The sequence below is a fragment of the Vanacampus margaritifer genome, chromosome 11, assembly GCF_051991255.1.
Source record: "Vanacampus margaritifer isolate UIUO_Vmar chromosome 11, RoL_Vmar_1.0, whole genome shotgun sequence".
NCBI lineage: Eukaryota > Metazoa > Chordata > Actinopteri > Syngnathiformes > Syngnathidae > Vanacampus > Vanacampus margaritifer.
The window spans coordinates 20,196,975-20,438,580 of record NC_135442.1 but is presented as its reverse complement, the minus strand read 5'-3'; the positions used below and the strand labels follow the sequence as shown (position 1 = coordinate 20,438,580).

The 241,606-nt window shown below is 39.6% G+C and overlaps 3 protein-coding genes across 7 annotated transcripts in view; 2 read left to right on the top strand and 1 right to left on the bottom strand.

The window, feature by feature from the left end:
- Nucleotides 1–7,817: 7,817 nt before the first annotated feature.
- On the top strand, nucleotides 7,818–57,678 carry LOC144060353 (aryl hydrocarbon receptor-like). Its single transcript, XM_077579812.1, has 11 exons — nucleotides 7,818–8,455; nucleotides 10,223–10,410; nucleotides 32,155–32,264; nucleotides 42,357–42,446; nucleotides 43,850–43,982; nucleotides 45,268–45,401; nucleotides 47,426–47,628; nucleotides 47,720–47,829; nucleotides 48,846–48,987; nucleotides 50,689–52,285; nucleotides 54,252–57,678. The coding sequence occupies exons 1-11, from the start codon at nucleotides 8,415–8,417 to the stop codon at nucleotides 54,390–54,392; spliced, it is 2,889 nt and encodes a 962-aa protein (XP_077435938.1). The 5' UTR covers nucleotides 7,818–8,414; the 3' UTR covers nucleotides 54,393–57,678.
- Nucleotides 57,679–65,366: 7,688 nt separating this feature from the next.
- kalrna (kalirin RhoGEF kinase a) lies at nucleotides 65,367–204,337 on the top strand. Of its 5 annotated transcripts, XM_077579217.1 has the most exons (68): nucleotides 65,367–65,682; nucleotides 99,416–99,490; nucleotides 105,424–105,538; nucleotides 107,576–107,768; nucleotides 107,841–108,014; nucleotides 109,512–109,595; nucleotides 109,781–109,912; nucleotides 110,521–110,643; nucleotides 113,260–113,382; nucleotides 113,476–113,667; nucleotides 113,806–113,937; nucleotides 117,487–117,585; nucleotides 118,217–118,348; nucleotides 123,834–123,956; nucleotides 126,520–126,711; nucleotides 127,754–127,923; nucleotides 128,942–129,116; nucleotides 130,328–130,592; nucleotides 131,727–131,893; nucleotides 134,355–134,474; nucleotides 134,780–134,848; nucleotides 134,987–135,136; nucleotides 135,209–135,358; nucleotides 136,465–136,579; nucleotides 137,745–137,860; nucleotides 138,064–138,186; nucleotides 138,727–138,909; nucleotides 138,989–139,110; nucleotides 141,914–141,980; nucleotides 142,328–142,437; nucleotides 144,734–144,803; nucleotides 145,563–145,652; nucleotides 146,493–146,585; nucleotides 146,662–146,773; nucleotides 146,955–147,145; nucleotides 147,856–147,957; nucleotides 148,032–148,171; nucleotides 149,585–149,687; nucleotides 164,215–164,293; nucleotides 164,389–164,556; nucleotides 180,651–180,857; nucleotides 182,338–182,411; nucleotides 182,521–182,667; nucleotides 183,849–183,944; nucleotides 186,020–186,138; nucleotides 186,222–186,288; nucleotides 186,653–186,756; nucleotides 186,827–186,896; nucleotides 186,995–187,081; nucleotides 187,620–187,712; nucleotides 187,790–187,840; nucleotides 187,936–188,013; nucleotides 188,317–188,502; nucleotides 188,751–188,922; nucleotides 189,015–189,223; nucleotides 189,615–189,901; nucleotides 193,668–193,833; nucleotides 196,037–196,099; nucleotides 196,575–196,602; nucleotides 197,434–197,596; nucleotides 197,658–197,779; nucleotides 200,090–200,221; nucleotides 200,297–200,458; nucleotides 200,609–200,687; nucleotides 200,782–200,833; nucleotides 203,055–203,203; nucleotides 203,385–203,523; nucleotides 203,602–204,337. In XM_077579217.1, the coding sequence occupies exons 1-68, from the start codon at nucleotides 65,616–65,618 to the stop codon at nucleotides 204,157–204,159; spliced, it is 9,066 nt and encodes a 3,021-aa protein (XP_077435343.1). In that variant the 5' UTR covers nucleotides 65,367–65,615; the 3' UTR covers nucleotides 204,160–204,337. The 5 variants fall into 5 exon arrangements, with proteins under 5 accessions (XP_077435343.1, XP_077435344.1, XP_077435345.1 ...); XM_077579218.1 differs by lacking the exon at nucleotides 183,849–183,944; XM_077579219.1 differs by lacking the exons at nucleotides 193,668–193,833; nucleotides 196,037–196,099; nucleotides 196,575–196,602; ... (7 more) ...; nucleotides 203,385–203,523; nucleotides 203,602–204,337 and having other exon boundaries at nucleotides 189,471–189,619.
- Nucleotides 204,338–233,372: 29,035 nt separating this feature from the next.
- LOC144061035 (uncharacterized) overlaps nucleotides 233,373–241,606 on the bottom strand; it is a 13,879-nt gene continuing 5,645 nt past the window's right edge. Inside the window, exons 3-8 of the mRNA XM_077581056.1 lie at nucleotides 240,522–240,752; nucleotides 240,264–240,434; nucleotides 239,671–239,802; nucleotides 239,418–239,584; nucleotides 239,030–239,302; nucleotides 233,373–237,300 (exon numbers count right to left, since the gene is read on the bottom strand). Coding sequence (XP_077437182.1) covers nucleotides 237,124–237,300; nucleotides 239,030–239,302; nucleotides 239,418–239,584; nucleotides 239,671–239,802; nucleotides 240,264–240,434; nucleotides 240,522–240,752 — 1,151 coding nt within the window. The 3' untranslated portion in view covers nucleotides 233,373–237,123. The remainder of the gene's footprint in view (nucleotides 237,301–239,029; nucleotides 239,303–239,417; nucleotides 239,585–239,670; nucleotides 239,803–240,263; nucleotides 240,435–240,521; nucleotides 240,753–241,606) is intronic.

Genomic DNA, 241,606 nt, shown 5'->3' with positions numbered 1-241,606 from the left:
TTTTACTAGCTTTTTTTTTTACTGGCTTCTCCCGCTAGCTGCTCTTGTGAGCCACTCCAGCCTATGGCTCCGACTAATTCCCGCTAGCCGCTCTTGTTAGCTTCTCCGGCTAAATCCGGATCACTCAGTCTTTGAGCGTCGCTTGCCAGGCTTCACACTCGCCCGCCGAGATGTTTGTCCGCTCACGCAAAATAAGAATTGCTGGTAGGCTTGCGAACTGTGGTCTCTATAAGCCACCGTAGTGTGCGTGCTTCGAAGCGCATGCGCTTTGGTCGCATTCTATATATTCTATATAGCGACATCTAGTGGTCAACTATTACACACCGCTCCACATTGTGGCCAAAGTGTCAGTTATTGGGCCTACAAAATAAATCCTCCACTTTGGCAGGCTCAGCGGCATCCTAAAGCTAAGCTAACGGAATGAAAGAGAATATAACGACAGAGTATAACACACTGCCGAGATGGGTTTTATTGAGCTGCTTAACAATGCAAAGATTACCGATATACCATGCAACACTAAATTTAGTATTGTTGACTATTGACAAGACAAAGAAGTATGTACGTCTTTCCATCCATACATTGCTATCTATATAAGTTCCATTTCCTGTTATATGGCTTTCATCCTCATATTTTGTCCTTGCTCTCACTCATACACTTCTCGACCACTTTTGGAGAGAACAACATCGGAGGTTACCCGATAACACAAATTCCTCGTTTGCACATGTTTGTCTACCAATATGATGTCCTCTCAACCTTTATCATCATCATTATTATCATCATCATCATCTGTGTGTGTGTCTGTGTGTGTGGGAGAGAAAGAGAACTGATCTGCTGACAGTGAACCTTTCACAGTAACAACACAACCCTTTGGCTGACTGGCCTACTTTTGTGTGTATGTGTCTTGGTACTTGTGTGTGTATGCACCCTAAGGGAGGGTGTGAACCGGTCATGTGACCCCAATGTTTGCATTTGAGCACAGAGATGCATCTTGTGTGTCTTTGTGCGCTGTCAAAACACACACGTGTCACTTGGATGCATGGACATGCTCACTCGCTGTGACAGCGTAGCCACCATTTTACTGGGGCCTCCGGACCTCATGTTTCATACATTATTTATCACATTTGTTTTGAGTATGTTATTACTATATGTTTAAATACATAGTTATAGAATGCTATTTTCCGTATTAGAAAAAAACATTACAAAAACAGTGTATTGCTTATTTGGGTAGGCTGTTACGGATTTTGGGAATTAAATGTCCATTCAACGTTCAGTGTAACGTTGAGTTGTATTTTGAATAATTTGTTTAAGTGGTGCGTGACTTAAGTTTGATTCCTTCTTTGACTGCGCTTGTAACTCAAAGCACTCGTATCTCATATTGTGAGGGCTGAGTGTGTGGGTTAGACACTGACCCAAAAGCAACAAGGAAAACAGGTAGTGGGAGTTGAAGTAGGGTTTAATGACACAAAAAAACTAGTTGTACGAGGGTTGAGTGTGGGAGTGGTCCAAGACAGGCAGCGAGCAGGTGAGTTCTTGGCGGGGCAGGGGCTCGGGAACAAACCTTCTGGAGGCACTGGTGCAAGGTAAAAGAACACAAAAATCAAACAAGGACAAGACACTCAAAAAAGCACTTTGCTATGCGCAGCCACTGGTTGCAGCAGGAATCATCTGCCACCTGCATGAAGGTCAGGCTGGCTTTTAACTGGTGATGATTGCTGACGAGGTACAGGTGAGTGGCCTCCAAAAAGTGCCCGGGCCAGCCTGAAACAAAAAGTTAGCAGCAGCACAGGACTTGGCAAAGAAACTGGGCCCACCAAAATAAAGACCGCTGTACAAGATCACCACAGTACCTGCCCCTAAACGGACGCCTACGAGCTCCTCGGGACCATAACCCTTCCAATCCACCAGATACTGGAAAACCCTCTCCCGGGGCCTGACATCCAGTATTTGGGAAACTGTGAAAGCAGGGTGTTCGTCAATTAGGCGGTGCAGAGGGGATGGAGCGACAGGAGGACTGAGGTCACTGAGGGAAACATGGATGTTGGGGTGGATGTTCAAAGAAGCAGGCAGGTCCAAACGAATGGAGAACGGATTGATATAATCTTTGAGATCGTGAAAGGCCCCACAAACCGGGGTGCAAGCTTATGTGACTCATACTGCAGGGGAAGGTCAGAGGATGACAATCACAACTTCTGATCAACCTGGTACTCCGGCGTTGGAGATCGGTGATGGTCGGCCAGCCGCTTGCCCATTTCAGCAGTGAGAGTGAGGGCCACCTTGACAGTATTCCACACCTCGCAAATTCTGCGGAGATGATCTTTAATGGCGGGGACTGCCACCTCCTCCTCCTGCTCAGGGAACAAAGGCGGTTGGAAACCATAGCAAGCCATGAAGGGTGACATGCCCTTTTGTGGGCATTTTCTACCCATGGGAGGAAGGAGCTCCAAGACACTGCGTAGTGAGCGGCAATACAGCACAAAGCGGTTCCCAAATCTTGGTTGGCTCATTCCGATTGGGATCAATGAGAGGTAAAGGGTACTTGTTCTTAACTGTTTTTGTTAACTCCCCGAAAGTCTCTGGATGGGTGGAGTGTAGTGTCTTTATTTTCTCTGAAAAAGAAACCCGCGCCGACTGGCGTATGAGACCAGAAGCCAGAGAACCAGAAATGTATTTCTCCATGGCCTCCCTCTCAGACCGAGACAAATTGTATAGTTTGTTGTTGGGAAGTGGGGCTCTAGGGAGGAAGTGGATAGCACAATTGAGGAGGCAAGACATGAGCCAACTCTTTGCTGATGACTGTGACCAAATTGTGGTAACTCTAGGGGCACTATCGAGAGGTCAGGGGGTTCAGGGAAAGAGTGTGGGTCTTTGGTTGAATCGCCATGCGGAAGTGCTGATCCCAGACACACCAAGTGACAGTGGGTGCTGCGTCCCAAGATCCTTCCCAGAGACCAGTCAATTCGGAGATTATGGCGTTTTAGCCAGGGGAGACCTAGGATGGCAGAAGAAGGAGAAGAGGGGATGACTTACAGCTGAATCAATTAGTTATGGTTTCCCGAAATAGTGAGTGAAAGGGGAATGGTGCGGTGAGTTACACAGTAGATCAGGGATGGGCAAACTGGGCCCTCGAGGGCTGGAGTCCTGCAGGTTTTGGATGTTTTCTTTCTCCAACACAGCTGATATATGATCAGCTCACCAACAAGTTCTGTATAAGCCTGATAACGATCCTGTTGATTGGAATCAGCTTGTGTTGGAAGAGGAAACCCTCCAAAACCTGCAAGACTTCGGCCCCCGAGGACAGAGTTTGCCCACCTCTGCAGTAGATTAATCTTTTATCTACAGTTTCTACATCTTTAGGAGTCGCAAGAGGCTCACAGGGAATGTTTCCTTGTTCGAAAAAGGTCTGGTCTGCAAAACTATCATCTGCGCCAGAGTCTATAAGTACCTGAAGGGGGATTGTACCTGAGTTATAGGAGAGATAAAGAAGCGTGAGGGAGCGCGAGATGGAGAAGAGATTTACCCCTGGGCATGGTCTGCTAAATAGGGCGGTCTGTTGGCCCCGTCTGCGGGCCCTGTCGACGGGCTCGGTTTGCTCTCTCTTGTCTCTGCTCTCTGAGACGGTTATCAAATTTGATGGCTAAAGAAATTAACTACTCAAGGGAGGAGGGTTCATCCCGAGTAGCCAGCTCATCGACTACATGAACCAAGTTCCCCGGAATAAAAGTTGGGCTTCCCGAACTGGAAGAGAGGGGGCAGACATTGTAGACATTGGCGTTACGCTATTTTGTTGGATTTGTGCGGCAGACAGATCTGCGATCCACAGATGTGTTTTAACTCTTTGACTGCCAGACGTTTTCAGAAAAGGGATGCCGCCAGTGCCAGACGATTTAAGCATTTTGACTGATCTTTCAAGGTCCACAGAAATTTTTGTGTTTGGACTATGGAAACACACATACTACCAAATGAAAGATTGAACTCTCATCTTTCATCAGAAAAAAAAGTTTGTTTCTACCTGATTCCGTTTTTCAGTAATCAACAATAGAAAATGGTTAGTTTCACCGAAATGCTCTGTTTTAAAACAAAAAACGGAGAAAACAAGCTTTTTGTGATAGATGTTATTTCATGCACTCTAGTGAATTGTACACTTCTTTTTGTCCATGAATGATGCCACAAACACCTATATAGTGCTTTACTTCTGTAAAACACTACCACCAACAGGATTTGCACAACAGATTCGTTTCACTGCGATTGCCCCTTTCGCGTGCAGACGTTACACTTTCTTGACGGCCTTTTTTCCGAGGAATAGCAAGTAGCAGAGTGTACCCACTCCTCCGATGAATATGCATTGGACTCGGGGTACTCTTCATCGTCCGATTGAACGTCCGCCTGTGCAGAAGTGCTCGGTTGTGCTCCGCGTTTTCCGGTGTTAGCAACGCTAGCCGGTGAGGCTTTATGACGTGGTCATAGCCGCCGCATCAACGCTTTCAACTTCGGCCTCAACGCTTCCAACTTCGGCGTCAACCTCGGCGCCACCATCATCATCATCATCGTCGTCATCTCTGTGCTCTTTAGCATTGGTCGATGAGCTGCTTGCAACCGGTCGCCATTGTTTGCTTCCTCAGCCATCTAGCTCCGCCTCACGTCTTCTACTGCCGCGTCAACGCTTCCAACCTCGGAGTCACCATCATCATCATCGATGATGATCATCATCATCATCAATGTGCTCTTTAGCACTGGTCGATGCTTTTCGTCTTTGAAAAAAATGCTCAAGCGTGAGCTGCTTACAACCGGTCGCCATTTTCGCTTCCCATCCCCAGCCATTGTCCCCTCTAGCTCCGCCTCTCGTCTTCTACTGACGCCTACCCAATCTTGTCAAAAGAGAGTCATCGCTGCCATCTAGGGGGCCAAAAATAGTCATTGGGCTAACTAGATCTGCTTGAAACTTTCACCACAGCTGGCCAAGGCTTTCCTCCACCCGTTTCCCCCCCCCCCCCCCCCCCCAAAAAAAATAATTGGAGAACGTCTTTTAACGTCCTTGGCGGCCCTCCGTAGGTTTTTACTAAACGCCATTTAACGTCCTTGGCAGTAAAAGATTTAATAGCACTCCCCATGACTGTGCGTCATAAACGGGGGGAGGAGAGGTGTCACAAAGATGCACGACTTGGGGCATAAGACACGGCAGTTTTATTTCTGAAGCACATTTCATACAGAAGGTAGCTCATTACACAAGCAAAGACGCAACACCTACAAGCATCGACAAACATAACAGTTAACAACATTCGGACTTACTACTACTTAAAGCCCCAATGCGTAATAAGTGACCACTCAATGGCGCTATAGCATAGAATGCATCCTAAACGCATACGGTGGCTCAGAGAGACCACACTCCACAAGCCTACCACCAATTCTTATTTTGCATGAGCAAACAAGCATCTTGGCGAGCAACGGTGACTTGTCAGCCGGTGTAAACCCCTGCAAGCGACGCTGAAAGACCGAGAGAGACGGATTTAGCCGGAGCATCTAACAAGAGCGGCAAGAGTTAGTCGGAGACATAGTGTGTATTCAGCCCAGAAAAATCCTTTAGTCTGCTTGTTTGGTCCGGACCAACAGCGGACTTCATTTTTTTTTAATTTGGTGCGGTTCATATTCACACTGTGCTTTTTGCAAGAAGACTATATTGCGTAATCACGTAGACCCGCGTGATCATCTGTGCTCCCATTGGACAAAAATGACGAGGTTGAATGCATAACTAAACCCGGAAATAGAGGAAAACATGAAATTTTGACATGCTGCATTACTGCTCTGCATATTTGTGGCGTTATTAGATGCAAGATATTTGCAAGCGTCAAGGGCAGCTCATTCAACGGAGGTTCCACCACTCTGTTTCTAATTTTGGAACGCGTCGTCGATTGCATGCAGTAACCAAAGGAGAAGTTGCACTCCGCTTGACCCGCTCCCACCACAACATGCTGACAGCAGCGTGGCTAAACAGAATATGGATGATTATGAATGAATTTAGCACAATATTCACTACTGGGCCCAAGAGTGGGTCTCGGTCCGCTTGTTTGGTCCGCACCAGGATTCGGTTGTGAATATTCAGACCTGCACAAAAGGTCTGGATTAGCATGGGAAACGAACTCTGGTTTGTTTAAAGTGGACCAAACAGTGCAGGTCTGAATACACCCATAGGCTGGAGTGGCTAACAAGAGCAGCTAGCGGGAGAAGCTAGGAAAAAAAGCTAGTAAAAGTTTGTGAACAAAGCAGATGGTGACAAGCGACAGGGGCCCGAATCACAGGACTCAGTGATGCCCCAGCTGTGGGAGGTAAGCGTCAGTCGACTCATTGGGTCTGACACGCAATGCAAGCACCACCAAGGCTAACTACTTCGTGAAGTTGTCCTTTGGGCATCCGTAGCAGGAAGATGACGGAGAAACATGTCAGCGTCTTGTAAGGTGAGACTCCAGCCATGTAATATAATTAGTGATTTCTAGACTTATGGTTAAATAAAAAAATGTACGTTGATGTGAGGGAACATATTTTTTTTGCATAATATTGAAATCAATAGTAGTTTTTTTAAAATGACAAATTATTAGTTCACCACTAGATGGTGCTAATAATTAGCGCTGTCAAGTGATTCGATGTTTTGATCAGATTAATCACGTCTTAGAATTTTGTTTAATCACGATTAATCACGTAATTAAAAAGCTTTTTAGCAAAAAAAATTTGCCCGCCAAATTTTAAGAGCACCGGTTGTGTGTTAATTCTTTTGACATTAAATTTTATGAGCACGTGTTCAACATGTTTAATCCACTGCACAGGCTAATACTCCTGTATTTCTAATTAATTAATTACTTGCATAATTAATAATGGGGAAAAAAATTACCCCAATATTTTGACATGAACAAATATTCTGAATGTCATACACAAACATGTATTAAATGCTTTACTTTAATGCATGTACTTATGTTTATTGCTCAAACACAACCTGTGCTACCTATAACGTAGCCATCCGTTGTTAAACTAAGGGATCATCTGCGGTCAAAGTTAATATTGCAATTAATCTGCGTTAATACATGATTAATGTGATAAATGTTTGTGATTAATTAATTAATTAACGCTTTAACTTTGACAGCACACTCTCATTCTCCTCTTTTTCTATTAAGTCAATTATTTGCGCAATTTAAAATAAAATTAAAATGACCCAACTCAAGTAGTTTGACATGAACAAACATTCTGAATGTCATATGCAAACATTTATTAAATATTTTACTTTAGTGCATGTAGTTATGTTTATTGCTCAAACACAACCTGTGCTACCTTTAACGTAACCATCTGCTATCAAGCTAAAGGATCATCTGCGCTCAAATTTAATATTGCAATTAATCTGCATTAACACATGATTAATGTGATAATTGTTTGTGATTAATCAATGAGTTAACACTTGAACTTTGACAGCACTACTAAAAATACACACTGCGGCTTTATTTTAATTTAATTGTGTAGTGGTTAACTCGTGTTTTCCCAAGCATAAATCATTTAAGGAATATTAATTTGTGATGGCGACAATTACACACGAACGAATATTTTTAAAAAGATAACTTGAATTATTAACAGAAAGTTACAATCAAGTGAGGACATGTCATGTCGTTAGAGTCTCACCCCTGACCCATATTCACATATAAAACCTTCATCGCTCGTGCTTCGCGCTCATTGGTCCTGCAGGGTCGCTCGGGTGCGCGCTCACGTGCACGCACACGGCCCATGTTTCCAGGAGATTCTCCCTCATGCGCGCGTGCGGGCATTTATAGTTTCCCAGTTAGCAAGCGAGATCGCGCGCACGTCGTCAATCTGTGCTGGGCGTACCCGCTGGTGGAATGCGCGCCCCCGCGGACCTCCCGACCGCCCCCTCCCCCTTGCCTCCACTGCAGCTTGCATCCGGGCCGCTAATTTTGCAGCAGCACAGCACTCATCTTTGCTTATAACGATGTTTTCATATTTGGTTCTAGTTTTTTGAGATGTTAAGTTTTTGTTTGTTTTCGCCATCTTTAACTAGGATGCGGCGCGCGTGCGTGTACCTAGCGCATCTTTTGTGACAGATACGGCCGAGCGTGGACGTGACAAATTGAGCGTGCGTGCTGGAACAAGTGCATCTATCCAAATGGAACAACTATTGTGGATTATCCTGACCTTTCTGGACCATTTTTCTGCATTTTAAAAGAGGGGAAATCCGTCCAGTTGGGAGCTCTCCAACAGCCACGCCTGCGGTTTTCTTCGATCCTTTTTTGTTTTTATCTTAATATGAAATGTTTTTATAGCGTTGATTCGTTGGAATAAATATTTTCGCTGGTCGTCCATGTAGCGCAAGAAAGAGGCGCAGAGTGTTTGCGGCTCATCAGGCTTACATAAGCATCAGCGCCATGTATGCAGGACGCAAGAGGAGAAAACCGGTACAGAGAGCGTAAGTAATTAGTTCAATTTTATTAGTTTTTTTTCCTAATTATATGTACTGCTACATTAATTAAAATACTAGTGGAAAATATTTTTGGTAACAGAAAAATATCGAATAGTGACCGATATGCAATTTCACACATTTCAAATATGCAATTTTCTAACTTAAAAAAAAAAAAAAAAAACACTAACAACATACTGTATAATATATCTTTCAATTTATATCGAAAGTGTTGTTTGTTTACACGAGCTTTACAGTCAATGTTGTACACCGGGCTGCTTGCATGCAAGAGGATTATATTGCAGGCCTGCCATTTCCAAGGCCGGATTTTGACCTTCAAAACAAACATGCAAGGAAAAAATAAATCCACGCACAATTTTAACACATGGCTTCCAGTACATGGAAACGAACAATGTACATTTTACTTTTTAGATTGCTTTATTCAGTATCCTTAAATTCGTTCGGTCGGAAGTGTTTCCATACGCCCTTTTGAGATTATAATTATTTAAATTATTGAAAAAACACGCACGATATTTTATACAGCCTAACACTAAAACAATACATGCGTTTTAAAGTAAAGTTAAATATATAAATGGCTTGCAGATTTTGTTTTTCCCTGCAGCATTTTCTATTAATACAAATAAATAAATAAATATAAATAAAAATAGTAATAATGGATGATGCACACACAATTCATGACCATATAGTAGCCAGCGAGTTTAACCATAATCCATGGGTATTTTAAAAGTGGAAATTCCTAACAAAAATGAAACAAACCTGATTTTAAAAAAGAAAGAAAAAAACGCCCAAAAGGGGAAGTCGTCCATATTCACGTCTACAATTTAATTGGTGAATGCAGCGTTGCGTGTGTTTTTCTTTTTTTGGAAACGTTCTCGGCTGTTGAATACATCTACTTTAGTGAGCATATGCGACATGACATGTCAGTTGAAAACAAATAAAACAAGCATGAAGATAAAGGCCAGCAGCGCAGAGCAGGCCAAGTATGCTGACATCCATCACACATGCAGTCTAAACACATCTCATGGTCACTGATAAAAATGAAAAAAGAACATTTTTATTTGAAAGGAAGAAAAAAAATCTTCACGTTTTTAAGGGACAATATCTGTTCTTTTATTTAATCAATTATGCAGCACGATGTTTCATTGAATGTGCCATCTAAATATTTTTGTTGAACAGTATTTGATTTTTTATTATTTTAAAGGAATATATGATAAAAAAAGGCCCAATTGAAAACATTCATCCAATACTAAATTACAAATACAGTATAGCAATTATGCTCACCTTTGAATGGTATGGATTGGTGGATGCAGGGCATAAATTGCAGTCGTCTACTACCATACATTTGTAATTTCATCAATGTGTTACATTTGTGTTCAATTGCTTGTTGTGGAAAGTCATATTGACATATTGTTTTGGTGAACTTTATATTTTGTCTCCAAAAGCAAACAATAACCAAAATATCAAAACCAACTCTCAGTATGATGCAAATTACAACCACAATTACCCATTGATGGCCATTTTGTTATTTGCAGTGTGTAACGTTCCCAGTATGGTATGAGAAATTATTATATGTTAATTAGCGGGCAATATTTATTCAAATTATAAGCGCTAAAAATACCTTTCTATTAAGGGATGTCTACTCAAAGTCAAAGCAACAATTTTTGCATTGAGTACTGAAATGTAATACACATTATAACATCAACGAAAAAGCAAGTGTGCTACTATAATTAAAAATAGTTTCGTCCCATCTGGTAGGGTGAAACAGCCACCCAACGAGGGGGCAAAGTCCAATCCGTCCAAGCGGCACCGGGATCGCCTCAATGGGGAACTGGAGAGGTTGGCAAGCCTTCTGCCATTTCCTGAGGAGGTCACAGCCAGCCTGGACAAACTTTCCATCCTGCGGTTAAGTGTCAGCTACCTGCGAGCCAAGAACTTCTTCTCTGGTACGTTCCGTCACAACAATGCGACAATGTCTGTATCTGAATCAACCGTGTTTTCTGCCTTGAAGTATTTCCATACATTTTGAAAACGAAAGTGCACGAAAACAGGATAGCAGATGGCAAAAGTACTTAGGCCCAACTAGTTTACTGTAAAAGGGTTGCAATAGAAACCGAAAGAAAGTAATCAAGAAGATTTTGTAATGCTTTTTAGTGTACTCCTTAAAGGGTTGCGAAAACAATTAAAATTATGTATACACGAAGATAGCAAGACAATTGGAGACCATTTGCTACTTGGCAACAACCAGCTAAGCACAAAAGTTGGCCTCTTGCCTGAGTGGGTTGAAAGAGAAGTCAAAACAGAATGCAGACAAGAAGATGGCAAAACTGGTGCTACTTTGCAGCAACCATCTAATAGGAAATGTCAGTTACGCTCTGCTAGCTTGCTAGCTAAATGGGTTGCAATAGAAATCAAAACAGAATGCTAACGAGGCCATTTGCATAGGAATTGTGAGATAATTGTGATTGTTCGCGTTAACTATGGAATTGTTACCTCTGATTCTGCTCAAGCTCGGCTAGGCAAGATACCAAATAAATGAGATAAACAATCGTATTTCTGCAGAAATTGCACTTTGTCTAGTTATATCAGGAACATTTTATTCTCCACATTTTTTTGCCGTGTAACAACTCATACATAATACTTCTCATTTACACCATTCGAATTTCAACTTGCTTCAAAAATTCATGCCTCCCGGGGTATATATCGTCTGATTCCACATTACTTACACAACGTGCACAATTTAACGTTAAATATCAACTTTTCCCCATTCATTTCCAATGGGACAGACATTGAAATTTTTCTAAGCCCCACTTTCCATGCCCACTTCCATACATACAACTGATAATTATTGCAGTTCAGCATTTTCAGCATTCCCGCGCAATTTCTCTAGAAATTGCACTTTGTCTAGTTTGCTTTGTTTTTTTGCTTTGATGTTGGATGTGTTTGTTGGCCAACATCTTCCAGTTGATCGGAGTTGTTGTGATGACTAGGGCGAGCAGCCACCGCCTTATTCCGCTGATTTCATCGTGGGGGGCGGGGGGGCAAAGTAGCCATCAATATTTGATTGAGACAGCATGTCTACGCGCGGCGGTGACGTCAAGCGATTTGAGGGTGAGGATGAAGAGTGGCCATTAAAAGTCGGCGAGCGCGTGCGAATCGCACGCTAACCGACAAGTACGTACGCTCTCTGGTCTACCAATCGCAAAGGCGGAGAAGGCGCCGTTATTTCAGGCGATGATCTTCCGGGGAGAAAAGCTGCAATGCGGCCGTCAGCTGCTCTGGACGGATGAATAATTCACAGGAACTTTTGACGTTTAAAGAATTTATGAAATGGAGGCAGAGCAATGTTTGTTTAAGGAGACGGCTGTTTGGGGCAGGATGGAGGATCCTTCGATACGGACTCGAGTGCATGTCTACGTTGGGCGTTGGGTTTGAAAATCCTCTGAACAGAAACCAGGGTCTTCATTTTTAATTTTTCATGAGCTTCTTTAGGTTTCCCCTCCATCAACATATGGACATTTTCAGCCTCGTCTGACTGAATTATTGATTATGGGTTTTTCCGTAGCGATAGGTCACAATATCTTATTAGACACGTAGACGAGTCCTCTTGTCTAAATACATTAGCCTACTTCCTGTACACGCTTGCTAAGTAATTAACGAGCTCAAGGGCGCTTTCGTTAAGCAAACAGCTCCACTTGAGGGCTTCGTCGCTTTGGGCTGCCTTTGCGGTCAGCCATAATTTGTTGTATGTAAACACACTAAATCTCGCTTGTCAGAGGCATCCCAGTGCAGACACTCCGAGGAGGAGGAGGGGGCGGTGGCTTCGCCTCATCTGCTGGGTCTTTTGCAATCGCTGTTGTTGTAAAAACATCGAAACGCTTGAAAATATGCATGTTGTTTTGAAAACAGTAAAGATGGCAATTCTTCTGTATGTATCCTACGCGGTTTTGAACAAAGCCTCAGCAGTTAAGCTGGCATTATCCAGCCTGTCGGCCATTTTGTTTGTTGTCAGGAGCTATAATGGACTGGCGCTTCTCGACCAGGCTCAAGAAGGAAAAGCTGGGGTGTTTGGTGGGGGATGGAGGCAGGGGGGTTAACGCATTAAAGCGTACAACGCAACCTAGGATGAACCCAGCTCAAGCATCATCATCATCATCATCATCATCATCATCATCATCAGTAGCAGCAGCAGCAGCAGCAAGCTGCCGTTTAAATCGGAAACTGTTACACTATTTCAAAAGCAAGACTTTACAACAGAGGTCCATTTCACAAAGCATGCTCAATAAACACCAAGACTAACCCTGAACAGCGAGTTGACATGCCCTGAGATAGAAAACTCTGCGTTTTCGGTTCCAGGACAGCTGATTTGAGGTAGTTATATCAACGCAGAGTTGTTTCACCAGGTGTTGCCTCTACACTAAAAAGTCCACATCAATGGAGCCTCGATTCGTCAAGTCACCATGGCAACGGGGAAGCGCCTCTGCTTTCGTGTTTGTTTGTTTTTTACCGCTCTCAACTGAAAATGTCAATGCGATCAGATGGCGAATTTGAACATGTCTTTTGAAAAAAAGTGCAACGCCGCAGCGGCTCCCCATAGAGGAAGGCGGCGTGGGAGAACGTTGCTGCTCGCGTGTCGGGTCAATGCGTACATTTAAATGTAGTCCTTTGCAATCACAATAATATTACAAGGGAAACCTGTTGAATGGTAACTCATTAATTCATTTCATGTAGGTGCAATCCTGCGGGGGAGAAGCGCACTTGACTTAAGATGAAATATAAAAACATTATTCAAACGGTTATTAAGAAAAAACGGCGCGCAACACACAATGTATGCTGTGATGTGAGTGCATGACTACGGCGTTGGTAATGTTGCAGATGGACAGATTAAGTTATGTAGGTGATGGACTGTGATGTGAAACAGTACCGCTCAAAAAGGAAATGCCAGCATATCTATGCGCAGCCTGATAACAATCTCACGACGAATATTTAATTCCCTGCGCAATAATGCGGCACCTTCATCAATAGAGTCATTGTCAAAAGGACATGCCATGTTTGTGACAAATGTGGACTTTACATTATAGACTATAGGCGTATTTACGCCTCTTTTTCTCCGGGTTCAGTTACCTCCTTTTCTGAAATGGAAAATGCAGAGTTTCCCACATTTCAGGGTTTCTTGACCCAAAGTTCTCACTAAACCTGCTTTTTGAAATAGACCCCAGATCTCTTATTAATACACACCACACAAAACTATATAGGCTACAGTGGTCCCTCACTACTTCACAGTTCACTTGTGGATTCACTGTATCGTGGATTTTTATTTGGGGCCATAACATAATAAGTCAATCGCTTGTACATACGCTGTAGCGCCATTGCAAACGAAAGTGCATCAAGTTATTTATATAACAACATTTTGACAAAAATAAGCATTAATATTCACACTCATATGCATACAGTGTAATAAAACAAAACTAATGGCATCCCTGCCTGATAATTCAACATGGATGGCAGTGGATAGCATTTCCATAACTGCTAGGTGAAGGCAGACATGTTTCGCTCGCAAAGCGGAAGTACGTCGGTGGAAACCGGAATTATGTCATCGGAAACCAGGAGTCGTTTACGATAATAGTTCTCCTTTAAACATAAATAAATCCAAAAATGAGTAAACCTTTTTTTAATGAAAAATAAATATGTTTAACCTTATTATTCAAAGCCATGAACTTATTAATATTGAGGAAGCCTTAAAGGCACCGCAAATAGTGTATTGTATAGGACAGCTATTTTTTTTTAACAAGTTAACAAGCGTTTAGAAGAGTGAGAACTGCGTGGTGGGTTCGTTATGGCTCAGTACATGCGTAACTCACCCTCAAAAAACAAACAAAAAACAAATTTATTTATTTATTTTTGTAACGGCCACTACTTTTCACAGGTGAGCGTGGAACCGATCACCCACCAAAAGTGAGGGAACACTGTACAGTATACTGTATACATACATATCACTTCAGTGATATGTATGTATACAGTTCAGTGCAGTTCAATTGTGTATTGTTAGTTCATTGGTATTTTGTCATTTATGAATGAGACACAGCTGTGTACTGTAGCGCTAATGTTATCCAAGATTGCGGTGCACATGGTTGCGCTGGTTGACAGATACCTTTTTCGGTGCTCCTTTCATACTATTTTAATGCTTGTTTATGCACTCCTGCTTCTGGGATGCCTGTCACAACTTAAAAATACTGGTAAACTGGCAAATACCAGACACCTGTCTTGAGTGCCAGAATTGACCGCAAGACTAGCGTACCAATTTTGTCTCTCTTGAAGGCATCTGAACGTTAAGCCCACCGGCAGAGGTCGGTTTGCAGGGAGCTATGACTTAATCTGTTGGATGAATGACAGCAGATGGATACAAACAAGTTAATTGTACCTTTTGTCAAGGGCATTTCATTTAATTTATTTTGCCTGTCACTCAACATTGCTGACATAGATAGAAAAATATATTCCCGTGCTCATTCATTCAGGGAAGTGAGCCCCACTCATGTGTGAGCTTGTTTTTGCACTGGACAGAAGCATATTACTGTGACGTACGTATGATGTGTCGAAGGTCAATGTGTTTTGCAATTCACAATAGTTTTTGCGGTTACTAGCTGCCTTCCTTATTCATCCATACACGAGCTGCTCATCACACTTTGGGTATGTCATCCGACTGCCGATATCACTGGCTCAGCACAGGGCCGTCGCTATCATTTGGGACCCAAGGTAAACACAACCAACACACGATCCCCCCAGTATTTTAGTTCAGTTTTGACCAGAACGAGCCCCATGATTTTCTTTGAGCTGAACCACTGGTGTATGACCAATCACACAGCAACACTGTTTTTGGGGACGAAATAATGCGGCAGTGATTAAAACAAGAAACGCATAGGCCAGGGTAAACAAAGAAACCAAACATGGTGACACCGGTGGACAAATGCATCAACGCTGCAATTAATTTTGTTCTCGCAGTATTATCCAGATTTTCCTTTTTTAAAGAAGAACAACAAGAGGCACTTGCTGCATTTTTATCTGGTAAAGATGTTAGTGTTTTTTTTTTTGTTTCTTTAAATTTACGACGACACCGGCGATGACGTTTTCATCCGTTGCCGTGATTGGTCACCCAATCGGCTGTCCCGCCTTTCCTCAGAAAATCACCGTGGAGCAGTGCCAGATTGATATTGTGGAGCACTCCTTTGAGTGATTCACATTATCAATCTGACTTTTGCCAGGTTACTACCTCATACCATCCCAGGTATTGTTGAACCAGATACATTTTTTCTGTAGTTGTCACTCTCCTGGTGAGGGTTAACGTCATTCCACTTTGCTGCTATAAAAATATAATGCTCCCCTGGTGGGATGAATATTATCTGATTATATTCCCTTATCTAGTCACTTTTTAGGCCTTAGATGTGAGTGAGAAGATATTCTAAACAGTTTGGCTTTGATGGATCAATTATTTGTACAAAGTCCGCTCTTTATGTTGTTTATGGTCTTCCCGGCGAGTGTGATATGGCTGACAGATTAGGATTAAAGCGAAACAAAGACTGAAGAATTATAAAATCCATTTTGCTGACTAATGTGTGGCATTATCCAATGTGACAGATGGCTTGCTTGTCAAGGTTTGCCGTTAGCATAGAAATTGTTCCTGACTACTACCTGATATTTTTGGTCTGGTTGAAGTTAATCTGGTTTGGGCTGCTTTTCATTTGGGATATTTACAACATGCAGAGTCAGCGGTGGTAGATTTGTGACCTGTATGTGTTTGCCAAATCTTTTTACACAACACAATTAGACAATGTGTATCGGTACTTCTGTTTCTGGTTGTGTTGCTCCACCGCCAAGGTCCTGATGAGATCCAGGATGACACAAGTAAGCCAATAAGGGCTTTCCTAGCTTTCTCAGAAGTAACCCTGTCACCCCCTCCTTCTCTTAAACCCGTGGTCACATGACCACCACGGCATAACTGCCATTCTTCCTGATGCATGTTATATTATATTACGTGCCTACTTGAGACGATGTCCTACGTGCCGCTGCGATATTAATACCATTATTGAGAATGAAGACTTTACCACTGGCAGAAAACAATAACAGTTGCTGAATTTCAAGATATTCTGATTGACTAAATCACATTATTACCAGATGAGGATTTTCCCACAAATGCTAATACATGCATTGCAGATGAACTAAAATCATTTTTTAATTGAAATGAAATTCTTGCGTATGTCTTTTCTGTATCCAACTAAAATAAAACCTAAAAACCACAGCAAGGGTGCACAGGTGGTGTCGACATCAATTTGTGGCAGGCCTAATGAATTTATAGGAAACAACTGGTGATAATTATGTAAGGTTTTACTAACATAGATTCACACAGTGCAAGCTGGCATCGGTTACACATACATGTAAATTGTGCTAACTTTATGTTAGAAAACTCTGTTCCCAGGTTGTATTTGCCTGGAATTGTCCTTAAACTAATTACTTGACTATCTAGCAAGATGACTAGCTGGCAAATTAGCCATTAAATTAACAATCCAAACCAGCTAGCTTCCTCGCTGACAAGCTCAAAACTAACATGACAACAGACACGTTTCATTAATTCTGTCAGTGAATGGCCAAGAAAAACAAGCTAACAAACAGAATATCTGTATCAGTGTGTGTTTCAATGATAATGGCTAAATGGCTAGCTACATTAGTCCAATTTACCAACGAGCCTTGATGATAAAAGATACTACTTCAATAAGTAACAAAACACAGATGATGTGAATTATTTCCATGTTGTTCACAAAATCATTACAGGTAATTTACCTTGCCAAGAGGATTCTTGGCAATTCTCCCAGTTGTAATGTGTGCCATATCACGGAGCCTGGACTGGCTAGCTGAGGAGATTTAAGTTGACTGAGTGAATGGAAGTCTGTCGATGTAATTCAAAGCATTACAACCCATCTTCTAAGTCAATGCCAGATACAAATAACCCATACTGGGCAAAACATTTTATTACCCAGTGGTTGATTACATCAAATAATCTATATTGGATTGAGGGATTTTGACCTGGCTAAAAAATAAGGCTAAATGGATTAAACATTTCGTAACCCCGCAGTTGGGTAGATAAAGGTATGAATATTTAATATGTATCCATAAGGTAGCGCATTATATTACTTATGAATGCATTCCATTAATAGAGCGACGACAAACATAGTGCTGTGCACACATTATGTAAGTCCCAATGGAGGTAGCCATAGATATGGACAATTAATTATGCACATCTCCAACAAACAGTGCATGCTCATGAACTTAATATTGAGGCCAAATGAAAAAAAATGACATGAGGAGATTTTCAAACAACGATTAGTCAGCGGCATATTTAACGAGTTAAAGAAAACCAGGCCTGGGTTAATGTCATTTAAATCCATATTAGCCTAGCAGCATTTCCCAAGTCATCTGTGAACATTCAGAAAACAAGAAAAAACAAGTTCACACACACACAAAAATTGAGTTCGCTGGATTGTACCTTTGCAGATCATCATGGCCTGGATGTGTGCAAATTTGCATAGGCATAAAGAAAAACATAATTTTTAGAAAGCCACTGGTATATATTTTTTAATCAATTTAATTGGCATTTTTAGGCTAATGATAGGTGGATGTAGCAGCATAGCACCATACCTCGCCATACAGCTGCAACCATACTGTGGCAGCCATGTTTTTTTGAGTATGTGGAATAGCTCGCCACCGCCGTTGTGATCATTCCCCTCAGCAGGGTTGCTTACGTAAGCTGTAAAGTCCTAACATGTCATGACATTTGTTTGTTTTGATGTCATGTATAAAGCGACCATCCCCCATGTCTTCCTGTCGGCAGGGCTATATGGGCTACATAATCATCAGTGGGTCATCTCTTCATAACCAACCCCCATCCTGCCCTTCTGCGCGTCCTTCCCCCACCTTCCCAGCTTCATAATATGCCATTGCGAGGAATGCAGGCTAACAAAAGGGAGAACCTGTTAATCACCGGTGACAAAATCCCCCCCAACACCCATAAGGAAATATGCAAGCATGTGATGGAGAAAACCTCAGGAGACACAAAAGCAGCACAGGGTGTGCGTGCCCACTCCACTATCCTGCATTAGTGACTGCGTGTTCTTGTTCATGTGTGTTCCGTGCATCCATGTGTATGTGTGTGAGGGCAGTGGGGGTAGTACGTGTATATCGCGTGTTCACTCTGCAATGTTTGAGGGGTGAAAGAGTTGAAACGTTCTATATTTACTCGCTGCCATTCACACTGTTAGAATAATTAGCACACAAACACACAAGCACAGTGTGTATGCATGCATGGACGCACTTCATGCTGAGACACACTTTCAATGTCCTAACAAACTTTACATTGAGAATGTGTTTTTACTAGAGCTGTCAAACGATTACATTTTTAATCAGATTAATCACATTTTAGAATTTTGATTAATCACGATTAATCACTTAATTAAAAAGGCTTTTTGTCAAAAAAATTTGTCCGCCAAATTTGAAAAGTACCTGTTATGTGTTGACATTTAATGTTAAGAGGGCGTCTTCAACATTTTTTGATCCACTGCGCACTCATGCTCCTCTTTTTCTAATCAGTTAATTACATGCATAATTTAAAATAAAATAAAAAATGACCCCAGTAGTTTGACATGAACAAATATTCTGAATGCCATACACAAATATTTATTAAATGCTTTACTTTAATGCATGTAGTTATGTTTATTGTGCAAACAGAACCTGTGCTTCCTTTAACGTAGACATCGCCTGTCAAGATACGGGATAATATGTGGTCGGAATTAATAGTGTGATTAATCTGCATTAATGCATGATTAATGAGATATTTTTTTTGTGATTTATTAACTAGTTAATGCTTTAACTTTGACAGCACTAGTTTTTACATTTCATTAGTAAAGCAGAATTTGTTTGATAATAGGGGAAACATCTCAAGTCCTGTCAGAGCAGAGATGGCTTTTACATTAAAGACTACTAGGGTAAGAAAAAAAAATGGCGGAACAGTTTTGAGAATCAATGACTTCATGTGAGGAGCAACTTTCAAATTTTGTGAAGCAATTTTATTTCATGTATTTATTTTTTTGCACATTTATACCAGGGACCTGAAGCAAGGATTTACAATAAGAATATGACAATATAACGAATAAACAATTGGTTTCTATTTCTTAAATTCGTAATGTGTAAAACAACAAATTGCATATTTTTGTCTACAAACCCAATTCCCAAAAAGTTGGGACGCTAAACAAATTGTGAATAAAAACTGAATGCAATCATGTGAAAGTGCCAAATTTCAATATTTTGTTCAGAATAGAACATAGAAGACAGGTAAAAAGTATAAACTGAGAAAATGTATCATTTTAAGGGAAAAATATGTTGACTGTAAATTTCATGGTGCCCACAAATCATACAAAAAAAGTTAGGACAGGTAGCAATAAGAGGCTGGAAAATTGCACTTACACAATTACACACACAAAAAACAGCTGGAAGACCAGTTACCACTAAAGAGGGAGAGAAATATCAGAAAGGTGTTTACCAGCAAAAAATTGCAGAAAGGTTGAAGTAATCATCATCTACAGTGCATAACATCAGCCAAAGATTCTGAGAATCTGGAACAATCTCTGTGTGTAAGGGTCAAGGCCGAAAAATCATACTGGATGCCCATGATCTTCGGGCCCTTAAACGGCACTGCACCGCAAACAGAAATGCTTACTGTAAGGGAAATCACAGAAAGGGCTCAGCAATACTTCCAGAAAACATTGTGCGTGGACACAATCCACCGTTGCCAGATGAATTTCGACAGTACAAAGAAGAAGCCATTTCTAAAGCAGACCAAGAAGTGCAGGCGTTTCTCTGGGCCAGGGGTTATTTAAAATGGAGTGTGGCAAAGTGGAAAGCTGTTTTGTGGTCGGACGAATCACGATTCGAAGTTCTTTGTGGAAAACTGGAAAACTCATACTGACTAAAGAGGACAAGGACAACCATGAGTGTTATCAGCACTCACTTATAAGCCTGCATCTGTGATCGTAAAGGGTTGCATGAGTGCGTGTGGCATGGGCAGCTTCTACATCTGGAAAGGCATCGTCAATGCAGAAAGGTATATTCGGATTCAAGAACAACATATGCTCTTGCATTTTTCAACACGATAATGCTAGACCACATGCAGCACCAATTACAACATCATGGCTGCGTAGGAAAAGGATCCGTCCGGGTATTGAAATGGCCAGCTTGCAGTCCACTTCTTTCACTTGTAGAGCACATTTGGCACACCATAAAGGGGAAGGTGCAACAAAGAAAGCCCAAGACAGTTGAATAGTTAAGAGAGACAAGAATGGGACAGCATTCTTATTTCTAAACTTGAGAAACTTGTCTCCTCGATCCCCAGACGTTTGCAGATTGTTGTAAGAAGAAGAGGGGATGCCTCACAGTGGTGAAAATGGCTTTGTCCTAACTTTTTTGAGATTTGTTGACACCATAGAATTTAAAATCAACATAGTTTTCCTTTAAAATTATACATTTTCTCAGTTTAAACTTTTGACTTGTTCTCTATGTTCTATTCTGAATAAAATACAGTATTAAAATTTGGCACTTCCATATAATTGCATTCAGTTTTTATTCACAATTTGTATAGTGTCCTAACTTTTTTGGAATTGGGTTTGTACAAGCAAAGCCGGTTATGTTTAGTAGACGTTTTATTTTATTGTTGTTCAAAGTTGAATGTTTTCAGCTTTCACGCGGTTCCAGCCAGATGTCTGTGAAAATTGGAATCGATCACCCCAAACACTTAAAGCTATTGAACAAACACAAGAAAATTGAATTTCAAATCGCTGCTGCCACCTGTGGCCGGAAAATGAAACTGCATACACCCTTCTTCGCGCACACAATGCGCACGTGACCTCACAGCCACAGACAGAGGGCGGGAAATTCGAAACCAAATCCAGTTTGAAAACTATTGGCCAGAGGCTTGCAGGAATTTCCATTATGAACAGCTAGGGTGTTAATCAACTAATTAAATGCACTAGCGACTAGACTTATGTTAGCTTAACAATTAGCATGGCTTCTCTGTTTTTCCTCTCGATCCGTTTGTGAGAACAATACATATCAGATGTGTAGCTTATTAGCTGCCATGGTGGTGATGATGTTTACTGACTCAAGAGCGAGCCCGCAACGTGTTTAGCGACATAAGTAGCCAGTGAAATTTGTTGCTAGCTAGCTGGATGTGGCGCAAGTAGCACCGAGTTTGCCTCGACGATTGAGGTCCTGTGCGTGGGTGACATAAGCGCACTGCAGCAACCATAACGTATGTGTCCAGCTCAGTGAAGCTTTTTGGGTCTCCACAGTTCGGAAAAAAGTCAAAAAAAAAAAAGAAAGAAAAAAAAGTCAAACTCTATAATTTTCAGTTTTGCTATTCAGTGTGCTTAAATGAGGGTGAGGCGCAGAATCAAAATTTTGACCCGCAAACTGCAAAGCGAAAGTGCCTATTGCAAGCCTTGAGAAACTGAGACTACATTAAGTAGTCAAAATTACACTTTTCAGTACATAAAACGAGTTTTATGATCTTAACTGTATTTTAAATGTGGAAGGAAAAATTGGCATGTGTGTTCTTAAGGTTATAACAATGTGTGTTCTAATCGAGATGATCAACACATCACACCACATACGACGATATCTTTACTGACAATTGTGAGTCTCCGTCCCCAATCTGGATGTCTGTCGTATTCCTAAAACTGACCACTGAGGAATAACATGGTGCCACAGGGCATAACAGACTTTTGGAAAGAATAAAGAAGAAGAAAGAATAGTAATAGTAGTAGTAGAAGAAGAAACAGAAGAAGCTAGATATCTGGAATATATAGTGGTTATACTTATACTGCTCCTCTATTTGTGTCTAGCAACAGTACAAGCGTGATGTCACATCCTGATTGGCTATTTATCATTTCACATCACAATCCATCCTTTTGAGTATTGGCCGAGCTCGGTGTCTACCACATTCACACACATAAGGATTTGTGATTGTAAATATTGACCAGGTTCTTGAAAATTTACACACACCTCACACCGCTTACAGACACATCCAATAACATAATGCTAGTGACAAGTAACTCTACAGTACTGACCATGTCAGTGTGACAGCTGAAATGCTGCCTAGCCCTCCCAATGCTACGCTACTTGCAATTAGCCCTGCGTCTAAGCAGCATGGAAGCTGAAGGCAGCTTAAGCGTGTTTAGTTTCGACTCTGGGAACAGCCAGTAATCCCAAATCAGCCGACCTCCAAGAGGTCTGCAATGTTTCGTAATGGTCAGGAGATCCGATAAGCATTTGGGACCTGAATCATTCACTGGTTTTAAGTTTTGAGGTTGATTCTGTGGGAAACTGGCAGTTAGTTAGTAGCTCCAGTTGCAGATGCAAACATTTCATTTTTTTACTGCTAAAATTCCTGGCTACTGGAATTTCTGTATTGTACATACACTGCAAAACTGTTTATAATAGTTATCACCAGCAAACATAATTATTCAACATACGGGTAGGCAAGTCTGGATATTTCAAACAAATCAGCATTGGGGTTTCTTGCATAAAACAGCAGCAAACTTCTGCACAATGATGCCTACTTTGTCCTGTGGCCTACATTTTCAACTCTGGCTTGCAGCCACGGCCGATTGCAGTCAACTTTGCTGAACTCACAGATTTATTTTTAATTTTGGCACACATTCTTACATGTTGCGTCTCGGGACATTGGATTTGGATCATTTTCCATAATTCGCTGAATGACTCTCGGTTGTTTTGACCTGAGAAATGCTCCTTGGATTCTGAACATATTCCGCAGTGTCGAAAGTATTGTGATAACACCACTTTATTTCCGTCCAATACGCAATTGTTTTGGTCTGTGTGGGCGGGGCTCATTTTGAAATGGGCCCTGTCACTGTTCATGGCCGCCCCGCCTTTATCAAGCTTAATACGGCGGGTTAATGCTGTCCAAATATAGCAGCGTTTCATGATTCAGAGCGCTGCTATTGTTATCTCATGTGACCTGACAGTGGAAACATGCAAAATGCGATATAAACAAACAAGTTAACTCTCCACAAACAGTACAGGGTTTGCATTATGTATCGTCTTTCAGCGTTTAAACGCACCCTCCAATGCTACGTAACAAAATTGTGTCCATCTTGCTAATGTCAAATGAATCCATCCATCCATTATCTGAACCTAAAAACACTTCCTTAATGACCAATAAGTGAAAATGTTGCTGTCTTCATTCCAAAACAGCAGCTTGTTGTTGTTGCGCATCCAAAGCTAAAGAAGATTTTGCTAAGTCTCCTTTGGCTGTGTTGTATGTTTTTGTTATCAAGTGGCATGCTGGAGTGACGCCAAGATGACATGTAGGGATTGGGGAGGGAATTGAAGCAGCACAAGGCCAGAACATCCCCGCTAATCTGGTTGGAAATAGCATGATGGGACAAATTGAAAATGGTCAAATATTTGGTAAATATTTGCCGTTGCTTAATGTTTTTATTTTAATAATGATTAAGCAAGGTTGGCGCTGGCTCTGCGTGACGCCATGTTACTAAGCTCGTCGCTGGAGGCTGTTTGACCAAAGCCAAGATGGCCTTTCTGCCAAAACAATAATGCTCATTTGCTAGCAGCAATTCCTTAAAATACTTTGTTTTGCTTAATATTTAGCAAAGGCAGTGTTTGACCATGACAATATAGTCACTGTAAAAACATTTCTGCAAACCACATACATGTGAAATCCATCAGTACGTAGGCAATGTACCAATTTTAGGTTCAAGCAGACACATGGATTTCCATGTGAATAAAATGTTTTACATTTGCCATGTTATTATTTATGGAAGTGTGGAACTTCCTATGTGGAGTCAACACTTTTGACTGGGCTACATCGTTTGAACGCACTACAAAGTCATTTAAGTGTAAGTGTAAAACGTAGGGTAAATGCTAAAAACATAAAATGTTTTCCCATAATATTACAGGGTATTGATTTGCCCATGCACAATTATGTCATTTTGCTATTATGGGAAAATACTAGCATTTGGCCTACATTTTACGGAGGCGGGCACTTCCGTTTCTCTGTCATTGATGAATGCCCACCAAGTGCCTGTTGTTTTCTTTTTTGGCAAGTGCTTTATGACGTGAAGCCTCGAAAGAAAATACAAGGACTAAGCACCGACTGAAGCAGGTTTTTGTCCGTCGAATCGGGTCACTACAGATGGTCCTTCCATTCTATGTATTTGTACGAGGGCTTGCGTCATAAAGCACTCGCCGAAAAAGCAGGCACTTCACCGAAAAGGTGGGCATCCGTCAACAACGGGCCGACGCAGAGACGTAAAAGTGCCCACCATTGCATTTTACTTTCGAACAACTTTATCAGTATGTTGGAATGACATAGCCCAATCACAACTGTTTACATCACATTGCCAGTTCCACTCTTCTATGTATTGATATTGTATCATTATTACATTATTGTTTTGGGGGGTCAGAAGACCAGTCAATACCTGGTGTGACTCGGGCAGTACAACACATCAATTCAAAAAATTGATCAGGTTGTTGATTACGGCCTGTGGAATGTTGGTCCATGTTTTCAGGTTCGAGTAATTGTTTAAAGGGCCTTACAATGTTGCACATTATCATCATTAGCAATGGTCCTCAGAATCTTATTGTGTATTCAAAATGCCATCAATAAAACTACTGATTGTCCATAATACACGCTTGCTCATTCCATACCCACCAACATGCACCACTCGATCTACAATGTTGTTAAGGAAGCTGAAAATAAGCTTGCCTGAGAAGGTTTAAAGATGATTGATTAAGAGAGCCTATTGATGGAGATGGTTTTCAGCCCATATCCAGGTGGCTGGTCTCAGACTATCTTGGAGGTGAAGATGTGTTCCGTGGTTGTGAGACTGGTTGAATGTACTGTCAAATTGAGGATGTCAAGGCAGAAAAATAAAGTTTAAATTCAGTCAACTGCTCTGATGGAAATTTTTGCAGTCAGCATGCCAATTGCACGCTCCCTCAAAACCTGTGACGTCTGTGGCATTGTACTATGTGATACAGTAATAGGGTGAGCATATTCCCATTTGACACTTGCCCCGGCCTTGAAATTGTGGTACCAGTCGCAGTTACACAGTGTACTTCACCTCCTCTTACTCACGCAATACCAACCGGATATTTTCATGATTTTTTTTTTTTTAAACGGACGCCCGAACAAGACGTAAGAAAATAGGACTTTTGGTCACCCTACAATAGCCTAGTGTAGGTTTCGAGACCTATCTTGGTTTCAAGAACACTTTTTAAGAGTCTCGGTCTCATCTCGGAATCAAACGCATTTTTACTTGGTCTTGTCTCAGTCTCTGACAGGGTGGACTCTGGATTTTTTTTTTTTAAAATTGAGACCAGTCAAGACCAGGCTTGTACTACTATAATCAGTGAGAAATATAGAATGCAGAATGTAATATGTAACTTTTATCGGCACATTGAGAGGAAGCATAAAGACAGGCAAAGTAACCATTAAATTAACTATACTGAAAAAGTTAAAATCAGAACACCACATTCTAAGACAATGAATGAAAATAAGCTCTTTCTCTCACTCCATCACTTTTTGCTAACGTTCAGAGTTAACAGTGATCAATTTGTTCTGCGTTTTGTGTTTTTTCTTTGATATAGGCAGTCTTGGTCTTGTCTCGGTCTTGACCGCCAAAAGTCGCGATAAAGTCTTGATCTCAGTTGGTGTGGTCTTGACTACAATAGCCTAAGGTGCACCTGTGCAGTATACATGCTGTCTAATCAGCATCTTGATATGCCACACCTTTAAGGTGGGTGGAATATCACGGCAAAGAAGAAGTGCTCTCACTAACACCGATTTAGACCCATTTGTGAACAATATTTAAGAAAAATTGTCTGGTTTGTTTTTAACATTTTTGTTTACATGTTACATTAGGTTTAAATGTGTTTAATTGATTTTCGGCTATAACTTCAAAGTTGCAAAGTAAAATACATATTTAAGTATTTATAGATCTGCATCAAAATTATTCTTTGTTGTACTTCAACCTCACTTATGTGTATTGCACGTTGGTCAACTTTGTTGTATTAAGCATGTTTTAATTTGACTGGGTTGGATTGAAATTTATTACAGGGTGGCTGTAGTTACTGCTTCTATTATCTGATGCCTTAAATGTTTAAAATACAACATGAGTTTGCCTTAAACAGAGTGTCTGAATTATGTCTGAGAAAAATAAGACTTCTATTTTAAGCAAAGTCAACATCATCAAGGACAAGCAATGAATTTACAAAAAGCTCCTGAAGGCAGATGAAGTATGGCGAAATGTCTAATTTTCAGGGTCACTGCTCATCTGTCAACTTTCATGTATCAATCATCAGAGCATACGTCAAAGCTCATGACGTCTTCCTTGACGTTCAAGCACATTAATGATGATATCAATATCTTGACGCATTTCATTTTCTTCAATCAGGATCATTGTCTGACAGCAATAAGGTGCTCAGATACATTTGTATGCTAATGGTTAGCATGCACAAATGCAGTAGCCTTAAAAAGTCACGTATCCACTAGTAACATGTTAATGAAGAAATAGTGTACAGAATTACACATCTTGACTAAAGTCTGCTTGCAGAGGCTCCTAAATTACTTAAAAGTCTGTTTGCGTTACATGAAAATGACTTGTGTTGACATACAATTAAACTTTGGTAAAATTTAAAGGACCATAACACACTGTAAAACATAGGTGTCAAACTCCGGTCCTGGAGGGCCACAGTCCTGCAGGTTTTGGATGTTTCCGTTCTCCAACACAGCTGATATACTGTATGATCAGCTCATCAGCAAGCTCTGCATAAGCCTGCCTGATAATGATCCTGCTGATTGGAATCACCTTGTGTTGGAAGAGGGAAATCTCCAAAACCTACAGGACTGCGGCCCCCAAGGACCGCCGTTTGACACCTATGCTATAAAGTGTGACCCTTCAAAATCAAACCCTTTCAAATTAAATGATCGCCTTCACGTTTTAATTGCTTAGCTAGCTTCTTTTGTAGTACGTTTTTGAGGTGCAGCGAAGCAAAGACAAACGTCGTGAGGACACGATGTAGTGTCGTGTCATACCAGGTCACTCGGGTCTTTTTCATGAATGTTCTTTGTTTTCATGGCACCCTATTATGCTAAAATAAGCCCATTTGGGAACGGCAAGATGTTCCATGCAGTTGACTGGAAACGCCCGTGGGTGACTGCCGCAGAGCTAGCTATTATGCCACATGTATGTTATGGCAGTGGGGAATGTAAATTTTTCATAGCGTACACTTCTGCCCACTGAAGCTTGCTAACGAGATCTGCTCTTTGTCTTCCTCTGGCCATTCAAGAGGCTTTATGCTGGCCCACTTTTAAGAGAAGTATTGAGCTACTAACCACATCGCCACATACTTGAAATTTACTACATGCTGGAATAAACAAAAGACAAAAAAAAACACATTTGAATATTAATAGGTATACTATTAGACCATTGAATGACAATGATAGAATATTTAGAGATTGAAATTAGCTTTTTAATTAGGATTTTTTTTTTGTTCCCATGTCTGTAAGTGGATTTTCACTCATGAAGGCAACACATCATTACCTAGTCGTTGAATTACACTTGTAGCAGCACATGCAGCACACAATACACCCAAAGTTCCATAATGTGTGAAATTAATAGCATAGTTTATTTTACTTGTTGTAGGGAGTCAATCCCTATTGCTGACTTTAGGCAGGGTACACCCCCTGGGCTTATTGGAGGCCATTTGCAAGGCACGTCCAGTATTAGGGTCCTATATTAGTGGACAGGCGCTTGGCGTAAAAATGGGTGCATCTTTATATTTGTGCCGTGGCAAGATTGGTTTAGCATTTTGGGGAATTTGGGAGACCGTGCTATGCCTCGACAGGCTTTCCGGCGTTTTCTATTGTACGCCCCCAGCACATCTGGCAATTTGGTGACCATAAGTAGACTAGATTTCAGACTACGGTACCTAAAAGCATGTCTAAATTTTGGCGCAGGTGGTGTAATGTGATTTTGGTGGATTTGATCAAGGTGCAGGCTAGTGTTAATTTTATTAGACATGTTTAAATTTAGGCTGTTTTAGTTGACTCAATCACACTTGTTAGATTTGATCAGTTAGTCAACCTCATCCCGTTTTTATTTAGTCAACTTTTAGTCTAAATCTAAATCTAGCATTTTCTGTTTTTGGCATGTGTTTGTGCATGTTGCACTCACTAGCTGCAGATTTGAAGGGGGTGTCACTATGTGTCACATGACAGTGTCACAGTGACAGATTAGCAGAGACAATATTTTACAATGTCATATAATTTTCGTCTCGTCTTTGTTGATGAACTAAAATGTCCATAAATTTTAGTCCAGTCTTTATTAATTGAAGTACATTTTTGTCTCGTCTTTATTAGTTGACAAAAATGCATACTGATTGCTGCCAGACAGATTCTGATCTCGTGTGATGCATGCCATTGTATTCCATTGATAAATATGACAACAGTGAATTTCTGCGCTGAATTTAAAGGGAATAAACTGGAAGCCACTTTGATTGGCTGGGAGTCGGCTGCGTCCCCTCCCCTCCCACAACGGTGGATAACGACGCAAAACAGCAGAATTCCGTAAGAAAGAAACCTATACACACAGTTATACTGCACATTGCTTTAGACTTGCGCTGGGCACAAAAATAGGGCCTTTTGACTGAACTCAACTTTTTTATTTTTTTTTATAACATTTTCACAAAAGATGCAGCTCTACCAAAGTGATTATTGGAAACCATGAACTAATAGCAATAATCCAATCATAAATAACCAAACAAAATCTTCTCCATTTAAAATGCACCAGAACTCCTTCCACAATGGAACGTCGCATACAAGCGGTGCAGTTTCATTCCCATTAGCTGCACATCTTATTTGATGCTGTTATACCGCAGAAGAAGGATAAGAGATTGGAATTTGACCAGAAAAGGTCGCCGGGATCAGAGATGTTACGATCATTGTGTGCATGATGTCACTCACGTTTGCAATAAACAGCCGAGTTTTGAAGTAGGACCTCTCAACTCTGAGGCTGGGATGCTACCCACTACCTGACCGTTATGCATCCCATCTTTTATTCTGATTATTGGTAAACTCAAGATTCATCTGAAAGAATATTTAATATACAGTAAATATCTGCATTAAACGTTCACAAAATGGATATAAACATAACTGGGTCTCCACAATGTGAGACATTAGGTCTCGTTGATCATGAGGTGACGTCATGAGAAAGAGAGCAACGGGCTAGCACATTAATCTCTGACCCCAGCAGGAGCACCGTGCCACGACCCATGATGACCGCTGACCTGGGGGTTCAGGGGGGCATGACGTATGACATGATGGGGCAACGAGGTTTTTGGGTTAGCTCTTTTGTTGTCTGCCAAGGAGGGTTAACAAGGAGTCCATGTGTGAATGGTGGGGTGAGCTTCTCAGCTATCATATGGACTTGCTGCTCGGACCTTCACACGGGACACGGCTTTGGTCTGACACCCCTGACCTTATTTTCAAACAAACTGCATGTGACATAATCCAACATACTCATACTTACTCATACTAACTTGTTGCCGTGATTGCCTTGTTATGACTTTTGGAAGCTAGTGGCAAGAAACCCATAACCCCAAACTGTAGGAGCAGGTTAGCCAGTCATGGTCTCGAATAAAGTCATTTCCAGAGAAGGCACATTAACAATGGTAGTGTATGGAAAAGGACAGTTTTTCATGTGGACTGAAAATAAACATTATGAATGCAAATACTACCTTTTGATTTGTAAATGACAAAACTAATTGACCACAATGCATCCCACCGGAGTTAAGTGGGATACAGTAAGACATTCTGTACATAAATATAACATAAAATATGTCAGATATGAAGGAATTGTATGATTACTATTTTAAGTGTAATCTTTGCGTGTTCAAAATGATTGTATCCGAGATCTGATGAACAAGGTTCCTTGCAAGGATTTATTTAAAAGCTTCCAAAGACACCGTTAGGACGCCACATCTGAATGCAACGTGATGACCCCAAGTGTGTGACAATTTACAAAACATCGACTCATTTATACAAAAAAGATAAAAGGTTCCTCCTCCCGGCTCTTGATTGAACAAAGGGCAGACATGTCATCTCCTAGTGAACAAATGTGTAATGTTGTTAGTAAACAGACGTTTACATACAGACATGTTGATTCCAGGTTGGCCAAAGGTGTAATCTTATTAGTAAACAGACATTTACATACAGTTCCCCTTCTTGACTGGGGGAACAAATGCAATTAGGATCTAACCCCAGACTTTTAGACTCCAATGCCAAAAGGCTCTAAATAACATCATGCACATTCCTATCTTCAATAGCTTTGAGGGTGAGAGGATAAAATAAAGTTCACAAAATCATTATTCCACTGTATTCTATTAAACACTCATGATTATATCACATTGATATGCCTATAAGTAAATTAATAAACAGTAAAACATCAAATTGAAAATATTAAATGTCTTCAGATAAAACAACAATCAGGTTCAACTTAGGTAGGCTAAAATGGAACTGTTTTTTGCTAGGCTCAGCTCCAGTTTACCCACAACCCTATTTAGGTTTAAGGAATCCAAGTCCAGAAAGTAAAAACCCTGAAAGTGTTTGGCTTTAGCCACAGGTGCTTCTACTCAACAGGTGGAGACAAGCTTGTTTACCTGCCAGTTGAGTAGAAGCACCTGTGGCTAAAGCCAATCTGTGGCAGGGTTTTTACTTTCTGGACCTGGATTACCCAAACCTGACCCTAATGAGGACTAGTAAAGAAAATAGATAGATCAATGCATTTTATTGAATTGTTCCCCTATGATGACATCTCAAGTGCTACTACAAAATGAAACAAACAAACAAGCAAACTGTCAAAGTGGTGGGAAAAAAATAGTACACAATTTATGTACTGTTGTGTGTGTAAAGTCTTAAGAATTAAGGAGCATTCCTCCTCCCCGCCCCAAAAATCGGAAAATTTTAGCTAAACAGATTTTGATTTCATCAAAACTTGGTGTACTTGTTGACAGCGATGGCACAACACCCATCCTAAAATATAGACCAATCGGAGCAGGGTTTGGGAGCTACGACCCATTGAATTTGGATATTTTTTGGCAAAAAGGGGCATGGCCAGTAAACAGGAGGCGATGGTTTGAATCCCACCTGAGACTGATTGCGGTTTAAGTTTATTCATTCATCTACACGTGATAGTAATTTTCGGGTCATTTATCTTTCACTTTACTTGGTAAGCATTTCACAAACATTCCACATGCATTCATTTTTTACTAGCATTCAGCTTTCAGCATTCACTTGCAATTTCTCCATTATTGAATATTCAAGCCACTGGATGATTTGGCATGATGGAACCCAATTAATATTTTGTTTTTAATCTTAATAATTTATCATTGCAACCCTATCAAGTTAGCCAACACATTTTTGGATTTGGGAATTAAAGATGCGATGAGCCAGAGTAGATTAGCTTTTGCATCCTTAGGATCACAATACCAAAGCGTGTCTGCACCACATCACCCTTGTCCAAACCAGCTTCATATGTCTCCTCTCTCCACAGTGGCCCTGACCAACCGGGACAAAGTCACTCCAGTCAGCGTGAACAATGTTGATGGAAAAACAGCAGGAGCTGTGGACGCCAAGATACCTGAAGGAGAACTTTTACTGCAGGTCAGTAACGATGGAAAGTGATCAAAAGATTATTTTATAACGTCACTGAATCCCAACAACTGTTCATGGTCCAACAACATGTCCCAATCTAACCCCATGTATTTTTCAATCTCTGAAAAGTCCCCAAAATTCTATTTAGGCCATCTATTTGGATGCCAAAATCCTCAGGGTGGCTTTACAATCGACACATCTGGCACTGTCTGCCGCGCGCTCATTCAACAATACAGCACTGTTTTGTGCACTTGCACAGTCTGCTGCTTGCTGACTAAAATACTTCTAATCTGAAACTGCTTTAAAGCACTTACTGTTTGAGATTGCTTACAATGGCCTGCATCTGTTTGTTTGTCAGCGGGATAATAATACAAAATTACGACTAGGCTGGTTTTCCAGACATTTTTGCGACAATATCAAGGAGGAAGCCTTTACAATGTACGGGGTGACAGGGGTGTCAAACTATGTTTTGTCTCTGGCCACATGGTAATAATGTTTTACTTCAGAGGGCCGTTATGACTGTGAAACCAAATTCATGTATCATCGTCTCATATTACTACTGTATACACAACAAATTGCTGGATGGTTGGTTCTGAAATTCATAATCCGGTACACCCAGTACTGACTCCAGCCAACGTGACGTCACTGCCCATGCACAAGCCATGTAAACTGGACTCGAACAACAAACAAACAAATTAACACAAAAATAGTAAATAATTAAATGGATACTTGACTTATTTAGCCATTTTCAGCAGTAAGAAGTTGATAGTTTGTCTATAATTAGATTATTTTTCATGTACCACATTTTGCCACTTGTTGTCGACTGAAAATGACACCAGGGCTCAGGTAACGACCAATCAGGGCTCAGTTTACGAACGTCACATGACCACACTCAGAAAACAGGTAGTTGCTCGTTACCTGAGCTCTGAGCACCTGTGATGTCATTTTCAGTCGACAGCAAGTGGCAAAATGTGTTTTTAAAGGTATTAATTGTACATTAAATATAATGAAGTTATCAAGTTTATTATAGACAAAATACTAACATTGTAAAGTTCAGATGGGAACTTTCACCGGTTCTTTTATCTTGAATGTTTGCTATACTAATAATAACAGCCAGGAGACTGCATATTCTCAGTTGAACTATTTACTGGATGCCAGAAAAATCGAGTACAGCTCTGGAGCCTTATCTGCTGAATGTGGAAGAAGGCCTGCTCTATTCAAAATTATCTCTACTCTTTTACTGTCTTCGCCACCCTAACCCTAACCCACCCAAATGGGGGACGGCTCAGCGTAGTCCATGTAAAAATGTGTGACCGGATGGTCTTAACTGTTTTCAACTGGATAAGTGCGCCAACAGCCTAGCTCAAGTCACATATCAATTAAGAAAAAACAACATATTGCAATTAGGGCGTGCGCCATCAGTGACTTTTTAGAGACGGACAAAAATATAAACAATGTTGCATACTGTAATGGTAGGAGCTTTTTCCAAGCGCATATTTTGACAGTGCTAGTCAAGGTAGCGTCACATGCGTTCTACTAATTGGTTGATCTAATTGAATGGGACACAACCTCAACCTTTGATCAATTACTTTTCAACTTCCTGTATTAGTGCCTTTCACACAAGTGACTGGTTGACAGTGGGATAAAAGCGACCTGACAATTTTCCAGTTTTGGCGGCATCAAAGGGAGGAAGTCGAACTGCACGAAACAGGAACGGGTGGGTGGGGGATTGGGGGGAGAACACCTGGCACTTATTTCTCTTCTTATTGGAAGCAGTTGTCGCTTGTTTGACTGCAATTTTATGCAACACACTACAGACTGACTTTGTTACAAGACCAATTATTTGAATGCAAAAATCCATGCTAACTGTGGCACACAATCTAGGGAATACGCAGGGATACTGTTCTCATGCTTTAAATGTGGTGGATCTCTGTTGTAAAAGATCGGCTTTATTGAGTCACTATAGTAGTCACTGTAGGTTCTATGAGCTCTTTTCCATGTGGACAAACGGTTTTGTGATACAAACCATCTGGCACATCAGGTTAATTAAATCTGTCTGATGTGAACATCTGCCGGAAGTCTAGCTTCAACGTTGCCCCAAATTAAACATTATTTATTACTCTACTTAATACGGTCTGATCTTATCTTCTCACAATGATACTATAAAACAAATAATACATTCAATTTGTCCATATTATATTGATCCTTAAAAAAAGCCTAAACAGTGCATCCAGTCTTGGTTCATGGCAGTTTTATACTGTATATGTGATTGGATGGAGCGAAAACCCACTGGCTGCCAGATCGCTTTTGATCTGCTGGAGTCATTGATTTTCCAGTCCAATTCCTCCCAATGTGCACCAAACTGGCATTCCAGGAGGGGAAGGAGCCGCCTAGCCACCCACAGCAACCCGATCCTGCCGGGGAGGTTTCGTTATGTCGTTCTAGTCTGCAATTCTTTTGGCTCGCCTGTAATGAAACATGAAAGCTCATATGGAGAAACGGGCTCGGTCAGAGGTGACCATTCCAAAAAGGGGGCCTCTTCCTGCTTGCTTCTGCTTTATTTGTGAAAACAATGTTTTTCTTTGATGCATATAATTTTGTATATGTCTATTTTTATATGCCAAGTGGTCCAAGTGACAATTCTCTGTCGGCCAACCAAGAGCATGCTGTATTTATGATGGAGATTATTAAAAATGGGTACTTTGTAAAAATGGGTCCAAAATTCAACAAATTAAGTTCAATCCAAAGTACAGACTCCAGTCCACTTAGTGGTAGTACATCAGGTTTACCAATACAGGTGAGAAGTAAAGACGGCCAATTAGACCTGGAATGTAAGGGTGTTGAAACGTAGGAAAGTAATGAGCAAATATTTTGAGATTTTTGGGAAACAAAGAAAAATGCTTACCGTGCGTAAGGTACTGCTCGTTGGAAACACGGCTGGAGTGACTACATAACATCAGTTTCCCCCAGCAAAAATATTCTTTCTAGGAAAAAAAAAATCTCCCCCAGAAAATAATCAATCTTAACTAAATAGCATTGGTAAATTTATCGCAAAAGTAACTTGTTTCATGCAAAACTATACCTTTCGTACCATTAAACTGTTTTTTGTCAGTTTGGTGGCTGCTAATGTGAAATCCTCAGCTTTGACATTTAGGTGTTAATGTTTATCATGGAAGAAGTGTGGCAGATAATTGCAGTGACTTTGTGTGTGTGTGTGCGTGTGTGCGTGTGTGTCCAAAAGAATAACATGAAGTCTCCAGCATTAGTCACTTGTCCAACCCCCACAACTGCCCCTGGCCTGGTTTGGGAATGAGATGGCTGTGCTTCTATGCATGTTAGTGTTGACATTTTTGTGTGTTTGTTGTGACCTGTTTGTTTACGGAATGTTGGTAAATGCAGAAAGGGCATGTGCACACTAGGTGAGCTGGAAATATCAGTGCTCCGATTCACCTAAGAGGCTTCTTCCCTCTTTTTTTCCCCATCCTTTTCAACCTTTATAGGTGCTGTCATGCATAGCCATAGGCCATAAAGACGATTCCAAAGTAAACTCTGAACACCAATTAATAACAATAAAAGTTTCATTAAATATGGTAGAACAGAATGAGAGTGAACAAATAGCAACAGGGTAACAAAAAAAACAACAACAAAGACAAAAGGTCGTGAAAAAGACGCAAAGTATACTATATAACTAAAGGTGGTGGACGAAGGCAGGATGGGGGAAAAACAGTAGACACACTGGAGAACAGGACAAATGCATAGAATGCTAAAGACAAACAATTACTAGACCAATGGAGGTTAAAATTTTCAATATTCCAATGTCGCCTTTCTTCCACAGTTGCACCTATAAACCAGCTGATTGGCAAATGGAAAGCAGGTGTGCAATAAATAAGAAGTCCCTGCCCACTAATGCTCACCAAGGCAAATGAAACGCAAACTGTTAGGGGTGTCAAAATTAGTGCGTTAATTTTGAATTAATTTAAAGTTCCTTTAACGGCACAATTGTTTTTAAGGCGCGATTAATGACAGCCCCTAATTGGAAAGCCTGTACTTGGGTAATTCCAGATATGTCCACGTCAAAATTGAGCAGTAATAAATTTAATAGTAATGCATATATTTTTGGAGACTGGGGTCAAGTTGTATTTTACCATTTGAAAAATGTGCAGAATTTCACAAGTTACTTCATGTTAAAGATTAGGTAGCTCTTAATATGAAAAGAAAAATGCACTGAGCTGTCACCAGCGTTTTACAAATGCAATTATGCCATCTAGTGGCAGAAAAAAATGACCTCAACATAAATCAATATGACACTTTTTTTTTTTACAGTACAGTACATCTTTTTAATATTAACTCAATTTTATGAACTATTATGATCTAATTACTAAAAAATGCAGAAATATTTCTATTAGTTTAACATTTTTTCCACTTTTATTTTAACAAGAGTATGAAACTTAGAAAAATAATTATGCATTTTATTGTACATTAAGAACAGGTATAAAATAGACCATTAATCGTGAGTTAACGATTGAAGTCATGCGATTATTTACGATTAAAAAAAATTATTGCCTGACACCCCTACAAACTATAAAACTCTAACCGTTGCCTGTATGTTGGGAAGTTTCTCTCTGTCTTTGAGTCGGGAGATGTATCCTGACGTATTTGTTCCTACGCACCAAAGTAACAGTTCAGAGTACCTACCTTTTTTGGGGTCCTTAAAGGAGGTGCTGCTCTCCCACTCGAGACTCCGTTGTTGTGCTGACTTGAATGCTCATGTCCCCTGTGGGACTCAGGACATATGATTTGTACCTGTAGGCCAAGTAGAATGAGTCTTCATTCATTCTTCTTTTGGCGAGTATTTCAATGAGGCCATGGAGAACGACTTTCAGGCAGTTTTGAGGAATTTCTGGCCCAACATTAAACGCCTAAAAAGGGGTAAACAGTGCACCATCAATACTGGATTGGGCATTGCAGATGTTGTGGTGCATGTTGTAGGAGAGGAGGGTTTTTGTGGTGGAGCGGGTTCCCGAGCTGGGTTCTTGGTGTTAAGTTGTGTTTTTTTAATACAGCCCATGTACGTGAGGTTTTGGAGGTACCGCAAGATTTTTCGCTGTTTTGTTTTGGCGGCTCCATGTAACAAACAGGGATTGTTGGACTGTGATTCGACCTGAATGGAAGTAAAGAACGTGTTCTTTAAACGCCTGTGGTTATTGGATTAAGATCGGTAGCAGAGGATGGCTGCTGCTGCTTATTACAAGATTCCACCGCCATTTGACAAGAAGACGTCCTACGAAACTTGGAAAAATGAGATTGACATATGATGAAGAGTTACCGACCTCGAGGAAAAGAAACAAGCGCTAGCAGTTACCTTGTCGCTCACTGGCAGAGCGAGGGAAAGTGCCGCCGATGGCTTGAAATCTGACACTGGTATGGCTGCACTCTTGACAAAGTTGGTCTTTATGTTTGACTACATTGATTGTTGAGTTTTAACGAAGGTACAACAAAATATATTCATTTAAAATGGAGTTCCCAGATGCTGTACTTGCCTTTAAACTTCTGGATACTGCTGGTCTGAACGTCAAAGACAAACAGTTAGTGCTGACAGCTTGCCCAAGTGTTTCCTTTGCTGACATGGAATCAGCTTTGAAGAGAAGATGCGGCAGCGTGCACCAAATGAGTGCAAACAGTGAGTGTGCCTATTATACAAGATCCCCTTTTAAAAGTGAAACCAAATTCACCAGCCTACAACCTCAAACTGCGATGCTACGTAATAATCCAATTGATAAACGTGGCAGGAGAATGAGGTGTGCAGTTTGTCAAAGTACATTTTACTGGGCAAAGGACTGTCCACATAAAAGCGAAAGTGTCAAACTGACAAAAGATGAGGGACAAAAAAAAATGACTATGAAGAATGCAATATCACTTTGTCGTATGCTCTTCATGTATGATGTATCTTCATGGCCTGCACAAGAACAGTGTGTGGCGAGAAGTGGACTGCGAAGTACAGAGAAGTACACAAATAGTGGGTGAAATAAGTGCAAGGCCATTTAGATTTGGTGAGGGCAAAGTAGCTCACTCCACAAGAAAAGTGACCCTAGCAGCAAAGGCAAATACCAGGTGCCAAATAGAAACAGAGGTTGTCCCAGCAGATATACCAATGCTTTTAAGCAGGGCCTCACTGAAGAGAGCAAGTGCAGTGTTGGACAGTGCACATGACGGCGACAATGTTTAACTTAAGTTAAACTGGAATTAATACCTTCAACTTGAGACACTGGTCAAGATAAAGAAAAAACAAGTGAGACTCAAAAGGCGAATATGAGATTCTCATTGTTAGCGATAATATGAGAAAATGAGAAGATACTTCTGAAACTACATAGACAGAAGAGAGGCTACAGAGACTACTGGCCTGCTCAGGCACTCAAGATAAAGAAAGCAAGGCAAGTCTCAAGAAAATTGTGAAGGATTGTGAAACGTGCAGCAGGTACAGTAAACCAAAGCACAAACCAGTTGTCGGTCTTGCAATGGCTTCAACCTACAATGAAACTGATGCTGTTGACCTGCATGAACTTAAAACCAAATGTGTGGTATCTACATGCTATTGACCACTTCACTCGCTTCAGTGCAGGGAGCAGAGTCACCACAAAGAAACCAAAAGAGATTGTGACACAATTTATTCACTGTTGGACCAGTGACAATGGAGGTGAATTCAATAATTAAGAAATAAAAGATATGGCTGAAAAGTTTAATATTGAGATCAAAATGACTGCAGCACACAGCCCATGGAGTAATGTTGTATTTGTGAGGCACGGTGGAGCATATGTGCGGGTGCATCACACCAGACAGAGAAAAGTGAATGACCCCCCAATCAAAGAGACAGACATTGACGCAGAACAAGAGACGGACACTGTTGAAAATTCTCCAGCTACAGCAGCAGCAGATCTCAGCGATTGAGGAAGAGATAGAAATGAACAATGGACCTCAAAATGCTGATAATATTGTTGAAGCCCCACATGAACCAGAGGCAGTTTTGATCAGTCTTGGATGCCACAACAAGCCCAGTCAAGTTCTGAAGGCTTTAAACTGAAATCTGGCCAAGTGGTTACATATAAAGATAAACAGAGTGTTATACTGGAACTGTCCTCAGCAGAGCAGGAAAAGCTACTGGAAAACACAAAAACTGGTACAACCTGCAGTTTAGCCAGCCGGAAGAAGAAGCCGGAACAACAGAGTCAGTCAATCTTGGAGCAATGGAAATAGTGCTAACAACACCCAAGATGACGTAGTGCATGAGGACCTGTTTCTTCCAGCTAAACATGAGATTTCAAATTGGAAGAAAAACAATGTATTTTATGTAGTCACAGATGAAGGTAAAAAATACATCTCAACAAGGTGGGTGTGTACACTAAAGGAAACGGCTGCTGGTGTTGCGCCAAAGGCCCAACTAGTAGCAAGAGGTTTTGAGGAGATGAACACAAAGGACCTTCCCAAAGACTCACTTACATGTGCTACAGAGTCTTTGAAGATGATCATGGCTGTCATATGTCATAACAAGTGGCAGCGAAATTCCATGGACATTAAAGCAGCCTTTTTTTACAAAGCAAGACACTAAGAGGGATATTTACATCTGCCCTCTTCAGGAGGCACAGAGCACAGATGTGTTTACCACAAATGTCATCCCTCAGTTGAAAACTGCTTTCCAAGTTGTCAGGGAAGAGTACAGTAACTTTAGTTACCTAGGAATGGAAATACTTGCTGCAATATTTTCAAGATGAAACACAGGCACATCAAAGTACACGCATAAAAAATCTGCAAAGTATCACAATAGAGCCTACCAGAGCAACACAACGTGACGGACCACTGACTGACAATGAAATAGACATGCTCAAATCGAAGATAGGACAAATATTGTGGGTAGTAAGGCAGAGCCGACCAGATTTGATGTGTGACGTTTCTATCTTGGCATCTAGCACTAAACATGCCACAATTCAAACTCGACATTGTGCAAACAAGCTTATTAGAAAATTTAAATCAGAGAAGGTCAGGTTGAGGTTTCAGTACCTGCAGGAAAACAGCTCCCTCAAACTTTTAGTGTTCAGTGATTCCTCTCTTGGAAGCTTCTCTGATGGTGGTACATAGGGTGAGCATTTCATCATGCTCATGGGTGAAAATGGAAAATTCTCACCCATATCCTGGCAGTCAAAACGGGTCCAGAGTGTTGTGCGGAGTACATTAGCAGGTGAGACTCTAGCTCTTGCAGATGGAATTGACAGTTCAGTTTTTCTTGCAACACTGTACTCACAAATCACAACTGGCAACTGTTGCTGCAGAAATGTACCCAATGTGTGTGTAACAGACAATATTTCTCTTCTGGATGCAGTCAAATCCACAAAGTCTGTTACGGAGAAAAGACTGTGTCTTGAGATCAGTAATGTGAAGGAGCTGAGGCTCTATGGGACTGTTCAGGAAAATGGAGTCAGATACCAACGAACAACTTGCCAACTGCTTAACCAAAACAGGGGCATCTGCACTTGGCCTCTTGAGAGTCCTTAGCGAAAGTGATTGCAAACTTAAAATATAAATGTTACTTCTAATGCTGTGTTCCAACTCTACTGTTTTTCTTGTTTCACTGTATGTTCTGTAAGACATTCATATTTATGTTAATGTAGTACTTGAAAAAAAGGGGAGATTGTTAAATTGTGTTTTTTTTAATACAGCGCATGTGCGTGATGATTTGGAGGTACGGCGAGATTTTTCGCTGTTTTTTTTGGGCGGCTCCATGTAACAAACATGGATTGTTGGACTGTGATTCGACCTGAATGGAAGTAAAGAACGTGCTCTCTAAACGTCTGTGGTTATTGGATTAACACTTGGTGCTTGGGTTCTGATAATTTGTTGTCTTTTGTGTCCTGGGTGCTTGAGGAGCCTGGGGGCGGAATGGGCTGCATGTAGTACAAGTTAGCCTGCATCTTAAATTCCTGCCTTTATGTTTTTAACTGTCTTTGTATCCTTTCTAGACGACATTAATTTTAGCTTAAAATAAGCAATTAAACATACTTCTGTTGTATCATTAACTCATTTGCTCCCAAAAATTTATAAATACGTTTTTTTTTATGTTTATAGAAAGCTTTGGTGCAGCCTCTGAAACCAGGTGGCAGCAGAGTATAAGAGATCAACCAGGGCCATGTTGCAACAAGCTGTTTTCCCCACTGTTTTAAGCAGATTTGTGATTAATGATGAAACTTAGCTATATACGTATGCTAATTACTGCAAAAATGAAAACAGATAGAAATAGACTTTTTTTCTCCTGATGAAAGAAGAGACTCTAATCTTTCTTTTGGTATGTTCCATGTTTTTATAGCAATAGAACACAATATTCTGTTGGCTTTGCAAAATCGGTCAAAATCCAGTAAAACAGTTGGGAGTTGGTTGCTTCAGTGAAAACGGCTGGGAGTGAATGAGTTAATTGTTACACTCACAGAAATAAAACTTGTATGACAGAAAAAGAGAATTGTGAAAAATTGATAGATGGATGATGAATAGTTTGCTGCCTAAACAGGTTTCCATAGCGATTAAAAATAAAATTAGCCAGCACCAATCTCATACGACTCATCACTAATCCTGACACAAGACAGTGATGACAGAAATACTTGTGCCATGATTCAACATTTAACAATAATTTAATAATTTTAAATAATAATCAGAATTCTGTGGCAGTTTATATCTTCATGTAGGCTTCCACTCATAGCACCAACATACTGCCATCACCAAACAAAATAGATAAACAAATAAACAAATAAAATCAAGGACATTGCATGCCTTAAACATATCTGAAGATAAACACTTTGTCTTAATAGACAATAAATTGGCAGCGACATGATCCAAGTAGGTGCTTATAACCCTTAAATATAATACTCTTAATAGATTTGCTTGCAATGCATGTTATTGCACCTTGAGGTGACCTAAATGTGCACGCTGATGTTTGTTGTGCTAATTTGATTCTGGGTAAACATTACGTAACAATCATACGTGACTAAAATTAGCAGCATGACTTTGACACTCTGTTCACTGCTACTAGACTTAACACAAACTATGTGTTGCTTCCTCTAGGCTCTCAATGGCTTTGTCCTGGTCATCACTGCCAGTGGTACCATCTTCTTCTCCTCTCACACCATCCAGGATTACTTGGGCTTCCATCAGGTCATTGCTCACATTTGTCATTCAGTCATGCCATACAATTTGACTTTATGACTTTATTACCTCACGTTTGGATGGGTAGGTTGCATGCAGCATCTGCTGGAAACTGCTCAGCATCCTGGGGTTCACTCACCTGCATGATGCAGAGAATTACAGCAGAATTCTCCATTGCAACTTGTCCCACCTCAGCTATTATCCCGGTTGGTCGGTCCAGGATCCATATATCAGCAGTCATCGTCACGTAGCCCCTCTCCAAAAAGGAGATGAGGTGACAGGCGAGAGAAGTGTTTGAAAAACAGACCTACATGTGTTTGTTTAGAACTAAAAGCAAGAGTATAAAAATAAGTCTTGAGGCGGGATTTAAAAATTTCTACTGAATTAGCGGCTTTAATTACCGCAGGTAAGGCAGTCCAGAGTTCTGAAGTCCAATATAAAAATACTCCTAAAACTACTGACTTTTTTTTGGGGGGGGGGGGGGGGGGGCTTGGAATCATTAAAAGCCTAGCGTATTGCAAACAAAGGTTTCTGGACAGAAGAAGGTGCTTAGCTGTGTAATATTTTACGAGTAAGTATCAAAAACCTTAGAATTGCATCTCAAGTGGACCGGGAGCCAATACAAATTGGCTAGTATCAGAGTAATATGATCAAACTTTCTTTTTCTCGTCAGGAGTCTTACCGCAGCAGTTTGTACTAACTGCTGTCTTTTAATAAAATTGCAGGGATGTAATAACGCAGTTCTGGCGACACAATATTCAGGACATCCCTTGTTTAATCTCAGCGAGGCATGCCGATAGATTACAGCAATCGCATGGGTTAGTTAGCTTTTAGGATTTATAGTGTGTAATTAGGTTTCATTGGCACAACAGTTAAGGCTGTTGTAATATTTACGTAAAATACCACCAAACAGAAGCATGTAAATGCTGAACAATAGAGGACTGAGTACTGAGCCCTGTGGCACTCCGCAGATGAAGTTACAACATTCAGAGTCTTTTCTGAGAGATAAAATCTGAACTTTATATTATTTTGTTCTGTAAAATTTACATCCAGATTCTTATTTAGTGTACATTGAATCCCGGTAAAATGTAGAAGCAGTTACTGTTTATTATACATTCAATACCAGTAAAATGTTCAAGTTGTTCTGTAAAGTTACATTTGCACTGTATTTTTTATTTTTTTTTACAGAATTTCTCTGGTAACCACAGCTGCCGTTTCCCCCCTGTAAAAACTGATTTATTTATTTTTTACAGTTTGGATTAAATTCATGTAGCCATATATCCAATTAGTATTCATCAACAAACTGGCGGGGAATAGGAATTATCTATCTGTTAAATTTAGGATGTTGTTATGCCACAGTCGGCCGTGGCTCAGAATTTGACTCACCATTTCATCCTTCTTTTTTTCTCTAGACCGATGTCATGCACCAGAGTGTTTATGAACTGGTCCATACGGAGGACCAGCAGGAGCTGCGCAGAAACTTACACTGGGCGTTGAATCCACCTACTGCAGCACCGGCCGCCATCAGCCAGGATTCGCCTCAAGGTTGTTGTCTCTTCTGGATTTTATCACTTCATCAAGACCATATCAAAATGAAAATCCAGCTGAAAACGGGCATAAAACCTGATGCCTGCCAAGGTGTAAGAGTAGGGCTAGTTAAACTCTCTAACAACTTTCTTATATTAATAGTGAGCGAGAGAATGATTCTGAGATTCTATTGAGAGATGGCTCCATCATTGCCATGTTATGTGCATGTTTTTTTTGTCCTGACAGTAGAATACATTCTCTTCCTTCCTCTTCCTCGTTGGGGCAAACTGTGGTTCTCTAATAAGACAGCGTGTCATTTGTATTTGAAGGGGACTCCCTTTTTCGATGATGACTTAACTACAACAAAAAGCCCATGTTGGCATACACACTTTGGGAATTCAAAATCAGACGGTTTAGTACACACAGTTTAGGCAGTAAGCCATAAGACTGTCCCTCAGGTCGGGTCACATGACCTCGTAATCTTCAGCGGGCTTACGAGGTGAAGTGGTCCCCATCTGTATTTTGGTTGTAAGATGCTTATGTCTGTGTCTTTGGATTTTAGCAATGTGTTCAAGATAAGACCTATAGCTCTGACACAAACTCTTGATCCCAAGCCACAAGTGTTATCGCTGTAGTGCAACTTGGACAGTGCAACAAGGTTTTTTAGTGGTAAATGTGTCATTAAACCGAAGGTTGAACATGATTCAGACATTATGGCAACAAAACCATTACTCTTTTCTAGCTCTTGAATCTATATTACACAATTGACTGTGTGAAAGAAATCCTCTCCAGGTTGTTCAGCTTGGCTACAAAGCTGAACAATTTGGAGAGGATTGCACGTCGGAACGCAGCGATGAACAGGAATCGAGATGAGGAAGAAACCGATTGAATGGTGAGGCTGGATGCGGGTTGCCATTTATCGTCAACTATCCAAAGCTACTGGACCGAACTGATTAACCAGAGAACAAATCAATGTTTTGATCAACAAAAACTTTTGGGAAGATGAACTTTTTTGTATCAATCAACAACTTGATCTTTACACAACTAGATTTTGATTAGAATTTGGATTATCTGCGTCCTATTGTATTCTGGGGATGGGAATTAATAAACTTCAGTTTCATCCCGTCAGCCCTTTTTCTTTTTGGATGTAATTGTATGTGAAAATTGAATGTTGTAAATTGTCTTTTGTCTAAATGAACAAATACGATACGATACGATACGATACTTTTATGACTTTTATACTTTTAAAAACAAAACAAAACCACCAATAACATTCAACAATTTGATTTTCTTGCATTCACAGAGATTGAGCCGGACAACAGCTCATCCATGGTCACCTATAACCCTGAGCAGCTTCCTCCAGAGAACTCGTCATTCCTGGAGAGGAGCTTTGTGTGTCGATTTCGCTGCCTACTGGACAATTCCTCTGGCTTCCTGGTAGGTTTCGCGGAAAACCATGCTGTATGAGTATGTACAATATCTACAAGGTGATGGAATGAATACTGAATTGACCACAGTAGGACTGGGCAATCAATTTTATTGATCAAGTAGAATTTTTGGCTAAATTTTTTCTCTCATGCCCAGTTAATGTGCAATTGATGCTGATACTACAAAAAACATGGCTGCAACAGAGAAGAGTTAGTTTCTTGACCCCCTCTGGCAAAAAAGGTCCGCATGTCAGCAATATTAGTTTTGAACTATTGACAAACATACATTGTTTGGACAAAAATGTCGATTTTGAGATTTCTCCCAAAATAACCATATTATAAAAGTTGTGAAATGCCTTGTATGTAAAAATATATTGTAAATAACGTAATGATTTGATCACTTCTTGATGTCGTCACTTTCATGAGACGCCTATGAAAGATGACACGCCACATCATCAACACATCACAAATGAACCGTCTGCCTGGGTCGCAAAGTATCACCACAAATTTCCGCTTCATGCTCTTCTAAGTGGGATGAAGTTAAAATCAAATAGACAAACAGTCTCCCCGCCCCCCATAAGGCACCAAGCACATATTTGGAATGATTTATAAATACTGCACACAATGTATAGTGTTCCTTATGCATCTAACTGGGAAAAAATGCATTTGAACCATCAAAATATGTGTAATATAAGTATTTGATCAAATGCATTTGAGAAAATATCACCCATAGGCCATTCTCGTCATAGGCCAGCCAAATAATCTTTGAATTACCACAATATTCTTTAAAACAAATTTCCCACTGTGGTAATTTGACCTAATTTTACTCATTCACTCCCAGCCATTTTCACTGAAGCAACCCCTTTCGCTCCCCCGGCTATTATATTGGATTTTGACTGATTTTTCAAGGCCCACAGAATATTGTTTTCTATTGCTATAAAAACATGGAACCTACCAAAAGAAAGATTACAGTTTCTTCTTTCATCAGGAGAAAAAAAGTATGTTTATCTGTTTCCGTTTTGCAGCAATTAGCATTAGAATATAGCTAAGTCTCTATTCACATTCCTGTTAAAAACACTGGCAAAAAGAGCTTGTTGCACATGGCCCTGGCTGATCTCTTATACTCTGCTGCCACCTGCTGGCCGTTTTTTTCTATTAACTACCATTGCTTTAAACCACCGCTTCATGTCAAAAGCTGAATTAAAGCCTTATGTTTGCTCTTGAATCAGGTTTGCAACAGGCCACTGCAAAGTATGTTTAAAGGCTATAGCAACCAAAGTGGGGAGCATAGCCTGACCAACTTCTTTCTAGGGATGTTGATGCTGCAACCAACAATCTCTTTATTGAGAAAGTAAACACTTTGCAGTGTAATCACGCCAAAATGACATTCAACTAATGTTTTTTTCCCAACCGTCAGCCTTTGTCTCTCACGACACACACTCCTGTTCCACAATCACAAGTCATTGTCACCTTCATGGCCCTTCAGACACACTAACCACCAGACTCTACGTTCTATTTAATCATTTTCTTCATCCCATATCAACTGTATGTACTGCTGTCCTTTTACATAGTGCCCCTTAGTGTTCGGACTGAGACACCACTCAAGTCCACCCAACTCAGCTTTATTTATAGAATACTTTAAAGAACAACCACAGCTATAACAAAGTGCTGTATCTCAATGTTGAAAATAAAACAACGTGCTACAATTTAGTTGAATGTAGAGCAAGACTGTTAGAAAGACATGCAGTTGTTTTTCTAAAACGTGTAATATTTGAGTGAAATTCATGCCATGTTCAAGAAAAGTTTGTAGTGTTTGTTTACATTTAAAAACATCAACTATCAGCATGCAAATTAAATGAACAATCAAGTGTCTGAAAAACAAACAAATGAACAAACAAGCAAACATATTATCGGTCCATCCCATGGTTTTTAGCATCTAGCAGTTCTACGACAACACAATCAAACTCTTGCTACATCAAACCAGCTAGCTAGGTGTGACAATAAATTCACAAATCAACTTTCTCTTCTTTGCAGGCTCTGAACTTCCAGGGCAGGCTCAAATTTCTACACGGACAGAACCAGCGGCAAGAAAATGGAGGAAAGGCGCCAGCACAGCTTGCACTTTTTGCCATCGCAACTCCTCTGCAACCTCCATCCATCCTGGAGATCAGGACCAAGAACATGATCTTCAGAACCAAGCATAAGCTGGACTTTACACCGCTGGCTTGTGATGCAAAGTAGGCTTCAAAAATGTGGTTCCAGTGCAGGAAATGTAACATATTAAGATTGTGCTAAGATCACTGATCTAGATTGTATGCCTCTCTTCAGGGGGAAGATAGTCCTGGGGTACACAGAGGCTGAACTGCGGGTACGAGGATCTGGTTATCAGTTCATCCATGCCGCAGATATGTTGTACTGTGCAGAAAATCATGTCAGAAGTAAGTTTCATTTTCTTTCAGTGCACAAAGTATGTCATGAGTGATCTTATCAGTGTTTCACAACCTGTTATGTGTTGCGGATCAGTTTCACATAAAGCAATATTTTTCATGAACTAGCACCTCATCTATCAGTCCAACATGCCTTTAAGGGTATTAGGTGCTGAATCATCACTGTGTCGTTTCTGTGTCATGCCATCTCACTTTGACAAAGTCTGTAAACAATGAACTGTCTGGCATTGTGTAGCGTGTAAGATCCCTAATTTTAGGTTGAATTATTTTCCTTGCCTCGGCCATGTTTGAATCCAGTCACTGTTTTTCTTTACCAGCCATTCTCTCAATAGATGTCTGCTACTCTGCTAACTGTGCTCATCCTATGGCATGGTTGCTGACTGACGTCATAAGTGCATGACACAATAAATCGCTAACGAAATTTGTTGCCATTACTTCAAAAACGTATCGATTTTTTGTGATTTTATTGATTTGTTGCTGCCGCTCTTTTTCAGTCTTTGTGTGCGGCCGGTGGGCTACCAATTGGCCCGCTGATCAAAACCAACTGACACTTAAATGCTAGACAGTGTCAGTCCATGAGATGTCCGTCTACCGTAATACCTTCGGAACAGTATATTTTGAATGTAGACTTGTCAAAAAAGTTGAGGATGCCCGGTCCAACCCTGTCAGAGAGTTAAAACAGTTTTTGCTATTAATCCCAGGGGATTACGGAGCAGATTGAGTAAAGATGTAGAGCTGCCAGAGAAGAAGATGGGAAAGGGAGGGGGGGTCTACAAATCCACTGCATAAGCAAAGCATCACAGATGACCCAGCACTAACACATTGTGAGGACAAATAACTCAGAGGCCAGATACGCTCACCAGTACGGTTCAAGGGTCAATGTACTACTTTAGTCAATGTGCAAACCAAACAAACAAACAAACAAACACAAGATTAAACATGAAACCACACTGCCATGCAAGGGCCATCCGATGCAGCAACAATGACTGTATGTGTTTGTGCTGCAGTGATGAAGACTGGGGAGAGTGGACTGACGGTGTTCAGGCTGCTCACCAAGGAGAACCGCTGGAAATGGGTGCAGGCCAACGCTCGTCTAGTTTACAAAAATGGCAAACCCGACTACATCATCGCCACCCAGAGACCCCTTTTGTAAGTTTTGGTTTTTTACTGTTGAACTCAAAACTGAAAATTTAATTGTTATTCGCATATGGAGCCACAATTTGAGATACGCAACGTGTGTACCATATTTTCACAACCAGTCTTAGTCTCAGTTACGGGTGCTATTTCTGTATTTAACACACACATAAGAAGCACCGCACTATTGGGCGCAGTTACGGTTAAACATACGCTAGCTCAAAACATATGGTAGCATGCTTTCATGCTAAAACATATTTTTACATGTTTTTAAAAAGGCAGCGGAGCAAAACTGAGTTCGGTTCTACTTTATTGAAGTATTTAACAATGTAAACAGTGAGTTTGGTTGTACTTGAAGCATTTAACAATGTACTCACATTACTTTTGACCAATCCCCATCCACAAATCCCTCAAAGTCCTCAAACTGTATCTGAAACAAAAAGCTGGGCTAGTTCTAGGTTCCCTCTAGTATTGTCAGAGTCAGTCTTGTTCCCGTGCGGCTCCTCAGAAATGATGGATGGATGGCTTTTGCGAAAGCTCGATTAGTGCAAGCAGACACGTTTAGCCCAAGCACATCCATTCCCAAATTGTGGTGTAACTCGCTCTAGCAGTTCCATAAAGGGAAAGCAGTGAGCACCAAGACATCCAACTGTATCAAAAGCCTTGTTTCCACCGACGGTATCTACCCTACTCTACTCTACTCTACTCTGCTCTGCTCTACTTGGCTCTACACCAAAACGCATTGCGTCTCCACTGCCACGGCCACCACCCGTAGTCGGGTGGTGGCCCCTCCTCATTTTGCCAGTGATGTCATGCTAAAGCGACCGAAGCACTGCACACACAGGCAAAAACAATGGAGAGCGCAAACAATGGTTTGTATCTGTTTATTTCAGCCTGAAAACATCAAATGAATATTGCAGCAACCAGAAGACTGCATTCAATAATGTTAAAAAAGTTTGCACCTCCTCAAAAGTCAAAGCATTAATCTGTTTGGAAGCCATTGTTGTCCTCTCTTCATCGTTGATGGCAGCTGTTTTCCCGGGTTGGTGGTTTGCGCAGCTGCACATTGATGACGACATGTCTCGAACCAATCATTGGCCTCCAAAATAATTACGTCACGTTCTGGAACTGGGCTACTTTTTTTAGAACCGCAAAGGAGCAAGGTACCAGAAAAAAGTGAGTTGAGTAGAGTAGAGTAGAGCCGGGTAGATTTGTTGGTGGAGACGGGGCTTTTGCAGAGTAGAGTAGAGTAGAGTAGAGTAGAGTAGAGTAGAGTCGAGTCGAGTCGAGTCGAGTAGAGTAGAGTAGAGTAGAGTAGAGTAGAGTAGAGTAGAGTAGAGTAGAGTAGAGTAGATACCGAGGCTTTAGATACAGAAAACCTGGCCCTGGTTGCAGACTGGCAGGCATGAGAAACTGAAGACTCACGTCATCTTTCAGTTGAGTCGGGTTCTCATGCCTGCCAGTCCTCAACCAGGGCCGGATTTCCTGAATATAAGCAATTTGTCGGCAGAAATGCTCCCACACAGACAGTCATGTGGAACGCTTACAGATTTTAGAACTCTGTGCACAAAAAAGGTTCACCTCACTATTAGGCACACCATTGATTTTTGAGAAAATGTAAGACTTTTAAGTGTGCCTTATAGTCGTGAAAATTCGGTATTATTTAAACGACGACCACAGAAGTTCCACTTAATAATCCTGTTTTCTGTTTTTCAGGGATGAAGAGGGAGGAGAACACTTGCGTAAACGCTCCATGCATTTACCCTTTACATATGCTACAGGCGAGGCCTTGCTTTACCAGTCTAACCATCCCATTGCGGGCTTCAGAGATAGTGTTTCTGAAAAGAACAGTATTAAGTCAAAGAAGAGCCGGACTGACAGGTTGTTGAGGGATGGTCTTGACCCAGGCTCACTTCTTGGGGCCCTCATGAGCCAGGATGAGTCAGTGTACGTTTGCCAGCCTGCCCTAGAGCCCAAAATCTCCTTTCACAGCAGCTTCTTTGGAGACCAAATGGGCTTCTCTGATTCTAAATCTGGTTTGCACAGAAGCTGGGACACACCAAGCAATGGTGAAGTGGATCGAAGTATCACAGAACCGGGCACCAGCTTTGACCCACTGCTTGCTACTCTGGACTCTCTTTCACTGGAAGGGCAAGGGGTCGTGGATTCGGAAGATGGCGGTTGTTCAAACGGGGAGTTGTTTGGCGCTCTAGAGGGTTTGGGGCTGAGCGCTGAGGATCTTGAACTTCTCCTGTTGGATGAGAGGATGATTCGAGTTGAGATAGACCCGGAGCGTGTGCCCACCTTGGATGACTTACTAACAAATGATGAAATCCTTTCCTACATCTATGACTCCATTGAAGGAAAGAATGATTCGGCAGACCAGGGAGGACAGATACCCTGCAATCCCTCAGTGAGTACAACAACTGTGTCAGTGTCTGAAAGCACTCTCAACTCTGACCCAAATGTGAAAATGCAGTTTCCTCACCATAAGCCTCCTGTGGCTAGGAAGGCTCCCATTGTCCAGTTATCCCAGCAGATGCAAAAGCACCTCAGCATGTGCTCAGGCAAAGGAGCACACAACTGGGACCACCAGAGTGAGCATTTGGCCAATACCTTAGTCAACGGAGACCTGATGGGGCATGTTGAAGCTGCCCCCAACCGACAATGGTCAGCCCAAGACATTCTCATGACTGCGGGGATACAATTGGAACACATGAACTCACAGCAAACGGTTTTCAATGGCAAGACGTCAGAACTAGATGGGGAACTTCTTCAACAGCATGAAAGCTACCTTCAGCAGCAGCAGCAGCCCCTGATACAGAGCCCGCCCTCACAACAGTGCCATGCCAAACAGAAGGACACCAACCTAAACGGACTATGTGGCCTCTCCAGCACAGAACAGCCGGTAGTAAAATCGCAGTGGCAAGACTATGGCTTCGGAGAGAGTCTGGGTCCGTGCCTCAATAACAGCCAAAAAACTCTTGCGGACACCTCGTTAGATTCCTGCATGGATTACAGCATCCCCAACATTGGCAATTCGGATTACTCTGTTAACGGTGGTGGTTTGTTCAGGAGCAGTGCACTTCAGCACAGGGCCGAGTCTACGCTTTCAACATTCCAGGGGATTACTCAAAAGCGGCAGCAGGAGCCGATCCCGGTTCCTTTAGCCCAGGTAATCTCCAGCCTGTCCCAGTGTCCGCCTCCGAATACCTCACTGGAACAAATCTTGGCAGTTGGCAAACCTTGTCGGCAGTTGGACCATTACGGCATAGTGGCCTCGGACATGCCTCACGAACCCAATCACGGCAAGGTAAGAAACAATAAACTTGGATCTTACAGTACTCAGGGAACTGGATTTAAGGAGATGGTCAGTCATTCTAACGACATTGACTTTGATTCTTCTTTGTTTCATTTATTCATATTTCAGGAAGCCAGGGACAGACTGGCAAATAAACTAGCCTAGAAACCAGACTGATAACTGTACCAGCGAGTGAGTCTGGACACAGTTGCCATCAAGCGTATTTCTGAGATCAAACAGATAGTGATTTGAAAGAACCAATCAGCGAAGAGCGGAAGTTACATCTTTTGGTAACTTCCTATGTAGTTTGACCTAGTGTAGTTGCCGTAGTGGAACAATTATAGCCTCAGATCGTGTAATCACATTCTTACCTATCGGTGGTATTTTCGCTGTCACCATGGAAAATAACGCCGCGGAGAAATCAATGTATTCAAGTTAGGTGGCCTTAGCAAGTGGCCACCCAAGATGACCACCGGTGGCTTCACTTCTCACGACAGCAAGTAAGCGTCTTTGTTAGTCCATTCATATATAAGTCAGTGATCTTGACACATGTCTTCTTTTTAAATAATGACTTTGTGGTTCTGGTCATTTAGAATTGAGTTTAATGCTGAAGGAAACAAACTATTGTTCCCCCCGACATTTTGAATAGACTTCTGACACCAAGAGTGACATTGTTCATAAAGAATAGGTCACAACAAATAAATGAATTTGATTGCACGTTTTGTTTTTGAACCAGGCCGATCAGCTGTCAAAGGCAGACTTTCCAGACCCACTTTCAGTCTTTCAAGAAAAGTGGGTCTTGCTTGCCAGGCTAAAAATAAACACATCCGGGGGGCGACAAGATCACAGACATGCGCCAAATCGTATTTGTCGGCAAGATGACGTGCACACAAAATGTATTCCAAAAGTACTGGCAGAAGGAATACTTGGGATCAAATGCATCCACATGACTCCTGGCTACATATGTAGAAACTTAATTCAGAAGTGCACCATAGTGTTGTAGTTAAGACCCCACCAACTGAACTGACACCAAGACATTATCGAGACAACAAGTGACACCCAGAAGGTAGCGCAGCTCCTGCATTCTGCGTTTCTTACTGATCACAATAGTACTTGCCTGGTCTCAACTGGTCTTGATCAAAAATCCCGAATCCGCCCTGTTTTAGACCAAGTAAAAATGCCTTAGATTCCGAGATGAGGCTAAAAAAACCCAAAAGTGGTCCTGAGACAACTATAACTAACTGAACTATAATGCCAACCATTATATGAATACTGGCATCAAGAAATGTAACTTTATGTCATACTTTACCTTCTACATATAGTGGCTAGTATTTTGTATTTAGCAAGTTGAGAGGACCAACGTAGCTCTCAGCATGAAGCAGTACAGTTTTATGCTACGATATACAACAGCAGCACTGTAAAAATAAATAAATAATAATAATAATAATAATAATTAAAAAGTGTATTTTTTGTCCTAAAACAATTTAAGTTGAATAAACTTCAAAATATAAATTACTCCTATTTATGCCATGCTATGAGTTGGGGGTTGAATTCAATGCTTTGTAAACTAATTTATTCGTTGTGAAATGTGAGAAAGCTATTTTTTTTTTAATCAAAGTTTAACTTTAAATTTTGAGTTCATCCCACTTAATGAACCAACACTAAGCATATTGTTAAATGAATACTTACCTTGACAGCATCAATCAAGCACTATATAATCTCTGGTCTTTTATTGGATCTGTTTTTATATTCTGCAGTGTCACTTCATCAGAGTGTAACATGCTACTAACTACCACTGATAATTTGCATTCTAGTGTATATGAAGAGGAACTGGTGTTGTATAATCCAATATATTAAGAGTCTTAAATCAATAAATCTCCTCGTGTCAAAATGCTTCAATCCAAAACTGCATGGTTTCACATACCCACCACATTGCATCACCTCCCACCCTTTTGTTCTTCCTTCCGGATCTGTGCAGATGGAGAATGGCAGCATCCTGACCACAGCATACCCAGCCATGTCCAATGGGAATGGCACAGCGCCCCCTGCTGTCCAGATACCCTGCCCGGAGACTCTGCCTGGCCTCCCCGATCCGCCAGCTACCGGCTTCTACCTCTGACCAGCTGGCCCGTGCACTGCAAATGGCCAGAGACATGAACACACACGCGCGCACACACTGACTGGACCAGCCTTATAACAGATAAGACAACAAACAGAACTAATAATTGCTGTCATGTTTTATTTTGGGTTTGTTTGTTTTGGCCAAGGACGTTGAGCGACCATTGTATTATTTTATTATTTTTCAAGTCATATTATCATAAGAGTCCTTTGTTTACAACAATGCAGTTATAGAGTTATGTGAATGAATACAGAGGATGACAGATGATTCAGGGTTTTCTTTTAGTGAAGGAGTAGCAGATGAACAAACGGGTTTGGCGTCGGAGTTGTTTGTCTGCGCTTCATGAATGTACAGACACTCAAGTGGAAAAAGGGAGGGAGGCTTTAGCACTAAATGCAACTTTTACTTTATCCATACTTCCATCAAATATCAGCGGATCTTCCTGTTGATAACATACGTTCGTTCGCCAGCCACTTCCTTAGATACACCTGGACAATTAAATACAATGTAAAAATCTGTCCTTTTGAAGATCATGATGTTCATTTATGGTTGACATGATATAGTTAGGTATTTGCTGGATACCGCCACCACACTGGATGTTGCTAAACAATTGTACATTTCTACTAGGGGCACCACTGGATTTAATGTGAAGTAACATTGCAATTGTTGAAGTAGTTTACTAACAAGCATAAAATAAAACATCATCACATTAGTGGAGATAATAATTTATCATGTTTCTGTTTGAGAAGGCAGATTTTCACAGTTGTGCAGGTGTACCTAATGAAGTGTCCAGCATGAACTTAATTTGGTTATTTGCTTCATTTTACATCTCAACGCTCCAAAAAAAAAAAAAAAGCACAAACGTGAGCAAACAAAACAGTTGTCCATGCAACAAGAATGTAGTGCTTCATTTCTTTGTTGAATAGTCGTCTCGTCAACCATGAGATTAAATGTTTGAAAGGAAGTATCAAATATGAAGAAAATGCTTGGATGATATCCTGCACTTTATTTCAAGCAGCCATTCAACGCAGCTCTGCAGTCAAGTCATAACAAACCCTGATTTGTTTTGATTTTATTTTTTACTGATTTATGACATGACTAATGGCATACACTTTCAGCTGACGCCCACACAAGCACAAACATTTCTATACAATTGTTCATGTTCTCTTTATATTTCTCAAGATGGATTATTGATGATTTTTATTAATTATTATTACTATTGTTGACCATGTTGATCAACATTAACCTTGGGGTGATTGAACTGACCTGATTAGAGGATGTTTTTGAATTTCTGTATTTATTCACAGGCTGTGGCAATAATGGGTTCTTGATTGTTCTGAAGATAATAAAGAAAAACATACTCATACATCAGAAGAGGAAAAATAATTGCTTTGTCATGCAATGGTGTCGCGCAGCTTACCAGCGCCTCCCTGACCTGCGGAACTCCCAAGTTCCAGCAAACCAGCAATGGGATTTTTCTTTGAACTTTAGGGGCCACTATATTGCTTGCTCATGTTCAGAAAGTGTACAAAGTACATTTGTTTGAAGTATTGCGCTTCACTTTATCCATACTGTAGGTATGTAATGAAAATGTCTGGCTAACACGGAAAATAAAACACAGAACAAATCACCTAATTAATGGTTAGTGCAATGACAGGCAGGGACTCTTAACTCATTTGCTCCCAAAAACGTATGAATACATTCTCTTTTAAATAATACCAGTGTCCCAAAAACGTATTTATACATTATTTTATGTTTTTTTAATATAATTTTTTATGCTAAAGCATACAGAAGGCTTTAATGCAGCCTCTAAACAGAAGAGAACGGTTCAAACAATGCTAGTTATTACAAAAACGGCCAGCAGGTGGCAGCAGAGTAAAAAAAATCTGGGCGATTGTTTGGAATTGATGTTTGACAAGTGGGCGCAAAGTGGCATGCATCACTTAGATGCAACCAGAAAAATTATTGTTGAGCCAGTCTTAACTAGTTTGCGGTCTGACGAGCGTGACCTCAGCTCATGCCATTTGTCACATTTAGCATTTGTTGATTTTTTTTAATGAAACAATTTGTTTAAAAATAAATAAAAACATATCTATGGGGAGAAACATACATTAAACATTTAAATTAATATAAATACAATTTTACAAATAAACACTTTAATGATCGTTAGAGCAAATGTAATCAAATGTTCATAGTACACACAAATGACCCGCCACAAGTCATAAGAACTGAATATATATATACCGTACAAGAAACTGAACAGACAGAAATAAAAAGATTGTATCAATCTTGTCACCTGACTTGTCATCTGAGTGACAAAGAACCTACTCAAAATGGCACACTTTTTAAAGTGATACTTTTGTGGCAAAAAGCATCCATCACTATAATGAGTTTTGAGAGCAGTTAATGAGCAGTTATGAGCAAAACCAAATGTGAGGATTCAGTGGAGATCCCTACAGGAAGGACACAGTTGTGAATGTTTCTTATTCTTAGCTAAAAGAATATTTTTTACAGAATGGCTGACGAGTGGCGTTGGGCGGCGGAGGAGAGATGCTGAAGAGATTTTAATTGTTGAGATAATGTCATTACTAGTGGTATTAATATTATTGTTCTCTATGTTTTATGTTAAAATGTGATTCACACGTGGTTATGTCATTCGGATTGACTCATTTCCTTCCCGCTATTTTTTTCTTATTTTTTCTACAGAACAGGTTTTTTTTGCTATATTTAATATGATTGATGTGACTTATTAAAGTTGTGAAGACAAATATGTGTTATGTAAATATAAAAAAGCAAAACAAATACAGGCGTGTACATAATTTGGCGTCACTAGTTTCATACACTGTTTTCGCGACACTTGCTCCTTTGTCTGATTTTTTTTCTTTTTGCTTTGCTATATTTTATTTTTTTTTAAAGATGTGTAAATAGTGCAGCTCACACTACTGAGAACAAAACACTATGACAGCCTGGAAATGGTGCCATAATGCTGAGTCTTCTAACATAGGCGATATGACGTGAAGTCGAACATGCTAACAACAGGACAAAGTTGTTCGCGACTTGTCTTCTGTTCTTCCCTCTTACAAAAAAAAAAAAAAAAAGATCTCAGTGATCACTTTGTTGGACAAATAAACACCATCATGTTTGAGAGCGTGTTTAACTGACATCCTCCTTCCACAAGGGGGCCCCCTATAATCTCTGTCAGTGTCGATTTCCTGTGTGGAGCCCGAACATGTGAAAGTGCTTTGTGTAGCATTTTAACATCAATAAATCATCAATGCCACATTAAGCATTGGGATTGGGTGTTACTCTTCTTCATTTACTTGTGTGTGTGTGTGTGTGTGTGTGTGTGTGTGTGCGTGTGTGCGTGTGCGTGTGTGTGTGTGTGTGTGTGTGTGAAGAAAATTGCACCTCCAACTTCACATAAAAAAATGTTTACCTCAGCTAATGTTTAACTAACATCGAAAGATCGCTTAGCGGCTAGCAAGAAAATAATGGATGGTAAAGTATTAAACGCTATAGACACATGCCTTGAATAACTGTGAATTTGTTTAGCTAGGAAAAGTATTCTAAAATGAGCAATTTTGCATCATTCTACAATTTGAAATATATAAATTATGATCAATCCTTCAAACACTGTTTTCCTTTAAGCTATGTGCCGACTGGCAACCTATGTTGCCACTCACAGAAATAAGCCCACGAACAACCACCAGCCACCATATCTACTATTTCACATGAATCATGGATGAAATAGTGTGATCATGATTTCACAAGCAACATGCAATGCTCGTCGCCATGAGCGCCCATTCATACTGTATGGAGAGCAGATTCCGCTGTAGCTTATTGTGCAGATGCAGATGGAGCTGCACTAATGCATGAAAGTTACAACAAATCAATTGTTATGCTGTTAAACCTTTAAGAATCAAACATAATGTTTATTGTCATAGTTCTGTATTAGTTCTTGGCTGTATTATCTTCAAAATAGTCTTTGACCTTAAAATGTCATTGGAACAGAAATTTGACTTTAGAAACGGATTCTTGACACCAAAAGCCAGAAAAATGTGGCCTTGTACAAGAATCTAGTGCTAACAGAGGCTGAGTTCCACCATTCCGGTCTTCAGTGGCAGCCATATTTAATTTTGTGCATATTTGCCACCAGGTAGTGACACCAACGTGTATGCGGTGGGTTTTGAAAACCTTATACCCGTACCTATCACCATACAAAATTGCAAACACTTGTCACAAAGTGCACAAGTTTTCACAAATAGCCCCTCGGCTGTTAGAAAACTTGCTGGTTTTGTATACAGCCAACAAGCTGTAGTTGATGATGATAAAAAGGGACCGGCGTCCTCCTGATTAAAATGCACGATGCAATGAGGCCCTGCAGGGTTTTTGATTGGTGCTTGACAATCAAGTTAACGTGTCATTGTGCAAGACAATACATACATAGCAGTTTGAATGGCATGTGTATTTCTACCCTCTAGATGGCAGCAGCATCTCATAACGGAATTAGACTGTCAAGTCTTGCGTCGTATGTCGAAACGTAAAGATGAAAGGAGGACCGGTGTTCTGCTTTTTAGAATGAGAGTATCTTCATAAATGCCTTACTTGAATGAATCAACGTTAAATAGTGCGCCCTATTTAGAATTTTAGTCTGTCTCCCTTGTGAGGAAAATTAACGTCCTCTCTGAAAGCAATGCTGAAACGCCTTTTTCATAACATAAAATGTTGGAAAGTTTGAGAGACAGGATATTAGTTGTTTCGTTGGTCCAAGTGTAGTCAAATTTATTTATTAGGTCGTAATTATTGGGGGAGGGGGATGGGGGACTTTTGAATAGAATTTTACACAGGGGTGAATTTAAGTCAGAACACCACATTTTTAGGCTTCAGTTTTCCAACACTCAGAATGTCATACACTATAACAAAATAAATAAATAAATTGATTAATTAATTTAAAAAAAAGAAAATAAAATCCACCATGATGTACTAAGAAGAAACTAAGTTATAAAATGTCCATAACTTAAAAATGTAAATTGTTCCATCATAACAACATAAGTTCTGGCCACACAGGTGACTGTTCAACTGGCACATACTGGCAGATAGCAGATTGATCTTGCGTATTCTTCTGCCAAATCACCACTTTTGTTCAGATTAAGGTTCAAAAGCCTCTCTTTAAAAAAAATTTTTTTTTTAGCTTGTACGATGATTTAGGGTTTCATAAAAGTATTGATTAACTCCACTATAATATTCTAACAAATGTAAGTTTCAGGCACAATATGTGCAGCACTTTAATATGGTTTTGTGGCTTCAAGATCCAGTCTTTTAAACTTACTACATTAAAGCTGCCCTACGTAGCAATTTGCCCTAAAACATATTTTTATTTTTATTTAAAATAATAATAATTATTATAATGAATAAAATGAAAAAATAATGGCTTTTTATTTGACCATTTATCACTCCAACATCTTCTAATTAGCAGATTAACACCTTAGCTGTTCACAATGGATACTCCTGCAAGCCTCTGGCCAATAGTTTTCAGACTGGATTTGGGTTAGAATATCCCACCCTTTGTCTGCAGATGTGACGTCATGTGTGTGCATTGTGAATGTGATGATGGGAGTGTGCAATTTCATTTTTTGCCCACAGATGGCAATAGCGATTTGAAAATAAATTTTCTGCATTAAGCAGCATTAAGTAAAGTACACATATTCAAATTGTACAATTTTTCTGAATAACTCACCTGAAAGAGTTATTCACCTTTAAACTTATCAACATACGTTAACAAGTGAAAACATGTATTTATGTGTGAAAACACATTATGCACTATTTACATACGTTGCTCTGCAATATTTGTTATTTGTTAATATTCAATGTCATTTGTGGACAACTTTTACCTGCTCGACAGCTACATTTTGTTGAGCTGAGCGTGCTTAGCTCTACATCAGGAAGGACATGACATGCTGAGGATTACGCCGATCAAAATGGGCACAGTATTTGGCGACATAATATGGCATTTTTCTTGCACATCACATCAGCAAACTCGCATTCAAATGAACGAACACAGCTGTTGTTTACGCACCGGATGTGCCATCGGGATCACGTGACTGGATAATGGTGCTGCCCAGGCTATGTTATTATTTTGATACATAATCGGCTTTAAAAAAAATTCAGGTGCCATACATATTTGCATTTTTATTCTTTATACACATTGCCTGACCGAATACTGGAAAAGTATGAAAAGTGGTGTATTGCTTAAGTTAGGATAACATAATGGCTGAAAGATTTTTATTTTTACTTTTTTTAAAAATAATTTTTACAGTGTATTGGCTTTTTGCATTTTGTTTTTATTTAGAAGTGGAGTGATCTTGTGTTGTTACATATTTTGACTAGTTTGACTGAGAAAGTAGTTATGAGTGTTCAGGTTTACGCTTGACAGTATCTAATTTGACACTCTTTTGCTATTTTAAACAAATTTTTCTTTGGTGCTAAGAAAAGTGATAGGGAACCACACAATGATGTTGTTCCTTAGTCAAAGGAGTCACGGGAGCTAAATAAAAACAAAGGTTGGAGATTTGCGGCATCGTGTCAACATAACTGCACCACATTTTTGACAGCATGTCACAGTCAATGCGCGTCAAACTTGTAGATAAACTGTCGGCCGGTGGGCAGACTGGAAACGTAGTAGATTTTATTTTATTTTTTTAAGTCTTTACTCGTGTCAAAATATGCAGAGCAGATGAATCATGATGCGGCTAACAGCTGACCTCTCTGGAGTCTTTGGTGGTTTGCTTTTCATGAAGGTGCAGTTAAGAGGAACATATTTCAAGTTGTGCTGCACGTAATAGTGCGCATACATTTCACATGTTACCATATATCACGACCTGCTGTTTTTGTAAGTTGATTAATTGCTACAGCGTCTTAGGGGATGTTTACATGTGTTTTTGAGAAGTTTCACAAAATGTCCTGTTTGTGTCCACACGACCCTATTATTTCTCATTAGACAGCTGTGGGACATGCTGATGATAAATTCTAATCATTGCATGGCATCGTTCATGTTTCTTCTTCAGTCGGGTATGTTTTCAAAGGTTCCATACTGTGCGTCCTGTAATAAATTTAGGGTGCCAAAAATGGGTACAGATTACTTATTCCAGTACTGCTGAAAACGTTTGACATAGGGAATGCAAACAAAGGAGTGAAACCAAATTAAAAAGGACTCCTGAGCAAATGCGGTAAAACGGCAGGAAACTAACCAGACTGGATGGAAATGTTGTCGTTCCTTGGACACGCAACTATTATGGAACAATCACATCAGAGTCTACTGTTCATTGATAAATGCTCTGTCATGACATAATCAAGATCACCTTTAATACTGCAGAGTTCATTTACAATAGGTGAAAAGATTCCATTGCTTTTTTGTCTGACAGATCTGGTGGGCGGCATCTTGTTGAAAACATTGCATTCACTGCAGTCAAATTAAATCTATGGGTACGTTTATGACAGTGACCTTTGTTTTGTTTCTCTCCATGATTCACATAAAATCAACATCATTGTCAAAAATAAACCCCGTTCCCACAGACCTGCAAAAAAGACTGAAAATGCAGCCAGGAATGAGTAAATTATTCATGTTCTAATGATTATTTTTGGGATATAAAACGTCTACACCACCTTGTTCAAATGTCAGGGGTTTGTCATCTAAAAAAAATGGGGCCAAGATAAATCATTTCAAAACTTCTTACATCATTAGTGACCTATAACTTACGTACAACTCAACTGCAAAAAAAGAAGAAATCTTTTAGCAGGGTGCAGTAAAAAATAAAACAATGGAGATCATTTGCTTGTACAAGTATACACGCCCTCTAATAATTTGGAATGTGGTTGTGTTCAAACTGCCTTACCATCAAAGTGCCTCTGATGAATCCTAAATAAAGTTCAGCTGATGGATTTTTAGCATTAACATGTACTTACAACCTTTTGACAAGCTGATTGATTTAAAATGGAACAAAGCAGCATTTGGCTTTCGTTAATTATGGCGGCAGCTTTGGACAAAAGCGGTATTGTTTTTCCTTGAATTTCCCTTGAAATAACCACATTTCCCATGAGGCCTAGCACAATTTATCGTGAAATCCGGACGTCCAAGGCATCCACCGTTGGACTGAATTACATTGTTTACAATGGCTATTTTCCATTTTTTTTCTTTACTGTAATGTTTCTCAAGTATGTTAACAGTAGACAGTGGTTGTGATCTTACCTTCTTTATTGTACACACAAACGGCTGCGCTCCCCCAATCCCTCCGTTCTCGCGATGCTTTCACAAGCATTCGTAAACAAGAAAGAACACAACTTTTAAGTGTTGCCTGGCTGGTAGTGTGTGAGTCAGTGTGGAAAGGCGAACTATCAAGCTGATGGCTATTTATTGTTATCACGCAATTTTCCAATAGCTAACATTAGCATTAAAAAAAAAAAAAAGCATGGAAAGCTACCTTCTAAAAAGAGCCGAGTCCCCGCAAAGGCAGGGTCATTTGTAAATTCCCCTTCTTCTGCCTCGCCAGCGAGTGAAATCCTCCAGGTAGGCTTTTTATCAGCATTATTATTGTCGCCTCAGACAAAAATCTTGGTTTCTTGGGGTGTTGTGTAACTTCTGCATGATAACAGTAATCGCGTGTAGACGTTCGACTCGACTTCCGTCTATTTAGTGTTACTTTGTTTGCATTGTTTTTAGCATTTGTTTGAGTGATTGAGCCTTGCTATGAAGCCAACAATAAGAAAGGTTTCTGATGTGTTAACCCATTGACTCTCAGCATTCATACATGAAGAATAAACAAGTTTTCTTGATATTTGTGAATGATTGACATTTTCTTGATTAAAAAGAGGAACAAGGTTTTTGATGCATTTTGTAAATGATTCACTGTCAGCATTTATACAGTTTTGTACAGTAGTAGAGTTTGCTGATGCATAAATGTCATCCATTCATTTTCTATACAGCTTCTCTTTACACAGATGCCTTTATGTTTTGATTAATGCGCATTGTCCAAAGATTAAAAAAAAAAAAAATGTCAGCGGATACTATTTAGTCCCAAGGACAACATGAGTAGCCCACGGGTCTGTTAAAAAAATAGCTCTCCAGTGATGGGACACTCTCACTTACTAAAAATAATTAAAACTGAATATTTTTTTCTTTCTTTCTTTCTTTTTTTTTCAAGTTACCATGATACACATTTATTTTATAGTAAATATTCTGTAATTTATTTAATAATAAAATATGATGAGGTACACAAAGCAGGGGTCAAATGTGATTTTCCGATTCAAATCATTTTTTGCTGCACCTGATGATGTTAATTATTGTGAGAAATAATTAACAATGATTTAACAAGGGGGCCTTTATACATGCTGGCAACCCTCTGTGTAACCAAGAGTCATTGTTTGGCATACAGGATTTCATGAACTATGATCAGTGCTGGCACACGCCTCCACGGGTTCCTAAGCAAAATTTGATTTTGGGGCCACCTATCACCGCCAACAATAGTGATTAGTGATCATTCATACTACGCAGCCAAATCTTTTAATTATTGCAACATTTGGCAAATTCAGCAAATCCCCTATTGGTAAAGAGAAGCCTGTCATGTTTTAACCTGAGAGAGAGAAAGAGAGAGAGAGAATTGGTGGTAGAGAGAGAGAGAGAGAGAGCGAGAGAGAGAGGAGAGAGAGAGAGAGAGAGAGAGAGAGAGAGAGAGAGAGAGACATACTGTCAAATGAAAAAAAATAGAATTCAATATTTTTTGACAGTGTAGTTTTCTACTGAGTCTCTCTCTCTCTGTGTAGTTCGCTTTTGCCTTACTGACTCTAAGGAACACATTTTGAGAACCTTGCTCAACACACCCATAATACAAGCAGGATCAAGTCTCAGTAAAGAGTAACACTTTGCTGAGCTTAATTCACTAGATAATGCCGTTTTATTTGCCGTTGCTTTGCTCGTAGTGTACTTCTATCGTGCATTTGCTAGCTAACAACCAAGTCGACACCGTTTTGCATACCGCGATTAATGGCCCATTCATTCAAATTATATCTAAAAAGACACAAAAGTCTCCTAATTCTTCACATTTCTATGCTTTTTTACTTAGGTTTGCTCTTGCTTGTATTATGAATATGTTGAGCAATGTTTCAGATTTGTGTGCATTTTATTTTATGAATCCATGACCATGTTGGTTGCTTGCTATTTTGTGAAAATGATGCCTTTAATTGGTCTTGACTGCAAGAATTAAATGGTCTGTTATAAATACAGTAAAAAAAAAAAATCACACATGCTCCTTGCTACAACGTAGTTCTGCTATTGATGTTGGTTTAGTTTGCTGTCTATATTGTAAAGGGATCAATGGGTTGCTCCCTCAAAATTGTGGGCTGGTCTTTTGGGTTAAAATAGAGGAAATAACTAAACCGCTCTTCTTTGTCACTAAAAGATGCCAGGTTGCCGGCCCACCAAGCATCAACCCTGTATGCCAGATGGCCCTGATTAACACAAAAAGAAGGCATTTGAATGCAATAGTGTGACTGAGTAATTTTAAGTAATATCAACAATAGCTTATTTTGGTGTGCACTGTGCAGTATCATTTCTTTGAAACCATTGACACTCAATTAATAAAAAGAAACTCTTAATACATATCTGATGATTGATGAAACAGTTTGAACTATTGATTCAGCATTAACATAGTAAAAATGCACTTCAAGTTTTTTTTCCTAACATATAAGTGTAAACGATTGACTCTCAACTGCAATTAATAGTATGACGAAAGAAAGTTTTTCCTCACACACATTATGTCTAACTCTCATTCATCATGAAGCTTCTTCGTTGCCTGTCGAACTCTAACCAACACATATGATGCTAATAAAGGTCAGTGGACTGAATGGAGGGAGGGGAACGGAGGGAAGGAGGGAAGGAGGGAAGGAGGAGGCGGGCGGCTGGAAGGAGGGGGGGGAGGCAGAGAGACCCTGGCGGAGCAGCGGGGAGGTTGGACGGGGAACAATAGAGAGGAGCGCCGCCAGCCTTCAGGCTCCAAACAAACGCAGAAGGCGACAGAAAGCGAACCCGGGAGCGGGATGGAGGCCACTTAAAGTGGACCCTGGACATGTGAGGACTAACACCGAGTGGATTTTCCCCCCCCCTGGTACCTCCGCGTCTCTCTTTTCTTTTGACTCATTTGTCGGTGGGGTTGTGTCGAACCGGAATCCGGCATGAACCCCGCAGAAGCGGCCGAGGAGGCGCCCAGCGACGCCGACACTGATGCTTTCTTCAAAACAGGTAGGAAGACCGGGGTGCATAGTGAAGGGAGGGAAGGACATGACCAAAAACTGGGCCAGATATGGGACCTCAATGCCTGTTCTCAACGTGAGGAGGGAAGCTCGTTTGTTGCACATCAGCTTGGTGTCGTTCTGCAGCTTTTAACATCTCCCTGTGTGCTTCTTTGCGTGGGTGCATGTCCACTTTTTTTTTGTGCGTGTGTGTTCTCATATAAAAAGCAATAAGACTCCCATGCTCGAATCAGCTGCTCCAAGACGCCAGGAAATGTGTTCCCTAATGTGCAACTCAATGACGTTATCGCAATGATGTTCAAGCCTCTGCAGACGGCGCGTGCGTGCGCGCGCGTGCAGTCTGTGTTGATGTCTCCGGTGTTCACGGAGACATCACGTGACTGTGTGTGCACGTATTATGGCAAAAATGACCCTTTAAAAAACCTCCTAACTGACATTAATGGGGTCATCACTGGAGTGTCAATCAATCGATGGGCTCTGGGATCGATTGCTTTTCTCGGTCAATTGCATCAATTGGTATATAAAGTACTTAGGGGAATGGATAGCAGCCTCACTGCATGTAACTGCTGAATCTAGAGCATTTTTTGACATATGAGATATGGACCTTGGTTTGACTATTTCTACTCCCCTCTCTTGGCTAACTGCAAATTGGGCTTAACTTGAAACTTGTTGATTTACTTGAAAAATAGTGCATAGTTACTGTAGTATTTGACAGTGCCCTGTCAGCAAGCCATCTTATTTCAACTTAAGCGACACTGTGATGCTCTTATCAAAATACCTGCAAGCGGCAGGGCCAAGTTGCCACGGCAACACGATGTGATCAAGTTAAAAGCATGGAGCAGACTCTCTGATGGGGGAATGATTTACATCCAAACCAAAGAAAGATTTAATTGTGTTGGATGGTTTCCATTTGGGCTGTAATGGCTTAGAGACAGCATTGACATTCACCAAAATGTGTGCCTTTCACTTCAAAAATCAGTGTACTGTTGATTGTGAACTGTGCTTAATCCTCTGTGTTAAAAATCCCAACCTAGTAAAAACATATTTTCCTCTTCTTGTGTTTCATAAAGCCATAACACTGCATAGCATATACTGTATACAGGGGGTGCAAATAAGTGGTGCGCCGGTGTGCAAGAGGACTGGAAACTGAATGTTGGGCTCCATTTCAAGTATGTCACCACACTTTGGCGCACCAAGAATATGTCAGGCCAGCCTCAATTCAAAGTCATTTGCCACGATGATTGCTTCCAAGGGTTAAATTGAAAATAAAAGCTAAGTAAAGTATTGCTAGCCATGTACTGTATTACTTTTTCTTCTATTTATTTTGAAGTTGCACAGTGGCTTATATGAAGAAACATATGTGTTGGTTGCTGTCTTGACTAAACTGCTTCACTGTAAGCAGGGAGATGCTTATCTCTGTGTCTTTATGCCGCTGTTTCAATGGTCCGTCAAAATATGTCCAGACATTAAAGTGCTCCGTGGTGCAAAAAAAAAGAGTGGACATTGGCCGGCTGCCCTAATGAACTGTAAGCTAAGCTAAAAGTAAATGAGCTGTTCACAGGGTCCCATACTGCAAATCAGAAGTGGGCATTTAACTTTTTGAACGGGCCATGCAACTCGATTTTGTTGAATATGAATTTTATTTATTTATTTATTTATTCCCCTTGTGAGGAAAAGCGGTCAAGAAAATGGATGGATGGATGGATGGATTTATTTATTCATTTATTCATTCATTCATTTGTTAAATAAAACAATACATTTTATTGTTTCAATAAGCTGACATTGTGTAGCTCTGGCATATGTTGCTGGAAATAAATACTGAGTGCTGAAAAAAGAACAGGAAAATGTTTATATAGTTATATTAAAATTACATTTACACATTTTAACTTCTGAATTAACATTCACCCCCAAAAAGATTTCTAACCATAATTTTTTTGACTAAATGACTGAGCCCGTGATTTTACAAGCCGGATGATGATTATTAATAAATTGAGGATTTAAATAATTCTCATGTGTGTACCTGGCCTTACGCTGTACGTCAGTCATGAGGAGTGGTCTATAAAGTTAAAAGTTAATATGGTATAAAATATTCATCATATCAAAAATGTTATTTGTTTGTTATCACAATAGATTTCCTCAGTTTTGATTTTGACAATTGAGGACGCATAAGCACAATAAATGCTCTAAAAAATGCATATTTATTTTTTATTTTTTAGTTTAGACAAAAAAATACAGTTTGCTGCTGTATTCAATTTCAATATCTGGAATAAAAACAGTTGGTAAGCTATATTTAAAAAGAGAAAAGCAATGTTTTATTTATTTTATCGTCTTATTTTTTAGTTTAATAAAACCCTTATCTCAGGTCCCTGCGATTAACCTGCAAAAATTTGTTGCACAAAATTACAAAGTTGCTCCTCAAATTAAGTAATTGAGTCATCGCAAAGGGGGGAAAAAAGTCAAGCCATGGCCTTTTTTTAACAAGCTTGTTAAAACCATCTTGGTAGAGAGACATAATATTTTGTCAACCAAAATACAGTCACCTTATTCCTCCCACCTCTTCTCACTGAAGCTATAGGTGTATGTGCGCAGTCTTCCACATGGGGAATTTGAGTGAGTAACCCAACATTACCTTAAACAAAGAAACAGTATGTGGCAAATGTATTAACTTTTATCACTCAATAACAACACATTATCATTGCCAGGCCTAATTTGCGCTGCATTTAACATTAGGTCACTGCTAATGTTGTTAGGTATAAATTAGCTGAGTTAGCAAGCTAAAAAAATGTTTGGCCTAACTAATTGACTGGATGCCCATTGTCATTGAAATGCGTAGTTTGTGTGTGAATGTACATGTGTTCTTTTGAACGGTAAAATGTGAACCTCTGAAACCTGAACCTAAAGAAGCCATCTTACAAGTTTCGTAGCAGCATGTGACCCGTTGGTGGTGCCACAGTGCTCACAGCATAACGAAACGCCTCGTAACTCGTTCGTGCATCTGGGCATGCAGAGCTCGTTAACAAGGCGCTCATGTATCCATTTCCTTCAAATTCCCGGCGAGGTCTCGTTAGTTGTCTATTATTCATCTGAAATGCATCTCGACTCCGCTGCCGCCCTAATGGATGCTCGCTAAGCATCCTGAGTCCGTCAGATTTAATAATGTCTTTTCTACGCCACCATGTCTCTCCTTCACTTGACACTTTGGCGAGATCAGATTAGTAGTGGTGGCAAAGGTTTCCGGCAGTGACTCGGCTCCTTCAACAACCCCAAATGGGCCCTTGCTTTGATTTATAATTGAGAATTGACTGATTCCAAAAGATGGAGCATTATAACTAGATCAGGCCAGTTACTTGCTACAAATGACAGTAAACTGTCTTAATTTTTTTCATTTTTTTTTTACTTTTTACAGTGGTCATTTGTATATTTTTGCATTCAAGTGGCAGTTAAAAATGTTAAAAATTTTACATTAAAATTTCTGAGTGATTATTAATGAGACTTTTTTTTCCATATTCCATCATTATTTTCCCCATATTCAGTCTACCTCAATAGTTCGAGTACTCCTACAAATGTGTGCAAATGAGTCACGTGCTGATGAATGAATTGACAAATGCGCACAAGAGGAGTTGATTGCGAGTGTGTTCACATATTAATTATACGCACAACAGAGAAATGCTGCACGTCAATGTTAATCAGCCGCTTTATAAATAGAACGTCGATTTATCAGTCGGAGAATGGATGTGACGCACACACGCACGCCTTCATATCTGCATGTGTGCTCTTTAGCAGACGCCAGCTGTTACACGCGTTAGTATGTTAATGCTGTTCCTTCTAACTTTACAAATGAAGACTCACCTGTTGTACTAGTAAAGGTTGACGTGTTGAGTTACAAGGTGTCAAAGAAGAGGATTATAGTTGGCTCTTTGCTGAGCATTTGTCAGGTCACATTTTTCATGGTGTTACTGGCATTTTAAAGATGCACATTCCGCCGATTGGCTAGCAAGGCCAATGACGGGGGCTGCGGCAGCTTCATCATGCTGAGTGGCATCTTGTAGTCTGGACTGAGATGATCTCATCACTCTTAAATTCACCTCAGATGGGACATTTTAACGATTAGGTGATCTATTTCATCATAGGTTATCAATATACTACAACCGAATATCTGTTTATGTGTTACATAAGTGCACTCATTGATTCATTTGGAAATTCGAGTGTGATTTCTTTACTTGCTGCAAATTACACTTCAACGTGACATTTGTCAATGCCATAAGTTTCCATATGTTTATTCACATGTCAATGGCGCATCTGGCAATTTGGTGACCAAAAGTAGACTAGATTTTACAGTAGCTAAAAAGACGTCTAACTTGTGGCGCAGATGGAGTAAACCTTATGCATGTGTATTTTGGCTGGACACTTCCAGAAATACATTGACCTGCGCCTGGAAGTGGTTCAGTTTCATGTGTGGGGTGGTTGGAGCAGGTGGGGGTGTATGGGTGTGTATGTGTGCCTGGTGAACAGAGACATTACACGGCCGGGTAACCAGTAATCCGTTCATTGACTTGGATTCAGACACACATAAAGCACATTGCTTTCCTCCATCTTTCAGCCAGATGAACTTTCAATGTAAAGCAGATGGGGGAGGGAGTGTGTAACAATGTGATTTATTTGGGAAAGGGTTGTGGTGGGGTTTATATTACTAATCAGACTCTCAAAGGCGGCACAATGTCCAATTTGTCGGGTCAACTTAATCAATTAGTAAGTTCATGTAAATGGATTGAAGTGTGTGAGAAAGACTTTTGTTTGTACACACAGACACGAGATCAGCTCAGGAATTGATTAATATGAATCATTCATATGCTAATCAGTTTGAAGCAGCCATCCGTATTAACTTTGCAGGTACACTTTCAATAATATTTTTAACAGGGATGCACTGAAATGAACATTTTTTTCCGAAACCGAAAATGAAAAATGCTCGGCCGAAAACCGAAACGGCGAAAAAAATTTGGCCTTTTAAAAAATTTTTTTTTACTATCATTGCATTTATTATAATTAATTAAAGTTACAATATTATTATAAAATATTTATTTAGCATGGGAATTTTAACAAAGCACAATATAAATTGAAATGCGTCCACACCAGACATCAGAGACATGTTGGCGAATGGTACATTAAACACCAAACGCAGGGTGATCAACTGAGCATTTTCTGGCAGTGAAATTGCACTTTATAGTCAATGTACAGTAATTCGCACCGGCGGGCACGGATGCGTGCGGATGACGCATTTGTAGTCTATTTGGTGCGGGACACAGTGCGGCGCACTTAAAATCGGAACATTCACATATTCACTGTTTAAAAATAAATACATTTCTTCGCACCAGCCAATCAGCTACGAGAACGGACTGCAAAGTCACACACAGCGTCTTGTACAGGTCTGTAGCCACCCGGAGATAGCGCAGAATGTTTCCGTGTTTAAAACTGTTGATACCAATTGTGCTAGTGTTAGCTAAAGTATTTAGCATGGCCACCGGGATGCTAGTGATAAAGTGGAAGCGTTTGAGGAGCACTAATCAGAGATAAAAGGGAAGGCACTGCAATAGAAAGGCTTGAATTTTTTTTCAACCGAATGCCAAAAATGCCAAAAATAGCCATTTTCGGGCCGAATATTTTCGGTGGCCGAATATTCTGTGCATCACAAATTTTTAACAAGTTAAATGTTTTATAAGTGCAAAAAAGGGGTTAGTTGGACCAGTGTTAATAGTAAAACCAATACAACCTTAACCAAGGTATGTTTCAGATAAGCCCCATGCATCTAATATTTTTTACATTCATAATTGTTTTCAACTTTAAACATACAGCAAAAGTAAAAACAGCTAAACTAGTTTAATTCTGATAATAATAATTATAAAAATGGTCTGTTCAGACAGAAAGTATGGAGCCTTTTATTGTACCCGTGTTGTTTTACAGTATGTAGCATTGTGATAAAGGTACAATAAAAGACAACTGATCGATTATCAAATTAATTGATAATTATTTTGATCATCAATAAATTGAGAGACGTTTAATATAAACCTCAACAATAATTTTTTCAATTTCTCAAATCATCCATGAAAGTAGACTGATTAGCTGTTGTTCTTGTTTTTCTCTCCCAAATAAGACATTTGGAAACATCTGCTTTTACTTACTACTTTTACAATAACCAACATTTTTGCCAATTTTCTGATGGATGCTTCGGAAACCAGAAAATAAATTATCATCAATTTCATCATCATTTGTTTATGCATTTTCTGCACTTTTGATTTAAAATAATGCCCTGGTTTTGAAAAAAAAGGAATGCAAATGAAAAAAAAAATCGGATTCATCTACATTGCAACTTTATAACTGTAAGGGCTTTTCGTATGTGATGTTGGTGTTTGTAGCAATTGAATTGTTTGTGTTGTGACGGACAGTGTGTGTGGACTGCGCTGTCATTGTGCAAGAAGCGTTAATAAAAGTTCCCTGTGACTGGCCAGTTTGTTTCTCAGTGTCACGTTTCGGTTCTGTGGGGTTGGGTTTTTGTTTGATTTTGGGTGTTCATGTTCTTTCTTGTCTGAGTGTTCAGTGTTTTGTGTTCCTTGTCTTTCCCCTTGTCTCGTTATGTCTAACCACGTCCACCTGTGTGTGTCTTCCCTTCCCCAGGTGTGTCTCATTAGTGTTGGTGTATTTAGTTCGTTGTGTTTGTCCAGTCGGTGTGGGTCATTGTCTACGTTCTGTGTGGGAGGGTTCGTGTGTCAAGTAGTTGTCACAGCCAAGTCGTCTTCGTCACAGCCAAGTCGTCTTCATCACAGCTAAATAGCCATGGCCAAAGCCACGTCGTCTTTGTCACAACCAAGTCTTCATCACAGCCACAGCCAAGCCATCGTCACAGCAAAGTGTTTGTCACAGCCACAGCCAAGCCATAATCCCTGCCAAATCATAGCCACTCCACAGCAAGTCAAGTCAAGGCAAATCAGGTTCTGTCACGTCACGCTCATTCCAGTCATTGCGACCAGTCTAGTCACGTCCTGTCCAGTCATGGCGACCAGTCTAGTCACGTCCTGTATTAAGGTCCACCACCCCTCAATTACTCGCGTCCTTAATGACAGTCAGTACAGTCATTTGGAGATGCAGCAAACTGAAACAGTGTCCAGTGCAATATGCAGTCAAACTGTGTAGATGTGTGAAGTAGGGCTGGGCAATAAATCAAATTAATTTGATACATCGTCATTTTAAAAATCGAATCTTTGAAAATTTGCTAAATCGTGAAATCAAATTTTGTCTTTTGGATTGTTAAAAGCTGTTGTTCTTATGTTGTGTTACATTCAAATGTTTTTGTAAGTTGTAATTTTGCACAAGTGGCAGAATGCTGGATGGGTGCTTTACAAGACATGTTTACAATAGCTACCAACTACTTAATTGTGGCATTTAAGAAAAAAACTATGAATGTTAAGTTTATGTTAAAACTAATTTAGAATCAGTATACATTATCATTGTCTGTGTTTGCACATGAATTCTTTTTTTTAATAAATGTAACCTTTAGATAAATATTTGTTGGGTTTATTAAATAAAAATTTATTAAAATCGTAATCGTCCTGTATGTCTGTAAAAATCGAGATTTTATTTTTTGGCCATTTCGCCCAGCCCTAGTGTGAAGTTTTCTTTCTTTTGTGGTATTTATGGATGGGCACAGTTTGAAATGGTTGCGCCATTGTGGGAGTGAAAAAAGCCAGCTTGTTTCCCAACCAATGGAAACGGCTCCCCTCATTCCCTTTAAATTCAGCACGAGAGACGCCTACACTTGCTAGAGTTCATTCTAAAGACCAAAGGGCGCAAAATACGCTTATAAGGAACCAGAGATCCACAGGTTGATGATGTAAAAGTTGTTGAGGGAGCTCATCGCTTTGAAGTGGGCAATTTGGAGACCGCCTTCCACCCCCAACACACCTGCATAGCTCTGCTGCGGCTCAGTTTTTTTTTTTAAATTTATTTAAATAAATATAATAAAGATGATAAGAATAGCAATGCAATCACGCAATTGTCATATTTATGGATTCAATACAGTGACATCCACCAAACAAACACGTTACACCACCTGCGCTACAACGTAAACCTGTTTTCACCTGGTTTAAAATCGAGTCTACTTTCACCAATTTATTGCGTGTGCTGGGGGCGTGTAAATTAAAACACGATTGGTCCACCAGACATGTTACTCTAGACTCCCTGCACAATTTTTTTTTTAATGGAATTGAGATGAGCCCTACGACTGAGAATGAACGGTGGAAGCTCAGTGAAAATGTGATTTGTGTTGTAGTTACACATCACACATCTCATTGATTAATTTTTTTCAAAGTGTAAAAAGCAATCAAAACAACAGTTTGCTATACCACTGCGTAAACTACAATAATGTGTCACTGTTGTAAACCGAGGACCCCTATACTAATAATTTTGCCAGCTGCATGGCCAGGTTGACTTACTGTACACTAGTTGTGTATTACGTGTGCTACGCTGGGTATGAATTGTCACACCAGCTTTTACATGTGTAATCTCCAAGCGGCTTAATACCCACAATTATATGATCTGTTAGCTAATGCCTTGCGCTGCAATTTCATCCTCACAATCCCTGTGGGTCTCATCTCTTCTAATTCCATACATTCTAGTCGACGGATGTGTATAACAAATCAGAGTGCATCAATTATGAACATGCGAATAAAAAAAGCGGAAGAGCCATTTCAATCTGCCTGATACGGGGTAATATTTAAAATCAATCGGGTGTTTGCTATGTTAGCTTGTTGATTGGAAAATGGCGGACACTCACTCCCGTGTTTGGTGTTTAATTCAAACAGACACTTGCTTGCAGCGTTTTTTTGGTTGATTTTTGCGTCACAACAACATCCTCTTTCGGCCATATTCTTTCGGCTTGAATGTTATTTCAGCCGAATGCCGAAAAGTCATATTTTTGCCATTTTCGGCCGAACATTTTTGGTGGCCGAATATTGGGTGTGTATATATATATATATATATATTCCAATGTAATATTCATTTTTGTATTACATTTTTGAATTATATTTTTTATATCCGTTTTTATTTTCACTTTTATTCATTTAATTTATTTATTTTTAATTTTGGCAGTTTGGTCCTCGATAAAAAGGAGATGCAGCCACCATCTCCTGACCATTTTACCGCTCTGATACTGCATCAAAAAGTGGAATATTCCCCGCACAATTACCCTCACCCTCTCGACCCATCTCCATATTGTGTCAGTGTCATTCTTCTGCTGCGAGTGCATCACGGAAGGAAATTGGAAAATGTCGGCTTCTAGACGGCTTAAAAGGTGCTGATCCGCCTCTGTTACACCTCTGATTCTACCTTGTAAGTAAAATGTCATTGAGATGACTTCCTGTCTGACCACCTCCCATTCCATTCCATGTCGATGCCATTTATACAGGCCAGGGGAAAAATTGCGGCTTTTACAGCCATGTGATCCAATCACTTCCTGTCACATGTTCAGGGTCCAAATGTTCACCAGCAGGCCACCGCCCTGATTCCTGAGTCATGGCGAGGACACACACAGGGAGGTGCTACTGAACTGTGATTTATTTATGTGTATGTGTGAGCGCGCCTGGCGCGTGCGTGTGTACGCTGTCATCACAGACAATGCAGTGGTGCTGAGGAGAGAGCAGGGAATCCCTCCCTCCATCCATCCCTTTGTCTCCCGCCTACACACCCACTGGCAGATGGGTGTGAAGAAGTGTGTGTGTGTGAGTGTCAAGCAGACACAAGTGCTTCTTATGTGGATTAGCCCTTATTACCCACCGGGGGACGAGTGAGAGTGTTAAATAGATAAATACAAAGAAAGGACTTCCTATCCTCTTCCTCCCCCTCCTTCTTCTCTTTGTCTGCTCTCTTTCCGTAAAAGCTTCCTTCTCTCCACACACACATGCAGCCATATGGTGTGTGCGCGTGTGTTAGTGTAATGAGCATCTGTTTTCAATGTAATCGATCACAAAGAAATCTGGTGTGTGCGTACGTGCTTGTGTGTCACTAGCCGATTAGCAGTGCTAGCTAATCGACGCTGATGTTATTAACCGCTGGGAGCAGGTGTGTGCATGTGACCTGTCACATGATGCTTTTATTTTTGATTGACAGCTAATGGATAAAAGCCACACATGATTACATCAACCCTAATCACCTACAGTATACAAAATAAAAAAAATATGCTGCTGCCTTAATCCTGACCTACAGGTTTTTTTTTAGATATGAGCTGTCATTCAGATAATTTTTTTCAGTTCAAGTAGACTGTGAAACTAAACCTAAAACTAAGAGAAAGGGGACCTGTGTTGAAATTTGGGGGTTGATGATGAAGTTTTCAAAAATATAAATTTTTAAAATTTTATTAGGTTATTTCATGCTTCACAACCATTATGCATAAAACAATTGGACTTGTTTAATAATGTGGAACAACATCCAAGAGTAATATTCCTTTAATTCAGCCAGTTTGGTACTAATGCTGCATTCATAGAAGGTGGGAAGTCGGACATATCTTACTTGGAATCTCCCAGTTCCGACCTCAAAGTGTTTGAGCAATACAACAAAGATGGCTGATTCTGATAAATTGTTTGTTGTTCTGGTTAACACAGTCAGTCAAAAGAATCACGTTGGGTTACATAAACCCACATTTACATTTACATTTGAATAACAAAATTAATGTTATGATAAATAAATAGATAAATATGTTTATTTTATAAATTTTGTTTTGCCGTTCACGGTCTTTGACTCACCTTTGGTTCACCTTTGTCGAGTGACGTCCGATTTTACGCGGTTGGTGAAGTCGTGGTCCTTCATTTTTTTTCTGACTTGGCAACTCAGATTTCCGAGTTCAATGTGGAGTTCCCGTGCATACTTCCTGATATGAAGTCAGAAAAGTCCGACTTAATCCCACCTTCCTCGAATGCAGTACAGTTATCAAACCTGTCTGAGATATTGATTTCAACTGACAGGTAAAATATACAAAAACGTACCCAGAAAAACTGCTGTTTACTTAAATCCTATATGCACAATAATCTCGTTTCCAGTCTTTGTGCAGGTTTTTTTTTCGGCCCGTTGGGATTGACGTTACAAAAATGGGCCTTGAGTACAAGACAAGAATAGAAAATGAGGTTTCTAGCCGAGCCTCACCAAGTGCGGGGAACCCATCACAAGTCATTTCTCCCTCTAACCGGCTCATCCCAGCAATCTCGTCTTGACCATTGAGAGCATGCCTTGAACACAAATACACGGTCGCGCACATGCACACACATGACCAAACACAAACACGCTGTCTAAATAGAGCTTGCATGAAAACGACAGCATGCTTGACCCTGCGTAATTACTCTCCATCATTCATTTAAGTGTGTGTGTGTTTGTGATAGCTCCCCAGTGGCTGGCTGAGTAGATAAGAATCCTTGAAGCCCGTTAGACCCGACCGAGCACCATTTAGTTGATGTCCAACACTCTTCAGTCTTCTATCACATACAGTAATTGTGTATTTCCTCTTACAAGAAAATCAGGATTTAAGTGAATTTTATTTATGTTTGTTTATGACATTTTAAACTCATGTTTTTTTCCCCACCATACAATTTGCTAGCAAATCCACACAGCTTAAAGAAATGGCAAGTAGTAAAGAGCACAAATTTACATCGAATTCCTCATTAGCTAGCAGGCTACTTGCTAGTTCATAGAGGATAACATGCAAAAGGAAAAATAGGAACTGTTCTGAGGAGAATGGTTACATCGTGACTCAAAGGACAAAAATAGAAAACATATTCTTCAAGTAAAATTGACAAAGCTTCTTATGTATGTTTGTTTATACCTATCAATCCACGTCCTGATTAAGGAGAATGATTTAAGATATTTAGAATAGACTGACTGATCACTACTGATTTCTATGTAGTAAAAAGAAATGGTAAGATGATGTGTGTTGACTTTTTGGGGCATTGATTTCACAGGTGACTAATGTTTAAGCCTTGGTCGGCATCTCTTGTTGGCCCGTACTACCGAAGCCACTTGTCAATAAACGTGTGTTGTATTACAAATTAGGTTGATTCATTGTCACAGCTTTGGGTTGTCTTTGTGTGCAAGCATGAACATTCTCCAATTTTTTAAACAAATGGAGAGTTGATGAAATCCTGTTCATGGGTTCCACTTGGAAGAGATTAGGCTACGTTCACAATTGAGCTGCAGTGTGAATGTAGTCAGAGTCTAGAAATAGAACAGAGAGATCTAAGCTATAATATGCTGTCATGGTGGTTCAAAGTGTTACCAATTAGGTTTTGGTGCTTTTGAGTTTTAGTGCGGTTTGAATTACGAGCCGCCACATAGCTTGTTGCCAGTGCTAATTGGTGCGTTATCCCGAGGTATGCCACTAGCAAAAGGCTTTATTGACTACTCTGAATCAACAAGGAAATGACGCTTGTAGTGAATATGTGCTGATGAGTGTGTGTTATGGAGAGAGTAGCATGTGTTCTTTATAAAATTTGACCACAAATTAAATGTAATTATTTGTGTCTTTTGCACGTTTACAAGTTAAAGTTATGGTCTGCTAACGACTGCTCATTAGGAAGTGTTAGCACTCGAGGACATACTGATGCTAATAGCTACATTTGTTGTCAGTCTCACGAAAGATGGCACAAATATAAACTTTTAATTTTTAAAATAAGATATTCTAATGGAATATTGCAAAAAGGTATGATGCACAATATAATTGGGAGGTAAATTTGTTGTTTTGAATATGAACCACAAAATAAATAAAAAATCAAATTATATATGCATATATAGTGCTTTATAAGCCTATAATATATATATGTATGTATGTATATATATATATATATATATATACAGTATATATATATATATATATATATTGTATCGTACCACATCTATCGAGATACTTATCAAATAGTCTTTTATTGGCGAGTGCACTGCACCCCCCTATTTTCTATTCCGCTTTACCAGGGGCGCAGCTGTGCCGGTGTTGGTACCAAATCTGATCAGGTGGCCAGATCGACTCGGGGGTCCTGCGCTTGTTGATTGCATCTAGCTATATGATTGGTTGGAAATTGGCCGGATGACGTTGAAGATTGTGATTGGCCTAAACAAACATTTTTTTGCGGAAAAAAAAGCTTTATTTTGAAACACAAAGCATTGCAACATATTGATGCAACAGCCAGGGGGAGACAAACAAAAGGTTTCACTGGAGTGGGATAGGAATTCTTTGGAGAAACAGACAAATTTTACGGCTAAATTAAACATTACCTCTCAAAATCGACTAGTGCTTCCAAAAGTCCTGAAAGGTGCTTCATATAGTGTATGGTATAATGTCAAAATGTTTTGACTCTATGGTTGTCGGTCACTGCCTTTGATTAACATTTGTATCAATAGATATATAGATAGTAGGGGTGTAAATCTCTCCAATTAAGACGATTCGATACGCATCTCAATACGTGGGGTGCGATCCGATACAAGGACGGTTTGATTTAAAATGGAACGGTTCGGTTCGATTCAATAGGATTGCGATTCGATTCGGTGTAGCGGTGGAACGATTATTTGATTACTCAACAATTAGTCAATTAGTTTGTGTTAGAAAAGCTTCTTAAATTTAAAATGTTCTAAATCTTGTAATTTGCACATTTGCAAACATCTGCTTTTATTTAGGAAAACAGTAAGCAACATTTTTGCACATGTAATGTTCTGACATGTTACAGAATTAGTCACTATCCGTCTTTTAAAATGCTGTTTTAACATGCATCTGCATAATAAAATACTACAATCACAAGTTGTAACTACTAATGAATATCTTTTTCATAGTGCCATCTTACTAAATGTAAACTAATTAACTTAAAACAGTTATACATCAGTTACTTTCTATTATGTTTAGTGTTTACTCTTGTGACAGTTCCTGTATATTACCCTACATGGAGTGAATAAGTTGATGTATACTTAACACTTGTCAAGGTTCTTCTTGTGAAAAAATAGCTGAACTTGAACATCACGATGATGTCACCTATCATATTCCATTATAAGTAATGAGGGCTGGCACTTTGTTGCTGCGTTTCACTCAACACATGCTTATTGTTTTTTTCCTGTGTGTGACTTTTAAAAACAACTCACTATGGCGTGATTGTCACAACAGGAATCTAGTTGCACATCTTATCAGGGGCGCTAATTCTCATTCTCCACAACGCAGTATGGCTTAAGTCTTTAACAATAAACCGGGTTATTAAGGTCATTATTACCCTTCCTCTGGTCGAGTTGTGGGTGTTTCAGTTGGAAGAAGTCCTCTCTCGTTTGAACACCGGCTCCATGCCATCTAATCAAGCGTGTACGTACATCTGCCGCACTCGCGGTTGACAGTCTGTAAATGTCACATAACTGCGACAAGTCTGGCGTGACTTTTTTTCCCCACACACGCACAAACAAACACGGTCTCACGGGCGAAGTCTCGCGTGACTTAGAGTCAAGGAAATGCAGTTTCAACAACTCGCTTGTGAATAATATTTTCATTCATCCATGATATTTCATTCTCATTGAATCAATCGCAACTGGACTGTTTTGGTTGTTTTATAAAGCAGTTTTGAGCAGCTGTATCAGCAACGTAAAACCGATTTATAACGTCTTGACCGGGCCATCGGCCGGTTCAAGCTATTTTTAGACGGATTCATTAGTCCGTGTGCCGGCGTACTCGCATCGTTAAATTCAAAACCGAATTTCCGGTTTAAATCGTTTTTTTTGTTACAGCCCTAATATATATATATATCCAATAAATACATAATCCCAGACTTCACATGACAAATAAATCAAATTATCTATAGACTCAAATAATTTTCACACAATAATTTGCCACTAAGTTTGTTGCTATCAATAACAGTATATATTTTTTATTTTTTTTATTTTACACATTTCAGGATAATTTATATTGGTCTAACAAATTATAGTGAAAGAGGCACATCATAAACCAAATGAACGGAAGAATTATCAATACACCATTCAAAAGGGGTTTACTGTATTTGTATGGCGTTCGGAAAGGTTAAGGAAATTTGAAGAATATAGCAAATAGCCTATCAATTTAGATTTATGGGTATTTAAAGTTAATATATACTGTACAATTAAAACCCTCTCAAAATTACAGTAATTCTCTGTTCTCTATGGAGACAAATGTTTGAGTAGAGTGAAATCAACAAATGGAAATAAAGTCGCGAGGAAGCACAGGCAATGTTCTTTGTCCGAATAGTGTTGCCGTAGTGTTACATCATCAACAGGTGCGCGCAGGCCCCTGAGCCGATCTGAACACCCGAGTACCGTAGATCCGGTAACTCCACTACACTCCATATATACAAACAACCATTAACATTCACAGTTCACACCTATGGACAATTTAGAGTCTTCACATCACCTAACATGCACGTTTTTGCAACTGTAGTACCTGGAGAAAATCCAAACAAGCACGGGAAGATCACAGGAAGGTCTGAGTAGAATCCCAAACTTCTGAAATGCATTAAGCACTGGTGCTGCCCTCGCATTTTCAACCTTTTTAGGCCTTATTTGTAAAATGTTTAAAAAAATATGAATTCATGGTACACACAATCAGACAGAGAAGGTAATGCTTTACTGTTCAATTGCATGTGGTAATTAAATTTAAAAAATCAGCAAAACCTATCATTCATTATACTGTACTTTTCTCATATATTTTTGTCAGTTTTGGGCTCTCCTAGTGGGGAGGGATCACTTGGCTTGTGGAATTTGGACCTTGAGCATGATGCTCTAGTAACCTCCATCTCCCCTAATGACGAAGTCAGAAGTGTAATTGCTGGCAAATACAATCACATGGAAGAAAAGCAGTGGAGCGACAAAAGAGGATGAATACATGTCTTGATTGGTTGCAGACCAAAATACGTGCAGCATGTTGCTCCATCTGAAAATAGCCAAACCTTCCTCGAGCTGTTCCATTCTGGGGAGAAAAACAACAACAAAATCAGTCACAAATCAGGGGAGGTCAAATATGTGAGAAACAAATGCAGGAAGAAAATTACTTTGCAAAAGAGTCAGAATCATTTTGAAATTGTCAACAGCTGCTTGCAACTTGCTTGCTAAACTTAAAGAAGTTTTATAATTTAAACTTCACTGAAATTTCAATGCTGATCTGAATTAACAGCGATTATTTTTTATGCGCAATAGGGATAAGGAATATTGAAACCCCACAATTAAAATTAATTAGAATTGGATTGGGGGGAAAAACACAGAAAAAAAATCTGCCTGTCTATCCCGATAGCACATTTAAAATGACTTCATTAAAAAAATATATATTTATGGATTTCTTTGAATATTGTGACTCTTCCTTGAAGATCACAAAATTTGATTGCAAACTTTTGGTGTTGGCTGGGTATTAAGGAAAAATGAGCTTCCAGGATCAAACTAGCATGGTAGTGTAGAGAGGCAAAAAAGACCATTGTGAGATTCTTGAATGAATTTTGGATGAGTATCATTAAAGCATCAAACGGCGACACGTTGTTGCCAGAATATCTGCAAGATCACAGCATAAATGCGCACTCCTCGACCTGCTCATAGCCCGGATGAATGTTTCCACTCGCGCTCGCTCTGTTCTATTAATACGCTACACCCAGCCAGGTTCTGTCCGCTCAATTACTGCCTGACACATATGTTCCCCTGCATGTGCGTATTGGCTCAGGTTGACTATGCTTTCATCCCAAATCAAATGCAGGATTAGAAAGAAATGAAGCCAAGACAAAAGAATGGAGGAAAAGGCTGAGTTACATGACAACACAAAGACATACAAAGGAAGAAGATGGATGAAGGCCTGTTGAACTGGGCCAAGATGATTCATTCATTCATTTACTCACGTTTGGAAAATGAATGAAAATTGTTTGGCTTTCAAATGCACACACCTGTGCTGCAGTATGATGCTGCAAAATGCTGGTGGTTATGATGGAGTGCTTGCCAGCTGACATACGCACACACACAATCACACTACACAACGGTACATTCCCTATGCGCTTCAAATGCACCATATTAACATCACATTTAATGTTTTGTACAATCTAATGAGACATATTTACATCGTATTTGATGGTCTCTGCACCGCTAATGGACCACTTTTACCTCATATGTAATATCACTGAGACAATATTAATCCAAATCATAATACATGTCCAGCCATCCATTTTCTATACCATTTATCCTCATTTGTTTTGGTGACTTGTATAAGAAAAAAATCGCCCACAGTCTTGTTCACATTCAAACCTACGCACATTTTTGAGTCTTCAATGAAATTAGTAAGTATGTTTTTGGAATAACGAAGGATGAGAAAACTCACGCTAGGATGGGGAAAGCATGCTAACGTGAGTTTTCTCATCAGATGATGGCCAGAGCTGACATTTGAACCCTCAAACCTCAGAATTGGGAAGCAGACGTGCGAACATTTTTATCAGTGTGCTAAACCATAGTACATGTAATTCACCAAATACAACTCAACCAAAATATACAATTTTTTTACTTTTTAATTTACAGATCTAAAAATCCTTCCACATACACAATATCACCATTTCTCTCAAAGATTGTTCACAAAGCAGTTTTGTTCTGTGATAGTGAGCACTTCTCCTTTGCCGAGATAGTCCATCCCACCTCACAGGTTTGCCATATCAAGATGCTGATTAGACACCATGATAAGTGCACAGGTGTGCCTTAAGCCCCGTCCAGACGGAAGCAAAGCCGGCTTCGTTCCTCAAACAAACTTGTACGCACAGAAGCATTTCAAGACTTGCATGTGTCCAAAAGAAGACGCTGAGGACGTTTAACGGCTGTAATGTATATGCCAAGTCTGGACTGGCGCTGTAGCGCAGCCACAAAGAGTTAACGGAAAGCGTAGAAGACGAATCAGTGAAGAGGACGAACACTTTTTTTTCGAACTTTATTTCAATCTACAGAACAAACATGGCTTTGCATGTATCGAAACAACATGAAAAAGACGAACACAGGAGAAGTGACAATGGCGGGTGATTCAAGTACAACACCGCTTGTTGAACGTGAGAATAAAGAAGCAAAATATTTAGCTGCAAAAGCATAAGCAAGCTAAGGAGGCTGCGCAAAACGACTACGACACGGCCATCCGCCATTGTTGTTGACAGACTGACGGTTCAGAATTGGCGCACTTGTCATCAATCTGCGGTTTTATGAAATTAGTGGATCAATGATTAAAAGATGCAACCAAATTTCTATTAGTTGAATTTTTTTTTCACTTTTATGTTAACATTTTATTGTCTATTTTGAAAGATATAAAATTTGCGATTAATCATGTGTTAATTATTGAAGTTGTGCGATTAATTATGAAAAAAAAATGTAATCGCCTGATAACCCTACTTTTATCCAAACTTTTCACAAAGCAGACAACACTTTGGGAATTCTCAATGATGGAATGAACCCAGAATAAAGTACAAATACAGATTAAAAACACAATAACTTCCAATGTCCGCCACCTCCACAAACAAACCAAACTGCATCTGTCCTTTTTACACACATACATACACACGCACACATTCCACGTTTGACCACTGCGTCTAAGTTTTTCCTCTCCACGGACAGCTGTCGTCTGCACGCTGAAAGTGGATCTAGCGGGCGAGAGACAAAGACGCAAACAGAGCGAGTGAGTGAGAGCGTTTCATCTGATAGCTGCAACACGTGTTCCGTGTTTTAATGTTCACTTCCTTTAGGCAGGCACCTATATGGCATCCTCTTGACCTCTGACCTCACTGCTTAATTGAGCCCACATGTGTGTACACAGTGAATGCTTGTGTACATGCTGGGTCCTATTTTTGTTGACGGGCGCACGTGCGCTTGGCGTAAAAACGGGGGCATTTTCATATTCGTGTCGGGGCAATTCTAGTGTACTATTGTGGGTACCAGATGTGCTCGGCCTGCGCGCCTTCCTATGATGTCACATTACGGCAGCTCCAATTCACCAACAAAAATTAACATTTCTTTTTCTCCGTTCACCTTGCTCATTTGTCTCCAAACAGACAACACAGACAGTTACATTTGGATGATTGTTTTAAATGCGTCGCTTCTGCTTCCGCTCCGACATTTCATGTCCGCTGTCATTACCCGATATGATTGGGCTGTAAGATTTAATATATGTACTGTACAGGCCAAACGTTTGGACACACACACATCTCATTCAATGTGTTTGTTTTAATTCGAATTGCTATTTACATTGTAGATTCTCGCTGACAGCATCAAAACTAAGAATGAACGCATGTGGAGTTAAGTACTTACCCAAAAAAAAAAGGGGGAAATAACTGAAAACATGTTTTAGATTAAATTTTTTTTCAAAATAGTCACCCGTTGCTCTGATTACTGCTTTGCACACTCTTGGCATTCTCACCTCTGGGAACTCATTCAATACTGTTGGAAAACCATTTCAGGTGAAGCTCATCGAGGGAATGTCAAGAGTGTGCAAAAAAATCATTAGAGCAAAAAGTGACTATTTTGAAGAAATGAGAATATAAAACATGTTTTCAATTATTTCACTTTTTTTAAGTACATACCTCCATGTGTTCATTCACAGTTTTGATGCCTTCGGTGAGAATCTACAATGTAAATAGTCATGAGAATAAAGAAAATGCATTGCATGAGGTGTGTCTAAACTTTTGGCCTGTACTATGTATAAAGTCCACATTTTCCCTCTGAATAACCAAAACCATCCTTACTCCTGCGACTTTTTTTTTTTTACGCGATTGCGTCTCTGGTTTGGGATGTAGAGCGCTACCAGTGAGCTAAAATTCTAGGACCTTATTTGAACACTGGTGAGGTAGTTTAATAGGTGACTTATGTGTTCTTAATTTTTTTAAATAATTTTTTTTATATATAACAAGAACATGCACGCACAAAACGAGTGTTGTTCCGATACCGTTTTTTGGCCTCCCGATATGATACCGTACCGAAAAAACTGTCCTCCCATTGGTTCAGAGCATTCACGGGCCAATAGGATATCTTGGCTCGGCATGCAGTGAACATGTCAGACATCAGTGAATGTCATACACAAGCAATACACAAGATGCTGCATCCAAAGTCCTATATTAGCTTTGGATCTAATAGTATCGGCATGTTACTTGTTAGTACTTGCTGATGCCGATACCACTGTTTTAATGCAGTATCGGGGCTTTGTTAACATCAGCTCTCAATGTAACGACACACTTCACTTACATGCTGGAGGGAAGCCAACAAGACAAACTACTTCCGTTCAGTCCGTCAAAACCAACATTCCCACCTGGAACTCCCTCATTCTCCCAAAGTTCCGTCAATACAACGTCATCTCACGGCGCATATTATAAAAGAAGAGCGGATGGAAACGGGCACAAGTCGCATGTCCGTTTTGTGCATTTTCACAAAATTTGCATACAAATTTGGATGGAAACCTGACTAATGTCTCTCTCCTTGTAAATGTTACATTATTTTCACTTCTGTGGCAGTACGACTTTAAAAGGACCATATTTCGTATAAAAGGGTTGGGCTACCTAGAAAATTATCAGGCTTCCTCAATTTCCCATGTTAAGAGTCCGGTTAGCTACTTAGCCTGGCCGGCTAAATCTCAGACCTGCCCACCCCCCTCGGGATCAACTTGTGACCAGTCCGCGGTCTACCAGTCACGGAAACAACACGGCACCTCCCATTTGTCCCGCAATAAAAAACGGACAAACCATACAGGATGTGAAAAAGTGCGCATGTTTGGTCAAAGAGGACATGGTCACCCTAGTTACACGCCGTCTGCGCACATGCCAATTTAGTGACAAAAGTAGACTTTAGATCAGCTCTGAGGTGGTCTAAACTGTGGCGCAGGTGGGTTTGATGAAGGCGCAGGCAGACAGATTTTGTGCTCTGTGTTTGATGTGACTGTATTTGTGCATGTTCATGTGCGCGTGACGCACGATCGAGGACGCAAGGCGGACTTCAATTGCCCACTTATGACCGACTACATCATTTGCAAGAGGAGATCTTGCATGCATACGTCAATCTCCTGCTCAGAGCCAATCAAGTTAGTTTCTGCTTCCCCAATGTCCACGACTGTGTCTGCCTCGACTGCATTCATTTTAAAGGAAATGAGAGCTGCTTTGATTGGCCCCGAGTCGGCAGTGTTCCATTCCACAATGGTGCAAACGATGGGGAACGCCCCTTTCTACCTTCGCTGGTTTTACTGAAATACCAAAAACTCCACCAATGAGTCTTTGCGCTAGACTTGCGCTGTTCTTGAAAATAAGGCCCAATACTGTATGTGTAGAAGTGAATAATTACATTCTGTTGAGATGTTCACAGGCGATGGATCAAACATGAATAGCGGGTATTTAATGCACTTTATGTGGCTTATGTGATACTGGAGTGTTTATCTTGCTCATCCCAAGGTTAAAATGAATACTGACTAATCACTGTGGGAGCACTCTATTATATTTGTGTGTGTGTTGTGCTGAGTCAGCAGCATCCAGATGGCATCCCTGTGTGTGGTTCGAGCGTCGCTCAAATGACTTCACCCTGCACCATCAACGCAACACACTCCCACCATCCGCTATTGACGCTTAATGTGATTGGCGCAAGCTGAATGACTCACACGCTCTCAACGATAAGAAGAGTGGAGCAAAACGCGTGATACAAAAACACACACACAAGGTTGTCGTGGGTTTAGAGGGCCGTTGAGAGTTGTTGTGTTGGTCTGCATTTAAGGAAGCGCGTAACTGTGCATGGATGGCAACCTTGAGGGTTTAATAGGAGGAAGAGACCATTGTTATTGTCTTTCTTTGGAAACATAAGTCGGTGCCAGCCTGACACAATAGATAGATGGATGGATAGATGGATAGATAGATAGATAGATAGATAGATAGATAGATAGATAGATAGATAGATAGATAGATGTGTTAAGAGTTTGTCCCCGGCTACACTCTACTTTTGAAGCAAATACCTAGAGAGCTCAACTTCTGGCTAGTTTACGTTATCGCCTTTGGCAGTACGTCAAACATTTGAAACAGGATCGCAGTGCAAACGTAACTCCCAGCTTCTTGCATGCTCTTTGGATCAAGGCAAATAACAACAAATGCCATTGGTGTTTTACAGTTTAATAACTCAGACTGCTCAGACTGATACAATTTTATAAAAGGGGAAGATTCAAGACGTTATACAAAACATCACACAAAAAGTAAGGACATTTGTGTTTGGTAGATTATTTCTTTGTTGCAATAGTGCTGTTTTGCCGATAAATCATACTCATCACACACTACCTCTTTCTCTTTTGTAAGGAATTTGTGGATGCATTTGTGGGATGAGCAAATCCTCACTGCCATTGCCTAACGGCTTTTGCTGTTCTTGCTTTTAGCTTTTGGTACCCCTGGGTGAGCTCGGGCCTTGCTACAGTGGTCAGTAGGTGCCTTCTTCAAGACTCAGCATTCCACATTTGTCTGATCTGGATAGGGCCCATGCAATAGGACAGCCACAAGCTGGTGTTTGCCGATGCCAAGTTACAGCTTTGTTTGGAGTGAGCACTAAAATAATGCTTTTTTTTTCTTTTTTTGTACCATTACATTACTGAATGTGAACCAAACCATGACCTTTAAACCAAGGAACCTACTGAATTGTGTTTTTTGGCATACTGTTACAACCCTAGGGGTGTTAAAAAAAAAAAAAATCTATTTTTTTTTTTTACCCCTATAGATGGTGCTCTTGGTTTAAATATAATGGCGATGGCACTTGATTACATTCCCACTACACCGTTAAATCAAGAGTGCCATCTAAAGGAGGAAAAAAAATATCACAAGTGCTTCATGAAGTTACGTCTGTCTGTCTGTCTGGTTAGTTGTTTAGCTAGCTAGCTAGCTAGCTGGCACCTTTAAATGAAGAGTACCATCTAGAGGAGTCAAAAAATATCACAAGTGCTTTGTAAAGCTTCATTGTCCCTCTGTCTGTTTGTCTGGTTAGCAGTTTAGCTAGCTAGCTGGCACGTTTAAACCAAGAGTGACATCTAGAGGAGTCAAACAAGTGCTTCATGAAGTTTTATTTGTCTATCACTACTGATTAGTATCTTCAAATTTTTGAGAGAGAATTTATTTTCACAATTATCGACTTATAGATTCATATCGTGATTAATCGAATCAAATTGTGACCTATGAATCGTGATACGCCAGGTACTGGTCAATTCACACCCCTATACACCACCAATACTAGATATCATAGATTGATACCATAAATAAGTGCCATTGATGCCATAGACATACGTATGTCATTGATACCATAGTCAAAATATTATAGTTCGATCCCATACTGCTCTTTATTGTTCCTGCAGTATGTTTGTGACCCGGGTGTGATGCCTGGCAAGCACTTAAATGTACCAAGTACTGTTTCTCTTTGTGTGTGTCCACATGCATGTGTGTGTGTGAGATCAGTGTGTGGTTTGTTTTATGTAGAAGACTGATGGATGTGGTTTTCCTCTGTAGGGAAAACTGGAGCCAAGACCATTAATGTTTGTGTGTGCATGTGTGTGTGTGTGTGTGTGGCAGGAAACTGTCACACTGAGCTTGGAGCATTAAAAGTACATTCACGTTTTGTAATATGTTATAATGTTTAAGAAATGAATTATCCTGCATGGAGGTATCCATTTGGTTTCTTGGGATTAAAACCACTGTCATCACCATTGTGGAATTCTGATTCATTATCATGCAAAGATATACACAAAATAGCTCCCATCGCTTTGAATTCCACCACATGGAAACTTTTATCATCTGTGAATTGATTTATACGCACTCACTTATTTAACTCATTGACCGGCACGAGAAGGTCAAAATATGTATTAGAAACAGCTCTTTGACTCAATATGATGCAAACCATGCATAGATATGTTGATGAATGAAGACCTCTGACAATGTCAATCATAAGTGAGCATAATTTTTTGTACTGAATACAGCTCTTGAAATTGAAAATACTATGTTCCGTGTACCGAATGAACTGACTGATGAGAACAGGGCTTCATGTTTGTTAACACTAGCACAAAAACATTTGCATGAGCACATAGCGTAATGTAAGTTGTTAGTAAGGTGGAACCTCTAAAGTTGATTGTCCCAAATCATGTTTGAATTACGTCTTCATCATTTAAAACAGTAGTTCCTAACATTGTTGGAGGTACTGAACCCAAACAGTTTCCTATGCATATTCACCAAACCCTTTTTTATTGAAAAACAAACTGTTATTTTTAATATATATATATATATATATATATATATATATATATATATATATATATATATATATATATATATATATATATATATATATATATATATTATGTTATTACTCTGTGTTTTTTTATTAAATGCAATATTATAGAGTGCCATTTTCCTCATTAAAAAAAAGCGGGAGGGTACTGAAAGGGCTTAATTTTATTTCCATTCATTTCACTGGGGAAACATGATTTTTTTTTTTATTGATTTTTATATTTGGGAGTTTTGAGCATGGCCACATAATCAATTAAACGTATATTGTAAGGCACCACTGTATTGTTAATTAACTATTTTCCATGTAATATAAGAAGATGGTAGCGGACGCACAGTATGTTAATATTGTCTGCAATTATACATATCACAATTATGTTGTTGTGAATAATTTATATTGGTTCGACTGTCGTCTGAGCTAGTGGATCATCATCCTGCGAGGCACACCATAGGGAGACCAGGACCAGCTGTGCCACCACGTGACACAATCTGACACCTCAAATTATTGTTCTATGTACATCTATTATCATTGTTCTTATTATATTCAATTTCTATACATATGTATATTAATGTAATGTAGATTTTAATTGGAAGCATAGAGCTCCAGATGATGCTTTAAGTTTTAAATACATAATGGTACAAAGTTTCCTGGTGAACATAATAGGTGACACCGTTTTGCATTCTTGCATGTCAACAGAGTCTCTGATTCAGTAGGCCACCTCCTGTCACCGTGGCAACACACAAGTTCTGGCAGCCGGTTGTCGTGGCAGCTGTTTCTAGGCTGCGCGCTGCCTCACCTGTCGCCCTCGAAAGACATGTAGACGCGCACACACACACACACACACAGTCGAATGGGGATGTATTATTTTTTCTTAAGTGCCACGTCAAAATGTCCAAACAGTCAAAGTTGACTTGACATGCACACACACGCCCCTAAAATGTAGTAGTCCGAACGTCATCAGTGTGCTGATATCATTATGTGAGCAAAATTTGAATGCTGGAAACTAACCACGATATCCTGATGCACTATGGGTAAAATGCATTGGCAGTTCTCTTAGCTGTAATCCTGGGTTATCATTTGGTGTGTGTGTGTGTGTGTGTGTGCTCCTTTTCCAGGTTGTGTACGTGATGTGTGTGTGTGTGTGTGTGTATTGTGGGGGCGTCCGTGTTAATGGCTCTAGCAGGACTGCGTGTCAACCTTTAACATGGACACGTCTGGAAACATTGAGTGAGTGTGTGTGTGCGTGCGTGTGTGTGTAGTAGCAGCTACCGTGACCTTAAACCTGCAGTTTGTCATGTGAGCAGTCAGCGATAACATAAATCCCCACCACCCATCCCCACCACCACCACCCCCTCCCACACACATACATATTAGGTACACTAGCCCAATCTTATGATCTCTTGTTTAGTTTAGCCAATTCAAATATACGTACTTTTCAACATGTGGGGGCAAAACTCCGCACATGGTTGGTTTCTGTTGTGTGACCTTGACATACAAACATACACCAGAGTATGATGTTTGATTGATCATGTTTTAATTTGCTAGTTTTGTATATGCCACAAGTAGATTTGTCAAATCACCCACCAAATTTCGGCCATTGGGGGGCTCAACTGACCGACCGACTGACAGCCAGTGATTACTATTCGTCGTTCGTTGACGGGAGAAGTCAGTGCGCACAAGACTCTAAATAATATTTTTATTTTATTTTGCTGAACAGTTTTGAGGAGCAAATTTCTAATTTTGTGATTTAGCAATTTCAAGCAAATACCTAGTTAATTCAAGGAACGTAAAGCAAAGGTTTTATTAAACAATAACAAAATGACAATATAGTGAATGAACAATTATTATTATTTTTTAATATAATAAATAGTTTATTTTCCCCTAAATTCACGTTGTGTAAAGCAGCAAACTATTTTCTTGTCGGGTAGCAAAGCTAAATGGGCAAAAAAAAAACTAACAAACTGTAATATAATTTCTAGAATATTTATTGTGCAGACCTCAAAAGTCAAAATCAAAATACAGGCCTCTTTTGTGAAAACAAACAAATAACATTACTGCTATTATAATTATTTTATACTAATATACTGTAGCGAATTAGGTTATGTAAAGTGTATAGTTGTTTGACACACGTTATGTTACGTTTTGCTAAGCGATGATATTTCCAAGCGTCTTTGAATGCATCATGCGACTCGCTTTGGGGAGGAAAATGCAGATTGTTGTCTTTTATGTATTTTAGTCATTGAAAGACGAAAAGCATCTGAAGGTTTCTAAAATATCCGTTCTATTCTGTGCTGTTTTCTGGCACCCTTCCATCGGGATACTATAGGCACAATGGAAGCAGAACGAGAGAGCTGAATTAGACACAATGGACTGACTGGTGGACAGAGAAAGGCCACTCACAAATGACACAAAACAAAACAATGCTCATCTTCTTGTAGAGGGTTAAAATCAAAATACAGTAAAGCAGAGTTTAAAATATAAGTTAAAAAAAGTAAAACAGATTTTAAATTTGTATTTTACTATCGGCATAATGAAATCATTCACTCACAGCCGTTTTCACTGAAGCAACCCCCTTCTCTCCTGGCTGTTTTACTGGATCTTGATTTTGCAAGGCCCACAGAATATTGCGTTCTATTGCTATAAAAACATTGAATCTACCAAAAGAAAGATTAGAATCTCTTCTTTCATCAGGAAAAAAATATATTTCTATCTGTTTCCGTTTTGCTATTTTCCCTGGTCGATCTCTTATACTCTCCTGCCACCTGCTGGCCGTTTTTGTAATAACTATCAGTGCTTGATGCATTTTCTTCAATTCAGAGGCTGCATCAAAGCCTTCTGTATGCTCTAGTATAAAAAACACACACACACACAAAACGTATAAATACGTCTTTGGGAGCATGGCAATATTTTAAATAGAACATATTTTAAATAGAACATATTTATATGTTTTTTTAGCAAATTAGTTAAGAGGAGGACTGATAGGCCCTTTGGAAAAATCGGCCACATTTTGTGGAGCCCTCAATGTCTCTGGTAGGGCATTCTAGAGCCACGGGGCAGTGTGGAGGGTGAGTAATTCACTAAGGTAGGCAGGGGCAATTTGCTGAATGTGTTTATGGGTGAGAAGTCAGTGCTTAACCAACTGAGTTGATATGGTCATATTTGCGCCTCCTTGTCAGGACCCGGGGCAGCACTTTTGTATTCTGAATGTGGTGGAGATAACCTTTTTGAAGGCTCTTGCCGAGGAGGGATTGCAGTAATCCAAGCTGGAGGAGACAAAGGTATGAATCAACTTTTCAGCATCCAGTTAGAAAAGAGAGGGCCGGAGTTTGGCTATGGTTTCGAGGTGGTGGAAAGAAATCTTACAGAGGTGGAGGATGTGGGTATCAAATGAGAAATGCGAGTGGAGTCTGACTCCTAGGTTCGTAATGGAGGACAGGGAAATGTTATGACCAAAAATGGGGATGTTGCTGAGAGAGAGAGTGATCTGGTTTGATGTGGGTCTTATTGCTGTTTTTTTTAATTTGCCAGCCAGGCCTTCATGTTGGATCCATTTTCATCTACAATTGAGTATACAACTGAGTACCATCAGCATACACAGTGGAAAGAAATTATGTGACCTAAGGGGGATATGTAAATTGTAAAGAGAACTATACCCAGGACTGAGCTTTGTGGCAGTCCACAGGTTAATTTGTGCAGTGATGATATTGATCATCCCAGGGCCGCATGCTCGAATGAGAGGTATGACTGGAACCAGCTTAATGCGATTCCAGAGAGTCCAACCATAGTTTGGAGCCGATGTAGAAGGATGGTGTGATCCATGGTGTCAAAAGCAACTCCAGAAAAAAAGAAAAAGCAGCTGACAGGTCCTGTTGTAGGAAAAGAGATGGTGAAGCCATGTCAGCAGATGCGTACCAGTACAAACGATACAACAATGAACCAATCTACAATTTGGGGTGGACATGGGGATTTTGGTGAAAATGAATGACAATGTGAAAAAAACATGGTGGTGAAAATGAGAATGTGAATGTGTTTTTTGTAATGTGACAAATTAGTGGAAATGGCGTGGAACCATGGTGAAAAATTAGTGGAGCCGTGTGTAAAACGTGTCGGGAAACAGCGGTGAGTGGAGGAAATGTAATGGCTATGATTTCATGCTAATTACACAGTAGTTGACTACTGTGTAATAATTGATTACTCAGACATTGCCATCTGGAACCTTCTAAATTGTACATGTAGAATCATGGCAAAAACGGTGAAAATATTTTGGAAATCAGAAAAATTTGTAGAATCGTAGAAGAAACTTGAAAACATTCCTAAAACATGGTTACTTAAATAATGACAGAAATACTGGAAGCACAGTGGAAAGTAGCGAGAACGTGATAGAAATGGCTCACTGATGATGCCATATATACGTACATGCTATTTACTTAGCAGATGCAGCTATTGCAATCAAGATTTACACTGCGTAACTGTGTTGTGATGTGGTGAAAACTTGGAAACGTCATGGCTGTGATTTTCCAATTTAGGTAGCTGATGTGGCTATCGACTAGGGATGTAACGATATACAAACATCACAATATGATATCATAATATGAAGGTCACAATATGCTAATCATCACAATATTGTGGGGAGGTTGGCGTTATAAAAAAAAAAGGTCACACATTTTTTTTTTTTAAAGAGGTCATATAAAAAAACCACACAATTTGTGCTTTTGTACATAACAGCAATCCATATAAGCCACCTACAATCTCTAATAACACTTAATATCGAGGCATATACTTGCTAATGCACGCACACATTGAGTTTCTCCACGTTGACTCAGTTAACAAGCATATTACGTTCCCCTTTATCTGACCTTTAGCGTGGATTTTAAACATAGAAGGGCCAAAACATGCCTTGTGAAAATTAAACTGCACTAAAAAACTAGCCACCAGAGGGTGCTTGAACTGCACAAATGGAAACAGATGTGCTGCTTTTAATATTGTGACATGACCCATTTAATATCGTGATATCATGATATTGCCGTTATCGTTACATCCCTAGTCCCTACTATCGACATCAGAATTATTTACCCTTCAAAACAATTCTGCAATATGGAAAGGTTCGGTAAAAGATGCGGTTGAAAGATACTGAAAAAGCAGATGTGAGACATGGTTAAAACGTGATCAGACAACAGCGGCAGATCAGTAGAAACGTGGCGTTTGTTTACTCACTGAAGAATTGCATTTGATGCTTGCTGTGTGATGACAAATACGACAAAAGTCAAAGCCTGAATGTGGTGTTGGCTATTTGGTTTCTTGGCAATGATGTTTGTGTGTGTCCAGTTAATTCATTGGCCACGAGCTGTTTAGTTTAACATCCATATGCTTCTGCAATCACAGCTGTAATGTATGGCTACTGTGTACACACATGGATGGCGAAAACACATGCTGGATGAAAGTTGTGCATATGGGACAGAAGGAAAGACAAAAAGTGTAAAAAAAAGATGTGGACAAAGTATGGTAAGAACAAAAAGGTTTGATGAGAACCATAAACACAATGGTGATCAAATGCGTGGATTCAAGAGAGATGTAAGATTGAGAAAATTGTAGCTTCGACGTGAAAGCAATGGTCATTCCTGTCCTGTGGGAGAAGCGTCAGGAAGTGTGTATTTTAAGTTTACTTTACTTCCTGATGTAAAAAACTTCCACAAACACTGTCACGGTCAAAGCAAATCTCAAACTCACCATAAAAAAAAAAAATCCATTATTATTATTGCTGCTTTCTTTTGTGGTGGGAGGCACTTAACCAAACACTCAACACAACCAGCTGCTCATCTTTTTCTATCCGGCAAAAGTGCAACCATATCTTCCGTTTCACGTTACAATCATGGAATCCATGGGTAGGATTTGCCATTATTAATGCTGAACATATTTACAATTGTCAACAGTTGTTCAAATGTGTTGTTCAATCATTCAAAGTGCCCCAACAAGTGAATGCCTGAGCGTGCTAGACGCTCCAACTGGGGAAGCAGAGCACCCAGAGCATCAGGCAGTATAGATGGAAACAGTTCTCTTGGAAACAGTCTTGATTGGTTTAGAATATGTCTGCACAAAATACCAGTACCAATATCGTACCATGAATTTTAGCTGTCAAAAATGACACAATACCATAATTTCCAAATACCGGCATTTGGTATGCAAAAAAAAAAAATGCAGCACCTCAATTCTTTATAAAGACAACCTTCCAAGACACTTGCTTGAAACCAGGAATTGGGATTAGGGTTATCCATCCATCCATCCATCCCATTATCTGCCCCTTATCTCTGGCATAAGCTTTAACAGGGAAGCCCAGACTTCCCTCTCCCCAGCCACTTCAACCAACTCCTCCGGCGGGATGATATTCAATAAATCAATATGTTTATAGCAATTATTTTTGAATTAATACAAAACAAAACAAATCTAAAGTTGTTTATTTGTCAGTTATTAATTTACTGCTTTAATTAATTACAGGACTTAGCATAGCATTCCACACTCAAGTAGCTCTGTTTGTTCTCGGAGACAAATCAGACAGCTTCCTGTGTATGTTAAAATGGAAAATGAAAAAATAAAAATCTGCACACAATTTCGTTCACACTGAGACATGCATGCACACTCACATAAACCGCACACGCATGCCCTCGAACTTGCTGATGTTGGCAGCACACTCGCTTCTCACTTTTCCTTCCTTCCTTTAAAACAGAAACAGTTTTTCATTGCACATCAAATCAGATCTAATGTCAAATGACTAAGGGCAGCATGTTTGGAGTGTCGGGTCTAACTGCTGAGAATAATGACTTTGTCACTGAAATACTGTATTTCATTATATGCTTGGACAGACATTTTGTGACAGAGTTAACCAATGAATTAATCAAGTGTTGGGCGAGACGCTCAATTGCCAGTTCATCTTATCAAGACATGTTGGACAGTCATATGCTTGCAGTTTTTGGGGACAGTTTGAGGGTGAGCCTTTTTCGTTTGCACAAAAGCAAGGTCCATAAAGGCATCAGAGGTGGCAAATCCAGGTCCAAAGAGTAAAAACCCTGCCACAGTTTGGCTTTAGCCCCTGATGTTAGCTAGCTAGCTAGCTAGTTGATAGCTAGCTCCTGGAGCCAAACTGTGGCAGGGTATTTACTTTCTGGACCTGCGGCCTTATTTATAAAGCTTGCGTACGATCAAAATGAGGCCAAAACTTTGCGTACGAACATTTCTGCGGTAAAGTTGGTATTTATGGAAAACAAAATGAACGTGAATCTTTACGCGCCGCCACGTCAAGTCTGGACCTACCGTACGCAATCCGCACATTCTGAAGACATGGGAAAACAGTGACACAAACAGCTTTGTGGTGCATTTCGATTCCTCAAAAGCCATGTATCCTGGATGTTGGGTCACATTAATGTTTGTTTTGCTCCAGACTTGCTTCGATGACACAAGTACATCACGGAGCAGAAAGCACACGAATGAACTTCATTAAAAAAAAATTTACGCTCGACTTCTCTCATTGATCACCTATCTTGAAAAAGCCTCATGCAATAAATCATATGAACGACAACTAATGTGGACAAATACTGTACGTATTACATCATCGCGCGCCGCGCAAAAATTTACGCGCCTACAGTAATTTCACCCGCCCGTCAGCACGTCATTGCAGTATAAAAGGCTACATAAAACTATTATATTGACACAAGACCATACAGATTAAAATTAGCTAGAATACAGTCAGGTACAAGCATCTTTGCTATGGAGCGTGACGTTTCTCCTGCAAATAAATAAATAAATAAATAAATAAATAAAGGAAAAAAATAAGTCAATAAAGTCTGTCATAAGCGTTCACAATGCAGTCCACACAGCCGTGGTGATGTTCGATGAAGATCCATAAAAAACACATTGGGAATAACAATAGATAATAATAATAATAACAATAATGAGGTGAGCAATTGATCACCTAAATTTTGCCTCTGCAGTTGACAACTCAATTTCCCTATAGTGCATTAAGTAAAGACAATTTGTATCATACCAAATTATTATTATTATTATTATTATTATAATATATATTTTTTTATTTTTCTTTTTTTGCCGCTGTGAGCCCTGTGGCCAATAATCGCGGCCAACAGTCACGGCCTGAGGGTTTCATAATGTACATCTTTGTATTTTAATATAAATATATATATATATATATATATATATATATATATATTATTATTATTATAATTCACAAAAATGTAACCTACATCATGGTAAGGTTAGCCTTCTTTTTTGTCTTTCCCTGTCCGTCATCTTTTTTTCTTTTAATCAATTGATTTGATGATCGCCGTCACATGCTGCTTATGAATACGCAAATCCATTAATGAGTAGATTTGCATTTCCTAATATGGGGGGAAATAAGCAGACTTAGGGCGGGGAATGGCGTTGAATCAGCTGCGCACATCGGTTGGGACGTGTGGCATTTATAAAGGGAAATTGCGTGCAGGTGTGCGTATGTGTCTACGCATGGCTTTATAAATCTCATTTTTTTCTGCGTACGTGAAGTCTGGGTTTGGTTTATAAACTTTTGTACGCAGGGGCTCACGGCAGTTTTATAAATTAGGCCCCTGGATTTACCACTTGGGGTTTTACCCCCTGATGTTAGCTAACTAGCTCCTAGGGCTAAAGCAAAACTGCGGCAGGGTTTATACTTTCTGGACCTGGATTTGCCACCTCTAAAAGTCATGCTTGAATGAGTTTGCACCAATGAGCTGTTATAGAAGCAAACTGGGGTACAACTCACACATTTTCTTTGATTCTTCAAGTGTAAAAGTAGGTTAATTATAGGAAAATGGAAATATGAATAGCATAGGTAATATGCAGTTGAGCATTAATTTTAGCATTCCTAATTGCAAGTGCAAATTTACTGTTGTACTACTGGGAACGGCATTCATTGTGAGTGCACATTTTCTTCCCCAATGCAATTAGTAAAAAAACATTTTGGAAACTTTCCAACGTGTCAAGTCGTGTGACGGCAGCAGTGAGAACTCCATCTTATAATCCGAACAGGGATTTAAAAACATTCATCTTTAGCACAGCAGGAGTTGGACATTGGGTCACATCCCCCAGCCCTCATGAGAAAAAATTACAATCTTGAGAAAGTGCAAAATGATGGTGGATTACAAACCACATTCTGTGTGCAGAACTGTCCCACAACTGCTGAAGTTTCAAGTGTTGCTGTTATGAAACACAAAAATGTTGTTTGAAAGGCAATTAGAAGCAGCACGGGAAGGCTTTTTCCACTGCATTTTCAGAAAGCGCTTGTGTCAGCGTGCGGCGACGAGTTTTTTCCCTCACAGGAATGTTGATCTGATAATTGGATTAATTATAAAATCGTAAAGCTCCACTGACTGTCTCTTCTTTTTGTCATCTTGCTGCAGGGTCTCTGAGGACTGAAGGCATCAAGGCATCTGATGTTCTACCTGTCTTGAAGGAGAAAGTGGCCTTTGTGTCCGGTGAGTGTCATAGAACCCGCCCACCCCTTCACTGTCAACACACCCATGTGGGGCGGATATGGGCTGGTGAATGGGTCCCATCTGGGCTGGGTTAATTTTGGCCAAGGATTTTATGGTGGCCCCCCAGATGGGCTCAAGGAGGGCCCCACATGGGCCCTAGCTAAAACCTACATTCGGCTAAAGGTCGGCCTCATATGAGCCCTAGCTAAAACCCACATGGGTATGGAATGGGCTATGAATGGGCCCCATCTGGGTCCCAGTTAGAAGTTCAATCAACTATACGGTGGACTGCAACATCCTGAGGTTTGAGAGGAATTCTCATACTGGCTTGATATTGTACGTGCTGCTGGTGGTAGCCACATTGAGCACTGTAAAACATGAAATAAAAACTTGAAGGTACCGTATGTACGACACGTGTGTCCAAGCTAGAGTTTTCTTATAGTTTTCATTTTTGAAGTAGGTTTTCTTTGTGAATCACCATGTATTTTTAACCAATATTTGCTGTGCAGATGGGCTCAAGTTGGGCCTCAAATGGGCCCTAGCTAAAAAACACTTGGCCAACCCATTTATCTCCCATCTGGGGCCCACTGGGCTGATTATGGTGTTTCTGATTTTACCCATAAGGGCTCCTTTCACATTCATGCCACACATTTATTTAACTTATTTTGTTACAAGCTTTAATAACAAGGAGACCAATAATACGATCAATTACCTTTTTATTATTATTGAACGCCAAAGAACAACAAATGGTCAGTGTTCCCTCACTGTCAAACAGAATTATTAATTTTCCAACTCAAATGAAACTTAAGCCTGAAGTACTTGTTGAGGTGGCAAAATGTTGCTAGTTGGCAGACTTACTTTAATTGGCTCGAAAGGGGAAGGGTTTTCCCATATCTTTTCGGAATGCTGTGCAGCGCTTTCTTCTAGGTCTGAATATGAATCTTGTGCTATTAAACTTGTATGAAATGGCCCATTAAATGTCCAAATAATACATATCGACACCCTTTTAAAATTATGGTTAAATTTTTGTGTTTCCTGAAAAATCTGGGAAAAAAATGACTTAGGCGATTATTTTAAGAAGGGGTCAATATTAAGTTGAAATACAGATTTTTCATAGTCGGGGTGTACGGCATTCCTTTGAAAATTAAATCGATCAGATCAGTGATACAATAAAATTGTTATGTTTCGGTTTTGTAGGGGTTGGATTTTATTTATTATGGGTATGTTTGGTGTTTTTGTCTATGGTTGGTGTTTGTCATGTGTTCCTGAGTTCTCCCCTTGTCTCGTTATGTCTGATCACGTCCACCTGTGTTTCTTCCCTTCCCAGTGTGTCTGACCAATCGGTGCCCTCAGCCTATTGTGTTCCCCAGGTGTGTCTCATTAGTGTTGGTGTATTTATTTTATGCCATTTGAGTTTGCTTTGATTAAGGACTTTGTTGTTTTTTGTCGGCATGTTGTGCACCACCTTGTTTTTGTTTAATCAATAAAACCCTTTTGTTTTTGGACGTTACCTTGGCCTCCTCGCTCTGCCCCACCACACTTTGGTCCAAAGCCACAGCTGACCGTGACAGAAATAATTCAAAACAAAACAAGATGGATGCTAATGTAACATACATATCACAGAGTAAAGGTAATTTAGCACAAAGATTCACAATGGAAACAGTGGACAAAGTTGTTTAAGACCATTACAATTATTCCTTCTTAGCTCACCTGGTTTAGCTGGTGGGCTGTTGTTTGTGGAACAGAAAACAAAAGACAAGAAAAAACAAACAAATCAGCTTCCAATTTAAGACCCCGCTCCCATTGTTCACTTCAAATATCTTGTGGGAGAACCAACAGGATGTTAGTGACGAGATAATTAAGGCTGACGCATCATTAGAGAATTTCATGACTTGATCTCTCTTCAACTGTTTCACTCAATTGTCCTATTTTACATTTACTTTCAAGCACAATCAAAGATATATTAGCAGTGTTGTTAACAAGGAATAGCAGGTACAGATATGTTTGGGGTCGTACAGTGCAGTGAGTGACAAGTTCGCCATGACTAAATACATGGCTTTTATGGAGATAACTGCGTGCAATGGTAACAATAAAATGCTTATGGAACTTGGCTTTTGCAATAAACCTTCATTTTGCTTTATATTCAGTAGTTGTTTGGTTCTACATGGTTAATGCAATATGGAATGATGCCGTGATAGGTCTGCTAGTATGCATGGCTATATTTTTGCCCTAATGGCGCTCGTTAGCTTTTGTGTTTGAATTCTTCAATGAAACTATATTAAAAATGTAAAAAACATAAAACATGTCATTTACTTCAAACAAATGTCAAATAGGTGTGCTCTTATTGGCCATTTAGTTTTTTTTTCTCTGAACCTTGCTGTGTATTTAGTAATCAAACTCTAAAAGTATCTTACATATTTTTTTATTTAGTATATTTAGTTAAAAAAAGACATTTTTTTTATACTAGAGCATACATAAAATTTAATGTAGCCTCTGACCTGAAGAGGTCGCTTAAAGCAATGGCAGCTATTACAAAAAACGGCCAGCAGAGTATAAGAGATCAACCAGGGCCATGTTGCAAAAAGCTCTTTCCCCCCAGTGTTTTCAACATGTTTGCGACTAATGATGAAACTTAGCTATATTCTAATGCTAATTGCTGCAAACGGAAACATACAAATATACAATTTTTTCCTAAAGAAAGAAGAGACTCTAATCTTTCTTTTGGTAGGTTCCATGTTTTTATAGCAATAGAACAGAATATTCTGTGGGCCTTGCAAAATCAGTCAAAATCCAGTAAAACAGCCGGGAGCGAAGGAGGTTGCTTCAGTGACTATGTTTACATGCAGGCAATATTCGGGTTATGGTCAGAATTCGGGTTTCTGGAACAATCGGAATAACACGTTTACATGCGCAAGTTGACAGAGTTACCCCCGTATAAATGGTGTTTGGAATAACGCAATGTAAGGGGGTGAAGGACGGACGGGTTTTAAAAGGGTTATTGCCTGCATGTAAACATAGTCAGTGAAAATGGCTGGGAGTGAATGAGTTAAATGACCGTTTATTCATCCATTTTGGAGCGCAAATGTCCTCATTGAGGTCACATGTGAAATCATTGGATTGATCTTTAGTCAATTAAATGGCAAAAAGACATTCACAGACATATTCTCACCTACAGTATTAGGATTTAGAGCAGGCTTCCCCAATCCTGGTCCTCAAGGGCCGGAGTCCTGCAAGTTTTAGATGTTTCTGTCCTCTAGCACACCTGATTCTAAAGATCAGGATGATTATCAGGCTTCTGCAGAGCTTTCTGATGAGCTGATTATATAAATCAAGTATGTTGTAGGACAGACACATCTAAAACCCTTAGCACTCCGGCCCTCAAGGACCAGGATAGTGGAAAACTGATTTACAGTCTTCACTAAACCTAGCATGCATGGTTTTGTAAAATGAGAGCAAAGCAGTGTACTCTGAACCGAGATTCAAACAGACCCACAGAACTGTGAGCCAGATATGCTGACCAACGGTCAACCACGCTGCCAATAATCTGTCATTTGATTCTTTGATTGAATCCAACATGCTTAAAAGAAGTCTGGAACTCACTCGTGCTCGCGCTCATTTGACCGGTGTTATGAAGCGTAAGAAGTACAAAGTGCTGCGCTCAAATCATCAGAAATGTGTAACGAGAAGAAAGACAGCAGAAGCAAGCTTCTGAGCTACTTTACACACAGAGCTCCAAAGGACACATTTGCATAATTCTTTTGTGCAGAGCTAAATGTCAACACTTCTTTGCTACCACAGTATGGTTTGGGACAGTCAACCCTAATCTGGTATACAATTCTCTGTCTACCAATTAGCAGAGCGCTTTTTGTGTAGCTCAACACTTCTACTTGAGGTGAAGCAAAACTACTGATTGTGGATGGACATAATAGCGTATTAATTATTAAGAAGAATTTGGCTGTATCTTTGCAATTGTCATGTAGCAGTTGAGGCAAAATGGGGTGCAATACATGGTTACAACCAGCAGAGGCGATGTCGGTTTACTCACAACGAGTTTCCTGACTACAGTGCAACATGATGTTTGTTTCATGCTTGAACAAAAACAAAAAATGGACAATATATGTATGGTATTATATGGCTTTAACCAGATGCTTATTATGTATTTGTAATGTGCAAACAGGCAGTACAGTTTTTTTGATTACAGTTAAATATTTTGACAATGTTTTTGTTGAATAATTAAGTTACTCTGCGATTTTCGTACAAAGTGGTACCAAAATTGTTCCATTTAAAGCAATACAAAGCAAGATTCCGTTTTCTTTGATTATGGCGGCACCGTATGGACAAAAGCCGTATTGTTTTCCCTTGAATGAGGACCACATTTCCCAAAAGGAACAGCACATTTTGTCGTGAAATCCGGATGTCCAAATTACATTGTTTCGAGTAGCTATTTTCAATTTTTTCTTTATACAGCACTGGAACGTTTCTCAAGTATGTTAACAGCAGCAACTGGTTGTGTAATCGTAACTTTTTTTTATTGTATACACACAAACGCTGCGCCCCCCCTCTGTACCTTCCCGCAATGCATTCACAAGCACTCGTAAACACAAAAGCACACAACTTTTGAATGTTGCGTGGCTGGTCGAGTCAGTGTGGAAAGGCAAACTATCAAGCTGATTGGTATTTTTTGCTAACATTAGCATAAACATTTTGATTTGAGCATGGAAAGCATGGAAAGAGCCAAGTCCCGCAAAGGCAGCGTTGGTATGCCACCGAGTGAAATCCTGTACTGTGCTTTTATCCAGGTAGGCTTAATATTGTTGTCTCCTCAGACAAAAATCTTTGTTTCTTGGGTTGTTTTGCAGCTTCTCCATGATAACAGTAATCACGCGTAGACATACGTTTTTATTGCCAGTAAAAATGATACAGACACCCTCAGGCCATGACAAAGGTTTCATTAATCTAACTGTAAGTCAATGTTTCATCAGTAGAATTATGAAAATATGAATTCAAGGTTGAAAGGTTAATTAGCGGGGCTTTAAAAATGGTTCTATTTAAAACATTTGACAATGGAAACGCAAAAATATGGTTGCTAACATTGAACAAAGTGTACCATTTGCTGGAAAGAAGGCTAAAACTTTTTGGAGGGGGCTAACTACAGTAGACAAATGGGCTTACAGAAAAAAATCATTAGCGTCCTCCCTCCCTGCAGGATTTGCCCAGGCAGGAAACGGCCAGGGAAAATCATCCAAGGCGCTTAACACCCTGAACATATGACTTATGTGAAATTCTCGCATCTGGCAGGCGTTACACATGAGTGTGTGTGCCAAAACAAGCAGATGCGAAAAGCGCCTCGCTGCACTCGCCACTCAGCTGACCCGAACGCGATTTGCACACTGAGCTTTGTGGCTCCTTTAGGCCGGAGGACGTAATGCAAAGACCCTCTTGTAATTGCTTTGTTTGTTCTTGCTTCATTATTATTATTCTTAGGCCAAACTATTCATGTTTATTAGAGTTTTCCCACACCAAATTTAGCAGTCATGTTCATCCAGGTGAAACTTTACATTTAACAATTGTCTCGGTAGTTGGTACCATCATGTTGATCTATCAGCCCTAAAACCCAGCCCCATAAAATTTGGTAGTGCTTGCGTGGGTTTCCTCCGGGTACCCCGGTTTCCTCCCACATTCCAAAGACATGCATGGCAGGTTAATTGAACACTCCAAATTGTCCATAGGTGTGATTGTGAGTGTGGATGGTTGTTCGTCTCTGTGTGTCCTGCGATTGGCTGGCAACCAGTTCAGGGTGTACCCCGCCTACTGCCCGAAGCCAGCTGGGATAGGCTCCAGCTCCCCCCGCAACCCTTGTGAGGAAAAGCGGTTAAGAAAATGGATGGATGTTTGTTTGAATCCTGAAACTAAATATTCATGTATGCGTGCAGGTGGGCGGGACAAACGAGGAGGACCCATCTTGACGTTCCCTGCACGAAGCAACCACGACCGAATAAAACAGGAGGACCTAAGAAGGCTGGTCACATACCTGTCTACTGTTCCCAGGTAGACACACGGATGCACTCACACACATACACACATTCTTCCTATCAGAAATGCTTGTTTCTCTTAAGTAAATGCGTTGATGGAGGGAATTATGCCAAATGGAAGGAGGATGAAGTGGCCATTGGAGCGCTTGATGGTGGAATCAAAGCAGCAGATGGAGCCCTGTGTTTGATTTGCATCAGCATGAAAGCGCTCCAGTGTTAGCAGCAGACTCTTGTCAACACACTGTGTCACTTCAAGCCTATTTAGTGCCTTGGCTAGCTAGCCTGAACAGTCCAACAATATTACAAGACAGGCTGAAGACAACTGCTGCATAAACAACCCCCAAAAATTGTATGTTGACATCAGGTCCTTGGCATGTAGCTCCAATTTAATGTACAGTATATATTTAATGTTATATGTACCGTAACCATATTTAATGGTCTATCTACTGGTAATGTCCCATATATACATCATATTTACTAGTCTACGCACCTGTATTGTACCACATGTATCATATTTAATGGTCTTCCACTAAAATTTCACTATATTTCTGATTTACCATGGGTTTGTTGGAAGTAAACATTGCATTACAAATAATGCTTAAATTTACAGAAATTGGATGTTATCAGTTATTAGTTATTTTATGGAAAAATGTTTAATAATTTGTGTTTGATGTAATAATAGTATATGACAAAAAAATAATGTGATTGTTCTTTCAAAATATGTCCAATAACTGTTGAAAAACTTGATATTGGGTTTAAAATGGCAACGCTTTAGTGTTAGGGTAATTCATTTATATAGCATTTTTCCCCCTTACAAGGCTCTTAAACCACTTTACATTTTGACTAGCCATTCACCTTCTGATAACAGCATTAGGAGTTTAGTATTTTTGCTCAACAATACTTTAACATGTTTACAAAGGGGATTGAACCCACAACCTCAGGGATACCAGACAACCACTCTACCAATGACCCACGCAACCACTGTTGTTTAAAATTTTAGATCACATGAAATGTATACTTGGTAGTGCTGTTGCCTTAAAGCAGGGCCAGCATCCGTAAATCCAATTCTTTGCTTTGCATATTATTCACCCTTTCAAGCGTTCCTCTTTCCCTATATCTCGGTCAAGCCAAATTGTTGTTATTTTCGCTTAAAAAAAAGTCAACTCACAAAGAAATGATGGTAAAATTACATATTTTTACTATTAATTTCTCAGTAAATGTAAATGTTTTTTTCATTTTTTAGGGTTTTACTTTTTACTTTACTTTTTATTCCATTAAAGAACAGACAAATATGTGTATTTGTATTTGTGAAATTACGATATATTTGTGAACGTATTTTAACAATCAATATATGTATTTGTAATGGAGTTTTTTTCTAAAAGAATAGAATTATTGTGTGTTTTTACAGTTACATTGATTTAATGTTATTTTACATTTGACATGAGTTAATTTTGTAAGTTAAATGGTATTTTAAAAATAAAGAACCCAAAAGTAAAATTCAGTTATATTACTGTTTTTTTTTTCTTTTTTAACAGTGCAGGTCAAACTATCCCATTTTGTATTGAACTGGGTGAGACTGCCTGGAGGAAACATCGGCAAACATACATCAAACAAATAGCTGTGTTGTGTAGTTAATTTTGTTCATGTCAAAATGAAAAACATCCTCTCAACATATGTACCTGGCGAGTAAGAACACAGAAGAGCAGGACCAAAGTGGCCTGTAATTGGTGTTATTCTTTCGTATTAGCCACGCTGTGCTAATCCAACTGCAGTTTCCATGGTGACTTGGGGAACCTTGCGTTTCCTTGAGGCAGACTACATGAATTTACATGAAGAGTGAGTGGGGTGAGGGTGACTGCAGGTGACTCCAGTTGGTAATACATGGAACTGAAGCGCAAAATGATTTGTGATTCTTGCTGGAAATCATGACAAAGTGTTGTCCTTTCATGTTAGCTTATACGCCTGTCTATCTGTTGCAGACTGAATGAGAAAAGCCTTCTTTGGTAACACCTGATGCGCTAACAAACATACTCTTGCCTTGTCTTGACTGTAGTGAGGATGTTTGCAAGAGAGGCTTCACTGTCATCATTGACATGCGGGGCTCCAAGTGGGAGCTAATCAAGCCTCTGTTGAAGACGCTGCAGGAGTTTTTCCCGGTCGAGATCTGCGTGGCGCTCATCATCAAACCGGACAACTTCTGGCAGAAGCAGAAGACCAACTTTGGCAGTGCAAAGTTCTCCTTTGAAGTGAGTGGTCTCATTAAATGTGAAAAGCGACACAATCTCCTGCTGAGGGCTCTCCAAATTGCTTTCCATCAGACCAGCATGGTGTCAGTGGAAGGTCTGGCCAAGTTGGTGGATCCCTCGCAACTGACGGATGATTTTGAAGGCTCCCTGGATTACAACCACGACGAGTGGATGGACCTGAGAGTCTCCCTGGAGGAGTTCATGTCCAATGCGGTTCATCTCTTGTCCCGTTTGGAAGACTTGCAGGTGGGATGATGGATTGAAACTAGTGGTGCAACGTATCTTTATTGATCTGTGGTCGGTTCGGATCAGGCCCCACGGTTCGGATCGCGCAGGATCTGCGAATTGTTTGGTGGGGGGGGGGGGGGGGGGCAAGAACAACAAAGTGCGCATTCACAGTGGACACCATTCAGACACGTCAAGGAAGCTGAAACATACTCAACGTAACACACCCCTTACATTCAGACTAACTTCAAAATAAAGTTAACCAAATAATACATTGACTGCAATGCAAATAGCCTTAGTAGACTTTTACTTTGAAGGTGGTCCACGTCGTGGCGTGATGGCTAGCTTGACTTCTGTTTTATAGTGTATTTCCACTGGAGCCCAGCTCCGCACTGCTCGGTTCTCTGGCGGGTCAGCTCAGCCTAAACCACACACGCACTGTGTTTCCACCTCTAATGTGCATCTGGAACACTGGGCGGAAGTAGCGCATAACCGGCTGCGACACAATAGTAGAGCGGGGAAAACAACACATAACCAAAACACGGAAGCCATGGAGGACGACGCTGCCCGGTATCGGTTGCTCGTTCTGTTTTTTGTGGTGCTTCAGATGTTCTCAGTCGTGTTACTTGCGTCTCCTCTAGCCTCAAGATCCACAAGTGAGTGACGGCGAACAAACGTTACATGCGGGAATATCTGTTCGCAACACTTTTTTCCCCCCTTATTATCATATTTCCTTGAAAACATCTTGGATGGTGGCTAGTTTACTTGGGTAGCCCACCCAAGTATTAACATGGTGTGGGAAACACTGCTTTTATAAAACACTTTTGCCCATTAAAAAGAAAAACATTCAACACAAAATGTCAAACATAGCCGTTTAAATCTTAGCAACACACCTTTAAGCCCTTAGTACCTTGTTGTTTTACACATGGACCATGTATAAAATGAGCCTTATATTGCACTTAAAGTTGTGTTCCTAAATCCTAAACGGCTATATTAGACATTTTGAATTGCTTTTTTTATTGTTATTTAGTGACAAAAAAAGTTTTGCTAAATAAATGAAGACACTAAATCCTAAATGGCTATATTAGACATTTTGAATTGATTTTTTTTATTTAATGGAGAAAAGCATTTTACAAAATAAATGAAGACAAAGTACTATTTATCTTTTCTTTTTTTCCGTTGTCGCTGATCCTAAAAACGATCCGATCCGTGACTCAAATCCGTGTTCCGATCTAAACCGTGACATTTGTAATCCGTTGCACCACTAACTGAAACTGAACTGATAAACAGATTGATGACCTGATGACTGACTGGATGAATGGATGTGCAATATTTGTGTGAATGCCTTGATGAAATGATGGTCGGTTGGATGGTTGAATGTCATTGAACGTAAATGTGCTTTGATTGTTCCATGGATTGGGGGTGGCTTCAGGTAGATGCATTATAGAGTGCTGACTGTGTGACTTGAAGGATGATGCAATGTAGGGAAAACTGAAATTTACTTGCTTCATGTCCAAGGAGGTATTGTCCAAGAAAGAATTTCCTTCTGATGTTGAAGGCTCTCGTCGGCTAATAGAAGAGCACACACAGCTAAAGAAGAAGGTGAGCACTACCAACATGCTACTTACTTGCCTTGTGAAGAAAATTATTCATAAAATGTGTTATGCAGCTGAACTAAAATGTTCCTCATCATACTTCACCTTGGTTTTGCTTGGCCCATCTATCAACATCACCATCGTTTTTGACATTATTAGTGCTCATCATCTTTTCCACCAACTCTGCTGAAGGTGCTGAAAGCTCCTGTGGAAGATTTGGACCGGGAAGGCCAGCGCTTGCTACAGTGTATTCGATGTAGTGACGGTTACTCGGGGAGGAGCTGCATCTCCGGCTCTGCTGATTTCCAGAGCCTCGTTCCCAAGGTAACATGTTCCACCACGCCCATTCAGTAGTTTTTGATAAATTTATAGCTAGATGGAGAAATACTATATTTTATTCATCCCATAACGGAAATTACACACAGAAAAGCGACATGGGGACTGCGAAATTGGCACATCAGAGTTGTAGCTGAAGATTTACCTGTGCCTTTTATAGACCAATTCAGAATTTTTCTAAATAACAGAAGCCAGGATACTTCCAAGTGGTGCAGTGCGAGTGACTACTGTAATGAAACGATGATTAAAATCCCCCAAATTTGTAGTTCTTTGTGTGACGGCGTATTAGGGCCACGTATAAATATATATTTTTTAGAGGGTGGGGGCAATATTCAGAGAAAAAGTTTTTCTCTCTCGCAAATTTGCCACTTTATAAAGTGGCAAATTTGCTAGTTTTTTTCTTGGAAATTAGCCACTTCATAAAGTCGCAAATTTGCCACTTTATAAAGTAGCAAATGTGCAAGTTTTTACTCTGAATATTACCCCACTCTGGAAAAAAATATATTATACAAGTTCCTAATACGCCGTCTTACTTTTGCTACATTGTGGTATAATAAATGTTGTATGTTTTGTGTGTGTTAATGCGTATGTGTCAGGTGGCAAGTCTGCTGGACAAGCTCCACTCCACCAGGCAACATCTCCATCAGATGTGGCATGTCCGGAAACTGAAGCTGGACCAGTGTTTCCAGCTACGACTCTTTGAGCAGGACGCAGAAAAGGTAAGGAAGGATACACTTTACGAACACTTATGAAGAGTAGTAAAGGTTTATGAGCATGAGATCTTTGAGTGTGACATGACCTAAAGCGGAGATTAGTGTTCAATGAATAGTATGTGTAAAAATCAACCACTTGCATCAGCTAACCACTTGCATCAGCTAAAATTTGAGATTATCTGTACATGTTAAACATTAACGCAACAAATTACAAAATATTTATAGGTGAGGTTTACGAAAGATGGTCATTTTTTTTTGCCTCTCCTTCAATTTGTTTGGGAGAACTTGAAGTGTTGATGTCTCGTGTTCGCTTGCATACGCACAAAACAGACAGACAGGAAAGCGGCGATAAGGGAGTGTTCCTCCAGTAAATAATTACAAAGCTTTCAGAAGAAATGCAACAGTTTGGTGCACATCAGTGTGAGGGTGCATGAGGACCTAGGCCTCACAATGATGCACATTTTTGGGAGGACATAACTTGAAGGATGAGTCATTACCGCGATAGCAACACATCTGTTTACTTGGGTGAAACTACATCAATCACAACTTGTGCACGAAATCTTCAGTGTATTAATGTTGCATTTACCGATTCAATACAATTTATCTTTTATATTGTTTTCCATTACTCTTTGTCAACACAACATTCAAAACTGACACTCGAGGAAGCCCAGGACAGCAGCCAACCAGGAATGAGCGTAAAACCAGTCCACCAATTAGAAGTGTGGGTTTGCACAGACGAATCTGCATATGCAGACAAAACACATTAATCAAACTCCTAACACGTCCGCGGAAACAGTCCACCAATCAGGACCGGGGGTTCACACAGTGAAATTTGCATATGCCACTGATAGTAGCTTGCCTCCACGGCTTTGCTGGAAGCAAAACGTTTAGTCTCCGCCCAGAAAAATCCCGGACAGGCCATAACAAATCCTTCGGACTTTACCTTTAACAACAACCACAGATGTAACAAAGTCCTGAAAGTAAACAAACAACTACAGTTTTCCAACACGCCGATACTGTAGTTCAACCATTGGCGAGTGGTACACGAATAGTCCTCTTTCTCACTTGACTTCACTTAACTCATTTGCTCCAAAAAAACCGTTCTATTTTAAATATTAGCATGCTCCCAAAGATGTATTTATAAGTTTTTTTTTATTTATAAGTTTTTTAAAAATGCTTTTTAATGCTACAGCATATAGAAGGCCTTGATTCGGGCTCCGAACTGAAGAGAATGGCTGAAGCAATGGTAGTTATTACAAAAACGGCCAGCAGGTGGCAGCATAGAGCAAACGATCAACCAGGGCCAAACAAACCTAATAGACAAATGGATGCTGAAATTAATTATGTTCTCGTAGAATTACTCACCGTTTCTTGTTGAATTTGAACAGTGAGAGGTGTTTTGTGCATATGTATCTGGTAATGATGTTTGTGCAAAAGATGAGACGGAAGACAAGATTTTTATCCGTTGCCTTGGTTGGTCAAAACAAAATGTGCAAAGATGCCGCATTGTCCAATCAGCTCGAAGTATTGTACAGCAAGTCCCGACTTTCCCAAACGGGTCTGACTAGTGAAGTGCCAGATTGATAATGTGAAGAACTCCCTCGAGAGAATCACAATTATCAATCTGGCTGGCGAGGTGACCAAACTCCGCCTGGTTTTAGTGTCATAGACAAGTGGAAAAAATCTAATACCACTAGTATGAGCCACACAATCAACTACTACGGCCAAAACACCGCAAGCCAGCCAGCACGCTGCAAAATATGTGGAGAGTTTAAAATAAGAGGGAAGGTCACAGAGCTGCTAGTGAACAGGGTGCCGCTAAAGGCGCACACAAGAACAAGCACGGATGCTCCCCACCAAAGAATGCCACATGCCATGCCACGCACAAAAAAACGCTAGAAAGTGTGGAAAAGAACAAAGGCAGGAAAAATTGGTGGAGCTTTTTTAATAGGCTGCCAAATTAAGGCACCTATTTCATGAAATGAAAGTACAAGTGTTAAAGAACCACTGTAAACAGTCAAACAAAAACAAACAAATAAACCTCAAACTATCATTTGAATGAATTCTGAATTGTAACCAACTACTTTACAGGACAATTAGAGGTCACAATTCAGCATCATACAACTGTAAAAACTAAAAATGTAATATTAGAAGCTGAAACATGACCTCCTCTTAGCTATTAAGATGTTGGTGGTGTATGAATTAATTTCTCAAGACAAATGTTTAAGCCATGGAGGACATCTGCACTCTCTGGATAATCTTGAAGTTATCCATATCAGCAGCTTTTTGAACGGAAAACAACCTTACTCATAATGTGCTCTTTGTACAAATCCACTACTTTCTGAACTCAATACCAATCCTTTATTTCCTGTCTTTCATGATTAATGACAATCTGATTAATTCAGTTGTGTCTGGCCATTGTCGTCGTGGTTACTGAGGTCAGGCACACCTGGATTAATCAGTTTGTCCAACCATGAAAAACAGGAAATGAAGCAGTGGTACTGAGTTCAGAAAGTAGTCAATTTGTGCAAAGAGCCCATTGTAGCCCATAACTGTGGTCTCATGGGGAAGTGAGATGACGCTAAACTAGCTGTTAGCGATAACCAATCGTTCTGTTTGCAGATGTTTGATTGGATCAGCCACAACAAGGAGTTGTTCCTTCAGAGCCATACCGAGATCGGTCGAGCGTACCAACACGCCACCGAGTTGCAGACACAACACAACCACTTTGCCATGAACTCCATGGTAAAGAACACACAGACACACTCCCTCAACTCACACAATGATTCTATACAGGATACAGTAGGTGCCATATTGTTGCATTTTTCTCCCTTCTAGAATGCTTACGTCAACATCAACAGGATCATGTCAGTAGCGAGTCGCCTAGCGGAGGCAGGACACTACGCCTCCACACAAATTAAACAGATATCAAGTCAGCTGGACCTGGACTGGAAAAGCTTCGCTGCCGCTCTTGATGAACGCTCTACCATCCTTGCCATGTCTGCTGTTTTCCACCAAAAAGCGGAACAGGTGAGCAGAATAAAAAGTCCTAGACTTTCTTCAATAGTAATTTTGACGACAACGAAATACCTAACGAAATTGGTCTAATGAGGAGTTTTCATTCAGTTACCGAACAACTCGTCTGATCCCATTTCTTTGTCTGTTTAGTTCTTGTCGGAAGTGGAGGCTTGGTGCAAGGTTTGCAGTGAGGGGGGGCTCCCAACCGAGATGCAAGAGCTAGAGCTGGCCGTCCACCGCCACCAGAGCCTCTACGAGCAGGTCACACAGGCCTACACTGAGGTAAAAAGCACCAGAACCTCAAGAAAACTACAACCAGAACCCCGAGCAAAAGCTCCAGACTGCAGAAACAATTTCTGCGGTGCTCTAAAACGTTTAAATGTCTTTTCAGAGTTTGAGAAACACATTTTAGTTTATAGCCATCTAAATTCGAAGTCAATTGGGCTCATTCACTCCCAGCCATTTTCACCGAAGCAACCCCCTTCGCTCCCAGCTGTTTTACTGGACTTTGACTGATTTGTAAGGCCACAGAATATTGTGTTCTATTTGTATAAAAACATGGACCTACTTACCAAAAGAAAGATTAGAGTCTCTTCTTTCTTCAGGAAAACAAAGTATATTTTTATCTGTTTCCGTTTTGCAGCAATTAGCATGAGACTATAGCTAAGTTTCGTCAATATTCACATTCGTGGTGAAAACTGACAAAAAGAGCTTGTTGTAACATGGCCCTGGCTGATCTCTTATACTCTGCTGCCACCTGCTGGCCGTTTTTTTTTTAAATAACTACCATTGCTTCATGTCAGAAGCTTTATCAAAACCTTCCATATGCTCTTGCATACCCCCCCCCCACCCCCCCATAAAAACGTGTAAACATGTACTTAAAAACGGTTTTACATATTTTTGGGGTTTGAATAAATAAATGCCATTCTTCTTCTGCATCCCTCAAGAGGCATATGATTGAGAGCCCCATTGACATCAACTGGCTAGATGGTGGGCCCTGTATTTGGTCTTCTTGCACTTGAAGTCAGACTCAAGTCAATGGAATCAGCACCTTAATGAGGTGCACCAATCTTGCCTCGTTGTACCAAATAATAATGATATCAATGGGGAACTGAAACTTCCTGTCCAGGTGAGCCCTTGTGTCCCGCTCCCGGTCAGCGGAAAAAGTTTGACAGCTGACTGACAGCTTATTCAACCTATGTTTGAATGGTCTTTTTTTGGACAATATAGGAACTCTTGATGGTTCTTTAATTTTCATGGAGTTGTCTTTGGGAAATCCGTGAGCTCCTTCATGACAGTTCTCCTTATCTGTTTGATAGGTCGGCATTATACTACTACTGTACCTCTCCAGGCTTTTGAAAAGTTATTCAGACAAAAGAGGCATTTTCTCTCCCCTGACGTATAGGTCATCTTTGGCTATGGCTTTCTTTCTACATCACTTGGCAGACTTATGTTTCATTCCTAACCAAGCCATCTACTCATCTGTCTTTTTCAGTAATCTAAATGTACATGGTGCCTTCTGAAGGAGGCTGGTCACGTCATCCACGTTGCTCCTCAATGGGGATAGTCTCTGACCAGATGGTAGTTTGATCCTGTCAACCATTTGTCTTGCCCTACTGAGGATTATCTCAAAGGCTGCTGCTACAAAGCCGTTGGATAAATGACACCCCCTCCCCCTTATAATGATTCCTATTTGTATCTGCTGTCACATTGTGTTAAAGTCTTGGAGGACAAAGTACATCTGCTGGTAAATTAAGCAGGATGCATCCAAGTTCTTGATACAGGAGAGCATACGGAAGGAATGGTATAGGTAATCAACTGGTGTGGTTAGGCCAGATGACATGGTCACTCTTTTACTGCTTGACCTTTTGGATCTGGTCCAAGATCATTGGCCATGTTTACATGCAGACTTTTTTGTCATTCTGATTGAAATTATTCTGATTGAAGGTCTCATCTGACCTATCGACAGTAAGTAAACATCACATAACTAATCAAGCCGTAAGTAAATGAGGGCCAAATCCACTAATGGTTTGAGTGTCTTTTGCGCGGCGCTAACCGGTAAAAATGCACTCTAAAAACAGTTGAGTCAAAAATAACCCAAATATGGGTAAAAAATGGACCGATCCTCTACTTGGGTCAATTTGATCCACCTTTAATTCAAGAAATGGGTCTTTTAATCTAAAACAACTCATAAATATTGGTCAGATCCTTTACTTGGGTCAAAAAATCGGGTTATTTTGTATAAAACAACCCAGACTGTTGGGTCAAATTGAGCCATAAAGTGGATCGGTCCATTTTTGATCCATAATTGGGTTACCCAACTGTTTTTAGAGCGTGGAGTAAATACAGTGTGTCAAATTCACAAAGCACGTGCAGATGGTCACATGTGTCACTAACTGCGCTGTCAAACAGAATGCGTCTTGGTACGCCGGTGGTATTTGCGTGTATTTAAATGAGGTAATATGCATATTTTTGATGGAGAAACGGCTAATTCACTAACGCAAATAACGCCTATGGAAAGCTAGTGTAAACTTGGCACTATATGTGGAAGCCTCCTCATAGCAGCAGTAGCACAAAGAAGGCATCATCTTGCCAGGCACAGCTGCCCCTCCCTACAAAAAAAAGGAAGGGGAAGAGGGGGGCCATCCACTGTGGTGTCCCCCATTTTGTGCTGCGACCTGCGACATCGGACCCATGTGAGGGAACGCTGCGCATGTACAAGAGATGACGTCCTAAATTATTCCAGCAGTCAGAGTCCACTGAGTGCCATGACACTTCTTCATTGGACTTCGATCAATAAGATCTTGTTCCTTCCAGCTGGCTTGTTGGCTTCTGATTATGGATTTGTTCTGTGGGAGAATGCTTACATGGGGGCACAGCCTGTGCCAGGGTACTTTTTCTTGCAGTACCCCCCACGCTGTGTGAAGCTCGACTGTGTCGCTTGGTGTGCGGCTGACTTATTTGTCAGAACACTGAATTGTTCTTTCACTAGATGGTACACAGTAATTTTTATAGAGTAAATGTGACTATTTAGAGTAAATTTGACTCAATTTAGAGTGGGAACAAATAGACTCTGTTTTAGAGTAGGCTAATATTTATACTTGGAAGAGAATAAAATAAAGAATTGGAAAAAAAAAAGTCACTCAAGGTTTGAGGAACGAACTCACGATCTACGAGCTCCTACTACGTTAACGAGGCAATTAAGCGCGCGGCAAACGTGAACGAGGCAATTAAACACGGCGAAGTTACGTGAGCTACAAACATATCACGCATTGAACCACAGATATATGTAATATTACTCACAGCTAGAGTACTTATTTATTCTCAATAACGCACGCCAAAATGGCACTGCCGGAAGTAATGTAATGGAAAATTTTTACCTCATAAGGAGACAGTCAGGAAACGAACGAGTCGGAACAAAACGTTCAATCCTCTGACAGTTCCTGACAGAAAAATGGCCAGAAGAGCCCGGGCTGATACGAGTATCGATAACAGTCACGAGTACAGATACCATGAACTGTGCCTGGTATCGGCCCAAAACCGATGCCTGGTATCAGTACTTGCCCATCCTTAAACAGTATATAGCTTTGTATTTAAATAAACAAGCCTAGATTACATTCTGGATTTGGGAGTAAATTGAGACAAGTTCATCATTCGATCAATCAAAATTATTTTTGTGACATTTTTGTTTCCTTGTGTGCCATGAGATATTTATAATGTAAAGTATGTGCCGTCGCCTATTAATGATTGGGCAATGCTGGCTTAGTACAACTTCTTTCTGTTCTTCTCTCATCGCGTCCCCACTTTTCATTCATCCTTATATGTGTCCAGGTGAGTCAGGATGGAAAAGCTCTTCTGGACGTCCTGCAAAGACCTCTCAGTCCCGGCAACTCAGAGTCTCTGACGGCCACTGCCAACTACTCCAAAGCGGTTGGTAACTTTTCAAAACAATTAACTCAGTAGAGGGCAGACCTCAGTAAAGGTCAAACATTCCTAATCTGGATCTGCACCATTCTGTACGTTCATAGAATACCTGACATATGTCTCAAGGACACGGAATGTTGTCAGGAAATTCTACACAATAATCAAACTTTTTTTTTTTAACTTTCATATTTGAAGTGACTGAAAATGGCAATAAATTGAAATTTTAGGTATTCTATACAGTCAGTCATCAGTACATATTATATACAGTATAAACGTAGTAACAAATATTTTGTCACAGGCGGACATGCAAATATCTCTTGTATTTGTTATTCCTGTACATTAACACGAATTCACACCCAATTCTCACCCCTGTCCAAGATCCGAGTCTTGCTTTATTAATTATTATTATTATTATTATTATTATTATTATTATTTATTAATTAATGCACGATTCATCGAGAAATGTAAACAACAGCCGCAAAAGAAACTGTCAAAGAGAAAATATCTTCCCATCCATGGGTTATCTGAACCACTTATAATTGATGAAAAATAATTCTTAACCCAATGCCCCAATTACATTTTCTTTCTTTATGGATTTTTTTGCAGAAAGGAATGAATGTTGTATTTTTGTGTGCAGGTTCATTGTATACTGGATGTGGTCCATGAAGTGCTCCACCATCAGCGCCGTCTGGAGAACATTTGGCAGCATCGAAAGGTCCGACTGCATCAGAGACTGCAGCTGTGTGTGTTTCAGCAGGACGTCCAACAGGTACACGGCAACACACACACATGAATGTGCAAACACACACGCACACACATACTTCCGCACTTAGTAAGTGAAAACAATACAAAACAAAGAGGGGAGAATATTTCTTGAAGCCGCAGTGGAGTGTGTCATCCTGTGGCGACATGTGTTTCCCATCAGTTCTCTTCATCCGTCAGTTTCCCAAATCCGGAAAACTTCTCAGATCCGAATGGATCTTTGCTTAGCTGGCACCGCCGCTGACGCTTCGGCAGATAAATGAAGCATGGAAACATGTCTGAAAATCAGGAGATGATATTTTAAAACCACCATAAAAAATAGGCCACTATCAAAGGATGTCCAAATATATGGACTTAAGTACTGAGACTAATTCTTTAATAAACTGGATTAATCAATCACAGGTTTCCATTCACTTCTCCCATGAACACAAATATTTCCTCCCTCGCCAAGTTCCATGAGTTTGAGTCGACAGAAAAATCTGCTAACAGGCTATCAAGTGAATGCCAAAGCAACAGGTGGTGCTATAGCCAAAGCTACAACAGCTAAAAATCTATAGACAACCAGAAACCCGAATCCATTTCTGGATAAGGCACTATCAAAAACAATGCTGAATCGAGGAAAACAAAGCTGATCACACGATTAAAAAAAAAAAAGCTTTACCAATAATAAAATAGTATAGTGAATAGGGATGTAACGATAACGCCAATATCGTGATATCCTGATATTAAATTACCACAATATTGTCGTTGTCATGTCATGATATTAAAAACAGCACATCTGTTCAAAAGGAGAGGTTATATTTTACCTCTGGTGGTTAGTTTATTAGTGCAGTTAAATTTTAATTAAGAATGTTTTGGCCACTTCGGCGATTATCACTCATACGTATATCAGTCATACCAGCAAATATTTCAACATGTCTGTCAAAAAAAATGTTACTTATGGCCCACTTCAGCTAAACATAGCATTATGAACTACATACATAGGGATGGTGTGTTTGAGGACCCAAGCGGAGGGAAGTAGAGGCATGGAGAGGGACGAAGTCCAAAAAAGGTTTAATTAAACAAAAACAAGGAGGCAGCAAGGCACAGGAAAAAACTAAATACACTAACACTGATTGACAAGACGAGACACACCTGGGCAAGACACAAGTGGCAGAGGGCACTGATTGGTTGACACGAGGAAGGGCAGGATTACGTTTAACGAGACCAAGGGAGACACACAAAGAAAAACGGAACACAACTGATCATGACAGAAACTCAAAGAAACATTACAAAATCAAACAGAACCCAAACATGACACATAGTCCATGATTAGTAGTCCATAGTCCATACTTTGCGCCGCAGAGCCAGTAGGATCACCTGACAATGACATGATCAAGCTTTTCCATCACGGCTCCATTGTGCTTCCCCATCCCAACATGATAGTTTTTTGTTTTTTTTAAATAATACAGTATCATGAGTTTTTATACTATATATATATATATATATATATATATATATATATATATATATAGTATAAAAACTATATATATATATATATATATATATATATATATATATATATATATATAATATATTCCCAACCCCTCCGATAATTGAATGAGGTTCATGAGGTACAATGAGGTTCATATCGTGATGTTTGGATATTGTTACATCCCTAATAGTGAAAAAGTATTATTTCCTGATTTAAAAAAAAAAAGAGAGAGACCACACTATAAGATAATCATACAGCAAAAACAGGGGTTTCTTACTAAGGGGTGAATACAAATCCATTTTCATTGATCCGAGAACTAGTTTTTAGGTAAACAAAACACATAGAAATATAGCTTGTTTTCAAAATAATGTGCATTTTAGCAAGACAACTTTGTGGAACAGTTTGAGCAAAGCCAATCCAACCAAACTGAGTCAGACAGTTTTGAGTGGAGTTCTTCAGTCAAATGTTTGCAGTCCATTTGAATTGTAAAACATCAATACAAAATATTTCTTGCAGCAATGTCGTTGACCTACCAAATGGGAAAAATATCCCACAGACACAATCTAAAGAATAGTGGAAAGACTAAAATGTTACAGCTGCAAACAACTCCATATTTTCTTTACTTGAAACTTTCTTGTCGGTGGAAATTGCATATCATCTCTATTTTTCTGCGACATTCCTACATTCATCCAAAGTAACAATTTGGCACAATTTTGAGTTGAGTTCCCCAAGAAAAAGTTCTTAGTACTTCTAACTTTTATGGAACTTGATAGGAAACCAGAAATGTTTTTTCTTTTCATGTAGTGGCATTCTTTCATAGTTCTAAGTTGACATTTCTGCCAAAAACGCTACTTGAGGATGCACAAACCTCCTGGGCCGATACATGTAAACAATGTTTTCAAAATGTTTTGACTGCTTGAATGCTCAAATTCTTAAAAATTTTTTTTTTTTTTGCAAAAAAACAACATCATCTTTTACATGTGAAAGAAGCGATTGCACAAACAATATAAAGGCTGCTTAAGTCTCGGAGTGGAGGAGGACACGAGCGAAAGACCGTACAAAGAAGAGATCACATCGGCGGAGGCCGTAAATTCAGCGGGAAAACTCAGTTTGGCCAAAAACAGCCGTCACGTATCGGCGGCTACGAGGCCCCCGAGACACCCGTCTAGTGGTGCCTGGCGTGGAGGTGAGCACGTGGAAAGCGCAGCACGCTTCCAATGGCAAATAAATCACGGCCAAGCAGCAGATGATGTTTCCCCCTGAGAGAAGACGCGCAAGTTACGGTGGAGCTGGCGCTTATGAGGTGTGCAGTTTGATTTGGCACGTACGACCTTCAACCGACCATGCGCTCCCCCAAACAAATCATTTTAAAAAGAGCTGATGACACGTTCATGTGCGTTTACCACTCATTGGCCGTTTTTATCTTCCAATTCTTGTTATGGATTGTGTTGCTTGCCAAGTGTGACACGAGTGAACTTTAAACTTTCTTTTCAAAATTCTTAATTTAAACTTTACTTGTCATACACGGCAGCTAGAGCGACAACACTTTCTGATTCCCTATCAGCTGACTAAACACTAATCAATCAGAAGCTAGCATGCTTTAGGTATTAAATGCAAGTGAATGACGGAGAGCAGCAGATTCGACACATCAACTTAGATACTCGTACAGAAAATACCAAAATGTATGAATGTGTAAATAATAATTCTGGAAACATGAATGTACAGGTAAATATGTATTTTAACAAATGAACTTACTTGCTTGATCCTCAGGGCGTGGTCCTATGGTCTATGTCGCTGGCAGTACCCAACGCTTTAAAGAGCGAATGCTTATCATACAGTTAATCTCTGCTAAAGCAATTACTATCTCCTTATTTGAAAACCCGACCGAAAAGTATTGGCACAAACATCCGAGTAGTACGCTACATATATTTCTCGTAAGTTTCTGAGTTTTTTTCTCGCAAATTTGCCACTTTATAAACTCACAAATTTGCAAGTTTTTTATCACAAACTTGCCACTTTAAAAAGTATATAATAATATATAATACAATATCCATCCATTTTCTTTACCGCTTGTCCTCACAAGGGTCGCAGGGGTTGCTGGAGCCTATCCCAGCTGGCTTCGGGCAGTAGGCGGGGTACACCCTGAACTGGTTGCCAGCCAATCGCAGGGCACACAGAGACGAACAACCACACTCACAATCACACCTATGGACAATTTGGAGTGTTTAATTAACCTGCCATGCATGTTTTTGGAATGTGGGAGGAAACCGGAGTACCCGGTGAAAACCCACGCAAGCACGGGGAGAACATGCAAACTCCACCCAGGAAGGCCGAAGCCCGGACTTGATCTCAAGTCCTCTGCACTGGGAGGCGGACGTGCGAACCAGTCAGCCACCGTGCCGCCATATAATACAATATATATAATTTATATGTGGCCCTAATATGCCGTCGTAAAAATTATATTTTAGAAAACTTTAAGAAAACTAAAAACTGAGTGAAAATACATTTTATGTTTATAAAATTAACTAAAACTAACTATAATTATAGCAAAAATGGTCTTTGTTTGAGTCTTTAAAAGATTCCAGGGTTCATTTGTTCAAATAGATTTATTTTGGCAAACGGCCGTAGAGAAGAAACAACATATTTTTAGGGAAACACAATAAAAGATTTGCCTTCAAATGTTTAAAAAATTTTAAGCAAATCTAATGAAAATGCGCAAAACCAACATGCGACTTCGCCCATTTCCGTGTTACTACAGTATTTTGCTAGTATTGAGATGAGAGGAGACTGAGCCTGCGATGACGTCATTTGAGAGCGTCTCTCTGCCACAAGACACTCGGCTGATTGTTAACAAAAGTGATCATGGACAGATTGCTGATAGAGATTTTGTGGTTTGGACGAACTCTGGTCATAATTGTGTCAGCATTCACTGCATACCGAGCCGTCATGAAAAGGAGATGGCAAAGAAGATTGGCGTTGTTCTTCGTCCATATCAAGAATTGCTTTAATGTTTTTCTCTGTTTATTAATTACAGAAATATTTTCAGTTTCTTCGTCCCCCCCTCACCCCAAAAAAAAAAACAAATTAAAATTTTCAATTTTATCAATGCGCTACAAATTGCCCTCCAAGAAATTTTTCACAAATTCAAAAATTTGAAAAAAAAAAAAATCTTTTTTGAATTTCTAGCGTTTCCATTTAGCTTTATTTTCTCAATTCTTGAAAATTCAAATAGAAATGGATAGATGGATCAGAATTGTAGCAATGGCATCACTAGGCCTATTGTTGGTGGGCTTCAGGAATGGATTGTTGATGATTTCTTATGTTTTGACTATACGAATAGAAATATAGTTGGTTGTCGAAGGTGATTGCTTGTTGCTAGGCAGAATTAATCGGCCAGGGTGCCTTCCAGCCATTTAGAACAAAATGAAAACAATGTTGCTAATTAGTGCCAATGACTATTTTTACTGGGTAACTGAAGTAAATTGTTCCACTGCCCCACACAAGGGCTTAGGCAAGCCAGAAGGAACAGGAAAAAATAATAACAAAACCATAAAGAAAATACCAAAAATATTGCACCATTCAAATTTTGAAAGTAAGTGTTCTTCATACAGCATCACAACAAACTGTACAAAAACATGCAGTTTGTTCTACTGTTTCTATTCATTTTATGATTGATTTTTTTTGTAGTCATTTTCAATGTTTTTTTTAAAAGTGTGTTTTATTAACTTTAAATGTATTTTAAGCATATGGGAGAGGTAAAGCTATATGAATTAAAAAAAAAATCTGTTCTCTCTGTATCACAGATTCCCACCCATAGCAGGAGGGTGAGGAAGGTATCCCCTACGATGAACCGGGGTTCACTATACTAGAAAAACTAAACTAAAGTCAAAAAGGAAAACAACATATTTTTGATACACATTTGTTTAACTTGATTTTGTGTGGTGGCTACTCAGGCAGATGTGATCGCTTAATTGGCCTAAATGTACTCTGAATGGCAAATTCTTTCTCTGCCCGTGAGGTGATGGATTGGATCGAAAACCATGGTGAGGCTTTCCTCAGCAAGCACACCGGCGTGGGAAAGTCTCTTCATCGAGCTCGAGCCCTGCAGAAACGACACGACGACTTTGAAGATGTCGCTCAGGTTGGACATTGTTCTATGAAAAAGCATTTGTCTTGACCAGGATGTTAATAAAATGATAGTTTTAGAATGCCCGACAGCATACATTGTATATATTTAACAAAATAATTGTGGTTGTAGCATGGCACTACATCACACAGAGCTGTTTCTAATACTTTAATACTTTAATACTAACTAAGTTTATCAAAATATTACCAACAGAATGCCTCACAGCACAGTAATAAAACGTTTATTATTTGATGATAATTGGTTTTATCATTTTTAGAAAGGCAGATTTTGTTTTCAGGTGTACCCATAAGAAAGTGGCTGGTCAGTGAATTATCTATTGTAAAACATTTGTGTTAATTCTATAAAGAATGTGCAGTGGTGTAATCTACAATCTACGTTATTTATGTGGATAAACGCAAAACTGTTCAAGTCGAATTTGACCCATTTTTACATTTGACAGCAATAAAAAAAAAAAAGAACGCCATTCGAATGGTGAGAATCTTGAAACTATGAAACTGTACATGTCGTAAATGTGTGTATTTATTTTATGGGACGCTGGTCACGGTATTCACAGGGAAGTTTGAAACCGTCCAGAGAAATGTCTGTGTCCCAACTTTATTGGCACAGGTTATTGCAGAAACAAGCAACTGCTGGTCTTAAAGGGGTCATTGGGGGAGTCTGGAAACAGTGAAAGCATAAAATAGCATATAAATGATCATACGTACATACTTAACACAAGGAACAAAAGTCATACAGAGGTCAGAGAGTGCCTTGGCAAGATCTGCAACCTGCGAAAACAGTAGCAAATAAAAATACACTTCCTTTTCTTTGATAGATTTATTAAGGATTATTGATCCATTTATCAACGCCAAACTATTTAGCAATACATTCTGAAAAGATCTAATTTGATACCAAGAATTATATTGAAGATATTCTTAACATGGTGGAAATTGACCCAAAGGATCCATTTTCCACTGCGGCGTGTGGCGTATTTCTTCGCAGAGGGAGGGCTGCGTCACTGTGGTAGTGGTCCGACTTCAAGCATGGCCAAACAAACTGTCTATCATGAGATTAGATCCACCCTGGAGTCTCGACATGGCGGAAGCATACCTGTGCCGTAAAGTGGGCACATATAATACAATGATTTAATCTGACTGCCCGTGCCCCAATCAAATTCACACAAATCCGAATTTGACGAGCTGCGCCAGTATTTAGATGTGATCTGAACAGGCGCAGGCTTAGACTGACTTTCTGCCACTAAATTGTCACTCTGCCGGGGTCCTCTCCATGGACACACCCTCGCTATGGTGGTAGCTTTGTGAAAAACAGGCTACGTCGGCATCACTACCACGGAGCAGGTGTACGAAAATAGAGAAAAAGAACAGTAGAGTTAACAATGTTAACCACTTGGTATGCTATGCATCACCATTAATTGGGACAAAAGTCTAATAAGCACTGATGCGACATTGCTGATAAAAATCATCAATTTTGCAAGATCACGATAACACGAATGTTTTCAATTTGGGTCACGGCAAAGACATTTTTATTGCTTTGAATGTAAGATTTACATGTATCTGTGGTCAAGACAGCCATTTTTACTGCGCACAGAAATCACTGTTTCTGTCTTTTGCCACTTGACATGGATTATTTTCCATTTTCAATAATCCTTCACCACCCCAAAACCAAAGCAGTCATGCAGCACAAAGTATTAATCTCCTGTAAATTATAATCTTTATCTTCTAACTAATCCTCCCTTTACATTTGGGGATATCCAGACGTCTCATCCCAGCAGAAGATGCCGAGACGTGAAGTGTGTTTTAAGACGAAGAAGAGAAAGTATGGCAGCTGTGATGTTTCATACTTGGCAAAACAGAACCACACTATCTTTCATTAGGATCATGAGGGATTTTACCTTCAATGAAGATTTAATCTCTCTCAGGCACAGAGAGAAATGTTTAGATATGAAAATGGGAATTAACATTTGTCATCATATTATGTGTGTAGAATACTGTTAAGTCCCCAGCAGTGTTTAAAAGTAAACCTTATTAATCCACATTCAAGGTGATGAAAGGCTTTGGTTTATTTATTTATTTATCTATTTTTTAATAACTTGTCTCCTATTTCATGCACCCTGCCTTGGCAATATGTTTTGGATTTTGTCTTTATTTTTTTTAAACAAAACAAAAAAAGATGTCTTAGTTTTACATGATCCCATTTTGTATTTTTTCATCCCTGTCAGCAGTGTTTAGCAATAAAGTTCATTGAGGATTCATTTTCTTTTACCATTTAGGCTGCATGTTAAGGTTGTCATCCGTACATTATAGCAAATAAGTGATTTCTTCATTGGATAATGGAGAACATGTTTTCCCCAAAAATCCATTAATTGCAAATTTCTGAATGTCGAACCCTGGTCCACTGTAGATCCATTGCAAGGTGGTTGATGAAGAGAAATGCTAGTGACACTGCAATGGAAAATTAAATGCTGTTTTTTTTTTTGTTCTCCAAAAGTTAACATGTGCTACGGAATCATAACATTTTGCAAATCAGTCAACGCAATGGTTGTATGTTTCCCTTCCAGAACACATATACTAATGCAGACAAGCTACTGGAGGCGGCCGAGCAGCTGGCACAGACAGGCGAATGTGACCCGGAGGAGATCTACAAGGCGGCGCGACACCTGGAAGTTCGAATACAAGACTTTGTGCGCCGTGTTGAGCACAGGAAGCTGCTGCTCGACATGTCCGTGTCCTTCCACACGCACACTAAAGAGGTGAAACACTTACACATCATCATCAAAAAACGTATCTGTGTAGGCAAGGAGTGTAATGAAAACCGGAAATAATTTAAAATAAATAAATTAAGATGCCTTGCTGCTGTGCCGGATTAAGCAGCCCCCTACTCCAATGGGTGCCACTAACAGTGTGTGTGCACTATTTTGGGTCAAGTGCAGAGGTCAAATTGTGTGTATATGACCAAAAAAATGGTTATTCTTCTTCATTTATGGAGATAAGTATTGAAGCATATTTTATGAGAGATGCAGACCTCAGAGTCTGTCTGGCTGTGCCTTGATCGAATGCACTAAAATCACATTACACCCCCTGCGTCACCTCTTAGACCTGTTTTTAGCGAGTCTAAAGTCTAGTTGACTTTTCATCACCAAATTGTCAGATGTGCTGGGGATATGATAAAGAATACGCCAGAATGCATATTGAAGTATAGCTCTGTCTATCAAATTCACAAACATGCTAAGCTAGACTTGCCAAGGCATGAAAATGAAGATGCGTCAGTTTTGCGCATGAGGGCCTGTTTACAAAATTAGGGCCCTAAACTTTGGCTAGTAGGAGTTGCGCAACTTTAGATTTACTATAATCATAAAAAATCACAGGAGTAGTGAATGCTTTGCAATAATCAATATTCATATATTGGAGGCGGAGTGCACCATGTTGATCACAAGGGGTGTAGGGAAAAGTGAAAAGCGGGTTTTGTGTGTGCATATTATTATTGTTTTATATTAAAGTCTTTATTTAAAAAAAAAAAAGTAGGTCTGTTTTACGTACCCCACTTTCTTAGCGTCAGAGTGTCCTGTTTTTTAAAAATAAAAATATGGTCACCCTATTGTGAACCCCATGTTTGATTTGTTATTACCTCCAACCACTAGGGGGCAATGTGGTGGTGAACAATCCCCTACACTACAAAATGAGTTTGACGCCTATGCCTTTGTGGAACAATAGTGCTCGCTACAGTGTAAAGCATGAATATATCTATTTTTGTTGTAACATTGGTGTTCCTCACTCCCTTGTATTCTGATCCAGCTGTGGTCTTGGATGGAGGAGCTCCAGAAGCAGCTGCTGGATGACGTGAGTTGCGACTCTGTAGATTCTGTGCAGTCACTCATTCAACAGTTCCAGCAGCAGCAGACAGCCACTCTGGAAGCCACGCTCAATGTCATCAAGGAGGGGGAGGAGCTTATGCAGCAGCTCAGGTAATATCAATAGTCTAATGGATATATTAGCATATAGTGGACCCCCGGTTATCACGGGGTTACGTTTAGGGATAGGTGAAAATGTACGATATGGAGTGACCACATGCTTTAAAGTGATACTTGACTAATTGAGCCATTTTCAGCAGGAAAAAGTTAATATTTTGTCCAGAATGAATTTGATAACTACATTATGTTTTGTAAACAATTAATACCTTTAAAAACTACATTTTCCACTTGCTGTCGACTGAAGATGACATCACCTGTGCTGAGGAAGTAGGTAACGATCAATCGTGGCTCAGTTTGCTGACCAAACTCAGAAAATAGTTGAGCAACGATTGGTCGTTACCTACTTCCCCAGCACAGGTGATGTCATCTTCAGTCGACAGCAGGGGAAAAAAATAGTTTTTAAAGGTATTAATTTTGTGTACAAAACATAATGTTATTAAATTCATTCTGGACAAAATAAACACATTTCGACTTTTAAAGTGTTCCTTAGCGTAGAAACAATCAAAAAGGCTCTCGCTCGTACACTTTCCCAAATAAAAGGCAACATGCGCTTGCTTTAAGCTCTATATTCTGACATTCTGACTATAAAACTGACATACAACAAAATTGAGTTTTATTTGCGCACCGAAGTGTTAAATCAATATAATTTTGTCTAAAATAAGTCAACTAGCCTAATGCTAGCATACAATGCTAAACCTCATAGCCTCGCTAACAGAATTTGGCATTAATTATTGTTATTGGAAACCTTCATGCTACGTTAACACACATGGGGCAGCAGTGCTAACAAGCATGTTGCAGGACAATGTGATATGACACCAAAGGTGTCCCATTGCAAATTTAGATTTTCCTGTATACAGTCCTATGATGCCCCTAAAAAAAAACGATTGTTCATAAATTTGCAATATATCGGCTGTTTCAATGGATGATTTGCAAGATAATAGGGTTCTCTGTATCAGCCTTTAGAATGCCATATTGTTTGTGTGATGTCTCCATCTGTCCTGTGCTCCTGCAGAGACGCTGCCATGTCCACCAATAAGACGCCACACTGCAGTTCCATCGCTCACATCCAGGGTGTGCTGCAGCAGTTGGATGAGGCCCAGGGCCAGATGGAGGAGCTGTTCCACGAGCGCAAGATCAAACTCGACATCTTTCTCCAACTACGCGTCTTCGAACAGTACACCATAGAGGTAACCATGCCATCCATACACTTATTTATTTATATGTTAAAATTAGTAGCTAATGGACTCAGTTTTGCATTCTTTTCTTGATGTGTCAAATCGGCAGCCCTGTAGTTCAGTCCAAATTTTTGTTACAAAATAAATGTTCATTTTTATTTAATTTTTTTTACTAAATGAAATACTTCCATCTGCTATTACTGTAAATCTTCATTTCAAAGTTAAATTAAATCTTAAAATTATTCAAATTTGAATTACAAAAATGAACAAAACCTGATACCATAATGGTTAAATGATACCCCCAAAAAATAAACAAAAATCAAACTAACAATAAATATAGATAGAATAAGAATATTAATACAACAGCTTTTTGAAAGACAAAGTGTATGGGACTTCTGTTTAACCACAGAAGTTTTTTGGTTGTTTTTTTGGTCAAGTCTATGCCCTTCCTGTTTATTACTTGCTTGACTTCTATGCAAGCCTGTTTACAAGTCTGGCCTGAATGACTTTACTACACTGTTTAATAATTCATTTTTAATATTTGTTTAAAAACAGTTATTTATTGGATATTTTATTTAATACAAAAATCCGTTTTGTTTTAATTTGTTCATTTTGTTGTTTTTATGCTTCAGATTTTTATTTTATGTGCAATAATTTGTATGTAGTTGTGGTTATTTTTACATTGCGTTGAGTTGAGCCATATAAAAATCGACTTAAGTTGATTTTTATATGGCTTAAATGAATTTTTTCTACGGTATAAAATGATCTTGATGATGATCCCACCCTCCCTCTTTACATACTATTTTGATTTCCTCTGACTCACAAATTTGCCTCATGGATCAATTTTTGTCAGCATCATTAATTGTCATATAAATGTAAAAAGAAGTTAAATCGACCACATTTTCATACAAATGTGTATAATATGAAATGCCTTAATATAAATAAATAAATACCAACATTTATGTTTTGTTATGTATTTATTATTTGAAACATATATTTATTTTTAAAGCAAATTTTGGTACATTTTAGTAAAAATTAACTCACAAATATGTTTTCAATGTTATAATTTTTATTAATGCTTTTTAAGAAAATAAAAATAAAACAGAGCCCATTTTGGCAACAAGCTAGTTTGGTCTGCTGGTTGCTGTCATCACGCTTCCATGTCTTTTTTTCAAACTATGCAGTCCAAGCTTGTTGATACAATGGATGATCCGTTTGCTCAGGTGACGGCTGAATTAGACGCCTGGAACGAGGACCTGTCTCGACAACTGAACGATGCAGGACGCTCGAGCAACAGCAACAGCAGTAATAGTGGCGGGAGCGGGGGTAGCAGTGGCGCTTCTTCTGGCGGAACGGAGGACATCGGCCTGGCTGAGCAGAGACTGAAGAGGCACGCCGAAAGAAAGGCAGCCATGAACAACATGACTTATGAAGTGATGCAGCAAGGCCAGGACTTGCACCAATACATCATGGAGGTGCAGGCCTCGGGTAGGGTCCTCTGTCTGAATTGTTTGATCATTGGCTGGGAGCATTACAAAGCAATTATTGATTTGAACACTGAAATGAGCACAAATCTCTTGTCTATGTAGATCCTCCTCCAGGTCTGACATCATCCATCCCTCTCTATTTTCTGCAATCTTTTTCAATTCTCCCCTTCTTCTTTGTCTTCTTCATTTCCCTTCTTTCTTTTCTTTTGTTATGTACATTATAAACTCTTTCCTTGTAACGTTTGTGTTGGCCACTTTTTCTTCCGAGATTTCAATGTTTTCAGCAGTTCTTTTTTCACTCCAACTTCCTGTAATACGTTTTCATTTCATGTCACTCTTAAGCATTCTACTCCAAAGCCACATCTCCTGTGCATCAATCATATCTTCTTTCTTCTGTAGCGTCCATAAAAGGCCACAGTCCAGACGAAAGCATTTCATGAGTCTAATTCTTAATTCTTTTGGTATTACCGGTAGTCCTACGTCAGTATATACTTATCTTTCTTTCAAATGCAGATTTGTCTATTGTTGTTCTAACTCTAACTTATTTCTGGATTGTTCCATCTACTGATAGTATGCTTAGATACTAAAATTACATAACGTCTGCCGGTCATGCTATCGTCTCATCCTGCTTATGTGCGGTACCTTAGCCCTTTTTTTTGGGGGGGTGTTCACATTAGCATTTAGCTGACAGCAGGAGTTTTATTCCCTGTCGTTTCACAGTCCAATATGTTATGTGATGCTGTTAGTATACGAGAGAGAAAAACACAATTGAGGTTTGCACTGACCAGTATGATGCAAGGTATACTGAAATTGTAATCTCGTAATCACAACACAAGTGACGTCACTCTCGTTGGCTGCAGCATCAGAAACTGAACTTTAAACGTAAACAAACAACTGCAATTTTCTAACAGCTATGAGTTTGGCTGATTTTGGGTAACCTTAAATTCCCGATCAGTCGAACAAACAGTTCAAATCTCCTGTCTTTTTAAAGCTTCCCTCTCGCTTTACTTTTTTTTCATTAAAGCGGTAATGAGGTGTCGACTCGCAAACACACAACACAAGCGCCAATATTCTCCGCCGAAAAATATTACACAAAAACATCACTTTCAGTGATTGTAACAATTGTGTCTGTCAGGCATTGAGCTGACAGGAGAGAAGGACATGGACTTGGCCTCTCAGGTTCTGGAGCTGCTGGAGTTTCTGCACGAGAAGCAGCAGGAAGTGGAGCTCAGCGCCCAGCACACGCATGCTAGACTGGAGCAAAACCTTCAACTGCGTCACTTGCAGGCTGAGGTCAAACAGGTACACAACTGAATAGCACTATGAAGAAATATGTTTATTTGCACTTTACCATAAAAAAGTGTCCGTGGCTCTATAAATATATGACACGCTCCGCCAGGAAGCACACTGCCGCTGTTGCAGATGGAGGCAACTGAATTATTGATCAGCTTTTATGGCAAATTTCTAATAAACACGCCGCTGCGTCGCTGCGTTCGCTTCACACATTTCTGCAAATCATGGTCTAAATTTCTGATGAGGTAGTTTCATCTGTGAACACAGAACTGTGATGAATCGCATGAAAACACCCTTTCAATCATAAAATAATGATCCTAAAATAGCAAGAATCACTCAGTAGAGTGCAAACTTGGGCCAAATCTGACAATCCTAATTTGGATTTAGCATTCTTGTCACACTTCCGAGGGTTGGAATCTTGGCTCCAGCCTTCCTGTGTGGAATTTTCATATTCTTCTTGTGCTTGTGTGGCTTTTTTTTCTGGGTTCTCCGGCTTCCTTGCACATTCCAAAATCATGCATGTTAGGCTTGCGACACTGAGCATCGCGGCCAAAACTGTTTTTGTGGTTCAAACTTTTAACGGCTAGTGAACGGCGTCAAACATTCAACATTAATATGGGGTATGTGAATCAATTAACGTGTGAATAAACTGCGAATATACACAAATGTGACCCCAATTCCAATGAAGTTGAGATGTGTTAAACGGAAATTAAAAACAATACAATGATATTCAATTACTTATGAACATACAAGTGAATATTCTATAAAGACATGGTGAGACAGGTCTGGACTGCTGGCAGACCAGTGTAGTATTTGCACTCTTTTACTACAAAGCCACACTGTTGTAACACATGCAAAATGTGGTTGGCATAAGCAAGACGTCTCTGAAAAAGTCGTTACTTGGATGGCAGCATATGTTTCTCCAAAACCCATATGTACCTTTCAGCATTAATTGTGCCTTCACAAATTTGCAAGTTACTCATGCCATAGGCACTAATACACCCCCATACCATCACAGATGCTAGCTTTTGAACTTGGCGCTGATAACAAGGATGATTCTTTTCCTGTTTGGCTTGGCGAACACAAGCTCCATGATTTCCAAAAACAATATGACATTTGGACTCGTCAGACCACAACTAATTTTCCATTTTGCGTCGGTCCATTTCAGAGTAGCATGTTATGGGTGTCAAATGTGAAAATGAGAGAATCTTTGTTAAGACAATAGTGTTTATCAGGATGAACATTAAATATTTTATTGTCTTTGTAGCGCAGTCAACTGAATATAGCTTAAAAATGATTTGCAAATAGTTCAGCACAGTTTACATGTTCAAAGAGAGTAGGAAGAAGTGCATGAACTTATCGTCCTACCTGATTTTACTCTGTTACTCATAATAGGGATATGATACCACTTTTTTTAGACCGACTCAAATCATTAGTACTCACCAATACTGATACCAAGTGCTGAGAACCATTAGTACTTATGCTATATAAACTTTCCAAAAAACAATGAACAACAACAACAACAAAAAAAGACATTTACAGTGGGGCAAAAAAGTATTTGGCCAGTTTAGACTTCCTATTGGATCTTGGCCAAATCATTTTTTAATTTCCTTAAAATGTAATGAAATTAATGGCAATTATATATTTTTTTATTTGCTCATAAAAGTCATTTTGCATAGAGCACACAACAAAATGAATTTCAAAACAATCGATACATAAGATGAAACTAATAATTCAGTGGCCAGAAAAAAAAATCCCAATCAAAATATGTGGTTGTACAACTTCTTTTGAAGGAATAGAATGAAGTGCAAAGAATTCAATTCAATACATTAGGGCTTCAAGTAATTTAGTAATATCGATCGACCATGTTAAGAATTCCTCAAGCTCTTTAGTGTGTGATGTTTAATTATATCTTGTTTTGAAATCCATGTTTTTAATTTCAAAGGCTGCTTTGTATAGGAATTAGTATACGTACTTAAAACCAAAAAGAAAACGAAAAAGCCACATAACAAATATAAGGTAGTGTGTATAAGAACTATAATTAGCGTCTGCGAGGGCTGTAACGGCACCGTTCTTTAATTAGCACCGCAAATCAAATGTTAACGAGGCAATTAAGTGCACAGCAATCGGAAATATATTAAATAAATATATAATGTTATATATTTTTTAAATATATTTATTTAATATATTTCTTTCTTTCTCTCTCTCTCTCTCTCTCTCTCTCTCTTTCTATATATATATATATATATATATATATATATATATATATATATATATATATATATATATATATATATATATATATATATATATATACATACACACACACAAACAAATCATTCTATACTATTGTACACATTGATCCATTGACATGAAGCTTTGAGTATCCTAATAGTTGTCTTTTAGTGGAGGAAAAAAACAATGCTGTTGCAGATGACATAACTTATCATCTCCTCTTCGCACCCTCAAGGTGCTTGGATGGATCCGTAATGGCGAGTCCATGTTGAACGCCAGCATGGTGAATGCCAGCTCGTTGTCTGAAGCAGAGCAGCTGCAGAGGGAGCATGAACAGTTCCAGATGGCGATAGAGGTTCGTTCATGTGCATACGCACACACTCACTCACATACGCAAACACACAACACCCACACGTGCATAAAATGACGGCTTCTGCCAGTCTAACTGTACTTGAGCAATAATTGTTTTTGCATGTTTTCAACAGTAGCAGATGTGCAATCTGTTATACACCCACACACTCTTTTCAACTTAAAACACACTCACACAGGCACACACGTCAGTCACAACATTATGTACACATTGAATCAAATAATCTTGTCGTCTGTTGTTTCAATTAATTCATTAAATCATTTCCCATTATCCTTTCTTTTCTCCTTTAGTCTCTCTTCCATGCTAACTCCCTCCAGAAGACCCATCAGAGTGCCCTGCAAGTTCAGCAGAAAGCAGAGGTGAGGTTTTCATGAACTAAAGTTAAATTAAATTAAGCACCCGGAGACGTTTAAATGAAACATACACATCTATACATTTTCCTAATATATAATAAAGGGGGAAAAGTGAAATTATTAATTAGGCCTCCCTGGTTCCAGATGATGCTTCAGGCCGGCCACTATGACCCAGAAGCCATTCGCAGCTGCGCAGAGAAAGTGGCCGTCCACTGGCAGCAGCTGATGCTGAAGATGGAGGACCGCCTGAAGCTCGTCAACGCCTCGGTGGCCTTCTACAAGACGTCTGAACAGGTATACATGCACGCTCGCTGGTGTCTGACTCACTCATAGCATCATTAATGAGGATGCTATGCACGTGTCTAGGTTTGCAGCGTGTTGGAGAGTCTGGAGCAGGAATACCGACGGGACGAGGACTGGTGCGGAACTCACGAAAAAGTGGGAACGCCAGCCGACTGTGACCACCTCGTGCCTCTGATCAGCAAACACTTGGAACAGAAGGAAGCCTTCCTCAAGGTCAGTTCACTAATCACGTATGGTGCGGAATTTGGACCCAAAAGCAGACAGGACACAGAAGTTGAAAAGCTTGTCGATACAAAAATGGATGCAGAACACAAAAATACAAAATAACCACAAACAGCAGGGCTGGATGCAGTTCGCCTTGAAGAAAGAACTTGACCAAGAAACAAAATACAAAAAAGGGGGACAAACACAGGTTCATAGCAACTGCATCACAAGGACCCAATCCAAAAATAGTCATAAACACAATGGGTAAACACAATGTAATAAAATAATAAATGAATACAACATTATACAGTAAGCAAGTGATATTAGTGTCTGAACTGTTGAATTGTTTCACTTAGTTAAATTTTATATATATATATATATATATATATATATATATATATATATATATATAGATATATATATAGATTTATATTTATATATACAGTATATATATGTATATATATATATATATATATATATATATTAAAATAATAATAAAATAAATATCATACAATATGATATGCTATCATATCACATGAGACAATGAGCACTCGCCCTAGGCTACAATAAGATATGAAATAATGTAGCTAATATATGATATACGTAAAAAAACAATATATTAAAACATGAAATGATGGCAATGAAGATAGGATACGTAATGATAATATGGGATGCCATATCATGCAATTGCATCTAGTGGTTAAATGACGACTTAATATGATGTGACCAAATAATTGGTTACTGTTACATAAGATACGATAAACTATGTATTATATAATGTTATGTGTGTTAAATGTGCGAAAAAGTCAGTAAGAGATCTTCTGATAACATCTGACATAATGGTAAGATACGACATGATGCAATAAATATAATACGGTATGATACGATACTGTGCGATACGATTACATAAGATTTGATATTATACAATCAATGTGCTTAAGCTATAAGAATAATAAATAAAGTAAGTATGATATAATAAAGTTAAAATATTACCTGATATAATAATACATAAATATATATTTATTTATATAAATAATAAAAATAATAAATAATAAACTTTTTCATGTGTAGCAGAAGTATGTTAACTTTTTAATCGGCATGTTGCTGGTCCTCAGGCATGCACACTGGCCCGGAGGAACGCCGAGGTTTTCCTCAAGTACATCCACAGGAACAACGTGTGCATCCCAGGAGCCGCCAGTCATGCAAGAGGGCCTGAGCAGCAGGTCAAAGGTAAAAGGACACAAATTTACACAACCGGAAAATTATAATACAGTTCTAACATGACTTACAAGTTTCATTCATTTTGTGACCAAGGTCGATACTCAAATTACTTGTACCTCAAATCAATTTTCCCCAGTGAAATAAATTGAAATTCTATTCATCCAATGGCGCATACATTCCAAATCTTTGACCCCAAGACAAATTAATTGAGGAAAATAACGGAGTTGATTTGCCAAGGAAGCATGACAACGTGAGATACAAAGTTAACAAAAACACACCAACAAATAGTGAAAGCCAATAACAGGTGAAACAGTAAGAAACTAGCAGAGAGAAGACACACTCTTTAAAAGGAAGTCAACCTTAAACATTTCTTGACAATAAAATGTTATATGTGACCTCACTAGTCTAAAAATGGCATTCTGATTAATATTATATTTGTGGAAGAAGAGTTATGATCTCAGGGGGTGGCCATTTTGGCACTTGCTGTCGACTGAAGATGACATCAATGTTGCTCAGGGCTCAGGCAACAACCAATCACAGCTCACCTGTTTTCTGAAAGTGAGGAACAACTGAGGTAACAAGCAATCGCAGCTCAGTTTTGTCATGGATAAAAACGGCTGGATTTTGCTTCTTAACTCATATTACACTAACGCAATATTAACCAGAATGCCATATATAAACCAGTGGGGCTTCATAGAACATATTATTGTCAAAAAAAATTAATGGGGGATTGACTTCCCCTTAAAAACTCGTGGGTCACGCTAACTTATTGACTGTATATCTAGTGCATGCGGTTGAGGATTTTACCCAGTATTTTGGGTCAAGATTTTGATCCGACAAGGGGTGAAAAAATAATAATAATAAAAACTACACATACTGATGAGTTAAAGCCGCCAAAAATTGGGTTACCAGGTTATCAGTATAGCTGTGGTTAAAAAGAATGTTACATATATTACCAACATTTTCTAAGAAGACACAACTCGCATTATCTTCTGCACTTAAGAGCCCAGATGATTGCCATTTTCACATAAACAGATAACCAGAGTCATGACAATGAATCTGTTCCAGACCTCAGAAAAAACACAAATTTTGTCAAGTTTAGAAAACTACCAGTAGGACTGTGTTGCAAAGTATGAGCAATCAACCGAGGCAAGACTTTTGATTTTGTTTTCAGCTATTCTGAATGAGCTGCTGCAGAGGGAGAACAGAGTCCTGCACTTCTGGACTCTGAAGAAGAGAAGGCTGGACCAGTGTCAACAGTATCTTGTCTTTGAACACAGTGCCAAGCAGGTGTGTGTGTGTGTGTGTGTGTGTGTGTGTGTGTGTGTGTGTGTGTGTGTGTGTGTGTGTGTGTGTGCGTGCGTGCGCAAACCTTGAGCTAAAGTGCAGCACCAAAGAGACATCTGGCGTATTTTATGATGGGAACATTTTCTTAAGAGCCACCATCATATAATAAATTTTGTGTTTGTGCATGTGTGCATGCGTGTGCGCAGGCTCTAGAATGGATCCAGGAGACAGGTGAGGTTTACCTGGCTACGCACGTGTCATCTGGTGACGGCAGCAAGGAAACACAGCAGCTCCTCAACGACCATCATCACTTTAGACTCAATGCCAAGGTACATTTTGTGCGTGTGTGTGTGTGTGTGTGTGTGTGTGTTGCTATTGGCCTACCATGTCACTTCATTAAGTACTCCTCCACATCTGTTCTAATGGGATCCAGAATAATTTCATATTATTATTATTATTATTATTATAAGAAAAAAATGCATCATAATTTTACATAAAGAAAACAAAAATGGATGCATGACATGATGCATGGCGTTCATGTAAACTTTTTTACACAAATGACAATTATCTGGAAAAAATACCAGTTTATTTTCATGAGATAAAATTGTTTTCATCTAAAATAAAGTGTTTTATCAAAACAAAAAAAAGATTTCCAACTTTTTGCAGTGTGGTTCGATCACTTCTTTGTAACTTTTAACATTGGGTACCCATCTTGGGGATCTTTGCATTACAGTGTAGTTGCTCTACCTAGTGGTGGAGTTGAAAATTTGTCAAAGTGGATGGGGATACCTTCTTTAACCCACGTTGAGAGCCCAAATACTTTGTAAAACACAAACGTGAGCCAAATGTTTGTGTGCTTGTGCCACCAGCAAACAAAGGAGAAGGTGAAGCTCCTCATCCAGCTGGCCGACAACCTTGTGGAGAAAGGTCACGTCCACGTTGTGGAGCTGAAGCGATGGGTGAGCACGGTAGACCGCCGCTACCGCGATTTCTCCCTGCGAATGGCCAAGTATCAGGAGAGCCTAGAGAGGAGCCTGGGCGTCTCCTCCGAGGTGGGAATATATCCACGCGGTTACACTTGTCATACATGTAAATGTATAGTCATGGAATGCTTTTTGTTTTCATTTTCAGGACAACAAGGACTTAGAGTTGGATATTATTCCCGCCAGCTTGTCAGATGACCCCGAGATCAAATTGCGTGAGCCCAACGATGAGGTAAACGAGGAGAAGAGGAAGTCGGCGAGGAAGAAAGAGTGAGTACAAATTAGTGTCATGAGTCAGCATTTTTGCTGCAAAATCGTTGCTTTAACTGAACTTGCAATGTGAACACAAATTGGTCCAGGTTCGCTCTGCCTTGTCTTAGCAAGTGTGAAATACATTGCAAATGGATCTCTATGGAATTCACATCTCCACAATCCGGACTTGCAGACATCCTCACAATTCAATGGGTCACATCTGTTCAGTGACTGCACAAGTTTTCACCTGTTACGCAGGTGATCTGGGTCAATACAGACTTCAGTTGATCTAAGTGCAACTTTTGACACTGTTGACCACCAAATTCTTCTTGTCAGGCTGGAAAAGGGGGTAAGACTTTCAGGTATGGTCCTCAGCTGGTTCAGATTGTATCTTAAGGTCGGGGGTGATGTTGGTTCCCAGTCCCCCAGGGTTCGATACTTGGACCACTTTTATTTAACCTATACCTGGGTCAGGTCATTCACAACAATGCCGTTGCCTATCATAGCTATGCAGATAATTAACTTCCCAAAAATTGATATATGATCCCACATATGGATGCAATCTAATTTCCTTAAGCTAAACTAAGACTGAACTGAAGTTATTGTTTTTGGCAACCAAAACGAAAGGAAAGTCTTTAGTGACCAGCTCGATTTTAGAGATATAAAGACAAAACCTCAAGTTAAACGCAACGCATTCAGTGCGTAGTGATGTAGAATGGGGGCTGGCTCTCTACCGAGCAATGTGAAACGTCCATAAAGAAAGTATGGCAAGCCTCCGTTACGTCCCTAAATGGACGATCAAAACTCTTGAATGCGTCTGGTAAATGAGGAGAGCACAGCGTGGGAGAAAGTGACTCTCCCGATTGCATGTGGTTTCTTTAGGAACGCTACGAGGCTTAACTTGCTTTCTTTATAGACGTTTCACATTGCTCGGCAGAGCCGCCGCCATTCTACGTCACAATGCACGGAATGCGTTGCGACGTAAATAACACTGGTGGCGTACTTCCAAATAAGGTTTCTACAAAATGTATTAAACTGTAAATTATTTTTGAAAAATGAATCTAATAGTTATGTTATATACCAAATAAATAATATAGAGCAAACTTGTCATGACAGTCGAGGTTCCTTTAACTCAGTCACTGCCATTGATGGCTATAGATGTCAAAAATTCATTTGAACTATTTCTATTAGTTTAGCATTTTTTTCCACTTTTGTTGAGAGTATGAAAACCTAGAAAAAAATATTGTACATTTAGAATAGATATATAAACTTTGTGATTAATTGTGGCGTAACTAGTGAAATCATGCGATTAATTACGGAAAAAAACTTACGTCCCTAATTTTTAATAATCTTTTCTTTTTTTCTTTTTTTTTTAAAAAGAAAAGATTATTAAAAATTAGGGGCGTCAGGCGATAATTATTTTTTTTACTCATAATTAATCGCATGACTTCACTAGTTAACTCTTGATTAATCACAAATTTTATATCTGTTCCAAATGTACAATAATTTTTTTCCCCCTAGGTTTTCATACTCTTGTTAACAAAAGTGGGAAACATTTTTAAACTAATATAAATAGTTCTAATTAATTTTTGACAGCTATAGCCGTCATTGGCAGCGAATGAGCTAAACACAATGAGGAAGCTGGTTCCATTTAAGTGAAGCACAGTGGCTAAAAGCAGCTTCACCCCGTTTAATCCTGATTTGAGATCATATAGACAACTGACCACTTCCAAGGGATGTCAGTAACAACCAAATAAATAGTATAGAGCAAACTTGTCATGACAGTCGGGGTTCCTTTGAAATGTCCCCCAACCCTATCCACTTGCAAGTCACAGTTGGAGAAAAAAAAAGTGTTTTCCTGGGCTTTTTCTGTTTCTGTTATAGTATAGCTGCTGTAGGTCTTTTATTTAGATCCTTTACATGATGTGCCCTTTGTTCTATTTATTATTTTAATTATTGATTTATGTCTTGGTATTTTACTCTGATTTTAATTAATTTGTGTTTTACGTGTTGCTCACTTTCCTGTTTTCTGTGGAGCACTTCGAATTGCCTCTGTGTATGAAAGGTGCCTTGCTTTCCCACTTGGCAATAAGTTCAGTTTTCTTCTTCTTTTTTTTAGTTTTTAGTTTTATGGGTATTACAATTTTCTCCTTTGGATTATCATGGCATGGCTTTACTTACAGTGTACATATAGCTACATATACACAGTAAAGCCTATAGAGTACATTTGACACTATTTAGAGTGGGACAAAATAGACTCCGTTTTTTTAGAGAAATATTTGCACTTGGAAGAGATCATTTATTGGGGGAAAAAAGAGTCACTCAAGGGTTGAGGAACGAACTCACGACTGTCAGCTTGGAATACTGCCACACTACCACCTGAGCTATGCCCCTCCTACTGTTTACTTATATCCAAGAGGAGACCATTGTTTTTGGAGGTACGAAGATTACATCTGACATGAGCGATCCGCTAACACACAGCAGGAGCTGCGTAGCTCAGGGAGTCTGTCTACCAAGCTGAAGGTCGTGAGTTCGTTCCTCAACCCTTGACTTTTATTTTATTTATTTATTTTTTTTTATTTTACCCTCTTCCAAGTGTAAATGTTATCCTACTCTAAAACTGAGTCTATTTAGTCCCACTCTAAATAGAGTCAAATTTACTCTTCAGAATTTACTGTGTATGTAAAGACATATACCAGTACATATACACAGAGCAATAAAAGCACTGCATTTTTGTATTTTACTTCCTGAAACTATTGTTTGTATTCTGATATTTTCCGTTTCAAGTGGGCTCTATATGTAAAAAATCGTCTTTCTTTAGATTCATCATGGCCGAGCTCCTGCAGACAGAGAAGACCTACGTCAGAGATCTCCAGGAATGTCTGGAGGTGAGAAAACCAGCCTTAAAAACTCTTTCTTCCTGTCTACCGTTTTAAAAACGACATCAAATCTTCTCAGGTTGTTATGTATGTCATATCTGATCCAGATTTGACATTTGGCAGCAATTTTGAAAATCCTTTAAAAACATATGACTCCTTGTAAAATGTCATGTGATCAGATTGTAATTAGTTGTATTTATGTTGGATCTTAAGACATTGTACCTCTTTTAACCATAATGTAACTATTTGTATATTATTTATATAAGTATTTAAGCCTTGGTGGAGGTCCTGTGTTTTTACTGATAGTGCTTTTGTAAGAGCAAATGTTAACGGGTAGTCATACCTGTTTATTCTAGACCTACTTGTGTGAGATGACCAGGGGCGGGGATGAGATCCCGCCTGCCATCGCCAATAAGGAGCACGTCATCTTCGGCAACATGCAGGAGATCTATGACTTCCACAACAAGTGAGGGACTTTGCTATTTGGGAAATGGAATACACTTCATTACATATTGTTCTTTTTAGAAGGGCAAAACACAGGTAGATTCAAATGTTTAAGAACACCAGTGGACCCTAAACCTTTACATGAGGAACTCCATGCAAAATTGTGTGACTTTTGGACAATTGTTGTACAGTATTATGTAGTACGTTACAAATTACTGTACATGGACAAATGTTGGGACCTACAACAGCTTCCACTTTTGCAGCTCTCACAAGATTTAAGTGTGTCACTGATGTTGCTAATTACAAAGTAATCATATCCATATTTTCCGTCTAATATATAGCCTTTAAATACTGTGGTTTTAAAAGAGTGTTTTTAGGGAGGAAAAAAAATCATAGGCTTTTCAAGTTTTTTTTTCTGACCCGAAAGTGTGTTTTTATGGCAGTGCATTTTTTTTTTTACGAAACGACCATGTCCCTAGCCAAATCAGTTTTTCGTGTATTTATGGAGATTTGACCACTCACTGATAATTGGGAATGAGAAGATGTCCAATTTTGAGGCAATATAAATGGTCTTGCATGATCTTTCTGTTATCAAGCATAGTTTTTGAATGGAAAAATATCAACTTTTTCATGGGGAAATTATCCTGCTTGAACAAAAATCCATCATTTAGAGGCTAAATATAAAACATTGTTGTATCCTTTAAGTAATCCCATGTAATGTTTTGTATTTTAATGGCAAATATATTTCACTTCTTGACTTTTCAAACCAAATGCATCATTTTAGTGACAATATAGCAATTTTGTTTTCAAACTGACTCTGCTACAATCTTTAGTTTATCCAAAAGGGCGTTTGGTCATTCACACCGAAGTCATCCAAACATACTTTTATGGTCCTTGCTTTGTGCACTGGGGAGTAGGAGGACCAAAAAAAAACTTCCACTAACCATTTCCATAAAGCTGAAAGAATACAATTGTCCACAACGTCTTGATACGACAAACAATTAAGAATTCAACTGTCTAAACCTCAGAATTAGTAGATGGTGTGGACTAGTGATAAATCCGGCAACACTGATGAATCGGTGCATGCATCAAGCTCGTAAAGCAAACCTCGTTTTGGTGCGCATATCACGTGACCGATACAGCCACTGAACTTTATAAGGAAGCGCATCTGTCAGTGGGTTGCGTCTCTAATAAATCACACACCTTTTGAAGCTCAATAATTCCCTTCAAGTCAGTGTGATAGGGAATCCAGAAGGGGAAGAAAGAATTTCACCATGTAGGACAATTTTGATCTCATATCGGCAAATATTTTTCTGTTTCAGGGTTTCTCTTTCCGTACCTTCCCAGTAGGTGATCCTCCTCTCCTTAGCAAATACTGTGGGCATTTAGCTCAATGGTTAATACTCTCAAAGTCTCTTGCTAAATTATAAAACTCCATGCATTTCATTTATGCACTTACCTTACCTTACTTACTGTTTACACGATGCATTTCATTTATGTATTTAATTTATTAAGTTAGTTTTTTTTTTTTCATTTTTGGTTAGGCATTTCTGAATTATGAGCCCATATATGTATTTCACTCATATTTTCACATTAACAAATGTTCACATTATTTATTGACTATCTAAAAATATCAAAAACATTTTGATTTTAAATGAAAAAATGAATACAATAGAAAATACAATGACTTAAATTATTGTATGAGGTCATCAAATCAGTGTTAGGTGGGTCTGTTAATTAGGTTGCCTGTAGGGATTATTTATATGGTCCAGCGTGTGAGTATTCAGTCACACAGTATTGACACAAAGACAGTGTCGTAACGTTACATGAGGCCTCATCAGCCCATCACTAGTGTGGACCCAAATGCAGGGAAGCAGGAGGTAATGCAGATATGTGCTAAAAAAAAGGTTTATTTAATTAAACAAAAAGGAAAAGGAAAACAAGTGTGTGCAACTGCTCCCCTGAATGCTTATTTGGTTGTGTTATGAAGATGAAATCCATCTAAAAAACTCAAATTAGTGAGAGGACAACTCCTTACAAAGCAAATTTGTTTCTGCCTCTGTGATGTGGAAACTTTGTTGCTTTTCAACATGAACTTTAAGTGAACTAAGTGTATTTTTCATCTGTTAGATTTCGTCTTTAAATGCATTATTTCCCAAAGCTTCTGGCCTTCACTGGCAATTTTCTTCTTGTTGGGTATTTGTCAGGACATGCTTGTTTTTGATGGACTACAAGCTTATGAAAGTAGTGCTGAATAAGGGCCCAGTGTGCTCATTGAGAACATATGACTACTATGTTTGTTCTTTGTGCACTTGCAGTATTTTCTTGAAGGAGCTTGTCAACTATGAGCAGCTGCCCGAGGATGTGGGCCATTGCTTCGTCACCTGGGTATGACTATTTGTATTCATTTGTTTAATATTAAGACTAGGGGTGTCAAAATGAGTGTGTTAATTTTGAGTTGATTTTAAGTTCCTTTAACGCCACTAATATTTTTAACGCGTGATTAATTAATTAATTATTTGAAAAGCCTGTATTGGGGGAATTCCGGTCACAAAGCAGCAGACACGTCCACATCAAAATTTAGCAGCAATAAATGTAATAATAATGCATAGATTTGTGAAGCCTGGGGTCAAGTTGTATTTTACCATTTTATAAATGTGCAGAATTTCACAAGTTACGTCATATTAAAGACTAGATAGCTCTTAATATGAAAAAAAAAGCACTGATTTGTCATCATCTTACAAATGCAATTATGCCATCTCGTGGCAGAAAAATGACCTCATCTCAAATCGATATCACACTTGTTTTTTTACAGTACAGTCCATCTTTTTAATTTTAACGCAATTTTATGAATTATTATGAAACTACTGTATCAATGACTAAAATATGCAGCCATATTTCTATTAGTAATATAAGTAAGTAAGTAAGTAGTAGTATTAGTAATTAGTAGTATTAGAGTATGAAAACTTTGGAAAAAATACTTTATTGTACATTCAGAACATATATTTAATTTGTGATTAATCGTGAGTTAACTATTGAAGTCATGCGATTAATTACGATTACAAATTTTAATTGCCTGACACCCCTAATTAAAACTAATCACTTGAGACAAATGACCATCATCGAATTCCTTCTGATTTGATGCAGGCTGATAAATTCCACATTTACGTGGATTACTGCAAGAACAAACCGGATTCTAGCCAGCTCATCCTAGAGCACGCCGGCACCTTTTTTGATGTAAGTATTTTAGTTTGTTGATTACGCCTCTACCTATACTTGAAGTAATTACATAAATAGTCTCCAGCTCACCTATTACCATAAAGAGAACATGAGCTATAGGAAAGGGAGGAAAGAAACATTTAAATAAATAAAAGTAAATATCTAACTGTATGCCAGGGGGGCAGCACGGTGAGTGACATAGTGGTTAGCACATCTGTGTCACACAGTCCAAAGGGTTCAGTGTTTGAATCTCGGTTCAGGTTCCCATGTGGTGCTTCTCCCTGTGCTTGCGTGGCTTTTCTCAGAGTACTCCGATTTCCTCACGCATTCCAAAACATGCAGGTTAGGTTTAGTGAAGATTCTAAATTGTCCTTCGTTGTTGTGCATACAGCATAAATGCTTGTTTGTCTGTATCTGCCCTGTGATTGGTTGGTGATTAGGTCAAAGTATTCGCCACTTCTAACCCAAACTCAGCTGGGATTAACGGCAGAACAAGCGCTATAGAAAATGGCAATCTACATAAGACAAATGTTTAGTGGTACAGTGATGAATATGTAGTTACCTTAATTTTCCAGCAGAGGGTAGTATTGTAATGTAGGCTATCAATATCTGCTATCACAACACTTTTATAAGAGTATAATTACAATAAAACTTCCATAAAAGAAAAATCAATGATATTAATAATAAATATAATTTTGATTATACATGTATTATATACATACGCATACATTTCAATATGTACATATAAATATGTATGCACATACAAATCTAAATCATTTTGTATTGTTGGTGTTGTAAAAAATGTTTTTGCATTTGAGTCCTGTCATCATTTGTGATTCTCTGTGTGTGTGTGAGCAGGACATCCAGCAGCGACGCGCCCTGGCTAACTCTATCTCGTCTTACCTCATCAAGCCAGTGCAGAGAATCACCAAGTACCAGCTGCTGCTCAAGGTGGGACAGGCGTCAGAGTAATAATAGAAGTCATGTTGACGGCGACGAATACTGCATGTAAAATGGTGTGCTGTAGGAGTTGCTATCCTGTTGCGAGGAAGGTAAAGGGGAGATTAAAGATGGTCTGGAGGTCATGCTCAGCGTGCCCAAGAGAGCAAACGATGCCATGCACCTCGCCATGTTGGAAGGTACCAGCCCAGCCACCGCCATACAAAACACTTGTACAATAATAGATGCAACACCTCAATCACTGTTTTAGAAACTATCTTGGCTCAAGTGCACAAATTAAAGTCTTTCAGTTTCCTTACTAATAAACCTTGACTTGTCATAAGGCTCAAGTTGATATGACAACACTGTCTTCCCCTCCAGGTTTTGAGGAGAACTTGGAGGTGCAGGGCGAGTTGATCCTACAGGACAGTTTCCAGGTTTGGGATCCGCGCTCGCTCATCCGAAAGGGGCGGGACCGACACCTCTTCCTGTTTGAATTCTCGCTGGTCTTCAGCAAGGAGTTCAAAGACTCTGCGGGCAGAACCAAGTACCAGTACAAACACAGACTACTGGTGAGTGTGGTCCACTTCAAATACTGTAATTGTTGCCTTTACATTTGATTTTTTTAATTTTCATTAGATTTTTTTATTTCACACTTAAAAAAAGAAATGAAAAAGGGACAGAAAGAAGTTAAACTTGTGGTATCTGCCCCTGACCATCATAAAATGAATGACAAGATGTTTTCAACATAACAATTTTACAAATTAATTCAACAGCATGATTTTGTGCTATATATGTATTTTTTGTTAGTACCGTAATTGTGCTGTTAGTAGACTGAGTTGTTTTGGTTTTACAATCCTTGAAGACACCTTGAATTAAAATACATCGGGTTTTTTTGTTCTGTGTTTAGGTATGGGAAAAAACAGTTCTTGTTAATTTGTACTCACGTTCCCTTTTTAAAAAAAATCTGATTTGCGTTTTTTTGGTAAAATGTCATGATGGGCTTTATACATTATTTTAAGACAGTTATACTCCATCAATTCATAATTTTTTTTACGTTTTTAGTTGTATAAATATTGTGTTAGTGTGATCTCTGTATCAAAATCCGAAAACGAGTCGAATAGCACATTTCTGTAGAAGAATCTCAAAAAGAACTACAAAAACATTGGTTACTCTAGATGTGAGTTAGCACTGGCAGTTGACTTTTGGAGTATCATCGGCGTAACAGAAGATGGCTTTTATGAATTTATATTTGATGTCACCTTCTTCATTTCTACTGCAGACATCAGAGTTGGGGGTGACGGAGCACATAGAAGGTGATCCATGTAAATTTGCACTCTGGGCTGGGCGAACCCCCTCCTCCGATAATAAAACTGTACTGAAGGCAAGTAGACAATGAATGTTTATTATGTATAGTAAAAAAATATATATTCTGTAAATTTTTTGGTTCTCATGCAGGCATCCAGTGTTGAAGCCAAACAAGAGTGGATAAAGAACATCAGGGAGGTGATCCAGGAGAGAATGACTCACCTGAAAGGGGCCCTCAAGGAGCCCGTTCAGCCACCCAAAACTGCAACACTCACCAAACCTCGCAAAAGGTGACATATTTATGACTTAACATAAAACAAGAACCAGGATTTCAATTTGAATGCTTGTCATCTCAGCTATCCCCTCAGACCCATCAAACATGCTGCCTGTTGCATAGCGCTAAAATCTGATTGTGTTTGTAAATTGTCACATCTTCCAAAAGAAATACATCTTATTGAATAACTTTTACAGATTATACAATCCAGTGAACCTCTTTTTATCACAATGGATAAATTCCAGACCTACCCATGCTAGGTGAAAATCACACAAATCTTTATTTTGTGGTTCAGCTTGATGATGGACTCTCTCAACATTCCTTCACATGCAGTTTCAGATTTTTGTGGGAATGCTAAACAACATTCCCACATATGTTGTTGTTTCTAACCTTTATTATTATTATCAGGCACTTTTTGTTCTCCACACATTTTTTGCCGTGTAACAAATCCCACATAATACTTTTACACCGTTCAAATTTCTAATAACTTGCAAATAACTTGCTTAAAAAATTCCCGCCTCCTGGTTTATATAAATCGTCTGATTACATATTACTTACAGTATTCGCACAATTTAACATAAAATATCAACTTTTCACCATTCATTTTCAATGGGTTCCACTTTCCATGCCCACTTCCATACATACAACTGATCATTATTGCCAGGTGTCTGTTACTACTAGGTGGCGCAGTTGGTAAAGTACGTTGTCCAGTTACCAGGAGGTCACAGGTTTGAATCCCACCTCCGACTGTACAATGCAAATATATCCATGGCCATTATGCTAAGTGTATGTATACCAACTGAATATCATATCAGGAAATGGTTTATAATTTTACTGAAATGATTAACTCATAAAGTGCCATTGACGGCTATACACGTCAAAGATCCATTTTAACTGGACTGGCAGTGAATGTGTTAAATGCATGTTGGCTTTCAGCATCAGATGACAGTTTTCAAATTAAATACGCTATTAGACATGAATTTGAATAAGTTAAGTTAGCTCAGTGGTTAGAGCAATTGCCTGCCCACTATGGAGAACCTGGGTTCAAGCCCCACTTGGACCACATTTTAGTACACTCAATGGTTCGATACCAACTGACTATCATATCAAATGTATTTTAATCCATCCATCCATTTTCTTAGCCGCTTGTCCTCACAAGGGTCGCGGGGGGCGCTGGAGCCTATCCCAGCTGGCTTCGGGCAGTAGGCGGGGTACATCCTGAACTGGTTGCCAGCAGATCACAGGGCACACAGAGACGAACAACCATCCACACTCACAATATGGATTATAATTTCACTGAAATTATTTAAGCACATGAATTCAAATCTTAGCATTCAGCATTCCCACGCAAATTCTGCAGTAATTGCACTTTGTCTAGCTACAAAAGCTACTTCTTCATATTTATGCATGCGTGTGTGTGTATGATTAGGGATGGAGGTGACGACGGAGACAGTCAGGGAGATGGCAGTAGCCAACCGGACACCATCTCCATTGCATCCAGAACCTCGCAGAACACCGTGGACAGTGACAAGGTAAGGAAGCAAGTTCGTGCATTTGAGTCATGAGCTGTGTTCAGAATCACTCCCTATCCACTATACAGTGCCATAAAGGACCTTAACTCATTCACTGCCATTGGCGGCTATAAACGTCAAAAAATCATTTTAACTATTTCTATTAGTTTAACTTTTTTCCCTACTTTTGTTGACAAGAGTATGAAAACCTAGACATTTAAAAAATATATATTTTATTTTATTATTATTTTTTTTTTAAAGAAACGATTATTAAAAATAAGGGGGCATCAGGCGATAAAATTTAGAAAAAATTAGGGCCGTCAGGCGATTCAAATTTGTAATTTATATTTTGCTTGTTCTAAATGTACAATAATATTCTTCTAGGTTTTCATATTCTTGTTAACAAAAGTGAAGAAAAAAAAGTTAAACTAATAGAAATAGTTCAATTTTTTTTTACGTCTATAGCCATCAATGGCAGTGAATGAGTTAAAGATCACTCTGAATTCCGGTAGGACCAGGGGTCACTTGTTGCAAAAAACTGCACATTTGTCATTTTTTTGTGCCACTTTTTCTAAACAATTTGCATAAATATGAGGATTGAAGGTGTTCGCAAAAAAACGTACGACTTGGCAGTGAATCCAAAACTTAAATCTTTTTTTTTTTTTTTCGTGCGCCTTCAACAGCTTGAATGGGACATAATTTTACCAAATGAAAAGTTAACGCATCCATGATGGTATTCCATCGTTTACTGCCTCTGTCATAGTTTGGTGAATTCTGCGAGGGTCTGCTGTTTTAGATGAGCGCTTTTGTCGCTCCTTGAGTTTTTAGCTTTTGCCATTGGGCTCTCATTGTACTGTCTGAGATGCTGTCATTTCAGGTGACTGAACAAGTTCGTAATGTTGCCTTGCCTTCACGCTCTCCTTGTGCACTTTGCGTATGATATTCGCCAGATCTTTGTTGTCTGGCGTGAAGCCAAACCAGTTCCATATTATGGACGATGAATTTATATCCGGAACAAACTCACTTTCAGCCTTCTCCGCCATGCCTCACTTTAATTTACAGATATTTAAGAGTTTGGTGGGGCGGTGTTCATTGTTTTTGGATCTTATTGTTTGTAACCGCTTCTTCATTGATTAGGACTGTGCAGCATGGCAGAAGTCATCATGCCACATAGTCATGTTTTTGTTGCATGCTTGTATTGCAATCGTGACAAAAAAAGGCCAGTTTTTAAATTGAGTTTGATGGTGCAGAAATTTATACTTTCTGATTTCGCCGTTTTTGAAGTAGACATGCCTGTACTGTAGTGTGAATATTGTCATTCAGCCGGGCCATTTCATTCTCAGGGCAGTCAAATGATTGCAACCAGAACAGACCAGTTGCGAAAGATTACACACCCTGAGAATTTTGAATTAGACACACAAATAAGTAGAGTTCCTGGTTATGATTTAGTTTGAAGGTCCGCAATCATGTTTTAGTTGTACACAAGCAGCAATCCTTAAAATGGCCTCTTTTTTAGTGGACTTGATCGTGGCAGTTTTTCACTCATTGCTTTTTTGCGTCCTGTACTTGAGGTGCCACATATTTTATTGAATTACTCTTGTAACCTGACTTATGACTTACTGGCTTAAGTTTACGCCACACTTGTTTGGTAGAATTTTTTGACAATGTCATATTGAATGCTTGAAAGACTGCAAGTCAAAGTTTAAGATTATTTTTCAAAATCATTCAGCCCAAGCTTATATATTAGCGTGTAGCATGACACAGTTCATATGTCATATACAGTATATATTTTGAATAGGATATTGTTTTCAGGTTTTTTTAAATTCATTTTCATGTTTTCAGGGTTTTTTTTCACATTAAAAATCAAACTTATGGTCATTTGGATTCATAGAAAGACAAGAATTAAGTCCACAAACATAAACAATCATTGTACAGTATATTATTCAAAATACATTTAAATTTCTTGTCATCTATGTACTATTTGTTAAATACATACGCTATATGAATTATCTAAACAAAAATCTTACATCCTTTTTCTGGAAGTTTCTTACTTAACTCCGCTAATTGACACATGCGTGTCTGCATGCACACACACACAATCTCACACACTGATGTGAACCATGGCCAACTTCTGTAGTAGTACACAGTGTGGCCTTTTCACTGTGCAACCCCACGCCCACACACTGCTTGGCCCTTAAATGTCAATGCTGTAAACACGCACGCACACATGCACGCACCCACATTTTGTGACGCGTGTTGCAGCATCTTTTCCTCTCTCCTGGTGCGTTTTTCAGAGACCATTTTAGTTTTTAAATACAACGTTTTGCTTAATTCATGGGTGAGGGGGAAATCTGATCGAACAAACGATTGTTTTATATTCTGAGCATTTGTGGGTTAAATGTTTTGGGTATTTTGAGAGGAATATTATTTGTGTTTATTTTACATAATAACTGTTGCATTTACTGTGCTTCCAATTTATTCCTATTCAATTTTAATGAAACTTCTAAATAAATCACAATCATTAAAAGATCATTCAAATCTTAAATGAGACATATATTGTTTTTTCAATTTAAAACAGTTCACAGGTATTTAATTTATTTTGTCAACATTCTGCAAGGGACTTAGTAGAACACTTTGCAACCTCTATTTTTCATAGCTGGAATTAGCTTGTTTTGCGGGGGCCGTCCTATGTCATGCTGTGAGCCAATGCTCACGCCGGCCCATACATTGTTGGGAATCAATGGCAAGGAGGGATTTCGTTACGGCTATGTTTGCCTGCATGTTAAGCCTGAAAAAGGGATTGTGAACTGCAAAGCCCCCCACAAATTGTATTTTCACTCTTGTAATCAGCATTTCAGCATTAACTTGCTGTATTGAGCACTAACTTGCTGTATTGAGCTTGTCAATTTGTTTGGATCCGTGCATGTGATGCATAGGGATGTACAATAAAAAAAAAAAATTCTATTAGCGATATGTATTTTCTAATAAATAAATCTGTTTTACAATAAACAAAATCAGATTTATTATATGTTAAACTTTTAGTCTTATACTAAAATAAAGACAACTTCCGAAAATTCTACCAAACAAATGTAGCGTAAAAATAAATCAGTCAGTCATAAATCAGATTACTGTCAGTAGGATGGGGGCTTTAGGACCCAGATGCGGGAAGGCAGAGGTGCAGTCCAAAAAAAAGGTTTTAATTTCTAATCAAAAAGCTAACTTCAAAGTGCAAAATAAACGGAACTAACAAAACATAAAGCTAAACATGGCAAAACAACTTAGGCAAAACTAACAGCATGACATGGATCCTGATAAGGCAAAAAGGTCAGCGTGACGTGGCGAATGACTTACGACAGTGGCAACAACAACAAAACATGAACTTGAACTATGACTTGGGAGGGAACAAATAACAGGCAGCATGACATGAGGAAAGACGTACAAATCACAATGAACCGACACAGACAGGGGGGAGACAACCGACCAAACACACCAACACTAATGACATAACAAGACACACCTGGCTGAGGGCACTGATTGGATGACACATGAGGGTAATGGGGAAAGGTGGACACAATCAGGGATCAGGGTTGACAAAGACACCAAACAAGGAAGGGCAAGTGACCTGAAACGAGTCAGACTTTTCACAATAAAACAGGAAATGACAAGACAAGGGGAAAACACAAGGAAAACAGAAGCTAAACATGACAGGGAGTAAACAAGACTGAAAATAAACATTACAAGAATAAAGCAAACCAATCTTTGGTTTTAGCACTTTAACTTTTCATGTTTCATGAAACATTAACATGTATACTTGCTGAATACACTTCATGAGCACTGAACTTAGCTACACACTAATACGATACTGTATACAGTATATATATTATATATATCGCTAATCGAGTCAGTTGGTATCGAATTTTAAACAAATTTAAAATATTAAATAAGAATTTTATATTATTGTGGGAATGCTGAAGCATATGGAGGACCAAAAGTGCCAAAATTAAATAAATGAATACACCATTAAATAATTAAATAGATGTGTCATTAATTAATTAAATGTTTCACTAATTAACTAAATAAGGAATTAAATAAATCAATGTGTTATTAAATGTGTCATTAATTAATGAAATTACCTATATCCATCCATCCATTTTCTTAACCGCTTGTCCTCACAAGGGTCGCAGGGGGCGCTGGAGCCTATCCCAGCAGGCTTCGGGCAGTAGGCAGGGTACACCCTGAACTGGTTGCCAGCCAATCGCAGGGCACACAGAGACGAACAACTATACACACTAGTGAACACAATTCGATAGGCAGGGTGGCGTTATTCACCTCAGTAGGTGCGTTACCATTAGACTCAGATTTACACTCTCATGAGGTGCTTTTTGTGAGACGTGTTGAAATGGAAGTCACTTTTTTCGCATTTCCTGTAGTCATGTGACCCCGCCCGGTAAAAGGAAGAAAAGGAAGTTGGGAAGTACAGGGCCACTCGCTTTTGTGTCGGAATTGCTTCCTGATGGGACAACAAGTCTTATTGAGCCAAAGCTGCCGCTGCTCCATACACGCATACTATTTATTCCCGTGACGTTCATGAGGAGCCGTTAGCGTGACGTGACCGCCTACAAGAACTGCGGGATCTCGCGAGAGTCAAGGCGGGACATTACGAGAACTACGCCTACATCAGCAAAAAAATCCATAACCGTAGCCGTCATGTTTCTAACCACTTCAGGCCGAAGCACGGGCGAGTTTGACAGATAAAATAAATTAATCAAACGCTGCAACACAGGAACATGAAATAAATAAATACAAAAATAATTATATATATATATATATAATTTAATTATTGGTTTATTTATTTACATATTTAATGAAAAAAAATGACACATTTAATTATTTCATGACACATTTATTTAATTATTGGTTTATTTAATTATATATTTGATTAATAAATGACACATTTAATTATTTCATGACACATTTATTTAATTATTTCTTGGTGTATTCATTTATTTAATTTGGGCATTTTTGGTCCTCCATAGAAACATTCCCACATATGTTATTGTGATTTTTATTCTCCACACTTTTTTGCAGTGTAACAACTCCCACATTATACTTCCGATTTAGACTGTTCAAATTTAAACTTGCTTAAAAAATTCACACCTCCCGGGTATATATCGTCTTATTCCACATGACTTACAGTATTCGCACAGTTTAGCATTAAATTTCAACTTTTCCCCATAATTTTTCAATGGGACAGACATTGAACTTTCAGTATCACTTTCCACGCCCACTTCCATACAAGTTATCATCATTACTAGGTGTCCAGGAGGTCGTAATTTCATCATTTGTCTCTCAATTTACTTAATAAGCATTCAAATCTTAGCATTCAAATCTTAGCATTCAGCTATGAGCATTCAGCTTTCAGCATTCCCACGCAAATTCTCCAGAAATTGCAGTTAAGTTATTATTATTATGACTGGGTTAAATGTTTTGAGGGTGTGAGGTTGCACATGATTGTGTGAAAGTGACATGAGTTAATGATGTGTGTTCAGCTGTTTTCTGGCAACGTGAGCATCTTCCTTGGAATTGTGATGGCCCATTTTACGGTCATTAGGAAAGTTGTGCCTATTTTTTTTTTTTCTTGTAATGTTTTGGATCCTGCTCTGCTGTTTTCCTAAAAGCATCAAAAGGGAGTGGAAAAAAACAAGTTCAGATCCAATAAAATTTTATTCATTCAAGCAGCTTCTTAGACGAGGTTATCTCAGGCCACGTCTCATGCAAAGCAGCATGTGTCGAGTGCTAGGCTGCCTCGTTTCATCATGCTACATACTTTAACTGTCTTTTACAGTCACAAAAGGCTGACAATTAAATCTAGAATAGTTTAGGTTTAGGAGTCATGCTTTATTTTATAATCTCCAATAACAGAGTATACAGTGAGGCTTTGTCAGAGGCAAAACTAAAAACTGTTGAAGTGTAATATCACAGAGCAGTCACTCCGATGAAAAGACTCCAAACTGAATGATAGCAGTACAACACTGGCATAGTCATATGTTCCACTGTGCATGTGTGTGCGTGTGCAGGGTGGGAAGCTACTGTTTCTGGAGTTTGTCGGAAAACTTTTTTTTTTTTTTTACAATCTTGTTTTTTTCGCTTTGATTGAGTGGTGACTTGGTCAATAACAGCGAAAACACTTAAATAAAACACTGTTCCACATTAAGATACAATTTGACAGGCCAAATAATGTGAGGAGAAATAATGTGTTGCACTGTGCCAGCATAAAACCTTTATGAACTGTACAGGTGATGTTTCAAGTAACATTTTAAAATAAGGTACTTTATGGGTTACCATCAAAGTTATTATAATTTTGGAATTTTCATTTTAGTTGGTTTTTATTTCGTTTTGAGTTTTGTAAATTTAAATTTAGTTAGTTTTTATTAGTTTTTAGGGTGGTTCTGTTAGTTTGTATTAGTTGTAGGTTTTTTCCCCCCTCAAAAATGCTTAGTTTTAGTTAGTTTCAGTATTAGTTTTCATTTTTAAAAAAATGTTACTACTTGTGTGCAATATTTAATAAACACCATGGTAAAATGAGAAAAGCATTTCTTAGCTAGTATTGCATTTTGACTGAGTTAAATGAAAACGCAGGCAAGCCAAGTCATTGGAGCCAAAAGTCAAGCATGCAAAATTGCCGACTGGGAGCGACGTCAACTGAAGGTGCTTTTCTATTGGCTGCTGGTAGATGACATCACTTCTGTGTGACAAACTTTCAAATGTCCTTATTCCAGTTAATAATTAAATCAACCCCAAAAGCCCATGTATTAAATTAATTACCAAAAACTAAAATGAAGGACATTTTTGCTACAATTATAGTTAGTTTTAGTTAGTTTTGTAAACGTAAACAATTGTTAATTTAGTTTTCGTTTTTTAAAAAGCATTTTCATTTTTATTTTATTTCATTAACAAAAATATTCTTTGAATTTTAGTTTGGGGTATTTCGTTAATTTTCATTAACTAAAATAACATTGGTTACCATCTTGATATGCCACACAGGTGAGGTGGGATGGATTATCTTGACATAGGAGAAATGCTCACTAACACTGATTTAGACAAATGTGTGAAAAATATTTCGGGGAAATGGCCTCTTGTGTATGTCGAAAACATGTTGGGATCTATGTGTCCAGCTCATGTAAAATTAGAGCAAATAGGAGCGTTTATACATTTGTATAGATTATATAACCATCCATCTATATATTTTCTGTACTGCTCATTAGGAATATCAGATCAAAATAAAAAAAATTCAATACTTTAACTCATTCACTTCCAGACAATTTTACTGAAACAACCCCCTTCGCACCCGACTGTTTTACTGGATTTTGACTAATTTTGCAAGGCCCACAGAATATTGTGTTCTATTGCTATAAAAACAAAACAAAAGAAAGATTAGAGGTCTCTTCTTTCATCAGGAAAAAAAAGTATAATTCTATCTGTTTCAGTTTTGCATCAATTAGTATTAGAATATAGCTAAGTTTCATCATTATTCACAAATCTGTTTCAAACACTGGGGAAAAGAGAGCCTTTTTGCAACATGGCCCTGATTGGTCTCTTATACTCTGCTGCCACTTGCTGGCCATTTTTTGCTTTATTGCTTCAAGCGTTCTTTTCAGTTTAGAGTCTGCATCATAAATAAGCCTTCTGTATGCTCTAGTATAAAAAACATTTTAAAAAACAAACCTAAAAAGGTCTTTGGGAGCATGGTAATATTTAAAATAGAACGTATTTATCCGTTTTTTTTTGGGAGCAAATGAGTTAATTGCCATCCACGTTTATACACTTGACCTGATTTACTAAAATGTCCAACAGCGGGTACAGATTTCGTGACTTATCCATTTTTAACATAAACTTAAGCAAGGCCTTTCAGGAAAAAAAAAACTCCAAATCCAAACATACGTGTATACATAAAATTATATGGCCTATGATCTCCTTTACCATATCTGGTCCATAGCGTTCTTGCTTTGACTAGGCAAAAATGCCACATTATCTGACATTAAAAATCTAATTTCATCTGTAAGCGTGTAAATTGCAAGGAAGTGCTAGGAAGCAAAACTGTGACCAGCCAAGTTAATGTTTTGTCCAATTTGCTCTTCCTTGAAATGGCTCGCACGTGTTCTCATGAATCAAATGCATTCAGTGTAGCACAACAACCATCTGTTGGACGTATGACTGTTGTACTCACGCACGCACGCACGCACACACACAGAGCAGCAGCGGAGCGCTGTTCCCGCCACACACACTCCAGCTGTTTGTTCATCAAGTGAGCGAGCGAGGGAGTGAGCGAGTGAGCATGAGGGCGTGTTTGTGAGGCCAAAAGTACTCGGTAGTCGCAGAAGACAAGAAACAACGAGGAGCGCTGGACATGCCAAAGTGGATGAGATTTAAACTGTTCAAAGAGAGCAGCAGAGTGAGTACGTGGGTTGGTGCAAATTATATTCGCAATGTTGCTCTTTTTCTGCATTGCACTTCTTGTACTGGAAGTGGCAAAAAAGATTATTGATAAATGAATGAATTGATATGGGATTTATTTGGAAATCTTACTTGGAGTAGTTTGTAGCAAAAACACAATTAGAATGGTTACATCACTTCTCTGATCATATTGTAATCTTACTTTTAGTGTTGAACCATCAAAGACTAGTTTCTATCATTTGTAGATATGCTGTGTGCAAGTTTTTCTTTATTTGCAGCAATAAAATGAGTGAAAAAAACAACTTTGAAAGTTGAGCCAAGTGCTGCCAGGGGGAACATTTGAAGTAAATTTGAAAAGAAAATGTTTAATCATTGATTACGTAGGCTAACGTGGATCACAGCGCCGTGTTGACATTTACTTAGCATGTTGTAAAAGTGCACGGCTGGTGGGGCGGCGTCGTGCATGCGTGTGTGTGATTGAGGGGGAGATTAATGGTTAAACAGGGCGTGTGTGCACGCGCCTGGCAGGAAGCGGGCCATTAGCCACGGCCACTGCATGACGGTTTGAGTGAAATCTGAGCATCCACGCGCTTTTGCATCGGGCTTTGCCATTTTTTGAAGCAGTGTTTTTGACATGGAAAAACACTAAATGGTCAAATATCAGAAACGTCAAGCTACTCTACTTGTACTTGTGTGTGTGCATGTATAGTGCATTTAGAAATGTACATTTTCACTAGCATTTTGAAATATACAGTACATCCACGTACGACAAACAAAATCTATGTACAGTATGTGCTGGCTAACAAATGCTAATTGCTAAAGTCTATTACTCAATAAAATGCCACAACATATGAGCTTCAGATACGCTGCTGAAATGGAAAAAAAAAAACAAGGAGAGCCACCATTGCAGGTGCACTTTGAGCTGTTTATTGATCGATATATGCGAACGCACAAATGCAAAATGAGAACACTCGCAATCAATTAATCAATAAAAGTTTTTCATACATGATAGTGCAACTCCAAGTGCTTCAAATTATTAAAATCCCACCCACACATAAACACACACAAGCAGCTACAGTAAGCCAAAATTTGCATCCAGACAAGCAGATTAACCAGCCATGTTCCTCACGTAACTCACTAGGCCACGCCCCTTAAAGGATCTTTGTGCAGTTTGTCACTTTTTTACTCACGACTGCCACCTCTGGCCCAAAGCGTAACTGCAGCATCCCAACTGTGGAAAGTTAGAAGCTCATGCGTGCAGTGTCGTACGCTAGCTAACACCACAGGCTAATGCTAGCACAACGCCATATGTCCGCTATTCCGCGGGGACGCGCATGACGTCACCCTAAACCACTCTCACTTTTTCTTGTCGCAACGTACAGCAATTACATTTTATACAGGCTCTTTACATTCTCTTTTATTATGCTTAATACAATACAGTGCTGTTTTGCTTTATTAAAAAAATGGATGGATGAAGTCAAGATACCCATTATGATAATGAATGCATACACTAAACGTCGTCATATCATTAAGTATACCATAGATAAAATGACATTGAAAACGGTCCAATCTAAAGCTGGCATAAAATATTTGCATAGTCCTAAATTAAGCTATGGCACACACAACTGTAGAAGAAGTTGAAGAATATGTGTTGTCATTCCAGACCAAGCAAACTTCCTGAGCTGTTTTCGAGGCATCGTTGCCTCCCTGTGGTGTCTCAAGCCTTCTTTTAGTTTTTTTCCGTTGTTGTTACGTTGGAGTTGCAACATACAGCCAATTTTGGTCACACTGGTTTTCTTTTTCTTTTCTTTTTTTTGTTGATCATTTTCCATCCATACAATTTGAGTGAGTTGGAATGGCTGATTGTTGAAATGTCATGTGTCATAATAACTGATCTCATTGACTCATTTCCTTCAGTCTTTCCAGGCAACTGTTTTTGTGGTTCTTGAACTTTTGGCACTTTCATGGAAGGTTTTGATATGAATGACACAAATGACAAATACAGTATCAACTGAGTTGCAAGATGACTTGAAAGTTGTAGAGCACTGACTGGGGTTTTGAAGGGGTTTGGGTTCGAGCCATTCCTGCCCAGGGGCAAAGTTGTCAAATGCAAAACCTATAGCTCTGTAACACTGAACCATATAGGGCATTATGGCCCAACCGATTAATCGACTGACCAATGTGATCAGTGGCTCTTTTTATCTTTTCTTTTATCTGATTATTTTATTTAATCTTTTCACACGTTAACACATTACAACATAAGACAAATGTGTTGTTCAAGCATTCCAAGAGATGGGCCGATTTTTGACAATTTTTCTCTCTGTTGGAAAGTTGAACAAATACAAATAAAGGATGAAGTATTGTAAAATCCACTTCTGGTTACTTAATTCTGTCTGTTAGCGAGAGCCACTACATCGTGATAACTTACATTGATGTTTCTGCATTTGGCAATTTATTATTATATTATATTATTAGTATGGAATTTTTTTTTAATGGGCTTTAGGTGAACTGATGAATACACACACGCACACACGCACGCACGCACATGCACATGCTCACCCACATACAAAAAAAAAAAAAATTATATATATATATATATATATATATATATATATATGTGTGTGTGTATATGTATATATATGTATATATATTTAAAAAAAAAAAAGAAAGAAAAAAAAACTTTTTTTTTAAAAAAAGGAGAGCAATGATGATGTCAAATCGAATGAACAATACTGAGCTCTCCTGGAGAAAAAAATAAATAAATAAATAAAATAAATAAAATCCACTAATGTTGCGCCTGTAACTCATCCATCCATCCATCCATCCATCCATCCCTCAATTTTCAGCATTCTTATGCTGTTCTGGGTCACAGGTTTATTTTAATATTTGTATTCATAATTAGAGGTGGCAAATCCAGGTCTAGAAAGTAAAAACCCTGCAAGTTTGGCTTTAGCCCCAGGTGCTAGCTAGCTAGCTCCCTCTTTACCTGCTCGGGAGCTAGCTAGCATCAATGGCTAAAGCCAAACTGTGGCAGGATTTTTACTTTCTGGACCTGGATATGCTACCTCTGTTCATAATATACATTCTTTGATTAATCTGCTGATTAATCAATTATCAGAATTGTATTCTGCCAAATCTGCTTTGGCCTCCAAAGGCCTTATCAGAAGCCTGGAGTCCCTCCTCGGAACATCACAGTTAAAATCATGGCCAGTTGAGGAAAAGCCAATTAAGAGTTGTGATATAATTCACAGAAAATAATTCAGATAACAAAGCAATGAAAAATATGTCAACTGTCAATGTCATACACAGGAACGTTTTGCGAAAAAGTCCATATTTTTGACCTGAAGATAATTTTTTAAGTGGACATGGCCTATTAGCATTGAAATGAATAAGGATTGCAAATCACGCAGTTGCTGCTTCCTTCCTGTCCTCTTTTACACGTTATGGTTGCTGGGCTAAATTCTGTCACGCCTTTTTCCCCTTTCACACTAAAACCCTTGCAAAGTAAAAGACTTGCAGTGTCAGCAGTAATGTGATACGCGAGGGGTGCAAATGGGATTCATGCCCCACCACGTCTGGTCCTGTGACAGTCTAATGGCGGCTGTGGCGATGGATATCGTGGGCTGTCCCGCACTGTGAGGTCATAGTGGGAAAAAGACGTAATGGTTGGCGCTGCTAAAGCAGACCATCCCAAGCTTTTTGGAAATCCCCCTTCAGTGTCTCACGAAGAGCATTCGTTCAAATGCTTGTTGCTTTTGCTGATAAACAAAAACTCATTTTGCAGCAAATGCAGTACATCAGGCAATAACACAAGCATGTATGGTGGTAATTCAAAGGCTTTACTGTGCTGAAAGCCACAAGCACAATAACTAAAATGAAAAGTGTGATTGTGCGGCAAGCAATTTCATTCACTGTGCTGCTGTCACGCTGCACCCTCGAAGCATATGACCCTCACAAGCCGGTGGCGCGCACGTGTGTTTCCTGTTGTGTGCAATCACATGACAGATAACAACAAGGAACACCCACCGACAACAAACACGAGTGTTTGATCAGACTTGAGGCTGGAAAAAAATACATGCAGTAAGATAATTGTTCAATGTTAATTAAGGCTGTACAATTATGTAATGTAACACTGTTTATAAAATGAAAAGGCAGGATGGAGACTGATTCATTCATAATTTAAACTTAATTCGTCATACACAGCAGCTAGAGCGACAACTTTTCCTGATCCCCTTTCAGCTTTTAATCCATCAGAAGGTAAATGCAAGTGAATGACGGAGAGCAGCAGATTCGACACTTCAACTTAGATACTTGAACAGAAAAATACCAAAATTTATGAATGTGTAAATAATAATTCTGGAAACATAAACGTACAAGTAAATATTTATTTTAACAAATTAACTTAAATGCTTGATCCTCAGGGCGTGGATCTGTTTCTTTGTTGCTGGCAGTACCCAACGCTTCAAAGAGCGAATGCTTAACATCATATGGTTAAAGCAATTACTATCTCCTTATTTGAAAACCCGACCAAAAAGTATCGGCACAAACATCCGAGTAGTATGCTACGTGTATTTCTCGTAAGTTTCTAAGTTTTTTCCCCGCAAATCTGCCTCTTTATAAAGTCGCAAATTTACAATTGTTTTCACGCAAGTGGCACATTTGCGAGTTTTTTCTCGGAATATTGCCCCCACCCTCTAAATATATATATGCATATATATATATATATACACACACACACAGTTTTTATATTTCACTTAAAGTTGCTTACTTGCTAAACAATTTAATTTGCAGTCTATGATAACTTGACAAAACTCTTCCAAACAAGTGTGATGTAAACCATAGTCACAAAGTCATACATCAGGCCTACTGACTGACCAAAATGATGCAAATTGTTTGTTTGTTTTCCCGCCAAATTGCTGCTACTACATTGTAATGTCGATCTGAATTTGATTAATTGTTATAGCCCTTTGCAGATCTCAATATTTTGGATAATATTAAAGGTATGGTCCGACGGAATTTTTAGTTGCTGTTTGTAAACATAACATTCAAATCTGACACTCGAGCCAACCAGAAACAAGCGTCAAACCAGTCCACCAATCAGGAGTGGCGGTTACTGGTCATTATGGTGGTGCTTGGATCTCAGTATTTTTTTCTATTTTTTGAAGTGTGAAAGGCTTGAGAACGCCTGGTCTACTCCTTGTGGGTCCTCATTTAATTATCGTGTGTTTGACTGTTTATCTAGCTGAAAATGCATTGCCGACTGTAGCGCTCCTTATTTTACCCCCCACTTCACTCGAGCAGCAATATCATATCTGAAGCTCGCTGGTACAGTAATTCAAAATTGGTACACTCAATGCAACATGGTATTTTCTAAACTAGGGTTCAAGATTGAGCATATATATTGAGCATGCTGAGGTTGCTTCAGTCAGACAGAGCAAGTCAAGACACCTGCTTTTGTCTTGCTGTTGTTAGGTATAAAGTAACCTGCAGCTGTGCAGTAGCCAGGCTGGCTGTTGCTATGCAACCTTAAGCCTGGTAAAGAGCACTTGCTTGCGCACATTAACCAGCACGCGTATACACACTTAACCTGACATTTTTAAAGGAGAAACAATTGATTTGCTGTGTTTGAATAATGATTTGTTTTCGGAATGTCTCAGAAAAATAAACGTTAGCTTTGCAGTGTTCTGCGTGCAGCATATGTGACTGCAAGAACTCTAAAGCCACTGCAAGGCGTTTTCTTATTTTCAAGAAGCGCATGTTTGTTTGGCTTGTTGCTTGAACACGGAGGACTCATTTCCTGTGTCAACATTGATGCTAATCATGACTTAGGGCCTTAAGGTGACACTTAGTCCACATGAACATCGGTAGTTGTAGCTCATTTATACTAACGTTTGGGTCATAAAATGTTAGAAATGTAATGCCGAAGAAATGGAAGCTATGCAGGCAATCACAAAATTGAGAAAGAAAGTCACTATTATAATTTTTTGAAAATTAAATGACAAAAAGTCTTTATTTGTCATCCAAAAGAAACAAAATTATTATTGCTGTGGTGGGTCAGTTTTAAATGTAGTCCAACCCATTTTTATGTATACAGCTCTCTGGTGGTTGCGAGTTGACGGTGATCCTTCAGGACTTCACGGCAGGATGTAGCAGTGAAATATCCGTCAGCACCGGTAAGCGTCTTCGCCCGCGGCCTCGTCAACTTGTGATCGTATGTTTTCTTTGACATATTTTTGATGACATCTTGTCCCCATCTCTCTCGCTGCAGGCCAGACAGTGGAACTGCTGGAGAGGCCCAGCGAGCGGCCCGGCTGGTGTCTGGTTCGGACCACCGACCGCAGCCCGCCTCAGGAGGGTCTGGTCCCCAGTTCCGCACTGTGTGTGTCCCACTCGCGCTCTAGTGTGGAAATGGACTGCTTCTTCAACTCAGGGAAAGGTAGGCAAAAGTGAAATATCCTATTTAAATAGCCCTCGGCATGTTTTTATAAAACATTTACAGCACTTAATTTTTAAGGACTTTAAAGATGCATTGCATTGAGTTTATCACTTTTTTACTCGCAACTGCCACCTCTGGCCTAAAGGGTAACTTCTACCTCTGTGTCAAGCTCATGCAAAGTGCACATGCACGTGTACGTGTGCACGAATAAATTCTTCCTTTTTTTAGTTTTCTTGGAGTCTGAGCTGGAGCTTGGGCTGTGTTTGAAGCCGGCCTCTTGTTATTTTCAGCTTCTATCCCAGTTGTGTCGTACGCCAGCATGCTAGCGTCACCCTCCACCACTCTACCTCTTCCTAGCCCAAGAAACTGTGGTGTTTGTGTCCCGAACGCTCTAAACTGAAAGTCAGGGCTTTTTGTACTCATCTAGGCATTGGTGGAGCATGCATGATGTAGAAAAATCTTGAACATTACTCTAATTTCCTCATTCATTCCCAATTGAAGAGTCAACATTTCACTTTTACATAATTTCAAAGTGACATTCAAAACATTTAACTCATTCATTTCACATTAGGGATGATTATTAGGTCCATTCCATACTTTTTTTCACACCTTACTCCATTCACATAATTCATCTGATTTTTGTCATTCCAATTTCAAAATGTTCCAAATGTTCACGTCATGCTAGGGTCCATTTTATTGATTCTAAAAATTCACACCTTACCCACAATTTCCGATTTTGTACACTAACATTCCCCATTCATTCCCATTGGCAGATTCAGCATGATACTTTTCATCATTTCAAAGTGACATTCAAAACATTTAGCTCATTCATTTCGTCATTCCAATTTCAACATGTTCCAAATATTCACGCCATGAGCGCTTCAATTTTTTTCATTGCCAAAATTCACACCTTACCTACTAATACCTAAAACCTAATTCACTATTTTGTACCCTAATATTCCCCATTCATTCCCAATGGCAGATTCAATGTTTCAGAATTAGATAGTTTCAAGTATACATTCAAAACATTTAGCTCACACTTTTAAATACATTTTAAAATAAGTTCTTAATATTAAAACACAAAATCAATAAACAATGTTTTTAATGACAAGTGTGTGTTGCCGAAGGTGAGTCAAGTCGCGGATGCTCATCGCATTTTGTAAATTGTTTCCTTATCGCAAGTGTAAAGCAAAATGAACCACAGCAAAAGATACAAATGATCAAATGACTCGTAATGAAGTCCTCAGCGGTCTATTTCACAAAGCAGGTTTAGTGAGAACTCTGGGTCAATAATATGTGGGAAACTCTGCGTTTTCAGTTTCAGAAAGGGAGATAACTAAAACCAGAGAAAAAGAGGTAACTATAGCCTGTTTCATAAAACGTTACCGTAGTAACATGTTTCATGAACCAAACCTGGTCTGTTGCAGGTTTTTCACAATGAACCTTTAGGTTTTCTATGTCCCCGCCTCCTTTCAGCCACATTTTCTCATTCATAAAGCTGCGGCGAGTTTTTGCGTAAATACCCCTGTAGTCTATAATGTAAAGTCCACATTTGTCACAAACATGGCATGTCCTTTTGACAATGACCCTGTTGATGAAGGTGCCGCATTATTGCGCAGGGAATTAAATATTCGTCGTGAGATTGTTATCAGGCCGCGCATAGATATGCTGGCATTTCCGGACAGTTATCTTTTTGAGCGGTACTGTTTCACATCACAGTCCATCACCTACATAACTTAATCTGTCCATCTGCAACATTACCAACGCCGTAGTCATGCGCTCACATCACAGCATACATTGTGTGTTGCGCTCCGTTTTTTCTTAATAACCGTTTGAATAATGTTTTTATATTTCATCTTAAGTCAAGTGCGCTTCTCCCCCGCAGGATTGCACCTACATGAAATGAATTAATGAGTTACCATTCAACAGGTTTCCCTTGTAATATTATTGTGATTGCAAAGGACTACATTTAAATTTACGCATTGACCCGACACCCGAGCAACAAGTGTTCTCCCACGCCACCTTCCTCTATGGGGAGCCGCTGTTCAAATTCGCCATATGATCGCATTAAGATTTTCAGTTGAGAGCGGTAAAAAAAAAAACGCGGAAGCAGAGGGCGGCGCCATGTTGACTTGACAAATCGTGGCTCCGATGATGTGGACTTTTTAGTGTAGTGGCAACACCTGGTGAAACTACCCTCAAATCAGCTGTCCTGGAACCGAAAACGCAGTTTCCTATCTCAGGGCATGTCAACTTGCTGTTCAGGGTTAGTCTTGGTGTTTGTTGAACTTGCTTTGTGAAATGGACCCCAGATCTGTTCAACAAGATTCTCCGGAATGAATCTTCATATGAACACAGTTTCACACCTCAAGCAAACTAATACCTGACTTGTGTCAACTGCAAGATGACGCTTATTAGCATGTGCTTGACAAGCAAGTGCATGTGTCAATAGATTACTATGTAATAAAATATCGCTAATCAATTACAAAGTACAAAGTCATAGAATGTGTGTAAATATATTATACTGTATGACATTATGAAGGCGACTGAACAAAAAAAAAAATAATTAAATGACAAATTCTTATGAGAACAAAGTATCGTATGTTTTCCAAGTGAGTCTTTATGAACCTTGTGTACACTGGGAATAGAAGAAGGAGTTGTTACCCACACGGGTCTGGCAAAGTCGGAAGCATACAGTTTTCCACAGTAACTTGTATTAGCCCTATCCCAATACTTTTGTCCTTATAGTGAGCATGCATGTGAGTGCAACCTTGCCTTTCTGTTTTTAAATAGCTAAAGGTAACTTCTAGGTAATCTTACCTTTCCTATACTGACCTCTGCTGTTAGATTTGGGACATTACAACCTGGTTTATGTCTGCCATGCAAGCATGCCCAAGAAGATTTGACACTTAAACACAATTTTAAAATGGCCTTGTTTTTTTTATAGAGGAAAATTTATTTTGTGGCATTTCCACACTGTTTCTTTTTCTCCCTCTCTTTCCTTATAAACAAATGATGTGTCATCCCTGTCTCTGGCTTAATACAGTTTTCCCTCACCATTGGACATATTCTCCCCAGAGTTATAATTGTTTTGGACTTTTCATCATAGAAAGTTATTATTAACTTTTTTTTTTTAAATGTTTTTTTTTATTTTTTTATTAAATATTATATAATTATATATTATAAAATGAATCATAATTGAATTTGTTTTTTTTAAATATTTTGTTTTAAGAGTGTTTTTAATTGTTTGTTTGAAAATGCTTCATTTTAGTTTAGTTTTTATTAGTTTTAATGTTGGTTTTAGTTTTTTATATAATAGAGTATTTGTTGAGTGTAAGATTACAACAAAAAATCTGTATTGTGTAATAAAGTAAACTACAATTCCCCTAGGATTGTTTGACACTACTTCTGTAAGGCCAAATGGTAATACAGAAATAAATACTAAATAAATAAATTATGTGTCCAAATATTCCACAGCTTCAAAGCAAGTTAAACATATTATTAATAAACATTGGAATGTACTAAAATGTGATCCTAGTTTAAACCATCTATCAGCCTCTCTTTGTTTTAAAAGAGATAGAAATGTTAGAGACACTGTTGTCAATTCTATGTATGTATGTTGAACCTTCACCGACTAATTGGCTGGCTCAGCAAGTTTATGGGAACTACAGATGTGCAAAATGTGCACATTATGCCAACACAATGGATACAAAATATTTTAATCATCCTCGTTCGGGTAAGAAATACAGGATAAAGGAATGTATTAATTGTCTTTCCACACGTTATTTATGTACTCATCTGCCCATGTGGCATGATGTATGTTGGCCAAACAATGCGCAATCTAAATCTTGCGGATTGCAGAGCATAAAGTATTAGAAATAATAATTTTGATTATGCTATTGCCAGACATTATAAAGATAAAAAATAATGGTTCTGCAGCTTCGCTCAGATTTGTTGGTATTGAAAGTGTAACGTCTAATCCAAGAGGTGGTGACATCATCAAACAGCTTCTGAGAAGAGAAGCTTTTTGGGATTCATAAACTGTTGAACCTCTCGGAATTAATGAATCACAGGATTTGAGTTGTTTTTTTATGATGTGTTTCCTGCCTTTTGTGGTGAATATATAACTGTTATCGGTGCCTGCTTTTGTGTATTGTTTAAATTGTATTTATAGGGGGGAGTCAGCATTTCAGCACACCTGTAAGTGATTGTGTCAAATTTGAGGTGAACCTAATGACCCGAAACGCGTTGCTTCCCTCAAATAAACTCATTGAGGGAAGTTCTGTCAGTGTGCGGGGGATTCTTTTTTCTGGTTGTCACAGAAACAAACACATTTAAAAACAAACCCTAAAAGCTCATGTATAAAATTAATTAAAAACAAAGGACATTATTCACTATAATTATAGTCAGTTCTAGTTAGTTTTATAAACTTAAATAAAAGGTAGTTCTCTAGTTTTTGTTTTTTAAAAGCCCTCTCATTTTTATTTTTCCGATGTTTTTTAAATTTTAGTTTGAGTTATTTCATTCGTTTCCATCACCTTGATTCTCCCGTGTGCTTAAGTCAGCGAAGTCGCACAGCTGCACGCTCCTCTGTCTGTGCCCATTCTCCCACCAGTTCCACATTCTAGATGGAGAAACGCTGAAATTTGGCCGTTCTCTGTCAAATCTGACCACGCTTACATTCTTCCACAAACTTAAGCACCTTCCTCCTCTGCCATTTGGAAGCTGTTGTACATTTAGCGCCACTTGTAACATTAAATTGCCCAATGGCCGTAACGTGTCCCATATAGCCTTACAGTCATCGTAATGGCACAATGGTGAGTGCAGATGTGAGAGAAAAGAAAATTACATTTGAGTGAGAAAATATGTCCCTATGGGGAACGTCGACCTAATTGTCCTGACAATTTTCTTTTGAAATGAACGCGTTCACGCTGTAATTAACCCTGAGGAGTCCGCTAATTAATGACAAAGGCTGTGTGTATGTTTTGTGCATGCTGCGTCTTATGACTTAGTGTGTGATGATGAGTGTGTCGGTTTGTATTTTCTCTCATGGAGTGGCTACCAAGCCAATTAATGACACTTTTCAAATAGTATGAGAATGATCATAAACTAATGTTGTCTGTCTTAACACAAATCTGTACAGCTACTAAAATTAAATGTAGCGTTGATTTAATGCTTATCTTTTGGGTTGACATAGAAGTGTTTCAGAGAGTGTAATATGGCAGACAAACTGCAGCTGCGGCTTGAAAGTAGCGGAACTTTGCCCCTAAAGTCATGGGTAGAAAAAAATGAGGGGGGGGGGGTGTATTATATTAATTCATGAAAGCAGGATTCGCTGAGTAATTGAGGAAAGTAAAATAACAATCAATACATAGTTATATAATAATTAAAACAAATCTTTTAATGGTTATCAAAACTGGAAGAAGAAAAAAACTACAGTGAACCTCCATTATTGTAATGATACGTTTCAAAGCCAACTGGCATAGGTGAAAATCCATGATATAGAGAGACCATATTGAAAAACAATTTCATTCTGCACTCTAAATACACTTTTAAAATGTATCCTCAGTACTAGGGGTGCACCGATTTATCGGCACCGATTTCCTTAGTTTTGGGGGATCGGTGATCAGCCGATCCCTTAAATATAAACCGATCTTTTCCACCGATCTCATCTCCCTCCTCAGAGTTCTGAAAAAGTCAGCCACTGTCCTCTTCTGCTGAGATGACTAATAAGCTTTTAATTTTTATTTCAGAGAACTACTTACTTTCAAGTTAAAACAACCCGTTTGTATTATTTCACAGATATTGTTCAATGTTTTCCAATTAAATCAGGTTGGAACTCTGAAGGTGTATGCTGCTTGTTATGAAAAAAAATCGAGATTGGCAAAAAAAGTTCAGACTTTGTGAAATTGTGACCGGTGCACCACTACTCGGCACCTATTGTCATTCTCTCACTGTCGACACTGCAAAATGGACAGTAGATAATTTCAGAAAAAATAGGAAAATTATTACTTCAAATAAGAAAATTATTAATTCAAATAAGAAAATGATTACTTCAAATAAGAAAATTATTTACCAACAGAACAAGAACATTTTACTTAAATTTACCTGCAAGATTTTGAAAAATAAGAAAATACTAGACCCATATAAACCACAGTGGTCTTGAAAATAGTACTTTTTTCAAACTGTAATAAATAGAACTATTTTCTTAAAATATTTTTACACTTGGACACTTAACTTAGCCTGAGTATCAAGCATGGAGGTAACAGGTCCCATTTTTATTGCCTTTGGCATGACGCAGCCAGGAATTGAACCCACAACCTTCAAGTCTGAGGATAGGCACTCTACCACTAGACCACTGAGCTGGTATTGGAACAAGGAAAAATGAGCTTAGCAAATATAACGAAACGAACCATATTGCATGTCTGTTTTCATACTTGTATTTTATTATTGTATTTGTTATTACAAAAAAACGGCCAGCAGGTGGCAGCAGAGTATAAGAGGTCAACCAGGGCCATGTTGCAACAAGCTCTTTTTGCCAGTGTTTTCAACAGGTTTGTGAATAATGATGAAACTTAGCTATATTCTAATGCTACTTGCGGTAAAACGGAAACAGACAGAAATATACTTTTTTTTCCTGATGAAAGAAGAGACTCGAATCTTTCTTTTGGTAGGTTCCATGTTTTTATAGCAATAGAACACAACATTCTGTGGGCCTTGCAAAATAAGTCAAAATCCAGTAAAACAGCCGGAAGCGAAGAGGGTTGCTTCAGTGAAAATGGCTGTGAGTGAATGAGTTAATTGAACACAGCGGCACACGATCATTCAGCCTGTGGCTCACACGGCAGACCTTTGAGCTCATTTGTTTGTACAGAATAATTATTTTTTGAATTTCAATCAAATTTGGCGGACTTTATAACAAGACTTTTCTCGGTTGTTTCAAATTTAGAAATATGTTTTATTTTTGCTTTTAATAGATTGTGAGTGTTGATGAAAGGTCACTGAAAATGAAACTTGATTTGTGCAGGTTAAGGGAGGGAGATGTGACGGCAGCTCCTCCTCCTCCTCCTCCTCCTTCTCTTTTTACTACTCCTCTCTCAATCTTAGTCCACTCACTGTGGCTGTCTGAACTTGTTGTAAAGTATGCTTTTGTGTGTGTGAGAGATACAGGTGTGTAAATGTAACCTCAATCGTGCGTGTGTGTAAGAATGAAGCGAGGCTGGCATTGGTGTGGATGGATCTTGGAACGCTGCTGTTGCTGCTGTGCAGGTGAGCCAAACAATAACTGAGACGGCTGTATGGATTGTGTGACACGGGAGTGTAAAGGGAGGTACGTGTGATCGGCTTGTCTCTCGATCCTTGACTTTTTTTGTCCTGACAGTTTGATTGGTAATAATAAATAAATAATGAAACATAAGGAAGATAGGACCTGTCGCTTTAATATGTCTGTGTTCACATTTGTGACTGTATACATGTGAGTCTACATTTTTGTTTTTGTATCTTAGCCTCAACAACCCTTTAACCTTACCTTTTTTTATTACATTTTCACTGATCCACACAAGCAAAATGCTTTGTGTGTGCGTGTGTGTCGGCTTACCAGCATGAGCAATTTTTCAGAACTTAAAAAAAAAAAAAGAGAGTGAGCACATTTGTTCAGAGTTGGACCAGCTCCAGACATTCCGTTGAACTGAAAAATTTTCAGCAGTTCAGACAATTTTCAAACAATTCAGATATTTGAACCTCCAGGTTTGAGTTTAGATTTTTGATAAAAAAATTTATTCTTTATTTTTTACACATCTGGGCTATACTTTGTAGTGTATATGTGACCGAAGGGTCCTCATGTGTCAAAAAATTCAAAATTGATAAGAATCGCGATTCTCATTTAGTACGATTCAGAATCGATTTTAAATGTCCCAAAATCAATTTTATTTAAATTATTTTATACTGCCTTGCCCTTGGTTTGTGTGTGCCTTAATTGGGAGCGCTGTTGATGTTGGCCACTTAGGGGCAGTGTGGTTCCTTGTGTTCCTGAAGCATTTTTTTATGAATAGCCAGTGATAAAAGTGCCGCAAGTAGCATGTTTATTAGCACAATTTGCCTCCATTGTTGTTGTTTGCTTGCTCGTTGGAGTTACGCATTCAATGCAGCATCATGTATAATCTTGCCATTTCACACAATCCTTTGGATATGAAAAATCAACCCTTAGTCTGATTCTTTGATTTTTCTGTCCAATTAAACACGGCCAGGTATGTGTAATGTTTATCCATCGTGCCAGCTAAAGGTTAACTTTGTGGCTTTGTGTGCACAATCGCAGCGGACTTTGACTGCTCCGTGTTGTATTGTGAGTGTGCAGGATTGCTACTGTACAGTATGTAGCCAAACCGGTTGTACTGGTTGCATACAGTCAAGCTAGTTGCTAGTTTGTGGCTGTCTGGCGATAAAACTGAGTGAGAATTGACAGACAATAAATTACACTATAGCTGTGTCTGCTCTCATTAAAGGGAGCGGCTACTGTGCAAAAAATTGTGTTTACCAGCAAGAATCACATAACAAAAATCTGTGCTTGCGCAAGTCTGCAATAATAATAATAGACTTCCCGTTTTCTTCTGCATGATTTCTAATGACTCATTTAATACTGTAAACCTTTGCTTGTTTGTCAGAATACGTCCCGATATGATGTCATCACAAGCTGCCGGTAACCAAACATATTATGGGGGATTTATGAATTGCAATTGCCCTATGGAATGTCCATTACTGAAGAAATTTAATATAACAATATGTGCTGACTCATCTTAATTTACAAAGTCTTGAAAGGCAAGATCCAGACATATATCAGTATTTTATCTAGCTGAAATTATAACAATCATTCAACACGTTCAAGTGACTGTTTACTGCGCAAAGTTCTCCGGACTACGCCTGAACTCCTCAAAAGTTCCTCTTTTGATTAACTGCCAAGAGCAAAACATAGTTATACAGCTAAATGTTGTATTGCATTTTACTATTTGCATGGTCAAACAAAAGTGTTGTAATTAGCTCATCTAGCTTACAGCCAAGATGTTCTGGGTTCGAAGTTGGAATCACGCCTTTTTAAATATTGACTCATCTGCTTTTACTACTCTGATTTTTTTCTAATCAATAGAAAGAAGAAACAGTCATCACCACAGTGAAATTCCTTGCTTATCTCCCTTTTGCATTCTTGAAACGCGAGCATAAACTTGAATGTTTGCATGACAACAATAATTATATTTATCAGGCAAGGAAGCACATTTTTAACTCAGGTACACTCAGGTATTTTTAACAACAATAAACAAAGCTGCACTAAGAATGACTTTTCATAATTTGAGTCTCAAACATAAAAAAATGATTTTTTATTGTATGTAATAATTTATATAAGTTAACAACAAGAACATATATATTTTTTATTATTTTTTATTTATTTTATGTAGAGATAGACCAATATGTTTTTTTCAGAGCTGATACCGATACTGATTATTAGTAGTCAAGGATGCCGAGAACCGATATATGGAGCCGATATTCATTTTCATTAAAAGAGAAAATATTGGTGTCAATAAATAAATACAATTTAAAAAAAAGAACTCCAACTCTTAATTTTGTTGAAAATGTTTAAGCTAAAAATATTGGAGGTGCCCCCCCGTTCCCCAAATCTTTATTTTAAACAAAAGGTTTAGCAACCTCCCAAGGTCATTAGCATGTATTAAAAAGTGAAATAAACACAAAAAAAGATCATAAATAAATATTTCTAGAGTAAATAAAGGTATAACAAAAATCACTATCTGAAATGTTAAATTTGTACTGAGTTCAAACAAGAATCTGTTCTTGTCTGAACTTAGTTCACTAAAAAGGTGCAGAGAGTTCTCAGGGTCAGCAGCATTTCTTATAAAGTTAATTGAAAAGTAAATTAAATACTCCACTGAAGTTAACAGCATTAAATTGATCGAATATCGCGGTTGTAAGATTATTCAAAAATCATTATCAGGCCATATTGTTTTTTGATCCGCAAAAGCTTTGAAGTGTTTGTAAAGCAAAGCAATGGTAAACTACTGTATCTGGCTGGTAGTCAAAGAGGAAAGATGACGCGTGTATGTTGTCACTGGAGCTATTCACAGCGCAGGGGGCAGAGGGGGCCGCCATGAGGTGTGTGTGGTGTAATTACAGAATGAAACCGACTGCGTCGAGGCGTGCTGTGAGGGTGATCGAAAGCAAGCCGGGATGAGACAAGAGAGCTTTTCTATTCAAAGTGACTGACTGACGGCCACGGCGGCAGTCCACCGTCTGTCTATTGTGTCGGCTCGCAACAGAAGCGCCGTTGTTCCATCTCACCTGACGCCTAGCGGCTTCGCTCTTCAAATTCTGCCCTCTTTTATCCCGTCAGATGAGAAGAAGGTCATAACTGTAATAACTTCAGTTCATAGATGGTATCAGTCACATAGGCATTAACTCATCCACTGCCATTGACGCCTATAAACGTCAAAAATTCATTTGAACTATTTCTATGAGTTTTAAATTTTTACCCACTTTTGTTAACAAGAGTATGAAAACCTACACATTTTTTTTTAATAATCTTTTTTTTTTAAAGGTTATTAAATATTAGGGGTGTAAGGCGATTAAAATGAATAGCATGACTTCAATAGTTAACTCACAATTAATAAAATGTTTTATATCTGTTCTAAATGTACAATCTTTTTTTCTAGGTTTTCATACTCTTGTTAACAAAAGTGGGAAAAAAATGTTCAACTAATAGAAATAGTTTAAATGAATTTTTGACGCCTATAGCCGTCAATGGCAGTGAATGAGTTAATATGTTAACTGTTGAACCAATCAGCAGCACCTGCAGAGGCATATAATAGTCTTTCAAAATGACTTTTGTTTGTTTCTCAATTCTTTACGTCTCTCGTGCAAATTCAGGCCTCATACGCTCCCATAGGCCACTAAAGCAAAAGTATTTGACATACGAAGGTTTACTATTTGGTTGATCTTTTTTTTTTTTGCCTTCAAGGCGGTGCAGTCATACTCGGGGAGTGGAATGTTATCAATCACGCATGCGTGCGTGCGTGTTTTGTGTTGTCGAGCAACTGTCAAGGACGTTCAAGAGCTAACATGGCTTTTGCTGAATCCGCACAAGTCACATGACACTGCATTTGCACAACAGCACTTAAGGGAGTAACGAGTGAAGTGTTGCGCTAACGTCAGGGCAGGCTTGCGTGCGTGTGTGTGTCACAAGTTAATGGTGCACTAAAAAATAAAAATAAAATAATAGACACAATAAAGGGAAAAATACATTTCAGTTGCTCATGATTAAAATGTGTTAAATGTATTTTCCCGTATGTTCCTTAAATATAATCATAAATTGTATATGTTAGTTTAACACATTTTAATTAAATGTGCCGATGCTTTACATCAGGGGTGGCCAAGTTCGGTCCTCAAGAGCCCTTATCCAGCCTGTTTTCCATGTCTCCCTTCTTCAACGCAGCTGAATCTAATGATCAGCTCATCAGCAAGCTTTGCAGAAGCCTGATTACGATACTGATCATGAATCAGGTGTGTTAGTGGTAAGAAACATGGAAAACTGGCTGGATAGGGGCTCTCGAGGACTGAATTTGGCCACCCCTGCTTTAAATGTTCAAATGAAGGAATTTTGTGCATTGTAATGCCACTGTAGAATGTGTGATTTTAACAAAAGAACCAGAAATAGAACTTCCTATGACATATTCTGCTTAGTTCAATAAAAAGAAAACACTGTTAATTAACTCATTTGCTCCCAAAAACGTATAAATGTGTTCTATTTTTACGTGTCCCAAAGACGTATTTATACGTGTTATGTTTTTTTTTAATGCTAGAACATACAGAAGGCTTTGATGCAGCCTCTGAACTGAAGAAAATGCTTGCAGCAATGGTAGTTATTACAAAAACGGCCAGCAGTTGGCATCAGAGTATAAGAGATCAGCCACGGCCATGTTGCAACAAGCTTTTTGCCAGTGTTTTCAACAGGTTTGCGAATAATGATGAAACATAGTTACATTCTCATGCTAATTGCTGCAAAAACTGAAATCGATACTTTCCTGATGAAAGAAGAGACACTAATCCTTCTTTTGAAGTTCCTTTTTTTTTATAGCAATAGAACACAATATTCTGTGGGCCTTGCAAAATCAGTGAAAATCCAGTAAAACAGCCGGGAGCAAAGGGGGTTGCTTTAGTGAAAATAGCTGCAGGGTGAATAAGTTAAATAATAATTACTTTTACAAATGAATTCCACTTTATCAGCATATGTATGCATTTATAGTATGTAGTAGTTTGCAACAGCTACACTAGTTGTTATCCTCTCACTTTCTTCTGGCGTCGGCATGTTTTAATCACACAGTTTCAATCAGGCCTTACTGGAAAGTGATGCACATTGTTTTTGGGAAACATATTTTGGGTGGTCACAACCGTCTCCATGGTGACACACACACACACAAAATGTCAGTGTGGTGGATGTTCTTCTCTCAGCTGAATGTGAATGAAAATAAGGTTCCTCCTCCTGAATTGTTTCATTTCAGTTAACCACTACAAATGAGCAAACGTCTTGGCGGACCTGCCTGAAAATAACCCGGAATTCCTCGCCTTTAACATAATTTCAGAAATGATTTGTGTTAATGCATATAGCAACCAAGAAAAATTTAATTAATACACCATAATGTGACCCTCAAACAGCACCAAATTGAACAGAAGACGCAAAACGGCTGTGTTTCCTAACACTGACAGTACCCTTACCTTATAAAAGAAGTGAATGTCGTGTAATCCAAACATAGCGATAATCTTCAATTCCGGAATCTTTTTCTTTTATTTTTTCTTTTTTTTTTTTTTTTACAGAAGAGCTCAGTATTGTTCATTCGATTTGACATCATCATTGCTCTCCTTTTTTTTTTTTAAACAACAAATCAATTTAAAAAAATTTTAGTAAATGTTTTTTTTTTTTTTTTAAATACATATACACATATATATACATATACACACATATATATATATATATATATATACTTTTTTTTTTTGTATGTGGGTGAGTATGTGTATGTGCGTGTGTGTGTGTGTGTGTGTGTGCGTGCGTGCGTGCGAGCGTGTGTGTATTCATCAGTTCACCTAAAGCCCATTAAAAAAAATCCCATACTAATAATATAATATAATAATAAATTGCCAAATGCAGAAACATCAATGTAAGTTATCACGATGTAGTGGCTCTCGCTAACAGACAGAATTAAGTAACCGGAATTAGGTTAAAAAATTCTATATACGTAGACCATGTTTCTATAAATTTTGATATTTGGTTTTTATTTGAGGCAGATATTTTTTCCATTAAAATGTGATTTATGAGGAGGTTAGACCATTGGTCGATATTCAGAGTTTGTTTATTTTTCCAGTTAACAAGAATTGTTTTTTTAGCGATAGTAAGGGCTACAAGTGTAGATTGAAATTGTTTATGTGGTAAATCAGTTGTTGTTAGGTCACCTAGCAAACACAAGTTTGGAGATAAAGGTATCCTACAGTCCAAAATAGCGGAAAGTTTTTCTAAGACTTTAGTCCAGAAATACATAACCGGAGTACATAACCATAAAGCATGAACATAAGTGTCTGTAGTGTTTTGTAAGCATTGGAGACAAATGTCGGAGTCTGAGAGTCCCATTTTCTTCATCATATATTGAGTAATGTATGTTCTGTGAATAACTTTATATTGGATAAGTTGTAAATTTGTGTGTTTTGTCATTTTAAATGCGTTTTCACAAACTTGAATCCAAAAGTCAGGTTCCGGTGCTATAGACAAGTCTGTCTCCCATTTCGAGATGGGTAAAGACATTTTATCAGTATATGAAAGTAGTAAGTGAAAGTATCGGAATCTTTTTCTTTATCAAACCTATATTTATCAAGTCTTATTTTAAATTTCTGTATTCATGCATTAAAGCAAGTTATGTTGCAATGCAATCGCCTCCCAGCAGAGGAGATTGACAATATAGGGAGTCGGGATTAAATGGGAAAGTTTGGAAATTCCTTGATGTCGTCAATTTCATGTGACATGTATGAAAGATGACACGCCACATTGACGCGTCACAAACGAGTAAGCATCCGAGTACACTTTGTGTATTTCTCGCAAATTTCTGAGCATTTTTCTCTCAAACTGTGAGTTTATTTCACGTAAATTTGTTTGAGTTTTTTTCTCGCAAAAATTTGCCACTTAATAATAGTGTCACAAATTTGCGAGTTGATTTCTCATAAATGTATTAGATTTTTTTTCTCACAAATTTACCACTTTATTGTGTCACAAATTTGTGAGTTTAATTCTCGTAATTTGTGAGTTTTTCCTTGCAAATTTGGCACTTTATAACGTCACAAAACATAGTTTTTTCTTCGTAAATTTGTGAGATTTTTTTCTTACAAACCTGCCAGTTTATTTCTTGTAAATTTGTGAGTTTTTTTCCTTGCAAAAATGTGCCACTTTATATTCTCACAAATTTGCGAGTTTATTTCTCATAAAAAATTTTGATTTTTTTTCTCCCTAATTTGCCACTTTATAATGTCACAAAACTGTGAGTTTTTTCTCATAAATCTGTGAGATTTTTGTCTTGCAAATTTGCCACTTTGTAATGTCGCAAATCTGTGAGGTTTTCTCGTGAATTTGTGAATTTTTTCTCGGAATATTAGAACTATATATATTTATACATGTTCCTAATACGCCATCGTACACTTGAGATATAATAGCCGTAATAGAATATCAATAAAGTTTCTTGTCACAGGCCACACCAAGTGGCAAATAATGTTTTAATTGACACCAAATTCTCAAATCCAATTTGCCATTTCGGGAATTTGATCTCATTTAAAAAGTTTTTAATTTGTTGACCCATGTGGACCATTTCACATAATAATAAAAATTAAATACTATTGTTGTTGGAAGTCTTTCTGCCGGTGTCTTTGTTTTGGCTATTACACAAATGTTTCTGACAAAATCAAAATGTTCCAGACAAAATATTCAGAATGCTGTTGAGATGTGATGAAAAAGGTTGGGATCTCTGGACAAATGACATTATTAAACATTCACAGCACTTATCGAGTATTTTGCACTCCATTCACCTCACATCCTTTTCACTACTCTTACTGCATGTTTAGCAAAGTAGAGGGCAGATTAGATTAGAGAGGACAAACTACTTAGCAGTGAGCAACATGAAGCTTTGGGGGTAAAAAAAGAAAATAGTTTATTGTTCCGCAAAGAACACCTCAGGAGATCCCCCTGACCCTTGAACTTCCGTTTCCTGTCTGAGACACACTTGCACTGTACGCTCGGCCGCACCCCTTCCCTCCCAGCTGTGTGTGAGCACAGCTGATCCACCGCACTGCTGACACATGACTACACACACACACACAGACACACACACACACACACACATACTGACTGTCGAACAAAAATGTTTTTCTTCTACGTTGTTCTCTACATCCTGTTCCCTCAGATGAATGACAACTGTTTGTAATAAGTGAAACTACGCAATAGTGTTTAAAGTCTGCGCGCCATCTTGTCAGCTTGTGTTGACGCTTGAATGAATTGTGTAAATCCTGCGGTCACATTGAGCAAGGTCAAAAATAAAGGCAATCAAGTACTCTCAACTAAAGGTTTCTGGAAATTTTGCTTTTACACTTCCTTTGATAAAAAGTCAATGTACACAACATTGGATTTTTAATCTAATAACAACAATTAATTTTCTTTCCTTTGTTTTTGGGCAAAAAATGTGCTCTTAGGGGAAAAAATAGAGCTAAAAAACTATAATTAAAAATAAAATAAATAAAATAACTTTATTATAACGTACAGAAATATTCAGAAACGAAAACTACTTTAGGGATGAATTTGACACATTTCATCCATAAGAACTTTGTCCCATAAATTCAAAATTTTGGATGACCGAACTGTTGTCTAATGTTAGTCTAGTGCGCCACTTTCAGTATTGCAACCATTGCAATCATATTTCCTAGGAATAATTTAGTTCCCATTCTACTCCAAGTACTCTACCAGGAAATGTGCCCTCAAACGTTGACATTTTCTTGTTGTTGTTTTTCAGAAAACTATCCTGTCAGTGGCTCTGATGGGAAGACCGAATCGGTGGCAAACCTCCAGCCGCAGTCGTCCCTCAACTCACTGCAGTCCAACTCGCCAGGACCCAAACGCTCCGGAAACACGCTCCGGAAATGGCTGACCAATCCCGTCCGACGCCTCAGTCATGGCAGTTCGGTTAAGAAACTCCCCAGTAACAAACAGAAGAAGACAGGTAAGAATGACTTAATTGCAACGTGTATTTCAAGTCAATTTGGCCAAGTTCCAGGGTCACAATAGTTTCTGATTTTGCATTACATTAGTCAGCATTGTTTTGTTTTGTTTTTATTTAAATTAGAGGTTCAAGTAAACTTTTCTAGTTTTTTTTTTTTTTGCACTGATTCCAAATCTGCCCTTGTTTTTATATAATAATAATAAAAATAATAATGATATGTGTAATATTGTTTAGTAATACAGTATTCATGAATTTAGGGTTAGGTCAGCAACAGGTGAAGTTGCTTTTGTTTTTTTCTGAAACAACATAGCTATAAATTAGAACGCATGGTAACATCCGTATTTTTTTTACTGATCAGATGGAAAAATAACATCAAAATGATGGACTAATGGACTTTAAAAAACTGAAGACTTTTTAAAGCCATATCTGAATAGAATTTGCTGTAGACCAATGTTATTCTTTTATAATTACAGTGTCCCCTCGTTTCTCGCGGGTTCATCTTTCAAGGCCTCGCTGTTTCGTGGATTTTTTTACGGCGTGTTTTTTTATTTTTTTACAGTGTATGCCCCACGGTTCACGCGGGCCCGCGCCGGCCACGAGCACTCAAATGGAGTTTGTGGACTAACCAAACGTATAGATTTGTGAAAAAATATTAAATCGACCAGATTTTGACACCGATATGTATGTCTACACAAAACTTGAGTGAAAACTTTTTAAGGCAAAAAGTAAGGTGGATAGATTCACTTGCTTGGGTTGACTCCTCCTGCAATTGCGTGTCGGCACCATTTTAACAGAATAGAAAACGTCTGAAGTGTCAGTGTTAATAGACAATATCAAAGGGTTTATAACTACTTTCAGAGGCAAAAAATTTGCCAGATCAACTCCATTTCCCAATTTTTTGTTAATGTTTATTGTATAAAAAATAGCGACAATGAAAAAAAAGTTTAAAAACATCAGCTTTTACAAACAAGGAAAGGGACTTGAAGGCAAAAAATTGCGAGGTCGACATTGTCCCCCTCCCCCAATTCCACATCAGTGAAATTTATACAGAACAGTAAGGTATAAAAAACTGGGAAAATAATCTTATTTTAAACTGCGTAAAAAATAGCTGCGTCACCTTTGTCCCCCAATCCAGCAAGCTAGCATGAGACACACTACACCGCAGTACTCTACACTAAAAGCAATTAGGATATCAAACTGTTTTCTCATGCTACTGTCACATGTCGAGTCCATTCATGTCAGCTGACTAATACAAAGTGTTTGCCTCACTACATGACAACATCGACCCAGTTCAGATGATTTGGATGGTCATTAGCTTGTACTCTTTGCTAACAAAGAGGCGCCATTGTTATCTCCTGACCGTGTACCCTTCGGTGTAACAGACAAATGAGCTATGTCTATTAAAAAAAAATAAAACTTGTTCATTTAAATTCAATAAACGCTGAGTCATGAGTTAATATGTGTACTAATTGATTGACAGGTCCTGGGGGTGCAAGAGATGAGAGTAGGAAGGGCCAGCCTGACCTTAACCCGCAGGATGACATCATCGATGAGGTATAGTCTCAATCATGAAAACTAAACTCATGTACTACAATATTTTTTCTGCGCTTAATAAAAATTTCATGGAATAGTATTATCAATGCCTCCTATTATCCCACCTCAGCACATCCTCGGCAAGGAGGGTAACCTCCTCTCCAAGACGCCATCCGGCATGCAGAGTGGCGGCGAGGAGGAGCAGGATGAGGAGGCGCACACCCCACTGCCTCCGCCCATGGAGATCATCAAGGATCCCTCAGCGCAAGACGAAAAGGTGATTCAGATGAAATAAAAAGTTTTCACTAGTCCTTTTGAAAGGACTTGTGAATGCTAAGATAAAATGAAGTACAGTGTTCCCCTATACTAAAGCGTGATTCATTTTTCGTGCCCACACGTATCACATCTTTTTGAGTGGTCTTTTTTTTTTTATCAGTTTCTACAGTATAAAGCACTGGTGTAAAAGCAAGTTTAAAAGGACATTCAGTGATTAGAAGCACGCAGGAGCACTCACACTACGGTGGCTCAGAGAGAGCACATTTCGCAAGCCTACCACCAATTCTTATTTTGCATGAGACGGCGACTTGGCAGCCGTTGTGAAGCCTGGCGAGCGACGCCGAAAGCCCGAGCGAGCAGGAATTAGCCGGAGTAGCTAACAAGAGCAACAAGCGGGAGTTAGTTGAAGCCATAGGCTGGAGTGGCTAACAAGAACGGCTAGCGGAAGGAGCTAGTAAAAAAAAAATAATCTACCTCAAAATAGTGTATGCTTGTGAGAGTTGTTGTGTGCTTTGTTTTTATGTGCTAGCAGTTGTTTGAAGGTTATAATTAGCATAACAGTTATGCTCATTTCCATTAGCCTATCCTTGGCATTTTCCATTATATGTAATGTATCACGTACTAATGTATACTTTGAGTAAAGTTAGTTTTAAAGAGTTAACATGTGTGACGAAGGAGTAAAGCTAGTACGGAATGTACTGTAACATAAGATTTTCACCTGTTGTGAGTATGGAATATATCCCGCACAATAAATTGACCTGATCAGACCTAATCTCATTTCTGATCCTTTGGCTAAAGAATGTCAGATATCGTCAGAACTGATAAGAATGATGGTTGAGAAAAATAACACAACCATGAAAGCGAGCAGCATTTTTTTCTGTTTGTGTTTTCATCAAAATTGTGATGGTAGTTATGGGATTTTTAAGTTTAGCACATTGCTTTTTGGTTGAAAAGCATCATATTGTCAGTGGTTGTCCCTTGGCATTCACACAATGACCTTATTTTATAGTCATTCAGGTAGCAACTTTTGTTTTGTCCCTACTACTCACCCTCTCCTCCTCCAGTCAGGTTTCACTTAACTGTCAATTTTCACTTTCTGGACTTTTTCCTACCTTGACTATCGCCGTCCTTCCTAACACGCTCTTGTTGTTTTTGCCTCCTCTTGTCATCCTCCTCTTTCAGTCGTCGTCCTTGCTAACCTCTCTACAGTCGTCCTCTGAGGTGCCCTGCGCTGCCGAACTGGTTAGCGCCATAGAAAAACTGGTTAAAGCCAAGATGGTGAGTGTGTGTGTGCGTGCTGTCTGTCTGGTTACCTTAGACATGAATATTTTTTTTACCTCGCTTTTCATATACAGTATTGTCATGTAATGCTGTCCTCTGCTGGCTAACACTGGTAAAAAGAAAAAAAATGGTTCTACCATTCACAAAAATCAATAGTTACTTGATAGCTCCTCCAATGAATATAGTACATATATTAAACCAAATATATCTATTCCAAATTCTGGATCTTACCAAAGCTACAAGTTAATTTGTTGTTGACACAGAGCTAGATAAAGAATCATTTTCAAACATTAAATATAAAGTATTGTGGCATATCAAGGCTACACACTTACATTCCTACAACTTCTTTAATCCAGATTATGTGGATGTTATGCAAAAAATGTTTTGTATTATGGATCAAGAGCAATCTAGTCATTTTTGGGTCACACCAAATGTCACATACCCAAAACAGCAGTAACATTTCAAGATATGTTTGTTTTACAACGATGATCAAGATTTTAGATCTACAGATGGTAATCATTGTTAACATTGTCTTCGGGTTATAAGAAAGTTCCACACCAAACGTCACTCACAATTAACAATTTTTGGGGGGGTTTCTTTGTGTTGCAAAAATAATCCAGATAGCAATGCGGTCTTTTATTAGTTTTATCCAGGCAACACTTTGTTTTGTCTTTAATGATATTTGTGTTACAAATGTGATCCTGATTTAGAATACAGATCTGGGTTGAGTATCCAGAATGTTAATAAAGTTTTGTTAGCTACTTTATTGCATTTTCATTTAACCTTTATTTAGCTAGGTTGGTCCCATTCTCTCCCAGCCATTTTCACTAAAGTAAACGTCTTTGCTATCGGCTGTTTTAGTGGATTTTGACTGATTTTGCAAGGCCCACTGAATATTGTGTTCTATTGCTATAAAAACATGAAACCTACCAAAAGATTATAAGAGTCTATTCTTTCACTAGGAAAAAAAAAGTACATTTCTGTTAGTTTTTTATTTATTAGCATTAGAATATTTATTATTAATATTCAATTTTCACAAATCTGTTTAAAACACTGGGGAAAAGAGCCTTTTTGTAACATGGCCCTGGTTGATCTCTTATAATATGCTGCCACCTGCTGGCGGTTTTTGTAATAACTACAATTGCTTTATGCTTTCTCTTCAGTTCAGAGGCTGTGTCAAAGCCTTCTGTATGCTCTAGCATTAAAAATATAAATACGTTTTTGAGACCATGGCAATATTTAAAATAGAACGTATTTATAGGTTTTTGGGAGCAAATTAGTTTAAAAAAATATTTTTCAAGAGAGTCCTGGCAGAGCAAGTAAAAGAACACAGATTTACAGACATACACTACAGATTGAGACAAATTAAAAAAAATTCAAATTAAATGATTAATAAAATTTTTCAAACAGCCAAGCTAAAGACATGGACACTGTATGGAAGCTGTTTCCGTGTCTTTCAATGTAGATTTTAAAACATTTAAGGACACCAGTTCCTTGAGCTTTAAGTCGTTGTGCAGAAGATTCCAGACCGAGGGTGCGGAGTACCCAAAAGGCTTCTTTTTTTTTTAACCAATTTCTGTCCGAGCGTTTGGGATAGAGAGCAAAAAGTCGTCCTGCGAACGCAATGAATACTGTGTGTTTATGTTCATGTTAGAAAAATAATCCAGATCTACATTGTGGCCCCACATCATTAAAGCTTTATATGTTTGACCTTACATCACAGCAAAGTAATACACCAAATTTCATCAATCTCTGTCCACAACTATGACTAGAGATAAGTTACAAAAATGTAAATCCTGATAATGAGTGGAAGTTAATAAACAACTGAAAAGAGTTACAAACAACACAGGCCACCTCACGGCCAAACAATGATGACAAAAATCACCACCTTCACCATCTTGAGTCAACCTAAAATTGAATGTGTTCTTCATCACACTAATCCCACTTGTTTTTGTGAAAAATCCTGCCAACAAACAAATTCAGGCATCAAAACATTGCCTACTTGACAAAGGTATCGACTACTTAGCTGTACTTTAACCCCCATCTATCTTCTCTTTTTTTTTTTGCAACAGACCTTAGAACCAGGCGTACATCCCGTCTTCTCCCCACTCTCCCCACTGGAACAAAGCACGCCAGTCCAGCCCCGGAACATTGAACTGGAGCAGAGAGCCAAAGCCATGAGGGGGCGCATGTGAGTCCAACACCTGCCTCACTTCGTTGCACATGCTCTTGATGTATTTCCAATAATAAAGTGACCTTTTTGTTTCCGCTTAGGTTTGTTCTTAATGAGTTGATCCAGACGGAGAAGGACTATGTCAAAGACTTGGGCATCGTGGTTGAGGTTAGTCATCAATTGTCCAGGTCCAGAAAGTAAAAATCATGCCACAGTTTGGTTTTAGCCCCTGATGCTAGCTGGCTAGCTAGCTCACTCCCTTAGCAGGTAAACGAGCACCATTGGAGCTAGCTAGGGAGCTAGCTATCTAGCATTTGGGGCTAAAGCCAAACTGTGGCAGGATTTTTACTTTCTGGACCTGGATTTGCCACCTCTGTTTTTAGCACAATTTCTAACTTCTTTGAAAAGTTTGTATTTAATGTTACGGCTACTTGATATGTATGTATGGAATTCTTGAAGGTTAACAGAATTAATCAGGTTAGGAATTAGGTTAACAGAAAAAACGTATTGCATGATGTCATCATTTCTGCAGGGTTTCATGAAGAGGATAGAAGAAATAGGTGTTCCCGATGACATGAAAGGAAAAGAGAAAATCGTCTTTGGCAACATCCATCAGATATTTGACTGGCATAGAGAGTAAGTCACAGAGAATCTTGGATTTGAACATTTGTGGTTGTGTCTGATAAATGTTGTTCTGTGCTTGCAGCTTCTTTGTGGTAGAACTGGAGAAATGTCTGGACGACCACGAGCACCTCCCCGAGCTCTTCATCAAACATGTGAATGAGAAGACGAGGAGGCTTATAATAATGATGAAAGAATAATGCTCCCTGAGTGTCCACCTGCTGAACTGTTTTTGTTGTTTTTGTTTTCGCAGGAGAGAAGACTGCACATGTATGTGATCTACTGTCAGAACAAACCCAAGTCTGAGTTCATTGTAGCAGAATATGACAATTATTTTGATGTGAGTTACTTTTTATACTTTACAAGTATTGTGACACACCTTTTTTTTTTTTTTTTTTTCTCAGGAGAGCTCAGCATTGTTCATTCGATTTGACATCATCATTGCTCTCATTTTTAAAAAAAAAAAAAAAAACAAACAAATCAATTTAAAAAAAATTAATAATTTTTTTTTTTTTTAATATATATACATATATATATACATATACACACATATATATATATATATATATATATATATATATATATATATATTTTTTTGTATGTGGGTGAGTATGTGTATGTGCGTGTGTGTGTGTGTGCGTGCGTGCGAGCGTGTGTGTATTGTGTGTGACACACCTTTCTATTGAAAAGCATGTAATGTACAGGAACATGATTTTGCACACTGACCCTCCAACATTAACTTCCTCAGGGAAATGTTTTAGCTCCATTCATTTTCTTAATTCTCAGGATATTTCCTATGCTTTTCCTATAACCATAGTTGTTACTGCACTATTTAAGGTTGACTTGAATTTTAGGTCCTTTTTGTTTCTCCATTGCAGGGAGTCCAGAAGGATATTCAATGCCGGTTGACCATTAGCGATTTCCTTATCAAACCAATCCAAAGGATCACCAAATATCAGCTGCTACTGAAGGTATGTCATCAGGTCTGTGTTTGGTACCAGTGGCGACTTTGTAATGTATATTCATGCCATGCCATAATTTGTCGTAGGATTTTCTGAAGTACAGCTCCAAGGCGGGAATGGACTGTGAACAAATAGAGGTAAAAACAACTTGAACTAACTTGCACTGGACAGAAATTCAAAGTACCGCCTTCAATGCCTCTTGATGTCCAATCACTGTGTCTTCCCCCTACAGCAAGCAGTAGATCTGATGTCTCAGGTTCCCAAATTGTGTAACGACATGATGAACTTAGGTCGACTACAAGGATACGAGGTATGTTTTTGTTTTTTTGTTTTTAACCTAAAACTGAATATAAAGTGAACCTCAGGGATCCAGACCCACTCGCAATTTGATGAAAATCTGCAATATAGAGACAGACAACATAAAAACATTGCAGCACAATGTGGTTCTACACTGAAGGCATTCAACTCTCTTAATTGTTTTTACAAACTTTGAAAGTATGCTTGAAACCTTCAGACATTGTGTGCTAATTTTGGGATAAGAATCTTAAGAATAAAGAGAACTTGGTCATCAGGATGTACTGCCAAAGTGCTGACCAGTGTTGTTCCTGCCCAGGGCAAGCTGACCAATCAGGGCAAGCTGCTGCAGCAGGAGACTTTCTTCGTGACCGAGCAGGACGCCGGCGTCTTGTCGCGCTCGAAAGAACGGCGGGTGTTTCTCTTCGAGCAGATCGTCATCTTCAGTGAGCTGCTCAGGAAAGGCTCGTCCACGCCCGGATACCAGTTTAAAAAGAGCATCAAGGTACTATGAATTCCTAACATTTTAAATAATGTTTTGAAAGTAGGACTTTAAAAGTAGCTTTTTCGGCATAGGAGACCTTTACAGATATAAAGCAAAGGCTGCATTTAAAATAGATTTTTTACCAGTGTCTTTACTGCGTTTCATCAAATTAGATGAAAATGACCCATATACATATATTTGCTATATTGTCGTATTTTGAATTGTGATCTGTAAGGAATTTCTAGTCGTAACGATGGTGTTGACTTTAGGTGTCCTACTTGGATTTGGCGGAGAGCGTGGACAACGATCCGTGCAAGTTTGTCTTGTCGTGTCGCAGCTCGTCGGAGAGTTTCACCCTCCAGGCGGCCAACGTTGACACCAAGCAAGTCTGGGTCGGACACATCCAGGCACTACTGGATGCTCAAAGCAACTTTTTGTCCGGTGAGAACAAATCACTCACATTCAGATTATCCTGGAACTTTTCAACCTGGCGGTCATTTTTCATTGCAAAGGTTTTGTGTCCTCCAACTCAGCACTCGTGTACCCCATCGAGTACCAGCAGAAGCGCGGCGGCAGCTCGTCACTGACCAGAAACCGCTCAACTGCCAGCAATCGCTCAACCACACCCTCTCACAGCCGGCCCTCGTCGGCAGTTGGCCTCGGCGACAAGGACGGCGAGAGAGGACGGAGCCAGTTGACCACGTCGACCTCCAACGGCGGCACGTCGTGCTTCGATGCCAAGGTGAGTCTTAAGAAAGGATAGTTTTACCCTCTGCCATTATGCCTCTACTTTATTCATTGTTTTTTTTTCCTATTGGCAAAACCAGGCACTATTTTTAGTACTGCTATTTCTCAGTCTATTTCGGAGCCTCTGTAAATGAACGCACGTCAACTTGCCTGAACTTCACAATGTGACAAAGTTGCTTGTAGATGACATAAAAATATTTTTGCTGTTCTTCCTCCTCCTCTTCCTTGATCCCGACCTCCAGCCTCACCCCCCTCAGGACGACACCTGTAACGGCATCCCAGTCGTCCGCACCGTTGTCCAGCCCTCGTAGACGCACCCTGTAACCTTGTCCTCCTCTTCTTCCTCTTTCTCTCCCCGTCCTTGCCGCCATCCTCATCTTCCTCAGGAGAACGACGGCGGCTGCTGCAATGGCGCTTCATCCACCATGCGTGTGGTTCAGGACTACTCCGCACTGAAGGAGAACGAGATATGCGTGAGTCAGGGTGAGACGGTGCAGGTCCTGGCCACCAATCAGCAGAACATGTACCTCGTTTACCGACCCGCCGACAGCCAGTCACCCGCCGCCGAGGGCTGGGTGCCAGGCCACGTCCTGGGCCCGGCCCACAAGCCCTTAAAAGACTCCTCCTCCGCCACGTCCTTCTCTGCGGCAGTGGCCGACGCCAACAACATCAAGTAAGTCCAAGCCCCCCCCTCCCCATCCCACCACCACAGCACTTGTTTACCCTCAGCACTTGGATGGAATCGGATGGCCTCCGTTTTACAAATCTCCTCACTGGCGTCTCGTTGCCCACAGTGATGCTTTTTCAGTCACTGGCTGCCAACAAACTCTAGAGCTAGACTGGATAGAATCTCGTAGCTGATCTGGAATGTGGAGCTTAAAAACCGGACTTATTTCAGTTCCTAACACCCTGCTTTTTCTTCTTATTTTGTTTTTATTGTTGCTTGTTTTCTCCTGTTTGTTTTTGTTTTGTTTTGTTTTTTTAAGAAAAAAATGACTGTTTTCTCCGCAGTGGAGATTTCTGTTGTTGTCTGTGGCAATCTCTAAGCGTTTTTGTGTTAACCCCCCTTGTTGCCTTATGACTATTAATTATTTTTATTTGAGGACAAAGTTGGATCCTTTTCCTCCTCAATGTTGGTTTTTGTTTCTGTTTATTATGTCGGTAGTTCACTGTACAAATATGTCTCGACTGAGGCTCTCGAGCATTCCTGTTTATAAAAACAAAGACGGAAAATCCTTTTTGCACTATTTAAGAAAATTATGAAGTCAAGCTGTGCAATATGTTTTTCGTCCAAATGGCCACAGGCAGTAGTGTACTGTTGCTAGTCTCCAAGAAGAATAATTTTAAATGTATTTTAAATATGTAAAATAAAGCCTTTTGGATGGATGTGAGCATGTGGTAGCAAAATAAGCCGATATGTGACGGGAGAAGTTTGTTTTCTTCTGGGTCACAAAGATGGAGGACATGGACAGTTTGTAGTTTTTAACAGTTTGTAAATAAACTACAAGAGCGAACATGCAGCAAACACGACAAGTCTGCTACTTCTTTCATTCAATGCAAGTCATGTAGGGTTTTTTTTTTACTTCAAAAAATCTTATCTTTACAAATCGATAAAATACTTTTATACTCTTATTTATCACCCTTATTATTTATTTTCAAGTGTTTTAAGTTTTTACTAACATCACCGGTTTGCAACTCCACGGATGTTAAGGGGAAAATACTTTTTTTGTCTATAGAATCATCTAGAAATAAATAACTGTTTACCATTAGCTTATTTGTAATCAAAAAAAAAGGCCAAATAAACAGTTAGTATCTAGTTCAAGATATTGTTTAAGGTTTTTAATAAATGTCAATATTGTAAAATGTAATGGTGGTAATGCGAAATATATTTAAAAAAAAAAAAATTCTAAATAACAAAAAAATGTGTACTTGCATGTCTTTGCTGTTTTAAGGAATGCATCTCAATTTTTTTATTTAGAGAACATTATGAAAACATTTTTGTTGTTGTTGTCTTTCGGTTAAAACTTGGACAAGCTTTTGTTCGCCAGCGATACTATAAATTCTGAACATGCCAAGAGTCATCATAGCAAAAATGATTATTTGTGACCGTTGGTGCCATCTGTGGTGGTTTGAGTGAAAAGGTAAATATCACTTTTTAAAATCTTCCTGCCTTACTTCCTCCCCATTAATTAGATTTGATCAGTGTCAACATTAAAGAGCGAGTGACCATGGCGATGGCATCATATCATTTCTTGGCACGTAGAAACACATTTGCAACACATTTTTATTTTCAATTGAAGTTGTCAATTCTTAAATTGTGCATTTCTTAATATTATAATTAATTGCCATTATTTTTATGTATTACTGTTGTTTTGTATTATATTTTAGTTGAATGTAATATAGGAAATAGTTTAATTTTTTATCTATATATTTTTTATTTTAATAATAGTAAATGTATTTTATTTTACCAAATTTATTCATTCAATTTTGTCTGAAAAAAGTCAGGTCAAGGCTGAAAATTTAATGTGAAACATTAGCATTGATGTTATAATTCATTCATTCATTCTAGGCTCTTTAAACAACTTTATGGAGTCGCAACACAGAAACCATGGATGTAGCAATACTCAGGCAGAAACAATGAGCAATACAGTGGAGGTTCACCATGTACACCAAATACAGATGTCAGCATGCTATGCTAGCTAGCAGCTACATTGATTTAATATTAACAGTATGACAAATGCTCACACTTATTAACCCTGAAATAATGAAAGTTCTTTTTCAGAGAGCTTGAGCTTATGACAAATATACAAACCCAATTCCATTGAAGTTGGGACATTGCGTAAAATGTAAATAAAAACACAATACAATTATTTGCAAATCCTTTTCCATCTATAGTCAATTGAATACACTACAAAGACAAACCGATGAATATATTTTTTTCATTGTTGTTATTATTATTTTATTTTTATTTTTGAAATATTCTCTCAAATAGAATTTGACGTCTGCAACACATTCTGACAAAACTGGGATAGGGCCCCCAAAAAAAAAGCTGGAGAAATTGAGAAATGGTTTTAAAAAAATCACCTGTTTGTAACACTCCACATTAATTACATTAATGGCAGGCGAATGTCATGATTGGGTACTAAAGGAGCATCCCCATAAATCTCAGTTGTTCACAAAAAAAAAACCTAAAAACAAAGTCCATATATCAAAAAACACTGAGAAATACCGCCGGCTTCTTTTGGGCCAAGCTCATCTGAGATGGACCGATGCAAAGTGGAAAAGTGTGCTGTGGGCTGATTAGTCCACATTTTAATTGTTTTTGGAAATCATCAACATCATGTTCCTCACAAAATAGGGCAATGGAGACCCAGGACTGTTGAGCAACTGAAGTTGTACATCAAGCAGGAATGGGGGAAAAATGTCTTTCCTTGCAGGGATCCAATTCAAACGAGTGAATATTTGAAATAACAAAAAAAGGTTTGAGTTTCAATATTAACTAATTCACTCCCAGCCATTTTCACCGAAGCAACCCCCTTCGCTCCCGTTTTACTGGATTTTGACTGATTTTGCAAGGCCCACAGAATATTGTGTTCTATTGCTATAAAAACATGGAACCTACCAAAAGATAGATTAGAGTTTTTTCTTTGCTCAGGAAAAAAAGTATACTGTATATCTATCTGGTTCCGTTGTGCAGCAATTAGCATTAGAATATAGCTAAGTTTCATCATTATTCACAAACCTGTTGAAAACAATGGGAAAAAGAGCTTTTTGTAACATGGCCCTGGTTGATCTCTTATACTCTGCTGCCACCTGCTGGCCCTTTTTGTACTTACTACCATTGCCTCAATTGTTAACTTTAGTTCAGAGGCTGCGTCAAAGCTCTAGCACAGGGGTGGGCACACTCGGTCCTCGAGGACCGGAATACCGCAGGTTTTGGATGTTTCCCTTCTCCAACACAGCTGATATATGATCAGCTCATCAGCAAGCTCTGCATAAGCCTGATGACGATCTTGTTGATTGGAATCAGCTGCGTTGGAGCAGGGAAACATCCAAAACCTGCAGGACTCCGGCCCTCGAGGACCAAGTTTGCTTACTACTGCTCTAGCATTAAAAAAACATATAAATACATCTTTGGGACACTGGTAATATTTAAAATAGAACATATTCATATATTTTTGGGAGCAAATTTGTTAAATGTCTTGGTAGTGTATTCAATTGGATATGTGTATTTTGTATATTTACATTTTGCACAAATGTACCAAATCCGCTGGATTTGGGGTTTGTACATATTACATATGTAATAAGTATAATTGGCTCTAAGTTTTGTCTTTTTTTGTGTTATAAAAGTGATTTCGCCCACGCGACCAAAAGCAGCTGGTCACGTCCGTGCTCGTCTGTGACCCTTCGTTGACATGTCTTGTTCCTGTACTGTACAGGAAGTCTCTATCATGGAACACACTGCGCGCTAGGAAGCGCGCTGAAGCCAAGGAGGTCTCTGCCTTGGGGGTCAGAGGTCAGGAGAATGGCCTCCTGCGTAAGACAAAAGAAACTACGCCCACTCCCCCGCTGCTCGCCTCCCCTGTTGCCAGGGCAAAGGGCAAAGTGAGTAACGGCGACGCGCCCCCGTCGCCTGCCTGCCCCTGGCACACTATTCGCAAAACGTTGGGGATATTCAGCTTTCAAGTGAAATTCAAGATGAAACCAAAGTTTCAAAAAAATTGGTGCATTTTAGGTTTATCCTGGATTTTCAACTGAAAGTAGAATATTGCAAATTTTTTGGGAGTAATGTCGTTTTATGCTAACCTGTGTGCGCATGTTTGTGTGTTGTGAGCCCACAATGACACAGCACAGCTTTTCTGCCCAACTCCATTACAATGGTTCTCAACCAGGTATAAACTTAGCTAGCGTAACAACTTTATTTGTTTTTAATGAAAACTTGCAGCGTTGCCTTTGTCTGCTTTGTTAATTTGTATACCGGATTCAGCAAAAGAAATATGTTAAGAAGAATAACTAGTTAAGCAGAAATAGAGCTAGTGGACTTGCATATGCTAAACTTGTGCTCGCTGCTCATTCATTTTGTTGTTTTGTGTGAGAGTTTGACTATTAACTATCTTTTGATGATGTGAATTAAGAGATGGCCAGCAGTTGAGAACCGCTGAATTTCCAATTATGTTTCATTTATACACTACTTTTTTTTCTTAATTTTCCCAATTTATTTTCCTTAAATATAAAATAAACAAATAGATAAAGTTAACAGATTTGACACAGCATGAAAACGGTTCATTTAAAACTACTGAATGTAGAATATTCCATTTCGAATCGCTACTGCCACCTGCTGAGGAAAGACGAAACTGCACATACCCTTCTTCACATACACACGCGCACATTACGTCACATCCGCAGATAGGGCACTGGAAATTCTAACCCGAATCCAGTCTGAAAACTATTGGCCTGAGATTTTCAGCAGTACTAGCGAAAATGTTAATCTACTAATTAGAAGACATTTCAGTCAAAATGGTCAAATAAAAAGGCTACTGTAAAGATATTTTGGGGGGGTGTCCATATTGCAACTTTAAAATGAGTTAAATACAAAATGTAAAATATACAAATTTTAAAATGAATAAACAGTGCTCTTTATTCAGAAAACCCATGTCTGTGTTTCAGAGTACAGTTATGATAGACATATATTGTTTTGCTGCTTAACTATATCCGAAACATACAAAACGTTTCTAGTTATCACAACGTTACACACAGAACATTCTCTGGTATCTTGTCAGCTTTGGGTGAATGAGCGGCATTATCTTAGTGCTCTTTTTTGTGTTCAAATGTTTTTGTTTACAAATCCTACCCGCTTTATATATATATATATATATATATATTATATAAACACAAACGCACAATGAAAAATAGATCGCACGAACATGAAACGGAAGCAAACATACACGTATCCCTAACCCCTACCCACCACTTGGACCTCAGCAATTCATATAGGCCTACAGTACTGTAATGTATGACCAAAAAAATGCATACATACATACATAAAGCCAGGATAAATGCAACAAGGCATATTAAAATTCATCAAATCCAGGTCCAGAAAGTAAAAACCCTGCTACAGTTTGGCTTTATCCTCAGGTGCTAGTTAGCTAGCATCCTAGCTAGCTCCCATGGTGCGAGGGAGCTAGCTCGCGAGCTAGCACCAATTTTATTTTATATTTACTTTTTTCTTTTCTTTTTCTTTTTTTTACAAACTTGATTAAACTACACTAGCCCCCCCCCCTTTTTTAAGTTATTTTCCTGTTTCGTCTTGTTTGATAGTTGTGTCACTGTGCATGACTACGAGTAACAGACTTTTTGTACTTAGGTGATTAATTTAGGTTTGTTTTTGTTACATTTGTTTTTGGACTAACACAAGTGATTACAAATGTGTTTTTAATGACATCAAGTATTCATTGAAAGCATTTGGAAACATTTAAACATCACACAATGCAACAAATATGGTTGTAACACAAACTTTCAAAAGGGTAAGTATCAACTAGTTTTCTGGGTCGAGCAACCAGCGTCTCCTGTACTGATGGGCACTAACTCCAAAAGACACAATTTAAGTCCTATCAATCCACTTTTATTTCCTCCTGTATTAATTTTATCTGTATTCCTTCTTGTTCTTTTCCGCACTTCCTCTTTACCCCTTTTGCTATTCCTTCAACTTCACCTTCCACACCCTTTCTGACCCGTCCCTTGCTCCTACCACGCATTGCCATTATTGCATAACTGTATTTTCCACTGCTTCGCCTTCTTCCCCTACCAGGAGGTTCACACTTCAGATGAATCAGACTGTGATGATGACCTTGACCCAAAAACTGGCATGGAGGTATTTTGGAAAAAAATTGACATATATATTAGTGTTGTTCCGATACTGTTTTTTGGCCCCCGATACGATTCTTTTTGTGGCCCCCCGATACCGATACCTACCTAAGTTTTTTTTCTTTCTCAACATGAAAAAGCTGCCTTACCATTGGTTCAGAGCATTCAAGGGCCAATAGGATATCTTAGATCGGCATGCAGTGAACATGTCACACATTGGTGAATGTCGTGCATGAGCAAGACACAAGATGCTGTATCCAAAGTTCTATATTAGCATCAGAATGAATGGTATCGGCATGTTCCTTGTTAGTACTTCCCGATACCAATACCAGTATTGGGGCTCTTGCCGATATCAGTATCGGAACAACACCAATATATATATATAATTGTTTGTTTGTTTGTTTGTTTTTTTATAAAAAAAGAGGGTGGGGGTTCACAAATGGAATAAATGATAAATGTTTGTTTTAATGTCTGTTCTCCAGCTTCTCAACCCAAACTTCATCCAGGAAGGTAAGAGAACTCTATAATAAAATAAAATTAATATTGCATTAAATACTTACTACTTAGAAACATAAATTACCACTGAAATTGTTGAGAAATTATCTCAATGAATCAAAGTGCAAGTAAAAAAAAATAAGAGGGTGACATTAGTTGATATCATAGTACAAAAACATGCCACCTCATGGCTGGGGCTGTGGCATTGCAAGATTTTTTTATTAGGTACTATTCATACTGCATTATTGGATAGAATGTGCTACAACACTCTAAAAATAGTTGGGTCCAATATAACCCAACTATGGGTAAAAAATGGGCCATATCTCTACTTGGGTCAAATTGACAAACTTAATTATTATCTGCTCATATACAGCTAAATGCTTCATAACTCATTGGAAGGTGCTTCACAGTGCAGATGGACAATGACCCAAACAAAGCATACCACAAAAGCAACGATAGTTTTTTTGTTTGTTTGTTTTTTAAGGCAAATAAGTGTTATGCAATGGACAAGTCAGTCACTTGACTTGAATCCAATTGAGCATGCATTTCTCCTGCTGAAGACAAAAGAAGGGAAAATGTTAGTCACAATTTGATTTAGGATTGTTAATTTGTCTCATTACTTTTTTCAAAAGCGGGTAGGATATATAACAAATCTATTGTGGTGATATTTAGAGCCAGAAAGATGAGAATTGTGTCTATGTCCCAATATTTATGAACCAGACTGTCTGCCTCTAAACTGGGGCCATAGTTTGACCACTCCTGCTTTCTCAGCATTGTCACGATCAATTCTTTATCTGCAGACACACTACATGTTCTCTGTCTTTGATCCCATATGATTGAGCGTAGTGGCTCCAGAGTTCCTGGTGCCGCTCTCAGACGTAGTGTGTGCCTTCGGGGAGACTGTGGTCCTCTGCTGCAAAGTGTGTGGACGACCCAAACCCTCCGTTACCCTGAAGGGCCCCGACCAGAACCCGGTGACTAGCAACAGTCGTTTCACCATCAACATAAGGTACCGTCGTAGCTTCTCCTGTCGCATTTGCTCTTTTTTTTTATCTCTATGTCATCTTCAGGGACACGGGTGACATCTTGTTAAAGATTTGCAACCTAATGCCGCAGGACACCGGCATCTACACCTGTGTGGCCGTCAATGATCACGGCTCAGCCTCCTCATCTGCCTCCATCAAAGTGCAAGGTAATGTAACATCTCCGAAGCTCCTTTAGGTAGAAGCATGTGTGGCTAAAGACAAACTGGCAGGGTTTTTACTCTCAAGACCTGGATTTACCGCAATTTGCTCTGGGAAACATTGGTTGGGCAACTTGCCACACAACCACCTTTTTTTATTTTTTTTATTTTTATTTTTATGAGAGAGCTCAGTGTTGTTCATTCGGTAATATTCCCGATTCGACATTTCATCATCATTGCTCTCTCTCTCTTTTTTTTTTCTTTATGTGTGTGTGCGTGTGCGTGTGTGTGTGTGCTCATTAATTCACCTAAAACCTATTAAAAATCCCATACCGTTCACCTAAACCGAATACTTCAGAATCCTGCTAGTCGTGAAGTTGTCAGGAAACCCGAGGAAGGTTTAAAGAAAAGAAAGAAGAGTGAGATCAAGCACCGACCAGACATGACCTACTACCCACCGGGTTACCAACCTGAATCTTTCTCCAACCCCAGAAACATCTAAATTCACACAACCATCTTCTATGGAAGAGGATTTGGGCCAGTGAAGAGAAAAAAAAAGTTTGGCAGTTTCTCAGAATTCGCACTTTAAAGTCAGATTTTTTTAGAATAAAGTGAGAATTCTGACTTTAAAGTGTCAGAATTCTGACTTTAAAGCCAGAATTCTGTCTTTAATCTCAGAATTCTGACTTTATTAGTGCTACTATAATTCTGAAAATAAATTCAGATTTCTGACAGAATAAATTCAGAATTCTGACTTTAAAGTGATCATTCTGAGAATAAAGTGAGAATTCTCACTTAACTCTTTGACTGCCAACCGTTTTCAGAAAAGGGATGCTGTGGGTGCCAGGTGATTTAAGCATTTTGACTGATCTTTCAAGGGCCACAGAAAATGTTGTGTTTGGACTATGGAAACATGGAAAGATTGAACTCTCATCTTTCATCAAAAAAAAAAAGTTTGTTTCTACCTTATTCTGTTTTCCAGTAATCAACAATAGAAAATCGTTAGTTTCAACCAAATGCTCTGTTTTGGACCAAAATACGGAGAAATCAAGCTTTTTGTGAAACGATATTATTTCATGCACTCTAGTGAATTTGACACTTTTTTTTCCATGAATGATGCCACAAACACCTAAACAGTGCTTTACTTCTGTAAAACACTACCACCAACAATGAAAAAGTGTTTTTTGATAGCAAAATACGTTTATTTACATTCAACAGTGTAACAATTTGACAAAACAATTTGGCAAACTATTTACAAATGTGTGCAACCGTGGTACTATTTACAATTGTGTGTATGTTTCAACTACAGTTTTTCTTTTTGTGTAACACTCCCCTGCGTGCAAGGGGACGCAGCAGGATTTGCACAACAGATTAGTTTTCACTGCGATTGCCCCTTCGCGTGCAGACCCTACACTTTCTTGCCGGCCTTTTTTTCCGGAGAGTAGCAGGTATATACTGCAGTGTGTGTTTGGCCATGTTGCCATCAAGTCTACTCTCAGGATCATGATACGGTGACCTGGTGTTACGTCTGGCTTCCTCATGTCCTTCAGTTCCTATACCGGGTGGTAAGAGATGTTCTGATCGATCTTATCCACTCCATTCATGGTGGCATCGTAGTCCAGAACCAGTGTCTTCTCCGTGATCAGACTGTACCCACTCCTCCGATGAATATGCATTGGACTCGGGGTACAAAGCCGGTGAGGCTTTACGACGTGATCATAGCCGCCGCGTCAACTCTTCCAACTTCGGCGTCAACCTCGGAGTCACCATCATCATCATCGTCGTCATCAATGTGCTCTTTAGCATTGGTCGACGCTTTTCGTCTTTGTATAAAATGCTCAAGCATGAGCTGCTTGCAACCGGTCGCCATTTTCGCTTCCTCAGCCATTCTCCCCTCAACACTCTAGCTCCGCCTCACGTCTTCTACTGACGCCTACCCGATCTTGTCCAAAGAGAGTCATCGCTGCCATCTAGTGCCCAAAAATAGTCATTATACTAACTCAATCTGCTTGATACTTTCAGCACAGCTGGCCAAGGCTTTCCTCCACCCGTTTCCAAAAAAACAAAACAAAAAACATAGTGAACGTTTTTGGCAGTCAAAGAGTTAAAAGTCAGAATTTTGAGAATAAAGTCAGAATTCTGTGATTAAAGTGAGAATTCTTTCGCCAGAATTCTGTGATTAAAGTGAGAATTCTTTCGCCAGAATTCTGTGATTAAAGTCAGAATCCTGCCAACCTTTTTTTTCTCTTCAACTAGCCTTAATCCTCTTCCGTAACCTTCTATGTCGCTGATGTGCAGTATATTTTGGTTGCTGTGAAGGTATTCCAGCAGCCCCTGGGAGACCGGTGGCTCAGGAGGCCAGCAGTACAGCCGTGATGCTCCACTGGCCGCCTCCGGCCTCCTCTGCTCACTGTGCAGTCAGCAGCTACACGGTGGAGTACCGCCAGGAAGGTACGAGTAGACCTTTTTTTTTGAGACATCGAATGATTTTGACATGCCGAAGCTGACCTATTCTCCTCTGGCCAGACTCGCTGTTATGGCAACAGGTGTCCACCAGCACGGAAGAGTGTCTTCAAATTGACACCCTCATCCCCGGCGGGCACTACCAGTTCAGAGTGCGAGCGTCCAACCGCTGGGGGCTCGGCCCGCCGTCAGAGCCCTCTAATATGGTTTCGCTGTCCAGCAGTAGTAAGAATACAAGACACACACAAAAAATTATGAACAATCAATGTTGAGTGAAGTTGCTAAATGCTAAATAAAAAAATGCTAAAATGTTAATTAAATGATAGTTAAATAAGATTATCCCTTTAATCCCTTTGATATTGTTTCCTTGTATAGACTCTGCTTATGACGGAACAGGAATCCAGTGGAAAGAAAACTTTGAGTCAACGTTTTCTGAGATTTGTGAGATTGGAAGGTAAAATATGCGCAAAATATAAAAGTTTTTGTTAACATTTCAGCTCAAACATGGATAGTTATGTGAAACATAATTCTTTTTCTGTTTTCACCAGGGGACGTTTCTCAGTGGTGCGAAAATGTCTCAACAAGTCCACAAAAAAAGAGGTGAGAGTTCAATTCAGTTTTAGGTACTGCACCATCCAACACAAACAAGTTGAAACATACTGTACTTGTACAAAATGAAACATACAATACTTGCTACTTTTAGAAGTTACAGTACCCGGCAGTAATGTGCCGACTCTGCAGGGAGCTTAGCCTGGTGGGGGGTGGCAAAGAAAGCCTGGTGGGCCGCTAGGCTAATAAAACACTAAGAGAAAGCCTGAATCATTTTCGAAACCCAAAGATAAACATAGCTGCAGTGTTAGCTCAAATTAGCGAAATATAACATTACCAACATCTTATTTTTACCCTGATGTTTTTTTTTGTTTTTCTTTGCCCTCTTGTGGTTAAGATAAGGGAATGTTGTTAATATTTGTCAACACTGTTTGTGTGAATCCATCTGAGATTCCTTTATGATTAGGGGCTATATACTTTAAATACATTTGACTTGACTTAACATTATAATCCATTCATCTTCCATAGGGTGACCAGATTTTCAAAATTAAAGAGACAGTGTGTAATAGTTTACCACTAGATGTCACTATATAACAGAATGTATACACTTGCGTACACTTCAAAAGCATCCACCAATTCTTATTTTGCATGAGTTAGCGAGCAAGCATCTCCGTGAGCGACAGCAACTTTGCAGCCGGTGAGAACAACGCCGAATAACCGAGCGAGCTGGATTTAGACAAAGCAGCTAACAAGAGCGGCTGGTGGGAGTTAGTCAGAGCCATAGACTGGAGTGGCTAACAAGAGCGGCAAGGGGGAAGCAGGTGTAACGGAGTGGGGGGATGTCATTTCCCTCTGCTCCATCTCACCTGCTCCCATTTTTCCAATGCACCACACACACACTTGTATATACACTGGGTGGGGTCACATCCACGGTGTAGGGGTAGAGTTTGCCAGTTGGCGAGCTGGCAAACTCAGTTACAGGGTTAGTTTTCACTAGGCACGCTGGAGTGACGACCGGGACCTTTTCCCGCCGGGTCCGTGGTCCGGAGATGCCGCCCGTCTCCCGGTGCTCCCTTCTCCCCTTCCGTCCCCAGTGTTCCGCCCCACCACACGGCTGGGGGCATGGTGGGCGCGGGTGCCCTCGCTACTCCACTGTCCGGCCCCTCTCTGGCACAGATTCCTGGGTACGGGGAAGTCCCCGCGATTTGGGGGTTGGGTCGGGGGTAAAGGGGTGGGGGGCTGCTCCGGGCTCCTGGGTTTGCTCTCTGGCCGGTAGCCCCCGCGGGGCCCAGGGGTTTGTGCCCTGGTGCTGCCGCGGCCTGGGGGGGCCTGGGGGGCCCTGGGGGGTTGTGCTTGCCCTGTTCTGGCCAGGGTCGACAGCTCCCTTCTTTGGTGGAGGTTTTCATGCATGCCAGATCCACAAAGCCAGCATCTACCGAAATTCAAACACAATCTGCTTCTTCCTCACTGAATCGGAGGAGGCTAATGTCTGTGGATCTTACTCTGCTTCATTTATCCTCCCTTCCTTTCTTCAGTCTTTCCTTTGGTCTCTTGAGGTCTCCCTAATTTGTTGGAATTTAGAGGTTTCTGGGGTTGGTGAAAGATTCTGGTTTGTAACCCTGTGGGTAGTAGGTGGTACCTGGTCGGTGCTGGATTTCACTTTTCTTTCTTTTCTTTGATCCTTCCTCGGGTCTCCTGACAACTTCACGACTCTAGCAGAATTCTGAAGTCTTCGGTTTAGGTGAATTAATAGTTCACCACTAGATGATGCTAAGTATTACACAATGTCACTTCAATGACACTACAATTTTGCTGAAAATCAAATATACAATAAATTCTCACCAGGAACTATTTATAACAAATGTAATCATTAGTCAATCTGGAGAGTGGTGGTTGTGTTATTACTTTAGATAATGCTAAATGCTATCTTGCCAGAGGCAAATGCCAGAAACACTCAGCTAGGAAGCAGGAAATAGTTCTGACACAAATGGGAATGTAAAAGTAAATGGAAAGAAATTTAACAATTAAATTCCTTTTTCATTGGTTTATCGTATGAATCGTTACCAAAAATAAGTCGATTGGGACCTGCGTAAAAGTGGGACACAACAGTGAGACCGGCAAAATCTGCAACTGTCTTGTTTAACCGGGATGTCAGACCACCCTAATCTTCCATACAATTTATCCTCAGTATTTGAAAAATGTTTGGCTAAGTTGCCAATGTTTGTATGTTTTTACGTTGATTGTCTTCATGCTGTGACGCTGTCACTGACAGGTGGCGGTGAAGATTGTGAGCAAGAAAATGCAAAAGAAGGAGCAGACGGCTCATGAGGCCGACATCCTCCAACATGTGCAGAACCACCAGCTGGTGGCGCTGTTGGACACCTACGAGTCCCCTACATCAGTGATGCTAATCCTGGAGCTGTAAGAGACCACTTTATACAAGAAACTGCTGCAGATCTAGCTTGTGAAGGATTGTTCCACATACTGTAGGAAAATTCACTAAATTGTCGTTGATTGACTGGTGACCGGTCCAGGTTCAAGCTTCATCTGGGATTGATGGAGAAACGAAATTATTGTTCTGAAAAATATTTGTGTTTCCCAGGCTGGAGGACGGTCGTCTCCTTGACTACCTTGTTGCCCACGATGAGCTGATGGAGGAAAAGGTGGCCTTCTTCATCCGAGAAATACTGGAAGCCCTGCAGCACCTTCACACGTGCCGAGTTGCACACCTGGACCTAAAGGTGAGCACACATTGTATTTGAGTCATTGTGTTTCAGTTGGCTGATATCAGAGGATTTTTTTCCCCTTCTCTCTCCAAGCCTGAGAACATCATGGTGGAGCTTCATTCTCCCACCCCGTGCATCAAGCTCATTGACCTTGGTGATGCTGTGCAGTTGTCAGCACACCGCCGCTACGTCCACCTGTTGCTGGGAAACCCGGAGTTCGCAGCGCCTGAGCTCATCTGCGGCACGCCGGTCTCTGTCGCTACCGACGTGTGGAGTGTTGGCGTTCTGGCTTACGTCATGCTCAGCGGCGTGTCGCCCTTTCTGGATGAGTCTCCTGAGGAAACCTGCGTCAACATCTGCCGCCTCGACTTTTGCTTCCCAGATGATTACTTCAGGGATGTGAGCCAGGCGGCAAGAGATTTCGTGTCCTCTGTGCTCCAACAAGATCCTAGGAAAAGGCTGACTGCTACTTCCTGCTTGCAGCACCCGTGGGTCGGTCGCGGAGGAGCTCACGGCGGGGAGTACTCCAAGACACCTCTGGACACGACGCGATTGGCCACGTTTATTGATCGAAGGAGACAACTTCATGATGTGCGTCCCATCACTAACATCAAGGGACTTGTGAGCAACAGTATGGGGAACTCACTGTGACAAAGATGAGTGTTGGGACGCTTGGTAGCAAAACCTGCCACAAGATCGGAAATATATTTTCTGTATTTAACTATCAGATCTATTTATTAATATACTGTATGGATGTCTAAATCATGGATTTGTTTGCTATTGCTGGCCTTTCCGACTCCTCAGAACCAGATAAAAATGTTGCCTAATCTTTCTTCTGTTCTGTTGTTGCATTGTTCCAATCTTCACTCTGGTCCTCAAGATGCCTGGAGCCCAAAGATATTTGCCTTTGGTTTCAACGACACTGTGAATGCTCTTGAACAAAAGTCGTGGTCGTCTCTGGTCCTTGAACTTGCTGAATGACCAACGTAGACAAGGTTCTGTTGCTTACTCACACACAGATAAAAAAGATCAGCCTTGAGAATGCTACTCTAGTTTTTTGGCCAGAGAAACCACACGCCATCTGGCAAGTGTTGTCATTCTAGGACAAAAAGGGAGGCGTGGCGATGATCTCCCTCTCTGGTCTTAAAACCTGGCTAGGAAAAATATGTTAGTCAATGACACTCAAACATTTCTTGGATGAGAACCGAGGTAGCTTTTGTCTGTCTGTCTAGTGGACAGAGAATTCTCTCCCACTCAAGGACCACAGGGAGTAGGATAACTTCATGCCTTTAAGTTATTTCACCTGGACAGCCTGTAGTGCTTAGGTAGACTTGACTGGAACTTGGATCTGCACTGAGGTGGCTTCAGTATTTCTTTAGCCATCTGAATGATTCCCAATCTGTGATGAGTGGGCAGTGGCGAGGGGGGGATCTTCATTTCTGTTTGTTAAGCACGAGTGGGTTTATTTAACCTAAAGACACTACTAGCTGTTGCTCAGGAACACTCGGAATGACATTTAAATCAGGAAATTATTTTTGTCTTTTGCCTAAACCAGACCAGTTATGTCATATGAAGCTAACGTGCTGTTGCTCAGTCAGGAACATTCAGAGCCAACTTGTATCAGCATTGATGTCGCTTCGGACTCCAGCGGATGGGTCTCCGGAGGAGAACGTTGTCACTCAATGATATAATGGAGACGGTGATATTCATCATTGGACCTTAAGACAGCCTAACATGTGTTTTACCTAAGGATAACATACACTTGTTCAGGGTCACTCGGACAGTGTTTGGATCACCGCCCTCGGTAGTCTGCGGGCTGATAGAGTCAAGAGCATTCTAACTCATTCTAACAACCAATTAAAAAAAAAATAATTACACCCTTTCCTACCATCCATAATATGTTAGTGGTCTGTTCCTCATGTCATTGATGCCTATTCTCATCTTTCTTACGTTGAACAGTCTTCAGGCAATCAGGTGAGAGCCGGTTAAGAAACATTGCAATCCCCTATCTTTCTATATGAGTTCATCGATATTACCCTAAAGGTCTTTTTCCCCACTCAAAAACATTAGAGAGTTGACTTCATGGACACTCCTGTGAGTTAGCATGTTTGCACTTAGCATCCGCATAGCCTGGTTGTCTAGATGGAAAAAAAATGTTAGTGAGCGCCAGGTTTGCTGTATCTGATGTTCATTTGTGCTGATCTTTACCAGCAAACCTTTCCGTGATATTCTTGTAACCAAGAAAGAAGTGTGTGACATCATATGATTAGTTTTTGCACATTTTATTTAATTTTTTACGAACCAAAAACATTGTTTACAAACCCATCTACTGATTCGAACCAGAGAAAGTGAGATACAGGTGTGAAATCATCCTGAGTCAAAGCTGTGAGCAAAGATTTGTATGTGTGCACAATACAGATCACGTTGTTCACAAGATCACAACGTGGTCCAAAAAGAACATTTATTTTCGTTTTTATTCATTTATTTTAATTTTGGTGCAAGCCAGTCTCAGTTTTTCATGAAAAACTGTATTTTTTTTGTTTATCCATTTATTAAACAATTATTGGGGTTTAAAAAGCAAGGGTTCACAGTGTATCTGATTGTAAATGAACAGCTTCCCCACTGCAACATAGACAAGAATGACAACAAGAATGTAATGTTAAGCCTTATTCATTCATGCAATCAAATCATATACAATGTACAATATAATATATATGTTTGTCATGGTTTTGACCCTGATGGAATTTGAGGTGCTTACAACTTTTTCGTCAATGTGTCTCAAACTTATTTTTGATCACCATTTCCTCCATTTCTTTTTCAACACATTTATTATGGATGTAGTTAAGTTTTTTTGGGTTTCTATGGTAATGATGGTCTAAATCCACTGCATAAAAACTGAATGTTTCTGTTTTCGACGGTATATTTGTACGTTAATTTATATTGATGCTGTGGTTGGAGTCAAGTTTTTAATCATTATTTTGACTGGTCTGGTCTGAAATCATACAAAAGGACTGGTTCGAAATAAGCAAATACTGGTTCACAACAACAGACTGAATTGCAGTGCACTCCCTCCACTGACCAATAATTGACTTTGGGATTAACTGTCTGGACCACATGGAGGTCGAAGCAATCCTTGATTGTTCAGAAAAGGAAAATGAGTCCTGGACCTCATGTGAACACTGCAACACCTCTATGGATACTTAAGCTTTGATGCTCAATGTTTACAACTAAATGTGTGGTGTCTTATGTAGAATGTAGAATCTGAGGCACTGTGCATGTCAAATCACATCTGATGTTTGAAAGAACATGTTAATAGTGGAAAATGACTTCCCACACCGTAACTTTGTGCTCTTTATCTACCAGCGTCCGAAGGCTTGTATTTAGCTTTTAAATGTAATTCCATTGGTAAATTATAGCTTCTCATAGCTGGCCCTGGTTCTGTTCTCCATTTAGAATGATCCTATGATTGACTGCTGACCTGTGCAGGGTGTAGTGCACCTATTGCCCTATCAGCAACCTAGAACAGGATATACGAATATATAAGTATTTCATACACAATTGTAAGCATTTACTTTGTAACGGCCTTATATGGCTTTAACAATTGTTTGTGTTTTGCATCAAAGTTCTAAATAGTTCTCAAACTGCCACAAAGTTGCGACAGTAAAGCTCAACTTCCCTTCTCATCAAACTCCTGCTGACCTGAGCTGTATATTCTGATGATGAACATTGCATAGTCATCAACGCTGTTAGTTACGTTCCCGAATGACCCACGTCTGTACATCGTTAAGCGATCATCAAACCTGCTGGTTTGTTACTCTTTACTAATAAAAAAAATCTTCTTCTTTTTTAAATGTTTATTTGAATCTGTGCCTGATGTGATTTTTGTTTTTACTGCATGAGCCCCTAATGAAATGTGTAACGTGAGGGTTTGCTGGTGGTTAATGGAACACTCTTTAGAAGATGAGAAAGAAGGATGGAGATGGATTTCTTCTGCAACGCAGTTTACTCGTCACACACGCAGCTACAGCGTCAACACTTCCTGACAACTCATGGGGCTCAAGGTGGCGGAGTGGTACCGTCACTTGCCTACGATGTTGGCGTAGGTTGCTTCCCCGCCTGGGAGACCATGTTTGTGTGAGTGTGTTGGGAGAAAAAACAACTTCCTAACAACTCATTAGCTGACTAACACTAACCAATCAGGAGCTAGCAAACTTTAGGTTAATGCAAGTGAATTAGAACAGCAGATACTGCATGTTTAAAAAAAATAATAATAAAATATATATATATATAAATGTGTAAATAATAATTCTAGAAACATATATGTATAAGTAACTATATATTTTACCAAATTCACTTCAATCTTATTCATTTCTTCACCATACAAATGTTTCCCAACCATTTTTGGAGGGTCAGTGAGCCGCTGGGCTGTTCCTGTTTTTATGCTGGTTTCCTGTTTTTATGCTGGTTGATCAACAGATGGCAGCACACACTTATTTATAGCACAGTATTGTAACAGAATAAAATAGGAGCTTGTCTTTTATGTGTGTACATGGACACATAATACCATCTTTAGTGTACTCTAGTGTCAATTTAGTCAACAAAAGGTTTGTATACATTTGCAGATAAACAACTTCATTCAATTTTTTTCTCTTACATCCAACCCAACATGTTCCCACTAAAATACTAAAATGTATAAAAAAAAAACAACAAGTAACAACTGTCATGTTTGAAGTAAAATCTAACTTGGAAAGTTTGTCATCATTGTGACGGTTTTCTGCTGGCACAGGCCTCCATTTCCAACCAAGTTAGCATCCAGTTTGTCTTTTCGGAAAAGCGTGCGTTTGGCTTTTGGAGAGACATGAAAGCATAAGCCAGTGTGAAGAGGAGGAGGCGACGGCCGGCTTTGTGTCACAGGGACTGGAAGTCGGAGCTGTTTTTGGAAGGTCGAGGCTCCTGCCACTCATGCTTAGGCAGCATTAGATGCCTTTTGCTGGCGTGAACACACCGCTACAACGGACGTTTTGTCCCACAGGCCCTGACCCCCTCCTTCGTAGACCAATGTGCCAATGAGTCGAAAATACCCCCTGCCGAAGAATGTTAAAGAAGCACGCAAATTCAAGTCTTTCTTCAACTTTTTTTCTCCATGATTTTGTTATTCTCTTTCCTCCTCCTGCTCTCATCTCTTTATTTATTCATTTCATTCCAGTCACAACTCTTTGACGGTAATGAATGAGTGTGCGTGTGACTGTGCGTCATTGCCTTCTGATGCCGCGATGTCTCATAGGCCTCATTTACCTTAAATTACTTTACTACCTCAATCATCATCATTCTACATATTTTTAAGGGAATAATGATTTCTAAACATATTTTCAGATGTTTCTATTAATAAGGGTTTACTTTGTGAGCTCACATGCTAACCTAAAGAAATCATCTAATGCCAGCTGCAGTCTGGAAAACCAGTATTAATCAACTGTCATTCTTAAATATCACTTTATTCTTGTATCAAAATCTTTATTCTTATTAAATGAAATTGAAACTTCAATATAAAAATTCTCCAATGTTTTAATTGGGGCTGTCACTAACAAATCTTTTTAGAATCAATTACAGTATTGTTTTGATTATTTCGTCGACCCCCACACACATTTTTATTTGGGAAAATGTCTAACAGTAATATAATCGTGCCTTGTCAGTAAATGTATGATTTTGGATGAGTGATTATTCACAAGACACACATGTTCCCTTTTTTTTATACTAAAATGTAATCTCATCAATGGAAGTTATCCAGCTAACGTTGGCTAACTAAAGATAGTTACTATCTTGAAAACAGCACAAAACTATACGCGTCACACTTTACATGAAAGGTTTTAGACTTTTGATGAATTTACATAGCACTAAAGAATAATTCAGTTATTATCACACATTTCCACTGCAGCATTTGCATTAGGACTTGCTGTCGATTTCCCTTGAACATCAAGGGAACACAGTATTGAAAGTTTGTTTTGTCAGTACGATTCCAGGCAAAATAATGCACAAAAGAGCAAAAGGTTGTCTGAGCTGAGCATTGCTTCAAAGCACCTACTAGGCCAATCAGATTAGTCTGAAGTTACAACCTACTTCTTACAGCAACTGGGGGTATATATTTGCATAGTATTGCTAGTGGAAAAGCCTCAGTCCATGTTGACCGCCTCTTCATCAGCACTTTTACAATGTTTTGGATTCCTAACACCTGAAGCATACACAATGGGTGTGTGTAATGCATTAGAAATGAATACAGCACTGAAAAAACAGATTGTTACTAATTCCTTTTCTTCGACTTAAAGGAAAAAACGGGTGGAATATTCAATTAAAACGATCTTTCACAGATGTTTTTTCTTGTTTGTCGTCTTGGAACAGGTGTGTGTGTGTGTATTGTATAAATGCTCAAAGGCACACATACACGCGCACACACACAGACACACACACACACACACACACAATGACGCACACATCTGGCGTCTGGACTCAATACATTATTCAGGGGCCTTTTACTATGATTTATTCACAGTATGACCGGAGTGTTTGTGTGCATGTGTATGTGTGTGTAAAGACAAGCTGCATGCAGAAAGAGCAGACAGCAATAAAGGCAAGGGGGATGACAACACAGTCTGATGAATCAGAGAAGTGAAAGGTCACGGGGAAGTGATAGACTAGAGACAACAACTTGCAACGTCTTCGATCAACTCTCTGATCTGATATCAACATGGTGAAATATTTCACAATCATCAGAGGATTTAAACATGGCTCAAATGTGTAGAGATGTGTAGACATATGACAAGCCAAAGAATTTGAGAGTGGAGACAGCGCCTTGATATTCATGATTTTGAAGCTTCATTTTACTGTATAAACTTGCAGATTTTTTTTTTAATCATTCAAACTTGGCAGTTTTCTCTGTGGTGTGTCAAATTTACAAGACAAAAAAATCTTGATTTTCATCAAGCATTTTTTTCCAGCAATTGTTTGTTGAACGCCAAATTGTTCGACTTTCAGATCTTTTGACTTGAATGCGGCTGTACACACACACACGCACACACACGCACACACACACACACACACACACACACACACACACACACACGCACACTCACACACACACACACACACACACTGACCTGACATATTGCTACTTCCCAAGCCTGCTGCGTCTTTAAGGTGCTTTTGGCGCTTTTGTCGACATTCATGTGGCTGTTTACCATATCAAGGGCCAGTGAATGTGTCAGCCTTTGTCGAGGCTTTTCCCATCGACACACACACACACATACACACAAAGTTTTTGGATGCAATGTGCACAACATCACACAAAAAATGGCCTCCACCCAATGAGAATTATATACAGTGAGAAAAATAAGTATTTGAACACCCTGCAATTTCTACCACTTTGAAAACATGGAAGGGTCTGAAATTTTCCTCATAGGAGCATGTCCACTGTGAAAGTCACAATCTAAAATAAAACAAATCAGAAAATCACATTGTATGATTTTTAAAGAATTTATTTGTGTGTCAGTACTGGAAATATGTATTTTAAAATATGCTAATCAGCAAGAATTACGGCTCTCTCTCAAAGACCTGTTACTGAGCCTTCAATAAGTCCATCTGCTATCCACTTACTAATTTAACTTAGCAGTACCTTTTTGAGATTGTTAGGTGCATAACAACACATATGTACCTCACAATCTGTCAGACTACAACTGCTGCCATCGGCAAAACCAAAGGGCTTTCAAAAGATACCAGGGACAAAATGGTAGATGATGATGGGTGATGTAGCCCACGCCGGGGCAATTGCCAAGCAGCTTGGTGAAAAAAGATCAACTGCTGGAGCAACTGCTAGAAAATAAAAGAGGGTATTGGAGACTGTCAAGCTCCCTTGGACTGGGGCTGCATGCAAGATTTGTGGGGTATCAGTGATGCTAATAAGGGGTGAGGAATCAGCCCAGAACTACACTGGAGGAGCTGCTCAATGACCTGAAGAGAGCTGGGACCATTGTTTCAAAGGTTACTATTGCTAATGCACTAAGAAGTCATGGTATAAAATCATGCATCGCACAGAAGGTTCCCCTGTTAAGTCAGCACACGTCCAGGCTAGTTTGAAGTTTAGCAAAGACCATCAGAACGATCCAGAGGAATCATGGGAGAAAGGCATGTGGTCAGATGAGACCAAAGTAGAATTTTCTGGTCTTAACTCCTCATCGTACTAACAGTCAAACATGGCGGTGGTAGTGTGACGGTCAGAGGTTGCTTTGCTATTTCAGGACTGGACGACTTACTGTTATTGATGGAACCGTGAATTCTCATCTTTACCAGAAAACCGTGAGGGAGAATATTTGGCCATTAGTTTGTGACCCCAAGCTGAACACATTTGGGTTTTGGATCAGGACAACTATTAAAAAGGTTGGTTGGCAATCGGTTATATAATTGTCTGATATTTACATTTGTTTATAGCATAGCATAGCATCAAGACTACTAGAACAAAAGACAGAAAGCGCTTGCACAGATATGGATTCAATCAGAAGCAGATGTTGTGCACTCAATGAGGAAAAATATTTTTAAAAAACAATAAACGGCGTACTATATTGTAGATCAAATCCTGTGATTGCGTGTGTTTAGCAGCCAAAAGTTGTTCTTGATTAAAAGAAAATCATCACGTAACACATACAGGAAGTTTTTGTCATCTACAATAAAACTCAAATAGCAAACAAATAAGTGCAATTATTATTGCCATGCCTATAAACAAATACATGGAAAATGTATTTAATCAGGCATTTCTGGGCCCCTCCAGATTCACGTACTGCAACGACTGAATGCCAATGTTTAGCATTAACTAAAAAGTGTGAATTTGAGAAAATTCTCTGATTGTGCTAAATCCTTCAAATCCTTCTTGAGGACTATTATCTAACAAGTGAATCATCTCGCATTCTTACCAATGCAATGTGCATGTAATGCTTCCCCAGACGTATTGGTACAACATCACACACTGTGGCATTTTTGCCACAAAGACAGAAAATAACGTGAAAACGCCACATGTATTCCAGTTAGGTGCACTTAGCGTTTGCTCCACTTTTTACTAAGGCAAGTGGGCAGCATTGTGAGTTCAACTAATATATATTTGTGAGTTCATCATAAGTCCGTGGTGCTCTTCTGCGGCTGACGTGCAACCAACATGTCCCATAAGTATTAAAAGTACATAAAACTTCCAGCAATTTGAAGTGTGTATGTTTGTGTGAGCATGTGTGCAAGGAGTGAATTAAAAGTGCAGCGATGCACAAATGTCAAAACTAAGTGTGGGCCACAAAAATCAGTGAAGGACATGAGACCCGGGCAACATGCATTATGTATTATAGAATGGACTGAGCTATGCAACTTTCATGTATATACAGACAGTATATTCTGTGTATACTCAGCCGCCATAACATTTGGCACTCCTGCAAAACACAAGGACTGTATCAAATATTCTAAAATACATTTGTACAATTAAGGCCTTCCTTCCAGTACAGGCATCTGCAGTTCATTAATAAACACCATAATATATATATATAAAAAAAAATTCTAGACATAAACATGTACGCTGAAGCCCTTAAATGCTTCCTAGGTGCATCATGATATAATGTGCCATATACTAATGTGAATTAGAAGAATTAAAATGAACATGATTTCATTGATTAGTAATGGCAAAAAGGATTACCCGGCTGCCATTGTCTGGCGAGCTATCCAGGGTGCATTACGCTTCTATCCTTTTCAGAAAATGGTTGGAATTGATGGTAAAAAGTCGGGATGTTTGTTAATCTCAACTCTTGTACTCAATTCTTGAGTAGTCACCGATACCAAGTACCGATGCCACTAGTACATAAAATCGCCCCCCAAATAACATTGGCAGGTCATTTTAAAGAAAGACCTATATGTAGAATTTTCCTTAAAAGTCATGGCGATTTTCTATTCTTCTAATTTCTAGTTCTTCATCATAAAACGGCCACAAGAGGATGGCCAATTCTGTTAGCGAGTATTAACAACTTAAAATAAAGCTGGTAACGGCACCAATACTGATACCTGGCAGGGCTCTAAGGCGGTGGTTCTCAAATGGGGGTTTGTGTACCCCTGGGGGTACGTGAAGGCACTTCAGGGGTCACACAACACTTTAAAATAAATTCAAAAAGTAGCATCCTTGCAAAACTTTTTACTTTTTAATTAATTATTAAATTATGTAAATATTTTAGGAAAATACAAGTTCATAAAATGAATTTTAGATTCATTTTTGCTAAAAACCCAGTTTCTCCAAATCAGAATGGTTCGACCCAACCTGTCATGTGCCACCAAGCATCATCTGTCAATGATTTGAAAATTTTATTTAGAATTAAGTTAATGATTACTTTTTCAGAACAGATCTTTACTATGATTGCAAAGAATGACACTTAATGGTGATCTTTTGTATGTGCACAAATCTTTAGTTATAATTAAGTCAATTATTTTATTTTTGGTGATATCTTTTGAATTCCAAATAGTTCAAGAGAGAACACTGTACAAATGTAGTTCAAATGCACTGCAGAAGCGGCTCCTCTACTAGCTGCTTTTTAGCGGCAGGTAGCGGCCAAAAGATCATCCGTTGATGATTATTAAGTTAAACGTTGCCCACAAAATAGCAAAGGAAGAATTTCCCTTCACTAAGTTTAAGTTTGAAAGAATTTTTCACAAGAAAAACAGTTTGAATGTAAACCCTACGTACAGCAACGATGCTGCATGTGCCACTGGAAAATGAATAAATAATTTTGTTGCGCAGATTAGTCAATAAATCCTAAATACAGAAAATGCAAACATCTTTATTTTCTTTAAATTTAAGACAAACATTATTCGAAAAGAAAAGAAATACATACAATTAAAAAAACTGAAAACAAGATTCTGTTCGAAAAGGGTGTAGGAAGAAGTAAAACGACTTATCTAGGCCCCTTATTCCTTGTCAAAAATGTACCACTTAAATTCACCCTGAAACCCTATTCAGGTTATAACAATTTAGATTGCAAATACAGTAACAGCAAAATCAGGCAAATAACAACATATAACACAAAATTTAAGCAAAAATAAAGAAATTGACATCGCTGGATACAAGACACTCATGTTGATGTTAATTTTAAACAAAATGAATGCTGTAAAACTGCGGTGTTAAATGTGATGTGGTTGAAACTTTTGGTGCACCTAACTTTTGTGCCGGCTCACCCAAGAAATAAAGTTGGTAGCAACAGTCCAACCAGGGCGAAAAGTTAATCTAGAGCACTGCCTGATATAAAGTAAAAAACTTGATGATAATAATAGAACATGAAATTGAACTTAATGTTGCTGCTTCGGGAATATAACTGATTGCTAAGCATCATATGAGCTACACAATTACAGCAACTAAATAGCAAATGCATGTTCTTAACTAGATGCTAACGTAAATAGCATGTAGCTTGTTATTATCTTTTTTTTAAGTGAGTGGTTGTTTAGTGGCACTGCTGAAGACTGTTTGTCTGGGCTGTCTGTTGATAAAGGTTTTATGACAGTGACAGTTTGGCACCTGGAACAAGTTTGACGCTGTATTAATTGTGGTCGGTACGACGAATGACAGTAATGTGATAGGTCCAAAGCCGATGGGATAAAAGCAAGATCACGTTTGTGTTGGACGGGAAGATGGATTACTTTCAGTTGACAAAAGAGACATAGATGACAAGATGACAGTTTGACAAAACAGAAACAGATGTCTGGTGGCTGAGCAGGGGGATGTACTGTACTGTTCCATACAGCCACTATGTACCAATGTTGACACGTAATCACAGTTAGCTCAAGCATTGACACTCTGTGAAATTAGTATAGTTCTTGCTCTGACATTGAAAAATAACCCCTGAAAGTTTGGGTTTCACCATGTCAAAGTCAGAGGGCTCTATTTTTGTGCCCAGTCTATTGACACTTGTCCATTGGCCCCGAATGGCACGGCACCACACTACACTGCATGGCCGGACACGACACGCCGCCGTTGCTTTTTCATGACAAGGATGAGATGGGGGCGGGATCTATTTCAATTCAATTTATTAAGTCGGGACAGTGCATGTTAATAGAACATCAGATGGGACACATGCATTTAAACGAACCACAGCTGCGAAAATAAATAAATAAAATAAAATTGTATTCATTTATTTATTTTAAATTTTGGCAGTTTTGGTCCTCCACATCGGGTCAGGAAAGCGGCGATGCTCCACTCTGGTGGCTGGAAACATTCAAGTCATTTGGGTTGGTGCTCGCGAAAATATTGACCATTAACTCATTCAAACCCAAAAATGTATAAATATGTTTTTTAATACTTAGTCCTGCACTCCCAAAAACATATTTATATGTTTGTTTGTTTGTTTGCTTTAAATGTTTTTATGCTAGAGCATACAGAAGGATTTGATGCAGCTTCTGACCTGAAGAGGTCACATAAAGCAATGGTAGCTATTACATAAAACGACCAGCAGGTGGCAGCAGAGTATAAGAGATCAACCAGGGCCATGTTGCAACAAGCTCTTTTTGACAGTGTTTTCAACAGGTTTGTAAAGAATGATTAAACTTAGCTAAATTCTAATGCTCATTGCTGCAAAACGGAAATAGATACAAATTTACTTTTTTTTCCTGATGAAAGAAGAGACTATTCTAGTCTACTGTATTAGAAAGGCCAGAAACATGCTATTACATAACACTGCACATGGGTCCAGTTTTGTTTCTTTTGGTATTGTATGAAGAGGTCATGTTGTTAAATGAAAGCAACAAAAGAGAAAGTAAAAACACAGGTCGGGTCAATCTGGTATAAACACTTATACATACAGTAAAAGGAAGTGGGAAGAAGTATAAACTTTTCTGTTACTACTTTTAATTTCCATTCCATCAATAAATCTAAAGTTCTTCATCATTTTCATATAATGTATATACTGTATAATATACAATAAAACATTACATAAAATCTATTTTAAAAAAATCTTAATCCACCCACTCAATTCAGTAGTTTATCCTAATAATTTTGTACATTGGCACAGAAATATTCCACATTGATACTTCATTCGATCGAATCTCATTAGCTAATTTGATGTTTTTTTGTACATCTAAGGCTTTGTTTGGAGAAAAGGGTGCCATCATAGCATCATATCATTCATGAGGCCTTTTTGCTGGCTAATCCTTCAATAGCAGCACCAGATGGACTCTTGTCTACGGATCAAGGCTCCATCCATTTCTGATATTGGATTGAGGGAACACAGCTGTCTGTTGATAAAATCCAGCCCTAGATACAGTATTCCGTCTTAAAACTAATCAAAACAACTTATGAAGGTTGCACAAACTTAAGAGGAAGTAAAATGAGTTATTCGATATCATAAAATTCATAATCAGTGTTGCAAGTTGCTTCCAAAATGTAATATATTTCATATAAATTTTTACTTGAAAGTAATAAGATTCTTGACAATCTGGGCATTTGTCAAGGAAACGATGGCAATTATATATCTACATGATACAAAGTCCATACATCTGTCCTTACAAGTCCTTACACCTTTAGCTACGATATAATTGTAATGATTTCCTGATAGTGGATACCACAAACGCAGAGACACAAAGGGTAAGATTGACAAATTTATTCTTACACAGCAGGGAGTAACAACACAAAGCGCTGGACAAAAGCCAGGAGAACAACTATTAACAAAAGTTGCAAGGAAAGAAAGTAACAAAACTACAACCTAGGGCTATAAAACCGCACAATGCGAATAAACAGAATAACAAATACTAGTGCTGGCAAAATCGAAACTGTGTTTTGGTACGCACCGGAACCCAGGCGGAACTTGTGATTCGAATCGCGTTCCTAAATCTGTCTCAGAATCAGGATGTCACGTGACAGTTGCCTTTCGCGTTCTATTACACCTTCAAACGTCACATTGTTTCAGCAAGGGCCTTTTCTAAAATCCGACCATTGCACTATATAAAAATGTCTTAAATCTAAAATAAATACAACCTAAGTATACTTCGTATGTAAAATTGCCCTGCTGATCCATTGCCCTACATGATAAAATGTCAACATCTTCTTGAATGCTTTGAACGTGGCAGTTGGTTTAGTGCTAGCGCACCCGCACAATGGGCTGAGAAAAAGGTCCGTTATTCAGGTAACCCAGGTTCAATTCCCACTATAGATGGCATGTTTTTGCAGGTCATTCTTTTTCCTCTCTAATACTTTCTGTCAAAACTTGATGCCCTGTCGCAATAAAAAAGCATTTGAAATGTAGTTTTTGAATAAATTTTGTCAGAAGGGTGCGGTTTGGTGGAGGACCCAAATGCAGGGAGCAAAAGCAGCCAGGCAAGGATGCAGTTAATTAAGCACCAAAAGGGATTTTAATTTCTACAAACAAAAGGCAAACTCCAAATTACAAAGGTAAAACAAAACATGGGGGAAACAACAAGGCAAAAACGGGCAGCATAACATGAGGAAAAGACAATGAACCAACACAGACAGAGGGGAGACAGGAGACTAAAAACACAGACGCTAATGACACAACAAGACACACCTGGGGCAAGACACATGTGGCAGAGGGCACTGATTGGTTCACACGAGGAAGGACAGGATGACACTTAAACAAGACCAAGGGAGACACACAAGGAAAACAGAACCCAAACATGACAGAACCCCTCCCTCGAGGGACGGCTCCCAGACGTCCCTAAAACAAAAAAGTCCAAAAACAGGGCGGGCGGAGGGGGGCACGGAGGCGGGAACCTGGCACACCCATCAAGGCCAGTCCGGGGGGCGTCCCGGACGCCAGACGAGGGGAGCCCGGCGGCACCGGTCCGGAGGGCGCCCCGGACGCCACACTGGAGCAGAAGGCGACCACAACGTGCGCTGCCAGACAAGGAGAAGAGGACGGCAGTGGGACGTGCACCTCCTGTCCACACTCAAGGACTTGAAGAGGCGAAGAGACTTTGCACGAGAGCGGCCGAGGCAAGGAGGTCCGGGGCTGCAGCGGCGAGGATGCCCGGGGCGGCAGCGGCGGGGATGCCCGGGGAATTGAGGCTGCCGTGGAGCCGGCGCGGGGACTTGAGGCTGCCGTGGAGCCGGCACGGGGACTTGAGGCTGCGGCGGCAGACGTGGCACGGGGACTTGAGGCTGCGGCGGCAGACGTGGCACGGGGACTTGAGGAAGGTGCGGCAGTCGTGGCACGGGGACTTGAGGAAGGTGCGGCAGACGTGGCACGGGGACTTGAGGCTGCTGCGGCAGACGTGGCACGGGGACTTGAGGCTGCTGCGGCAGACGTGGCACGGGGACTTGAGGCTGCTGCGGCAGACGTGGCACGGGAACTTGAAACTGCGGCAGGCGTGGTTCGGGGACTTGAAACTGCGGCAGGCGTGGTTCGGGGACTTGAAACTGCGGCAGACGTGGTTCGGGGACTTGAAACTGCGGCAGACATGGTTCGGGGACTTGAAACTGCGGCAGACGTGGTTCGGGGACTTGCAACTGCGGCAGACGTGGTTCGGGGACTTGAAGGTGCGGCAGACGTGGTTCGGGGACTTGAAACTGCGGCAGACGTGGTTCGGGGACTTGAAACTGCGGCAGGCGTGGTTCGGGGACTTGAAGGTGCGGCAGACGTGGTTCGGGGACTTGAAGGTGCGGCAGACGTGGTTCGGGGAGTTGAAGGGGCGGCAGGCGTGGTTCGGGGACTTGAAACTGCGGCAGACGTGGTTCGGGGTCTTGAAGGTGCGGCAGACGTGGTTCGGGGACTTGAAGGTCCGGCAGACGTGGTTCGGGGACTTGAAGGTGCGGCAGACGTGGTTCGGGGACTTGAAGGTGCGGCAGACGTGGTTCGGGGACTTGAAACTGCGGCAGACGTGGTTCGGGGAGGGGTAACAGCGCTCCCGCTGGGTCCTTCTCTGGTTGGTTCATTCTGTCAGAAGGGTGCGGTTTGGTGGAGGACCCAAATGCAGGGAGCAAAAGCAGCCAGGCAAGGATGCAGTTAATGAAGCACCAAAAGGAATTTTAATTTCTACAAACAAAGGTAAGATTAACTTAATGAACAATACTGAGCTCTCTCAGAAAAAAAATAAATAAATAATTGAGTATCAGCAACAAAAACCTCATTTGTACTTCTATACTTATTTTGACGGGGTGGGGGTTATTCAGTTTTTGTTTCCCATGATATTATTTCTCTCTCTTATGGAGTCCACTACAATTATAGCCCGATTCCCAGTTGTGTAAATTAGGTGATGACAGACAACTGTTTCATTGTCATATTTTACACTTGGCCACCAGATGTCGCTGTGAGTAGATGTTCCAAAAGATCGATTATTTTTGTGAATCAATCGTTTCAAATAATTTGATCCATTTCTGCCATCCCTAGGAATAGGAAACACAAGATCTGAATAATGCACTTGGACGAGGACGTAACAAGGCCAATACTCCGACAGGGAGCACCAGTGTCAGTACCAGATGTGATCGGGCTGCCAGATCGTATTGGGGTCGCCTGACTTTACGCCTGACTGACGATACGCTACAGGATTGGCGTGACGTCATCTGTAGGCAACCCCAATACAATCTAGCAGCCTTATCACATCTGGTACCGACACTGACAGTTCCAGTCCTTATAAAGCGTTGATTAGGAATAGGAAACAGGTACACCGCAGGAGGACACGCCCCTCTGCTCAATCAGAGACTGAAAATAACAAAACACAAACACCGCACAAAGAGCAGAGCCATGACAATAATTACATAATTACCAGCATGACATGTTTATTTTCTCATGTAGAAAGGGAGATATCTAATTAGGTTGCGGCTTTTGTTTGCAGTGCACAACTCACCCAGAGACTAACTGATGGTTTTATACAATTCAGAGCCATTATTTGAGGAAAATACAGTATACATTGTTTTGTCAACTTTATATTCAATAGAGGCCTATATGTCCACTTCACTTGTCCAAACTACCGTTATTGTTATTGCTAAAACAAACCTAAAGTTAGATATCATAGCATGGTGTTATGGTTTGGCGGACATTTCACAGCCTGCAAATGTGTTTTCATGTTTTGATATATAACCTTGGTGTACACATTGATCTCATATATTTTAGTGGTGTTTAGTATAGTAAAAAAAATAGCCATCAACATAACCTGAATGCAGAGAGAACAGAGCCACAGAGTCTGCAGTATCTGTAGTCTCTGTGGGGGATAAATATTTCTACCTGTGACCCAGGTTTTCTATGAAATATTAAGTTTGGCCATCCAAAGATAGCCTCGCTGTCATGCAAGCAGAGTGGCGACTGACGGCATCTTAAAGTGACATTCAGCATAAAGTCCCTGTACTGTATGTATTCAACTTTCTATAGTCTAATATACACAATGTTTTAGGTATATAAGGTATACAGAGCTTCATTAAAATAATGAAAGAAAACACTAAAAGTTTCGCACCAGGATAGAGGATCTGAATCTTCACTGGGTTACATCAAGAGGATTCCAATTGTCATGAGTATTGAGTTGAATAATTTAAATACAAGTTCAAACACAGTTCTCTATGTTGTTTCTTATTATTTGGTGCAAATGATTAGAAATAGTAAAATGCGTACAATTGTGCACACTATTTACTACAACCACAAAGCTAAAGATACCATAAATTTATTTCTTTAGAACTAAATGAAATTGTATTGTTCTTATGTCCAAGCTAATGTTATGCTAACAGCCAATAATGTTCTCCAGACACCCCAAACACACTTGTTAATACTATTCCAACATGTGTGGTTGTTTTAAAGACCTGTCAAGCCCCAAATCATTTTTCATTCTCATGGCCAAGACATGCTTGAAGTGTTAGCCAGATCGCTAATTTTCAGCTGTGCTTTTTTGATCACAAAGTTGACAAACTAGTGAAGTGACAAGCCCCCCAAAAAAACTCAGACACAACACAATCAGCACTGACACCGTATATGACATCTATGAATATTATTGATAATTTAGTCCAGGTTACCATTGTTGGATGTGTGATTAGCAAATATTTGTCTAATCCCATGGAAGCCTTTCATTTCTGACACTGCCATGGTGCATGGCTTCACCCCCATCCATACCCGAAACAAAGTTGATTTATAGCCAATAAAGGCCCAAGCATGTAGTGTGAAGGAAGTCCCTCCTGTAATGGACTTTCTCGACCTGCATTGTGTCCTCTTCCAGTGGTTGTGAGGGCCTGTACACAGCTTTAATTATTATTTTTAATTGTTTGCTTTTGAGTTGTGCAATTTTTGTTTTTAAATATACACAGTGCTGCTTAAAAGTTTGTAAACCTCTTGAGCAATTTGAACTTTCCAATTGTTTCAACCTGATTTTGTTGTTCAACCTGAACCATTACATTTTATATGAAATAACAGGTGTAGGTTTATCAATTCAATGCATTGTTCTTTTTTTTTAATCAATTGTGTAGTCAAAACTTTTTTGGTCAAATCATGTAGTTGCAAAAGTAAGTGAACCCTAAACGGCATTGCTTAAAACACGCAGTCAAGTAGGATCAGGTAGGACAAATTGGTAGCTAAACTAACCACTAAAATTGACCAATAAAATGAGAGGTTTAGCAAAGAAATTGTGTATCACTGACTGAAACAGAGACAAAACCACGTCGCTTTAGTCTTACCCAGGTGAACCCATACAGGTCAGTCTTGCTGAGAGCAAGAGGGTAGTGACAGCACACCTGTCTGGGGAAAGCTATAGTCATCTAAAAAAAAATTGAGCCTTATCATTCCACTGTGACTACAGAACACTGAAAATTACTACAATCCTGCCTAGAAGTAGACAACCTTCTAAAAATATCAGAAAGAACCACAAGACAAATGATAATTCAGGTGAAAGCCAACCTGTGCATCACATCAATGGATTTGCAGACTTTTGCTGCATCTGGGACACATGGGCATGCTTCAACAATCAGAAGAAAATTCCATGGACAAGGCTTTCATGGAAGGCTTGCTAGGTAGAAGCCTCTGCTCACAAAAAAAGATCAAAGCTGCCCATCTCAACTTTGCCAGCGAGTACCTCGACAACACTGAAGTCCCTTCTGTGGACAGATGAGTCCAAAATTGAACTGTTTGGTCACAACTAAAACAGTCATGTTTGGTGAAAAGTCAACACTGCAGACCAGCAAAAGAACCTTCACCCTAGAGTGAAGCATGACTGAAATTCTTTCAAAAATACTGTAGCGGGACCTGTAGCAAGCAGTTTATGCTAGACGCCCATCCAACCTCATCCATCTCAACTGGCTGCATTTTGAAAGGAAAAGTGGCAAAAAAACTAAAAACAAAGTAGATGTGAAAGTCTGATAAGTCACTAAAGAAAGTGTTCGGATGAAGTTCTCATTGCAAAAGGAGGTGCAATGTCCGATTAAGTGAGAGGTTCACATACTTTTGCACCCATGAAATCTGAGTTGTTCTTAAATCAACAACTTTTGTTCAAGAATGAATGACAATATTATCATTATTTTTGTTCAAGTCAATATTTTCAATGCCAGCATCGTAGATTGGGGTATGACTAAACATTTAATAAGGTTATTTTACTATTTTATACAAAAAAAAATCTCACCATGCCTGCAGGGTTCACAAACTTTTGAGCAGCACTATATATATATATATATTAGTGCTGTCAAAGTTAAAGCATTAACTGATTAATTAATCACAAAAAAATATCGCATTAATCATGAATCGCACTATTAATTTTGACCATAGATTATCCTTTAGTGGGACAGCGGATGGCTACGTTTAAGGTAGCACAAGTTGTTCAAGCAATAAAAATAATTCCATGCATTAAAGTAAAGCATTTAATAAATGTTTGCGTATGACATTTAAAATATTTATTCATTTCAAAATATTGGGGTCATTTTTTCCCCATTTTAAATTATGCGCGTAATTCATTGATTAGAAAAAGAGGAGGATGAGAGCGTACAGTGAATAAAAAAATTTAGAATTAAAAGAATTAACACATAACTGAATCTCTTCAAATTTGGCGAGGAAAAAATATTGATAAAAAAGGCTTTTTTACTAAGTGATTAATCGTGATTCATCAAAATTCAAAAATATGATTAATCTGAAAAAAAATGTAATCGTTTGAGAGCTCTAATATATATATATATATATATATATATATATATATATATACATACATATATATATATATACATATATATATATATATATATATATATATATATATATATATATATATATGAGTGTGTGTATGTAGGCCTGTATATGTATAAATAAAATAATCCACCAGTCTAATCTATCTGTAACTGTTTTTGCACTTTGCTGCATTGAAACCTAGACGAAGACGAAGGTAAAACAAACATTTATCCTATGTATGTGTGCGTGCGTGCGTGATTGCGTGAGTGAGTGAGTGTGCATGCTTGCGCGCGTGCGTGTGTGCGTGCGCGTTTGCCTCTGGGCCAGAAAAAGACACCAGATGGTTTTAGGCTTTGTATACAAACACACATGCAGATAGGTTTTGATCTGTAGATTAATCAGCAAGGTCAGTCAGTCAAGCATGTCTCACGCACGCGCACGCGCGCACACACACACACGCACACACACACATTAAGGGCCACTTAACTACTGAGGCGTACAGTCCTTTGATATAAGAGATGAGTAGGAAGACTTCTTTTCTCATGCAGGGGTCACACAAAAGTTCTCTTTTTTGTGACCATGTAAAGTTGTAAATAATGTAAATACTTCACTTTCCAACCAAGTTTGATGAATATGGTCTGATCAGTCTTCTGCTAAACTGAAGTAATCGTACAGTATGTATTGTTGCATAATATACAGTAGCTAACAGAGGTCACGTAAAGGAGACCCATCAATCCTAAATGTGTTTATCTTTATGTTCTAATACAGTTACTAGTGAACATCCATGTTAATGATTAAATGTCCCCAGTACCTTAATATTCCTGCAGAACGTAATAGGTCCTCTGTGTGTGACTGATTAGTCCTTAGTGTCAACAAATAAGCTATGTGTGTGTTGATGTGAAAACCATTGATCTTCTGATTGGCCTGTGTTGTAAACATAAGACAAGCCCGTTTCACCTCCGGTGTCAGAATACTCCATCATATGATCGCACATAGACGGGAAGTAAATGTTCATCCCATCCTCAAACTGAGCTTAGTGGCCTTTTGTAAAGACAGCCCACCCCTAGATTCCTCCCCCAATCGCTAGTTCTTTGCATCATCCATTTATAAAATTTTTTCCAATCCTTCACTCCGTCTGGCAGCCCAGACACTAGCAGACTTGTGTTTTTATTAATTCATAGTAAAGTGGCTTCAAGTCTGCATGAGCATTTTAGATCATGCAAGGTTGTTTTTTTCAAAGCATCTTCCTTGCCTGCTCTTCTTTCCCTTCACTCTTCACCCAACACAGTAGTTTTATATATATATATATATAAAGAACAATTTAATACAACAACAACAGTGTCCAAAATGCACTTGATCTACTCGAGCCACAGCTGCAGATGAGGAAATTATGGGATCATTAGTGGTGAGGTCTTAATTGTACACACATATACAATATGTATAATAATATAAATTTGTGACAAATCAAAGTCAAATATATATACTGTGTAGATATTTTCATGTATAAATGGAACAATAAATCATAGCACACTGGGAGCTGCTGTTTTGGTTAGCGAGGACTTTGAATGGGCTTAGCATGCGTGGAAAAAATAGCATCTATGAACTGAGACAATAAACATATAACGTACCCCCCTTCCTAAAAAGAAAAGGCAACAATATGAAGGAGGTGTTTGTCTTAAAAACCCAAACGTCATCACAAACAGCATCTGTATGTGGTTTCAAGGATCTCTTTCTGAGCTAACCAACGTCTCTGAATTGTGTGTTAACTTGAACCGCTACGTTTGGTACCATTGTGTCAGTGTTAAGCCGTTCATTATTCGCTGAGCTGGTTGTGTTACTGGGCTTGTTTTGGTCAAAACATCCTGAATGGGCCGTGACTGCCAGTGTCAAAGGTTAGTGTTTGGAGTAAAACTATATGAGCGGCCTGAGGGCCACTTTGACAGAGACAGATGGCGCGTTGCTGTGAGAACAATATCTCAAAGGTTCCCTGCTAGAAAGAAAACAAAACAACGGGCCAGATAACATGCCATGATTTTCTTGTTGCATCAAACTGACGCATGGCAATGAACCAATGATCCAATTCAAATTGGGTATCCAAGCTAGATTATAGTTTCTACCAGTTCCGGTGCTTACTTTGTTTGCATTTTAAAAGGGAAGTCAACCTAAAAATGTGCTTAACCTTTAATATGTTGTATGTGCAATAAGTAGTATTCATGAGAAGACCGTGTTTAGACTAGTGGAGCTGCATTGAACATATTGTAAAGAACAGTAACTAGTGAAATTAAGTTTCTAGGTATTATTATTGATGAACATTTTAATGGAAAACGCATATAGAATACGTTAAATCTAAGGTATCCCAAACCATAGCCGTTTTACACAAGGTTAAAGAATCATTGAACAAGAATGCTTTGATATTGTTATATAATTCACTGATTGTTCCTTACCTGACCTATAGCATTTAAATGCAAGGGTGTGCTGGCAAAACCTACATAGAACCCATCTTTCTACAGAAACATGCTATTTGAGTAGTTTTCGGATGTGGATAAGAGATCACGCCAATCCAATATTTATACTAAAAACTTTAAAAGTTAATGAATTGATGGAGTGTAACCGGCTTAAAATAATGTATAAAGCCCATCAGGAACCAGCTCCTCCTACGGTATCCCAAGGCGTTCCCAGGCCAGCCGAGAGACATAGTCTCTCCAGAGTGTCCTGGGTCGTCCCCGGGGCCTCCCGCCGGTGGGACATGCCCGGAACACTTCTTCACTGAGGCGTCCAGGAGGCATCCGAACCAGATGCCTAAGCCACCTCAACTGTTTCCTCCCAACGCGGAGGAGTTAGCGGCTTGACACGGAGTCCCTCCCGGATGGTCGAACTTCTCACCTTATCTCTAAGGGTGAGCCCGGATACCCTGCGCAGGAAACTCATTTCGGCCACTTGTATCCCAGATCTTGTTCTTTCGGTCACGACCCACAGCTCGTGACCATAGATAAGTGTAGGAACATAGATCGACTGGTAAATTGAGAGCTTTGCCTTTCGGCTCAGCTCCTTCTTTACCACAACGGGCCGATACAAAGTCCACATTACTGCAGACGCAGCACCGATCTGCCTGTCGATCTCACGCTCCAACCTACCCTCACTCGTGAACAAGACCCCAAGATACTTGAACTCCTCCACTTGGGGCAGGATCTCATCCCCGATCCGGAGAGGGAACTCCACCCTTTTCCGACTGAGGACCATGGTCTCTGATTTGGTGGTGCTAATTTTCATCCCAACCGCTTCACACTAGGCTGCGAACCGCTCCAGCGAGAGTTGGAGATCACGGCTTGAAGAAGCCAACAGCACCACATCATCTGCAAAAAGCAGAGATGCAATGTTGAGGCCACCAAACCGGACCCCCTCAATTCCTTGGCTGTGCCTAGAAATTCTGTTCATTAAAGTTATGAACAGAATCGGTGACAATGGGCAACCTTGGCAAAGTCCAACCCTCACTGGAAACAAATTCAACTTACTGCCGGCAATGCGGACCAAACTCTGACATCGGTCGTACAGGGACTGAACATCCCGTATCAGGGGGCTCGGTACACTGTACTCCCGAAGCACACCCCACAGGATTTCAGGAGGGACAGGATCCTGCCGAGGGTGTAGAGCTGGTCCACTGTTCCACGGCCGGGATGAAAACCACACTGCTCCTGCAGAATCCGAGATTCGACTTCCCGACAGACCCTCCTCTCCAGCACCCCTGAATAGACCTTATCAGGGAGGCTGAGAAGTGTGATCCCTCTCTATAGTTGGAACACACCCTCCGGTCCCCCTTCTAAAAAAAGGAGGACCACCACCCCGGTCTGCCAATCCAGAGGCACTGTCCCCGATGTCCATGCGATGTTGTAGAGCCGTGTTAACCACGACAGCCCCACAACATCCAGAGCCTTTGGGGTGGATGAGATCCGCCCCCAGGGCCTTGCCACTGAGAACCTTTCCAACCACCTCAGTGACTTCGACCCCAGAGATAAGCGAGCCCACCTCAGAGTCCGCAGACCCTTGCTTCCTAAAAGGAAGACGTGTCGGTGGAATTGAGGAGGTCTTCGAAGCATTCTCCCCATCGATTCACGACGTCCCGAGACGAAGTCAACAGCACCCCATCTCCACTATACAGTGTTAATGGAGCACTGCTTTCCTCTCCTGAGACGCCGGATGGTGGACCAGAATTTCTTCTAAGCCGTCTGGAAGTCGTTTTCCATGGCCTCACCGAACTCCTCCCATGTCAGAGTTTTTGCCTTAGTGACCCCCGAAGCTGCATTCAGCTTGGCCAGCCAGTACCTGTCAGCTGCCTCCGGAGTCCCACAGGCCAAAAAGGCCTGATAGGACTCCTTCTTCAGCTTGACAGCATCCCTTACCGCTGGTGTCCACCAGCAGGTTCAAGGATTTCCACCAGCAGGTTCAAGGATTTCCGCCACGACAGGCACCAACCACCTTACGGCCACAGCTCCGATCAGCCGCCTCAACAATGGAAGTGCGAAACATGGTCCACTCGGACTCAATGTCCCCCGCCTCCCTCGGGATAAGGGAAGTTCTGCCGGAGGTGAGTGTTGAAACTCTTTCTGACAGGGGATTCTGCAAGATGTTCCCAGCAGACCCTCACAATATGCTTGGGTCTACCCGGTCGGACCAGCATCTTACCCCGCCATCGGAGCCAACACACCACCAGGTGGTGATCAGTTGACAGCTCCGCCCCTCTCTTCACCCGAGTGTCCAACTCATGCGGCCGCAAATCCTATGACACGACTACAAAGTTGATCATCGACCTGAGGCCTACGGTGTCCTGGTGTCAAGTGCACATATGGACACCCTTGTGTTTGAACATGGTGTTCGTTATGGACAGTCCATGGCGAGTACAGAAGTCCATTAACAAAACACCACTCGGGTTCTGATCGGGGGTCCGTTCCTCCCAATCACGCCCCTCCAGGTCTCACCACTATTGCCCACGTAAGCAGTGAACTCCCCCAGCAGAACAAGGGAGTCCCCAGAGGGAGCGCTCTCCAGCACACCCTCCAAGGACTCCAGAAAGGGTGGGTACTCTGAGCTCCTGTCCGGTGCATAAGCAGAAACAAGAGTCAGGACCCGTCCTCCCACCCGAAGGAGGAGGGAGGCTACCCTCTCGTTCACCGGGGTAAATCCCAACATACAGGCGTCTAGCCGGGAGTGCAATAAGTATGCCCACACCTGCTCTGCACCTCTCACCATGGGCCACTCCAGAAGAGAGGAAGAGAGTCCAGTAAAATTGTAATGTTGAAAAGATATTGACTGCTTACTATCATTCATTTTATGTTGATCAGGGGCAGATATCACAAGTTTTACTTCTTTCTGTCCCCTTTCATTTTTTTTTTTTTTAAGAGTGAAAAATAAACTTGAATTGAATTGAATTTAAACATTTTAGGGTTGACTTCCCACCGTAACCCCTTCAGACCCGTATTTTTTCTACTGGGCCAAATGTAGTTATTTTAGCTGATTTTGATTGTTACATACAACATAAGAACAACATGGAAATGTTTTTGGGGGGTTTATGTCATGTTTTTTAGTTTATATAGTGGACGCCATCTTATATGCAACATTTTTAACATGAACATCATACAAATCAACTTGCGATTATGATTGTTTATGTAAAATCCAATCATGTACCAGAAGTGTTAACATCATCAAAATTATGTGTTTTTCTGTTTTAGACATACAAATATGTCATGTCCACTGGGACCATCTATGGGTCTGAAAGGGTTAAAGTTTTGACAATTGATCTTTACCGTATCACTTTCGGACATCCTTCTCATGTTCTCAAAGATTATATTCATGCTTTATTTTTTGACAGCAACTCATGAACTGCTGCCCAATCAAGCGCATCCAATCATCAGACCTGACTCCACAAAATTGTGATACCACTCTTAAGAAAAGAAAAATCAGTCCTGCTGTAGATGTACAAGCCCAAAATGGAGTGTCACAATGGGAATGACCAATCGGTAGCAGGCATTCATGAGTGTCCAAATAAGGTAATTCCATTAATTTACATTTATTATAAATTGATGAGAAGTACAAGCACTGAACAAGTGGAGTGCAGACATACAGTGTAGGTTTCTATAAGATCTTTATTGACTGGATTCTGTGAAATACTGCATGCCACTAGAAACATTACTGCTTAATTTGCAATTAATAATCTGTACATAAACTTGTGAATTGCACACACAGCTACTTTTTGGACACAATCATAATGGTCAGTCCACTCCGTCAATCCACACATTAGGGAACGTTGTACTCAGCGTCCATCTCTAATAGTATGTAAACATCAACACAAAACAATTGTTGTTGTTGTGCCCGGAACACTTCTTCACTGAGGCGTCCAGGAGGCATCCGAACCAGATGCCTAAGCCACCTCAACTGTTTCCTCCCAACGCGGAGGAGTTAGCGGCTTGACACGGAGTCCCTCCCGGATGGTCGAACTTCTCACCTTATCTCTAAGGGTGAGCCCGGATACCCTGCGCAGGAAACTCATTTCGGCCACTTGTATCCCAGATCTTGTTCTTTCGGTCACGACCCACAGCTCGTGACCATAGATAAGTGTAGGAACATAGATCGACTGGTAAATTGAGAGCTTTGCCTTTCGGCTCAGCTCCTTCTTTACCACAACGGGCCGATACAAAGTCCACATTACTGCAGACGCAGCACCGATCTGCCTGTCGATCTCACGCTCCAACCTACCCTCACTCGTGAACAAGACCCCAAGATACTTGAACTCCTCCACTTGGGGCAGGATCTCATCCCCGATCCGGAGAGGGAACTCCACCCTTTTCCGACTGAGGACCATGGTCTCTGATTTGGTGGTGCTAATTTTCATCCCAACCGCTTCACACTAGGCTGCGAACCGCTCCAGCGAGAGTTGGAGATCACGGCTTGAAGAAGCCAACAGCACCACATCATCTGCAAAAAGCAGAGATGCAATGTTGAGGCCACCAAACCGGACCCCCTCAATTCCTTGGCTGTGCCTAGAAATTCTGTTCATTAAAGTTATGAACAGAATCGGTGACAATGGGCAACCTTGGCAAAGTCCAACCCTCACTGGAAACAAATTCAACTTACTGCCGGCAATGCGGACCAAACTCTGACATCGGTCGTACAGGGACTGAACATCCCGTATCAGGGGGCTCGGTACACTGTACTCCCGAAGCACACCCCACAGGATTTCAGGAGGGACAGGATCCTGCCGAGGGTGTAGAGCTGGTCCACTGTTCCACGGCCGGGATGAAAACCACACTGCTCCTGCAGAATCCGAGATTCGACTTCCCGACAGACCCTCCTCTCCAGCACCCCTGAATAGACCTTATCAGGGAGGCTGAGAAGTGTGATCCCTCTCTATAGTTGGAACACACCCTCCGGTCCCCCTTCTAAAAAAAGGAGGACCACCACCCCGGTCTGCCAATCCAGAGGCACTGTCCCCGATGTCCATGCGATGTTGTAGAGCCGTGTTAACCACGACAGCCCCACAACATCCAGAGCCTTTGGGGTGGATGAGATCCGCCCCCAGGGCCTTGCCACTGAGAACCTTTCCAACCACCTCAGTGACTTCGACCCCAGAGATAAGCGAGCCCACCTCAGAGTCCGCAGACCCTTGCTTCCTAAAAGGAAGACGTGTCGGTGGAATTGAGGAGGTCTTCGAAGCATTCTCCCCATCGATTCACGACGTCCCGAGACGAAGTCAACAGCACCCCATCTCCACTATACAGTGTTAATGGAGCACTGCTTTCCTCTCCTGAGACGCCGGATGGTGGACCAGAATTTCTTCTAAGCCGTCTGGAAGTCGTTTTCCATGGCCTCACCGAACTCCTCCCATGTCAGAGTTTTTGCCTTAGTGACCCCCGAAGCTGCATTCAGCTTGGCCAGCCAGTACCTGTCAGCTGCCTCCGGAGTCCCACAGGCCAAAAAGGCCTGATAGGACTCCTTCTTCAGCTTGACAGCATCCCTTACCGCTGGTGTCCACCAGCAGGTTCAAGGATTTCCACCAGCAGGTTCAAGGATTTCCGCCACGACAGGCACCAACCACCTTACGGCCACAGCTCCGATCAGCCGCCTCAACAATGGAAGTGCGAAACATGGTCCACTCGGACTCAATGTCCCCCGCCTCCCTCGGGATAAGGGAAGTTCTGCCGGAGGTGAGTGTTGAAACTCTTTCTGACAGGGGATTCTGCAAGATGTTCCCAGCAGACCCTCACAATATGCTTGGGTCTACCCGGTCGGACCAGCATCTTACCCCGCCATCGGAGCCAACACACCACCAGGTGGTGATCAGTTGACAGCTCCGCCCCTCTCTTCACCCGAGTGTCCAACTCATGCGGCCGCAAATCCTATGACACGACTACAAAGTTGATCATCGACCTGAGGCCTACGGTGTCCTGGTGTCAAGTGCACATATGGACACCCTTGTGTTTGAACATGGTGTTCGTTATGGACAGTCCATGGCGAGTACAGAAGTCCATTAACAAAACACCACTCGGGTTCTGATCGGGGGTCCGTTCCTCCCAATCACGCCCCTCCAGGTCTCACCACTATTGCCCACGTAAGCAGTGAACTCCCCCAGCAGAACAAGGGAGTCCCCAGAGGGAGCGCTCTCCAGCACACCCTCCAAGGACTCCAGAAAGGGTGGGTACTCTGAGCTCCTGTCCGGTGCATAAGCAGAAACAAGAGTCAGGACCCGTCCTCCCACCCGAAGGAGGAGGGAGGCTACCCTCTCGTTCACCGGGGTAAATCCCAACATACAGGCGTCTAGCCGGGAGTGCAATAAGTATGCCCACACCTGCTCTGCACCTCTCACCATGGGCCACTCCAGAAGAGAGGAAGAGAGTCCAGTAAAATTGTAATGTTGAAAAGATATTGACTGCTTACTATCATTCATTTTATGTTGATCAGGGGCAGATATCACAAGTTTTACTTCTTTCTGTCCCCTTTCATTTTTTTTTTTTTTAAGAGTGAAAAATAAACTTGAATTGAATTGAATTTAAACATTTTAGGGTTGACTTCCCACCGTAACCCCTTCAGACCCGTATTTTTTCTACTGGGCCAAATGTAGTTATTTTAGCTGATTTTGATTGTTACATACAACATAAGAACAACATGGAAATGTTTTTGGGGGGTTTATGTCATGTTTTTTAGTTTATATAGTGGACGCCATCTTATATGCAACATTTTTAACATGAACATCATACAAATCAACTTGCGATTATGATTGTTTATGTAAAATCCAATCATGTACCAGAAGTGTTAACATCATCAAAATTATGTGTTTTTCTGTTTTAGACATACAAATATGTCATGTCCACTGGGACCATCTATGGGTCTGAAAGGGTTAAAGTTTTGACAATTGATCTTTACCGTATCACTTTCGGACATCCTTCTCATGTTCTCAAAGATTATATTCATGCTTTATTTTTTGACAGCAACTCATGAACTGCTGCCCAATCAAGCGCATCCAATCATCAGACCTGACTCCACAAAATTGTGATACCACTCTTAAGAAAAGAAAAATCAGTCCTGCTGTAGATGTACAAGCCCAAAATGGAGTGTCACAATGGGAATGACCAATCGGTAGCAGGCATTCATGAGTGTCCAAATAAGGTAATTCCATTAATTTACATTTATTATAAATTGATGAGAAGTACAAGCACTGAACAAGTGGAGTGCAGACATACAGTGTAGGTTTCTATAAGATCTTTATTGACTGGATTCTGTGAAATACTGCATGCCACTAGAAACATTACTGCTTAATTTGCAATTAATAATCTGTACATAAACTTGTGAATTGCACACACAGCTACTTTTTGGACACAATCATAATGGTCAGTCCACTCCGTCAATCCACACATTAGGGAACGTTGTACTCAGCGTCCATCTCTAATAGTATGTAAACATCAACACAAAACAATTACCAAACACTATCTGGATAAAAGGATTCGGAGACACACCTCTTAATCAGTTAAATAAGAAATAAGGGATTTGCTTGTGGAAGGCCTTTCTCTGTTCCCATTTCCAGTGCACAAAGCAACGCCAAGTCATGCTTGGCCATTATTGGGATGAACAAAAAAAATCCCATCAACATGCCACAATTCTTCCCAATGGACAGTTATAGAAGTTTTCTTTCATTTCTTGTAAGGTGGAATGTGTCACATCACATTTGTCAATGTAGTGTACGAATGTTGTTAGTTGCAGGTTGAAAAAGCACAGCAGGAAGTCAGGTACAGGACAAAAACAATTAAAAGCTAGACAACATGTTGTCAGTGATGAGTTCCTACCAGAGTGTGTGCATCAGTTCAAGTGATTCAGCATTCATGCACACGCACGCACGCACACAGGAGAGGTGCCCTTATTAAAAAGCCATGGCCAGCCAGTGTAGCAGTGAGGGCAGTCTCAGTGCTTCATATCTTAATCATGATCATTGCAGGCCAATCTGAGCTTCTCCTTCCATGTCCTCAGCGTCCCTCGCTCTTCTTCCTTTTTTCATGACATGGAATTTCACTTCTATGTTTTAAAATCTTTAATGAAAAACTAGATGTAACTAAACAATTTTTTTGTCACTGTGTTTTTTTAATCAGTTTTGTGGGGAAAAAACATTGATAAAATTGGAATGATTTGTTTTTCTGAGGAAAAAAACCCATCCATCTAATTTTATTTCTATTTTCATTTTAGAGTGAACTAGAGCCCTTCCCAGCTGATTTCTGGGCAAGGAATGGGATGCACCCTGGACTGGTCGCCAACCAATTGCAGGCTAAAAATTTAGAATAGAGTTTTTCCTCAAGTACTGGCCGACCCCCAAACATACACAGCACGTTTCATCCACTTAAAATAAATATAAAAAGATTCCACTGTGGATAACAAACACAGAGTAACTACTGACAGGTTGTGTCAGAAAAGCTCCAGGACTGTTGGCAGTCTTCATTGACACAGACATCTTGCAGTCAAAACGTGTTCCCTTGATGAGCCTCTTAAGATTGGGAAAGAGTAAAATAATAATAATAATAAAATCACATGAAATCAGGATTGCTCCAGCAAGATGATGTTTGTCCTGGCCAGGAACTGTCAGATCCTAACCAAGAGTTGTCCTGCCACAAGTCTTCACATATTCTTTGAAGCAAATGCATTTCAATGGCTGCAGAAAGGTGAGATCACAATTATACACTCCTAAGCAACTACATAAATGTGTAGTTTGTAGTTTGGCTTTAAAATATATATTTTGTGACACCAGTCTTTGAACCTATGTGTATTCCCTCTGTTCGCCAAGGCTATCATTCATACAGACATTAATGAGTTAACTGCATAGCCTGTTTGAACCCTCCTGCTAACCAAAACAACAGAACCTACCAACGTCTCTCCGAGGAGTGGTGAAAGTGAAAGACTGAAATCCTACTCCTGTTAAACACGAGTTCCGTGTGCAACAATTAAAATGATCGGTGTCTTCAACGACAAATGGCGTTCCAGTTGACTCGCAGCAAAATTAGTCATCTCTTTATAATTCTAAAATTTGTATCCATCCATTTATTTTCAATAATGCTTTTCCTCAATTGGGTGACCAGTGAGCTGGATGCTATCCCAGGAGACGCGGTGTACACCCTGGACTGGTCACCAGCCAATTGTTTAGACAGAAAAGCTCTATAGACAAACAAGCAATGGCAAGTACATTCACACTTATGAACAACATGCATACATGGAGAATGTGGGAGAACACCCGAGTACCTGGGGAAAACCCTCAACTGTGAAGCAGACATCGTGCTGCTTGTTGTTCCCCCAAGCTTTAATTGTCAAATACCGGTTATTAGTGGTGCATCGAATCACAAAAGTCACAGTTTGGATCGCATCACGGATTTGAGTCATGGATTGGATCGTTTTTCAGATCAGCGAAAAAAAACAATCCCAAAAAACATTGTCCGTCAGACAGGCATTCATTGGTAATGTTAACAGCTAGCTACTAGCCACTTATGTCGGAGACCTCTGCTGTATCATACAATGACGGCGTAATTAATTAGCGATTTCTTAGCGTCCTAAATTAGCGATTGAAGGGTTTGGGATAGTGTTGTGTTGATGTTGGTCGCAACTTTAATGTTAATCAAAAGTTAAACTACGATAAAGAAATCCTAAACATCTAAAAGGGAAGTCAAGCTAGCTAATTTTTTGGTCAACTTTATTTTGAAGTTAGCCTTAGCGTAGGCGGCGTGTTATGTTGAGTATGTTTCAGCTTCCATAAGTGGTGTCGAGAAGAGGCAGAAAACAAATCCTGTATAATTCAGTTACCAAAATGCTACCATACATGCGACTTACGTGATCCACAAGGGGCTTCAACTTCCTCTGCTGCTATTATAGTGAATGTGGACTTTGTTTGTTTGTTTGTTTGTTTGTTTTTGTCTACCACCAACCAATCCGTGGAGCCGCCTGTTCCGAGCCGACCACGGATTAATGATGATCCGTTACACCACTACCGGTTATCCATCCATCCATCCATCCAACGTGACCTATCTCACATTTGGCACTCAATGAACTACTGCGCTAGCCAACCACAGGACTAAAGGTATGGAGTTGTTCCTATTTGTGTAATTGGTTTTCATTTGATTATTTTGTATTTATAACATCTGTTTCCCATGCAAAAATTACAACTTTAATTGATAATGCATTAACATATAGGTGAGAGATAAAGACTATGCATGATCAAATGTTGACAAATTCGGGTTAGGCTACGTCTGAGGTGTTGGAACGGAACCCTCTATATTCTCCAGTTTGTTTTTTTGTTCAAATCCCAAACCACTACAGTAAATTAAACTGTTGGATGTAAATGTTTTGGGAGTCAAATATTTAAACTTATTTGCAAAATTACAATGCATATGCAGCTGACTAAGGTAAAGGGAGCGTGTGATAAAAGGGTAAGTAGATTAGGCCATTTGAAAAGAGAAAAGGTGGGTAAATTGAGATTGAGTGAGTGGTGAGAGGTGGATGAAAAGAGGAAGCAAAGAGCGAAAAAAAAACTCTTATGCGGACTAAAGTAGGAGACAAGTGATTGGTTGTGAAATGTTGAAGACATACACACACTCACTCACACACACACACACACACACACACACACACACACACACACACACACACACGCACACTCTGACCCAAGTGGCTGTCCTTTTGCTGAACCTCCACACACGTACATATCAACAAAAATGGCGTTCAGGTTCAGGACGCCCCCTTGGGATGAGCTGTCATCGCCATGGTTACAGCCCGAGTTCAGCGTTAGGGCAGAAAACACACACCATATATACATACATACCCACGCGCACAAACAGACACACACATTGCATCTACTGTCCATCTACACATGCATGTGATAAACTCTAAAATGTATTTTCTGTGCATGTGAGGTCTTTCTCACTCTCTATATTTCTGTTTGCTCAGTCTTTAGGGTCTCTCTCCCTTTTTAGTTGATCCTTCTGTACTTCCTGTGCCAGAGTGCGGTCGGCAGGTTCTGGCATCCCTGGTACCACCGTCGCATCTCGCTGTCCGTTAGCGCAGGTGTGGCGTTGCATGGAGCTCCTGCCAGGGTGATGTTTAAGAGGCCAGCCCAGTGGTCCAACAGCTGTGAAGCACCTGCACTCTGCAATCAGGGTTGTTGAAACTTTTGTTAGGAAACGTCTACCGGTACATCGAGTTGATTGCAATTGAGCTCATCTGCAGCTACATGGCAAGTTGTTTGTGCAGTCACAACTGAGAGTGCAGTGAGAAGTCTTTGCAGCTCCCAATAGGTCAGTACTATCAATATCTGCAAATAGAAAGCTAGCATAGTAGGAGTTAAGGAGATTAGTGCTGGCTTTTCTCTTAACATTGTTACCATGGGCATACCGTTCTAAGTTCAATTTCATGTTATGCTGGATTTTTTTTGTCCAAAGTTTATAATTATTTCATCTTAGTGTTTTATACATACACATTTATTTAAACTTTTTTTTGTTAAGTGAGAGTGTGTAATAAGTGACGTTAATATCGCTGTAACATAGATTGCAGCTGAAGCGAATGCATTTTTAAGCACACACACTATGGTGACTCTGAGAGACACTTTGCAAGCCTACCACCACTTATTTTCGGTGAGCAAACAAGCATCTCGGCAAGCGACAATAACTTGGCAGCCGGTGTAAAGCCCGGTGAGCGACGCCGAATCACCGAGCAAGCCAGATTTAGCCGGAAAAGTTCAAAAGAGCAGCTAGCGGGAGTTGGTCAGAAAGCTAGTTTAAAAATAAAAAACTTGTGACAGCAAAGTGGAATGTGAAAAGCAACGGAAGCCCGAATTACCTGCAGGCCCTAGTTGTGGATGGTTAACGGCTGTTGACACATTGGGTCTGACACTTGATGCAAGCACCACCAGGGCTATCTACGTTTGCGAAATTGTCCTTTGAGCATCCATTGCAGGAAGATGATGATGAAACATGTCAGCTTCTTGTAAAGTGAGGCTCCAGTCATGCAATATAAGTGATTACTAGACCTACAATTATATATTTTTTAAATGTACGTTGATGTGATAGAACATTTTTTTTGGGGGGGGCATATTATGAAAACCAGTAGTGGGTAGATGAAAGATTACGTCACTTTAAGGAAACTGTGATCCAATAGCTCATAAACGTGATTTGATAGAGAAGAACTGAGATCAGTTTTGGATTCCACTGCCAAAAATTTGTTATTAACAGCTGTCAGACCTAACTCAACATAAAATGTGTTCCCCAGTGTTATTTTTCTTTCACATGCAATGCAGAAAACTGATCTAAAAAGAGATTAAAAGGAACCCCGACTGTCATGCCAAGTTTGCTCTAAATTATTTTTGGGGTTGTTACTAACATAACTAAGATTTTATTTTTATTTTTTAATAATTTCCACTTTAATATATTTTGTAGAAACTTTATTTGGACGTACGGCGTCATTGTTATTTACGTCGCAACACATTCAGTGCATAGTGACGTAGAACTGCGGCGGCTCTCTGCCGAGCAATGTGAAACGTCCATAAAGAAAGCATGGTAAGCCTTCGTAGCTTTTTTTTATAGGCGTTTCACATTGCTCGGCAGAGAGCCACCGCCATTCTACGTTACTTCGCACGGAATGCGTTACGACGTACATAACAATGGCGGCATACGTTCAAATAAAGTTTCTGCAAAATGTATTAAACTGGAAAGGATTTTTTTTTTTATTAATCTCATAGTTATGTTAGTAACAACCAAATAAATAATATAGAGCAAACTTGTCATTACAGTCGGGGTTCCTTTTAAGTGTTCCAAACGAGCTTTTTTTATTATTATTATTATTTGGAATTTTTGAGAGAAGTGCTTGTCTCAATTAAATACCTTCTCCAGATAATCCAGCAGGCAGGTTGACGGACTAATATGAGCCCAGCTGCTGTCCTCCCAGCTCATGCTCACCCTCTGGTTCTGGTAGTTTTGAGTCAACAATTTCTGCCTCTGGATTATAATTACATTGAGATGTTTCTGGGAGCCTCTCAGTCTTTTGGACAGAACGCCATTGTAGGTCTGATCCACGAACAATAAAACACGAGTGGCCCTACAGCCGGCCAGATCAGTCAACAGTTCATTGACTGAGTAGCGCTCCTTTAGATCAGCCTGGAAGGAGAAACAGGAGAAACTTGAAGGGTGAAAGTCTTCACTCTAGTTGCTCAGTGTTCTGTCTCAATCTGAGCAACAACAGGATCTGGCTATGTGTCTCCCTCTATCTTACGATGCCATTGAGGTTGGCGTCCCACAGGAGCATGGTCCCATCATTGCGCGTGGGCGAGTTCAAGTAGAGCACTAGTGTGTCGGCGCAGTGTTGTTTCCTGCAGACATATGACACATGGTTACGGATCACCGCCTTCTCCGTAGCTGAGTAGGCGCCCTCCAGCTCTTCTGCAGTGGGAGAACATGGACAAAGAAGTTACCTATATCGTCCACTACTAGAATAACAAAATATTCATCTCTGTTGTAAGTCCGACCTGGAATGTGCCCACTGCTGGCAAAAAAGGTCTTGATGTGGTCTTTGTGAAAACCATTGATCCTCAGCATTCTGTAGAACCTCTGAAGATTCTGCAAATGTCGCTGGAAAGTCATCTGTTGCCGCCAACCACCTGACGCAAACAAATCAAACTGTTACCCTCATCTACAGAGGTGGGCATGTCAATGAATTTTGAGCGTCTGTCGTTCGGCAATCGTCAACAGTCGAGACACCCTTTCGTCGTCGTCAATTCGGCAATATTTTAAGCCGAACCGTCAATCGTCGTCGATTGCGCAGCAAAATGAGCGTCTGTCAATGTTTCCGTCACCAAAATGAGATGTCCATCATTGAGGGATTGCCGATTACATTTACGAATGAAAGCCCCCTTCCGTCAAAGTTCAGTTTGCCATTTTTTTCAAAGCTTCCCGTCAATTGTCAACAAAATGGACGTCCGGATTGACGAACCTTCCATCAATATTGACGAAATGGCCACCTCTGCTCCTTTATTGAAGGATTATCCTTCCAAAAACTGTTTCTCTGTTGGACATTGAGGCGAAAACCTTCTCGTGGATTTGCCAACAGTGCGTTGCTTACCAGAGATAAGCACAGCATGGTCGCATGTCTGGTAAAGGCGGCAAGAGAGGTGAGTAGCCAGTGGCTGCTGGTGACAGCGTCTGGTGTTTTTATTCAGCTCACAGCTCGAGATCGGCAAACTGGGGGATCCCATGGGCACCAATTGAGGACACCTGTAAAATTCTGTGTGTTCTGTAGAGAACAAGCATATGAGATATCTCCAACATGACACATCAACATGTCCTGCCTGACATCAGACACAGCAGCCTCAAAACTGACCTACACATCTGAGTCTCTGGGTACGGTTGCTGTCTCCGACTCCGACCACCAAAGGAAGAAAGTGGACCTCACAGAGCCGTCCACTGACTGGACTGCTAAAAGTCCCTCTGCGTGGAGTTCCACCCACCAGCCAGCTGTGCCCGTGTCCAATGAGCCTCTCGGGCCTGGCCTGCCAACGCTTCAGCTGATTCTGACAGCGACCTTTCAAGGCCTGAGTCAAACATTCCTCTCCTGATGATACAGACATAGAGCTCATAATTGTCACACAGAATTGTTTTTAAAAAAGGTCTTAAAACTTTTGAAAGATTGTGTCAATGGAAGAATGACTTTTCGGTCAAGGTCATGCAGGTTCTGGCTAAAGTGAAGGGTGACAGATTAGGTATTCTTCATTCAGCCTAATGTGCATACAAGAAGTTGGTTGACACGACACTCATACATTCCCATTTGTGATGAAGGGTGTACTATGGACAGAGGTGTCGGTCCAATCCAGGTGATCCAGGAAGTAATAATCTTGCCACAGTTTGGTTTTAGCCACAGGTGCTTCTTCTGAACTGGCAGGAAAACGAGCTGTTTGAGTAGAAGCACCTGTGGTTAAAGCCAAACTGCGGCAGGGTTATTACTTTCCGGACCTTCTTTCTCTGACACCTATGGGCCGATCCTTCCATCCATCAACTAATTTATTTCCTACACTGCTTATCCTGTTCACGGTCAAAGGAAGAGCTGGAACCAATCCCAGATGACTTGAAAGTGGGAATGGTAGACCAGATTGCCAGTCAGTTGGAGGGTTAATTGCTATGTGAACCACTACACAACTAATGGCCACGAATCAATGGTTCTTGTCATTGAGCAATGCATCCAGCAATGTAAGTATGGATGCAGATCACTCAAGACCAGGAAAACACATTCCTCTGGACCTAATTGTTTTAAAGGGGATGATTATGGATGCTGCTTTTGGGGTTTCTTTGTGTGCATGCGTGCGTGCGTGCGTGTGTGTGTGTGTATATAAATATTTGACTGATGTGTCCTTGTGAGGTGCACAGTCCAAATTCACCTTAACATCTGGTTGCAACCCTTTTCACAGTGGG

What these genes read in the sequence shown, in the direction of transcription:
- LOC144060353 (XM_077579812.1), top strand. Translation starts at nt 8,415, where the DNA reads ATGTATGCAGGACGCAAGAGGAGAAAACCGGTACAGAGAGC. An exon ending in AAGGAGAACTTTTACTGCAG is followed by an intron (nt 32,265 to 42,356) that starts GTCAGTAACGAT and finishes TGCTTCCTCTAG; the next exon opens with GCTCTCAATGGCTTTGTCCT. An exon ending in CCGCTGGCTTGTGATGCAAA is followed by an intron (nt 47,629 to 47,719) that starts GTAGGCTTCAAA and finishes GCCTCTCTTCAG; the next exon opens with GGGGAAGATAGTCCTGGGGT.
- kalrna (XM_077579217.1), top strand. Translation starts at nt 65,616, where the DNA reads ATGAACCCCGCAGAAGCGGCCGAGGAGGCGCCCAGCGACGCCGACACT. An exon ending in TCCACACGCACACTAAAGAG is followed by an intron (nt 126,712 to 127,753) that starts GTGAAACACTTA and finishes ATTCTGATCCAG; the next exon opens with CTGTGGTCTTGGATGGAGGA. An exon ending in CATGGAGGTGCAGGCCTCGG is followed by an intron (nt 130,593 to 131,726) that starts GTAGGGTCCTCT and finishes TGTGTCTGTCAG; the next exon opens with GCATTGAGCTGACAGGAGAG.